Source organism: Apteryx mantelli, chromosome 4, assembly GCF_036417845.1.
Source record: "Apteryx mantelli isolate bAptMan1 chromosome 4, bAptMan1.hap1, whole genome shotgun sequence".
Taxonomy (NCBI): Eukaryota; Metazoa; Chordata; class Aves; order Apterygiformes; family Apterygidae; genus Apteryx; species Apteryx mantelli.
In genome coordinates, this window is record NC_089981.1 from 78,124,186 (window position 1) to 78,388,002 (window position 263,817).

The 263,817-nt window shown below is 42.0% G+C and overlaps 3 protein-coding genes across 15 annotated transcripts; 2 read left to right on the plus strand and 1 right to left on the minus strand.

Moving 5' to 3' along the window:
- Window positions 1–11,732: 11,732 nt before the first annotated feature.
- Window positions 11,733–74,848, plus strand: TRAF3 (TNF receptor associated factor 3). 4 transcript variants are annotated; one of them, XM_013940779.2, is made up of 11 exons: window positions 11,733–11,797; window positions 46,667–46,923; window positions 49,784–49,835; window positions 51,826–51,930; window positions 52,898–53,065; window positions 57,970–58,050; window positions 60,729–60,803; window positions 62,609–62,701; window positions 67,296–67,436; window positions 72,583–72,757; window positions 73,758–74,848. In XM_013940779.2, the coding sequence occupies exons 2-11, from the start codon at window positions 46,682–46,684 to the stop codon at window positions 74,327–74,329; spliced, it is 1,704 nt and encodes a 567-aa protein (XP_013796233.1). In that variant the 5' UTR covers window positions 11,733–11,797; window positions 46,667–46,681; the 3' UTR covers window positions 74,330–74,848. The 4 variants fall into 4 exon arrangements, with proteins under 4 accessions (XP_013796233.1, XP_067151109.1, XP_067151108.1 ...); XM_067295008.1 differs by lacking the exon at window positions 62,609–62,701; XM_067295007.1 differs by lacking the exon at window positions 60,729–60,803.
- A 17,464-nt stretch (window positions 74,849–92,312) lies between these two features.
- On the plus strand, window positions 92,313–122,600 carry AMN (amnion associated transmembrane protein). 2 transcript variants are annotated; one of them, XM_067295634.1, is made up of 12 exons: window positions 92,313–92,393; window positions 97,085–97,203; window positions 97,314–97,358; window positions 111,401–111,488; window positions 112,643–112,878; window positions 113,567–113,704; window positions 113,891–113,999; window positions 115,593–115,675; window positions 116,741–116,927; window positions 117,913–118,087; window positions 120,874–120,991; window positions 121,715–122,600. In XM_067295634.1, exons 1-12 carry the CDS (start codon window positions 92,351–92,353, stop codon window positions 121,823–121,825), a joined length of 1,452 nt encoding a protein of 483 aa, XP_067151735.1. In that variant the 5' UTR covers window positions 92,313–92,350; the 3' UTR covers window positions 121,826–122,600. The 2 variants fall into 2 exon arrangements, with proteins under 2 accessions (XP_067151735.1, XP_067151736.1); XM_067295635.1 differs by lacking the exons at window positions 120,874–120,991; window positions 121,715–122,600 and adding an exon at window positions 118,782–119,040.
- Window positions 122,601–127,894: 5,294 nt separating this feature from the next.
- Window positions 127,895–223,944, minus strand: CDC42BPB (CDC42 binding protein kinase beta). Of its 9 annotated transcripts, none has more exons than XM_067295010.1 (38): window positions 223,509–223,944; window positions 193,748–193,839; window positions 181,707–181,790; window positions 178,231–178,326; window positions 174,086–174,234; window positions 169,134–169,227; window positions 167,579–167,779; window positions 165,579–165,827; window positions 164,214–164,293; window positions 162,997–163,163; window positions 162,772–162,891; window positions 160,577–160,710; window positions 158,484–158,726; window positions 157,193–157,303; window positions 156,048–156,292; window positions 155,773–155,878; window positions 155,087–155,211; window positions 153,891–153,996; window positions 152,118–152,266; window positions 151,436–151,530; window positions 151,270–151,349; window positions 149,869–149,919; window positions 148,561–148,650; window positions 148,027–148,101; window positions 147,505–147,610; window positions 145,886–146,022; window positions 145,201–145,340; window positions 143,603–143,684; window positions 140,422–140,638; window positions 139,951–140,013; window positions 136,663–137,259; window positions 133,868–133,965; window positions 133,669–133,753; window positions 133,383–133,500; window positions 133,167–133,284; window positions 131,929–132,037; window positions 131,753–131,823; window positions 127,895–129,648 (listed from the first exon to the last, which is right to left on the minus strand). In XM_067295010.1, exons 1-38 carry the CDS (start codon window positions 223,684–223,686, stop codon window positions 129,517–129,519), a joined length of 5,193 nt encoding a protein of 1,730 aa, XP_067151111.1. In that variant the 5' UTR covers window positions 223,687–223,944; the 3' UTR covers window positions 127,895–129,516. The 9 variants fall into 9 exon arrangements, with proteins under 9 accessions (XP_067151111.1, XP_067151110.1, XP_067151117.1 ...); XM_067295009.1 differs by having other exon boundaries at window positions 133,383–133,503; XM_067295016.1 differs by lacking the exon at window positions 223,509–223,944 and adding an exon at window positions 197,981–198,040 and having other exon boundaries at window positions 133,383–133,503.
- Between the last annotated feature and the right edge of the window lie 39,873 nt (window positions 223,945–263,817).

Sequence of the window (263,817 nt, forward strand, 5' to 3'; positions counted from 1 at the left end):
ATCTCAGAGGGATCCATTACTCAGCGAGGTAGAGAATCTTGTGGAAAAAAATGTGATCATATCATTAAAGGCTATTGGAATTAATATTCAGAAGCAGGGCCAAAGGGATATCAGTCAAACTGAAGTTGCACAGTCAAGCTTAATTTTAGTATTTCTTCAATTCCCCAGTCACATTGTTCTTACTAGATTTTGGTATAAATGCTGGAACTAGAAATGGAATGACAAATACGCTTAGGAGAACTGATATAAATTCACTGCAAAATATTTTAGTTGAGACCAATAAAGTCAGATTATTTTACTGAGTTTACTCTGGATTTACCCTGGTGTAACCCAGAACAGACTGTGGTCCAGTGGGTATAAGAAAAGTTATGTGTTAAAGAAATAAATCTCACCTACTTCAAGCTTTATTAGCTTTTGTTCCTGTTGTGCCCTTCAGTTTTTACATTTGTCATATACTGGGGCTTGGCTGGATAAAAGCTCTTCTGTTCCATTAATCTTAGATTTTTGTAAAAAGCAGATGATGTTTTTAAAAAGCCAAGAATAGACAGTATGTGTAATTTTTTTTTAGTGAACTTACTCTTGGCTCAATTTAGTCTTTAGTGTGATAAACAATTTTATCCAAGAGCATGGTTCATCTATATAGTATTGCCAGACCAAATCATTAAAAAATCATGAATCAGATCTTTAAAAAAATAATAACATGGGCATCCAATAATATTGTTTAGAAGCAAATATACATTCATCTCATTTTGCTTTGCCTTCTGGTTTCTGAGCTTTGCAGTGTGATCAGGTCATATTTTCAAGCTTTCTCTCTGCAACCATGAGAGCAAGAAAATTATTGCATTTTTTTCATTAAAAGAAAAATGAGAGTTTCTCACATATTCACATCACTCCAGGAGATGGGACTTTGAGGAAAAAGCCTCAAATATCACAAAATTTTTGATAAAACTTGTGAGAATTGGCGATCTGTAGCTCCTCAAAGGTGTCTGAGTTTTACATATACCATTCTTACTAAGAACTTCCTGAAGTATATGAAAATGCAAAACTATACTTTTGTGCCCATACTGCTAGAAATAATTCCGCTTTTGCCAGTGAAAGACATAGATTGCCACCTTTTCCACAACCACTGAAATGGGAGGCCCAGCTAAAGAAAAGACATTCTCATCTCAGCTGAGTCGACAATCTGTTATCACAGTATGGATTAGGAGTAACTCGGAAAGTTAGTGAAATTACCACAGCTTTCCACTTTGAATCTAAGATCACAATGTGTCCTGATTCATCAGGGAAATTGGAGGTGGGAGGGATACTGCTTTTTGGTTTTCTGACCGTATTATGTCTAAGAGACCGGGAGAGTCTGAGGCCTCCTTCTGCTCTACATTACTTTGGTTTAATTCTGCAGCAATTGCACAAAGGTAAACCGATTTGTCTAACATATTTCAGTTGAAGACTGAGGCCAAAGAAGAATTTAGCCTTTTGCAGCTTGCATTTCAGTACAGTGATGATGTCAGATTTTGTGCATTTTAACTCACATCTGTCTGCGACAGGGGAGCATTTAATTGCTAAGTAGCAGATTATGAGTTATGCAGGTAATTCAGGACTTGGAAGCACTTTTCTCAATGGCTAGAACAGACAGTCTAGAGATTGAACTCAGGAAAGTGGTACAGGATCAGATACAGGCTCTTCCCTTGGATATAATCTAGGAAGAATGAAAAGAGTGAAGAACTTGGGAATTACCATAGAATTACTCAGTGAATGGTAAAGTCCCACTGTCCTGTTTCTCAATATGTTCTGAGAATTTGGCTGCTGCGTTTGAGACTGAACATGGCAGCCCACTTTCATCAACCCCAGTGATTCCATTTGTTAGCTATTATTAAAATAAGAGTGCTGCAGTCAGAATATTCTATGACCTCTCTGGGTACATCTCCTAGAATTAGAAGAGCTACTGGGGCTGACTGCAGTCTGACAACAAGTTCTATTTTATTATAATCTGTTTTTACGAACAAATACATGCTCATATCTTTTTGCTTTGCAAGAAGCCCTTGTTTTCCACAATGGTAGCAGATTACAAGGTGTGTCCTCTCAGTTGATCAGAAGTCTTCTCTGCACATCTTCTGCTGTTCCAAAGGTTTTTTAGAGTTGCAGCCTGAGTTGGAAGGAGCTCTTCTGTTGTCATGAGGGGAGCTACAGCAAACTGTTACTTGCCTTTGTCCACCTTTCTGCAGTGGGTTGTCTGTGACTGGTATGCCATCACATGGCTACAGAAGATCACCACTGACAGCAGTTGCTCACTCATTCATGGGGGAAAAGATGGGTTTCTCTACAGTTTCAGGCCAGTTTTGCCAGGCCCACTTCTTTACAGTCATCTGAAGGCCTCAGAGGAATTTTCCTAATATCTCTATTTCAGACCTTCTCAGGGTCTTAGCTAATATTTTACCACTTTCAGAGCAGGTCTTTCAACATCTGGGTCTGCAAGAGCTGCTGGTTCTTCTCTAGGGGACACAGCTCTTGTGTGGGCTGGTGCCAAAACAACTTGTCTGTTATCCCTCTGGTTTCAAAATAGCAACCTCTACAGCTGAATAGTTGAAGACTGTTTGGTAACCCAAAGTCCAACAGGTCTGTTTGACTTCCTCCTGCTGCTCAGGCATTGGTGTGGGTCTGCACCAGAAGTCTGAGTGATCCTGCATGATTAAGCAACTTGAAGGTAGAGGAAGGGTTACCAGAATAGTGCTCCTCCAAATGCCCTACTTGAAAAATACACAGCTCATTACAACCATCTGGCAGCTGATTGGCACGGACCTTACCTAAACCATGAGGCCTCCTCCTTCCTTGTCCCTGCACCAGCTGTTTGATCATCCAACAACTCTCAAGCTCTGGGGTTCATTGGAAGCCTTACCCTGACAACTAACTGCTTTTTTGCTTCTCAGCTCTTCTCTCCAGTCTATGCTGTCTTGACTCATTACTCCTTTATGCTAATCATTGGAGCTGGGTTCTTTCTAGATCTCCTTAACTACTGTCTAGCTTATAACCTGCTCATATTGTAATCATGGGGATAGTAAAGTATACAAATGTTGATTAGGGTGTAATGTGGCTTGCAGAACATATATCATGGTTGGTGAGAGGTGAGAAGAAGGCAAACTTGGTTCTCAGCGGCTAGGCTGAATTTGTCCTGAGAGCATTTAGATTGTTTTCTTTTTTTACTTGAAAACTGAATGTATTTGATATAGAGAATACTGAAACTCAGCGAGGAAAATATTTGAATATAATCAAGCTTCCCTGAAGATACATTTTAACTAGATTCCTGTTCTTGGATCCCACCTATGTAATATGTGGGGGGTGCTAAGCTCATCAGTTGTTTGCATCACAAGACTGACACTCTTATCCAAGAGTGCTTGGAGTACTCTTTGTCACTTTCTTCAGATGCACAGGGCAGAGACCACCTCAAACCGTGTGATAAAAAAGTTACGTGTGAAGGTGAGATGATTACTCAAAATACCAGTCAGTGAAAATGCTAAATCTTCTTCTGTCTCCTAATTCTGTGAAGACTCAGGTGGATAAGTTGAATCCAGCTGAAAGATATCTTCAGACAAACAACTGGGTAATTATTTTTTCTTTAGAGTTACTACATTTTTCCACATATTATCATGAGGCAGAATGGACGGTACCTAGGAAACTGTAACTCTGAATTACCATCTATTACACAGGGTAAGAAAACTGTCAAGAATTGTTGAAAAAAACTGTTCAGCATCAAGAGACAGACCATCAAGGAACTATATGCTTCATGTTAAAAGCCAGAGAGACAGAAGGACATTATACCTTCATATTGGTGTGGATATAAGTCTTAGATCCAACACTTGCAGATACACTAGAGGGTTGAATATATTAAACAAAGACTGGCAAGGAATAGCTAACATAATGAAGAAAATCCAAAAATCATGTCTGTAAGAACTAAATTGGGAATGGAAGATCTTTCAATAGGCTGATAATGTCTCTCTAATATATAGGGCAAGATCCATGCAGCTTAATATAAGAGAACCAGGGCTCCACTGTGAAAAGATACAGCTCCCTAGGGAACAGTATTGACAAGAGGAGTTGTTTTCCTCTAGGTTTCTAGAACAACTGTTCTTTACATGATTATTGCTACTGATTGGATTCTCTCCAGGAATCTGTGGCATGGCTGCATAACAAACATTGAGGTTCTATTTTGCAGCAACAATTTTGGTACTGCAAACTTCCCTGTCAGGTCTGTGTACGGCTGGGCATAAAGTCAGGAAAGAAGATTTCAGCATTCAGAAACTGATCTTCTGTAGATAGTTTTCATGCAACAAAAGAACACCCAGAGGCTCACACAATCTTCAAGAATACTGTGAATCTCCCCTTTAGAACTTGCTAAAATAGTGTCAGTAATAAGGAAAAAGAATGACACTCAGTTCAACCAGAAACAAATCTATTAGGATGCTCCCATGGTACTGAAGGTAAGAAACAGCTAAGCTGGAAGCCAGGGAAGAGAAGGGACTCAATGACCACCTTCCAGTCACCTCAAATGCTCGAATTGTTCCTAAGCGTCATTCTCACAGGTCGTTTTTTTGTTCCCATGACTACATGCAGAAATGGTGAAAGTAAAAATACTTACGTCATCCTGAAGAAACAGCTATTATTGATTACTGTGAAGAGCCAACAACAATTTCTACAGTAATGAACAATTCTCAGCATTGAAAATATACTCATCTGGTCTTTCTGCCAATATTAGGTGAGGCTTTTTCCTTTTATATGATTAGATTCTGAGATTCTTGATGGAGAAGAGGTCCTAAAGATATTTTCAGATGAATGTATCACCCAGAAAATGAGGGCATCTGGATAAATCAATACAGCTGTTATATTCATTTCAGCCTTTTACTTTGCCAGGTATTTAATAGAACCCCTGCAGTTGTTAGTTACAAACTGGTATAATAACAGATATTTTATGTCTGGGGAAAACTTTTGGACCAAATCCTTGTTCCTGATAAGGCTGCTTTGTGCTGCTTAAAAGGCACAAAGCAGCATTTAAGATGCCTTTACTAGTTATGTTCAGATTCAGTTGTCACAGGGAAATCTCCAGATGGTAGAGAGCTAGTATTGCTGATTCTCCATTCTTCCCATCACACCTCTGATTCTGGAGACATACTGAGAGAGAGAGGTACAGCTGAAGCATCGTTGTGCTCTAGATAACTTCCTGCTGTGGATCTTCATCTTGTCACTGCTTCCAGGTACAGCTTAGACTTCATGTGAACCACTCTACAGGCCTCTCTGAAAATCCACTCAAAAATTTCATTTGACTTCAAAGTCAGTTTGGCTCAAGCATAGTGGTAATCTTGATGGTAGGGGAGCCTGGGGATCCCAATATATTTTTGAATAGTCTCAACAAGAGAATAAGAAGGCCTTAAAATTACTGAGACACAGTTCTGATATTCCACACTAACATTTCTTGTCAATTGTGAAGGAGATCTTTAAGATAACTCAGGAATTACAATTAGCTTGAAAGAAGGGAAAAATGTCACCTAGCATACTCCTAAAAGCTGCATATATAACTAACTTCTAGAAAACTTGGAGAATGTGTCACCTCAAATACTTGTCATTTAGAAAGCCATCGCTTTCTAGGAATTTAAACTAGAAAATCACCATTCGGGCAGGGGAAATCTTTTTTTTTTTTTTCTTTAAGCAAGAGGGCTATTACATTAGAAATTATTGCTTAGTAGCATTTGAAATAAACCCAGGGGAATCTTTATATCATTTACAGGATGCAATAAATGAATGCATATTCCCATGATACAGGAAAGATATTTTTCTTGGGCTATGCTTCAGCAATAAAAAGGAATATAAATTTAATGATTTTATTATTCTGTTAATAAGCATGTACAACCCAAAGCACAAGACAAAGAAATTGCAAATCAAGAAGACTCCTCAGTGCTAGAAATGCAGAAACTGAGTTCTACTACGTCTTGCTCAAATACACAATAAGTATTGATTAAGAACAAAACATAACCACCTTCTGAGAATATACTGTAGAAACTGTGGAGTGGACATGCACAATGCACACGAACCACAACACTTAGAGTTAGCATTATGTACAGAAGCAGTGCCAAAATGCACCTGGAACAGCAAGGCTAATAAGGATGTACTGTATCATTACCAATTAAATAGTTCAGCTGAATGATTGTTAATTGCAGTAAGGCAATTCACACAAGAAACAATGTTACCCTCTCCCTCTCCTTCTCTCTCTCCCTTCTTTACCTTCAACATTAAAAATAATCTGTTATATATATATATTTTTAGGAAGACAGGACTGGAAATGATCTCTCTCTACAACTGTGAACAACTACATAATGGATGTTTTGTTTAGGAGGTCTCACAGAACACCTTTTCTACAGCTCCCATTCATCAAGGGTCACAAAACATTTCTCAGTATCAGATAATAAACTTAAGAGCTGTAGTAAAAGACCAAACCTCATGACAGTATCACAGAGGAATATAACAGGACAAAACACCAGCACCACTGCAACAAGACACTTGCCAAATAAATCTCCCAGAAGATTCTGGGAAATTGGTGGTGGTGGTGGTGGTGGTAGAGGGAAGGCAAAACAGTCTCTGCCAATCTCACCTGAGGGAAAAGATTTCTTTGTGACCCAAATCTGGCAATCAGTTCAACCCTGCGCCTGTGAGCAAGATACACCACAAACCACCTGACAACTTAATGTCACCAGTGTCCTTTCTACATCCTGTCTCTGACTAATTTCCAGTGCTTCAGAGGCAGTTGAAAAAACCCTCAGAAGCCAAATGCAGATGGGGTAGAAGACCAGAAGAAGTCCTCAAGCTTGGGAATGGTAGAAATACAATGCAAAGAGTTAGCATTTCAGTTTCCTTTCAAAATCCCTTGGATATACTGAAATATGCTCTGATTTAAAATTATTTTGGTTGCTTTTGCCTAGTGTCCTGTTTGTTCACTCCTGGAATGACTAGAAAGCTTTTCAGTCTAAAGCAACTCATGACCAATTTATAACTGTATGTCCTTGTGCTAATACCATTCTTTAATTTAAATAGTTCTTCTTCCTTGTTATTGACCCTTTGAATGTATTTATAATGAACCATCGCTCTTTTCAGCAGCCCTCATTTTGCTAGCTAAGCAAGCCAAGGACTTTTAAGCTGCCCTTTGAGAAGGCAGACACTCCATTCCCCTATCATCCCCGTATTCCTCTTCTGCACCTGTTCCAACCTGAGTCAATCTTTTCTGATCCTAAGTCACCAGAATTGTACATAATTTTCCAGATGAGGGTCCTTAGCATTGCTGTGTAAAGCTGTACTAATACTTTCCTATCTCTACTAAAAATACCCCACTTAGTGCATCATAGACTCACATAAGCCTTTTCCACAGCTATTCACCCTGGCAGCTCACAGTTGTTTTCACATCAAGGAATACACTCAGACAGTAGTAAGGTCAGATGAGTAGGCCTAAGATTACCGGTATCATTACCTTTCTCCTTTCACTATAGAGTGTTTTAGACTCAGGGTATTACTACTAACCTTGAACAAAACCTTGCTTCCGCAATTATAATTTCATTTGCCAGTTTCTTTCAATATCTCTGGGTAAAGATCATCCTTGAATTCCTCTGTTTTATCAGCCTCATGAGTTTCCTTAGTTTCTCTAAGTTGCTGTTCTGTGAGCCCAAGGTTTAGACAAAGATCCACTCTTGTCCCTCTTCCAATTTAACAGAAACTGAATCAGTTCATGATCACTCAATTCAAAATTAGTCACAATACTATGGTCTTCTACATGGTCCTAGCTGCTTATTAATACTAGGCCTAAAATAGCATCATCTTTCATGGTCTAATTCCCTGATTGCTTGAGAAATCTACTTTCTATCATGTTCAAGAACATTTAAGCCCTATCATTTACCAGTGGTATTCTCCAATCTGCATCTGAGAAATTATAGTTTCCCATAATCACATGCTATTTATTATTACATATTTTCTCCATAGTCTTTAGAGACAACTATCCCTATCCAAGTTAGTAACGGATTACCACCCTTATCCCTGCGGAGTCTTTTTTATTATTATTCTCTCTCATAATTTTCAAAAGTAATGTAATCTTATTTCTTTGAAACATTTTACTAAAATACAGTTCCTATATGGTTTTTACCCTTATTTTTATTGTTCTATACAGCCACCCCTCCAATGACTATATTCTAAACGTTACTCCTAAGCAGTAGTGTGCAGTATTGTGTAATAGTATTGTGCAGTAGTGCATTGATAGACAATGTTTCTGGCCCAGCAAATTATGAGATTTATTGAAAACATTACTTGCTTATAACATGCAATTCCAAACTAGTTAGAATTAGACACTGGTGACCTATCTCACTGTAATAATTGTATTAGAATTCATTAAAAACTTTCAGTCATGATACAGAAAACGAAAAAAGAACAATTAAAGCACTTGGTATTTCATTAGATCAACACTTCTTTAAATGTGGAAAAGCCTCTGTTTGACATCTTTTAGATAGTATTAAGAGTTTGTTTTAACACTCTTTTGGGGAAGAATATATTAGTATAGTTGCTGGAGCTACAGACACTGGAATCCAGTTATGGTGGGTGAAACAAGAGGACACATATAGCAGAAAGAGTGGCAAAGAAAGAAATTGCAGGTTTGTCTCTGATGCAAACTTATTTGCAGACTCGCTGCTGGAGAAATACAGGTTCAGTACACAGTTTTATCAGCCATTCCAAAGCTAAGCAATCTTGAACAAGTAATGGGAACGTTTAAGACATTGGTCTTTGATTGTCTTTCTGATCACAGGTTCACCGTGCCCTTTCAAAAGGTGCAGTTGTCTTGACAGCAGCAAAAGGAGGGAGAGAGGAAGGGGGAGAGAGAGAGGAGTGGGAAAGGGAACGACAGAGGGGAGAAAGAGAGGGAGGGACAAGGAGATAGAAAGGAAAGCAGAGAAATGGGATGAGGAAGAAAAACAGCACACAAGGAGGGAATTAAGATTAGGAACCAAGCTTCACATTTTAGGGGCTGCTGAGGACATAGACAGAAGTGTGGATGCTTAGTTCTCCCGGGCAGGTTGGCGTGGGGGTTACACAGAGGAAGACCCAGCAGGGTCAGGATGGATTTCAGGACTCTGGGAGATGCTGTAAGTGGTAACCATGACGTAAAGCTTGTCCGTTGAGGATCACGCATCCAACTGTTCCTCCCTAGTCATCCCTCGATAAACAATGTCCAAAAAGGATGGTGACCTCATCCCAGTGAAATTAGCCAAACACCACACATTTCTCCGTGTTCAGCTCTGAACAGTCCTTATAGCTCCGAAGCTTCCAGCTGCCTGTCACGCCAACCCCATAATTTCACCCGGAGCTTTGAAGCCCCCTTCCTCTGATTTAGCCCGGTCTGCACTGTGTATTTGCCTCTGGCTCTTGCTGATATCCATTAGCAATTTTTATGTGGCAGAACCTCTTCTCCCACTTTCTCTCACATCAACCCGGTCGCATTGTAGTGAAATGACAAGCTATATAATGCTTCCCCGTGTACAAGAGACACCTCTGACATCTGTCAAATATCAGCCCTAATCAGGACATAATACAATAGATCTGGAGCCTGATACGGGCGTTTATTTAGCCTGATTGCCCACGGTGACAGGCTGCTAACCGGTGCTTGCATCTCTTCCTCCCCTCAGCGCTCGGTGCCATTCCCCCCCCCCCCCCCCCCGTGCTGCTGCGAGCGGCGAAGTCGGGACGGACATGTCTCGCCCGCTTCGGGCTCCGCGCCGCCGCCGCCTCCCCGCGCTCGGCGGCCACCCGGCGCTGCCCGCCCTGCGCCGAGGCGCCGCGGAGCCCACCGCCCTCCCTCGGGGCGAGCCGCCGCGGCTCGCGGCTCTTTCGCGATCTTTTCTATACTCGCCGCCTTTTTGTCCCCCCCCCCCCCCGGTGGGCATTTTTAAATAAAGGCTGATGTGCTCGAGGCTCCCTGCCGCGCGGGTTTCTCCTTCCCCACCGACCCCCCGGCCGCCTCCCCCTCCCCCCCGGGCCCCAACGGTTGGCCCGCGCGCGCGCCGCGCACCAACGGCCGCCGCCCGCGCGCCGAGCCCCCGCGCCGCTGGCCGGCGCCGCCCCCAGCCCCCCGTGGGGCGCCCGGCTCCCCCTCCCCTCCCCGTCCCCGCCGGAGCCGCTCGCGAAGGGCCGGGCAGGCTCCGTCCGCCAGGAGGGGGGCTGGGGATGGGGGGTCCTCTCCGCCCGGGCCTGGCCCGCGGGGAGGGCGAGCAGCAGCGGCGGCATCAGGTGCAGCCGCGGCAGGCGGGCAGGGCAGGCCCGGCCCCCCGGCTGCCGCCTGCGCGCTGAGCGGCCCGGGCGGGCCCGCCCCTCGGTGTGCGAGGCGGAGCCGGGAGAGCAGCGGGCTTCGCCGGGGATTTCCAGCCTGAGCGGGCGGGAGAGGAAGTGCGGGGCGGGGGGAGACGGCGCAGAGCAGCAGGGACTTTCCGTCGGGCTGGCGGTCGCCTTCGCCGGGCTCCAGCTGCCGCCCGCCGCCCCCCTCCCCTCACACGCTCGCAGGTAGGGCGCCCGCGGGGCTCGGCGCGGCGGCGGCGGCCGCAGGGGGGGCTTCAGCGGCCGCCGCTCCCCCTCGGGGCTCCGGCGCCCACCGGGCTCGTCTGCCCGAGCGCGGGCGCCTTCGGCGGGGGGACGCGGCGGGGCGGGCGGCGGGAGCCGGGGCGGGGGGGACGGCGGCTGCTCCCGCGGAGCCGGCGCGGGTCTGGCCGGCGGGGGAAGGCGGCGGCGCGGCGCTGATACGAGGCATCTGCCACCAGGCAGGGGCCGAGCGCGCTGCACCCGCAGCCTGTTGCCGGGACCTTGGCGGCGGCTGGTGCCCAGGCATAGATCAGCCTCAGGCGGCGGCGGCGGCGGCTGCGTGGACTCTGCCTGCCCGGACGCACTCGCACTCCAGGGCTTTGCAGGTGCCGCGTTTTCACTTATTGTTTTTGCCTCTCTGTTTTCTACCCCCTCTGCCGCGTTTCTCCACCCCCCTTGAGGAGCTCGGGGGTGCGTGTCGGCGGGCGGGGGGAAGCGCCCCGGCGGCAGGCCGGAGCGCGCCGCGCCGGGCCGGGCCTGGCCTGGCGGCGCGGCGCGGAGCCGTGCGGGAGCGGGCGGGCGGCGCGGCGCGGCGGCCCTTGCGGGCGTTTGATGTGTCGTTTGAATGCAGAAGCCTCGCTCCGCTCCTGGCTCCCTCCATATGCAGTGCTGGGGGCGGGCCGACGGCCTTTAAAGGGGCACTGCCGGCAGCCGCCGCGCCGCGGTGCCGAGCGCCGGGCGCCGCGACTTCGCGCCCCCCGAGGCCGCCCTCTGCGGCGGCTCCCGCTCCGGCTCCCTCATAGCCGCGGCGGACGCGCGTGTGCCGGGAGGAGGCAGCTCCGATGCAATGTGGACTTCGCCTGGCTCCCCCGCAGAAAATGAAAATCCTCCTCTGTTACTACAGAGCTGCCCCTAACCGGTGCGGAAGGAGTTATATTTTTATAAAGTGTGCCTGCTATGGCCTTCTGTTATTAACCCATCTGTCTGGCGGGAGCAGAAAGAAGAGTATTTTTTTTAATTTTTAATTTTTTTTTTTGCTATTCAGTTTTCTGTGCTATTTGTTGCGTGGTGTTCTAATATGTTAAACTAATTATGTTGTAGGTTAGAAAAAATAACCAGTGTTTAAAAGTTTATACTGAGTCATTCCTCTGCAGATGAACCTATGACTGACTCATAATCTGAGAACTGCAGTGGCTTGTAAAATAGGAAGGTAAGGCACTTACATCTTGAATTATTTGTATCTTCAAGTGTCTAAGATCTGAATTACTTGCAGAAAAAGAAGAGAAATTGTATTAATGCTAAGAGACATACTCTCATTTCAGCCAATCCAAGCTTGTGTGTGACATGAAGGACTGTATGTGCATCTTTATATGGATCTCTAACATGTATTAGGACATTTTTTCATCTTTTTCTGTTTCTGTAGTGGGAAAATTTGGGAACTTCCAATGATAGGATTTGAAATTTGTAGTCTCTTTAGGTCAGTGACTTTTCTAGACTGTTGAGATCTAACTGAATCTTGTAGATTGTATTCTATGTGACTTTTTTATTTCTTCAGTAGAACCATGTATTTTTCATTATAGGCTTGTCCTATAGAATGCACGTAGCATTATGTGCTAATGTGAACTTATATTCACAGACCAGAACGGAGCCTTTTTTTTTTTTTTTAAAGTGTATGATGTGAATGCTTATTAACAGTATTGAGCTTGAACAAAAGAAACAGTATAATTTGAAACAGTTAGTAAAAATCTGTGTTTAAAATAGCCACTGACTTGCATAGAAGGTTGGGATTAATGACTACATTGGTTGTTAGAGTTATGACTAAAGACATTAAAGGGCAGCATACATTATATGTTGTAAAATGAGCCATCTGGCTAAAAGTGTATATAAACAGCAATCCATACACTGCCCAGTGTGTATGGAGTAATGTAGATGTAAGCGTTGTATTTACCATGCTTAGGGAGAAGGTTTTTGGTTTAAGACAAAATATACTTGAATGTTTGGACTGAATCAGAGTTTTTATGGTTGGACTGGGAAACCCCTTGTAATACAGCTTGATAACGGAAACATTGATGTATCATGAGTTTGGGCATTGCAAGCAGGCACCACTATAGTGTTAAAAAAGTTGCTTTGTTCCAATGTGAAAATGGTTGGGTGTTTTACTGAAATGTGACTTGTTTGGAAGCTTCCAATAATAGCTGAATCTAGGATGTAGAAAAGCAAAGCATATTCAATAGCATGGCAAATTAATCCTAATCAGAAGAGGATGCTAAATTACTTAGTCTTTAGGCTTCCCTGAAGTCCTCCTGCAATTAAGTTGATACCAGTTTTGAGAAGCAGTTCCAGTGCAGATTCATAGGGTATTTGGTCAACATGTTAGCATATTTACTGTTGGTATCTTGGAAAACTGTGTAAGATGGCAGTAGTTAGTTAGCATCAGCAACAAGAAATTCTTTATGAAATCTTACTAGTCCATGCTAATAGAATTTGTCTTCTAAATGATTTTGATATCTTGCTGTATTTTACATCTTTATATTATTTTTGACCATAATGAAAAGTTTAAGTGGGGGAAGAAGAACATGTTTTTCAATATTGAAGTCCAGTTCTTCTATTAGTACTCACAACAATACTAAAAATAAGAAAATCCAGAAATCTTAATTTTTAACTTTTGTTGTTAAATTACAGGAATGTAAATACATGAGACAGTGAACAATCATAGTTCTGCAGATGAAAATTAAAGCAGTTTAAAAGTTGGAATGATTTAAATCTAATCCTGTATTCTAAATTGGCTTTGTATGAGTAGATATTGCAAGCATAACTCAGCATTTTGATCTCTAATATCTTAGGTGATGCAATAGCTGGATTTCACTTTTTTTTTTTGTATATAATAGTGTTTCTTAATTAATGGTGCCGAATCTTATGATGCCTGAAGACTGCTCATTACACACTGGTTTCAGATGTCTGTGTTCTTGTGCATGGTTCCTTTTAAGAATTGCCAAGACTTAAATTTTTTTCTTAATGGCTGTGGGTGGGTACTTTCTGAATATGATGCTTGTATTTGAAACCTCCTGGCATTTTTGGCCTGTGGCTCAGGATCACGAAAAGTGGTGGGGGAGAGTGAAATTGGAGATTTTGAGATGTGGGATGGGGAAAAGAAGCCAAGGGAGGGAGACTTGTGTATGTTTCTGCAACAGAATAAAGGAGTGATTGTAGCACCAGAAAGAGTGTTGTAGCCATGCTAGCTTTTATCTAGAACTTTTTAACCTGCAATGATGTGGTGACACAGAAACCAGAGCAGTGAAAGGTTGGCAAAGACAATATAACCGGTGTCTACCTGCTGAAGCCTATACCCTCATAACTTGATAGAATAAACTCAGTATATGTTTGTTTTAACACATATATTATAAATATATTGCTTTTTTCTATCCCTTTCATTTTTCTTAATGGTAGAAAGAGATGGGACTAGAGAATTAGGAGGAGAGGAGAGAAAACTTACAGTGAAAGGTGGATATTTATGTACAAAGTAGGAAGAGGTGATCTCTTGGTCGGTACTAATGGGAAAGAAGAGAAAATAAAAGAAAAAGCTAGTAAATCAATAAGGATTTACAGTACAGTACAGTAGAAAGCTCTAAGAATTTAGGGAGGAAATAAGACAACAGGTCATTTGGTACTGGAAAGTGTGATACAAATATATATATTTTTTGTTTACTCTGTGAGGATTTTTTTTTTTCTTCCTTGAAATCTTTTCTACTGGAGCATTGATGCAAAATCTTTGCCACTATGACTTCAATTGCTACTGACTGTTGGCTTTGTAACTAGGTTAGCAGGGCAAGTGTCTCTAAAATTATATACAACAACAGTAGGTTGCTAATCCTCTCCACCCCGCAAAAATGTTAAGCCTTTGATTTCCATGCTGTTATTCTTTCCCGCTGCTATATTCTGTATGTGCAGAGTTAAAGTGTGATTTTGGTAGAATTCCATGTTCTGAAGTTCATCTAGTAAATGGCAGCATGGGAAAGGAAGTCTCAACATGTTTGTAGATGGAGAAGGTCTGTATTAGAGATGCATGATAACCTCCTTCCCTGGCTCCTTGCTCGTACTGTTAACCAGGGTGTCTTGTGCTTTGATATCAAGCTTGAATTTTGCAAATTGCTAGAACTGGAACTGCAATGGGCATAGCAGAAATGATATTTTTTTATACTGACATAAAGTGATCATTTATGAAATAGATTTCTCTGATGTATTGAGGAAGCATTCTGTAGATTATTTACAGTGATTAAAAAATTATTAATAATGTAAATGCTCTGAAGTGAATGTATCCTTTCACATAGCGTACACATAGTAAATGTTCCAGGAAAAAACATTAGTGAAAAAAGTCATAAAACTTCCATTTCCAGTGCTATAATGTTGACTGTTTGGAAGCTCATAATTATAAAAGTTTAACATTTGGAGTAATACTGAACTTCTGCCTGTCTTCATGGTTTCTGCATTAGTTTGAAAAATATCTTGTAGTACATAACATAAGATATGCATACTGAAGACAAGCTTGAAGTGCCATGATTGTCTACAGTTTTCTTAGGTGTCCAGCAAAACAAGTTGATTTGATTTGATCTGTCTTGAAAAGCTTGTTGCAGATATAACTATAAGATAAGAAATGCCTTTATGGCTGCCACTTCATTCCCACAATGGTTTGACATCTATGAAGAAAGAAAAGATGGTCCATTGAAGATACTAGTGTAAAATCTAGGAGACATGGGTGCTGTTCATTGTTTCTGTAGATGTATATAAGTCATTCCCTTAGGTCCAAACTAACAAGGGTCTGTGATGTTGCAATGCTGAGTAATGTGACATCAAGCTCGGGTCCTGGGGCAGAAGGGGGATTCCAATCCAAGTTTTCTACTTCCTTGGGGAGTATTCTCATCATCAAGCCACAGGCCAGTTAAGGGTAATGTCACTTCCTTCTCTTGAAACTCTTCTGCTGTGCCAGGAATAATCAAAAACTCAGTGTGTCTGAGAAACAGCAAGAGGAAGCATGATGTCTCAGTCAAGTGGTTAGGACAATTAACAGGATGAAGAAAGACAGATTTGGGTGATCACTCTTCCAGTGGTTTTTTGGTGCATTTGAACTTAATATTGAGATTGCTGGGGTGAGCAGCCTTGTCAAGACAGAGATATTTCCTTAAGCGTAGAAGATGTCTTGAAGGTGCTCAGAAAACGATACCAATATTTAGGTACTCTGGGGTTAGGTGGTAGCTGATTGGGGGTTCTGAGAATAGATGTCATGCAGTTACTGCTTTTTGTGAGTCTGGCCTTTGGCTCCTGGTTATGGCTTTTCCTGGTCTGTAAAATGGTAATAATGGTACTTTCCTACTTCCTTGACAATCTAAGGACATCAAAAATGATGAGGTGCTGAGATACAGCAGGGCAGTACAAGTGTCATTCATCAATAAGTGAAATGAATTGCAAGTGCCGTATGGAGGCCTCCTGTTCTGTCTTCTCTACAATGCTGCACCATTCTGCACTGTCAGCATCATGGGGCAGGAAACAGTATTTGCTTCACAGCTCTTCCATTTTCGCATACAGCAAACGTGCGGTGCCATATGATGCTAAGCATACATGACAATTTGTCAAAATGGTAGTTGTTCTGGTGCTTGTACTTGTTCCCAACTTTCTGCTTTGGATGTTCTAGAACAGTAACAAATCTTTCTCATTGTACAGACACCAGCTTACCCACACAATAAATGTGCCTAAAATAACTTTTTAACAGCAAAGCCCTGGCTCATAAGCCCAGTTTTGGCGATGTGAATGGAATTTGTTTTGTAAGCTCGTACATGTGCTTGAGAGGGAGAGATAATTAGGACAATTATTAGGGGTTTTTATAATGGAATTGTTGTATCTGGTACCAGTTTAACTGTCCCCTCTTACTATCTTTCCACAGAGAGAAAAATTCCCGGAGTAGGTTTCCTTGAATGCTGTGGCTTCTGACTATTTAATGATCCACCGATTTAAGTCTTAATTTTGCATAGGAAACATAGCCTTAAAATTTTCATTCAACTTCTGCTAGTTTTAATCTCCCTGGAGCCATCCTAAATGACTTCCCTTTCTGCATTATGTGCTCTTCAGATACTAATGGAATGCTTATCTGTGCTGTATTTCTCTTCCATCTTAAATTGTTGTTTGGCCAGACACTATAAATGTTCTTAATTTCTCAAGCTAGTTCTTCTGGCTCTCAGAAGTGTCTTGTTCTGAACTTCTTTCAGTCAGTCGATATCTCATGTAATTTTAAGTTATTGAGGGCTAACCTCTATTCTGAGGTGGGCTCATCCTTGTGCTTCAGCAAAGTGACTGCATGTCACTTTTCTCCAGAAATGCTTGTGATTTCCAAGCTTGTACTTATTTTCAGACTTCTGGCTAATAATTTTAATCTGTAAGTCCACTTTTCTACCTCTCTGTAGCTGCATGTTTCTTTGATTTTCTTCTCCCACCCCTTCCCAGATGAATTAACACGCTGTTACTTCTCTTCCAGATCACTAAAGATGGGCCTACAATATACACTACTGTTGTCTAAAGGATGCACGTCTTTAAATCTACAGTTGTTTGCTCTTGCCTTCCATCCTTTTCTCTGTCCTCTTTTCTTTTCAGCACAGCATCCTTGAGAGAGGAGCATTGTGCTTTTGCCTAAGAATGGTTTTACTATTGTGATTGAACCTGATTAGGATACTAGTTCTAGGTTCAATAGGTGCCAAAGGTAAAGTGCTTGTGGTTGTAAAACTACATGGTCTCAAAATGCTACCATTTGGCTGTTAGCTTGAGTAGAAGGAAGTTGGATACCTAAGTAAATGAAGACTCTTGATTTGCATATGCATCCCTAACAGTCTTAGATCTGCTTGATACAATAGTATTCCTGTTACCTTCTTAAACTGCATTTTGAGAAGGCAAAAAAAGAAAAAAGAACCTCAAAAAGGATTTGAGCTAACTTTATTTGAAGTTAATAGTATCAATTATAACTTGAAGTCAGCAGTATCTTCTCTGTCTTTCGGTTGTCTTTCAGGAGTTGAATTGTGCTTCTAGCTGCAGAACCTGAGCATGCTATATTTCAGATTAGTAAATATGCTGTCGATAAATACTCCCAGCTGCTCACCAGTGGTGTGAAGATGTAATGGAAATGCCAGTAGATGCTATACTGTAGTTGTGCTAGTGGATATTGATATTGTGTTGCCCCTACTGTTTGGCAGTCTTTTTTATCTGTGTTATAGTAAGGCATTTTGACACTTTTTTTGGAGCACATGCAGAAGAATGCTCTTGACAATCTCTAGGAAAATAAAGCAAGTTTATTATTATTTGTGTGTTGTAATTCATCAGCTATTTTTCAATACCTAGGCCCATAAATTCCCCTTATTTGGCTATTTTGTTCTTACAAATTCCTGAACACTTTTATTTCAAAGTATTATTTAAATTTTTAACTTTTTAGTATTTTATGCAATAACTTTTTGAGGGAGTTTGGGAGGATTTACTCTCTTGGTTTCTTGCATGTGTGTTTTTAGAAAGACTTGGGACAGGCAAACTGATCTCAGCCCCCTTTCCCCCCGCCTCACATTCTGCATATTTTCGTGAGGAGATTCTCCCAAAATAAATGAGGAAGAGGGTTGGAATTGTCTTGTTTGGATACATGTGATAGCAGTTTTATATACACAGAGTATAATGCTGTAACTTCACTAAATTATTTGCTAAGAGTGTTTTAATATGAACTCTCAATCTCTGAGATGAGGTAGGGCAGACAGACTTTGAAAGTCTTTTGAGTTAAACATAAAAAGGCAGTTATTCCAGAACAAGAGTGTCCATATGTTGAGCTATTTGGGAATATTCAGAGTAGCTGGAATACTTGCATGCAATGTTGTGATTTAACAAATGGTACAGGAGGAGAAAATGCAGTGAGGAAAAAAGTTCTTGTTATAGATCCATTTTATTCATATTTGTTATGCTCTTGTGTCATGTTTGGTTTGATGAGAAAATACAGTAAATGAGGTAAATAGTGGAAGCTGCTAACAGCCATTGTGCTACATGTTTTATTGATGCTTATTGATCATTTGCTGCCCATCTCCCATAGTATATTGTGTAGCAGAAGAGCAACCTTCAAGATGTTTCAAAATGCTTAATTTCATTTTAAGAAGGTGTAGCTAGTGACTTCTGTTGCTGTGATTAAGACCTAGACTTGTCCATGTTCCTTACAGTTTAGAGACACTGGCATCTCTGCTTTTGGAGGGAAAGCTTAAACATGCATAAGGCAGCTGCATTTTTAAACTGGCATTTCCTACTTTACTTAAAAAAAATTTTTTTTTAAGTATTTCTAACTAAAATCTTATTTCTTGGTTAAGCAAACTTCCTGTTGTACTTAATTTGTATGTGAATGTAATGTCTGTGAAAAAGGGTTGTTTGTTTTCTATGGAGAAAAGATTTACCTTATCTTATAGCTGATCTGCTTTTATAGAATATTAAATAGACCATGTTTTAAAGTCTCAGTTGTTAACACCTCCAAAATAAAAGGTTTGTCAAGTTAATGAAGGGAAAAATTGGTGAGCTCTCCGTTAGATGGTGCTGCTGGGATTGAAATATTTATATATGTAATGGAAGCAAGCTTCTGCCTAGAAGTGTTTTTACTGCTGTATTTTTTTCTAAAGGACTTCTCTTTATTAAAATACTTTCCAAAGGCAGGGATACTTGCAAAGATTTTTGTATTTCAGTTTGAAATGAACAAATAAGGTACTAAAAAGGCTGTCTGGATGGGAGGAGGTATGGAAGAAGTAAATATTTTGCTTATTGCATGAGTGATTTAGGTTTTAGCAGCTGCCTTTTTTACTGTAGCTCTCATCTGTCTAAGTAATGAGTCTGTGTTACCTTTATACATTGCTATCATGTCGATGGGGGCACTTCAGTATTAAAGGAATTTAGTGGCAAGAAATACTTGATTTAAAAATCCCCAAATGGGTTAGATTGACCATTGCTGTAATAATGCCCTCATGACTCTAACATTTGAGTTCCTGGCTTTTTTGTGGATCCCTGTCCCTCAGCATTTCTTTTTAGAGTGCGGTTTTATATTTTAACTTAAACACATGATAATAGTACTCTAAACTATTCCCTAGCACGAGCCATGACTGGCTAGTGATTTAAAAAAACAAGGGAAAAAAGCTGATGATTAAACATAGGCACCTAGCACCATTTTAAGCACCTTATGTAATCCCACATGGTCTTCAGTTGCTGCTCCAAAAGTATATGCAATCTCCCATATATACCAGTCCAGCGTGCATGTCTTGAGTATTTTAGGGCATCTAAAATGGCACTAAACATCCATGATTTGGTACCTGAATCACTCTGTAAAAGGTAAATAGAGTTAAAATACTTATTAGTTAAAAATGCATGTTAGCAAGTGTTTGATAAATACTTTTTGCTATTAGGACTCCTTCAAAGATGGCAAGACAGGGTTGCTGAGATCCTTGAAATCTCTCACCCTGCAGGACTGTAAGTAGAAAAGGAAAGAACTCCATTTAAAAAAATGGCACTGGTCAAGAAAGATAGAAGTTAAGTTGGGTTCATGAAGCCACAGCCCTTTTCTCAGGACAGGTAGAAATATTTTTAGCATGATTTAAAAAATCAGTATGACTATGATCAGCTAACAGAAAAGTTTAGTAATATTATATAGCACTGACTGAGAAATGAAGGGGACAAAATCTTAAGAAACAGATTTTTTTTTTTTTCTTTTGGAAAGACTTTTATCCAAAAGCATTCCTGAAAGATGGTTAGAGGAAATGGCTTAGCAGAAGTCCACTTCTTGGGATTGGAAAGTTTAAATAATTTTGGATCCAGCAGCAGGAAGCCTAGCTTAACAGACTTGGCCTGCGTTTAGTAGCCTGTTAAAGCTGTAACAACCAGTGGATTTTAACCTTATGTGATCAGCTGTTAGGTACGGCTGCCCAATGTCTAACTTTCTGTTCTGAGAAAAGTGTTCGAGAAGTTTGCAAAATCTTTGTTCACTTTCTAACCTCGATCAGGATTAAAATGTTTGACTGAAAGGTGCTGTTAGTTCCCCAAAATCTGGCAGATGGAAGTAATAAGGTAGAGGGATGGTTTTCTTTGTGATGGTCTGAGTCATCCATTTCAGAAAAGCTCAAATAGGGAAGATTATCAGTTATGTGATAACTGGAGAAAAGGACAAGCTGTTGTGCGAGAGAAGAATGAGAAGTTGATCATGGGTATTTCATGACCTTGCTAATAATAACTCTTGAGGGGGCAATTAGTAGACAGTGGTTATGATGTCATCCAACTACACGACTTCACATCAAATATGAATTTGCTGTTCCTCAGTTAGATGATTTGGCTTTCTAAGTGAAACCAAAGACAAAAGTGGAAGTGATTCTAGCAGGCAAAGAGCAGCAAGAAATTCATGCTTGGTCACCTTGAATAGAAAGCCTTGATTCTAACATTGTTGTAGGATGGTGTATAGACAGAAAGGTGATGATATTCTTGTTTCTGGACTCTATTAGTAGATACTTAAATATTAACAAAAGCTAGCCTTGCTTTTTCCCTCCTACCCCTATTTTCAACCGGTTAGGAGACTACCTTTGTGTTTACAAGTTAAGACTTGGTATTTAAGACTGAGTACTTCTAAACTCCAGGGTTCGTCATTGTATTGCACTGTACTTAGGTTCCAGATGGAGTAATATCTACTCTTCCTCTGGCCAAAATGGCATTAAAGGAAAAACCCAAAGGAATGATGATCTGAGAGGGTGCGGTTAGGACAGCCAGGGAAGATGTGAAAAGGTATTGTGGTGAATTAAGGGTGTGTATGTTTATTTTTAGAATCAGTATTGTGACAGACCCATCAAAAATGAGTGGCGAAACTTACTTCTGCTTAAAAAAAACCCCAAAAAACAAATGAACAAACAACCAAACATGAGATTTGAAGTAAAGTGAAGGATTTTGTTTGCACAGATCTCTTTAGAGAAACAAGTAAAGGACGTGATCCTGTGTAAGAATTTATTGGTTTGGGGGAAAGCTCTTTATTAAAAAATGTGGACACTCATCTTGATTTAATTCTGACTGATAGGAAAGAACTGGCTAAGAAGATGGAGGAAGAAGAAGGAAGCTTGTGAAGGATTATCTCAAGCTGATAAAGTTCATTATTTTTAGGAAGTAAGGGAGGAAGAACAGCAAAATAAAGACCAAGAGCAAAATAAAGACAGTAACTTAAATTCAAAAAACTGGTAGATAAGATGTCATAGGAAGCATGATAGATATGTAAGAGGAATTCAGTAAACTTATCTGTTTCTTAGGGCACAAGTATGAATTATTAGTTTGTACTTTTTTTGCACTGACACATAGCAATGGACCACTTTGACTAAATCGGTACATTACGGATGAGCTGAAACTTGAAAAGAAATTGTATTAAATTAGGTGACAGTGTTAAAGATGAGTAAGAAAGAATGACAGAGGTGTGTAGGGGAAAAATGGAGCGTCTGAGGCATGAAAATAACAAGGGAGTAAAGGATAAAAAGAAAATGTTTTTCTTATGGACTTGAGCAGTAAGAGGAAATTGTTCCACTAGTCAGCATGGATGGAAAAGTAGCAACAAATGATGCCAAAAGAAATTAAGTCATTAGTGCTTCAAATTTTCAACAGTCACTTAAATGATAGAATAAGAGAGAATAAAGTTAGTACATTTGCAGGTGGATACCAAAGTGGGAAGGCCTATAAGTCTTTTGGAGAACAGAATTACAATTCAAAATGAATGCGCTATGACTGGAGTACCATGACTGGCTTTGGTAATTCACTGCTCTCTTGAGTTTTCAGCTGGCCTGCATCTTTCTTGCAACAAGGATGCAGTCTTAGTTTCTCTTGTTCTTCTGATTTCAAATGTTGAATCCAATTCAAGATGTCATTGAGCTTCAAAGTAGCTGGCCTACAGCCTGACTTGTTACCTTAAATGGAGTGCCTGTCTCTGCAGTTGAGTCTAAATGCAGAAAATCGTTGGGGTTGCGTCAATCTATGCTGTTGCTGAGCTTGAAATAGAATTACATATTTCCTCCACTCTTAGACGCAGAGTTGCAGTGTGCTGGAACTCACTTTGTTACACTGATGGTGTTTAAACCAGCAGCGAACATGAGCTTTATGTTATGGTGTGATGTGAGCTGTAGAAGCCAAGGAGCCATGTGTTTTTACTACCACAGGCTTAGTAACTTCCAAGGAAGAGGTGGGATGGGCAACTAGAGATACAGCAACATCTTAATTGCTGTAGTTAGTCACTAGGGCTCATGCAGCAGAGTTTATTGCCAAGTATTATATACATTAAATAAAATAGGAACCAAAGCATTTAGAAAAAGTTTTAAGAGTACCCATGTTCCTATAGGGCCTTATTCCCTGCTAGAGCTTCCTGAGCCCTTATGATACTTTTGTTAAATTGCTGTTGTCTCTTTGTTCTTCTGAATTCTACTCCTTTTTTCTATAAATAGAAATGTTTTTAAGAAGCCTCTAATGTTTGCATAAAAGTAACTTATTATGAGACCCTGTTTCTTTACCACCTCCCATTAAACCACCCCACGTATTGAAATGTTCACTGCATGAATAAAGAAGTCAGCATATGACGGCTATAAATTAGTACAGAAGAGCTCAACTTCCATTGTACTGAGCTAATCTAGGATATTCGGGAGTTTTCAGTAACTAGAGTGAGACTAACTGGTGACTGGGTCATTCTTCCTGCAGATACTTAGAATGGTGTGTCCTCTTTGTGGTGGTATCAGAGCTTTGTCATGATGGTGGCAGAATTAATTGGAAAAGACAACCCCAAATTAATTAACTTTGGAAAAACTGGCAGGATGAGAATTGATATCAGGCTGGTGACTTTTCAGGATGCTGTCAAGTGATAAAACAGACCTACTACCATTACTGAATGTAGAAGAAATAGATCCTGAAATGTTGCACGTTTTAAATCAATAATACCTTTTCCTGAAATTGGAGGATCTCACACTGCCTTCAGATAGACATGTTGTAGTCAGGTTCTTTTTTAGGTTAACCAGAGAGAATTCACCCAAATGTAACTGTTTCTTGTCATATAAACACAGAAGTAGTCTCCTGTCATACTTAGAATTGTGAATAATTGAACTGTAGATATAAAGTCTGGGAAGTCATAATATGTCAGTAGAGAACTCTATTCTTAAGCAGTGATACAGGAGGCTTTTTCCTTATCTTCTTATTCTGTCCACAAGCAGAGTCGCTGCAGGACAGAAGTCTCCATTGCAGAAAAAAGGAGTCTTTCAGTTAAGTGTCTTGTTGCTATGTCCACCTTCATCCTCTCCTTTCTCCCTTTCACCAGAGGGTTAGATCAGGGGCTGGAATGCATCTGCTTGTTGCTGCTGCAAAGATTTGTTTTTCTCAAAGATTTCTTTTTCTCCTTCCTTTGCCTCCAGTCTAGTTTGCCAGTATTGCTTCTCTTTCTCCTTTCCTTTCTGTTTTTTGGTGTTGTGCAGTTCATGTTTTGGATTGCTGCACTGAGGTCTCTCCCTGAACCATGTGGAAATACGTTGTTAGGCAAGAACTACTGAAATCTCTGTAATGTTGGATTCCTATCTGAATCAAGGAAAGTTATTTTCATGGCCAGACCCTAGTTTACAACAGTAGCTCAAAGGGTTCTGATCTTTGTAGGGCCATCTTGCAAAATAGCTGATTAAGCTTGTTCCAGCATGATGTCCAGATGTATAATGCAGTAGGAAGAACTACGCTTATACTCGTGATTTGAAGTGCAGCAACTGCCTTAGGTGGAAAACCGAAGGCAGACCACAAAACCGATATTGTTCTGGCTGTGGTTTTTTGATAAGGCATACAGGGAGTGCAGCCTGCCAGTTCATGGGGGTGAGGACTGGTATTTGGTATGTGGATAAAGATGATGAAGCCAGTGGAAGTACAACAGTGATAGAATGGACAGGAAAGCTGGCAACTTCGGGGCAGGTGAGGAGAAGTATTAAGTATCTATCCTAGGGAACTTAAGCTGTGCTACTGCCTGCCTTCTGTGTGAACTGCTGGACACCTTTGGGTCCTCAGGACTGTTCCGAGAGATTACTTTGGTCAATACAACACAGAGACGTTGCATTTTACTTGGGTGATGCAGTTGTGTCACTGGTCGTCTGGGGTAGAATTTGGGCCTTCAAATGAATGAATGAGCTTGTCACTAGATAACAGATGAAAGTGTGCTTTTTTGTTTTCTGGTTTGCTTATTTCAATTTATAGAGAGATTTTTGGACATTTACAGGTCCATTTTATCCTGCAGTGGTGAAAGCCCTCTTACTAGGTTTCAGGTTTAAAAAGGAACACAAGTTATTGAAGTCAGATGGCCTTTTTCAGTCATTATCATTACATAAGCCTTATCTTAGTTTATCACAGATGTGGCTTTCATTGGCAAATATATAAGTAAATAACCTATAAGAAGAAAGTAGAGATGGGATGTCTTAATATACAGTGGGGTGGCAACAATGTTGGAGTAGGACAGAATTCTTTTATAAAGGATTTGTGTAGCGGAAGTGAAATAAAAATAAGGACAACATGAAGAGTTGTTTGTGTTGGTGGTTGAAGCCCCAACACTAGGGGTTAGTATAAGATGATGAATTTAACTCTCTGAATTTTATTTTCTTTTCTGAATGCTTTTTGGCCTGTTAGGAAAAATTTGTTAAACTGTCATGAGAACAGAATTGTACTTCAGTACTAAAACAGTTGTGGTCTTCACTCTTTTGAGACTTTTCATAGTAGCATTTTGTTTATGATCAATTTTGTAATTGGAAGTCTGTTTTAGAGCCCCAGCATTCTAATGCTTTTACATTTATGATCCACAACACTAATTAAAAATATTTATTCAATTTCCAACTTTCAAAATTGTTTAATTAAAAACTGAACTTACTGTTCAGTATTATAAAATTTGTAAAAGCAGAAACTAAAATATATGCTATTATCTAAGCAATCTGTATTTTTAAATTGATTGTATTTGTAGCAGAATAAGAGGTACAATATGAATATGCTATGAAACGTTTTGAATTCACCCTGTGACTTTATTTTTGATTTGCCTAATTTTAAATATAATCCTCAAGCTGTTATAAGCCCTGTGAAAACTGAGGAAAGATTCCTTCTTTCAGGTCACTTTACTTTGTTTGAGTTACCTGGATTTTATTCTATAGTATGTATTGCATCATGTTTTCATTGCTAAAAGAAGGAAAGAACACCTTTCAATTTGTTACTGACTGTCTGTAGGGATACTTGGCTCTCGTTTGCCATTTCTTTCACAGTAAAGTGAAAATGGAAGAATTAAGATAATATCGTGCTTTCTTGTAAATCCATTCTAAGTGTTTCACTAATACTAATTTTTTACAAGAATAGAAATGGTAGCTTAAACTACTTCAGTTTTCAGTATCACAGCTCAGAAATGGCCACAATGCACTAGCCAAATATTTTAAGACTGTTTGGTAGTATTAAAACTATCTCTGTTTTCAGTGTTCATATTTTCTTCCTTTTGTATCGGAGTGTAAATCTTTCCTATGCTGAATAAGTTCAAGTGCAGTAGCTAGTAAAATTAAACCCATGTTGTGAACTGGAGCATGTATTTCAAATAGTTTCTTTTCTTGGTTTTAGTTCAGCTTAAGAGAAGTATCTTTACATCTGCAGTTTCTGGAAATATAAGAACACTGTGAACCTCTGGCCAATAAAAATTTTCCCATTATGTAAAACATTGCAGATTAGCTTGACTCACTAAATGGTGACAGAGGTGACTTCCTTCATAAAGTAAATATATTTTACAGTGAATGTTCTAGTGAACTAATAAATCTCAGTGTAGCTTGTTATTTTGCTATGGTTTGGTATGGCTTCATGCAATCTTAACCTGCTATTTCTCTCTTCTGCCTTTAGGCTTGTGAGAATTGTTTCTGTGTATTAATAGGAGACACTTGTTTGTTTCCCAGCAGGAAAGCCTGAGTGCTTAGGCTTTAACAGAATCAAGACCAGCTTTCAACAGTGGGAGACAATATATTAATTCATTGGAACACAAGACTGCAGTCTGTGCTATCACTGTGGTTTGTGTTGTGACTTTTTTTTTTTTCATGTAAACAGGTAGGTAGCAACAATTCCGCTGACGTATGCGTTGTTTTCTTACTACATATATGTAGAAACCTCATGACAGAGGTTTGTATTTTATTTTGGAGCAATAGTATTTGAATCATTGCATGAAACCATAAAAATAGATGGTCCTCCTTTGTTTTCACATCTTTATTAATTGATGCTGTTAACTGTACAAATCATCTTCAGTGCTCAGACTCACTTTAGTTATGAATGAGGGTGATATCTCAAAACTCAAGCAAGTTTCATTCTTGTTTCTGTAAGTACGCCTTCTTACAGCCTTGCTCTACTTTTGTGTTTTCTACACAGTCAGAGTGGACTATTTAGCAAGTTTTTCCATGCTCTCTGTCTGATGGAGTTAAGTTACCAAGTATTTCTTCCTGATAGTATATGGAGATTTGTTTATTTATGAATTTTTGGTGCCTTTTATCAGTTCTGTTGTATTTGCAAGCAAGGTAAGAAGTTATTATCTCTGTTCCATTAAACATCTGAAGTAAAGAGAGATTTTGCAAATAGTTAAATAATATGTTTAGAGCTCATAGGTGGTAGCCAGCTTCCCCAGTCGGCAATGTCTGATTTGGGAAACTACGTTGTACCTTAGTTTCAAGAGGCAATAACATTCTGAATCTTTGCGAATGGTACGTTAAGTGTGTTTAAGGCTCTGCTTTTTCTTCCGTGTCCCACCCTGCTTTTTCTGAAGTTTGAAAAGAAATGGTGATTCTCTAAAATTTTAGTAGTCCTGTTTGCCTTCAGTTTGAACTGTAAAACAGGACTGGACAAAAAAGTGAAACAGAGGGTCCTTTCAACTTCTGGACAAGACCATATGAAATGCCTCGATCCTTGGGTGAGCAGTAGGGGTTGTGTTTTCAGAGTGTAGCAGCTTGGGGACTAAGTAATCAGCTTGAGGGTCTGTGGCCTGTTCCTAAGCAGATTATCTTCATATCTTTCTGTAGGAATTTCTGCCTTGGCCCGATCTTCTAACTTAGTGGCAGGCACTTTTCCTGCCCTGCTGCCCCCCCCCCCCCCAAAAAAAAAAAAAGTGCTGTGCCCATCCTTAATAGTATGTGAATCACAGCTAGGAACCAACTAGGATGCACATGGCTGTCTTCAAAGCATTCTCAGTGTTCTGAAGCAAAACAAGTTAAAGTGTTACTAAAGTGCTAGTTCTGTACTAAATGTGGAAAGTGAAAACTATTAAATCTTATTTTACCTTTTATGTTTATTTTTAGGGAGAAAGGGATATATTTTTGGTCCTCCTTCCCCCCAACTTTAACAAGAGATATAATTATGTTTTTGTGTTCCTTATTTCCAGTTATTTTTTCACTTTTGGCAGTTCCCAACTTAAGACTGAAGTCCTGTTATACGAGGTAATATGTATACAAGTATATGAAGAGTCATACATATACAAGTATATGGGAGCTTGGTAGGTGTCCAGGTAAGATGAGAGAAAGGAAGCATTATACGTTTTCCTCAGCAAAGGAAAATAAAGATGTACAGAAGTGCTCTAAGACATGCAGAAAGTATCTGATAGCTCTGAATTTGTCCTGTTTCAAAGACAACAGCCATTTCCCTTTTCAAGCCCACTATTGTATTTTTTTTTTTTAATGTAGTACTTAATGTTTAGTATACAAACCCAGGAAGAGATTCTAAATTGAAGATGACCTTTAGCATTAAATACATTATTTTTAGTGGAAACAAGCTTAAAATAAAACTAACTAAAACTTTGTTAGGGGTCCTAAACTGAGTATACATTGTCCATTGCAGAAAAGAGAGGAGGAAAAAAAAAAAAAAGAAGCGAGAGGCAGGGGACGGAAGTAAAGCTACTGTCCTAGCATGTAGGAAGTTAGTAGTCCCTCTGAACAGTAAGAAGTGACTTGTGCGTTGCTGTGGGAAGTTAATCTTTCTTTCATCTGTGGGCGGGGGAATGGATAGTAGATGTGCTGATTATATCTGTGAGTCTACCTAGGTTGCCTGTTACTTTTTCTTTAGGTCAGTGTACACCCTGTCAAAATATGCCACCAAAAACAAACAACCTTTTCATTGCTGTGAGCTGGAAGCCAAAAGGATACATGTTCCTCCAAACTCTTTCCCATTCCCTTTCTGCTTATCCCCAAATAACCTGCTTTGGATGGTAGCTACTCTCTTCTCCTGGAGGGGAAGCAGCAGGAGGTGGTGAGGGGAGGTGCAATAAATAGATAGTGAAGAGCTATTGAAGGTTTCTGAGCTTTGGATATCATTGCTAGCATGGGTTCAGCCTCACCTAATGTTCCAGTGAGGCCAAAACAGAAAAGACTGAGCAGGATCCTCCCCCAAGGAGGACCTAGATCTCAAGGAACAATAGTTGCTGATGATAGACAGCTGGGCTGCTATGGGCTGAAAGATCTGGCTTTGAGCCTTGCTCTGTAGGATGCAAAGGGAAGGAGAGGTTAAAGCAGTAATGAGAGTATTGTTGCAAATGAGCTAACAACTGGCTGATTGATGCCCAGACTCTCATTGTTGCTCCTAAATGCAGCTGTGGAGAATGAAGGGTTGGGTGGGGGGGGGAGAGAGTTCTCTGTTAAACTGAGTATAAATTAGGCCTTCATTGTCTAAACTTCTTCAATGCTGTGAGGTATTCTTTAGCTGCCATTGTGGAACACTTAAAAAATAATCACAAATGCCCCTGCTGGGCAGGGGGCACAAGTGTCACTGCTGGGTAATCATGGCCATTTTAATTGTGTAGGGAAAGCATCCAAGTGTTAAAATAGTTAGTTGACTGAACTCCCTGATTCAAGCACAAAAACAGAAAAAACACCAAAACCTTAAGACTTTTTTGCCTTAATTTAACACCTTTAAATTTGAAGCTATAAATGTATTTTAAAATGTTAAAGTTGTTTATTTAATGACTTAAATGTTTATATAGCTATTTTAAAATTTATTTTTTTTTGTAATTCCCTTTATTTTACTGAAAACACAAAAATTATCCTATGAAACATAGAGGAAAAGAGATGCAGGAACATGAGGAACAGTAGAGAGAATCCTAGAGTTCCCACAAGGCTCTGCAGTTTATTCCATTGAACCACATCTGATAAGACATGATGTGACTTGAACAAACTTTACTGTAACTTGTTTCTTTTCTGGGCTCTTTCAATGCTCCTCTGATTGCATAGCCTTCAGAAAGATTGCAGTGCAGTAATCAGTAAGGGTTATTAGTAGGAGGGGGAACTCAAGCTGTGGTGACTCTCCTTTTGCTGTGTTGTATTACTGAGATCTGCATTTTGGAGTAGGAGATACTGAATAGATGCCCTCATGTTCCAAATTCTGAGATTTGGCTGCTTGCAGAAAAGGACTTGGATAAGTCTTCATTAGGTGTTTCTAGTAGCTGCATGTCATGCAGCATAGCCACTGAATTTATTGATGCAGTGCTATTTTCTTTGATAAGAAAAACTTGCAGTTTGTGCCTAATACTTTGTTTTTAATTCTCTGTGCTCAGACAGTGGAGAATAAGGTAAGTTTGTTGTTGTTGTTGTGTACCATTTAAAGGATAATGGAAGTAATTGCTGCATGTTGTAGCATGCAACAATAATTGAGTTCTATTAGAAAGTAAAAGTTTTGATTACCTTTTTTATTGCTGGTAACTCTTTGAAATTCATTGTACTAAAATCCTTGAATTATCTAGTATTTTAAAGCTACAAACAGGTATTTGCACTTCATAAGTTATTCATACTACATTATTTGCACTTCATCCATATTAATTTTTTGTTTAGTCAGTTTTTGCTTTGAAAACGATTCTTCATTATTATATTGGATAATCCAAATCAGTGTTCTTGGAATGTTTCTCCTTTTATATTAATCTTAACAGCTAAAAACCAATCCATTCTGTCTTGTATTTTTTTTTTTTTTTAATTCAGGATTTTAAGGGTATGGCACTGTTACAATGCTGCAAGAATGAAAACTAGGACCCTAAACTCTCCGTGAATCAGAAGGGATTGGGGTGTAGGGAGGGAAAGTAATGGCTGGAAACTCAAAACTCCCTGCACTATATTCAGCTTTGTAGCTGAGAATATAAATGCAGAGCCACCAGGGAAATTGTAATTGATTTCCTGCACAGTAACCATGCATACTACAAAGTCTGTATGGGGGCTGACTTAGAGCTTACATTTCTTGCTGAGTTACTATATAAACATTTAGTCCAGAAAATAGTACCTGGTTTGTGACATCTGTAAAAAATTATGGACTGTTTTGGAATTTCTATACTATTTTGGTGGGCCAAGTCTTATGTAATTGCATGTCTCCTTTTTATATGAATAAGAGTTTATTCATATATTCTCCTTTAAATCTTAGTACCTGTCTATTTTTATAGGTACTTTGTTTCTAGAGTGAAACGGATTGGGCTTTCATTGGTCAAAGTATTTCTTTTGACAGAGTTTGTAAGCTTGTTAGCCTGGTGCTTAAAAGGATTCTGGTCCAATGGTAGCATGGCTGCTACTTTGTTAATAGTGATAGCCTTGCCTTTCCCCTGCCAGAGGTCCAAATCTGAGTTGAAGCATGTGACAGAGATCAAAAAATGAAGGTCAAAAAAAGACTCATTGAATAGCTCTGGAAGTCTACAACATTCCTCAAGACTAAATAAGTGCTATCTTGGTCTCATGGTGCAAAATAGCTTGCATTAGACATGATTATGAGAATGAAGGCTCAGTACATTTAGTGGCAGGTATGTAATTCTGTGACTGTGTCTAAATTCCTGTAACCAGTTCTGTGTAACTGCTGAGGCTGGTCCTTTTTTGCAGCGTTCTGTGCAGGATGACATTTGGGAATACATTGCCAAGGTGAGCCCTTGGTGCTGGTCTGCTTAGTGTAATTTGGGAACATCGTTGCTGTGGCACTACGGAATAGCTGGTCAGATTTTTCAGAGTACGCTGACGCTTTTAGACTCTGGTAGGTGGACACAAACTTAATTGACATGAGTTGAGAGACTAAAGGTATTGCAAAAATGTGGTTTGACTGTGTATATTATAAAGGGGTCAGTTGAGGTTACTGCAACAGGGTCAACAGTGTTGTTGTCCTTAAAGTGTAAATATGAGAGAGACTGTGGGGACTTCAGATTTAATATACTGGGGGCCTGGGCATTTGTTGCTCCTAAACTTGACTAGGAACTTGTTGGAATGCATGTAGAAAACTTAAATACTTGACGGGAATTTGCTTTAGTTGTGCTTTCAAACTCTTTTCCTCTTTTCTCAGCGCCTGTAAAAATTCAGAGATCAAACAAGCTTCCCCAAACGAGGATGCTTCCTTAGGGCTTTTCTTGTTTTGTTTTGTTTTGTTTTTTTGTTAAAGAAATGCCAGAATAATTAGTTTCCCAGAACTGGTCTAACATTTCTAAATGGAATTTAACAGACTGTTAACAAGAAAATTGCACTGCTCTGAAGATTTTGTACAGTCTATAATGACAACAACTATTGTATTTGTTTGGAGGAGTTTGTATGCATGTGAGGTCAGGAAAAACTGGCCATGATTTTTTACTTTGTGCATGTTGTCCTATAACGTTGCCTTGCTGAAAAGTCCTTTGTGAACAGTAATGGGGGTGAGGAAAACAATCATTTGAAAATCATACATTGGTATGTTACTATAGTGCCCTTAATCTATTTTATTTTTAAAATTTGTCATAAAAAGCTTGTCTAATATTTCCTCAGGTTCATTAGACTAACTTCAGAGATGCTGAAAAACCTATTTAGGGTTTGTGAATGCGGGTAACATAACTTACATTTTTCTTTCTTTGGGACAAAGAAAGAAACTGTGCAAACTATAGCAAAGCTCTTCTTACTGTCAAGAGTAAAGAGAACATTTACAAGGCATTGAGAAAGCCCATTCTCCTCTCTCCTCAAGCTGCAGATCAAATGAAATTCAAATAAAACAAAAGAAATGTAAGCAATCAAAAAGTTGGTTCCGAACTCAGGGGAGGCTTAGAGCGCGAAGGAAAGAAGGGTACAAATTTCATTAAGGACACTAACACTGGTACCATGGAAATCAAGAGCAGCTTTTTAAGCTAACAAGTCTACTTTTAATATAGTAGTCTCTTCAGTTGTTTTTCAAGGAGAATTGTATGTGAGGAGGAGTATATAATTTTCAGATTGATATCCATTTTACCTGGTAGTGTATAGCTAGGGAACAGGCTAGAAGAGGCAGCGAGTAAGAGCAAAGGTTATGCTGGGAAGGGACAACAGCTATTAAGGATTTCAAGCATTGTGCTGTCCTGACAACAGCCTACATGCTGGTGTGGTGTTTAAACGGAAGAGGTTTTTGCAACCAATTCTTATGGGGAACCTGTGCTAAAGAGCAGATTTGAAGAGAACACATGGATTTTCTGGAATTGTGCGTTAACTGCTGGTTTGGAGACTCGTCTTTAATCATCTAATGTTTGTGACTTGGGGGTTGCTCGGCACTATTTACATCTGTGTAAAATCTCCGGTGGTACTGCACTGCTTTGCGTGACTATGACAAGGTGAAATTCTTTCTTGCTACTTTTAGTTTTAATAGAACTTTTTGGCTGCTGGGACAGGTGTTGTGTTTGTCAAGATTGAAAATTATGATAATGTTGGATAAACTTTGAGGGAGAGAGATTCACTTGGAATTGTAGATTGATCTTCTTTCTCTCATAGGTATTTCTGCCTTTTGTTTGAATCATGGCTCAGTTGGACTTTGCTCCATGCAAACTGCATGAGCTTACCAGTTTATGGTTAGGAGATAAAAGGAGGTTTTGCTACTACATTTGTTAAGGAGTTTGTAGGTTTTTCTTTTATTCTATTTCTCTCTCTCCCTCACCCCCCCCCCAAAAAAAAAAAAGAGTGTTTGGATAGAGGAGAACATTGTACCTTTCTACTGTATTGAAATAGGTGGTTAGGAGTGTGGAGTATTTTTCCACTTACTTGCCACCTCTAACTTTACTGGAAATCTTTTCCTTTTGTGCCTTGTTTTTAATTCAGCATCTAGTCACACATGTACAAAGTTTCCTCCTCATGGGCATCAAAAATGTAATATAGCTTTCAGTGAGAGTCAGCATTTATTTTTATGACCTTGGTCAGAATTTCCATGTATAACGCTTGGTTTCGTTACACTGCTGCTATGAAGAAAGGTAGACTCCAGGAAAGAATTACTGCAAAAATCTGTGTTATAGGTTTTTATGTCATGTTTCAAGGTAAAACTTAGATATGGTAGTGGAGGGCTTGATTGAAACTACTGGTCAAAACTCAGCAGATCAGAGAAAACAGGGATATATAAAGGATGGCTTATGAGTACAAAAAGTTTGTATTAAGAGATGAGCTCTCACTTGCATATTACATTCAGCTCTGGCCACTCATTTGCAGGAGTGGGGGGAGAAGAATCTGGAGATGATTTCTACAGATCATTAGAGATGTAAAATGTTTATATGGGAAGAGAGAAAATTGGGATTGTCCTCATTCAACTGAACTTAGATACTGCAGCTTTGCCCTAATTACAGCTGTTGTTCACACCCTCTACCCTCTGTAACTGCACTTTAGGCAAATGCAGTAGTTGTTTGGACTGATAACACAACATATTCTTGTTCTAAAATGGGATAACCTTAACGTATACTTACTTGCTGACAGCTGTGCTAATGATAGCTGTGGTTTAGTAAAACTCTAATGCAGTCAATGCCCAGGAGAAGAAATTACAAAAACTATGTAAAAAAAGAATATTGTGTGCTTGCATATACCTAGTTTATCATTCTTTTGTTCCTGAATAATTGTCTTGAAAAGTGAAAGATTAAAAAATAACCAAAGAAAAACAGGTTTTGACAGTATATAATTAACCTATAGAACTTTCTGGTCTGAGATAATGTTAAGAATTTTCTGCTTTTTTTTTTTGGTCTCCAAACAATTGCTTCAGGGTTAGCAGAGCTATAGGGGGAATGGGAAACATACTTAACAGATGCTTTGTAACTATTTTTTTCCAGCTATTTTATTTTGCCAGAATCTTCTGACTGTGTCTACTGAAAGCAAATACTGATGTTGCATAGGCTTGAATGAAATTTGACAGGATATGTGTCTGTGCTTCAGGTTGAGTCTATCACTTGTAGCCTCACTGTTGCAGAGGCTATTTATTAATGGAAAAGAAATCCCAGGAGCTAGACTGTGCATAGCTTCGTGAATATATGTTTTTGCATTTTTTATGTATTTTGGGACTTTATGCTATATTGTAGGAAACTCATCCATGTATATTCTTTATTGGATTCAATTTGACACTTTTGAGATCTTCTAAAGATATCTGCATAAGAGCTTCCAGAATTGTGTAAAACAGGTAGCAGAAAGGTTTCTTCACAGAAGGTTGTATAATGTTGTAGTGGTAGGGACCTCTTGGTAGGGACCAAAGGGACCTCTTGCTTTATCTTGAATAGTGTCCTGTCTAAACTGCTGCTGTAGAGATGGCTTGTTCTCAAAATCTCAACAGTATCTACTGATCTGAAACCTTGAAGTTGAGGTAAACCTGCAACTTAGCGTTGGCAATGCAAAATAATAATAGTTTGATATTTTGGAAAGTAATCATAATCTGAGAAAATAGGAATTTGCATTCAGGTTCCAGATAGAAGAATATTTTAATGAGCCTTTGCAGCTGGAAAAACAAATACTGTCTTACACCAGGGGGATTTTATATTTCTCTTACATAATGACTTGGTCTTCAACAGCATATTCGTAAAGCCTAAGTGAAAACAACAGTTCCCTTCTTTCATTGCCTGCAAATATGTTTTGTGAATCTAAATCTTCAGTAAAAAAAAAAAAAAAAGTCCCATGTTCTTCCATGAATACCTTTAAAAAGGCAAAAATGCTTTACAAAGCAACGAAGTTGGACTTCTGATTCTGAAAGTTCTGGATTTGACTTAATGTTTGTTAAAAATCATAGAACCTCATTTTTGCTCTTGAAAACTCAACTTCAGTAATATATTTTTATTAGAAATATAAAAACTGGAATGCACTTCAGTATAGCCAGAAATATTAGCACAAGTGGCTTTTTTCAGATTCTGTTTAAATTATATTTTAACTGACTCTTTTTTTTTAGTCGAACAATCAAAAAAAACCCCCAGCCTTTCCCAAACTTCAAAATATTGGTTTTAGAAAACACAATATGAAGCAAAACAGTGAAGATAAACCTTATCTCACTTCATTAAACAATTGAATAATAGTTTGTGTCTCCCCCCATATTGTGATAAATAAAGACAAATGAAGAGGAAGTTGTCCTTATGATTTTTTTTTTTTCTTTGTGTGTGGTCTTTCCCCCCCCCTCCCCTTTTCTTCTTCCTGAATAAGAAGCAATGATATAGACAAGCCTGAAGATGTCTTCTGGTAGAAAACTACACCTAAGAATAGTGAGAGATCATGATTGGTGTACAAATGAATGTCTTTCAGGCAATTTAATGTTAAATAAAATGTTCTGACAATGTCCTTTTTGCTCATTAGTTTCTGGAATTTGACTAATGCTTTTTTTTTTTTCCCCAATGTAGAAGAAGTAGTTCTTACTGATTTGTATTTATAGTATTCAAAAGTCAGCTGTATAAAATGGAAGACCAGGTAATGTTTTATGTAGGTGAGTTAACTTCCGTAGGACTGGGTCTGTATTACTTTGGGTTTTGAATCTGGATGTAGGCTTATAAAACTTAACTTGGATAGACTAGAAATAATTTCTTGTGGAAGACAGATACCATCAACTCAGTTTTCTGGGATAGCCATTTCTAGTTCCACAATATTTAATTTCAACATTGAATTCAAAAAGTGCAGAACCATACTGAAGTTGCATTTATTTAATTTACCAGCTTCCTCTATACTCTACTGTGTTCAGAATTTCCTGGGAGGATGATTCTGTTAAACATCAGCTGTATTTTAAAATTGGATTTACTAATATTTCAGGGATTCTTGAGAAGACAGTTTTCCTGTAATTATTTATAACAAATCTCTTAGTGCTTTCTTCCCTTTCTTTTTTTTTTTCTTGTCTTGTGTGACACCTTTGCCTCCAGATATTTTCTTCTTTTAATAATAACAGGAACTGAGGTAAGGGATTTTAAGCTAGGTAGTACTACAGATTAGATTTCAAGGCTGGATTCACTTAAGAGACAGCACAGATGCATTCTGCCAGAAACTGGCAATGCAGAAAGCGTTGGTCATGCACTTACCAGTCAGCGGTGTAGATAGACTATCTGCTGCTGTGCTGCTAGACAGATAAAATTTCATTGGGTTTGAAAATAAGATGTAATTGATTAACTGAGTGGAAGAGAATAGTATGCATCAGTAGGTCTTGGTTCAAAACAAAACAACCCCCCAATGACTTAATAACTTTAAAAGGCAGCAGGTTTTTTGATTCTTCTTTGTTTTCAGAGTAGTGACAGGATAAAAAGATTTTAGTGTCTTGAGTTGATGTGGTTTAAAAGCAAGATGTTTTGTATAAATCATGAAACAGATTCTTCTTGAAGGCACACCTCTGAGTGGACTTTTTTAGGATGCTTATGTGAGGTGTCTTTTACTAGGACAGTATGTTTTGGCCAAAACCATTTGGGAATGCCATCTGTCTTAATCCTTGTTGTTTCCTGTCAGGATTTGTCGTGGGTGGTTCAGATTTATTGTTTCCTGATCACAGTAGGCATGAATGAGAAACATAGTGAATGACTTCTCTTTTGGGTGCACGAGATTTGAACTTGCCATTTGTAACATGTTGACCAATGACTTGCTGTGCAACAAAAATAAAGGAAATGTTAGGCTTGCTGTAAAATGGGAAGTGGAGAAAATCTGGATTGATGTAAATAGTTTCCCATAAAGACAGTGTTCAGAATGCAGATATAAACTATTTTCACTAGCTCTGTCTTCAAACTGTTTATGAAGTAGTTCCATAAAAGGAAAGTACCTTTAAGTTCAAATGGATGATTATGGCACAGACATTTCCCAGAATGTCTAATCTTAGTCTTTTGTGATAGTTGAGTATTTTCTTTTTTAAACAGTGCCAAACGTTACAAAAGATATATGGTGTTGACCCACTTCCTCAGCATGGGACTGGCATACATATCTCAATCATGGACTTCCCCAAAACAGCAGAGGAAGAGATTAAAGTACGTTTTGTCCTGAGATCGTCTGACCATTTTTTGACCTTTCCTATTCTTTAATAGTTTCAACGAAAAACCTCCTACAGGAATATGGATCCCAAATGGAGGTTAATTTCATAGGTGAAATGCAGTAATCTTGTACGTGTTCTCTCTCTTTTCTCTCCCCCACCCATAAACAAGAACCCAAGTTGGAATTCAGAATGCTGAAGGAAGTACATACTGTTAGTTTGGATAGCATGTCTCTTATCTGCTGAACTGTGACTCAGGCTTTCAAAGCTTAAGAGATCTTTGATTTCTAAAAAAAGGCTTTTGGTTTCTTGCACTTCAAATTATTTTATAATGTGTTTTGGTAGCCCACTGAGATTATGAAATAATTATTAAGAGCTGTAGATAGCAAGTGTAACTCAAAATACAGACACTTTCTGTTTTTACTACTGCCTCAGGCTCAATCTTAAAGCCATTTTGCCAGGGCATATGACATGAAAGTCAACATTTCTTTTGAATCAAAAAGTAACAGTTGAACACAGTGTCTTAGGGATTTTTTTTTTCCCTCCCCCCCACTAGCGGGATATGTGTTACACTGTTAATTCTACTCAATGTATTATTGGGTAATTGTTAAGTGTCAGTCCTTGTGCTCCTAGATATTCCAAAAGGAATTAATACTAAATTATTATTTATAAATGTTCCTGTTCTCATCTCTTAATACTGATGTAATTACTTTGCATGTCACTGTTATGCTTTCTTTTCCATTTAAAATATAGAAATACTCCATATTGTTCAGTGTAACAAATATTTTGGAACTGTTTCCATGAAAGCATAGTCTAGCAGGCTTTCTAAACTGAGTTCTTTGTACTGGGGTAAATACTGTAATTCATTTCACATGAATGTGTAGACTCATTTCTGTAACAAATAGAGCTGAAGAAGAAGTTGCACAGAATAAAACAATATACATCTAACTTACGATTCATTTTTTTGTTATTCAGTTATCTTGCAAACTAGAATGTGGGAAAGACAGAATGTTACATCTGTGATTCAAGTGGCATGCAAGGTCGTTCTTTTGCAAGAACATCAAGATACCCAGTTTTTATACTTCTGACTTTCTAGCTCAAATAGGAAAATGAGGAATGCCCTGTACCACTCAAGCCAAAAGTAGTTTTGCTGTTGGCTTGATAATTTTTACAGAATAGAGTCCTTAAACGTTATGGTGAAATATGGTTTAGTTGCTTGAGAACATAGCAATTGATGTATTGGATCAGACCTTTTTTCTATACAAGAAGATCACATCATAATTGCTATAATAAAAAACCCTCCTCCCAGTAAGAGTGGTTAAACACTGGAACAGGTTGCCCAGAGAGGTTGTGGTATCTTCATCCTTGGAGGTTTTCAAACCTCGGCTGGACAAGGCCTTGGGCAACCTGATCTAGCTTTGAAGTTAGCCTTGCTCTGAAAAGGAGGTTGAACTAGATGACCTCTAGAGGTCCCTTCCAACCTAAATGTTTCTAGGGTTCCACAGTAATAGATGACTGTGAAGATCATGCAAGTAGCAGAAGCTTTTATTGCAGAGAATTGCCTTTTATATATATACACAAATGTTCCTATACTACTTGCTTATATCCAAGGACTGTTTTTTTAATTGATCTTCATCCTTTCTATTTTGCATATGATCTCAAGGTCTTCTTCACAGTTGGCTTTCATTTGTTTATGCAAAGGAGATGGATGTTTGTAGAAGCGTTGGGCGAAGTCTAAAATAGTTAAAATATCCAATTTCTTTTAACACAAGGAAAAACCAGTAGTATGTATCATTACTACTTTTATTTTTGCATGGGAATTAGAGTTAGTATTTGAGTGTTTTGCACGAAAGAAGATAAGGAATGGTCTCATCTGTTCACTATGTAAAGTTGTATCTAGCATTGGTTGCCAGCAGTGAACCCTCACCCTGACTCCAGCATTTCCTCTGGAGCAGATTCTGGAAATATCTCAATACTGATTGCTTGTCCTATACAAGTTGTACAGAAAACATGATCAGTGCTTCAAACATGACAAGTATATGGGGGGAAAAAAGAAAATCAATAGTTCCCCTCTACAAACAAGAGCAGGGAAAGTGACAAAACTTCTGATTTTTGTAAAAGGCAAAAGCAGTGGGCAGTTTTGTGCTTTCAGAACTGCCACTCCAATCTGCTTCAGTCATTGCCTGTGTGTTTTGGGGGAGCAATTCGAGCTATTTACAGTTTACTTCTTAGCTGTTCTTCTGTACCCCTGTCCAGAGTCAGCTGTGGGGCTTTTACCTGAATGCCAGGCTGAGGCAGTGGTTGGATACTGTGAGAACAGGTCTCTACAGTGACGTATCCTCATGTCTGAGAGCTCTAGAGGCATGATTCCCGTGGCAGGCCTCCCTGCTCGTCTTTAATTTTTCTGATGTACCTGTTGCACTGAGTAAACTGATACTGTGTTGTCTCCAGGGAACTGCTTTCAGCTTGCATTATTGTTTTAATCGGTCATCTAGTTATGACAGTATGCTGCATATTATAATTGCATTTAGAAGTAGAAACAGGACTGTCTAAAAGATGGTGAAAGAAAGATGTATGTTCTTTTCGATAAATACATATGTGTGTTAAGAATTTATTAGCCACTATAAAACACTGAAATACTAGGCAAAGTGTTTTTTTTTAAATAATTTATTTTAAGATGAAGATTTCTGTATGATAACTTGAAGCAATAATTCTTAGTGATAGAAAGCACATGGGCTAGCAAAACTTAAGAACCGTAAGTACCAATCTAGTTATCTGATGCTTTGGTTCTCTGAGGGTATCCTGTAAATTTAAAAAAAGAAAATTCTGTGAAGAGTGATACTAGAAGAGTTTGATTTCCTGCTGATTTGTGCACTCTATCCCTTTTTCACCTCTGTTCTCCCCCTCACAAAAAAAAAAAAAAACAATCACCAAAAGCTCACAAATAAGATGGTTTTGGAGCAGACTGAGACCGTAAATGTTGCCTAGACAGGAGGGAGCAGGTGGCCTTGGCTAGTTTTGATGCAACTGTGTACTGACTGGCCAGTTGATTAAACCACCCAGAGGAGGTAATGACTGAGGTTACACTACAGCCTTTTGCTCACTAGAATGCTATATTAAGTTTCTCTTTCTATTCCCCTCATAGCTGCTGATTTTCATGAAACCTGTCTGTCCATTTGGTTCCCAAATGTTTTTTGAGAGGCTGATGTGTGAACAGGAGGACAAACCGTACAGTTACAAGTCTTATCTCATGAGAAGTTAAACTAAAAAGAAACCACCCCAAAGTACCACAAATGACCTAATTAGGATGAGGCACTGAAGTGTGGTATGTGTGTTCTTATGATTTCTAGATAAAGATAAGTACATTGTTCTTTGAAGAGGAAAAGTTGGATCATCTTCACTGATGGTTCTTCTGCTGTGATCTTTAGCTCCCTGTTGAACTTTTTTTTTTTCCAGAGATTAATTTAAATATTGTGTATGCAGCACTGTTCTGATTGAATAACTTTTGATACAAGTACAAATTTTTATTTGATTAAAAAGCTTTTTTTCCCTAAACAATAACTAAATTAGACTATATCTTCTGTTAGCCTCTTCTCTGGTAACTTAACATAAACTCTTACTTGAAATAACTTCTTGACCTTTTTTAATTTTAAAACTTTGGTAAAATGTTAATTGCTCTGCATTGCCAATATATTGAAACTGTCTTCATGCAGGGTGCTCTGGGTGCCAAAACCTGCAGTCTTTTTTGCAATCAAAAAATTTTTGGAGGTGTTCCAGATTAGGTAACAATTATGGAATTTTTCTAACTTTTTCAGATACAAATTCTTAAATTTTATAGAAGCTTTATATTATTTCTATGTTGTGAATTTAGTTTATTCCCTAACAGCAAATAAAAATATATGTGGTATATGTGGTACAAAACACTTAATGTGTTTATCTAAGATACCTTCACTCTCTGTGATGAGAACAGCTTCCTTGCTTACACAAGGAAAGAACAAACTGCTTTTTGTATGGGAACTCCCATGCTTTCCAATTCTTGGAATATCTTTGTCAGTAAATTCACTTTTGCTTCCATTTTCTAACTCTTTGTACTAGTCTTAGTACGAGTCAAATAACAACAAATTGATCTAACCTTCACTGCAGTTTATACAGCCTGAAACCTTATCTAGAGGTCCAGCCCATTTACAAAGTATAAAGTCTATTAGTATAGACCAGGTTGAAATCGGGGTTAACACCAACATCTTTACAAGGCACAGATTTAAAAATTAAAACGGTGGCTAACAGCTACCTTAGAGATAGAAACTTTGAAAGTAGAGTGTGAAATGATTGCATGTTACCATAAAAAAGCCATTCTTTCTGTGTGATATAATCCATGCTATAAAAGTGCTAAACTGCTTATTTTACAAGATGAATCTCTGTTTGGCTATCTTTTATTGTTTAGTTATAACTAGTGTTATTTAAATCCAGCGTTAAGACCTGCGAAAGAAAGACTGCTTTTTGGAGCAATAAAGCCCATTTCTCATGATTTTTTTTCTGTCATATCATTGTTCTGGATCACCACTTTTTCTCTTGGGGAGATGTGCTGTGCATTTGAACTCTGCTTCCTTTCTTCTCTTCCCCAAAAACCAAATACAAAACCCCACAACTTGAGAATATCTTGTGTTGAACAAAAGGGGTGACAAATGGAGCCCAGTGGGACCTCACAGACCGGTAGTCCTTGGAGGAGGGGGACAAGCAGCATCACACCTCTGATGATTAGAATGGTCTCCACTTCTGTAAATCTGCGGAAGTGTGGGTATAGGTGTATGTTGACTGCCTAAGAGGTGGCTAAGAGAATGTAACAAACAGTGGACAGAACCAGCTGTGGAGACTCTGCCTCTTTCTTGTGTTTTGATCGGTCCTGAAAGATGAATGTTCAAGGTTTAACAGTTTGTCCAACAGATTCTGAGATTTAAAAGACATCCAAAAGTCATTCATTCCTTTGTTGTGATGATTTTTCCCAGAGATAAGGAACTGGAGCTTAATAGCTAGGGATGAAACGGGAGTTAAGATTTAATTTCCTGAACAAGGACCAAAGTCTTTGACTTCACAGCAGCTTGCCATGCTTTGAGGAGTCAGAGGTCCCCACCAGGTGTGGCCTTCCTTGAGCATTCTAGCCAGACTCATCTCTGTGCTTTCTAGAAGTGTTTAATCTTCACTGCTGTAGATGCATAGTTACTTACTGAGGTGTGAGTTTAAACTTGGCAGTTCGAAACATGATCATGGAGGTATAGTCTTGACTCCTGCTGTTAAAGGTTCCTGAAAAGGAAAAGAAGGCATGGCAGATGACACCCCGTAGTGGTATGTAAACTATAATGGAAAGCGATTTGTAGGAGGGAGGCAGCTGAAATCTTTGTATTACCCACGCTTGTGTTCCTTGCTGATCCTGTGTACACATGTAATAGCATGTAACTCATATGCATGAGGAAATAGCTCCATGCATACAACAGTCTGATTTGTGTGTGCAGTTTGAGACAAACATCAAGCCCCCCGACCCTTTTGTTAAATGCAGTTCTTTGTTAAAATACAACAGAGAACTGAGCTTAAAAGAGCACCAAGAACTACTTTATTATAACCAAAGTACTTTATGGATGGCTTCCTGTTTTTTTGCTGTATAAGAAAATGCTTGCTGTTCAGAGTATTGTGGAAGAGAATTCCTGACCCTGCTGGTGACTGTGATGCTGCACTCTTTTAGCTTTTCTTGTCTGACATTATTCTTCATAAAACAAAAATGTAAAAGCTGAATTGCACAAATCTCTGTTAGGCATATTGCATAGTAAATTCTATTTATCAGTGTGCTTTCTGGTTATTTTCTGTGACAAGATATCCAATATGTCAATTCAAAAAGTGGAATCCTGTGGAGCCTCGTGCAGCTATTTTGGTATGAAGTCTCTTGCCAGCTGACAATCCAGCCCCCTTAGCAGTTTCATATCTCTATGAAACTCTCACCTGCTGCTCATTCTGTATTCAGTACTCTTTCTCAGTTGAATCTTGAATATTCTCTCCCTCCCCCCACCTTCTTGTGACTAATTACTCAATTTTCATGAAGAAATAATAATATTGAAAGACTGCACATCTTTAATTATCTTTAGTTTCTTTTTGTTTGGAAGAAAATAAGGAAACGGGCATTCAGTAGTTGCGTTGTGTAACTTCCAAATTTGGGAACTTTGTGTTCTCCTGATTTACTGATTGTCCTTTCAGGTGATTCTTTTTCTGAATTTCTTCTGTGGGTCAGAATCAGACTGTCTCTTGTTTTATCCTGGCACTTTAAGGAAAAAAGGCTGATGTTATCACGTTCCCTGCGTCTTATTGCTCTCACTGGTGAATGTGTTTGAAGTTGGCTGCTGAGTTCAAGAGTTGACAGTAGAGGTCTCAAAGATGATAATAGAATACACATGAGAATATGCAGTTGCAGGGGGAGGAGAAGCAAATTATAAATCAGCAGAGAAGTCGGAACCTTTACAGATTCCCAAACTGCAAGCTCCGAATGGAGTTTTCCTCACAATCATCCACAAGATGCAAAACCATAGGTAACCAGGTTTCATTGATTCTGATGCTTATGGAATTGCAGGTTTTTTTTTTTTTCCCCTCTCTCCAGCTAATCTTTTTTCTCACAACTTCAACAAACTGCCAAGTCCTAAGCCCAGAACTGGGATCCCTTTTGTTCAGCCATGGATGTTCAGCCATGCCAGTCATGTCTTGGAACAGTCTCTAAAGCTAAACTGCTTTCATTAGCTGCTTTCCTTTCTCACCCATGGCAGTTCTCTAACCTCCTTTTCTCCCAGACTCTTGTTCTCAGCATCACGTTTCATTTCTTGTATGCTGGTTACGATCTCCTGAAGTCCCTCTTTAGTGCCATCAGTTTGTTCTTGATGCTTGCTCCTGAAACTCTAGTTCAGGCTTTACTTAACTCCCTGATCTGACTTAGTCTGGTTTTCCTCATTTTAAAGAGTAAGTGTGAGTTACTTTCAGTCCAACAGTGATTTTTCTCATGTTTCTTCAGATTGTTCTGCCAAGGCACCAGCCTCTGCAGTCTTTGAAGACTAGACGAGGAACAGACAGACATCTATTCAAATTATGGACCAGACTTCATATTTCCCTTTCCTGTTATTGTAGAAACTTTTTTTTCTGATGGTTTTGAATACGACTTAGTCATTGGGTTCAAGTACTGATTTATGAGGATGGTTTCCTTAGACTCTCTGCATTTAATAGAGAGGCAGAAAGAGGCTTTCCCGTGGTGGTGGTTGGGTGTTGGGGCACTGATGTGTGGATTCTGCCGGCTCTACCCTTGCTCTGTTGGTATAGGTAAATATGTGAAATGGTATCAGTGAGAAGTTGCAATGATTTTTGTCTTTTGTTTCTAGAAAGAAAAGTTGGCATCAGAAGCCAAAGAAAGAAAAATTTCCTTGTCTGTTTAGTCTCCATGGAGCATTCTATGCTTAAAGTGAGGCAGTATGACTTTCTCTGATATATTAGCTCTGAAACTGCAGATGCAGAAACAAACTACAAGGAGATATGTTTAATTACAAATACTTGCTTTAGATTTAGTAAAGAAAGCTACGAGATTACAAAAACTATGTAAAAGAAGAAAGTGTGGGTTTGTATGTTTGGGACATGAGGTATTTGACTCCCTCTGGTACTGGTAGACTTACTGTTATAAATGACAAATGAACTGTGCTGCTTTTCTTCATTCTGCTTCCTGAAGTTGAATTATAACTGTAGTGGTTAGGAGTTAATTGTAGAGTAGTGAAAAAAGTTTATGCTTCAAATGTCAGTTAACATGGAAAGAGAATTGAAGTACGCCTTTCTTTTGCAAATAGGTGGGTATATCTCTTGTGTAGATAGGTGGTGTATCCTCCAACCGTGCTTTTTCCTTTAACTACTGAGTTTTTTTGTTAAGATCATTTAGACTTTTTTTTTTGATCACAAGGTAAGCTGGGGAATTATTCAAAGTCATTTTTATGATTTATCTTGGGGTATTCTTCCTCTGTTGCTCTGCCACTTCTTTGCATGCTGACGTAAAACTATCGCAGTGCAGGATAATAGGCACTGTAATTCAGTCTTCAACTGCGTTAATTTTTTTCTCAGCTGCCTGTCAATTGTGCTTAGTCCTGGTGAATTAATAAAGCAGCCATGTTATGTAGATCTATTTCTCCTGGCAATTAGACTTTTCTCTTCATGTGGGAATGTATGATGAAAAGGTTGGAAGGTGTTTAATGAGTAAAAGCTCATTGTTTCATTCTAAAACAGACTTAAAACAGTATGTCTTACACATTGCTACTGAATGGGGTGGACAGTAAAAGTTGACAGTGGAGCTGCATAGACTCCACATACCTTGTATAGGTCACTGTGGTGGTTCTGTGCCTTTCGCAGTAGCATGTGAGTGGTGTTGTGCACAGTATACTGTACCAGTGCACCCTCTTCTCCACTCCCCCCACTGTTTCCTTTAATGGTATAACTTCAATACCAGGGATGTTTTTCAGAGATAGAGATGGAAGTATATGAACTCTGCTGTTACTTGTCCCTAGCTATGCCCACAGTTAACTAAGACTATGCTTTCAGGTGTAGGATTTAAGTCTTGATCTTCTAAAGCCTTTGAAAAATATAGAATATTTTACAGATTTGCTACCTTTAGTATACTTATGCATATGTGCTCACTTTACATACATATTATGTTCACATGATGCATGGACACACATCTGTTTTTAGTGCTTTCTGTAATAATGTAGTCTATCAGAAATGCTGTATTTGTCTTATTTAAATGGAACAAAGGGTGTTCATTTCTCACAGGTTTCTTATTTCTTCTTCACAGAAATTATCCTAGAGCATGGATGCCAGTAAAAAGACAGAACCCCCTTTATCCGTAGAAATGGTACAACAAAGGGCCAATCCTGATCGCAGTCCTTCAGCATCAATTTATGTTCCAGAACAAGGCGGCTACAAAGAGAAATTTGTAAATGCAGTGGAGGATAAGTATAAATGTGAAAAATGTCATCTCATTTTATGCAATCCTAAACAGACTGAATGTGGACACAGATACTGTGAGACCTGCATGAATGCCTTGTTAAGGTATGTTTCCTGTTGTGTTAAAACATGTTCATACCTTTAAACCTTGTGAACTGCTGAAAATAGTATGGAGTTCACAATAGTTTTATGAAGACCTTAAGCTAATGCCCTGGCTGGAAGCAGTCTTCTGCTTGTTGCTTGCTTATTTCTCACCAACGTGCTGGTGCAAGCATTTGTGTGTCATACTGGCTTGGTAACATTTTTTTTGTTAAATTAGTTTTAGCGTGGATCAGGATGAGATTAAATAAGCTTTCCATAAATACTGTTGAAACTGTGGTGAAGGTGTTTCGGTCATATGTAGTGATGCGTTATATAAGAATTTCATTGCTTATGCGGTGTAGAGTTAGTAGCTGTCTCACTTGACTGCCAATGCTACTATTTTGGTGCAGAATTCATTTAATAATGTGAATTCATGTCTGTAGAAGCCCTCGGAGGCTCCTTAGAGTGATAGTATCTAACCTAGCTGTGGACCCAGCCTTACAGTTGAGTGTTGGGACTCTTGGATAAACCTGATTGCTTGCGGAGCTTCCTTTCCCACTAGTCCTTATAGCTGTGTGTCCCAAGGCTTTATAACTGTTGGTTATGTGGGTTCTAGTAGGATCGGGAAGGCTGGCTTGCTTATCGCTGAGATGTTTAGATTGGAGTGCAGAATGTGTGAGTGAACTTTATGGACATAAAATGAATGCTGAGAGAGGCAAATCTTTCCTATTCTAGGTAAGAATAAAAATACAGTCATTTAAAAAGAAAAATTCAACTTTTAAGAAATATTTGTACGTCAATAGAAGTATGTTTCTTTGCCTCTCAGCTTTGATGTATTGCTACTGATTGTGTTCAGTGGTGATTTCAAAACTTAGTCTAATGTATGGAGAGCAGTCTGCAAGCTTTAGTCTCTTGGGGCAAATAAGTAGTCAGTACTCCCACTGTATTATTGGGAACGTGGAGATGCAGAAGAGAAGGAACTCACCGGATGTTAAACACCGTGCTAGTGACAGAGAAAGGATTTGACTTTGAAAGGTCTTTGTGATCTCCTGTGTATTTCTTGTGACCATCTTGACTCTAGGCTGTAGTTTATATTTCACATGTATCTTCCTGAGATTATAGTATTTCCAAGTGAAGACTACATGCAGCATGGCAGAAGAGGTGGGAAGATATTATGCTCCCCTGTTACATGATAGAGTAGCCTTTGTACTGGACAAATGGGAGCAAGAGGTCATCCACTCTTGTAACTTTTTGTGCTACTACAGCATGCCAAATTTAAAAGAAAAAAAAAAACTCAACAGCAAAAAATAGGCTTTCTTTCAGTACATGTTTTTGGGTGAGGCATAGTTTGAGTTTAAGAAACACAGTTATCTGTTTCTGAATATATGTATTTGGAAAGATCTTACATGATTAATAACAATGACTGCAGAAAAGCAAACACCTAGCATGCTTGGATGTATGCAGATGGACTGAGCAGATCCTTAGCAATCTAAGCAGTTATAATTCTGGCATTGCTGGAATCTGGGCAATTTTTCTTCCCTGCTGTGAGACGTACACGTGCCTATTACACTGCAGTTAGAATATGTGTAATTTTACCTTCCTGTCTTACCAACCAGTCTTTTATTGAAAAGCAGGCATAGGTAAGACCACCATGCTGCACCTATCACACTACCCTTTCATTCTAGGTATTTCACATAAGCTATTATTTCAGTGTTTGTTGCAAGCAAATTCTTTATTCAAATTTAATTTACAGCTCCTTTTTTGAAAAATAAAAATGTGTGCCATAAAACTAGAAACAAACTAAATTTATTTGGCACAAAATTTTGCGTTCAGTGTCATATGCTGCTGCACACACACTGATTACATGTAGCTAGTTCTGTTCCAGGGTTATTTGAGGACAAAGGATTGGGAGGCAGTGTGGATGACACAATAAAGATGTCTGCTCAGTATGCAGCAGTAGTTTAAAGGAGCAAGTAGGGATGCTTGAGTGCATTCAATAAAAACTAGAAAAGGATGACATTGTATTAAACACTATAAACCCTCAAGTGGATTAGTTTCCAAATTTTTTTTATTTAAAAAAATATTACAGATATTGAAGCTGCAAGGTATATAAGATGCTCAGAAATATTGTGAGAGTCACATAGCATGGTCAGCTCAGGGAGCAGAAGCCAGTGAGATGATTTGATTGAAATAATCAAACTGATTCAGCCTTTTACGCTGATCCACAATGCTACTAACAGCAGCAACTTACGTACGCTATCAAGGAGATGCTGTACAAAAGAATTTAGCTCTTACCTAGTGCTTTTCATCCATAGATCTCAAAGTGCTTTGCAAGGGAGATCAGTATAATTATCTCCATCTTACTTGGGAAAATGGAGCTACAAAGAAATGAAGGGATTTACCTTAGGATATCTAGCAGGTCAGGACCTGAAACGGCTGTAGAAACCCAGATGCCTACACTCCAGTTCAGTTTCAATCCACTAGACTACTCTGTCCCCGAGTCTACCTGTTGTGCAAGATATCCCAAATCTTGCCAATTTTGCCTGTTTGCACTGATAGGTTGAGAAATAATGAGAACTTGTGGATCGGGGCAGGCTTTAAAATTAGGAATGAATTTTGACTTATTCAAGAAAACCACTGTTCATCTGGCTAGAGGCATTGTGGTTGTTTTACTTCCTCAGGAATGCCAGCTACTGTCCACTGAAAACTCAGATTTCAAATCTCTTGAAAAGATGTCATGTTATTTTATTATAATGAACTGCATTCACTTTAAAAAAGCAATTATTGAATAACCATAACTAAGTAAAATGTCTGTAAAGCTGAAATTCTTGTACTGTAGAAATTCAGATGAGTTTATTTTTTTTCTGTTTTATTTTCTCTCCAGTTCCTCTAGTCCAAAATGTACAGCGTGTCAAGAAAGCATAGTAAAAGATAAGGTATTGTTGTTAAAATTGTTTCTTACTCAGGAGTATTGAATAACATATACGAGATGTGTTAGTGCTTTGTGGGAATTGTTTTATAAGCCTAATAAACTACCTGGGGAAGATAATTTTGTTACAAAATTTAAGCCATATATTCTATACATGAAGACAACTCAGTTTTTACTATTAGCCACATGGCCAAAGACAATGTGCCAACTTCATCCCTAATGGTCCAGCCAGGTGTCACATCCTGTTTTCATAGCAGGGAGCTGCAGCTGTTCTCCTGTCCACTGGGAGGATGATAAGAAATAGTGAGAGACTGAGACTGTCACAGATCTAGGCAAAACTTACTCCTGGTTTGGCTCCAGATCAGTGTCTATTGTTTGAATAATCTTGTTTTACAATGTGTTGTTCTATGAAACACACTGGAACCAAAACGGCATGGAGCTGCAGTAATCATAATGGAATCGGAGCCTTTTTATAGAGATATGTTCTTTCACTGATACCTTCTTTACTGTTTTTCACAGGAAACTTTGTGTTGCCTTTGAAAGGTTTGGCATAAAGAAAAATTTTTTTGATGTAGTGTATGGTTTATGCAGTTTTTACACAAGATTTTTCTGAAGAGTTTAGTGAATTCTTTACTACCTAAATAAATTCTTCTAATAGTAAATGTTTTCAAGAAAAGGTTAGTGGTTACGCTAGGGGTTACTCCTTGTTTTAACACAAAATAGTTTTCTGAACAGTGCTTGACGTAATTCAGTTTTGACATGGATGGCCTGTCTAGGATCTCAGTAATGACAATGTCTAGCTTGTTCATCCTGTCAACTAGTGGTGTCAAGACTAGCTCCCGACATATGCAAATGGGCACATATGTTACAGAACTTCAAATTCCTCTAACACAGGAGGAAGGCATGAAGGGCAATGTATATTAAATGCATGTTAGACTAACTCTGCAAGTCAGTGATTTTCATGAAACTGGAGACCTTTCTTTTCCCATAGAATATTGATGCCCAGAATCATAAAGCATTTTTAGGCAGTTCTGGCAAAACTATTTCAAAATTATTTTATTATCTTAACTGCTATAGGCAAAATTATACCCTTGTTAGACTGTGAATTATTTTGAAAAAATACTTCAGTGCCAGCATTGATTATTCAGGTGAGATTTGTTGATTCATTAAACTTCACCGGTGCATCTAAAAAGTAAACAGAAACCAATGGCCTGTATCAAACAATAGGTCGGATGAGGATGATTGCAGTGTTTCCTTCTTTACCGATGCTGGGGATAGCATCGCGGTGACTGCAGACAGACCTGATCATAACTTTTTTTGGTGATCTCCATCTTTTATGGGATATCATCTGTAACAGGTTAAAAATCCAAGTCCCCAAGCTCTCTACTTCTAACTTTTTGCAGCTCTATCATAGACAAAAAAGGCCAGAAAGGCTTCTAAACATTAAAATAGAGAGATTTTTAAAGCCTACTCATCTGTGAAATAAACCTCCTCCAATCTAAGAACTCGGAAAATTTCTGTAGGTAGGTGTTAGCACTGAAGTCTAAACAGTCTAGTGACTGTGTGACTGCCTTTCTTAGAATCCTGAACCCTATAAACAGCTGTGCGTTGGCACTCTTGGTCTTATGGTATCATACCTGATACACCACCTTTCTAAATAACATAGTTCTAGCTTATGCAGGTCTATGATTGGCAAGCAAATGACAAAAATCTTAGTCCTTTCTTTTACCTTTCCCCTATACTGTATTCATAGTAAAAGTGAAATAAATAGTAGAACATCTGTCCAAATATTTTCTTTCACTGGGCTGGTTCATGGCAGAGGAATCTCGGTGATATGCACATTTAAGAAAAATTGAATGGTTGGGTTTTATTTCTGGCATATAAAGGTAGAATTAAATGACATTGCTGTAGTGGAATTGCATGACTCCTACTTTATTTGAATTTGAATATTCTTGAGTGGTTGAAATTTCTAAAATGAAGTGGCTTCTGATTTTCAGGTATTTAAGGATAATTGTTGCAGGAGAGAACTACTTGCCCTTCAGATATACTGCAGAAATGAAAACAAGGGCTGTAAAGAACAACTATCTTTGGGTCAATTACTGGTAAGTAATCTAACATAGTCATAAGCTTCCTTTTGAGATAAAGAAGGAGAAGGAATGCTGCAAATGAAAACCACAATCTGTTTCTTGATTAGGTCTTGCTAGTGGTTAATCTGATGACTAATAAATGTTAGAATAGAGTTAAATTGTTTAGCAATTCTGCTTTTTGATGACCTGTAAGGAATTGTAGTCAAAAATCAAGAGGTTCTGTGACAGTCATACACTAGAATAGAAACACATGATACAAATGGGACCTGAAGGGAGAGCCAAAATCGGGGAAGGATCGTAATGTGTGCTTTACAAGTGTGAGAAATTTGAATTCCTTTTTGGTGTCTCTTTTTGAAATTTTTGGTGTCTTTTTAAATATTTTAATTTCTATTTGTTTATTGGTTTATTACCCATTTTGGTCTTCTGATGTAAGTTGTGGTTTGTGCTTGGAGTCATCTCCAGACTTGTACAAAATAACTTGTAGCTTAGTTTCATGAAGGTGTAACATAGCAGTAATCCAGTAGTGTGACAGTCAGAAGGGATGGTTACACAGCAGTCTGCAATGAGATGTGTAGGTACTTAAACTTCTTTTGAATGGGCTAGCTCAGGTACTGAAACTACTTAAAGTAGCATATATATTTGTATGGAATAATATACCTTAAAACAAGAATGTTTACCCTTGATTAAATTAGCTTGTGCGGAATTTGTACTACGTTAGAATGCTTTCAGTACTAAACCAGTTCAGGTACATCTATATTGCACTGACATCTGCTCTGTAGGTGAATGGAATGCTATGTCAGAAACATATTCCTGAGTAGATTTATTACTGTTTGCTCTTGCACAGTATTGTGCACAGGTATTTTTGCTTACTGTGGTTCTAAGCTTGCTTTGGTTCTGAATTTATTTGTTGTGGGATGTCTTCAAAGGATGCAAGAAATGCACAGAACTTAGTTGATTTGACTATTTCTTTTCAATCTTTCAGATGCATTTAAAAACTGACTGTCAATTTGAAGAACTTCCGTGTCCTCGTGCTGATTGCAAAGAAAAAATACTGAGAAAAGACTTGCCAGACCATGTAGAGAAGACCTGTAAATACCGGGAGACAACTTGTAAATACTGTAAAAGCCAAGTCCCAATGATTACATTGCAGGTGCAGTATTTCTTTGTATGTAGAGCAAGATTCCATATATTATGTGAAATAACAACTCTTCTTGTGCTTCTGTTTAGCTGTCAACAGAGTATTGGCCACTCAGCCTAAATTACTAAGTCGAAAAAGAAAATAGGCTGACTTCACAGAATCACAGAATAGTTGAGGTTGGCAGGGACCTCTGGAGATCATCTGGTCCAACCCCCCTTGCTCAAGCAGCATCACCTAGAGCAGGGTGCCCAGGACCATGCCCAGTCAGATTTTGAATATCTCCGAGGGTGTAGACTCCACAGCCTCTCTGGGCAACCTGTTGCAGTGTTCAAGCACCCTGACAGTGAAAAAGTGTTTTCTTATGTTCAGTAGTAAAACTTTCAAACTTCAAAACTTTCAAAACACATTTTTGCTGTGGAAGTGCCAGCTGCTGCATTGCCTGGGAAATGTTTTCTTTGTTTTTCTAATGTTCAGATATTGCATTTTAGAAAAGAAAATCGCATCCATTGAATAATATTGATCCTAAAGTAGCTTTTGCCATGCTTTTCGTTTTTTTGGTTTTTTTCCTTCATAAATTGATATAGTACACACAACTACCACTGTAACAATTAAATGTTATGCAGGAAAAACATGAGCATAGCAATCGACTGGAGTAATAGCACCTTTCTATCTAGCCCTTCTTGGGTCCTGTGTGAGCTGTTATGAAAAGAAAGGAGGAAACAGTGCAACATCAAAATATGTCTTAGCAGTAATGGTACCTGTTATACCTAGAGAGCGTTACTGCTACTCTTGGCATACGAGTAGTTTGTCTGATAAGCACCTTGTGCTCTCCAGTGTGGAGATTGAGAAAGCCATACTTACTTAATGTGGTAGAATTGTAACTTGAATGCGTTTGCATTATTTCCTGTTGCACTGTATGATGTTGAATCCCTCTTACTATAATTTTAATATTTATTTTTACTCAATTTGTATAATTTCTATAGTTTGACAGTCTCAGATTTCAGAGCCTCTTAGTATAGTAAGAGTGATCAAAACTTTATTTTCATTTGTACTTTTTGCTATTGTTGTTAGGTGAAGTCTCAAAATGATGAGAAGCACTCCTTGCAGAGAGGTGTCATTATGAAAAGGCATAGAGGGAATCTTTCCAAGTTCTGATGTACATCTGTCTTTCACTTAGGAGTGAAACACTTGCAGTGTGTGGTGCTTTGATAATTGTGTGTTATCTAGCCTAAGGTGGCTGAAATGTGAAAATAGGCAGAGATTAAGTTTACGCTATGTTTATTCTCACAGTTTCATCTTTACCTCTGTATCAGAATGTTTATGTAGATAGGTTATGGATGCTGTTCTCCCAGAATTTTGTTTAGATTAGAAATTACATTAGACAAAGAATGATATTCAAGAATGCCTAGAGTCTTAATGGACAAAGTCAATGAGTATTAGATGAGTCTTACTGTACAGCTAGATTTTTCATATCTAACCGATACACTCACAAGCTGCTTGTAGTCATATATACATATTTTTTTATGCTGGCAGTGGCAGTGCAGTCGCAATGCACTAAAGTTTCAAGAGTCTGAAATCATCCTAACCTTTTTGAAGAGCACAGAACTCTGTTTTAGTTTAAGAAATCTCTCTTTAATCAAGTGTCGATGGATTTAACATTTTTCTTAAATAAATGTGCTTTTATGAAATCTTTGAACTACCAGTAGCTTTCAAGATACACACGAGCTGAGACAACTTTTAGTCTATCAGTTGTTTTAATTCTTAGTGATTTATATTTTAGGTACTCTTGTTGGTAACAAGAATGGCATATTACTGTGAAGTGCAGAAAAGAGTATTTGTTCTTTTCCAGAATCTTCAGCAGCAGAATTTTGAGTTGCTGTCAGAGGCGATAGCACTTACTTTTCCAAAGAGCTTTGTTTAAATGCAGTTTTATATTGAGATGTCACTATTTTGCTTGTATTAAAGTTGGTACCACTATTCACCTTTTTTTGATGTTCTAAATGAGGCTACATTTGTAAATCACAACATTTTCAAGGAATGTTAAATGTTCTAATATGGTCATTGGTTTATATGTTTCAATACATAGAAAAAAAGACAGTTTTGCTTCCATATTGCTTTATGGATGCAAAAGCAGCCACAATTAGAAGATCAGCAATTGCCTGGTACTGCTGTTAATGTTTTTATTGACTAGATGTGATTATATAAATGCTGATGGCTTTGTGTTGTGGCCTGATAAAATGTTACCTAATTGTACTTTAGTAATGAAAATTAGAAGCTTAATGAGACTATACAATCAAATGAAGGGCTTCTTTTGACTTTTCAGTTCAATTTTCTCACCCAGAGCTTGAGTTCATCTCTAGCTTCTGCAGCCTAACTTTTTTTTAATGTATGAACAACTGAAGCAGGCCTCAGTGACTTGAACTGAAAATGGTGATAGAGGGAGCATACCAAGAAAAAAGGTATGCAAATGAAAACAAAAATAATTTTACCGGAGCGCATATGGTTCATGTCTTCATAGAATCCCATGACCTGGGGGGTAGGAAATCCCCGTTGTTGAAGACACTCTTTAGTTAGCAACGTTAGTTTGCCTTTTTTGAGGTTGCATTAGTCTTGCCTGCACTGTCACTAGGTGAGTTAACTTGTCAATTGCTTTTCTTTTATTTGACCCATACATATATATGTATATACGTATGTATTTTATTATAAGGCTACCTTCTTCATCCTGTAATTTCTGGCAGACAAAGCTGCTGCATTGTTGAAACAGAAATAATAGCCTGAAATGTTTCTGAATTGTTCTGTTCCTCTGTGGATAATCCACAAGACTTAAAAGTGCTTTTCCTATAAAACTGATTATGGTGCAGACCTGGAAGGGCAGCATTACTTAGAGCCCAGGCTCTTCACTACAGCCCTGGCCACAGAAAGGTGGTCCTAGGCAGACCTTGCCAAGGCAGGCTGGACTCTGCTACGTGGGCTGAAAGACAACTGAGCTGTTCACAGGCCAGGACAGCCCCCAAGGCAGATGTGAGACATTGTCACCTTGCTTCCTTGCCACTGCTCTGGAACCAGCCATGTTCCTAATGTGGCACTGTGACTCTGGGGAGCCATATTAATATCCTGCTTGCCTATCATCTGTGCCAGATGCTCTGCATGTGGCATCACCTGAGTTATAGGTAGCACTGGGCTTTTGTTTTTGTATGCTTGGCGACATGTGAATTTAACTGGTCAGTAAGAAAAGGAATAAGATTCCTGGAATAAGGTTAATTTGGTATACCCTGAAGTCATTGGAAAAGGTTCCCCTTGATTTCATTGGTGTGCTTTGGAATTTGGAGTGAGGAGGAGAACTGGAGAGAGGGCCATAAATAAATTGCATGTTGCCTTTTTATCAGGAACTATGAGTGAACTTTCAACAAGTATTTCATAGCCCTTGCCAGATAATTTGTACAGATTAGAGAAAAGAGAAAGTTACAATTATGGGATGAATGTTAGAATAAAATGACTTTTTTTTTTTATTTGCTAAACAGGTTTGTAGGATAGTAGGCTCCCAATGCTGCTGGTAGCACATGTTGTCTTTTTAACCCAATTACATGTATGTTCAGAGTAGGGAAAGGTTCCAGGTTCAGTTTCTTGGTATGTCTGAACAGAAATGGTCCTATATCTGTCATTTATTGGGAGAGTACCCTGGTCACCATGATAGGGCTTATTCTGGGGAGAGGTATTGTCAGTCTGTTGTGTTAGCATCGCTCTTGTTTGAGTAGCCATCTCCTGGTGGGGAGGGCTGAATCTAGCTCCCTCCTCCCTGTTAGGAGGCTGTCCCAACTACCAGGCTAAGGAGCAACTTGAGCTTTCTTGCTTTCTGTCTCTGTGACTGTCCACGTGTGTTACACCCAGGAACTAGTGTGAGTAGGAGGGAGTGCAGGGCAGACTTACATCACAACAGTATTTCTGATGATGAATTTTTTGGAAATGTGGAGGTACACATTTTCAAATAATCCCATATTCATGTCAGATTTGAGGCAAGGCCTCTCACATTTCAGAGCTTGGATCTCCTTTATGTCTTGGTTTTGTGTCAAAAAAGACATTGTTACTGGGCATTACTGCTACCTGTTCTTCCTTTCTAGCAGTCTTACACACCTAACCCTTTGTCTCCTTCTTTTCTTAACTACCAGAAATGAAACACTTTGTTTCAGGTTGAATAGAACATTTCAATTGACACAAACCGAAAAATTTTTTTTCCAGATTTTTCATTTTGATGAGAAAAACAGAAAAGAAATGTACATTCATTTTGATTGGACCTTTTTTTCTTCATTCCCTATGGTGATTTGGTTTGACTGCTATGCTGTCATCAGCTAGGTTCAGATCAACAGGCCTACCCTGCGGCATGATAAATTTCGACATCTCTTTGAACTTTGGATGTATAGCAATGAGATTCATTCAGGTGTGTGGGAGTCAAAATTAGGAAAAAAAAACAGAAAGGGAATATCTGCACATAGGGAGGCAAGGTTCTCTGAGCATGCAACACATGCTTCTGAAGAGCTTTCCCATGCACTGTATACTCTTACTAAAAGGACATCTGCAAAGGGTCTGCTCTCTCTTTAAGGTGCCCATTTTTATGGTAATCCTAGGGAAGAACACTATTATTGTTGTTGCATTGCTCTAAGTGAAAACAAGTACATTTATTCTGCATGGGAAAATACAAGAAAAACCTTATTTTTGTTTCAGAATACAGACCCATATATTAAAAGCATAAACTGTTTGAGCAATTGCAGTTCTGTGACACTTTGCACAATAGGGATTAACATTGCCAAAAATCTTTTGTACTTTTTTTTATTATTGTAGGATGCTTTTCTTTCCAGGTAAGTTCTCATTAATTTCAGATTAAGAGTTGATTTGTGGTTTGTTTGCTTTTTCCTCTGTAGAAACACGAAGATGCAGACTGCCCATGTGTAATGGTTTCATGTCCTCATAAATGTAGTGTTAAAACACTCATGAGGAGCGAGGTAAGAAGTTGTGTCCGATGTTGTGCTGAAAAACAGTTAATAGTTTAGAATTTTTTTAGTAAGATCTCGCAAGAATTTTGCCAGAAGCCATTTACTTTTTAAAATGTGAGATCTAAAGAAAAGCTTTTTCTACCACACAGTTAAGTGTGATAACACTCAAATATTTTTAATGATTTCTTGGAAAATTATCTTGCAAAAATTAATCTCTTAATTTTCTGTCTTTATTACACTTGGCTTGTCCAAGAATAGCGCATGTCTTTCCTGCTTTCATTTCTAATACCCACCCCCCCTTAGTCTGAAGCATCTGTTCAGCACAGTAGAGCAGCCTCTTGGGGTAGCAGTAGCTGGCTTGTACTGAAATAGAATGAGAGAAATAAAATTCAGTGCACGTTGACAAGAAATAAAGACTAGAAAAATCATATAAATGAGTAGATAATATGTAGAATTGGTCCATGCAAAACTTTAAAGTGCCATTAAATCTATCAAATTTTGGGGAAAAAAATAAAAGAAGTGACACTTGGAGTATTAATGTAAGATACAGGATTATGTGAATATGGCATTCCTACAGCCAGATGCAACAAGCAGTGATGATTTCTCTATTGTATAGAAACTTCCATTAATATTTTGACCAGATGGAAAAACCCTGCCTTGTTCAAACAGATCCATGTTCTTGTATATAAGCAGATGTAAGTAGCATCTGTCAAAGTCAATGTGCATATTTTTTTCCTAAAAATAAGATGGGAAAGAGCTTATTTATGTCTTCAGCACTCTTTGTAAGCCTCATTTAAGGAAAGTTATGTTTCAGACATGAGGATGAACTTTTTTTCTTTTCACTGATACTTACTTCTCGATTTGGATTCTTTTTATTTCTTCAGTTACATTTAGGAATTAATAATCATGTGACTAGGGTGCATAAGGCACCTGCCAAACACAGAGGTAGTCTTTTCCCCTGGGACAGTGAAATCTAAAATATATGATAGATACTGAGAGACAAAGTGTGTATATATACCTGTACTAGCTATTTGGGCCAATTCTATCAGTGCTTGCTTCTGAGGTTAGACCCTGGTCCTGGAGCACTTAAGCTTATTCTTAAATCTTGACCTTAGCACTGTTTTGAGGCGAGGTATATCTGAGTGCTGATAAGAATTATCCCATTAAAGCCTGGGTCAGTGTGTCATGCAATTTATAACTTGTTCACATATAGCTGGAATTGGGTTCTGAAACCATTGGTAGAATTAGAACTTAATCATCATCTTGCCCTACCTACCTCATCTGTTGTTGTATGTTGTTTATTTTTTTTCTGATACTGTGAAAATGTATGTATTACTCAGCTGCATGGTTAGGTACAACTACTCTACTACAGAAAATGGGAAAATGCCTGCCTAACAGTTTGAGAAAATTCTGTAATGTGTAAAAAGTGAATATCTTGTTGTAGAATAAAAGGCAATTTTTCATTTTTAATTCATAACTCGTTGGTAGACTTTTAGTTTTGAGAAATTGAAGAAGTGGCATTCTAGTAAAGCCTGTTACACCACGTCTCTTTCTTATTTGGTCTTTTTTTTCGGAGCCGTGTGTTTCTTTTGAGACATAGTACAAATTTCTACAGATAGTGTTTAGAATATAATAGGTGTATATCAGAGATAAGTGATTTATGCATCTCAGTATCAGATTTTAAAGACTGTCCTGTCTGTACTAGAGCTACAGGTTCAAAGCAGAATTGGTTCACCCCTTCTTCTCTTGGAGGTGGATGAACTAAGTTGCATGGGGCTTTTTGTGGGGGAATTTCAAATGAGATCTTGAAACCCAAAAGAATGATGCCAGCTGAGGAGCTAGCCCCTAGCTCCGGTCTGCTTTGTGGGAAATACAAATTGCAGATCTTGTTCTTACGCTCCCTTTTCTAAAAATGGCTCTTTGCTCTAACTTTTAGGCAGTTTGCATCTAGCTGCTGCCTTCTGTGCTGCAATGGCTGCTGTCTGTATATATGTACATGCTTCTGTGAATTGGTTAATTTAAATGAAAAGTGTTCTGTGCTCATAATAATCCAAAATAATGGAATGAATCTCAGTCTGTGAAAAATGCAGGCATTTTACTAATCGGTTTTAATCCTGTGTACTGCATTTTTAAAAATGATTCAACTGTACCTATTATAAAACTGTTTCACACAGTCTTTGTGTAGTTTAACCGTTAAATTTTGGCACTGAGAATTGCATGTTTTGTTTTTGAAAAATTGGTTTCTCATGAACTAAGGATTGGAAAAGATGTACTTTACTACAGTGAAACTGATCTTGAAAGACTTATCCAGAAGACCAGTAAAAATCACTCGTTGAGAAAAGATTAGTCATTCATTGAAGTCGAATGAAATCATGCAGATAATTGTAGAGTGTGTTCTTTTTGTTCGCTTTTTTTAATTGGGTTGCCTATTGAAATAGTCTTTAGTAGAAGTTTCACTGTATATTAAATGTATCACACTGTATACTGTATTGGCATGTGCGTGTGGTTTACATATGTGTATATATAGTATTTGCACTTTAGGTCAGATTGGAGAAAATATACACACGTGTATTGTATGTTCTGCAAATGGCACACACAATACAGATCTGGTAACCTGTGCCCTTTATGTTTTGAGCATTATCATGCAAACGTCTTTTGCCAAAACTCACATTTTTTTCCTATTGCAGTTGAATGCACATTTGTCAGAATGTATTAATGCCCCAAGTACCTGTAGTTTTAAGCGTTATGGCTGCACTTTTCAGGTCAGTATATAACAATTATACTTCCCAATTGATGAAAATCTGCAAATAAAACTTAACGCTTTGACATGAAAGTTCTGGACTTCTCTAGCCTTGGTTAAGAAAAAGTTATCCAGTTCACAAGTGATTATGCAGCACATGTTTGTTTTTGCACTTCAAAAATAGACAATATAAAAGGCCCACACATTCCTGCAATGCTTTGGGAGTTCAATTATTAGGTGTATCTTGTTGAAATAGGAAGATGATATATGCAAAGAACTTCTTTTACTTAGAATAAGAGGAAAGTCACTTCTTCAGAAAATAGTTTAATAATTTCAGTTGTTGCTATGAAAGTATTTATTTTCTTGAGCTAAATATGTTTATATTTTCTCTTGTTTGTGTGTCTTAATATTTTTATTAAGATTAAACATAGGTTGACCCACTTAAAACATGTATTTTTATGTGCATTCATATGTCTGTGTGCACATAGTTGTGTAATAAAAGCATAACACCAAACTTATCAAAATTGTAGATTTTAATCCTGGCAATCACTGCGGTGTTTTAAAAAATAAAATAAAGCCAAGCCCTGGAGTTTAATTTCAGGAGTATTATTCCATTCTCTTACAACATTCTACTTCCGATACCTATATCTTAGGGAATTCTGATGCTTATATAATGAAGGGATTATTCAGGAAATTTCAGAAACTGCTGACAGGAAAAAATGGAGTTTATCAGATAGTGTCATTCATTTGAAAGGCCATGATAACTTAAAGAGAGAAGAACTATAAGCAGCAACACTTCTCAATAAACTACTTCCTGCAGGTATTTCCAGTTTCTTAAACAACGAGCATTCATCCCTTTAAATATTGACAGTACAGTAATGCTCTTAGTGGTAGAACTGATCAATACTATAACCCTGCCCACTGTTATGTCTTATGTATTGCCATTCATTTTATGTATGTATATGTGTGCATATATGTATATATATCCACATATATATTTTTAGTATTTTATATAGAGTACATACCTTGATGATCATTGAAATCCTTTCAGTTGCTTTGCAGCATTTCTGTCATTGAAGCTAATGTACACTGCATTGCAAAACACTTACTGAAGAAGGTGTAATGCAACACAATACAAATAAACTGATATGGTCTGCATCTTATGTACTCTGTATATGATCTATGTGTGTTCTGTGAACTCTTTATATAGTGGTTATTTGTAACAGCATTTATAAGTTGTGCAGAGGCAGCATATCAGAATATCACAGAGCAATCATGGTAACATTTTAGGATGACAAACTAGTCATTGTAATATCTCTCCAAGTAGTTTATAAAGCTGGCAGTTTCCAGTGATGATAAATTTATCTTGAATATTTTTCTTTAATACTCAACTGAGGGGAAATTTAGTGCTTATGAAGCTGTTTATGAATCACAACACAAGTTTAAATTATGATTTGGGGAATTGGACATTTTAGGGTGTTTTTTTTTTTTTTTGACTCAAGAGTTTTATTGTAATTTATTTAGTGCAAAGCTACCCAGAAGACTCTAAAATAGATTAACAGATTTACAAAATGAATTGTATGTCATCTCTGATATATTGAGTGCATTGGATGGAGATATATGGCAGTTGAATAAAACACTTGCTGTATTAAATGTATTCCTGACTTCTGTAAATTCCCAAGTAGATTTGCCTTCTCTCTACATTTCTCCAACATGCATCCGTGAACCAAAATATGTAGTGTTGGTTCGATGTCTTGATATACTCTTTCTTTGTAGGTTTAAAAGAAGTGGAATTGGCTAAAATGTATAAATTCTTTGTTGTCACAGGGAACAAACCAACAAATTAAAGCACATGAAGCCAGCTCAGCAGTGCAGCATGTTAACTTATTGAAAGAGTGGAGCAATGCTCTAGAAAATAAGGTATATCTTCTACTCACTTCTAATTTTCATTGATTTCTTTAAATCATATCAAAGTACTGGAAGAAGCGATTTTTTTTTTGTCTAACAGCTGTTCAACAGTACAGCTAAAGCACCAGTAGGATCCAAAAGTAATCAAGTCACTTAGCATAACTGTACCTTTATTATAATAAATGCTGTGAGAAACTTGGCTTCACAACTCCATATTCAATTATCCTGATTGGTAACTTAATAATTAAAATAGTCTGTTTACACAGATAAACTGTCTTATATTAAATTTCCTCTCCAAGCTGCCTTTTTATGAAAGAAAGGGTTCAGGAAACTTTGGCAGTGCTATGACCTGTATTTTTGTTACCTCAGTATTTTTCTGGAGATAAGATTATTAGGAATGCCATGTAATAAACCAGTTGTTTATTTACTTTCATTATTGCTCTCCAAACTTAATGACCTGCAAAGATTGATTAAATTATACATACTGTAATTCTTAGGCATGCTGATTTCTGCTTTATTGCTGGACTGGAGTGAAATTCATGTTGCAGTGCTTCCTTGGCACTCCTGGTTTTTAGAAAATGTTTGGGATTTGGGAGATGCTGGAGATCACATCAGTAACAGCTACAATCATGTGAATAGTTTAGATGACTTAACCTGTTCTCCAAATAAAATGAAAGACTTAAAATTTAAATATAAAGCTTCAGAACAAATCACTTAAATCTTTTGAAAGAGCTTATTGTTCTAAATAGCCATTAAAATAATTCTTTTAAGTTTTTCTGGGGGGAGGGAGGGGAATAGCCCACAAAATCACTACAACCATGCTACAAAGGCAGGCAGAAAAGTCAGGAGCCTCTTCAGGTTTTTCTAGAGTGAGTCGGGCAATTCAGTAAGAGTAAAGATCACAGTGTGAGCTCAGTGATGATTGGGTACGTATGGCTTGTGACTTCTGTCCTCTCACAGCAGATCACTAGCCGGAGTTTAGCAAGTCCTGTCTGGAAAGCATATTCCCTGTTGGTCCACCACAGTGATCTGTGTCCCATGGATTTCCAGCAAGGTCCTGCAGCCGCGGAAGTATAGTTTTAAAGCAGAAGTTAACAGGAAGGGCAAAATATGATGGTGTCCCAAGCACCTTGGTCCATAGACTGCTGCTTTTTTTTTTTTCCGAAGCTCCATTAGGAGACAGTCTATGGAACCTGGGAGAAGTCTAGGGTAGCTTTATTCAGATACAGTTTTTACTATGTGTATAAGTTTTAGTTTTATCACTAACAATATTTCGGTTTTCCTTTTGTGCTTAAATCTCTGTGATAATATAGGAACTCTTGGGTTTTTGGTTTTAACACATACAAATTCATATCCTTAGTTCTTTTTTCATTAATTTGATTAAAACTATATCACTAGGAAAAAAATGTGTTCCCTTTGACTTCTAGTATAGATCATTTTCTGCCTTTTGTCAATGTCCTGGGAGGTGCTTTATCATTTAAAAATGCTCAGCAGTTCTGTGTTTGTGTCTTTTGTAGAGCTAAGAGAATAAACACTTTGCTACATTTATTACGCTCAGGGTTTTTTTAACATTCTTTTAGGATGTAATTGCTTATCGTTGTTTGTTTGCCTCCCTCCCCCCTTTTTTTCTTTTCACTTCCTGCTTCGTAGACTTCTTCCTATTCATAATAAAGAGTTGAATCATTGGAAATCCCAGGACAGTGCCAAGTTACAAGAATAGCTAACCACATATCATATGTCAGTGACTTTATGCTAGAGAAGGGTAATAAAATGATTTGTAACTTCATTGTTGTTCTCTTCTTCCAGATAAAAAATAATCAATGCACTGCAGGAAGATAGTGCAAAGTTGACTTAGCTGATGATTATCGCTGAAATCCTGGCCCCATTTTTAGTCAGTGGAAGTCTTGTCACTGGTTTCGGTGGGGTCAAGATTTCATTAGAGACACTCAACTTGATTTGTATGGAGGGGAAAGGAGAAGTTGCCTTCTGCCAGTCAATGTGTTCTTTGACAGCGTTGCAGAGTACACAAACTGAAAGCCTTCGGAGCTGCAAAGCTTGTGCTAAGTTAGGAGTTTTGTATTTGAATGGTACTGTTGACAAAAAGTACTAAGAGGAGGTCAGACTTAAAAACCTTGAATCAAAACTTTCTGGGGGGTGAATTAAAATTTGGTGCTTTGTTCACTCTGGGAGTCTGAACTCACACAGATTTTGTGATGTTGGATCCTAATTTTGTGTCCTCGTCCCATCCTTAAAGAGATCTGGTATAAAATGTTTTTGCCTTTTAATGTATGACTTAAACATGGGGCTTGTCTGTTTTAATCCAATTCTTTGTGTCATACAAGGGTTTTTCATTCTCTTTTAGTAAGCAATGAAGCAACAGTACACAATAGCTTGATTTGAAAAACAGCTGAATAAGAACACATTTATCTTAGTGTTTCAGATATGAGAAGGGAGTAAAGGAATCCGATTCATGATGCAGTTTGTAAATAGATGCTGTTTCTTTTATGCTGTTTTTTAGCTTAAAATTAACTCAAATGCAAAGGCTTATGCCAAATACAATTAGGAAACTATATTTATTTAATGTTAAAGATTTCTTATTCACAAATTGCCACTGAACTACAATTACTGAGTTAGCAATGGCAGTTCTGTATGATTAAGGACTGCAGGACATAATACTATTTCTCTTGTGTTCTGTAAAACTGTGTGGAAAATCTCAGTACAAGACAGGCCCACATATTGTAACTTGTACAAAAATGGAAATGTAATGCTAGTGACACAAAGCGCAACTGCCTTATGATTAGGAGACCTGGGGAGGAAACAATGAGAGAAGAGGAATGTAAAGATCACAATTAACTAAATAACTCTGATTCATTAAGGAAAAGGAGGATACAAAATTAAAGCAGCTACCCAGCAGATCTGAAATGTGTGGGAGGCAGAGTACTAGTTTAAATTTCTACTTGTTCCTGAAAATCATCTCCAGTATCTAGGCATATATTCCTTCAGCATCAGGGTTGTTTCTCTCTGTGTACTGGCAAAATTAGCTTTGGCTCATTTCTGTGAGCCTCTTCTCCTAGTTTTTCATGTATAAAATGAGCAACTAATACGTGTGTGTGTGTGTGTGTATATATATACACATACACACACATGCTAGACTATATTGAAAATTATATATACACATATAATATGAAGAATGGTCTCTCTCTATGTTTTTGGGCTGCTGTCCAATGAACATGCTGAATATCTGCAGGCCTTTGGCAATCCTTTTTTGTCCAGTTTGGACTAGTATGGGGAACAAAATTGTTTTCTGTTTTTTTTATATTTATTTATTTATTTATTTATATATACATATAGCAGGATAGCTTCTTGAGTGTAGGAATGCAGTGACATATAAGTAATAGAGCTATGTCAGAGTAGAGGACAGCTAAGGTAGTGGACTACCACAGGGGTATCCACATTGGAGGTAAAAATTACTTGACCTCAAACTATAGCAACTGTGTTGAGATGGGTTAGATTCTTTTGGGATGTGAAGCGACCAAATAATTAATCTTAATGTGAAATGTTTTCAAAGTGTTTTATTGGATCAAAAGTAGTGCTGCTTCTTATCCATCTAAGGATCTAACTTTGGATCTAATCAGTCAGGCCACATCAAAATGTCATTTTGGGTTGGATGTTTGTGTCTTATTTTTTACAGTTCTGCAGCTGAATAATTTTGCCTGAGGAAAATGAGATTAATTAAAAAAAAAAAAAAGCACAGAACTCCTCCCCCCCAACCACATTAACGAACACAGCACAAAATGGGGTGTATCTGCAGTGACAGAGAATATTTACTGTATTACTTTCATCTCCAAGGAGATATAATATATGATATTCTTGTAACAATGCTCATGTTTTAAAATCAGAATGAGTCACTAATGAATAGATTCATAAAATGTCTATACAGAGAGAGACTATAATGTGCAGTCTGCATATCTAGTTCTTTAGTCGTTTTCTACTAGGAGGCACCGTTGGGTTTTCCTTCAGATGCATGGATCCCTTCTGAACTACCTCATCTCGGTAGTTTTCATCACCATTGCATTCTGTGAAGCCAAGCCAATCCCATGCAGATGCCATGTTTATTTAAACTTGCTATAGATAAGAATAGATTGGAGTAGGTGGGGAAGATTGTTTTTCTCTTGGCTAGCTTTTCAGCTGTTCTCTGGCATTGCTGTCTGTGCAGGGATTGGGTTCTTAAAACGAGTCTAGAACTAAATGGGTTGTTTCCTCCAAACACCAAGCCAGTCCTAAATTAGTAAACTGAAACCAGGAAACCAAACCATTAAATAGCAGACCAGATAAAGGAAAGATTATGCTTAGATGTAAGTTCTATTGCGGTTTGTGTATCCCATCTACTCCTTTATTAGCCTAAATTGTGCCAATATCACTCTGTGGAAGTGGAAAACTAGCATCAGAAGCCTTTTTTTTTTTTTTTTTCTTTTCCCTAACAAGACTTGGAGATAGATTTTACTAGGATCTCATCTCAATTGTGTATGTAAGATAGTTTAAAAATATTGAAGTTGTAGGTATTTTTAATAAACATTGGCAGGAGTAATTGTAGAATTTTTTCCAGGTGGCCTTGCTCCAGAATGAAAGTTTGGAAAAGAACAAGAGTATACAAACTTTACATAATCAGATTTGTAGCTTTGAAATAGAAATTGAAAGACAGAAGGAAATGCTGCGGAATAATGAATCTAAAATACTTCATTTACAGGTAAGAAATTTAGAATCTCCCCATTAAAGCAGAAATGGTAGTAGCTTCTTTTCTATGCCTTTACACTTTTGAAGTGAGGTGTTCTAAGGGGGGAGAGTCTACCTTGTTACAAAGGTATTCTGAAATTTTTTTTCTTCTGGTCAGTAGCTGGTTTGCCATGTTTGTTGGAGTAAAATACTTTGCTGAAACATTGCAGTTTTCTATCCCATGTTAAAACAAGAAGATTTGTTTAAAAGGGGAAAAAATTAAAAGCAAAATTACAAATATCACCTGAAGAATCATCATCATTATTTTTTTCCTCTTGTTTTAAGAAAAAAAGTTTCCTTGAACTACTGCCAAATTGGAGGAAAATATTAGGCCCCTTAAAACTGTTATATATTTATTGTATATTTCTTTTCTACTTGCTAGTATATTAAAAAACATTAATCATGGGTGAAAAGACTGGTGTGGAATTAATCTAAACCCAGTGCAATGTATTTGAACATACTTTTTAAAATCCTTGTTTCTTGTTTTTGAGCCTTCTGAGGAAAATGTATCTATATATATTCTTTTGCCAGTAGGTCTGAGTTTCATTTTGTGCTCTGAATTGCCTGGCCACAAGCCAGCGTCAAATCAAAAGTCCTGTGAATGCTCTAGCACAGTGCTTAGCCCAAGGTGAAATAGTTTCCTTTGCATTCAGAGCTAACTTGGAATGTGGATGCTGGGAATTTGTGTTATCTTAGATGATATTAACCACAATTAGGTAAACCTCAGGAGACATTTGGCAAACTATTGTGAAGGCATCATTTACACATCATTATAGCATGTCTACTGCTAGAATACCAGATATCTCCTTTAGCATCCACCTTAAAGGAAGGTAAATAAAAGTATCTTGTTTACTTAATAGTAAACAAAAAATTTTGATACTTTAGAAAGATTTAAGTAGCCAAACTAGCATATGGCTGGAATTCAGAGGGTGGCATATGCAAGAGCTCAGAGCCATGAGACCCTCAATGTTGGTTTATAAGGAAACCTGCAAGTTTGCAGGCTGCACTTAGTTCCTGCCATCTTCTGTCCACATAGTAACCAGTCTAACACTCCTTAGTCATTGTTATTTGGTCTGATGATCATTTAGGGTATAGCTGAATGCTTATAATATTGCATTCTGACACTGAGAAGGTAAATCTTGTAATTATTGGTATTGCTGATTGAATCTTCCAGGAGGTAAGTTAATTTGTAAGAGTGGCTTTTTACACATCCTCTCTCAATAATCTGCAATGAGAAAGGAAATGGAGAAAAGTAGAGCAAAGTTTTTCATGATTGTCTTGGCAGCCAATTGCAATGTTTCTGATTTGCCCAAGCTGTAAGAGTGTTACCAGAATAAGTTTTCAAATGGTTTGTGTTCAGGAAGAAAAAATAAAAAAATGGTTGGCAGATTCCAACAGGTGGCATTTTGGTTGTAACAAGTAGTAGAGAGGGTATTTGGGGTTTTTGTTTTGTTTTCTCTTTCTCCTCCTCTTTACTGCTTCTCACCAGCTATTTTAGTTCAGTTATTTTAAGCCGAACTGTGTTTTAGAGCTCTTTCAACCTGATTCCTTCTGCTTACTGGAACTCCCTGGTTCAGTTAGGTTAAGGGCATTCTGGAGATACACCTCAATTTGTTTTTCCTGGGGCAATTTGATTAGCCTCCTTCTGTTGCCCACTAGGAATTAAAGGAATTAGTTACTTCTTGTGAAACATTTATTTTTCCAGACTGTGTTGAGCAGCCATGGCTATGCCAGAGCCATAGATACTTCCAGTGTAGACCTACAGGTATTATTTGCTTAGTCTCAAGTCCTATGCATGCCGGTAATTTCCAATACAGTTTCAATAATAGTTGTCATGCAGCCTTCTTTGGCTTGGGAACAACTGTTTCATTGAGCGCAATTGGCATCATCTGCACTGTGAGATATTTCAGTGCAACTAGTGTAAAAGCATCAAAGGTGTCTGGGCACTGGCAGGAACCTCAGCCTTGAGATCAAGTTAATTTTGTATATGCTAGACTCCAAGGAAAGTGTTACTGCTTTTTCTGTCTCATTTCCACCAGCTTTACCAAGAGGGCATGTGATATTTTCTCGATTGCTGTCTTGTGGAAAGGAACTTTCACAGCCAGTGTCCAGTCTCTCTTATGAGTACATGGAAGTATTCTAGCAAGCCAAGTCATAAGCTGTGTGTGGACATGTAATACTTCAGACAAAAGAAGCAATGACTTTATGAATATAAAATGATTAGATAGATAATAAATTCCTTCACAGAAGGAGGATGCACAATTCATTTCTCCAGTCAAGTAGTACCTTTAATTCCTTTCTTTTGCTTTTCAGTTTTGCTATGTCAGTTGCAATGGAAAGGTCTCCTATGAACATCTAAAAGATGGATAACTGCAAATATAGCTTTCTTTAATTCGTTATGAAATTTGCTAAGTTCTTTTGTTAATAACAGTGCTAAAATTCTGGAAATAGTTTATTTAAAAAAAAAACCAAAAAATAGATGAAAATCAACATCCAGAAGAACCCTGAATGGCTTACCAGACACATAACTCTGTGGATTAATGATATGGAGAGGTCAGCTGCTGGAATAGAAGGTCCATGCAGAAAATTGATATCTACTTGAAAATTTATGAGTACAGTGTGAGACATCTGTGTGCTTTCTAATGGCATAATTAGAGTGAAATTCTCCACTGCTGCATTAAATTCAGATTAAGTACGTCAGTATCTCCCAGCATGAGACTCCTCTGGATCCCTGTTGGGTAAAAAGATAGAAATCCTAGTGCTTTTCAAAAGTGGAATATAGATCTATTTCTGATGATTGTGTATCTCTTGAATTATCATGAAGAGTTATAGGAGATAAAATATTACATACTTGCTGACAACAAGCTAAAAACCAAAATAGGTTATGTGCATACAGAGGGTAGGATATTGCCTACAGGTTGGTGGAGAGGAGTTGGCCCCTAGTAACAACTCTCAGAAAACTTTCTCCCGGAAGAAAAATAGCTTACAGTTCTTTTGCATCTTTGCCACTTTCCTGATTCATCTAAAAATGTATTTATTTATTGTGTTTGATACTGTGTTAGGGCCAAGAGGTCCCAATTAGAAATTAGAGCTTCTCTGTATGAGGCACTGTGCAAACCCATAACAATGTTATTGTTCCTGCCTTGGAGAGTTTGTTTGCCAAGAGTAGAAGGGAAAGATCAGATTTTGGCACACCTTACATTTATTTTTGTATGTTAACTGTAAACTGCTGGCAAAATCTTGTGGCTTTGCTCTTACAATGTTGATTCAGGCCACTCCATGGTATGTTTCATTTTATATGTATAGCTAACAATGGTCCTCTATTTTGTTTTGTGATTACCATCAATCCAAGAGAAGAGGGTATGAATGTGTTGGTAGCTGATGAATAGTATGTCTGTGACCACAGCCCATGTATTTGAGATTCAGTATACAGCTTTCCTTCACAAAGTCATAATATTGCAATTTATATATATATATATATATATATATATATATATATATGTATGTATGTATGTATGTATATATAAAATACATAAAAGCTTGTTTTAAAGCACCAACATAAAAGTAAATAGCTAATTTTGAAATTAGCTATTTCAGGTAGTAGTTTTGAGATACAACAAAATAAAACCCTCCTAGAACATGATGATTTTGCTAGTTGGCTTGTCAAATTGACAGCCTTCAATTAATCATTAGACTTTCAGTATAACTGAAACCACGTGATTGAAAGCAAATGTCTAAAAGGGGAAGTGAAGGTTGCATGAGCCAGAAGGGTTTTCCCCATCAGTGGGGAACACTGAATCCACATGCCTAACCAGAAAGCAAGTGCAAAATAACTTTGTATTTTCTTGTTTTATACTCAAGAGCTACTTTTTTTTAAGAAGTGAAAAATCGTTTTTACATTTGTGTGCACTATATGATACTGTACGTAAACTATAAAGTTAGATTTGGAATTTAACTGTAGCTGGTAGCAAAAGTAGTTTCTTGTCTCTAATATTTCTGTTATCTTTTGAACTTCACAACTGAATATGGGGTTCTGGCTAAAATTCCTGCTAGTCCAACTTAGCTGTGACAATATAAAATAATATGTATTTCTTGCATCAAGTTTGAAGTAGACTGGGGAATGTGTTCTTCTTTATGTTTATAAGGTACTGAGGTGCTTGCAATATCCCTCTTTCAGGGAATAGTAGGTTTTCCATATTTCTTGAATGTAATATTTCATGGCTTTCCAAAATCCAGCAAGCACCTTCAAGATGCATGGCCTATTCAATTTAGGAAGCAAGGGTGGGAATTTTAAAAGTACTTAAGGGGTCAGACGTACTAGTTCTACTTACACTTTTAGGACTTCTGCTCCTAAGGATATGGGCACACAAAGCTGTTATTAAAGCTCAAGTTACTATGTGAACTTGCAGCCTGCTACTAATGCGGTTGTATCTACACATGTTCATACTCCTGCTCCATGTGGAGTGTAAGAGTGCTAACATGTTTCCTAAGGGGTAAGTTATTTTGCTTTTACCCCTTGATAAACACATGCACATGGGCAACCACTTGATTCACACCGTGGTAAGTTATTGCTGTGCCCATACTATGTTGCTTAAGTACTCTCAAATGAAATCCAACAAATACCAGCTCATAATACCAATACAGAGATATTTAGAGTATTGTTCTTACATTCAAAGTTTGTGTTTTTTTTCTTTAGGCAAGAGCACATTACCAATTATTTTTAATAATTGTATTGATTATTCTGCCAGTGCTCTAATATTATTTCCCAAGTATTTTATAAATACTTGGGCTTAGCAATGCTTTTAGTTAAGTTAAAGCTTTGTTTTGCAACTGATGAAAGCTGAGATGTCCAGAGACTTCTCCAAGGCCATGTAATAGAGGAGTATAGTTCTGCAGGAGTGTTTGCATAAATTTCTTAAATTCCCTGTTTTTAATTCCATCCTTATTCTTTTGAATTTTAAAGGCTTTGTGCTATTAAAATATTTTGACCTTAGCGAAACCTGTTTATATTTGAAATAAATCTTGTTATCAATATATAATCCTTGTTTAACTCGCATAATTTGTCTTTTTGTTATTTTGATTTTTTTTTTCTTTTGACTCTAACTTATTGTTTCATAAAGCGAGTGATAGACAGTCAAGCAGAGAAACTGAAAGAACTGGACAAAGAAATCCGCCCCTTCCGACAGAACTGGGAGGAGGCTGACAGCATGAAGAGCAGTGTAGAATCCCTCCAGAACAGAGTGACTGAGCTGGAAAGCGTTGATAAAACTGCAGGGCAAGGAGCTCGAAATACAAGTAAGTGTAAGCACAACGGACTGAAATACTACACAGCAGTTCTGTCAAAGGAAAGATGATATCCCTTGAATGTCACTTCCATTGTGATTTTTCCTATGGAAGCATCGATAATGCTAATCCTTCTGATTCTTGAATAGGAAACTGAGTGTGTTATCCCTTTGTTAATGATGTGGTTATCCACCTGAAACCACCTGTTTTGATATCTATTACAGAGGGGAATATTTCATCTGAAGAATACTGTGAGATCTGTTTGAGTGCTTGCTGAACAAAGTGAAAACTGGAATTTATCAAGATAGTGTAGATCAAATTTAAGAGTTCAAACAATCAGACCAAGGAACTTAACATTTAAATAAAATTATATAAGATAAACCTGCCTTACAAGTGTATCTGCTTCTTTGTATTGCATGTTGGCCAACATTGCCAGTATGCAAAGAGTAATGTATTACCTTTCACACAAGAGAAAGGAGACATTCAGAACAAAACCCCCTCCAAACTAAGTACATGATCACATAATGCAGAATAATACTTAGCTTGAATTTTCTGTTCTGTTATGATCAACTTTAGATGAGATACAGCATCTCTTTGAGTAACCAGTGGTGCTTCTGAATTTCAGAGTGATTATGTAGGATCTCAGATCCCTTCTAAGGCCTGCACTGATGATGATAATCTGCAGATAATGCTATTAACCCTTTTCTCAAAAACTGGAAGCCTCTGTGGTTATATTGCTTGATGATCAGAACAACATTTATTTTGGATGACTTGGATATTTGAAATTTGTACTGTGTGTGTGATTGACATACATGTTTGTAAAAAAAATCCCAGTTAACCTAATTACCAGTTGGCAAACTATAAGCAATGAAAATAGTTTTGAAAGTGACCAAATGTGGTCTGGTTCTTGGGGAAGATGATGTTTTCCAAAGCAGCATTAGTGACTGGTATTTTTTTTAACAATCTTTAGAAAAAGCACTTTTCTCACACTATCCTTCCCATTTCCTAATAGGCCTGCTAGAAACCCAGCTGAGCAGACATGATCAGATGCTGAGTGTTCACGATATTCGGCTGGCTGACATGGACCTCCGATTCCAAGTTTTAGAAACTGCCAGTTACAATGGAGTATTAATTTGGAAAATTCGAGATTATAAACGTCGGAAGCAAGAGGCAGTCATGGGGAAGACTCTGTCCTTGTACAGCCAGCCCTTTTATACTGGATACTTTGGCTACAAGATGTGTGCCAGAGTTTACCTTAATGGAGATGGCATGGGAAAAGGGACGCACTTGTCACTGTTTTTTGTCATCATGCGTGGAGAATATGATGCATTGCTTCCTTGGCCGTTTAAACAGAAAGTGACTCTTATGCTAATGGATCAGGGACCGTCTCGACGCCACTTAGGAGATGCCTTCAAGCCAGATCCAAACAGCAGCAGTTTCAAGAAGCCAACTGGAGAAATGAACATTGCATCTGGCTGTCCAGTCTTTGTGGCTCAAACTGTTCTAGAGAATGGAACGTATATTAAAGATGATACTATTTTTATTAAAGTCATAGTGGATACATCGGATCTACCAGACCCCTGACATACAATGGGGGAGGCAGATTAAACAGAAGACAACTCCATTTGGGGTTTTTATATCAGTTTGTCTTCAATCAGAGGTCCTAAAGCTCACGGAACCACCTTGTGGAACAGAAGGAAGAGTTTGAAGGCATAACTGCATAGGGTCCAATTGCGAAAGTAGCAACACATTAAGAAATCATACCATGGTATATTTTTTAATAGAACTAGAAACACTTAAGCTCTGAAGAATCATTTATCCCTCATGAGGATAATGATTATAGTCAGAGAGGATTTCTTTTTTAACTTATTAATGATCAATAGTCAATTGGAGGTGAAAAGACATATACAGTATGTGCTGAATAAATTACTGACTTTTATTCCTTTAAGCTAGAATTCAAAAAAAAATAAGAAAAAAGTTCACATGTGGGCTAGCTGGAAATTGTCAGCATGTTAAAAGAAGAAATGATGAAGTAATGTTGCAATTATGATATTATTTGAAAAACTGAGGTGCAATCTTGTCTGAAATATAGTATATTGTCTTTTTAAGGCCTCATCTGGTCTCTGTTTTAATAATTACTTTGTCAGAAGATCTTGGAAAAGTATCCATGTCTTCTCAAAAGTATCTGAATCAAAATCATATTTTTATTTAAAGTTCTATTGTTACAGAAAACATTTTATTTTAAAACTGTTGATAGACTGATATTTCTTGGAAGAAAAATAGAAGATATCAAACACTGGTTATCACTTGTGATAGGAAAAAAAACTATTCAATTCTGTTATTTCTCGTTAGAAATGTAAACCTACAATATATGTCGTAGTTAATGACACTATTTCAAAATTAAGGAAAAATCACTCATGGATGCTGTGCATCATTATCAGATTTATAATTGTTTTCACCCTAAAATAGGGCATTTGTTGAACTTTGGAGTTCTAAACGGAATCCTGTACATTTTTTAAAGTTCTGCCCCATGCTTTCCAATCAAGCTATATATGTTGCACATTATGCTGTCAGCAGTATATAGTATTTTCAGTATTGGGGAGGAGGATTAGTGCTGAAAAGAAGCCTGTATGTTTGTTCTGTACTAGCAACCATTGCTTCTTAAGGACAAATCAGCAAAGTCTTAATGCAGTGATGGTGGCTTGCATGCATACATGTGCCTTAGATGTGCTGTGCTGCTTATAAACCATAGCTTTTTATTCAGATTAATTCTGATATCTGAAATGGTAGTTTAATTGGACGTCAGGCATAATGTTTAGCCTTATCTTCAGAGCCTTTAGGTACCTTGTGATGTGCAAAATAGAAGCCAAAGCCCATTTCTTTTGGTCACTGGAGCTTCTGTGGCTTGGCCATGGCGAAATCCATCTTTAATCAGGTGCCGAAATGTTATGCTCAGTGCTCCTATGGAGCTTGGACTAGACAGTCTCCAAGGCCAGTGAGAAGGAAGGCGACATTTTTCCTCTAATGCCTGTGGTTGGAAGGTGGCATCGCTTTAAACGGACTCATGTAAGAATTCTGTGGGGCTGTGAATATATCCACTCATGGCAGCTTCTCATAGCAGACAAGCATCCGAACAGGGAACGCACAGGCTTCCTTCTTGTAACAGTCTGAACTTTCGCGGAAAGCGTTTGCAAGCCCTGAAACATGCTGATTGCAACTGCTGTGTTCATCTGCTTCTATTTAATAGTCTGTGACAAGCAAGTCTAGTGACATACCCTGACTGTGCTGCTTTTTAAAATCTGAGAACTGCTTAAGCAAAGCTGACTTGCACCGCTGTGTTTTGCCTTTGTGGTCTTGAAAGAAGATGGTGCACCTTAGTCTTTAATATCAGGTTGTGTCAGTTTCTGCTTTTTGAGGCATAGTCACGATTTTTGTCTAAGGTGCAGTTGAATTCATGCCTTTGTATCTCAGCTTGTCTTTGCTGTTGTCTTTTTTGGCTGTGCCTTCACACGCAGTGCCTGCAAGAAGTATTTATGATTATACAATGCATGCTAAGTGATCTTCATGGGTTTTCCAGGCACCTGCTAAAATACTGCCTGCTACTGACAGTCAGAGCCATCAGTAGCAACTTGTCTTCCTGTTCTTGCCTTCCATTGTCCAGGTACTGTATTTCCTTTATGGTACATAGCTGTCAACTGGTGCAAGCTAAAATATGGAGGCATGTGCTAGCCCTTGACTTCTAGCACTGAAGGAGGACATTCTGCATAAGAGATAAATATCTATAGATATACCCATGTCTATATCTCTAGATATGATTATACGGCACTTGCAGTTTTATGCAGGCTGCATAAGCAAACCCATCACTTAGGCTTCTGGGCGAAGGTTCGCTCAACTTGTGTCATTTTAATAATTGTGAATGTAGGCAGCTGAGCTTTTGTGTTTGTGCATCACAGAATTTTACTGAAAACAGGATTCCCAAGTGGAAATGTCCAAAGGACTCTCCTCCCATTGCTGATGCATGTCTTGTAAACTTAAATGTTTGGCCATCTCAAAAGAGTTTATATCCTGTTTCAATCTGGGACTTGGAGGAGATTTCTGGTATAAGCATGGCCCAGCATGTTCTGCAGATTTGTGACTGCAGTTTCCAACTCCTGTGACAGAATTGTGCTTCTAAATCCGGGCTCTTAAAAACAGGGGGGGAAAAGAGTTTCCAGCCTTTATGATTGAAAAAGGACTTTGAAACATGAGAAAAGTGTAAACTAATAGGGAAGTCTTCCTGAGTCTGCACACAGCCTAAACCAGTAGCTTTAAGAGATCTGAATATCCCCTCTTAGTGGGATATTGACTCAGAAACTTCATAGAGAAGTTTAAATATGAACACTGCTAACTATATTAATGCCGATCACTGTAGCAGAAACATCAGTCACTGTTCCTATTTCACAGATCTCTATGCTGCTTTCCACATCTCCCAAGTGCCAAAAGCACCAGCTGCCAAAATCTTCAGCTTCACTTGGGCAGCTTTTATAATGCAGTAATGTGCTATCAATATAAAAATATTTTTGCATATATGCTTTTTATCACAGTTAATAAAACGGAGGCCTACTGCACTTATTTTGTAAAACTACATGAAGCTGCCAGAGAATTTCCAGTTTGCCAACCCTGCGTACTGTGAAATCCAGGATCTTGCTACAAAATGTAAACACCGCCTGCTGTGGAATACCTGAAGCCTTGACTGTAACACCCCTTTTTCTGCAGAACTCGCAGACCATCTCTGTACAGTTCTTACTGTGTACATAGAAATGGGTTTCCTCTGCTTTCCAGCAAGGAGTATGTAGCATTTTGTGAAAATAGGGCCACTGTATATTTGCTAAATTGAAAAGAAAGATGCCTGGTGCTTTACACAACACTTTAAATTATTTAAACTTTTTCTCTCAGAATTGAAATGCCCTTTTTTGTTTTCCTGTTTATACTGACCAGGTATCCGAACTTTTGTAGGAACTGTCTACATAAAATGGTTCATAGGGCAAGAGTCTGCCCCCAGATATGCTCTTGAAACCCACTTAAGTTGTGTGGGGCGCCATGAGTGTACGGGGGTCCCGGAGTATTTGCATTACCACAAATAGGATTTCTTCAGTGGAACCTTTTTTTCCTCTGCTTAGTAATTCTTAGCAGTGCACAACTGAAGTCTGTTGCTGGTATTCTTTCTTAGTGATGACCCTCCAAGTTATATACATGCCTCTCCCATTTCCAGCTTTGTCTAGGGAGATTCCAAGGTATGAGAAGCTGGATGTTGCCCTTTTTGTACACTGTTCAGTACGGGGTGTGCGCATCCTTTATTTAGAAAGTCTCGAATTCTAAACAGGATGAAACTATTTCAGTGTTTAAAGACCAACCCTCAATCATTATGTATGACCATGTCTGCATTACTTCTCTGATCTAATTAAAGGGGTCTTGTTTCAGTTACTGTCTACATGGTACACCTTCATGACTTAAGTCAGCTGCTGACTTATATTATGCAATGTTGATTTCAGCCTTGTACTGTAAATGTTGTTCTTCACAAAGAGAATGTGCAATAGGAAAATGGGAAGAGTGGCATAATTTTGATGGAAAAATGTTGTGGGTAACATGCTAGTCGTCTTATAAATACAAAATACAGTTTAATTTACTTTTTCGATGGGTTTTCCTATGTGGAAAAGGAAGGTTGAAGATATGTGCCTGTTTCTGTGCCTGGTGAATTTCTCAAATGCAAAGATAACAGAGATCTGTGTTAGTTGTAATTTAAGTGTTGAACCCATGAAATGTTAGGTTGTGATTGTATTGTTCATTTTCCTCAGCTTGCCGCAATTACAGATTGTTGAGATTGAGTTTAAAAGCTGCCACCTATTTGTATCTGTATTCCATCATGTGGAATAGGCATTTCAGCAACAATGCAGTGGTTTGGGTTTGGGGTTGTGTGTGATTTTTTTGTTTGTTTGTTTGTTTTTTAATGTAATGGTGCTGTTTGGTCTAAGACAGAGAAGCACCTAGAGAGTGACATGAAAAGTTGCCTGCACCTCAGAAGAGTGAAAAATGTTACTGCAGTATTGATGCCTTGATATGTTTTAACTATGCAAATAAATTACAAATAGGTGAGGGGGAAAAAATTCTTGGGTTGAAAACCTAGTCTGTTATTTTTTGGTCTTTAAAATACTCGTATATGTGCAGGTACATACATACACATACACACAGACATGCATGAACATATATATGCAAAGTCTTTTCTTTACATAGAAGTGATGAAACAAAACCTTATCCCCCAAGTTATACTTGATCAAGTGGTGCAAATGTAACTTGCTGCTGCTAAGGGAGCATCTTGGCTAAGGGCAAACTTTAGCTTCCCATCCTCCAGGTTTGAAGACCTGTGTATATATAGCAAAAAAGCCGTTTTATCGAATGGGAAATGAGCAGTTTGCTTAGCCTTTCTGAAGACCTTGGAATGTCATCTAGGACACATGTCCTTCCTCATATTCAGCTAATTAGGAGATTCATGTATTTTAAACAAATAGTGATGGGCGTCTTGTCAATTGCGAATTTAGTTTTTTGTTTTTTTTTTTTTTAATTTGGGAACAAAAGATGATAAAAAGCAGCTGGACCTCTTCCTGGAATTCCTATCCTGTTCAGTCAATACCTCTATATTCTGATTGATCTAGAAATCATAGCTACTGCAATAAAAACAATCAATTCTGGAATTTGGTCTGTCTGAAAATAGTTTTAGTGCTATGTATAGTGTAGTAACCACTTTGCATCTGCAAACATTTTCTTATAGCAAGTACTATTCGTCTTTTCTGGAAAAAGAAAATTGAGGCCAAGAAGTGAAGTGACTTACCCAGAGTCACAAAAGGAATCTCCTGGAGCCAGGGCTAAATGAGAGGTTCCAGTTCCCTAGTGTTATGTTCAAATCACTAGCTTTACTCTTCTAATATATTTGTCTCTTAAAGGAACTGAAAAGCAAGTTGACATACCTTAAAGACCCACATCAAGACAGTAAGGGCTAGAATTAAACAGAAGCTGTCATGATTTGGGGTTGTATGTATGGCCCAGGCATTGCTAACTACTTAGCTGTACTTTGCACAGCTTGCAGAGTGGAAGGCCAGCACAATGTGTCTATGTGAATAATAGCAGCAAATGTCAGTGTCCTGCTCTACTTGTTTAGAATTGCCCAACAAAAAAGTCTCTTCTTATACTGTTCTTAATGGAGCAGGGAGAACAAAACCATTTTAAAGTGGATTAATCTTGGTTCTACCAGCTATAGGGTGACTGACCTTTTTTCTTGTGTTTTTTTTTCTTTTCTTTAAACCAAAATATGGAGGGCTTAACTGTTCTTTCCTGCCTTTTAATCCAGGCCTTTGCTGAGAAGCACCAGATAGATGAGCGTAGTGGAAAACTTTGGAATGCTGATTCAGGGACATCCTCTTAAGATTTAGAAGAGCAGAGATATACCACACGTAAGGGATCTGACTATTCCTATTTCTAATTTGTGGGCAAGACTGCAGCTTTTGTCTTCCATTTCATGATCTTAGTGTAGATATTAGGCTGTGTTTTTGTTGTGTTTTTTTTTTTTTTCCTCCAAGTTAGGATTAGTTCCTTAGGGTTCAAATAAGTTCTAAATTTCACAGAGAAGCGCCTGAACCAAAATCCTGGATCCAAACATCCCAGACTTGATGTGAAATTCAAATCTGGATCCCAACTCTGTGGCTTACTAACCTACCTGTTTAGGGAAGGGTTTGTTGTCTGTATGTGGTGTTTGTGTTTTTGGTCCTTTGGAACTAAGCTTTTAATTTGGTTGCCAGTTCTGCAAGGACTTTTTAACTTCTTAGCAATGCCAGTGTTCACACGCTCCATTGCTGGCAGTGTGATGCGTAGTGATAAAATTTGACTCTGTCTAAGGGTTATTGAGATAAACCAGCATTATCATTCGTAAAGGTCATTTTCTTGCATAGTGTTCTGAGCTTTGAACTTGAATATAGCTCACGTCTGAAAGGACACATCTTCCAACTATGACCTGCGTCACTGGCAGAGAGTTGTATAATCTGTACTTGTGGAATGGGAAGGTACAAGCTTCCATTGTTGCTGATGCACCATGTGATCCACCTCTTTGTTTTTCTTATAGCTGTTGTTTGATTTATATATTTTTTCAGTTTTATAGAGAAAAAAAAATAGGGGAAGTTCAGGATTTTTTCTACAAGGTATAAAACTCCAATGATTTAGTGGTGACTAGAGAGCTGTGAAAAATATCCCATTAGGAGATGATGGACTAAACATGGGTCCATTTCTCTTAGACAAGTAGGATAACCTTTAAGATGCATGGAACAACGTAATAATTGGGAAAACTAAAGCTGACATTTGTTTCCAAGAAATTCTGTAAGAAATATCTATGGAAAAGACATCAATGATCAAGGAAAATGTACAAATTAATGTGTTTAAAACTTGTGTAACTATTTCTTTAATCTCATACTCTTCAGTGAACGGTACACTTGTGTTCAGTTTATGATCAAAAACAAAGACCAAAGAAGGCCAACCTCATTTGATTGTGTATATTCTGCCTGTCTTAATTATCAATAGCTGTAAGAATACAGTGCAAGTGATCTGGTAACCAGTGGTTCTCGTCTTTTTTCTTTATTTTTTTAGGGGAAAAAACGACTTTAAAATGTATAATTTATTGCTCAGCAATAACCATGTTGTTAAAATAATAATAATAAAAAAAGAATTAGCAACATGTCTTAATTTCTCAATAGCATTATTATATGTTGTATTTCAGTTTATTGTATATTGTGTTTTTGTATTTATTTGTGTTTGGAGGTCTTGCTACGTCTTTTTGTGTTTAAATGCTAACAAACAAGGACAGTGTGTAAGAGTGTAGAATGCAAAACTCTGAAATGCTAAACTGTGTTATTAAAGGAAAAATAAATCTAAGTAGGAAATCATATTTTTTAAAAAAACCTGTTGTGCTGAATTTGAATGACTGGTATTTACTTGCAAACAGGGTAAAAATGCATCCTTTTGCTTCTGTGTACTCACTGATACCCCGGCTATTTAGTGCTTTACACTCATTTGCACCTGATAGATTTTTATTATCACATTTTGCCTTCCTATTCACAGGAAACTTGCCTTATGTTTTAACAGGATTCTAGTTTCCACGTGAAGTCTTGGTTAGAATAAACTGTCAATGTCAAGAGTCCTTGTGCAAATAGAGTAGAAATAATTAAAGTGATTTTTCATGCATTTGTATTACACTGCTTTCCCAGAAGAGGTTACTGAAGGGAGAGGCTATAGCTCAAATTTCTAAAAAAAAAAAAAAAAAAAAAAAAAAAAAAAAAAAAAATTTTTTTTTTCTTCTTCTCCAGTGTCATTAGTAAATCTTCTCTTCCCAACTCAGAAATACATCTAAGCTGTATGTTTTACATCATGGAACACAGTGTTGTAGGTAAAAGTAGCACTGGGTTTTGAAATAAATCATGGAAGCAATAATGTTTCCACCACATTTCAGATTCAGCATAGTGGTGAAGACATTGGGTTGGGGTTCCCAGCGGTGATGTATAAAGCATGTCGTTTTTACCAAGGGTTGCACTGGTCTCTGTCTGTCCTTCTATTTCCTGTTCCCTCCCTTCACTGTCACCTCTTTCTTACTGAAATACCCATTTTCCCTCTTTCACTTCACTCTGCAATGGTAACACCCAGTTTAGCAACATGGGAATGTACTGCCTGTGCTCAAAGGCAAGACCAAACCCATGGTCTGCATCATAGCATGGGCAACAGTGACAGAGGAACCCTTGGCCAAGCTGCTGTCCTTGGAAGGAGGGCTTGAGCTGTGTGCGCCGCAGGGCTGGAGGTGCTGCCTTGAGAGCTTCTCCAGGGAGTCACCGCAGCAAAAGTAACTGCACTGCAGGTGGTGGGACCATACCTGAAAGGGAGTACATCCTGGCCAGCCAGCAGATGCCAGGGTTTGCAGCAGGTAGTCTAAAATTGCTGGAAAGCCCCTGGAGAGTGTGAGTGAAGCAGAGTGCTTGGTACAGAGCTCTGTGTTGTGTGGCAGTTCCTTTTCTTAATGAAAGAAACACAAACCAAATGGCAAATGCAGGAAGGTAGGCATGGTGAGAGGGAAGGGTGGCAAAGAAATACCATTTTTGCTGTGCTCAGGATGTGCTGAGGTGGATGTGCACTTCTGCTATGACAGCTACTTGTAAGTGACTCCGGATGCTCTGCCATCCCCTGCCCTGCACATCAGGTTTTCCACTTGTACTGCCACAGCCAGCGCTTGAGGTTGTGTCAGGCAAAGCTCTTCACATCTCTTTGTTGGGGAACACGAGAAGACAACTTTCTTGTTTCTTGTATTTTATTAATGAAGTGGGTCACCTTCCAGCAGAGTCCTCCTTAAGGAAGAGGAGCCTCTGCTACCCTAGAGCAGATCCTTTTTCCAAATTTTGTTTGGTGCTGCTCAGACTTGACACTTTTGTCATTTCAGTGTAGCCAGATAGGTGGAGAAGAAACAAATCACTTTAAACATGAAGACTAGCATTGATTCTCCCCTCACCTCCATGCTCCTCCTCCTCCAGCAATGAATCATAATTGGAATGATACATTATGCTGTTCCTGGCAAGAATGAGTTTTTATAGAAGATTTCTTCTGTGAGACAGGTCACAGAAGGCAACTACAGCTTTATAGCGTGCTCTCCCCTGAAAGGCAATACATTACTGAAGATGATGGGAACAGAATGCCAGCTCTCAGAGCACAGAACAGTAGTTAAGAGTGGGAATGAAGAGCACTTGTTCTGGTCTACAGAGGGTGCTGTGTGGACATGTACCTGGCTTGAAACCTGACGGGGATGCTAGTACCATCTCTTGCAAGAATTGCAGGAGAGATTTTTTCTTTTTTTAAAAAGTCTTCCAGTGTTTCAAGCCTTGGGTTTGCCTACTCTCTGCCCAAAAGATGTCAGAAAAGTATTTTCCAGAACTTCTGACTTTTTGGTGATATGAATAGTTTTGAAAACTCTCATACTCAAAGTAATAGCCTACTTCTGTATGATGAAGTCTTGGAATTGTCTGAGGAAGGGGGAAATATCTGGTGGTCAAAATAAGCGGTGGAAGAGGTGATTTCCCCCTTCCTTCCCCAAAGTCAGTTTTCCATGAGTCAGATGTGTGTTTCCTTCCTGCACAGCTGGGTTGGGCCCTGAAGGGTGTCACCATAAGGTAGAGTCTCTAGTTTATTCTTGTTCTACATGAAACTTCTACTGTTTGGCTAAACAAACAGTAACCTAAGTCTCTCCCTACTCCCCACCCCCCCTTTGCCTGTTCTTTGGGAAGGTTTGCTTGAACTACAAAAACTGGAGACTTTTGGTGATTCAAAGAAGCAAACCAGCAAATTGGTTGTGTTATGGCTATTATTTTTCCAGAAGTTGGGCTTGGAAAAACACCTGGAAGAGATGAGTGTATATAAATACCCTTGATAAGGCAAGCTGTAATGTCACACTGGCATCTACAAAGACCAGTATTGCCCAGACAAAATGGGGCATACCAAGGACAACAGGAGCTCCAGTGTCATTGCCTTGCCCGTGGAACTCGTCCTGTTGCTCAGTAGCTCTGGCACATGCCAGCGCCTACCAGTGCAGGGGGAGAGGAGGCCCCAGTGCTTTCTCTGAGTTGAAAATTGTGGAGAGACTGAGTGAATTGATCCAACTTTTTGGTCCTTCAAGGTGGCCACCAGAGTCACATCTGTCAGTAGTTAGTTTTGGATACTAATGGCCTGCTCTAGTGTGGTCATGTAAGAACAGAAAATGGCCCAAATGCGGAGACAGCGGGAGCACTGAAGTCCCATGGGCCATCTCTGCAAATGCGGGAGAGAAGCTGAGGGAATGACTTTCACCGTATGGATTGTAAATTGGATTAAGAGGTGTTTGGTGACAACTTGTATTACCTGCTACAGCTGGCGGAAACTTGTGTTTTGACAGCATAGCTGTGCTGATTAGAGACACGAGTTGTTTGCAGACATTGCTATGGACACTGAATTGCCCCTTTGTGCCATCACAGAAGCTCCCACAGAGGAGATTATTTAGAACAGCCCTGGCCGGTAAAAAATGGCATCTCTCTAGGAGAGCTTGCTGAAACACCTCTCTCAGTGTAACTGATGCCATCAACCAGCTGGAATACAGACAAGGCTTAAACTGTTCCCTTGCTAGATATTTCCCCTTAAGCAGGTTTAAGGGGTAGAAAATGGAGGCTAGTAAGGGGCTGTTAGTCTTCAGAGTACAAAAGAAATTTTATCTAAGCATGGGGACTGGATGAGTGGGCTGATTATGGCATCTGGCAGGGTCTTAGCTCAGCACTTGTTACTCAGATTCCCGAGTCTGCATGCAGGAGTTTAGGTGCAGTAATCTGGTGCTGAAACTGCTGCTTCTTGTCTGAGTTCAGAAGCTTTTTGTCTTGCTTGCAACTACAGGACAAGAAGCAGGTATAAGTACACCTTCTAGACAGGCCAGAAATCCTGGCCATTGGCATCCTGTTCTTCCTTCTGAAGCCAAAATAGCTTCTTCAGCATTGCCTGGACTCAAATGTTGCTCTCCCACAGAGGCAGTTTGGAAGAGCTTCTGCCCCTTAAACTTCCACATCGGAGGAAAGTGCTCCAGGACCTCCCCAGGGAAGTCTGCAGGCCTTGTCTCGGCTGAGTGCTCCAGGCTCTCCCCTCGCTCACCAGCGCTGGCTGGCTCCTCTGTATTTCACACTATTTGAGAACTCCAAAATACCTCAGTTCCTTGCTAGCGTTGTAAAGCCATGTAAGCTATTGCTTAGCAGTCCTCTGGCGGGCATGGCAAAGCCATAGTATCTCTGGTTTCTAGGCAATTGCAGCCCAAATCGTTGATTGTTTGGCCAATAAAAGCCTTCCTTCATGGCCAGTCTCTCATAGCAGTGCTGCAGGGTAACCCCTGCCCGCGTGTGCAGAGGGGCAGGAGGGCTTCACGGACCGGGTGTGCTTTGGTGCGGGTGTCCTCCTCCCTGAAAGCATTCTTGGCTCCTGGCTTGGTGATGGCTGGAAGGGGAAATGGCTCCAGCTCAGAAGTGCATTGCCCCTTCCTCCCTCTCTGTTGGTTTGGCGTTCAGGCGTGTGCAACCTCTCTGGGAAAGAGACTTTCTGGCGGTTTTGATTAAGCATGGAAAAGCAGGCAGCTGGGAAGCCTTCTGGCACCTTCTCTCACCTTGCTGTTACTCTGGGGAGAAGGTGGCCGCATAACTGCTGGAGGCATAGGCCTGCTGGTGGGGGTGGTCAGCGAGGGCCAAGCCCCGTGGTCAGCAGGCGCCACGTGCTGGCGTTTGGACTGCTAAGGAAATGTGCTGCGGGGAAAGGAGGTCCTGGTGAATCATTTCTCAGTGGGCCTGGTCTCATTTTTGTAGTATCTGTGGGATGCATGAGAGCAGGGCGAGTTTGTCTTCCTGAATCGGTGAAGAGTCCCGAAGCAGGTGGCCGTCGTGGGCTGATTGAACTTGCAGCCTTAGCTCTCTGACCGGCCCCACGACTCAGAGCCGTGGCTCTCCTGGATGGGCGTGCGGCTCTTCTGCCACCAGGGATCAGTCATGCCAGCATAAAATGTGCTGTTGCACCTGGGACTTTAACATTTTCTTAAACAGAAAAATTTCCACATGGGATGTTATTCTTCTCCATCATCTTTGAAAGGTCATGGAGAACAGGAGAGGTGCCCGAGGACTGGAAGAAAGCCAATGTCACCCCAGTCTTCAAAAAGGGCAAGAAGGAGGACCCAGGGAACTACAGGCCAGTCAGCCTCACCTCCATCCCTGGAAAGGTGATGGAGCAGCTCATCCTGGAAGCCATCTCCACGCATGTGGAGGAAAAGAAGGTGATCAGGAGTAGTCAGCATGGCTTCACCAAGGGGAAATCATGCTTAACCAATCTGATAGCCTTCTATGATGGAATGACTGGCTGGGTAGATGAGGGGAGAGCAGTGGATGTTGTCTACCTAGACTTCAGCAAGGCTTTTGACACTGTCTCCCATAGCATCCTCATAGACAAGCTCAGGAAGTGTGGGTTAGATGAGTGGACAGTGAGGTGGATTGAGAACTGGCTGAATGGCAGAGCTCAGAGAGTTGTGATCAGTGGTACAGAGTCTAGTTGGAGGCCTGTAGCTAGCGGTGTCCCCCAGGGGTCAGTACTGGGTCCAGTCTTGTTCAACTTCTTCATCAATGACCTGGATGAAGGCACAGAGTGCACACTCAGCAAGTTTGCTGACGATACAAAACTGGGAGGAGTGGCCGATACGCCAGAGGGCTGTGCTGCCATTCAGAGAGACTTGGACAGGCTGGAGAGGTGGGCAGAGAGGAACCTCATGAAATTCAACAAAGGGAAGTGCAGGGTCCTGCACCTGGGGAGGAATAACCCCATGCAGCAGTACAGGTTGGGGGTTGACCTGCTGGAAAGCAGCTCTGCTGAGAAGGACCTGGGAGTGCTGGTGGACACCAAGTTAAGTATGAGGCAGCAATGTGCCCTTGTGGCCAAGAAGGCCAATGGTATCCTGGGCTGCATCAGAAAGAGTGTTGCCAGCAGGTCGAGGGAAGTGATTCTCCCCCTCTACTCAGCCCTGGTGAGGCCACATCTGGAGTACTGCGTCCAGTTCTGGGCTCCCCAGTACAAGAGGGATGTGGCACTACTGGAGCAAGTGCAGCGAAGGGCCACAAAGATGATTAGGGGACTGGAGCATCTCTCTTATGAGGAAAGGCTGAGAGAGCTTGGCCTGTTTAGCTTGGAGAAGAGAAGGCTGAGAGGAGATCTTATCAATGTGTATAAGTATCTGAAGGGAGGGTGTCGAGAGGATGGGGCCAGACTCTTTTCAGTGGTGCCGAGCGACAGGACGCGAGGCAATGGGCACAAACTGAAACACAGACACTTCCATCTTAACATGAGGAAAAACTTTTTCACTGTGAGGGTGACAGAGCACTGGAACAGGTTGCCCCGAGAGGTGGTGGAGTCTCCTTCTCTGGAGATATTCAAAATGCGCCTGGATGCAATCCTGTGCAATGTGCTCTAGGTGACCCTGCTTGAGCAGGGGGGTTGGACTAGATGATCTCCAGAGGTCCCTTCCAACCTCAGTGATTCTGTGATTCTGTGATTCTGTGATTCTGTGATTCTATCCAATCACAGCTTGTAGCTGGCTGCTTTGAGGGCGGGTGTGAGATATCAGACAGTAACTGTTACATGGACTGCCTAACCTTAGAGGACATTTCCTCCTAATAGTTAAGGATTAGCTTAACATCCAAAGCTCAAGCAATGGTACGCTGTGCCAAGGAGATTCACCAATAAATCGTGGCCGGGCAGCTGGGTACAGAGAGACCTGTGATCATGCCCTGTGAACAGCCTTGGCAAGCTGCTTTTAGAGGAGCTGCCACCACGAGCAGCGGTAGCTTTTTGCTGAGATCCGTACCAGTCCAAAACAGCTTTCATGCCTGCCATGATCATGGAGCCCTTGGTTAAGTGTTTGCTCTCTTCTCGTTCGTTTGAACGTCCTGGTGCCCTTGCAGTTGCAGGACAGGCACTGTGATGCGGTGAGGTGTCCGCGTCCTGTGCTGCTCGCTGGCACCCTGGGAGGTGGGAGCTTCTGCGCTTGGGCGGATGGGAGCCAGCTGGCGCTTGGTGCGTCTCTGCCGTGTCTGCTCCGATTTGTCTCCGTTTGAGGCCACAGGGTCTAATATTTTTATCACAGAAGATTTTTTCCATGTGCTTAATGACTTTCCAGGGACGGTGCTGTTAGTGAGGCTTGGCAGCTGAAACAGCTGCAGCGAGTGCTGCGGTGTGTGAGCGAGCCTGGCGCACATTACCCGCCGTGGGGCCTGGTGCTCACGGCTGTCAGCACGTCGTGTCGATGGGCGCAGTGCTGGGCTTGGTTTCCAACAGAGGACGTGCCCGGGCTGAGGGCTCATGCGGGAGGAGAAGTCCCGTGTGTTGCTTATTTTTGTTATAGGCTGTGGCTGTTCTGGGTGGAGAGAAGACATTCGGAGATGTCCCTGACATCTAGATGTCCCCGATGGACTTCAGGAGGCAGCTTTGTTGAATGCCTAAAGGCTCTGGTATTTCTGGCACTGATACAAGTTTATAACTTGGCTTTGGGAAGGTCAGGTCAAACACGTGCTGGGCGTTTCTCCCCTTCTACCGTGGCGACGTGCTCGCCCTCGCCGGGGTGCTGCGGGCAGTCAGCGTCCGCGGAGCACGCTGGAGAGCAGAAGGGCGAGCTGGCGGCGGGGAGTAACACGGGCTAATCTCTCTGTTAGAGCAGCAGCTTTCATTTCTGGGGGTTGATTGCTGCTTCCTTTCGTCTTGGTTTCCCTCTCTGCATCTGCCTGACCCAAATTTTGCTCTTGTTCAGCTTTCTGTTGTGCCTGCCCGGCCCTCAGGCGCGGTGCGGCTCGGCTCGGGGCTCCAGCATCCACAAAAACTGGATCCCAGACGCCTGCGTGCTCCGGTCCTGGGGAGAAACGAGTAGCAAGTGCCAGGGTATCCTGGTCTCCCAGTCCCAGGAACAGCATGGCAGTGAGCAGCTGCCCCCAGGAGCAGAGGGTTTTGCTGGGATTTCTGTCCAGCAAGAGCAGAGTCACCTCCTGTCCGCGGGCAGTCCCTGCGCTCAGCCGGAGCAGCTGGGACAAACAGCGTCCCAAAGGCAGGGGCTGCAGTGGGCAAATGGTAAAAATAAGAGTCTGGGGCATCCCCTGAAAGGCTGAGCTTGTGAGGTTGAGAGCACGCACTGGGAGAGGTGAATCCTGCCCGGTCTGCCACGAGGGCCAGGCAGGCTGGTGCAGGGGGCAGCACGCCGAGCGGGTCTTCCTTTCCCTGCCGCCTGCCTGGAGTCGAGCTGCAGCCGTGCTGAGGGCTGCTGAGGCCACGGACAAGCGTGGGCCCTGGCCATTGCACACTGCAGTCTTTTCTTCAGGCTCTTATTGCTGAGCCTCCTCTTACCCTCCCCAGCTCTCTTTGCCTATTAAAATATGGGTGATTTCACTGCAGCCAGCGTTCATCCAGAGAGTCTCCAGGGCGAGATTTGCAAGTGGTAATGAGAGAGGGAGCCTTTCACCTCCAGGACATCTCTTGGCAGCCAGCTCCCTACACGGAAAATGCTGACTTGATTTTGGCTCGTATCCAGGCAGAGAGACATTGCCGACAAGATTTTCCTCTTGGCCAGCACGCGGCTGCATGCCCTGGTGTGGGAGAGGATGGGGCAGGAGGCTGCATCTCTCCTTCCTCTGCAGGGTTAGATGCCCAGCGCCGAGCTGGGGCGCTCCTGAGCAGTGGGTGCCGAGGCTGCTGTTCCCAGTTAGCTGCTTACTGCGGAGGTGGGAAATTGCACCACGTTTGGGGAGCCACAGGCTTTGGGAGAGAAGGGTCCCTGCTCCCTGCCAGCCAGCCGGGATGTGTCAGCTGCGACCCCATGTGTTGTGTCTGCTCACAGGCACGTGGCCCAAGTGGTGCAGCGTGGAGGCCCATCGGGTCCAGCCCCCAGTCCTGCGGGAGAGGGTTGGAAGTGGTGGGAGCCGGCCAGGACGGGGCGCCCTGCCTCGCCGTTCCTGTGCTCTCCCAGGTGCTCCCTGCTCTCAGTTTGGCCCAGTGCCTCCTCATGTTCCTTCCAAGCACTTCTCCAGCCTCTCCTGGGCTCCGGGAAACTCTTGCAGTTTGCACAGTGGCATGGTAAGGACTTCTGCTTTGGTCTCTGTGCCCTTCCTCACCTTTCCTAACATTTGATTACGATTTTTTTGGCTACTACTGAGCTCCAGCAGCTTGTTCTCACTGAGCTGTCTATAGTCCTCCTCTGCCATCTCGCTCCCGAGTGGCGTGGTCAGCTCCGAGCCCATTGTTTTGTATGTGCAATTTGGATTATTCTCCCCCTGTGCCTTACTTTACATTCATTCCCCTCCCAGAGATCCAGCTCTACATGTCTCGTGGGCCGTTTGGCAGCCTGCTACAGGATATGCTGGTCTGGCCTTTACCCAGGGTCCATCTCCTCCAGGAAACAAATCGGGAGCCTCCAGTCATGAGGCCAGTGGGCACCAGCTCGCAACATGCAGGGGCTGTGGGAAGCCAGCCCGTGTGTGTGTGTGTGTGTGTGTGTGCGCGCACATGTGTGTGCACATGCGAATGCATGTGAGTGCCTGTGTGAGCACCCGTGTGCATGCACGAGGGGGGGCAGGACCACCTGCCTCCTTGTGCCTGCATCCGCGATGGCTCCCCCAGAGCCGGCCGACCGGGTGCTGGAAGGGGAAAACTGCTCCTCTCCGCCTGCCGCGCTGGGGCTGGAGCAGGGGAAGGGAGCAGGACTGCCAGCGCAGTGTTTTCCGCCGGGGCTGCCCTGAGCGAAAGCCTCCCCGTGAGTGGGGCAGGTGAAATTCCCGCACCTTGCAGACAGGGTGGGCTGCAGAGCAAAAGCAAGGGCTGAGACGCAGTCCCTTGCCCCGGGAGCTGGCAGCGGGGCCGCCCGGTCCGCCGTCATGCGCTGCGGGGGCAGACGGGGGTGGAGGACAAAATACTCAGCCGCAGGCTTCATGGCTTCTTAAAATCACAGACGCTGAGGGGATGGAGGGGACAGCCGGGACGGTGCAGCCGTGGGATGCCCTGCCCGGGGCAGGCTGGTGGGGACAAGCCGTGCCGGTGCGGCAGCGGGCTGCGCCGGTCCCCAGCCCTGGCCCCGGCCGTGCTTTGCCGTCCTTCTCCTTCGACACCCGGCCGGGGTGCCCGGCGGGACCCTGCCCCGGGCGGGACGGAGCACCCCGGGGCGTGGGGAGGGCGGCCGATGGGGACCCGCACGCTGCCTCCCCCCGCCTCCCCGGCCAGCGGGTGGATGCAGAGAGCCGCTAGTGGCTATGAAGGGACGCCTTCCTCCTCCTCCTCCTCCGCCTCCTCCTCCTCCGCCTCCTCCTCCCGCGTTGGCCGACGCTGCTGCCAGCTGCCACCTTCGGCCCCTGACGGCCTCGGCAAGAGCGGCGCGGGGCTCGGGCGGCCCTGCGACGGCGCGCGCTGCAGAACGAGCAGATCAGCTGGTGTCCAAAGTACAATTACAAGTTGTCGCTGGGAGCTGCTCTCCTCCGAGAGAGCTAATTGAAAATACATTGAGACCATTAATAGTAATTACAAGGTAGCGGGCGTGCTGGAGGGGAGAGCGGCACGCAGGAACATGTTTGACTTGAATGTGGTGCGTTTGCTCTCGCCGCTCTCTAGCAAACCCCCGAACCGATCAAGGGGGGGTGAAGGGAGGAATTAAGGTGTGAATGATGAAGTAACTAATCGGGGGAATAGGGGCTGCGGGAAGGTCCCGCAAATCTCATTTTCCCTGTCTCATTCCCCAGCGGCTTTCCCAAGCTCCATGCAGATGCCAAGAAACTGGGGAGCTTGGGAAAGGAACTAACGGCAAACTGGCTTCTGGGCTGCTCAAGGCTCCAGTTTCCACTGGGGAAGCCTGCATCCCGGTGCTGGTTTAGTCCTCTCCCTGCAGACGGCCTGGGGCTGAGCCCGTCACGTGCCTCCGGGCAGTCCAAGGTCCGGCTGGGGCCGAGGCTGTGAAGGCGAGTGCTGCCAGCGGGCTGCGAAATGAAGAGCCTGTTTTTCCTCCTCGGTTGTCTGCAGCTCCTTGGTGAGTACACCCAGGGCCCAACATGGGTGACTGGGCAACGATTTTGCCATTTCAGGTGCACTTTAGGCAATCTGTTTTGGAGCAGAGCTGCAGACTCTGACACTTAAGGTGTATTTGTAATGCAAATGGAAAAATGCATTTCCAGCTGGACAAAGGAAGGAGAATGAGCTTGGGCGCTCAGGCTGTGATTTATGTATCACACTTGCTGCACCTCTGCCGCTCGGGTTTTTCTGCTCTTATTTGAAGCCAGCAGCTCTGCACCGCAGGATCCATTTTCTGTTGAATATGAATGTAGCTTTGATGTTCAAGGACTGCGGTTCCCTGGAGACAAGGCTGATTAAATAGCACGCTGATATTTCCAGGGATGTAGAAGGTGCAGGAATGCATCAGTACAGCTGCATGGGAAAAAAGCTTTGCACAGCTTCTGCAGCAACAGATTAACCTCCTCGGCCCCAGAGCCCCTGGCCACTGTGCACATCCGAGCTGTGCCAATGCCGGCCGAGTTGAGCCGGCTCGCAGAGCCCTCTCTGCTGTGCGTGCCCGCACGCTTGACAACGCGCTGTGCAGCTGCTGTGAGTAACCGGCAGGGACGTGACGCGTGTGCACAATGGGGCCAGTGAGGCTTTCTGCTGGAGCTTTAACCTCTCCCTTCCCTGGCTTTCAGCACCTGGAAGGACATAAGTCAACCGTAGCACGGGCAGAACAACTTGCAATTAATATTCAAGGGCTTTGGCCTTAAGATTTTTTTTGACTCCAAGGCTGCGAGTTTTTTGTGGCCGCAGCCTTCCTTAACTCTGAAAGCAGCTCCTTGGGTCTGATCCTCATAGCTGTCAGGGTCCTTTTCCCTCTCAAGGGGCTTTGAAGTGGATGCAGTGGGGGGTTTTGCTCTACTTAAGGGCTCAGCCAGAAGGAAACTAGAAATTGCACTTGGGTCTGTTGAGTTCGGGTTGATCGCATGCATAGTGTCAGGCCGAAGTGAAGGATCCTGCTGGATCAGACCTTAGTGACCTTAGACCTTTTAGTGACTAACAAATGAAGAAAGCCTTGAATCTGCTCTAATCTTTAACCGCTATTAGCAAAAGGTTTTTCAGTGATTATGTGGGGACACCTCCCACCCTCCACAAGGCCTTGCCTTCAGCAGGCTTGACAGGCGAGTTTCCAGCCTGGTGTGGGGCTGAGGAAGCCCCTCTGCTCCCCACCAACTTCTCCTCCCCTCTCGAACCTACTGCCACACACCCTGGCTCCAGCGCCTCTTCGTACATTAGGGCTCAGGTTAAAAATACATCATTTCCTCTTAGTCTGGACAGGGCTATACACAACAAATTGTCTGAGAACAAAACTGGGAGGAGTGGCTGATATGCCAGAGGGCTGTGCTGCCATTCAGAGAGACCTGGACATGCTGGAGAGGTGGGCGGAGAGGAACCTCATGAAGTTCAGCAAAGGCAAGTGCAGGGTCCTGCACCTGGGGAGGAATAACCCCAGTCACCAGTACAGGTTGGGGGTTGACCTGCTGGAAAGCAGCTCTGCCGAGAAGGACCTGGGAGTGCTGGTGGACACCAAGTTAAGCATGAGGCAGCAATGTGCCCTTGTGGCCAAGAAGGCCAATGGTATCGTGGGGTGCATCAGGAAGAGTGTTGCCAGCAGGTCGAGGGAGGTGATCCTCCCCCTCTACTCAGCCCTGGTGAGGCCACATCTGGAGTACTGCGTCCAGTTCTGGGATGTGGCACTACTGCAGCAAGTGCAGCGAAGGGCTACAAAGATGATTAGGGGACTGGAGCATCTCTCTTATGAGGAAAGGCTGAGAGAGCTGGGCCTGTTCAGCCTGGAGAAGAGAAGGCTGAGAGGAGATCTTATCAATGTGTACAAGTATCTGAAGGGAGGGTGTCGAGAGGATGGAGCCAGACTCTTTTCAGTGGTGCCCAGCGACAGGACGCGAGGCAACGGGCACAAACTGAAACACAGACACTTCCATCTGAACACGAGGAAATACTTTTTCACTGTGAGGGTGACAGAGCACTGGAACAGGTTGCCCAGAGAGGTGGTGGAGTCTCCTTCTCTGGAGATATTCAAAACATGCCTGGATGTGATCCTGTGCAATGTGCTCTAGGTGACCCTGCTTGAGCAGGGGGGTTGGACTAGATGATCTCCAGAGATCCCTTCCAACCTCAGCGATTCTGTGATTCTGTGATTCTGTCTCAGCAGTGCCCCTGGCAGAGTCAGACAGCACAAATATGCAATTATGCTCCAGAGGAGATCATTACATGCTGATAAAGCCTCCACAGAGCCTACTTAGCGCACACGAGCCCAATCGCCTCCCCGTCATTTACACTAGCAGGTCTGACTTTCTGCTTTGTACCTTCTACCATCACCGATAGCCATTCGGATCCCCTTGCGTCCGCCTTTTCTCCTCTCCTGCCGCTTTCTTTCCTCACTAGTGAAAGTCAGTGTTACATGTGGCAGCCCGACTGGAGAGGACCTCCCTTGAGACGGGGACAGGGATGACAAAGGGCGGTGGGGTGGCCAGGAGAAGGAGAGGTGGGATGTCCCTGCAGCTGCTCCTGCCCCCTCACCGCCTCCGATCTCCCCCTGCCCTCTCCCACTGGAGCACCACCGATCTCCAGTGCCAAAGCCACACTCCTCCCCCTCTGCATCCCCTCCAGAACCAGCTTTGTATTTTGCTGTGTTTTCTTTTTTTTTTTCATAAGGAAAAGATGAACCGTATTAACAGCAAAGATTTTTTTTTTCTTTTCTCTTTTTTCTCTCATAACTCACTTGCCTGAAGCCATTTAATTCAGGCCGCTTGAGATTCATCTTCAGGTGGAAGCCAAGCCTGGGAAATGTCAGGCTTGGAGATGCACGTTTCAAAAGCTCTTGTGCAAATAGAGACGGTTAGAGTGGGAACTAACCTCAGCGATGGCAGATCCTGTGAGTAAGCCGGGCCATTGCTGCTGGGAATTACAGGCAGGTGCCACCAACGCACTGTCGTGGCCCCAGAGAGCTCCACTGCCATGGCTGGTGAGGACACGTCTGTCTCCCAAATAAACCCTTCTCTCTTTCTTAACTCTCTCTGTGAGGATGTTTCCAGCATGCTGCTGGTGGGTTCGCAGGGGAGAGGAAAGGATGTGCAGATGGAGTCAACCAACCTCAGCAGTGGGAGACCACTGCATTCCCACCCTCAAACCCAAAGGCATGAAACCAGCCAACTTTTTGTGCTAAGCATGCAGTATGCACTTCAGGTGCTCTGGGCAATCCCTTTTCTCCTCTTATCCCATCCTCACGGCCCTGCTGGCTCTGTTTGCTCACTTCACACGGGTTAGAAACACCAAGGGTGAGGGGCTCTCTGCATCGTTCATTAGTGTCTAGTGTATTGAGGTCCCAAACTCAGAAGAAACCACTGAACTTAAAGCTTAGATATGTGGTTGTATATTATTCCTGTCCATCGCCTGCAGGCCTTTACTGCCTTGTCTCTACCTGTGAAATACGTGTCCTTTACTCATCTTTCCGCCTGGGTGGGTTAAAAGTATCACCTGACCCAAAAAATCCCTTGCACAGGGAGGCCCCAGGAGGAGGGGAGGACTGGGACTCTGCTGACCTGGAAACACACAGAGGCTGTTCCTAGGCAGAAAATCCCTGGATCTGGCCTAAAAAGGCCAAGCGACCCTGCAGCGTGTCCCAGCAAGGGGCCGTCTCTGCGTCTCCCTGCAGAGCGCGGGAAGGAGCGGAAGCGAGGCGCCTGGGGAGGACGTCGGGACGAACGGGACGTGTGAAGCGCTTCTCCCAGCTCCCGTCGGCAGCCTGCCGTAACCAGGGCCACCGCCTTCCTCCTCGCTGCTCATTTAGGCCGCGGCAGCGTCAGGCTCTGGAGACGCCTAAGGAACGGCTGCTCCTCGGCCAGGGCCCACGCGTGTCCGTGAGCTGCCCGCACTGCCGCGGGCGCAGCGTCTCCTGTAAGGCAGCGAGGGGCAGACGACCTATTGCACGACTTATCGGGCTGTGTAAAATAACGCACTGCAACACCCACGGGAGCAGGCTGCAGAGGCGCCCGTGCAGCGGCTGCCTCGGCCAGCCGGCGCGGCCGCTCCTCGGGAACAGCCGAAGGCATCGGCACGGGGGCGTCAGTCTCCCAAAGGCCAGGGAGGGCTCCCTCGGTCCCGCGCGACGTTTTCGGTGGGTGGCCGGGCCTGCAGCCCGGCCGGGCGGCTCGCCGCAGCGCTGCTCGCCCCGGCGCAGCCGATGGGCGGCAGCTCTGCCGGCCCCGGTGCCTGCAGCGGTCAGGACTCACCGCGCTGTTACCGTTAGCAGGGCGTTAGGCGCGAGCGCGAGGTTTCGGGGAGGTTCTGCCAGGGCCCTGCCTGCGGGAGGCAGCGGTGCCAACGGGCGCGCCGGCGGTGGGAAGGGGCCCGTGGGGAGGCGGCGCGGCGGCATCCGGCCCTCTAGTCCTCGCCCACACCGCTGTCGGGGCGTTGCTCTGCTGTGCGCTGATTTATCCGTTTGCATTAATTAACGCCAGGCTGAATTTCACAGGTGCCCAGGTCCGGGCTGCAGCGGCTGTAAAATCCCACCGGTCGGGTGACCTCAGGAGACCCACGGGACGTGGGGCTCTCCGTTGGCCCGGCCCATACGGCGCCGGGAAGCTGCCGCACGGCTCTCGAGGAGCGTTGCGTTACAGCGGGTTTCCTTGCTTCTCCTAGCTGCTGCGGGCGCTGTGTACAAACGGTGGCTTCCAAACACCAACTTCGAAACTGCTTCCAACTGGGATGAAGGCAGAGTCCCGTGTGCCGGTGATGTGATTCATTTTGACAGGGACAAGGTACCTCTGGCTTTTTTTTGTTTTTTTTTTTCAAAATAGCATTTGGAAAAATTCCTCACCTGCTCATGGAAAATGCACCGGGTCTTTTTACTTTTTTGCTATTCTTGCAGGTTGTCTCGGTGTTTGTCAAGTCTCCCCACCCTGTGAAAGACATGGTAAGGCCGAGCGCTGGGACACTGGGGCGGGCTGGGGGGGGCACGGTTAACGCGGGATCGCAGCCAGCTAAGCGACGCGGTGGTACGGGAGCCCTCCCTCCCACACGGACTTTGGCAGTTTGCTCCTTAGTCCAATCCGACTGCAGAGGAAGCCTCAGCTGGGGCGTGAAGCAAGATTTACAGCAGCCCATGTCAGTCCGTGTTTTTGTGGAAATTAGACTTGGAGACAAAAAGGCTGTTTCTGTGATTAATTTTTCTTTTTAGTTTTGTTTGAAAAAACAACACAAAAAAACCCCAATTTCTGTTGGAAGAAATTTATTTTTTCCTTCCAAGAGGAAAGAAAAAAACCCCCAACTCTATGGGACCGAAACCATTGCAGTAGTTTGTTTAGGAAGCACCAAATCGTGCAGAACAGGGACTAGCCCCAGGCAGAAGCTGAGTGAAGCTGACATAAAAATATTTTCAAATGAAAACAAACTGTTTTGGGGAATTCTAAAGTGTTGCTCGAGAAATTTTCTTTCAAATGCCATTGCTTTTCGTATTTTTCTTCTGCATGGCTGGGACAGGTGTGGTATGACATGCCCCGCGCTACGGAAGTACGGTAGAAATGCAGCTCAGTGAAATCAGAAACTGGAGGGCGCTACAGGGTCTAGCCAGACCCCTAACGCCGGTAGCCTGTCTCTAGTCGGGAGCAAACCGATGAGGGTTTGCTTATTTTTACCTATCGGTTTTTATCTCCCCGGGCTGCGGGCATCCTCCTGGGGGACGCCTGAACCTTGCTGCGAGCAGCCTGCGCTGGTCCCTCACGGAGCCGGGTGCAGGCGGCCTCCCCAGGCCCCCTCCGACCTCCGGCTTTATTCCGGAGCAAGGAGCGTTTCTTCATGGAAAAGCAGCCGGGGCGAGCTGATTTGCCCGCGCCATGTAGTGGGGTCCGGCCCCGGCGTTCCCTAATGCGCCGCCTGCCGTCGTGGGCAGCCCCAAGCTGCTCGCCTGGCGGGGCCGAGCCGGCGGCGGGGCTGGCCCTGGCCGTGTCGGGTCGGCGGGGAGGCTGCAGCCCCGCGGTGGTGCCTTTACTCTTTTATCAGCCATCAAATCCCAAGAAGCCCTTGAAATTCGTGCGGTGTGATTTGCTCAGGCTGTCTCCACCACTAATAGTTTTGATGCTTTAATAACGCCCTGCGCCACATTTAACTCCTCTACAAGTATTTGGAGGGGTTACTTTATTTACATGGCATTTTAAATATGAATTTTCGAAGGAAAGAATATACTCAGGAAGTACGTACAAATACAGTGTAATAAATGATGTGGAATTTACCCAGAGAAGAAAAGAGCAAAATATCACCCTGGTAGATTTTATTTTACTTACAGATGAATGTATAATATTTCTAAAGTACTTTCATCAGCAGCCTGCAAAGTGCATAATTGCCGAGCGGTGTTATTCATTATAGCTTTAGCCTTCCGAAACCAAGCTGGGGCGCCGCGATTAAAAAGACCCGAGGCTGGCCACGCGCTCGAGCAATGGTGCGGGAGGCGAAACGGCAGCTTTGCAGGGGTGACTTCAGCCACGCGGGTAGGGCTTTCCCGCAGGGGCGACCGGCCGGGCCAGCGCACCCAGCGGCCCCCGACTGCTCCTTCCTGCCGAGCATCGCGGGCGCAAAGGTGCGCAGCAAACCACTCCTGACGAGTTTCCGAGGGTGATTTTTCTTTTCTTTTCTTTTTTTTTTAAATTTCCTCCCAGCCATCTCTCTCCTGCGCACCGCTGTGCGCCGCTGTCATCAGGTGGCCAGGGTGCTGCCAAGATTAGGGATTAAAAAAAAAAAAAAGAAAAATCAAGCACCTGAGCTGTTCTGCCACTTGTGGGGACGGCATGAAATTTGGCTGCTTGGTCAGGAGAATACAAATTGGTTTTGAGGCTTTACGGTGAGGCAGGGCTGCACCTGTTCCAGCGCTGGCCTCACCACTCCGGAGAATTAATCACTTAAATCAGCAGGAATACATTAAGCTTTGGAGTCGCCATGGAGACGCTATACAGCCTTTGGCCAAAAAAAAGGGAGACTGTTGCTTGCTATAGTATCACAGGATGAAGTTCATAGCTGGCGGGGAGGGACTCGGCTCTCATGGACTTGCATGAGGATGGTGCCCACCGCGGAGCACGGAGGCGCCCAGCAGCACGGAGCCCATCCTTCGGCCTCGCGCTCGCCGGCTGCAGCCAGCCCTCCTCTACCTCGCGGGGCCGTCGTTGGGGCGTGCTCATGCGCAGGCATCGCGGGCCCATATGCAGTTATATACTGACCCAGGGACCAAAACGGGCCACCAAACCCGGTGTGCCATGGTGTGTTTGCTGTGCATGGGAATGGGAGGTGTGCTGGGACTCCAAAATACCCATGTTTGTACTTCCAAACAGGCTGTTTTTTCTGCATTCCCACTGCTATTTCTGTGCATATACATGTGTGTGTATATAAACAAAAGCGAAGTCAGGGCTGGTAGCAGGTTACCATTACAAGAAAATCCTTTTTTAGTTTCTGTTTTGGTAGAAATTTTCTGCCAGGCCAACTTTTGAAGGAGAAAGTGGGAGTTTGGTGGTGGTGGGGGAAAGGAGCTGGCATGTGAAATTCTCAGCCCGGATTGTCTGGGAGTTCCTAAGAACGATACTGGAGCAGGATATTGCTTTGGTGATGCTAAGGGGGAAAGAAAATAATTCTTGGGAGCTGCCGATGCCTCTCTTCCGGAGAAGGCAACGGATGAGCGCTGTGTGCATGGTGCAGGCGTTGCAAGCACAGCTTGGCGTTGCTTGCGCGTGTGCATGCATGGACAGGGCTAGGAGCATGCAGCGAGATTATGGCTGTCGCTGTCTGTTTTCGCTGCCCTGTGTTTGACTTTTAGAGCAGATCCTGTGGAAGAAAGTGTTCAGCCCGTTCGGCAGCAGCTTGTAGCTGGGAGGAAGGGAGAAAAAACATGCTCCCCTTCATCAGATGGGATCTGAAAAATAGGAAGTGATTTTATCCCTGCGGCATTAAGAAAAAGTGTTATCCAAATCCTTGCTTGGTGCTGCCTGGAAATCTGCAGTTCTGCGTCTCCCTGGAGCAGCCTCCTACCTTTCCTGCTCCGGCTTCCCCCGGCTTTCCAGCAGGAACCCAAGTCCTGCTTAGCGCTTCCAAAGGAGGGGCAGCAGCAGCAGTGGAAGGAGAGCTGAGCAGCATCAGCTGAAGGCTGTGTGCCATGGGGATCATGGGCTCAGCTTCTCCGCTTTGGCACAGAGGTTTTCCGTACTCAGGACCGGGGATGTCTTTACTTCTTGCTCTGGAAGGGCTCGACTCTGAGGGGTCGGAGCCCGGCAGCTCCCATTCCTATCCATCCTGTGTGGCCATAGCTGAGCACCTGGGAGCCTATTCCTCAGGATTAGGTCAGAGCTGTTTAGAGCATAATTCCCCCCCCCCCCCCATTTTCAAAGGAAACTCATTTATTGTCCAATTCAGCAGTTATTTGGTCTGAAGTTTAAAGTGGGTCTCCAAGTCAGCTACGCACTTAATCCAAATCCAGCTTAAGTGTAAGTGACTTTGAAGCATAACCATCACTATTAGGCTACATTTTCCATGGTATTTAGCTACCTAAGGAAGCAGATAAGTATTTAGCAGGCTTTCGGCGGTGCCTCAGGGTAAAGCCGCACAAAGCCTTAGCTGCGCAGCGCCCCGGTGCCAGCCGCGGAGGCAGCCGCGGGTGAGGGGGCGTCAGGCACCTCCAGCGGGGACCCGGGCGAAGGGCAGCCCGCGGGAAGCCCAGCGCCGGTGCTGAAGCCGGCTCCTGCGCCGAGCGCTGGCTGCGGCAGCGCCTCGCTCAGCTCAGGACCGCGGTCCAGTCCCCTCCGGCTTCGAGTCCTGCAGACCTCCGCGACAGCCCCTGGTTCAGCTGCTTCCCCAGTTTCTTCTCCCCCCCAGCTTGGGAAAGTGGCCCGTTGGGGGCTCTTGGGGGCGGACATCCTGCGTTCAGACGTTGCAAAGCCCCGTCCGTGCTGCACGGCGTGACTTCGGGTTTTGCATAGAGGCTTTCCTGCGCTGGCGCCTGCCCAGGCGTTAGCAGGAAAGCAGCAGGCAGGTCGGCTCTCCAGGACTAGTCAGGTTTTGGTCAGACCTCGGGTGCAGGCACCCCTTTCTCGGCTCTCCTGGCCCCGGCTTCCCTTGCCAAGTGCTGCTCTCCCGCCTGGCTGTGACGGGCTCCCCGAGGGCTTGGGCTCCCCGTTCCCCGGCTGCGGCTGCTTTTCCAAGCCAAACAGGGCCACGATATGGGCTCGACCTCGGCTGCGGCTGCCCGTGCTGTGTTCCCCCATGCTAGCGTGCGCCCGGGCACGGTTTCTGCCCCAGCTGGCCTGCGCTTTCCCCGCGGGCCGGGGGCTGCTCGCGGGAGCAGGGGTGGCGCCACTCGCTGTTTTGGGGGAGGCAGGAGTTGAGTTCAGCCACATGGGCACATCGGGCTTGCCTGACCGCAGGGTCAGGGCATTGGCCCAGGCGCGTTTTATTCAGCAGTGTGGACACGGCCTCTGCCACCCCAGCGAGCCGGGGACCGGCTGGTTGAACCTGCTGTGTTTGATGTTCCCCCCCCGTCAGCCTCCGACCTTCCCGCCGCTGCTCCCCTCGGGGAAGCCCCGCTGCCCCGTTACCTTCAGCCTCCAGCAGCCCTCTGCACGGCTGACGGCAGTGTCTACATAGCTAATAGCTCTCTTAATCTTAGTTCCCCAGGCAGAAGGCGATGCCGCCCCGGGTTGTCGCCCGTGCGAGAGACGGTTCAAGCCTCCGCCAGGAGACACCTCTCCCAGCTGCAGAGAGGTCCCTGCCCTGGCACTGGGCACCTCTCCCCACGGCGCTGGTCCTCTTCGCAAGGGCGATCGCAGCCCCGCGGGGGCTTCGTGGCCGCTCGCGCCCCACGAGCCTCCGGCCGAGGGCAGGCAGGGCCCTTGGGGGGCTCCCGCTGGCGCCGGCACTGCTGCGCCTGGGAGGCAGCCGCGTGGGAGGCTGCTCCCGGGCTGCTTTCCTGGGCTTTGCAGCCTCGGGTGAGTTCCCTGCAGGCTAAGCTCGCAGATCCGCTGCCTTAGCGGGAGCTAAGCGGTCCCCCCGCCGGCCCTTGCGGCACCGAGGCCAGTGACTAATTGGCCCGTGGAGACCGCGGGCCGCAGGGGACGGAGCGGGGCTGGGGGACCCCGCGCCGGAGCCGTCGGCTGGGGGCATTGCTGAAACGGCTCTGCAGATGCAGACAGGGAGAGTTGCTGCAGCGCCAGCCAATTTATGCAGGTCGGCTTCCCTGGCTCCGTGCTTCCGGAGGAGCGGAGTGGCCATAGCAACCCCGGCACCAGGCGGGCGCAGCCGCCGAGCCCCCGCGCTCCTGCAAAGCCCACCTGGCCATGCAGGGCGCCCTGCAGCCTGCCGCGGCTCCCCGGCTTTGGCCCTGCCATCGCCAAGCCTGCCGTCGCGGTGGCTGGTCCCGGCCTGATCCCGGCTCTGCCCGGTGCGGGACAACAGCCCCCCGGCGAGGTTCAGGCGCGTGGGATCTACCAAGGGCCTCGTCTGCACCAGCGTTATATTTTTAGCTGCCTAATTGTAAAAGCAGAATGTGCTCGGCTTTGCTGCAGGATGCTCCTTCCCAGCTCCTGGCAGAGATTGATCTTGAAATGCCAATTGCTCTCCAGGGATGCTGGTGCTAATGAATTGCAATGGTTTACGCTTGTCCCAGGCACAGGCGCTCCCCTCCCCCTGACTGCAAAATAGCAGGGAATTCAGGTTAACAAGACAACAAGAAAAGGGATTATTTTTCCTTTTTCTGAGACAAAGGTAAAAATTTCATGGGAGCATGTGTATGCGGGTTGGTTTGTGTGACAGCACATAATTATAAGCCCAGATCCTGCAGGCTTTTCTCTGGCAACATTCCCACTGAAGGTTTGCCTGAGAGAGGAGTGCAATAAAACTGCCTTTTGCAGTTATCGAGCATAACACCTCCCCGAGTGCATTTGTTCCTTGTAGTCTAGTTTCCAGCAGGAGAATTTTTTAAAGCCTGTAATGACCAGACCCGTTTGCCAGAATCCCAGGGTCCTGCAAGCTGTTTCAAGGCAGCAGGAGTGGATGCTGGCGGCAGGTCTCTCCTTGCGGCAGCTCGGCACAAAGGCTGCTTTCCCTCCACGCCGAGGACCATTCCTCTGCGCATGCCTCCAAGCCTCCTTCCAGCCATGCTCAGCCCCAGAGCTCTCGCTGTGACCTTGTTTATGGTGGGAAATTCAGAAAAATGAATTGAGCCAATCTTAAGTCGATTTGGTGAATAGCTTTAAACCTCTGTTTGGATTCTGCATCTGTAACTCTAGTGCCTTATTTTGATTTACCTTATTGCACTCCCAGAGGGGCTACTATCCAGCACACTGGCTCCTCAGCCCAGGGACTGCGGCTCTGTGCTCTCTTACTAGGGGATGCAGGACACATCTGATTTCAGATGCCTGCCAGAGATGGACTTGGTCACCGAGACGCAGTCCCTCACAATGACGTGTGCTATCCCAGTGTCCCCTTTGCCTCCCGCCAGGCTAAGCCGGGCTGGTGTCTCGCGCCCTGGCTGCGCTCCCGAGAGCGGGCGCATGCTATGCCCCTTCCACCGCTTGCTGGCGGCTGCCGGACCTCCGCTTGGTTCTTGGTCCTTGCTCCAGGACACCCAGTTTCTTCTCGGAGAGCAGGATGCTGTGCTGCTGGGTTTGTGCCTGCGGTGACTTTTGCCCCATCATTGTGGACCCCACTGACGTGCTGTGATTTAACCACCACGCATTTGTCACCTAGTGAACAGGGCAGTGACTGCAGTGAGAGAAATGAGCCCAGGACACATCTACGCCACGCTGGCCTACAGCACAGAGAGCTGTCTATACAGCTTCCAGACCCAAACTGCCTCTGCATCCTGCTTTTAGGCTCGGGGATGAAGGATCGTCAGGGCCTGGGGCAGGAATGCGGTCCCCTGTGGGGGAAGGCTGGAAGTCTGCTAATGTTGGTATGGTCTTGGCAAGGTCTTCGCTTTCTTTTTCCCCGAGGCCAGGAAATACTGTTGTTTTTTAGTTTATCATGGCTCTGCAGAACAGCTGGAGTGGGCAGTCAAGCCTGGGTAACATGCGTTTGCTAGAACCAGACAAAAACATGCTTGGATTTTGCTTCCCATCACAAAACCAGCAGACCGTTCTGACACAAGTGGAGTCGTAGGTCAGGAGAGAAATGCCAGAGCGGAGCTGGACATGGGCAGTAGGAAAGGGGCACGTTCCCGCTGCTTCTGTGCGGCTGCAGAGGGGCCAGGCAGCCCAGCTCTGAGCACACAGCCTTGGTCACTCCGGCACTGCCACATTACGTTTCGGAGACCCGACATGACGGGCTACCCCCTGTGCTAGGCGGTTGCGGTGCCAAGACCAACTTAGTCATGCTTCTGCAGGGAGCAGGTGCAGGGGCCCGTGCTTCAAAATGCAAGGTAAAAAGTGATGAGCAGACACAGCGGGGGAACCTGATCCTGCACTAATGAGAGCGCAGCTGCACTGCTGCCAAATTATCCTGCCTTGCAGGAGAGGGAGGCAGGGACTTACGCAGGGAAGAGGCAGTCAAATGCCTCATTAGCTTGCAGGGGATGACTCTGAAGCTGCGTCCCACTGGCACGCTGCTCCTTTGCCCGGTCCCCTGCCATGCATGTGTCAGTGGCCAGGGCCAAAGTGCCAGGGCAGGAGAGCTCTTTGGGCAGAAAGGGCCCCGTCTGGCAGCGGGTCGCCCTCCTCGGCTCGCCCAGAGACGCCGGGGCGGCCGGCGGGTGGTCCTGCCTTCCCGGCTCGTTGCGCGTGCTGCCTGGAGACGTGCCCTGCCGTCTTCACGGGTTCGAGAGGCTATGCCCGCTCCTCCCGCTCAGCAGAGGTCATTAAGCCTTGTTTAAAGGATTTCTAGCCATTTGTTATCGCCTTTGGCGTGCTCAGCTGAATCAGTTCGTTTTGGGCAGCCTGCCTGCGGTGGCCACAGTAATGCGATTCTGCGGGAATGTCTCCGGTCTCCGGGGGCCAGCGGATAAAACCAGCTCCCCTCCACAAGCCTGGCAGCCGCGGGCCGGGCGTCCGCCGCGCCGCGGGGCTGGGAGATGGGCACACCGCTGCCGCCGCAGCCCCTGGGGGCAGCTGGCTGCTGGGGGTGAAAGGAGGGATTTTGGTCACCTGCAGGAGGGAGTCTGGGCACCGCAGGGGTTTTGTCACCAACACCAGTGGCACAGCCAATGTCCCCTGCCCATGTGAGCCCGACGCCGCGGTGGGGAGCGAGGTGGAGGCACAACTTGCCTCCCCCAGCAGACCCTGCCGCCCTGGCGTGGGGGCAAGAGCAGCCCCTTCGCCCCGGACGTGCCAGCATCCCCTTCTCCATCACAATCCCGTGCCCTCTCCTGCAGCACCTCCGCCTTGCCTTTCCCCATGCTCCTGCCTTGTTTTCCCTCTCGGCTCAGGTCTGTGCCAAGCAGAGGGTGTTTTTGGCACAGAGGCACGGAGCGCCGGTGCTGGGAGGGACGCGGGGGCTGACGTGAGCCTAACAGTGACTTGGGGACTCTCCTACCTTTGCTCCTTGGGAGAGACGCCAGCCCTTGCCTCCCTGGAGGCCGGTTTGCAGGAGTGCTCCTCTCTCACGGAGCCGGGTAACGTCCCTGCATTTTCCAGCCTGCTGCCCAGCAGTGTTGGGTTTTGGTATAGCTGGTGGCGATAACGGAGGGCGACCTGGACCCGGCACCGCGGCCAGCTGAGGACGTGCGATCGTGCCTGCGGCTTAGGGGAAGGAAGCTGGCCCGAGGATGCAGGTGTGAGCTTCACCCGGGCAGGAAAACAAACAAACGAAAACCCCCTAACGAACCCAAGAAACCCCGCGGCGAGTGAGTCCCTGGCAGAGCTCCAGGGCCGGCGAAGGGATTCACCTGCGGATAAATTTGGCCCATCACCTTTCTGATGCCTCTGGCAAGCAGCTGGATCCAACCCAGGAGTCTGCACAGCCGGCTGCTCTCCAGACCCCCAGCCAGCACCCAAAGGATGTTGGGAAAATCCCTACATTCCCCGTTGCCGGTGGCAGCCTGCGCCGGCCGGGGCCTGCCTGCTGCAGCGCCGGCTGCTCCGGCTGCCTGCTGCCATCTGCGGGCTGGAGCTGCCCGGGCGAAGGAGGGATTTGGCGGACGATACAGAAATCCGCTGCCTCCAGCCTTAGTGACCGTGGTGCACACGTCCTCTCGTCCTCTCGGTGGCTGAGAGAGGAAACCCCCCCTCACACGGTGCCCTGCTGATTTGAGCCGCAGCCCATCAGCGCCCGCCCCGGGCTGCCGGCCGGCCCAGGGGCTCTCTCGGGGCTCTGCCTGCTGGCAAGCACCTTGCCGAGCTCACGCGTGGGCTTGCAGCACTGCGGCGCCTCATCAGAGAGCTCAACTGCTGCGACACGGCGAGTTAAAATAAGGCTGCTGGAAGAGTCGGTGGCAACTGCGACCCTCACTCTCCCGGGGCTGGAGCGGAAGCTTGGCGTTTCTTCCCGGCACGGATGAACGTGACACGCCAGTCACGCTGCCGCTGCCAGTCACCTCCGGCCGGCGGTCATTAATCAGGCAGAGCAGGGATGTGCCAGAGGCTGGTTAAAAGCCGCACATTTCCAAAGCCGCGTTCCCAGGCCTCTGCCGTTAGGTAAGAATAGCTGCAGGTTGTTAAACGGGAAGGAACTGTAAACTCAGAAGGTGGGTCTTACCCTGCCAGTCACTTCTTTCCCTCTTTTTTCTTTTTATTTCAGAAAGGCAGTTTTGTTTTTGCTTATGAACATCTCGGGACCTCTTGGGCGTCCCGTTCTTGCACAGTGCTGTGCTGCCGGTGCTGCAAACATGACGACTGTGGGCTGAGATCCACATGTGGTCTTTCTTTCTTTTTCGATGGCTTTGGTGAGAAAAATTGTGACTGTGTTTCAGTTGTCATTACATTTGCTAATGAAGACCAAGGAGATAAGTCATTTACCAGTATCAGGGATGGGAAATGACTAATGGGACTCTAAGTAGCTCACTGTATTAATGACCCTGGAGTACAGGTTGGCAGGAGCAAGAGAAAGCAGATGAAACTGCCAGCTTTTTGGCTCTGGTCTTTTGGTACATGTCATTGCTCAGTTCAAAATGTTCTTGGAAAGTGTCCCAGCCTATATGTGACTTCTATACTAAACTACCAATTGCAGAAAGCCACTTTCCCATCCAGAGTCTCCATTTGTCCTCTGCAGTGAGCTGCGATGCTTAACACTCTGCTATGTTAAGAAAAAAAATACCAGTGCAAATTTTTTACAAACTAATACTCACTGGACAACTGAGCCACTTCTGAAATGCTGGCCAGTGGCATACATCTTGGGGAGAACTTGTTCAGCTCCATTTCAAACCAGTAAGTGATACCACTGCCTGCCTGCAGGGACTGGTGGTGAACGCAACACACGTCTATCTCTGTGGGCTGGGAGTTTAGCTGTGGATGGTGGCACGGGGGAGGCCTTCCTCAGAAACTCCTGCAGAGCTCTTCTTGCATTTCATCTTCTGCAGATTTGGTGACTCCTTATGCCAGCTTGCACGCTTGCAGTTTTAGTTCCAGAGCTGGTGTGTACAAGGGTTTGGGGCAGTCCCTGTCCTGTGTGTCTGGCCTGGAGCTCAGTGTGAACTGGTCAGTGACTGGGATGGTGTTTATGCTGGGGGACTCTCCTTTCCCTGCCACACTTGCATTAGGCGGGATGGGGACATCTTTCTTTGGGTTTGAAAACTCCAGCCAGCCTAGGTTGTAGGCCTCTGTGGTGGAGGGGGATCTCCAGCATTAGCTGGAGAAGCTACATCTTCTCCAGACAGCGGATCCAGACCCCAGCAAGCTGGCAACATCAGCGCTGAAGACATGAGGCAGATTCAGGGAGAGGCTAAGAGACCTTTTCTTCTGCCTCTCCCCACTGGCCATGCGTGCTGCTAACGCTGCATCTGCTGTGATCTCATGCAGGTCCCTCTCTACAGCAATCATCTCACCTCTTGTCCTTCATAGGCGCAGGAGGATGTGGTTGGTCATTGGACTGGCTTTTGCATATTTTTTGTGTGTGTGTTTATCTTTAATCAACAAAGCCCGCCTCACCCCCACGCTCCCCACACTGAACTCAGCTAGATCACTGTAGCTGTCTTTCTAAGCCATGTGAGCAAGCGTGAACTCTTACCAGTTTTTCCTTGTTTACAACACATGCGCAAAGTGCACTCGCGTTGCTCCCTGGAGAAGGGTGACTGATGCAGCTTACAAACACAGGTGCCTGTTTGTCTACGTGTTGTCTTTGTGGCTTTTTAAATTCTTTTTTAAGCTCTGGACAAACAACCCTCTGGACAGGAAAGTTACTTGCGTCCCTCATGACCTCCTCAGGGTGTCTGGGAAGCTCAGATCTGCAACTACAGTCAAGGTGTTTGGTCTCATCCAGGCAGAGATGAGGGCAGGGACTTACCAACCCAGTGGTCTTGATCCAGCCACAGTATTCATGAATGCCAACTTCCAAAGGCTGGGAAAACATAGCCGGGCCAGCTAGTCATGGACCTGGTGTGTCACTCATCCCTGTCACCAGCAGCTGCTGTTTGTTTGTTTGTTCTTCCTCTCTCACAAATATCTCTTCAGCTACGGGCCTGAGTGCCCAGAGTTCACTGCAGTGAAGATCTGGTATCATATGTTGGCAAAAACATCAAACACATCCAGTCAAAAAACCAAATGGCTCCCCGTCCTGCTTAGGGCGGTGATGCACTGCAAACTTGGCCAAGGTGGCAACCCAGTGAAATGAGCATCCGATCCTCAGCGACTGGTGAGAGAGACAGCCGTGAGGACCTGATGCTGCTCCTGCCTGAGCAGGCCAAGCAAGCACTGGGAGAAAGGATCTGCCTAGCCGCATGCTCGGCTGGCTGGCACCGCTGATTGTATCTATCTGCCCTGGGTACTTGGCATTAGTTGGCTGCCGCAAAGTGTCCAGCTGCCTGTTTCCAGGTGGAGGAACACTAGCTGGAGCATCTCTGAAGAAGTGAAGGACCTTATAAATGAAACTGGTAACATACATCTTGCCTGGCTCAAAACAGGCCAAGTCCTGAGCCTCATACTGTTACTAGGTATGACTTTTATATCTGTAGATAAAGAACACTTTGACATTCTTATCCTAACAGAGCTTTCAGCCTCTTTCAATGCTTCAGTCTTGGAAGAATTTTCCTTACTTGAGAGAATAATAACAGAAATTTTGGCGAACATGATGGTGTGGTTTCCAGTTAGGCACTACACATTAAGCTCTCATGTCACAGCATCCATAGGTGAAGGCTTCTTTCATCTCCGGTTGGTGGGGAGACTCCATTCTCTTGGAGCAGATGGTGCCCAGGCCTCACTTATTCTCCTCTTCATCACCTTTTGTCTAGACCAGAGCAGTATGTGCAATGCTGCTGGATCTGAAACAGGTGGTACATAGGAGCACTGTGAGCTCTTCTCGGTGGCAGCTGCCCTCTGCCCTGGCTTCTCATGGTTTCTGAAGCAAGAAGATGATCTGGACTATGGACTTCAAAGCACTGCAACACCAAGGCACAAAGCATGTGAAACGGCTGCTTGCAGCTTGGGGATGAGGAGCTTTTTTGCCTTGAGGAACAGCCCCACAAAAGTAGTCCCTGTATGGACTGGAGCAGCCTCAGGCAAGACTACCCCAAGGACAGAGAGCTATCACAATCCATGTGTGACAGTCATTCCTTAAGTCTTGCTTGTCTACATGAATATTTAAAGACTGATCAGGTAGATGAAACCTTAAAATCCAACCTAACACTTCTCTCTGACCACAGGACCCCGTGTGTGGGCCTAATGCCGTCCTGGAGGGCTTCCAGCTACTGTCTGAAGAGTGATGCTAAAAAACCCTGGATAGGCTGAGTTAGAGGAGAACAGAGCCTTGAACATTACTCACTCCTTGACACATGAAAATACTGGGGGAAAACCCAACATTTTCTTGAGTAATTTGTAAATGGAAAATAAGATGAGCTGGGCTGAATAAGCCATGTGTTATGAATGAGTTGCCTGACTCGGTTGTTTGCTAAAATGTGTCCTGGAGTCAGCAATACCGGCTGGTGACCCCGCTGGCTACAGCTCTTCAGCAGGATGGTCACCAGATGCAGAGCAAGCCAGAATGCTGTGCACCTTGAGCTAGGCAGGGTTTGCCCACGTGGCCACAAGCAGATGCCGTGCCTGGCTCAAGCCAGGTAGATGTGGCAACTCTGCCTACCTGGTGGTGGTGTCTGACAGAGCGGCTCTAGCTATGGCAGCACAGCTAGTTAAATGCCACTGTGTGTTTTCCTTAGCTTGCTCCAAGTGCAGATTCACTAACTGACACCTTGTCGAGCTTTGTTTGACCCCGTGCATTTTTTTTTTAAATCGTTTCACGTGCAGGGCATAAGTAAGTGCAGTCCATGTGGTGTGGCAGACAGACATCAATGTGGCGAGACACGCTGAACTGCGTGGTGGTGTCCTCAGTAAAAGCTATTGCCCAGTGTCAATGGGTCAAGCTAGAGCAGATTTATAAGGGCCCAGCATTTAATAAACAAACACACTCATGTTGGCCTATGCTAGCAAAGTGCAAGTTGGAGCAGCCTCAACCCCAGCCTTGCCCGGGGGGTGGAGGTGGCCTGGCTCTCCCCCGGCAGCATCCAGGGTCCGTTTCAGAGGTGGTTGGGACCCTATGTACCTAAGAAGTTGTTGAAAGGGTTTATTTTTTGTTTTCGCGTGTTCTTTTTTCCCTAACTACTTCATGGTTTTGTGTTACTATAAGATAAAATGAAACCTCTTTTCCCCATCACAGCGTCCCCCTCTGTGAAAAAGGAGATGATGCTTTCCCATTACACAGGGCACAGTGAGGGTGACTCCTAATGACTGCGAAGTGCCCGGGAGACAGCGAGGATAATAGACATTCAAATAATTACCATGGTTATTTGATTACGAGCCTGGGTGGCTGGCAGTGGGACCGCACAGTGATGTTTTGAATCCTTTTGTTTAGTACCTTCCGCTGAACGGCGAATTCATCCTGGCATCTGGGGCAGGATTTGCAGCTTTTGACGGCAGCTGGGATCCAGGATGTGACTCAGGTATTTTTTGCCCTGACTAGTCACCCAATCAGCCCTTAATCATGCAAATTCAGCACAAACACTTCTACAAAGGTCTCTGCTATCCCACCTCAGAATAAAGTGAATCACTCCTCTTTTAATATCTACCTTTTCTCTGACAACCTCCTTCGCATCAGATCTTTTTCTTCTGCTAGATCACCTGTCTTCTAAAAAATAATTATGCCAGGGAAGTCTTTGAAGTAGTAGCAGAGAGGTAAATATTGTTTATATTTTACCCTGTCTATTAAGCATGTAGCCACATCAAAGTCCTCATTTTCTTTGCCGTCGTATTTCTGAAGAAAACTGGTTATGGATTACACACACAGGCCTCAGAGAGCTGAACCACAGCCATTTCAGAGAGTTGGCCTCTGGCCCAGCTAGTATTTGCGTAAAGGCATTTCAGTGCTAACACATCATTCAACCTCCTGTTAGTCTCAAACTGAGATTTGCAATGACTGAGGTAGCAGTTTTGTTTTATCAGTGCCTGTTATTAGCCTGAAAGCTGTTTGCTAGGGAGAGGTATTTTTGGTATTTAAGAGAGAAATAACACTTTCAATGGCAAGCAACTTTTTAGCTCAGCTGCAGAAAAACAAGCAGAATCAAAAAGTGGAGCGTGAGGAAGCACAGCGTGCACATCGGGGCTCCGAGGGGCAGTTTTGAACCGCGTCGAGGATAAATGCGGGTTGTCTCTGCCCCCTGGCAAAAACGCCCGGGAAATCGGAGGGGGCAGTGCACAGGAAGTAAAGGCACCGGTGGGTCTATCTGGAGGAGGGACTGCAGCCTCGGGCTGTTCAGGGTCGCTACCAAAACCTCCATCGTTGTCACTGTCCCCCACTGGAGCTGTTGGACCTGTTTCGGATGTGCTTGGGAAGCCCTCTCCCCTTTGCACAAGGCTTTAGCTTCTGACCCTCACATGCTCCTGTGAAATCAACAGGCAACTTTCACAGACAGATTAAAAAAAAAAAAAGAATATAAACAATCCAGTCAATAAAAGGCCATGTGGTATCAGTAAAAATCAGTAAAATTGGTATTAATCAGTAAAAATGCAGCTGTTGGGGAGGGATGGGGTGTGAGGCGGGCATTGTGCCGTGCTGCCGAGCCCAGGTCGCTCTTGACTCTCTTGCTGCTCTTGGCAGGCTCGGCCGCCAGGTTCGGGGACGCCGAGGGGTTCGCATGGTTCGACCCAGCGCTGTGGCAGACCGCCGCCTCGCCGGGGGAGCTGCAGCAGGGCGGACGCATCTTTGCCGTGGATGAGGAGCGCGTCCCGTGCCAGTACGATGATGTTATCCTTCAGCCCGAAACCTCCTTCCGGGTAAACGTCGACTCATCACGGGGCATGATTCATCTCCGGAGCATCTCTCTCATGGGTCAGGTAATGCGGGGCGGCTGAGAAACCCGGCGGCGCGCTCAGCTCACACCTCCTCGCCGCGGCCCCCGAAGTAGGTCACGAGGAGAGGGAGCGCGGGAAACCCCGCAGACCGGGCGCCAGGCTCCTCTCCAGGGCAGGAAAAAGCTATTTTTGGCCTTGCATGGAGGTTCTCCTGAGGCACCAAGCCGTGGTAGTGCTGTGCCAGCACCACGGCGGGATGGACCTGGCCAGGGCAGGCAGAATCACGGGTGGCCGTGGGCTGCTCCGGGCAGCTCGAGTCTCCCCGTCCCTTTGCCTTTGCCACCCAGTCCTGCTCTGCTAGGAAAACAGCTGCTGATGTGCCACCATCTCTTGCCCAAATCCACCTTCTCATGAGCACTTGTGTGTGAGGGGGTGCTGGGGGGATCAAGGGCAAGACGGGACCCAGCTGAGCCACGATCAAAAGGTAACGGCTCAGCTTTTGCCAAACATCTGGCTTTTTTGGGCAACGAGACCAAGCAAAAGCCGAAATGGGCGTATGGGCAGGAATTTCCTGGCGCCCTCAGCCCGTCGCGTCGCTGCCCCAAAGCTGGCGGTCAGAGGCAGCCCCAGGTGCCCGGGCAGTGGCGCGCCAGGGCTCGCCGGCCGGGGAAACCGCTCTGGCCTTGCTGGAAATGCACGCCCCCGTTTTTGCTGCTCTTCTCCCGGCCAGACGTTCAGCAGCACCGCGGCCTTGGCCGAGTACCTGCGGGGCCCCTCCGCACCGCTGCAGTTTCACGGCAACGGCACTTTCCAGGTGTCGGGCACCGGGTGTCCGGACAAGTCCGGCTGCGTCTGCGGGAACGCCCAGGTGAGTCCCCCCGCGGCAATGCCGGGAGCTGCGGGACAAGCCGGGGCCCGGGGCCGGCAGCCCAAAGAGGCGGGTGGAAGATGCTGGGAACGGGGCCACCTCCGCCGGTGGAGCTCGGTCTGGTGGCGGTCGGGGAGCGCCCGGCTCGCGGGGGCGAGCGGCTGACGCTGCCCTGCTCTGCTTTAGGACGGCCACCGCATCTGCGCGGCCCTGCTGGGGGCGGCGGGGAGGCCGTGCCCTGCGCCGGCGTGCCGGAGCCCGCTGCGGCCCCTCGGCCACTGCTGCGGGGTCTGCGGTGAGTGCGGCGCCCCGGCCCCTTCCCCTCGCCCTCCCCCGTGGCCCTTTCCCCCGGCTGCGCCCGCCCCTTCGCTGGGACCTGCTGTGGGCTGCAGGCTCTTGCAGGCTGGGGGTCCTGCAAAGAGGCGCTGCTTTCCCGCCTCGCGCTTTGCTTCTCTTTTTTTTCCCGGCTGCTCCCCTAAAAAGTGGTGTTAAAGCAGAACCGGCAGGCGCTGCGGATGGGCGCCCCCAGCCCGGGAGCCAGTCCGAGTCCCTCGGAGGCAGCAGGGCTCGCTGCGGGCGTGCAAGCGTAGGGACCAGAATAGGCACGCTTGTGCCCCTCCCCAGGGGCTTCGTGAACTAAAAGCAAACTGCCAGCGTGGGTGAGTCCTGCAGCAAACTCGCTGAAGCTGCCAGCTGCTTGTGGCTGCCATTTTACAGCTGGGAAAACTGAGGTCCAGCGACTGTGGGTGCAGAGGACTTGGGTGGGGGCAATAGTACCTCTGCTGTCTCGGTCAATTAAGGAGCTAAAGGATTTGTGCCTAAAAATGTGGCCAAGGACACCTGTGACCCAACCGGGTCTCTGAGAGCCCAGGCCAAGCGCTGTGCCGCAACACTGCTCCCATGGGTCCTGTCCACTCCCAAAACGTGATTCACCCAGTGCCCAGCTAGTGTACGTCTCTCCGAAGCATTATCACGGCTCTTTGGAGCTGGTGTTGAATTGCAGCCCTTTGTCCCTGCTTCTGGTTTATCCTGTCAGGATGTCAAAACTCATCAAGCTAATAGGACTCCGCTGAGTTTATGCAATGGAAAACACTCAAAGGAAATGCACTTTTTTTCACAGTAATGTCATCTTTCCAACAGCAAGTTTATTTCATTTAAAATAGCATACATATTTAAAATAAACCATAAACAACAGATTGACAGTATTCCCTCTGCACATGTGTGCTTATGCATTAATCTACCTAGGAGGTTAAGTGGAGTTTTTCTTACACAATTTTAACTGCTATCATACCAAATTCATTAGAACGGCACTACCTGTTTCTCAGATGTGCCCATAAAAGCAGAGCCTTTAAAAGCCATTAGGAGAACTTCCCATTTCAATAAACATTTACGTGCATTTTTTTCAAGGAAAATACTTGAATCAATGACTGCAGTGCAGCGATACAGGGAATGCAAGTATCCTCTCCTCTGTGCTTTACATCCAAAGAAGTAGCAGCATTGCTGAATCACAGCCTTGCAGCCTTGAAACACAGATAAATGTAGAGCTTCCCACAGGAATATGCAGGAAAAAGCCTTTAACAGAAGGCTTCTCTCTGGAATATGATGGAAAACAAAAGCTTTTAACTGAAACCAGTCAATAAAAAGACCGGCGAGAGGGAGCGGTTCCTCCTGGGGGCTTCGTTCAGACCCGGCCGTGAGCCCTCCTCTCCTGGGCACTGCAGTGAGATCAGGTGCAGGGAGGTGCTGGAGAGCCCTGTGTGCCTCCGGTGGCAATCGGCATCATGCTTTGCTCCGAAAAGCACATCGATTCAAGCCTGGGGCAGCTCTCCGGCCAGTCCAGGCTTGGTGATCTTGCTCTCTGTCTCATCTCTCTGTTTTTGGGCTGCAGGAGCCACTGTTTGCCTGGAGTTCACTCCTGACTTTGACCTGCGGAAATATCGGGACAGGCTTGTCCAAGCCTTCCTGAGCCTGGTACGTCAGCCGGCCGAGTGGGATGGCAGTAGGATATTGGGAAACCACGAGCTGCGTCAGCCAGCGATTCACAGGGAAGGCAGGGGGGTGATGCGTGGCCACGTGCATCGCCCCTGGGATGCAGGCTGCTGAGCCCTGTGGTCCAGCAGCCTAGCCGGGGAGCGGCAGCCTGCATGCCCGGCTCCCGACCTCCCCCCGACGGCTGGCATCCCAAATTCGGCCCCTTGAATTCGGTGCCACCCAGGCCAGTGCCACCCCCCTTGCTCCCAGCCACAGCCAGCCCGCCCCCTCTCAGTTTGGGGCAGAAACAGAGACAGACACCAGGTTCCCGGACCCTTCTGGCCCTAAAGAAAGGGCAGTAACTAGCATACGGGCCACGGGCAGCACCTGCACCTTTTCGCCACTGTCCCGGCCCGCTGGGGAGGGAGAGCTCAGCGAGAGCGGGCACAGCCAAGAAGCGGCCATCTCAAGCTGGTCCCCCCACCCGTGCACTCCTTGGGCAGCTGGGCACATGCACACGCGCCATGGGATCCCGCAGGCCCTGGGGACGGCTCGTGCCAGGATGCTCACGGCCAGGAGCTGCCGGTGGGTGAGGGCATGCTCGGGACTCACACCAGAAGGATCAATACCAGAGTATTGCTCTATTGATCCAGAGCTGGAAGCTTGCTTCCTGCCCTCTTTGCGATCACACACATATTACTGCATAGTTTAAAGGGTGTGCTACATGAAATTGCTCCCTGGGCTGCAGGTCAGGCAGGGGGGATTGACTGGCTGGTCTCTGTAGCGGCTGCGGGATCAGCCGGAGAGCATTCCTGGTGCTCTTGCCTCTGCTGGGGGGATGCTGCATGCCAGGGGCACCCAATGCAGATTCCCAGGGACAGGAGATATGAACCTGTCATTTCAGAAACCCAATGGCAATGCAATAACAGGAATGGCAGCTCTGTGATGGGTTTCACCTGAAGATTTATAGATGGGCCTTATTGGTGCATCCATCATGGCTGTCTATAGATGTGAGTCTAATTTCTGCCTGCTGCTCTCTTTACGTGTCTTTTGTGTTTTGAAAAGCCCAAATACGCTGGAGTTCAGATGGCGATATCCAAGGTACACAAAGCACAGACCTTTCTGGGAGTTGCACTGCGAAGCTCCGCTCCTGTCATCCAGATAGTGCTCATCGATGACCAGACTGGGTCGCGGACAGGCACTGCTGCTGAGCAGATGGCTGCAGACATCATGAGCGACATCGCACAGCATGGTAACGCTGCCTTTCTCCTGAGCTGGGCACCGGTGGGTGCATCTAACCCACCGCTGGCGGCAGCTCCTTGCCTCCTCACCAGCAGCTCTTCCTCACCCGCTCCTGTCAGCTGTGTCACGTTTGCCAACTCTGTGACTCTGCTCTTTCAGCAGCAACGTCCTGTGATGGGAATCACATGCTATCAAGGGGCTGTTCGGTCGATGCTCCCTGCATTGAAAACACTTGATTGCCTGGAAATGGCATCTGCTGTGCACAGCTTTAAAGCACTGCCTTTGTCCTTGTCCTCTTTAGTCTAGTTTGGCACAGCTCTAAACCTTCCTAATACACACACACGCTCTTTTCTAAAGATGTTGTTGGTGAAATTTTGCTTACCCCAAAGTTGTACCACTTTCATCATAATAGGACAGCAGTGTGAGAAGAACAGAACTGCAGAATTAGAGATTATTGGGGTTGGCAGGGATCCCTGGAGATCATCTAGTCCAACTCCCTGCTCAGGGCAGGGTCAGCCCTGACCAGTTTGCCCAGGACCATGTCCAGTTGGGTTTTGAATATCTCCAAGGCTGGAGACTCCACAGCCTCTCTGGGCAACCTGTTCCAGTGTTCAACCACCCTTACTGTGAAGGGTGTATTTTCTTGTGTTCACGTGGAATTTCCTGTGTTTCAGTTTGTGCCCGTTGCCTCTCATCCTGTCACTGGGCACTGCTGAGAAGAGTCTGGCTCCATCTTCTTTACACCCTCCCATCAGATACTTGTACACATTGATAAGATCCCACTGAGCCTTTTCTTCTCCAGGCTGAACGGTCTCAAGTCCCTCAGCCTCTCCCTGTATGGTTGATCTCTCAGTCAGCTTTGAGGGCCTTCGTTGGACTTGCTCCAGTAGCAATGGCTACTGTGCATGAATCAGGGTGGTGTGCAGATGGTGGTGGTGGTGGGGGGGTGTTGCACTGTCCAGACCTTACCCATATTTCTTCTCACCCTTTCCCAGGTGAAGCACTTGGCATATCCAGCGGCAAAATGGAGGTGGCCACTGGCAGCATTTTCAGTGGGCAAACAGGAATCAGCACATCAAGGAGGATCTTAACAGGGACGGTTGTGGGCCTGCTCTTTGGACTCCTGTTGCTCGGAGGGATGCTCCTTCTCTACAGGAGAGGAATGCTAAGGTAGGGAAGGGGCTTCTGCGGGCAGGGTAGGGGTAATATTGGCAACCGCTGCAGAGCTGTGGCTGAGCAGCCCGGGCTAGCGGTGAACACCCCAGTCCATCAGCGTCTTCCAAGCCTGGGGCTGCTCCAGGTGTTCTGCTGTCGTAGGGCAACTTGTTACCAAATGTTGGCCTTCCAGCCAGCCTTTCAGCGGGGACAAAAGGCAGGGCTGGCCGAGAGCTCCTGCACCTCCTTCTCCGTGCTTCATCCTTCCTGCCACCTCTGTGGGCAAAACCAGGCACTCTGTTATACTGGAAGTTACCGGTTCCTTGTGTTTTATCAGAGGCAGGTATAAACCGGAGCAGGTTTCATGCTATGCCAACTTAGATCAAGGGTCCAGCTGGGGCAGGGTGGAAAGCTCTGAGGTGACTGAAAAGGCACTTTTATACACTTAATCTGGTACTTCAGCTTCCTCCACAGGCAAAAGGGAATTGCTGCTTGGCACTGTGTGGTGTGGCATGCTCTGGGCAGGAGCAGCGCTGCTGCTGCACAGTTTGAGCTCTGACCAATCTGACCTTGCTGCTCCATGGAAATCTCCTGTTCCTGGTAGCCTTTAGTTACCTGCGTTAGTTAGCCCTGCGTGGGGGTGGAGAACTGAAACTGCCTGCTTTTAAATAGAAATGCATCGAAATAATTCAAACCTTTTGTCCTACAGCTTTGTAGTCATGAAAGGGAATGACAGCATCAAGAAAAAAAATGCAGTGCTGCTCTCCACTAGTGCCTGAGTTATTAATACTGCACAGAGAGCAGCGCAGATCCAAAGGGAAGGATGAAAGGGAGCTCAACACCTACCTGTACCGCAGCCAAAGAGCCCGTCAAAAAGGCCTCGTCTCCAGCACCTTTTCTCCTTGCAGGGCAGAGACGGGGTGGGAAGGGCTCAGACAGTGGAAAAGCCGCCCTGCCAGCACTGAGCTCAGCACAACGCAGGCAGCCGTGGCAGGTGCTCCTCTGACCGACCTCCGCTCCTAGCCAAAGCGCTCACCGTCGCGCACGGCCTTGCCTCCCCCAAGAGGTGTCACAGGCTCTATTTAATTCCTGCTGCAGGGCAGGTTGCCTTTGTACAGGGAGGAGGCTTTGGATAAAAGCACCAGAGGCGCTGACGTGCCGGCCGTTGTGCAAGGGCCACGGGCCGGGCGGACAGCTGCAGGCAAGGTGTCACTTTGGGGGAGGTTAGAGACAAAAAGCAGGTGGTAGGAAGGAAACTGGCAGGGGATGGAAGAGCTCATGCCAGACCGTGATCCCTCAGCCAGCCGGACACGTGCTCAGCTGCTGGTGTGGTCCTGCTGGGTCCTGTCCCCGCTCGCAGCTGGCCACCAGCCCGAGCCGTGCAGGGTTTACTGGGGACACCACCGTGTCCCTGCATGGGACAGTACACCGAGCTACTCTGACTTATTTTGCCCACCTGACCTTGGGTAAGGCGGAGCGACCCCAAGCATTTTATAACCATCTTCTGGGGATGGCCATCACTTTAATTTGAGGGTGCAAGACGCATTTGTGTCTGCCAGGGAGCACAGGGCCTGTCTGCCGCAGCTGGCAGCGTCCAAGGCTCACAAGTCAGGCCGTTTCTCCTCGCCCCGCTCGTTAGCATGGGCTTCTCGTTGCACAGCAGAGCACTTGGGCACGGACTGTTTCCCTGCCACTCAGCACGTGCTGACATAACGTTTCCTAGCAATAAACTAGCGCCTTCATTTAATTTCTAAATAAAACTCCAAGCCCCATAATTGCTACTTGATGATTTATCTTCCACTGACATGTGTTTGGATGCCGGACAGGCCTTTGAAACAAGTGCTGTCAGCATTAAGAGGAAAGTTTATGTAACAGCAGAGGACAGAGCTGAACCCAAGCCCAGGCCCTTCGCAGCACCGAGGGAGCCTGGCTTGGTCGTGCCGGGTTATAACGAGTCGGGAGGCAGGTCCGCGGAGACGCTTACAGGTCAACTAGCTTCGGCTGTGGATTAACAAACATTAATGAAAAACTTGCCCCACAGGCTCTTGGGGGTGGGAGGGAGGATTTGCTGGATGGGTGGCACCTTGTCTGAGACTGCTGCAACGTGGTGGAGATGCCCTCACTGCAGTGGCCCATCGAAGCGAGCATGGGGTCTGCAGAAAAGACCATGCATGGCCCCACGCAGAGGGCTCAGCCTTTCACGTCACGTACGCGGGTCCCGACGCGCCAAGGCAAGCCCCGCTGCTAAATGCGTGGTGGTCGCAGTGCCTAGATATCGGCCAGCTCTCGGGACCTGGGGTGGCATGTGAGGACCCTCTGTGAGCCCATCAACGTGACGTGCCTGGTTTGGGGGATCTTGCTCACTAACCAGGACCCTTAGGATAAAAGTGGTGGTGAAAACGAGATGGTAAAAGCGATAAGGTGACAAAAGTAATGCTGCAAACTGTGAACATTTGTTGAGATTGCAGGGGGACCAGGTGTCAGCTCTGTGGCAGTTCGTTTTAATTCGCAAAGGGAGGGCAATGACTCCGGAGTGAATGTGAGCTGCGGCTTTCTGCCTGCTGACTAATTCTTCCCTCCAGGATGCAGGCTGCCGACCTGCAGCTCACTGGCTTCCACTGACAAAGTGCAGCGTTTCCCTGCGAAGGGAAATAAATGTCCCTGAAGCACCCTGAAACTTTGCCCCAGTATTTTCTCATCCATCCCTTGAAGACGAAGCACTTCAGCTGCGGGAGCCACTCTGACAGGTACCCTGGGTTCAGGGGGACGCAGACGGGTGATCCCCAAATGTCTCTCCCCAGGCTGTGGGCCGCGCGCCTCCCCCGGCCGTGGGGCAGAGCGCAGGGCCTGGCGTCCCCGGAGCCGGCGAGCAGCAAAGGGTTTGACAACCCCATGTTCGACATGCCCATGGACACCACGGTGAGTTGCCGTCTGCACGGTTTCTGCCACTGCCAGGGGGCTGCAGGGACCCTCCTGCCCGGATGTGGGTTTTTGTCCCTGCTCGAGGGAGGGTGCACAGCATGCACCCGCAATGCACAGCATTGTACCCGCAACGCACGGCACTGCACCGCGCTGCACCCACAGCGCACCACGCTGCACCCGCAATGCACGGCACTGTACCCGCAACGCATTGCACTGCTCCGCACTGCACCCACAGCGCACCACGCTGCACCCGCAATGCACGGCACTGTACCCGCAACGCATGGCACTGCTCCGCGCTGCACCCACAGTGCACCACGCTGCACCCGCAATGCACGGCACTGTACCCGCAACGCACGGCACTGCTCCGCACTGCACCCACAGCGCACCACGCTGCACCCGCAATGCACGGCGTTGTACCCGCAACGCACGGCACTGCACCGCGCTGCACCCACAGCACAGCAGGCTGCACCCGCAATGCACGGCATTGCAAACATAGTGCACCGCGCTGCAGTCAGGGGGGCTTCTCCTGTGCTGGGGCCAGGAAGGGGCTTGTGCGACGGCCCCATCTCCGGTGGCCACGCGTGGAGCTGGCCACTTGCAAACACCTCGGCTCCCAGAGCTCAGGGTGCTGTGGGGTCCCAGTGCCTGCAGTGAGGAGGGGGTTGCTCGAGGTTTGCTTCATGTCTCCGGAGGGTGTTTTTCCCTCTCTTGCTACTGCAGGAGCCTCCGGGCGCTGCCTCTGGTGAGGACGCACGGCAGGAGATGGCTCTCAAGGACAACCAGATCTTCTATCTGAACCCTCTGTACGACGAGAGTGAGGTTGATGTCTGACAGCGCGACCGGGGCTGTCCCCAGCCCAGCCGTAGCAGCGTGGCCACGGCCCCCCCTGGGGACACTGCCACCTCGCAAGTGCCCCCTCGGGTCACACACACCAGGCACATGCTAGTCCTCCCCGAATAAAAGCGTCCATGTGTCCAGCACCCGTATCGCACCTCACCACCATGAAGACTCGGGCAAGGCCTCCCCGGTGGTGTTTCTGTCCATATAAATTGTATTTTGCAGTTATCACTCCTCCCTTTTTTAAGAGAGCCACCTCAATATCAAGATGCTGTTCTCACTTTGTACCGGGGCCTAATCCAGCAAGGTGCTGAGCTCCGTGGGCTGGGGCCTGCACCGTGCCAGATGTGGCCAGGACACGTAGCGCCGCGAGGGCGGCATCCCCAGGACCGAGGGCAATCAGGTGCCTAAGTGCGTTTCAAGATAGGGGCCCGGAGCCCCCAGCGTCTGGGCCCACGACTGAGCCGAAAAGGGGCTGACCCTGTCTGCAGCGCGGGGGCTGTTTGCACAGTGCAGGGAGCAGCGCGCCGCCTCCGCTCCCCTTTCCCCGCCTGCTCCCGTCCGCCCCGGCGTCGGACGCCGGAGCCCCTCGACGCTGGCGTGGGGCTGAGTCCTGAGCAAACACCTGCCTCCTCTTCACCTCCGCTGAAATGCCTGAGCTTCCTCCTCCCCGCTGCAGCACGTCTGACATTTATTACGAAAACCTCTCGGACCTGCCTTGGAATTTATCGCCTGATTCCCTGTGGCGAGAGAGTAAATATTTTCACTGCAAAACAAAAAAAAAAGGGAGTACAATAGCGTTTTTTTTTTACGGATTGGCTTTCCGGGTGCTGTTTCGGGAAGCAGTTGAGAGGGCCGGGGAGGGGCACGCGGGGGGACCCCGCCGCCACGGCCGTCGGCACCAGCCGGGCTCTGGTGCTCCGGCGCCTGCCCAGGAAGCGCCGGCACCAGAAACGGATAAAACGCAGGGGCCGGGGGGCCGGGACAGGCCTGTCCCGAGCGGGGGTCAGCGTGCCCCCGCCGCAGCCTTGTTGGCACCCACCACCCCCGGCTGCCCGCAGTGCCGGGCAGCGTGTCCTCGCGGGAGCAGCTCTAATGGGTGACTCTGAAATTATGGAGATGTATGCAAATATATGCAAATTCACACGCTGCTGGGTTTTCAGGAGGGCTCGTCGGCGTGTTCCATAAGGAAGCAGCTATTTTAAGTTTATCATATTTTGTTCTCGTCTCTGGAAGACATAATCCCTTCCCAAAGGTCTTGGAAGTCAGCGTCAGATGCATCACAGGCCCTGACGAAACGCGGCAGGTCGTGTCTGGTGCCACGCACGACACCAGGGCAGAAACACAGCAAGCCGTCAGCGGTGGCGGGCACCCCCGGGGCGCGACCGTCCCCATCCCACTGCCTTGACGCCCTCCGGCAGCAAGCCATCTCTCCGTGGGCAGGAGTGGTCCACGGCCAGGGCTCCAAAACCGGCCTCCAGCACGGTCACCCCCGTTACGGGAGCCTGAAGGGACGGAGACCCCCATCCCGGACTGTCAGCCCAGAGCCGGCTGGTGCCCCGTGGACGCTGGAGAGCTTCCCTTTCAAAACAGCTCATTGCAAGTGGCTGAATTTCTTTTAGCTTAGATGCCTTAAAAAGAAAATGCATCAGCGCAATTTTTTTCCCAGCCCAGGTCGATGCAGTGCTGCACGCTGGAGGACGCAGCTGCTGGGCAGCCGGTCGCCCCGCAGCATCTCGGCACCCTGGCTCTGCCCCGTGCACAGATGGGGCTCCAGGTAGGGGAAAGATGCCCCAGGAATAGCATGGCTCATTGCACGAGATGACGCAGAATGGTCTTTTCCCCTGTGAGCAGCTGAAAACCTCAGCTCTGCACCCTGCCAGCGCATGGCTGTGATCTTGCTGTGAGCTGGGACAGAGGTTTTCACAGAGGTGACACGGTTTCAGGAAACACAGCAGAACACAAAGCGTGCGCGAGAGGGAGGCAGGCGTTCCTCTCCGCACAGATCAGTGCCGGCTAACCCCACCGTACCGGGGTGTGTGGATTTGCTGCTTGTGAGGCTTCATTTTCAAAATGCGTTAGCAACTCGAGGTCACTTACAACAGAGGCTTTAATTAAAGTAGAGATCAATTTTTGTCAGCGTGCTCTGCAAGCACACTCTGTACTTTTCCTCCAGGAGACACGTTTGCTCACTTATACAGCGAACGTTGCAGGGAGGGGGAAGTTCTGACAAAAAATGAAGCAACAGAAACATTTTGCAATGCCAGGGGTCAACAGCTGCTGGAAAACCAGATGTTGCCCTGCTACTTTAGCTTGCTTGCTGGTGTAAACACACAGCCCATGGTGCAGAGAGGGTAACGCAAAGGGTTTCAGTATGTAAGAATCCCTCCTGGGAATCTGCACAAACAAGGAAATTCATTTGCAGACATCTTTGGTAGCCAGTGCATTAGATCCTTGGTTTATGTTTCCGGGGTTGTGTGTGGACCGTTTGAGTACCTGATGGCTTTGTTTTGCTCTTGGTCCTGAAAGTCAAGGATTCCTGCTGTGACAGACTAATGCAAAATGCATTAGTGTTAACGGCAAGAATGCAGGAGCCATTGGTTCCTAGGGTTTTAGAAGAAAAAGCAACTTGCACAATATTAATGGACATCCAATTGCATCATTGCGTCAACCCTCAGCATCTCTCCACAGCTCACAGAAGCTGTGCAAATCTGAATTCAAATAATGCACTTTGCCCAGTGAATTGCACAAAGCAAGTCTCAAAATATCACAGAACCTACCAACAAATCTGACCTCATCCATTTTTTCAATGTTTTAGCAGATCTGTTTAAAATGTTAAACAGACCTGATCTGGCATGGCCTGGCACTACTGGGATCAAAGAGCTGGCTAAGCTGCTAAAGGGTGGTCAGCAGAGCAGTGGACAACTCATCCCACCAGCATTCACTGCTCAGCACTTGGCCATTGCATTGCTGCTCCTCAGGAGGATACAGAGCAGGGACTACATAAGAGACCGGAGAGCAGGCTAGGCTGTGAAAATCCGAGGGTTTTATCTATGATAAAACAACCAATAAAGCTGCATAACCTGCTTAGTCAGGTGACAAAAAAGTGCTGCATCTTAATGGGGAGCAGGGAAAATGTTTACTGCAAGGACATTGAACTGGCTGATTTTTTGAGTTCATGTTCCTCCTCTGGTTGAACTGCAGCATTGCAGCTCCCATTTGTTAATCACATCCTACTGTATGCTGCTCCTGTCCTCAGCTCACCCCATTGCTAATGGTATTCTGAACACCACTCGCAACTGGGACATGCTATCCCAACACTTAGCTTTCTCTGACACCCCCACAACTGTCATGCAGCTAACGTCTAGTTTCATCATCACCCCATATCCCTTGGAAGCACGTTTAGGGAGGGCTTCGCAAGGGAGCACCTAGACTATGCTGCCTCTTTCAAATTACTGTGCCTTTCTCCCTGCCTCCTCATGGCATACGCCTGCTCAGGGTGCACCACGTCCCAAACTGGAGCCCCTGTGTCCCATGCTGCCACCTTGCCCGGCCCGCTCCGAGATGCTTTGGAGCCCAAGGCTCTGGGGCAGAAGATCTCACCCTGCAGCAGGGAGCTGCTCCTACTGGACCACCTGCGCTGGGCAAGGGTGGCAGCACCTGTAGCTCCTCACCCCTCAAAGCAGCATGGCAAGGACCTCCCCAGAGACCCTTACTACTATGCAGCTGATGGCCACAGACTTGGTGCAGGGCACTCTGAGCTGCATCTGCTCCCCACCACCCATAGCACCTACAAGAAAACGTCTGGTGCAGAGTCTGTTTTTAGCCAAGGATGCAGGTAGAGGTTAGGAGAACAAAGCTGCTGAAGGGAGATGTAAGTTAGCTGGGGAAACGGAGAAGGGGACCAAGGTTGTTGGGGTGTCAACAGGTGGGGGAAACTCCTGCTCAAGGAAGTGGTCCAGGAGACCTGCTGCCACTACAAGGAGTGGCCCGGGCAGGTGAATGCTACTTTCTGCCACGTCCTCCTTACCAATGCCTGCTGAAGCCACTTCGTACGAAGCAGGGAGAGTCCAAACCAGAACATGAGATGTTCCAGTAGCCAGGCATACAAGAATGTCAACTTTCTCTTTTTTTTTTTCTTTTCTTTTCAAATAGGCTAGATTCAGCATCAAGACAACATTCATGGTCATGATGTGACAGCTTCCTTTAACTGTTACTTGCTTAACTCTCCTAAGGGTGCAATTCTGTTCTCACAGTCATCCCTCTTCCCTCAATGCTCCCCTATTTCTTAGTGCTTTAGACTACTATACCATTCAATGTACCAGCTATTAAGATGTTTATGCATCTGATTCCTCCCAAAGATGCCCAATTTGACATTGTGGAGAACAATGAAGGCGTCTAGAAGTTCAGCATTTCCATGCTGAAGTCGCCCCCTGTGACTTAGTTGTTTTAAGCACACACCATGCAAGCATAAAGCAAGTATTTACACACACATAATAGCAGATGGCATTCATTTAGGAAGCAGTTAGTTCTCAGAACATCTGTGCTGAGACAGAGGTGTTGGCAGACGTTTAGGTCTCAGGTAGCAAGTGACACCAGGAAGTATTCCAAAACACTAAACCTTTCATGTTGAAAAATCTGTGCTAGAAGTGACCAAAGTTTTCTGATGAGTCCAGCTCTTGGACAAGTTTGCTGGATCACTCCAGCCATCATTAGCATGACCCTACATAATGCCTCTGTGAAAACAGCCTTGGACAGGAATTGATAGAGAGCAAATTACCCTCATTCCTTGCATAAATGAGTTTCTTGCTTGTGATACTAGATTAGTAACCTCCAGGGAAAAGAAAGCACACTGTCAGAGGAATATTTCAAATGAGTCTTGAATTTCCACATTTTTAAAGATCTCCTGAGGGTTTAGGAGGACTCTTTAGGTAACTGGAATTAGAAGCCGTAAGGGAATGGAAGATTTGAAACGGGCTGGAGTGGAGGACTTGGGGAGGAATTCTGCTCAGCCAGATTAAAAAAAAAAAAAGATTAATATATTCAAGCTAAGCAATTCATTTGTTTTTCTAGAAATGTTCTCATGCTTAAATTATAAGCAAGTTTTGGCACTGCTGAGTGCTGTGATTTAATACCCCCATAATTAAAGAGTTTGTTGTCATCCAAAGTCCTTACCACACAGAGGAAAATCAGCTCAAGAACAGCAGAAATGTTTTTTAAAAGTCAAAGACTGATTAGCGTGAATACTCGTCAGAATGTTTCTGGCACTCTACTTCAAATCTCCTGTCAGCTACCACCCATCCCGGTGCTCGTTCCCAAGCCAACCAGCCAGCCTCCTGGCCTTGCCCAGTAGGTTTGGTCAAGCATGGAACAGCAGGGCCCAAAACACTCATCCAGGCCTTCCGGACTAAGATAACCTGAGGTAAGATGGGGGCGAGTAACAGAGAAGCAATCTGGGAACATACAGGCACTCTGTAAGGGACAAGGCAACCCAGGACACATTAGGAAAGGTTTTGGCTCTGCTCTAGCCACAACAAGTTCCACAGTGCTCAAATGTTCAATTTTGAAAATCCTCCATATATCAGGGGAAGGGAAGGAGGTGTGGACAGGCAGGAATGACACAGGACACCCTATTCAAACAACGTTCCTTAATATGTTCATAAGCTTTTCTCTGGGATTACTGTTTTGACAACAAGTGTCTTTAGTATTTTTATCATACTTAAGATGTTTGAATAGATCCTGCAGCCTCCTTACTATGCCTCAGCCATAAGGAAATAATCATCTAAATCACTTAAAATGGATTTACAGGGCCAATGATTCAATGAAATGACAACTGCAATGAAGAGTGCAATTTCAACACCATATTCCACCTAAAGGATTCCCATTTCTCCTGAACAGGCATTTACATACGGAAACACACACCTTTCTTGTAGTGTTCAGGTATGGAGTTCAAAGTATCTTTTAGTTCATGTAAAATTTTCAAGTGGACAAAGTGAATTTATTACGAAACTACAGCAAGCATCAATGGTAAACTGTTTTCACATGTCAAGACAGACAACTATGAACTTTAAAACCTCCCTCTTCTGCTTTATTGACAGGTAAATTGTTCAAAAATGTTCTCACAATTCAATAATTACAAAGACTTAGACTTACATTAAAAAAGTAAAAACCAGAAAACCCCCAAAGCAGTAGTGTCCAGCTCTAACTGAGCCCCTTTATCAATAATCTGAGAAAAAGAGCAAGTACTGTCGAACACTTAACGTAACAGGATTAAATGTTGACTAGAACACTCAGTTTAAACTAAAGATAAGTGCACGTCCTATACAGTGTTTCAGAAAAGAACATTAGCCATTGGTATATCATTAGCCCATTTAAACCAAATTTTAAATAAGTGACATCCAACTGTCATAAAATTGGCACAGAAGGCACACTAGTGTGACAATGACAAACTGGATATGCCAGCCACTGAATTAATTACAAGCTTTTAATGAAACATGGTCACAAATCTTTGATTACTAAATGTATAATACATGGAAGCATGAGATTAAATATACACGCAAAACATCACCACTGCACGTGGGCCATAGCAAAATATACAGGAGTGTGTTGTGCATTTTTCTACATGATCAATACTTGATTAATAATCATGGGGTCTTCATGCAGGTGAGGATACAATTAATGAAAAAAGCAGCACCCTCAGTTACACATCCTTCACGTTCCACTTTGGTAACCAATAAAATAGACTGATGTTTTAGTGATACAGTCCCTTAGATCAAGCAGACTTTAAGGGCAATGTGTCCACAAGAAGGTTTACTAGCTAAACAATGTAGTGTGTCTTTACACCAAAAAAACCAGGAGAAAGTTTCTCAGAAGGGGATAGCAGGAACTATGAGTAAAAATTTTTTCACAGCAGTAATTATCAATATTTTAAAAGCCCTGACTAATGATTGTGATTGATGAGGACTAAAAAGCAGGGTATGGGTAAAAGATAACTGGTAGTAGTCCTATGTACAAGACTAAAGTTGGTAGAAAGATAGAAAGACATTATGCAGCTGAATATGTAATGGTTAAATGAATTAAAAGGCCACAAAACTATAACCAACTTTCATTTCACTTCCTGGTGATTCTGTTGATATTGGGAACAACCTACACTTCCTAGCATTCTCCTTAAGGGTTAGGAAACAAACAGTTATGGGAAAAAGGGAAAAGTATATTTATCTGAGGATGTAACTAGACCTGCTTGCATTTCCTATTCAGAGGTCTAAATTGTGTCTAAAAGGATTTCCTGCTAATGAGACATTACATCATTCTATAGAAAAATAATATTCCTGATAATGTAGCAACATTATCAGTATCTCTCTCTATTTCTTTTTCAGCATAAGAATAAGACTATTTACTGGTGGCCTTAAATGCTCCTATGCAATAAAACTGTCACAGCTGTGCAGAAAGGAATCAACCATAACTGAGCAGTGAACAATTCTACATAAAAAGCTTGATCACTATTTAGTAAAGAATTTTCTTCATTTCAATAGTTTGTATCTACAATCTGGATATATAATTATTCTTGTACAACACTAGCAATTCAGTGTCAGTCTTGGCACTAGCATCTGAGACAGCTTTGCCCTGCTCTTGAATACTCCATGGAGTAGTGGATGATCAAAGACAGAACGGTGAGAGCTGTAGTGTTATGCGTCACAGGTTGACGGGTCCAGTCCATCTAGTGTAAGCTGATTCCTATGCGGAGAATTGGGACTTGGAGGACCACTTGGATTTGAGCTGTTGGATGGAGTAGAGTGTTTGGTGGAGTCTGAATCAGGCTGTTAACGAGAAACATTTAAAAAGTTACATTTATTTAAAATCAATTCTTTATACTCAAAAGCTTTCGAAGCACTGAAAGGCAAAATTAGGGAGCACAACACATGAAGTAGTGTGTATTAGATTCATTTCAAAGCTAAACAGTAATACAAATACTTTCATTATCTTCAACAGGCCTTAGTGCAGTCCTGGAGGCAATCTTTTGATGTAACATGAATTTTGGCAAGGTATATGGAAATTGCTAAGCCCCCGTCTCCTTTCCTTTAGCCAGTGAAAAGCTTTTCTGATAGAACACATTTATCTATCCATTGTTGTTCAGGATTTAAAAGCCTGTGTTTCTTAAAGCAATCTAAATAGCCAAGGAATTTGGCCATATAATATGTAAACAATTATGGTCAAATCATGCTCAGTTTGGTGAGAAGGAAGGAAGGAAGCAAACATATGAACTATTTACTAAACAGTGCCAGCAACAAAGAAAAGTGTGTTAAGTGCACGACAAAAGAGTGAAGGTTGCTAGGTATCAGGCTGGAAATCTTGAAGTAAGATATACTTACTGAAGACTCCCTCCAGTCAATATCTAATAAAGACAGTCTGTCCACAGTTATTTCCCCAGTGTTAGACTGGTCGTTGGATACTTGCCTCCAAAACCTGGTCCTACTTCAACAGGACGGCTGGCAAGTTTCACGCTATTTTGCTCAGTTACAGCTCTGAGCACTACACAAATTCACAGCTAACGAAATACTTCACAGGAAAAACTTCTACCATTGCAGTAAGTTACTTTCAGGAAAGGGAATATTTATTTAGCAAACAGACTGAAAGGTGACATCCTTGAAGAATGCCGCTCACAAGGTTTTGCATGGCTCAAACAATTACAAGACCATCTATAACAAGATTATCCTAACATGATAAACAATCCAGCTCATGCTGCGATAAAACCATAACTCATGGGAAAAATACTATAAAACCAAAGGTGATATCAGATTCTTCTTCTAAAAGTTACAAACTATTATTTTTTAAATTTAAGAAGTCCTAAGAAATTGTAAGGTCTACCAAAAAAGAAAACACTGTAAAAACTCTCAGTATCTACCACTACTTGTGCCTACAAAGAGCAATTATAACATGGAACATAATGGAATTTGAGAAGTATGCTTGCAGTATAATGAAGTCAACTGAAACAGCCTGCCATCAGCACCTTTGAAAATTCAAAACAGTTTTAAAAATGCCTTTGTTTAGGCACTCGCGTTTTATCATGCTTCTTTTAATTGTTTGCTTAAGATGACAAAGGAAGTCAGTGGTATGGCTGTGATTAGAACTCCAGACACTTTGACTTGGGGTGCACTAAGGCATCTTGCAAAGATCCAGTTTCAGGAGAGTACCGAGTACACCATTCAAAACCTGGATCTTTACGTGTGCCTATAGTTGGGCACCAAAAAGCACTAAGAAAATGCAGAGATCTTGATCCAGGAGTTTGTCTCCCAGTGATACTTCTCAACATTTTCTTTGCTCACATAGCAAAAGCTTGCAAAGCTTGCAAGAAGCTACACCCACGACAAAACAAGAAAAACCCCAAAATCATACATCTGATCTCCTTAGACTCAGGAAAGGATGGCAGTTTTGTGCTGCCAGGAAGTTTTCAGGTCGGTGACAACTGGAATTTAGTTATACGCTTGCAAAAAGTGGTTTTACGTATTTCAGAATGTTGTTCTTCCTCAAGTTACAAGACAAGTTCCTTAGGGTAGCACAGAAAGCTATTCAGCTAGTAGTATTACTTTGCTACTCTATGCTAACAGCCCAGAGAACATCTTTAGGGGCTTCGGGGATACTTTATCAATTAATCAGATTTCCCTTGTCTACAAAGCTTAATTTGAAACACAGTACATCTTAAAATATCATCATAAAAAGATATTTTCACAGCTTTGCTTTAGTGCTGGCTTATCTAGTTTACAATCAAATGTTACATGCTGGAGAAAACATTTGCAGAAGGAAAACATCTCCATAAAGAACATGATCTTTATAAAGTATTTCCTCAGATATTTAACTTCTTGGAAAGAGAAAACCTACAGCAACAGGATATTGTCAGTCTCTACTTAATAAAAGCCACTTTACCTCTTTCTCAAACTCTTGGTCAGGATCGGACATACTTCGGGAAGGAATGGCTCCTCCCACATCACTGCCACCTGCAGAGAAAGAAGGAAGAAAAAAAAAAAAAAAGCGCAGTTTTACACATCTTGTTGAGGCTGTAAGTTACAGCTTAGAACTGACAAGCTTGCTTTCAGCCTTACTTGATGAGGGCCAGGAAATATATGTTTTGCTCCTCTGCTGCTGCTGCTGCCGTGAGAGGTTAGCTGTAGAGGGACACGGTTTTTCATCCTGGGCAGCAGGTAAAACACTCTACAGTAGAAATGAAACACCTTGTTAGCCAGCAACAAAAGCTGTCCAGTTAAGGCTTCTTTCCCATGAAAACTCTACTGTGCTTTTGAAGCTATCACAACCCAGCATTGGTAGAAAAACTCTGAACTTACTTGACTACATCCACATATTTTCAGAAACAGACACAAACCCTGAGAAAGACAGAGAAAGAACTAAGCCCCATAGCAGCCACTGTACACTCCTCCCACCTGCTGGAGACAGAAGCCACTGAAACCTGTCAACCAGCAAACCCTCTACAAGGGGGCAGCGAGGGCACCAACAGTTCTTTCCTGTTTCCTTCTGCTGAAAGGACAGATACACTATCCTTATCTGGGCTAGCTGAGAATGACAAGAAAAAACCTGGCTAGCAGCTATAAAGTAGAAGGTACAGAACATAAAAGCGTACCTTTGACCTTACTCTCATGGACTTGACACTAAAGTAGCTTACAACATGCTGTATTTGTTACATCCAAAGACAAAAATAATGCTATAAAGCATTGCAACTTACGTGCATGTTAGTACTCATCTTCCAAAGCATTAATATTTCCCCCTTACTTCTGCTCTAGAATTGGTGAGGTGCCACAGCACACCATTCCAGTTCCTAACAGTTTGTAGCTACTCCTACCCTTGCTAGGGAAGCAGAGGAGGGACAGGAAGAGGAAGAAAGCAGAGGGGAGCCTTCCCGTGAGGAATGGTCACTCTGGAGAAAGATTTCAGCAGAGACAGGGCTCATGTGATAGACGTGCTCAAAGCCTGTTGGAGGTGATATCAGAGCAGAGTGTCGAGAGGATGAGGGGGAAGGAAATTCATTCCATTATTTTAAGACAACAAACAAGAAAAAAGGAAGGAGGAAAGACTGATTATTTATAAAAGTACTAACAAGCTCCTGGCAGTGATATCTGTTTCTTTCAGTGTCCCATTCCTAAGTCAGCAAACAGTATTTCCTTGAGCAGGATTTAGAAGCATTGTGCATCAGGAAAGTTCACTTTTCTCAAAACGATTAGAAGAAGAATTTGGCACTGAGACAACTGAACCCTATATAGCTAATCTTCACAGTTTTTTAGAGCAAGAACAAATGCACATAAATCCCATCCCTTTCAAAGGTATTTACCAGTGGGAGGTCCATGAGAACCTGCATTCCATCTCCTGGTCCCATATGAGCCACGTGGTTGAAATTCGTTGGGTTCGAAATCATCTTTGACCTTAGCTCAGGGTCTCTAAGCATTTCCCTGAAAAAAAAAAGGGGGGGGGAGTGATTTTTACTATTATTATTCTCAATCCCTGCATGTCATCACGCATTAGTTGTGTAAAAAGATTAAATTCTTACCGCCTTTGTTGTAACCGCTCTTCCTCGGGAACCTTAAATACAAATCTTCGTTTGCTCCTAGTTCGAAGCATTTGCTTTTTGCTGTTGTCAGATGTTTCCGGTACACTGAGGACAGCTCCTGCTGTAATATCACAATTTTACATACATAGGTACATGCTGATCCAGAAGTATCCAATACAAGTTTCATCTCACGCATAAGTAACATTGCTTAAAATTATCACCTTGGTATCATATCACCTTGTCACCTTGGTATCATTTTCCCATTTCTGTCTTGCTCAATACTAACCTGCAAACTTGTTCTTGAAATATATTAGTCTTGGTGGCTCACAGTTAAGGAGATTTAGTGTTCCGTCCATGTTTAATGGTCTGATCTGTTTTGAAGGAGGAGGAGGCAAGGAATTAACTCAAGCCTAGCAAACATTGCAAAGAAACTTCTCATTTGGAATTAACCCAGTCAAATTCTACACTGGAAGAAAACTACTTACCCTTCGCAGGCCAATAGTCTGGACCCATTCCATAGTGTTAACATCAAATACATCAACACCATACTCGCTGTACACTGTCACATACGAAGAATTACAACCTGCATATTTTAAAAACAAACAGAAAACCATAATGATGTTTCAGAAGTTCGTAATTGACATAAATTTGAGCAAATTTTAATAGTTACTGGTTTTCCACTATGTGTAAGATACATTTAAAACACTCCCTTCCCTGTCAAACTCCCTTTCAAACAAATATTTTGATAATTAATTTGCTACAGCTACCAGCAGCACAGAAAGATTTAAACTTGATCCTTTCAGTATTTTTAACTTCAAATTATGATTTCATTAAATTGCAAAATGGCACCTGAGGTTTCCGAACTGAAACAAATTTGTTATTTGGTAGGAACTGAATGGCCTGTTTGAGGCTAGCTTTTCTAAAGATGCAGACTGCTGCACTTTGGAAGCAACAAACTACACCTGCTGTGTGCAGGGGGAAAGGAGAAGGTAACCATCTGTGAGGTGGGTCATGAAGTCATGCTGCAGAGCTATTTTAAATTTCCTTCCTCTGAGGCTAACAATTATCTAGCTTTAGATATTCACATAGAGGTTGCTACTACCAAGTTAACAGAAAAGGGTCACGACATGTAAAGCTCACAACCTGCTTTCTCTTTTAAACTTTTTTTTTCTTTCCTTAAAATAAAAAGCACCAGCAAATAACTTTATTTTAGCTCAAAAGAAAAAGACTACTACCACTTCATATCAACATGCTTTTCTTCAGGTAAAGATCGCAACCTGGTGTAAAGAGCATTTACTAGAAATTTATGGATTCAACAGAGAAAAGAAACTCAGCTGAGAGAACTGCTTCAATAAATAGAAGGAGAAAAAACACAGTAGAACGCTTAACACATCACAAATCTCCTTTGAGAACTGAAATAAGGTTTCAATGGTGTGCTTTTAAATTCCCTCAAAGACAGCCTGGGACAGCTATCATGAACGTATATCCCAGAAGTGACTTAGGGTTAGCTGTTTGTTATATGGGGTCATGGTTGGCTTGGATGTCCAGGTAAAGGGAGGCCACAGAGCATCAGACGGAGACACCAAATGCTTCTGTGTGGCCAGCTCAAAGGCAAGACCAGCACTTACCAAGTTAGAGCTGATGAGCTCGATCAAGCCAGAACTGGGTTCCAGAGAGACATGCCAGTGTCTGTACTGGGCTTGCCCACATCACAGCTTCGAGACCTGTGCTGCCTCCAAGTATTTGCACTGCACTGTACCCCAGCTAACAGCCCTACGAAGCCTGAACTGGTTCAGCACAGCTTCAACACGTTAACCATGGTGTAACTGCAGCCGAGACAGACTGCCCAAGGTAACACAGCAGACTATTAAAAGAGCTCAGGCTCTCCTTGCATGAGGCGACTGAATACCCTACAAACAAAAGTCTCCATCATACCCTAAGATCTCTCAACAACGTGGTCCTTTACTATAGCAGAAACTGCAACAGGGAGAGAACTGTGTCTACTTCGATGATCACCTGATGGGACAGTCAACAGGAAGGGAGGAAAAGCCATCTTCAATAGTGACAGACACCAGGACTGAGGAAGGAAGACAAGGCTAATGAAAAGGAAAGTAATCAAATTTCCTTTGGCAGTGGACATAGTTGCTATTACTACAAAAAAAAGCCCACGCCAATGCCACTCAAGATTGCATATGCAAGAATGGCATTAAATAGTTTACAGTAATAACAGATCATAATAACAACAACAGACAAAACAATCAACTAACATCTCTAGTTTGCTGAAATACAAAAACTGTAAAGCTGATTAAGGAACTAGAAACATTAGCTTTGGCTAATGGTGTTTTAAAGTAAATTTGTGACTACTTTTTTTCCTTGCACCTTTGCTTTAAGCTTCTGTACGGAACTAGGTAAAGTACAGCAAGCAAGCAATTTCAGCTCAAAGACAATTAAAATTAAACAAAGTATTATCGGGGCCTAGCCTGATTAAACCAATGAGCATATAGCTGCTCAGTGTACTGTTTAAACAAAGGATATTTCTTGCCTTCATTCACTCCAAACACTTCAACTGCTATTTGAGCTCCAAATAGAAAGCCAGGTTTTATCATCAACTGCCTTTGACTATTGAGCCTGAAAAGAAACCACCCCCCCCAACATGCTTCTGTCCTAACTAGCTGATAAATCTAGGTTCCTGAGAAGAGTAGAGTAGTTGAAAAATTGCCTTCACCTGCCTACATTATTTTTGGAAACTTTCTCCTTAAAAATAAAACAAAAAGGAGCAAATTGGAACCAGTTCTGCAAAAAGCATTATTTTTACCTTGTATTTTGTTATTTTTATGAACCTTTTGAGACACAGTTACATTTGATCTTCAGCTTTCTATCTTACTTTGAAGACAGGGCAGAGAAGACATCCTAAAGACAGTTATACTTTTATACTCTTCAGGAGAGCAAAAATTTTTACAGAATTTTACAGAACCAGTAGTCCTGTACTGTCCTGCATCCAGGGCTACTCTCTGTAAAAGAGATTTTTGTGTCACATTATTAATTTTTCTGTGTCCTGTAACCAGACAGAGCTTCTGTTCTTGCGACTTCCAGAATCTCTGCACAAGAGATTGCCAAGTCCAAAACCACCATCAGGAAGAACTACGTAGCCTGGTCACTCATCAAAACTTAAACTGTAGATATTGAAAGACAAACCAAAGCAAAAATAGAATACATGCCAATTATTTTTAGACAAGTAAAGCAGCAACAGGGATATGGCAACAGAAAAACATATACATACTACAGGCAACAGGAGTTGCAGGCCACATTAGTTCCTGCATGCGTGACCTTCGACCTTGTGAATCGACGTATATTCCCATATGGCTGAAGCAAAGCAGGTATTCCTCATTACTGAGCTCCACAGCACAAAGGGCATCAAAAGACTGCTGTGAGAGGAACATAAGCGAGGGGTCATTAGGATTTACCAGGTTTATAGATTGTCCATCTCCCTGGATGTTCAACAGAGAGAACCCAGACTGGTAGCCAACACAGAGCTTGTCCTTGAACACTGTCATCCACTGTACAGTCCCTGGAGCCTGAATTTCACTGAATTTTTTGTGGAAAGGTTTAGTTCTGTGAATTTCATAGCAAAAAACCTGTCGCTTGACAGCCACAAACAAACAAGTTGAAGAACTTTTCTTCAGTGTTCCAGTTGTAATCAGTTGACAGCCTTTAGTTTCTGCAAGCTTCATGTCAAAGCTTCCTTCTGATCCATCCAGAGAGGTCCAGGGGTAGAGGTGAACGTGGTGGTTCCGACCACAGATGAGGATGATAATTTTCTCTTTGGGAGCAAGCTCGATCTGGTACACCTTCTTACAGTCAGCAGCTCGGACTATCACTGCAAAGAGAACAAGAGCTACCCTAAGTTAAACAATAAAACTATCAGTCCATGAAATATTGCAGCATTATGTACTGTTGTCAGAAAATGAATCTAAACACAGATGCATCCCCGGTAAGAAAGAGTACTTATTACACACACCCTGGATGCTCCTTCATGAATTATCAGAACAAAATATGCCCGTAACACTTTCATTGATACAAAGTCTCAGCAACACTAAGCAGGAAAAGGCTGCTTAACCTTTAGGGTAAAGGAAGAAAAACAATTATAAATACAGTAAAAATATCCCTAACATATCAATACACTGCAAGATTAACTTCTGAAAATGGTCCCCCATTCAGGAAAAATATTGATATCTTTAGTAAATTATGGCAGAAGATAGAATTGGGAGAACAAAAGAGGAGAAATAGAAAGTATTTGATGCTGAGAACTGAAGACACAAAATGCTGTATTGTTAGAAACTGTCTCATCCCAATACAAAAGGCAATGCAATAAGTAGATTTTAAATACCTAAAGGGAAAGGCAAAAAAATGCTACATGTCCTGGATCAACTGTAAGTAGCAATGCGCTTAAGTTGTAGCAGTGGAGAGTTAGCACAGACACTAAGAAAAGCCTAATAGTAAAGCCTAGTTAGGTCATCTATGGAAACTGGGGAATCTTCACTGAAGATTTTTTTTTCAAGAATGGGTTAGGTGCATCTTATAGGGTTAGGTACATCTTGTTCTGCCTTTGGGTTAAGGAAGGCAGTATTTCAAGTAGTACAAACAGAAAAGACTAAACAATCCTGAAATAGGAAACAATGCGTAATATACACAAGTCAGTTATATTAAAACATCACGTTCATTTTTCTGTTGGCTGAATGCATTCAAAATATTTGTGAATCATAATCAAAACAAGAAATATTAGCTGGAAGTTATATGCATTTTTTTCAGTAATGGTTGAGTAACCTAGCCAAGGTACCAAAATCTGTAAACTTGGTTAAAAGAACTCGACTGTTTAGATCACAAAATCAAGTGTTTTTGTGGATTTTCCACCATGCTCAAACACTTATTCAAACAGATAAGTCTGAAGATATTTTCTACAAAATAACCAATGGTTGTACTTTACCACAAAGAAAAGCTTTTTCCCTAGTTCCAATTCCAGTGCACAGTTTAGTTTATTTGTCAAGAACCAGCTGATACTCTTGACCAAAGATCCTTGATATAAGCATCTAGCAGTTAATTAACACTGAAAATAACTACCACCATAAAAGAGAGACTAATATTTATAAAAATGCTATTAAAACACAGAAACTGGCCATAGAAAACTCATGAGAAGCAATTTTTAACTTAAACCTGAAGCTGACAATCTGTTTTCACTTTTACATGTGATAGTGATGCAGATAATTGTTTCTTTCTAAAATGGGCTTTCAAATTAGATGTATAATTTGACTCATGTTAAAAGCTGTACTGGAATCTCTCTGGAATTTCTTGCCTCTAAAGCTATGTTTATATCTAAGTACTTGCAGAATGGTGACCACTGGAAGTATATTTAAAGGAATGGCATTTATTACTGCTAAAAAAGAATTTCAAATATCTGATGTCTCCACGTATAAGCCAGTTTCTCCTAGAATTGGGCAATAGCTTATTTTAAGCAAGAGGAAGCAATAATATTTTGCTTTTCACCTCAAAACCACATTTCTGACTTTTTTTTTTAAACTTCATTTTTACTTAGTATGTCCAGTAAGTTTATAAAAACTGCATTCATGGCTGTATTTTACATTGAAAAGCAAGTTTTGGTATGACTGCAATCTAAATTTTAAATAACTACACATTAAATTGTATCGAAAAAGGAAATTCACATACTTCCATCAAATTAAAATTTAAGGACATATCATTTTTGAACTCTGAATGACAATGATTAAAAGTAGACATAGAGGGTTTTTTTTTCAGCAGACTGTCGCAGTAATTTATTCAAAGTTGGCAAAGGGACCCAGGCATCTATTATTTTTACAAATCTGTATCACTGACCTCAACATCCCTAAATCTCAGATGGTTGAAGACAACAGAAGAACCTAAGCTTAGAGGCTATGAATACAGGTGAAGAAAACATTAAGTATTTTGCTAGAAACAGGTCTATCAGATAGCAAAGGCTGTTAGCTCTTATGTCATGAAGAGTAGGATTTAGTGTGTCCTCTAAATTTAGAGCAGCTCAGGAGTTACAAGAAAGCATGGATTTCATAAGGTATCTTTGGCTGCTTATGAAAGCAAAAAGAAAGGCAAAACTAGTATTTCCTAATGGTAACTTCAAAAAGGATATCAGAAAAACAGACTAATTTCTAATCTGCATCACTTCTTAACACTGTTCCTTTTACTAAGTGCCTGACTATTCACTGAGCACCAACTGCTGCAGTGTGTGCTCTGAGTACTGAAGCATTTCACTATCTGCTGTGGAAACACAGTTAAGGTGAGAACATGTCAGAATATGCCCTGTAAGCTGACCCTTTAATTTCAGCCAGTCAACTGAATATAATGATAATGACCAAATTAGTGTTTATATCTCACATTCACTTTTCCCTCTCATCAATTAACTGAGTGCTTAGTACTCACTATACATGAAGGGCTGTTGTGTCACCTATATTCAAACAGCACTAAAAGTTACAGTGCTCATTATTCAGTATGTAATTACTGCATACATTATGGCCTAACTTACCATCACGGGTCACCTCTATCACATACAGTCCTTCTTCTGAACCAATTGCTATTCTATCTCGATCTAAACAAGGAAGGGGAAAAAACTATTAATTCAGTTGTGTTTAATGTTATCTTTAAAACAGACCATTTCCTTTGAACAGGTAGAAAATTTCTGGACAAAAAGTAACTGAACAGTCTTCAACAGAAAATTAGTGTTGCTTAAGTTTATGCAGTCTACCTTTCAAGAGCGTGTTATATAAAATATATACTGTTTTGCTAAAACAATTTGTTAATTAACTAAACAGTACTATTTACTACAAGTGGTTGAAGAAACTTGAGTATTAATGCAAGCATTTCCCCCATTATTAAATTCATATGAATGTATTAAACCCCAAGAAATTTATTTCAAGGCATCAGTGCTTTAATTACAGATGCCTACTAAAAGCTCTAGCAATTCACACATACTTCATAAAAGTTAAAACAGACATACCTACAATAGCAGCAGCTAAACTTGCTTTAATAAGAGGCAGCGTACTGTCATAGGCTTCTTGTGGAATATGCACAACCTGGTTTTTCAGCCTGTTTTTGTGCAGGATAGATTGCAGCCCTTCTAGAATTCCAACCCACTTTCTCTTCTCATTCTCATTTTCCGTCAGGATCAGGAGAGAACAAGACTTTGAAGGTAAACCTAAGAGAGAAGCTGTCACCTTTTAACAGATAGAGAAAGCAAAATTAGCGTCTAGCAATAAAAGTCTATTGTCATCTATATGATATACTTTACAGAGCTGTTGAAAGTAAAATGCACTTTTTTGTAACAATGTTATAATGCACATAAATGGTATGAAACACAGCACACACCTAATATGGCCACAGTACTTGGAAAAAATGCACAAGCTTCAGTGTTTTTGTTTAAAAATATTCAGTCTTGCTTAATCGTTCTGAATCCTAAAATACAGGCAAGGAATGCTACATTCCTTTCCTACAATTACCATTTTAATACATGCCAGTAAAAGGCTATTTCCTGCTCTGAACTGGAATTTTAGCAGTATGCAATAACTCGTCCTGAACCCTCTCCCCTGTACCCTCTCCCCTGTATTTTTTTTAGTAACTTACTGAAAATGAAATACATGCTTTCTGAGTTAGATGCATTTAATGCAACCATACTGCTATGAACTGTTCTAGATTTTGATTTTGCTGCTTAGTTCTCAAAATATAGGTCCAGAGAGAAGAACAATTCATATTTCATATTCGTATTTCATTAAAAGCTTGGGAGGAAAACAATCTTTTGAGAGTGAAATATTGCATTCTTCCCCTTTCCTAAGTTAAAACAAAACCACAGTGGCTTCATCTAATTTTCAGGGAAATATCCAATAGATTTCTAAGTAGGATGCATTCAGAATAGGAAAACTATCCAGGAACCATCTGTTGGTTGCAGTGCATGCTTATTAATTCTTAATAGTAGTTTGTGTCCTGTATGAAGAGATCACAGAAGCTGTTTTCAGTCACAGACAGGGCATCAACCAGTATCAGGCCTCACAACAGATTTTTAAAATAACAGTAGTTAAACAGAAAAAAAGCAGCAGAGCAAAACTGAAGGCTGTAACCATTCACACATGGAATAAAACACCTTCAGCCTATATGCATGCATAAGAAAAATCACCATAAATGTGGATGACATGGTTAGGGAACATACACTTCCTGAAAGAGCAAATTAAGCAAGACCATTCACCTTAAAGAAAGTCTGCAAATAACTTTGGGATAATGAGATGTGAAAGACAAATCCAGAAGTAAGACAAAGGAAGTGCAGTAGGAAAAGAACTGACTGGCTTGCACTTGCTCATAGCTTGTATTACTCTGCATCAAACTTTGTACATGTGCTGAACTGTAACTAAATATCAACATTTTAAAGATGGCTGTAGGCATAATGGACAGTATTTCTACATTTGGGAGGAAAAGAAAAAAGACTTCAGCTACAGCTTTCTCTTTTAAGCACTGCCATGTAATACTCCCCAATCTTTTCAGGGTGGCATCTTTTATGCAGTCAAATCTGAAAATGGGAGAAGGTGGTCATAATATAACTAGCATTATTCATCATGCAAGAATCTAGTATTTGCTATGAAATTCAAATCTTTTTAACTCAAACTGCTAACTTATGGAAGGACCTCAACTAGAGACACCATCTATTACATAAGTTAAAAATTTATCTATGGAGGCACTTAGACTGCACAGTGTCTGGATGTTAGGATAGCCTAACATCTAGCTTTAACAGTTGGTTACCAAGGAGAGATGTTGGCGTTTGAGATACGTTCTTTCTTTTCTTGATTTCATGGAGGGTCAGAGGTGGCAATATCTTAGTGTTTGGCAACATTCTGGTGTTGGTTTTTGATAGCAGAAAATCCAAAACAATGAAGATCTGTCTTTGGTGGGCCAAAGGACCATGTCTTTTATACAGATGATATAAACTATTTTTAACTGTTGCATATATGTTATTCTACGGCACTATGTCAGTGAGACACAAACTTAGGAGACATGATGTTCAGAGTGAATTAAATTTAATTAAGAAAACAGATTCTCTTGCATCAGATGTCACTGGTTTCCAGTTGCAGGAATTCCTTCTTTAGAAGAGGACATAAAACTGAGAAAAGAGATACACTATTAGCAGTATCTTCTCTGGTCCCTGTCAACAGGGCATCTAAACAGATATTCTCACACAGCAGGTCTTTAGTTAACTCATCAAATATCCTTAGTGTGGGATAATCTGGTCAAACTGTGGAGACATTTTATCATGTCCATTCACACAAGTACTTTTATACGAGGACTGTTTGACAAAAGTTTTTTTCTTAGTCAGATGCCCTTTCAGTTAAAAAAGGCAGGCAGAAATTAGAGTACCAAATCAGGCAGGCTATACTGTTTGCATGCCCTGATCTTAAACAAACAAATCAACCACCATTCCGCATAGCTCATCTTCTGTCCTCAGAAGTCCTTTCCCAACGGTATTCAGTATTCGCTAATTTGAGAAGAGGGTAGGCAGATGTGAATAAAAATTACATTTAGAAACCATTAAGAGGAAAAACAAAGTAGGAGCAGTAGTAAACTGAAGGATGAAACTCCACTGCAGAAAATATTCCCACAAAATAGCTAGCAAAGCCACAGAAGCATCAAGTAGCCAAGACACTTAGTAAAACCCTAAAGGACCAAATGACTGATAGATCAGAGGTGCAGCTGAAAACAGTGAGAGTTTCTGTATTCAAATGCAAGGGACTATAGTTATTGGTTATTAATATATTTTTCTACTCTGTTACAGCATCAGTCCCCAAAGCTAAGTCTTCTAAAACTAAAACAAAACCCAGGAACCAGTAATTCTAGTGGAAGAGGGGACAAGAATATACTAATGAAACTGAATTTTAATGAAATGGAAAAAAAAAAAGAAGCCAAATGTTATATACAAAAAAGCAGAAAAAGAAGGTGAACTTTGTTCTTTACAATTCTGAGTATTGTATCATTTTTCTACACATTTCAGCACCTCTTATAAATCCTAATACTTCTGCAATGAGAAAAAATGAATTTTGCTTAATGTAATAAACATTAAACATGGACAACATACTTCACAATGAAAACAGAACACTGATATTTAACTTGTATTTTCTTTAAGAATGAATTGATAGCCATACCCTGAATATACAAGGGATATCTTTACGAGTTGCATGTATTACATCTGATGCCAGGACAGAGCTCACACAAAAATCTTCATCTCTAGTAAGAAAGAGAACAACAGAATCACATACATGTGCGCACAAAAAAAAATAAACAAAAATCTAACTGATATTGCAACTGTTTCAACAGGCTGCAATCTTGTAACACTCTACAGAGGTCACAACTGGGATCACTGCTTTGTTATGCTAGGAACTGCTCTTGACCCAAAGAGCTCAACCTTTAGTTATGATTCTACAGCATTCAGTACATGTAACTTAGTCCACCTGAAGTCAAGTGGGCTGCCTTTTTGGTTTACTGACCACACCTATTCTACAATTAGCAGCAAGAAAATTGCTCTTCCAGCTCAGCAGACACATTAGAAATGAATAATTCATACCTCAATGTGTAGCAAGAGAGGGGCCTTTGGAAAAAAAGAAAAATCACTTAAAAAGCTCGTGGCAACATAATTATACTTTGTGGGATTCAAATAAGGGTTTTCAAAACGGCTAGATTTTATTCTCTATTACAGTAAAATAAATAGACACCAGAACAACTTTTGCATTTCACGGTGCTCCACCCCAGAGGGCTTGTCTACACAAGCCTTTTTAACTGCATTTGACCAAGCTGATCACCATAATTGCCAATTTTAGTGCAAAGATGACACTAATGCCTGAAACTTGCCCACACTAGAATTCATAGTTGTTGTGGTTAATGTTTATTAAAACATCTAAGAATCCTCAGAAGACAGACTTAAGGAGGCAGCTACAATCAGCAGATAAAGCATGGGACAGTTAATATAATATCTGGCTGAGTTGCTTCAAGCAATGTACTGATATGAACACTGTTATTTGCAATACATCCACATTTCTGTTTCTGCTGCGGGCATGTCAAAGAGAACCATCAGTGTCAGCTCTCAGAGAATAACTGTGAAAAGAGCAGCAGTACTGGTGCAACCCCATGGCAATAGTGTTCAGAAGAAGTATAAATCAAGGTGCTTGTAGATGAAAACTTTATATTGAACAGAGACAGAAGATGTTGTAACATTATAGGGTATTACACTTTCCTGACATTTCAGTAAGTTGGAATTAAAAATTCTTGGTTATTCTGATGAATATAAGTATCAGATCTTTTGTAGACAGTGTTCAGTGCTAAAATGGTTCATTATGAAAAAATAACTTCTATGAGGAAGGAGGGTCAGAGTCACACTGCAAATTAGTTGGTGCTTTTCTGAAGATGACTTCATTTCTTTTAACATTCTTGAAATTACTGGCTATGGGGTGATGTGCAACTCACTGTTTTGCTTAGAGCGCAGGGGAAGGACCAGTCTTCCAAAGTTTATCTGTTTTCCATGTGGGCATATGGAATTCTAGGAAGGAGCATGCTAATACTATAATCACTTAAGTGACTTATTTTTGTGCCAATTCTTTCAGCCTCAACTTAGTTGAAGTGTACATTCAGAACACACAGGTCTTCTCAGACCAGAGCTTTTATGATCCAAAAGTTTCTCGTGTTAGCATAAAAAAAAATTCTTATTAAGGAAAAAGTACAGAGGATTTCTACTCATAACAATACAAACCTGAGATCCAAGACTTGACTTGCAACAACTCCAGGCTGGGTGGATTTTCCCTCAGGCACATCATATAAGAAGAGTTTACAGTCACAAACAACTGCATAAGCTCTCTGCCACCCTTTCTTAACTCCTGTAGGCTTTGGAACCTGCGTGTAAATAACTGATTGCTTATTATGTGTAAACACATATAGCAGACACAGAAAGAAGGGACATTTAGAAAAGCTCATATTTAGATTAATGGAATTAGAATACATTTTACTTTTCCTTCAAAACTGAGTGGAAAAAAGTTCATCTATTCTCCGTTTCAGTTTAATAAATAAAGTCATATTCTGATAAACAATATGGTCTGTATAGTCCACAAATGCTAAAATAGTAGGACAGTTTACCTTTTCTATTATGTTTACATCAACTATGACAGAAATTCTTCCTTAAAGCAAGTTTTCTTCTGGTGCTTCTGGTAGCTAAAATGTCCACTCTTTAGCTCTTCTAGTAAAACCCACTCTTTCTTGTATATCTAAAGTGCTTGCATATCTAAAGTGATAAGTGCTAAATACATTACATAGATTGCACAAAAAGCCTTAAGGCTTTAGTACAGTTTAGGAGATGTTTAAACATACTGAGAGTTTCCAAACTGCATAACTGTAAGCGAGGTTTAGCACTGTTCTCTTGTCCAAGAACAAAAGACTGTTACCTTGACATAACCTTTATAGGCAGTTCCTATTCCTCTTTGCACATCTACTCCAAGAGGCCTTTTGGCTTGCTCAGGGGGTATAGGACAGACTTGAGGAGCACTATCCTTGCAGGAAACATGGCATGCAAATGAACACACTAAATACAAAAGAGAAAATCCACTGTGAAATGCATATATGAGGCAATCATAACAGGAAATGAATGTAGTCTACTCTCACAAGCAGCAAATTGATTAATTATGCTGAAATTGCTGGTCAAATTTTGTAATGGCCCACTATGCTAAAGGAATGTACACACCTAGATATTGTATGGGTACCGCCAGGACAGGCGGTAGCCCAGACCAGTCTGCCTGGCTTGTTCTTGCAGCCACAGTCTGCTCCCAGCAGAAGAACTGGGGGTTACACACAAAACACTGTAGGTGCTCCCCACAACCACAAAATAATTCACCTCTTTTAGGAGGCGTCATAATTATTGGGACTGTGCAAATCAAGGCACACAGGTGTCAGAACAGGGAAGAGCCACAGGATATAGCCAGTTCCACAGGCCTCCAGAAGTGCAGGCTTGGCACCACTATATTTTATTGTGGTCACCAGTACTAAGAGCAGGAATTAGGGAAAACAAGTGATTGGGGGTGGAACATGGTGAAAATTTTGCTCTACTGGAGTTATGTCAATGTGATTCTAATTGGTTCTGTAGCTATCAAAATCTGGAGTAGAAAGACAAATGGGAAAATTCATGATCCAGTACTTAATCAAAAAACGTAAGTAAAGACAACTCAAGTTCAGATGCACTAAGGAAAAAACACTATTCCAAACTGCAGGAAAAGATGCAAAACAAAGTTCAGAACTGTCAGCAACATGAGACAAAAAGGAGCCCCAGGGCAAGTGCTGGCAGAGCAGTAGGTGCTCCAGGGGAAGAAGAATTGACTATAGCCCTGCCAGGAACACAGCCCTGAAGGGCAGATGAGGCAATCTGGACAGGATACTGAAGGTGTCAGTGAAGACAGTGCTACTAGCAAGGAGTAAGCTAGGCACAGAGATACAAGATTACTTATACTGTAGCATTTTGAATAGATTTGTGAAATACTTCTGACTTCATGTGTCTAATCAAGGCACAGGTAAGTATTTTTATGGCAAAATATCCCCAAATACTCATACTTGCAGTTCAATAGTGACACGTGCATCACAGAAAGCCTTCTAAATAAAACTAACAGACAGCAAGGCAGGCTAAAAGCCAAAAAACTCAGCAAAGGCTCTCCCCAGCACAAAGATTTCATGATCAGGATAGCAAAAAATAGACCGCTTCAGATTAATATGTTACCATAGCATTCCCACAGTCTCTTGTGCACCATTATACATTTAGAAACCCTCCCCTCCCCAGCTCACACTATTATCACACTAATGGTAGCAGAATTAGTAGTATGAAAGGACCATGAGAGCTTAAATTCATTCGTTCACTTTAAAGGTCTGATGATGCAAAAGAAAGGAGAACCATTCAGTGGCAGCCGCCTCTCTATCTTCCTGACCAAAGAAGTCATTGCCTTAAAGTAATTAATGTTTTGGGGAGTTTTTTTAGGGGGAGATTGCAGATTGCTGAAAACAAAAAGGTTAACTGACTCACCGTCACAGGCATAACCTTGTCGAACTAATCCCACCATAAGAGAGGTGCAATGACTACACTGAGTGGGGCTTGTAAATGACTTGATATTGAGCTGGTGAGCTTTAGGCTGAAAGACACATTCAGGATAAAAACAAAACAAAAATTTTTCAGTTTCTGTTTATGTGATGGAAGCACCTCCCCCCCAATGCTCCTCTAATATATTAGAGTGTACATTATGAAATCTGGGCTTCTTTTAATTAATTGCAGCTTGTAGAAGGTGCTGCAAGACAAAAGTAACATCTTTTATTTCCATTTGCAGAAGACACTCAAACCCAAACATACAACCAAATACTTTTTCTGACGTTCCTTCTGACAAATCAACACCCATCAAAACTTGCGTTTGGAAACATCTGATTAAAAACACAGACCTAACAAACAAGCAACACATGACAAACCCAAACAGGACAAGAACAAACATGGATGGCTAATCTATAAATGATCTTTCCTTAGTTCTTCAAAATAAGGTTAGCACAGTCCCCCTACCTTTGGTACAGCTAGAGAAATGGACTGAATGGTGGGGGAAGGAGCAGCAGGCATCCTCTGAAGCCGAATTGGTTCCTGAATCACAAAAAACTGTAATTGAGCAAAATGAGGCTTCAAGAATTTGTTTTAAAATTGGGGTGGCAAAGTTTATTGGTTCCCAACTCCCCCCCTTTTTTTTTTTTTTTGAAAATCATCAAAAATTTAATTGTCGTAAACATTGCCATTCTGATTTAATCTAATTTTTAAAAACAGATTGTATTTTAAAGCACTCACAGGAAAGCCTGCACACTAACAAACAAGCAGCAATACAGAAAACATAGGAAAATGAGAAACATCAACATACACAGAGCCAGGGAAAAGGTTTCGTTTGCAACTGTCCTCAAAGCAGGTGCCATTAACACTGACACATTACAAATAAGCAACAGTCAATCCTGCCTCTTCATAATGAATGCTGCAATATATATTTAGAATGATCCAGATATACAGAGACTTTCTAGTTAATTACTCTTCAGGATAAAATAACAGCTGCCTTACTTCTTGTTGTTGCTCTGCAGTTATAACTGAAGTAGATGGTGAAACTTCTGATTTGGGACCCTGTGTTTCCTGCTCACTAATAGAACTGGTCTGAAAAAGTGACAGCAAACAAATTAGATTAGATACCACAGATCTGATGAAGTGTTCTCATGCCAACAAAATAGAAGAAATTTCAAGGTAGCTACAATTATTAACTCACAGGTAAAAAAAAATAAAAAAAACAATGATGATTTCTGTATGTAGTACACATACATCTAAAATCTTAACTCTCTAAAAAACCTCAACTCTCAAAAAAAAAAAAACAAAAAAAAAAACCTTTCCTCAAAACAAATCCTGCTGCCTGATGGAAAAACTCTGAAGTATTGGAATATAAAACCTAGTAGGAGGCAGCATATATGCCATAACAGCCTTCTTTTCCCAGAAAGACTGTATCTAATCTCTTGCATGCAGGTATGGAATGATGTCTGAGAAGCTTGGCAATAATCCAGAAAACAGCTTATTTCTCATGGTAATTTACTACACTAGGATTTTTCTAGAACACAGCAGCCACCTATTCAGCCACAAGAAAAAATCTCAAAGTGATACTATGCAGTCTTTTTATAATTAGAAGTTGTTTAAAAATTGTTGACAATTCTATTACTATCTTTATCATTAAAATAATCATGTCTATTTAATCATATCGTCTTCTATTCAACAGAAGAATTTAAGACCAACATCCATGACAAGCCTTCTATTTATTTCACACTTACATTAGCACCTACTAATTGTCAGCACAAGGGGGAAGTATGCTACAATTCCAGGGCTAAAGAAGCTGGGTGTGGAACCAGGATACTCTATTACCGTACTCTGAGGACATCATGAAAATCATGATTAACAAACATCAGATTAGGCTTCACATAAATGATGTAATTAGCTCTAAAGGCTTCGAGTAATGAATCATTCACTTCCCAGCCTGTTTAGACAGGAAAATGGCTCAGTTAGCTCACTAAATATATACAGATTTTTGTTATTTTTGTTATAAGTTGATTGATAGAGTTGGGCCACTGAAAAAATCAAATTATACCATCATGTAATATGAACCATTTAAAAATGATAAACATAATTCAGCTTTAGCCATAATACAGAGTCAAAATATAAAATAATAAGCCTGTAAAGAGGTATTAAAAAAGTAAAACTAAACTAGCTCTATTTAGTGGGTTAAGTTATAGAAAAGTTAAGGGAGCAAAATGTCTACTAGTTTTAGAAGGCCATTTTTACTATGACAGGTCACAACAAAAAAAGTAGACAAAACTACCAGCAAGAACTTACTTCTTCCCAAAAGGCTAGCAGAGAAGATGTAGACGAAGAGGAAACAGAATCCTTTGTTGTAATGGATATGAGGGATAAAAATGATCACTTATCACCCACAGGAAAACTTCAGATGGAATATTAGTAAGCTAGCTAAATAAAACGTTTATATGGCCAAATGATATTTACACAGACTAAATTAACCCAAAGCAGATGACAGGGACTATCTTTGTAAGTATATGTAAAACAAATTGTTAATGGAAGTCATTAAGTCCAGTATCAGGAATTTTAATGTAATTCATCAGAAAACACCACCTACATTCCCATAGTGACAATATGTATCTATTGCCCGATCTGCAGAATGGAATCCTGACTGGTTATGGACTTGATAGTATAACACGTTACTGTTTTCATGTTTCTCTCTCTTCCTCCCACCCTGACAGCGCACATCGTGCAGCTTCAGCAGGAAAGTCAGTATGGGCATTTTGTGACTGGAAGCAGCACATACACAAGGTATGCCTATGAAAATATCATAGCATGCCCATATGCTTTTTCTTTTTGACAACAGCAACAACTTGAAAAAAATACAGGAAGTACACTTTCCAGATATAAAATCTAACCAGACCAATGAGATATTAATCTGAGCCAGTTTAATTTAGTTCCATAAATATAACAGACTATTCCTTCCATTTTCAGTTCTTGGCTTTATCCTAAACTGTTCTATGTGTTCTGCAAAAAAACATCCCAGAAACTCCTTAAAGAACAAGACTTCATGAAGTAAGGAAATGTAATTCAATGTTGCATTTAACAGCTGCTTCCTCAGGGGATGTACGAACTTTTCTACATGAAACGCCCACTTGGAGCCATGATTCGTATGATTAGTTTTCTAAGGATCAGCGGGTGTGTCATGATAAACTTATTACACCAACATCTGTAGGTCCTCTGATTCTCTTTCCAGTTCCTTCTACTTTAACCACACCATTAAGATCTAGAGCCAACACTTTTACATATCTGTTTAAACATTCTTTGAACTGTATGAATACTTTTTCTTATATTAACTGGCATGTTCCAACTGCAAAGCATTTAATCCATTACTTGTAATAGGGTGTGATATCCTTTCCAAAAAACCTGAATATATATTATTCAGCCAAGGATTTGAGATCAACTTAAACAAACAAACTAGAACAAGAAATAATTAAAGTGAGCTTTTGGGAATATTTCCCAAAGGTGCAAGCTTCTCTACAAAATGCTAAGCAATCTGACATCTACTGGACATTCAATTCAATGCACTGTCATCCTAATTTGACTTCCATATTTTACATATGCCGGATCCAAATTTACCATATAGGGGCTGTTACTTTTAAGTAATAAAAATATAGTTCAACTGTCACATTTTTGTAGTTATTTTATGTAACAACTCACTCTGAAAGTCAGTTCACGTGCAAGAGGAGAGGTGTTGAAATATTCAAAAATGGAATCTTGAAAGTCTGGAAGTTTGAGACCTAAAAACCAAAATAGACTCGCTTAGCTAAAAGGCAACATCACAGCTACTACTAGAATTCTGTTAAAACACAGTAATCTTAATTACCTGTATCAGTTCTGTATTTTTCCTCCAGCTTTTTCTTCAAACCTTCCATTTCTTCCAACAGCTCCCTGTTTTTTGCTTCTGATTCCTTTAATTTACTAAAGCAACAAAATGTGATCAAAATGGGATCTGAAATATCTCAAAGTACATGGTGTTCCTTTGTGATCCAATGTCTCAGAGTTCTGGATAATGCTTCCCCCTCCCTGCCCAGGATTTTTTTTTTAGTTTGATTAATTTCATTTTTTCCATGAACTGGCATCTCACGACTTGGCTGGATAGTGAAAACTGCACTTAAGACTCCTGCTATCATTGCAGATATTTGCCAAAAAAATTATTCTAATTGTACCTTGGTCTTTTCTTCCCAAAACATGTCCACTCTCCAGTTAGTGTAAGAAAAGGTACTGAATTTGCTCTGAATGAGCTCTTAAGCTATTTTTTCCCCAGGTGTATAAAATCCATATGTTATTACCAAGCCATTCACAGAAGTGTAATGTTTACTTCAAGAAGTTTCTAGAGTTCTCACTTGAATTTAAGAAAGAAACGTGCAGTCTGTTGAATGGGATCTTTCTGGCAAAGTCCAATAATATCCCTGGCACAAGGGGCAATTTTAAAGAAGTTGTTACTGTTCTAACACGCAGATTAAAGCCGCACATTAAAACCTTAACAGAACCAAAGCCCTTATTACCTTTCAAAAGATATGTTTGCATCTTTAACTTTTCGAAGCTCTTCTTGAACTAGTTGTTTGGCACGAATTTCTGCATCAAGGGCGGATTGTAATTCCAGCCTAGCTGACATATCCAACTTCTGACTGCGTCGTACTTTCCAAAGTGGATCCTGTTGCAGTAAGTTACTGAACATTAGTATCAACTATCTAAAGATATTTCTAATGTTGTTCAAGGACATAAAATAGCTTTCACACTGTTTAAGAGAATGCTCTTTTAATTAATTATGGACACTAATCCTGCTACATGGAAATCAATTGATAGGCAGACTTCATTTCACATAAGTGATAGAATGAGTAATTTTTATAATGGTTAAACCACTAGCACAATATGCTTGAAACCAAAAGGCTTTAACACTGAGCATGAAAGTCAAACTGAGAGAACCCAGTGAAAATGGCTAGTTTCATTCATGTAAGCATTTAATATAAAACATGTTAACACTGACAGTGGCAAAAACATGAAGAAAAAAAAATAGTCTGGGTTTTGAGATATCCGCGATACCTAGAGTGTTTACCTAAGCAATTCTTACTCTTGCTATGTAGCATACACTATACTTTGGCATACACTATGAAACTCACCCCCCTCCTTCAGGCTAAATTTTCAAGCTTTTCCAAGCATTTTTCTGTGTGGGCTACATCCACACTGTGGGCTATTCCTTAACAGATCTCCCTCTAGTCAGGCATGAACCTGCAAATTGCATTCTCATGAAAATGACAGCCATTTCTTATATTGAGAAATAATTACCTTACATCAGGTTCTGCTGAAGTTACAAAACTAGCTGCATTACAAAGAACAGACAGCATTCCTTATTCTGGCAATAGCTAAGAAGAAAATGCCAACTGCATTTGATCTGATCCTTCTTCCTATTATACCTCCTGACATGTTAGACCATCCCTTTATGATGAAGCCAAAAGGTAACTCATAGGAAATCATAATTTTCTCTTGTTTTCTACTATTCATAGATTTGGAAAGGATGAGCAACTTTTTATCCATACAAACCAACAGCAGATTGACTGTCTGTGTGACAGTTCAACTGTGCTGACCGGCATTGCTAAGGACACAGGCTTCCGTATTTGGCCGCAAATACTTCCTTAAGCAAGTATTTAGTACCTGCCATGACAAAACAGCATTTTTGCCTTTGGAACTATGCATTATGGTGAGGGCTTCACCTCTCTTCTATTTGACAGAATGTTTGGGCAATAGTGTTACTGCCTACATAGGAAAAACTATGGCACTGGGTCTCATTGTTCTGCAGGTACATAAAAACACAACACCATCTCTGTGTGTTACTAGTTCCTAACAGTAGCAACCAGCCAATGTTTGACCACAAACGAAAACTTCGTTATCCCACTGTAACAGCATTTAAAATTATTCACTTGCATCTAGCCTCGTGAGGTGAGATGCATTTCCATTCTCCCCTTTAAGGGTTTAATTTATTGTTTTTTCTCCTCCACACTGTTTAAAAGCAGTTTGTGATGACAGATATTAGTAAGAAACATCCGCCTCCCCCTGAGAATTATCAAATTCTGATGAGATGACCCAAGTGGATTTCACAAGCAACTCATAAAACTAGAAAGTCATTACAAAAGCAGAGACTTTATTAGAAAAGAGTTCTGTGATTGTTTGCATGACTTTTTTTTCCCCTCATACAAGAGCAGAGATGAATAAGTAGCTAAACCAAAAATTTATCTCTTTAGACATCCCCAAAACAATCTGAATGCTTGCTATTTTCTTACCAGTGTTCTTGACCCCAGACTGGAACTTCTTAACGATTCTAGCTCTTCTGTCATCTTGGAAGCTAATGCTTGGAGATAGCCACGAGCATCCTTCTCATCACTTACCCTATTGTGCAATTACAAAAAACAGTTGCTTGATAGTTTTATGGCTCGTAGCGCCACATATATTATCACCCAATATCAGAGTGTCTGCACTGGGTTTAGGGATGTAGCAAAAGTGGAAAGAGCAAACAAAACTATCCCAGAGACAGAACCCTGATTACGGCCTAGATTGCCTTCTTTAGATCTTTCTTTTTTTCTGATGCTCTTGATTGTGGCAGTTGCTAGGGAAACTGAAGCTTCCCTTCAGTCATCAACAAAAATTCTGTAGAGCTTCACTGTTATTTGGAGCCTGATCTGCATATTGCTTGCTCAATTTTTGTAAAGGCCACCTTCAAGGCCTCCTATAACATCTGGAAGGGCAGGTACACACACCTTATGAATCCCTTCTCCTCCCACAACCCCTTCACTAGCTGAAATATGATAAATATTGGCCAGCAACTAAAAAATCATTTTATTGAAAAACACTGCTCTCCAAGGCCCACCCTGGAATAGCATTCAACTTCAGCAAGCAGAAGAATTTCAAAAAGCAAACATGTATTAGTGACCAAGTATCTTGCACGGAAAATATCTGCACATGGCTTACTAACCCAACAAATGACAGAAGGAAGGCCTGACCTGCAAGTTAAGTGCAAGTGCTTGTCTTTGGGGAGATAGGAATAAGTATCAGGGAACAAAAATATGATCCCTCTGGGAGCTGCTGGCAGAACAGCTAGTGAGGTTCTATATTTTAACATGTACCTTGTAAATCATGACCACCTTCCCTGAATGAATTTATCAAAATATTCCAGAAGAAATTGAGTGATCTAATTATCACTTTAAAGTTTGATGCAAGTTGACACCAAAACTTAACAAATTGTCAGATACTTAATAGTATCTGACTTAATAGTATCTGACAATAGTATTTGACAATTTTAATTTTCTTACTACTCAGTTCTACTACAAAGCAAAAGAGGAACAGATTACCGACATTCACATGAATATCACACTTTTGTTGATCCAAGGCACATAGAAAGGGCCTGGTTACTGTACATAAAAAGCCCAAACAATATTTCAAAAACTGAAAGCGGCGATCGAGATTTCTAAACAGCACATACCATTGAATAATTTCTGCAATCTGAGCTTCCCAGTGAGCAACAGACTCTTTCTTTGCTGCTAGGTCTTGGAGTTCATCTTCTAGCTGCCTGTTCTGTGCTGTTAATTTATCCACAAAGGAGCAAAGCTGAAACAAAAGATTTATTTCACCTGTAGCTTACGTCAGCTTCAGACCTTTTTCATATGTGTATGTATACACATGTATAGAATCTGAACAAGCAAGACAACTCTGGGCTATTTGAAAGTTCTAACACATCAACCAAAGAACTGGAAGATGTTCGTTTTTGCGCAGCTGGAGACTGGCTTCTGAACATAGTAGAAAACATCGCTACTTCACACAAAATAATCCAAAAAAGGCCATTGTGAGCAATGAAGCTTAACTGTAAGCAATCAAGAAGGCAGCCATGCTTCTTCTTCTGTGCAGCCTTCATGAAGAAATCAGAAGGCAGTGCCCTCTGAGTTGTGGGAATCAATTCCACAAAGAGCATTATACAGAGGCTACAGTTACTATTTAGTTAGATTTTTGACATATATATGGACAAAATTACATCTGTTTTATTCAGACACTGCCTGAACATTTACAGATTCTGTTCTAATCAATGGGTAGACTATTACAATATTAAAATATATTAGAAGGTAACAAAATAAGAATTGTCTTTTGCTTAAAAGTGCTTCCTAAAATAATTACCCTCTCATTTTCTGTTGTTAGCTTTTTGTTATCTTCCAAGAGCATAGATCTTTCACGCTCGTATTTCTCTTTCATTGTTCCTACTGCTTCCTCCATCTCACTGTGCCTAAGGAGAGGGACAAAAAAACTGAAACATACTGTAACACTGCTGAACTTTTAAACTGGGATTTTCAAAAAGGAATAAATAGAACTGAGGTGAAATGACATTCTCACTGTCACCCATGCAATGCAATAAAAGAAATCTATAATTAATCAATTGTGCTCAAAAAACTTACCTCTCTCTTTTTGCTTTCTCTAGTTTATCCTTTAATATCATGATCTCTTTCTGCAGTGCGAGCTGATGGCTCTCTGAATCATGTACTTCCTTTTTTACATTTTTTACTTCCAAGACATGTGATGCTTCTCGTCGGACTAGCTCCTCTTCGTAAAATAAGATTTTTTTCTCCAGCTCAGACTTCATTTTGGAAAGCTCCTGCTGATGTTCTAGTGTGACACCTGCTGCCCGGCCTCCCTGCTTCACCTGCAGAAGAAAAGAAATCAGGAAGAAACTATGATTTTTATATTTTGGAACATTATACAAAAGCAGAACTGTCCAATTGGCAGCACTTTGGAAAAATTCTGTTTGGGTGCTGAGTGAGTTAAAAGGTGCCTGTCTTCAACCATTGAGCCCCATGAGTGACTGCTCTGCTTCACAGGATCACAGAATGGTTGAGGTTGGAAGAGACCTTTAGAGACTGTCCAAGTCAAACCCTCCTGCTCAAGCAGGGTCACCTAGACCAGGCTGCCCAGGACCATGTCCAGACAGATTCTGAATAACTCCAAGGGTGGATACTCCACCACCTCTCTGAGCAACCTGTTGCAGTGCTCAGTCACCCTCACAACAAAAAAAGTTTTTCCTTAGATTCAGTCAGAACATCCCGTCACTGGGCACTACTGGAAAGAGTTTGGCCCCATCCTATTTACACCCTCCTTGTGATATTTTTACACATTGATAAAATCCCCCCTCAGCCTTCTCTTCTCCAGGCTGAACAGTCCCAGCTCTCTCAGCCTTTTTTCATATGAGAGGTGCTCTAGTCCCTTAATAATCTTAGTGGCTCTTCACTGGACTTGCTCCAGTAGATCATGCTTACGTGATCTTAAAAAGCAGTTCAAGTGGGTTGCAGAGATACCAAATTTGGACTATGCCCGTTTAACAGATCTTAGAATTTGATATAAACTGGCCATTTTCAAGACAGTAGTGTACATAATATCCTGGAGATTAAAGTATTTCAAGAAAAAAAAGCAAATAAATCTGAACAGGTTAGGTCATGTTTCTAGTAATGTTGTAGTTCTTAAACGTCCTACAAGTATCAACAGTTGAATAATCAAAACTCTTGCGGGTGTTGTGTTATGAGTAAAAATTTGTAAAAAGAGATTTCACCTTTAGAGCTTCCAGTTCATTTTCCAGCTGTTTGGAGAAGACCTCACTGTGCTCACGAAGCTTGCGTTCTTTTAATGCTTCTGCTGCAACTTCTTCCAGCTGGGCTTCCAACTATAATCAGAGTAATTTTAAGTCATTTCAACAGAGGACAGTGCTACCTGTATCATTTCTTTCTTCTCCTCCATAGGGACCAGACTGAGGGCCTTTGAAAAAAATGGCTTTCTCCTTATTTCTATTTTCATTTTCCCACTATAACTATTATCTCAGAATGTCATGATAATATTTTGCCTACAGTATTCCAGGCATCGATCTGTATCATGAAGAACTACTACCAGATGAGTTTTTGTATTCATATAAACTATGCCAAATCTGCTCAGGGACAACTGCACAGCTTCTTTACATTATAAGAGGAAGAAGTGGCATTAGGAGGTCATTGCTGCTTTGGAAGAAGCAAACCTTCCATGTTCACAGGTCAGCTCCATGCCTCACCATCAATACCTACTAAGGCTGATAAAAATCCTGGTATTTGAACACAGTAATTGTAAAATACTTCTGGTGTGAATACTGAAAACTTGTATCTTGCAAATATGGAACAAAAAGAACTTGATCATGCATTTATCCACTTTAAAAAAAGACTTATGTATCAGAAAGGCAATTTAGTGGCAACTAAGGCAACTGTTGAAATTCCAGCAACAGGGGCCCTGTTCTAAAGCCCAGGAGGAAAAGTAAGATTTGTTTTTCTGCATTCAAATTCAACTAACAAAATTGTTTTTAAAAGGATGGTATTTTGAATTGTGGGCCAAAATAATGAACTTACAGACTATGTTCTGAATGATTTAGTCTGTATCATTATTCCTTTCTCCAACTGAAGAGAAAAATTCAGTTAAAAAAAAAAAGTCAGTACTCCAACACTAAAGCATATCAAGACATTAAGTTTCCTGGGTTTCAAGTTGACCGTGACTTGGAGTCTAAAACAATCAAAACATGATTAAAGAACTAAGAAGGTGGGCATATAGCAAGAATATTGTTTTCCCCAGATTAAAATCATCCTGATTACAAAGAAAAAAAGATGACTCAGTTAATTTCCTGATACATTAACAAAACATTTAGAGAAAAATTCAAGATCTATTTTGTGAACTGCATCAAAATGCTATGGAAGAGTTGCCAAAGCAATTTCTTATAGACAAAGTAAATTATGGTTAGTGTTCCTGATTTTTTAATATAACCATGTATGAAAAACTATAAAAGCAGCAGCTGAAACAAGTTATTGTTAGTTATTTTGTCAGGCTACCTCTTTTCTGATCTTCTCTGATTTACGGATGTCCTGTCGCATGGCATCAATTTTCTGCATGCTCACTTCTATCTCCTCCTCTTTGTCACGAAGTTGCCGAGAGAGCTTCTGCTTTTGAGAGCGCAAGTCTCCCATCCTCTCACTGAGCTCGGAGAACTCCTGCACAGCTAGCTTTCTTTGTTGATGGGCATCCCTCAGTTCTTTGGATTGCGTCTTTAGTCTCTCTGAGGCTTCTACAAGTTGCTGGTTAAAAGAAAAAAAGAAAATAAAAATTGAACTCCATATCTTCTTTCCATGAACAAAGCAAGTGGAAACACATAAGCATGACTTGGAAGGTCAACCACCTCACATAACTTCTAAATACTATTTCTAAAAGTTAATCTACACAAATTTCTTTTGGCTAAGCAGCTGTGGTAACATATCAAGACAGCAGTTATTCTATTATATACTTGAACATCATTATTTTAGAAAATTGTAAGGCAGACTTTTCACTTCTAGCGTGGCAGTTCTAGGAGCATCTTTGCTACTCCAAAAGTCTTTCTTATAAATCTGACTACAGAAGTCACCTCAATTAATGGTTTCATTTCAGTTTATCACCACATACTTGTATGTATGTATGTATGTATGTATGTATATATATATGTGTGTGTGTGTGTATATGTGTATATATATATATATTTTTTAAAGAATGTTTTAGCAGACGGTACAGTCAGCGGAATCATCAAATATACTCTGCCAGTGCTGAGATGCTGCCGCATGTCTTGTGAAATTTTTCAATTCTTCAGAAAACTGTGAAGCTTTAATACTTTAATTGAAACTTTAAGAACTTTCCTTTACAGCAAGAAATTAACATAAATTAACAAGATTAAAATACAAATTGAATGTTCTACATAAAATCATAGGAGACTGAAAACAAAAATGAAAAAAAGTGCAGAACTAGACCCCAGAATAAATGTCCCCTGGCCAAGGGACATATAAAGATTTCTGCCATTAGTACTGAAATTCAGGAGTATTCAGTAACTTTCAAAAAGGCAAGTGTCCAGACAACGAGGAGGAGAATCAGCTGCTCTGCTAGTCATATTCTTTGATGAATAACTCTTACCCATGGTTTATAGACAAAAGACAGGCTGTTGAATTCTAGTGGACAAAAATTAAAAGTACCATCAAAAATACCCTTCTAGGATAGATGCCTCAAGAGTTTTGTCCCATGGATTACTTTTGGTGCATCTTAACATCACATGAGCAGTATGGCTACTAAACCTTTCAAAAACTAGCTATTTAATATATGTGGCTCTCTGATATTACTGAAAATGATAAGTAATAGATGCAAAGCCACTGTTTACTTCACAGTAAAATATTTTGGTGACTTAAAGTAACATACTGCTACGTTTTAAGGAGCAAAGGTGTAATTTATACAACACTAAGTAAACTCAGCAATTACATAAGCCATTCTCGGCCTTAAGCAATAATTAAACATTTTTGGTATTAAAAAGATTAAGTGGGCTCAAGCTGGAACAGTAACTTAGCTCTATTAACTCATTCATATATATACTTTTCAGTATCTACAGAATTGATTGTTAGTCACAGATCTGCAAATTTAACTCCTGTGTATATTGTAATGTCTTGAGAAGAATCAAATAGCTAAAAAAACAAAACAAAGAAACCCTTTCTTCAGACCCTCCCCCCCAAAAAAAACCCAAACAGTTTCAAACTTAATACCCACATTCTTGGGCAAGCCACATCCAATTTAGCTTTATGATTATACAGTCTATTAGTTAAGGCAGTCTGCTTTGCTCTTCTGTGTGTAACCTTCCATTGTCTTCAAAAGATTATAACATACCAAAAAGGCAGTATTAAAAGCTATTTATCACATCTACCAGAATGCACTTTAATAAGATTCCTAACAACTTCCAATAAAGAAAGTATGTCACTTTGAAAAGCTACTGTATTACTTATGAAATTAACAGATTCAGTGACATCTCAGTACAGTTAAAAAAGCAGCTTTTTAAACAGTAAAGTTGCAGTTGCAATGAAGCTGCTCTAGAACTACTTTAAGTGGCCATTTTTAAAGGTATACACCTTCAGACCAATACCTTATGAAGGTCCTCCTTCTCTTGCCGCAGTACTCTGCACTGTTTTTCCACTCCTTTTAATTTGTGTATAGAGTCTTCATGTTCTTGTCGAAAAGCCACTGCATCTGCAAGCTGTCCTTCCAGTTTACTTATATCTGTACGGAAATAAATACTAAAGGTAACTTGTTCCAAATTTATATCAGGAAAGTAAGCAACATTACCCAAGCAAACTGGCATCACTTTGGCTAGGAAACTCAACTGTTAAATTTGTCGTCTTCTCCATTGCCACCATCTTAGACAGCTTAAGGTACTTTGGGGGCATTGAAGGCTCCATATAATTTTAACTTTCTCAACTTATTAAAAAAAAAAATCCTCCTGTCAAAGACAGTTATCTCTTGAAGTGAAAAAGCTTAGTATGGGACTATGGTTTGAAGTGAAAACGCCTTAGCACAGGAATTTGTTTTGTGAGGAATGCAATTTCTAGCTCTTGACAACATAGAATTAAGCTTGAGTTATTTGATTTCTAGTTCTATAATTCGACTTTTAAACAGTTTTCATTATATGACACATAAGACTATAATCACTAGTGCATCCACCAAGACAGAAAAGAACTATTTCCTAGAGTACATAAGCGCTTACAATACGGGAAGGAAATACTGTTCTGCATGAGACAGACTGGAGTCCCAACCACCCACATTCCTGCCACCACATTCTCCTTCCAGTTTTCCCTTCAGTCTCGAAGAAAATTAAAAAAATTTGACTTAAAATGATCACTTTAAGCACAAAAGATCAACCAACTTCATGTAGCTCTACTCAGCCTTAGAGTTGGTAAGAAACTAAACTTACATTCTTCATTTGGTTTTAATTATTTCTTCGTTTAAACAAATAAAGAAGAAATTGCATAGGGAACAACTGCCTTGCTCGAGGTTCCACTGACGTCTGTGGCAGAAGAGGAAATAGGACTTATATATTCAGAGATCCCTAGCACTGCTGTAATTAGAGTACCACTCCTTTTCTCATTTTAGAACAAAGCTGTGCTAAAACCCTTCCCCATCTTACATCAGCCAATGATATTTCTTTTTAAATCACACTAAACTGCTATTGTTTACATTTAACAGCACACCATAGGCTGAAGAGTTGGATAAGCCTGAACCACCTGAAGAAGCAGCACCATTATCTAACTATTTTGACTCCAATCTAGTTGAAGAATATACAAGAATAACTTTTCTTGTCATCTACTTTGGAGAGCAAAACTGATTCTGCAATAGATGCACCTGGAAGGGGGCATATTCACAAACTGTAGTGGGAAAAAAGAAAAAAAAAAAGAGTTGTGTCTGATAACTGACTGTGACACACAAAGTAAGCCAATGAATTAAGAGAATACTAGAAACTTGGAGGTAGGGAAAAAAATATTGACTGATCTAAAAAACAGTGGTGAGCATTACATGAATGGAGTACAACAGAGAGAGGGCTTAGACAGCAGCTCAGCATCTGAACTCACTTATGGTATACTACAGGCCACTACAAAACTCTCAGAGCCAAGTCATTAGCATTCAAAACTGCCATTTAGTTTTTCACAGATTCCCACATAAAAAGTGGACACTAATAGGAGGTTTGCATGGATAAAGTAATAGCACTGTCAAGCTACACATTTTCAGTGATACAGATGAGCCAGTTCTCTCAGGACAGATGCCAGTATTTGATTTTCTGTGATGCTTCCTAATTACTGTATCACCAGACAAAAAAAAAAAAAAAAACACAAAAGGGAGGAGCTACTTTTCCCTTTATGTAACTAAAGGGCAACTAATCCTCTCTCCCCACCATCTCTTACATCTTCCCCCCCCAAAACCCCCTTCAAAAATACATGCCTCCAAAAAAGGAAGATGAAGAGAACAGGATCTGCTGGGATTTTTATGGAAATGAACATAACATAAAAATTGAATTCTTCTAGTCAATTCCTTGTACTCTAGACTCTCCACTCCAGTACATGCTATCAGGATAGGGAAATGAAAGAAAAAGGTAAGTGCTTATCTGAAAAAAACTGAAATGCCTCTTAATATTGAGCAAGACTTCAGAAAACCTCTTTTCTTGAGCAACTCTAGAATGTTATTTCTGCTTAGTAGAAATACACTGCAAAAACTATATATATTTTGCTTCCACTAGTAACATTAAACTGCATGTCTTTAATTACAACCATTCATACCAGAGAGGCTTACCTGTTAATTTGTTCTTCAACCGTTCAATTTCTTCATTTAATTTTTTTATTTCCTTATCACGATTTGTATTTACTGTAACACACACTGGACCTTGGAGGTTCTGCATTGTCTGTGTAGATTCTTAAATTCAAAAAAGGAAGGGGGGGGGGAAGATGTTCAACTAAATACATTCCAATTCCTTCCAATGAGCAGAACTAAGAATCCACACAAATGTACACCACTAACCTTGCAGTTTTCTGTTCAAATCCTGCTTTTCTTGCTCCAATTTCCGTATTTTCTTTTCATAACCTTCTATTTGTGAACTGTTCTTTAAGTCACGCTGTGCATCCATATCTTTGGTTACAGTGTCAGACTGCATTGCACTCTTTAAAGAGCCTCTATCAGATAAAGAACTGCAACCAAATACATAAGTTAAAACATTTTAATGAATACTCATGGCAGTCTGTAGCAGTGACATGCTGTGATTCCACCAAATACACACCTCAAATTTACACAAACTATTAGTACAATAATTGTTACAGTTGAGATAACTGCCAAGGTAGATATAGTTATTATTCCCTAGATACTGCGTGTGCTGCTATAGAATTAAGATACATGCATTTAGGACATCAATGATGTTGACGTATGTTCACTTTGTAAATTGCTTGAATGATTAAAAATGTTAACTCCCCTATGCTAAAGGCTACTACCTGACAGCAAAGCAAGCTGAATGGAAGGGTGTACCTGCACTGAAAGAGCTGAGGCACAGAACAAAGAGTTTAGTTTCAAGTGCTGACAAAGATGGATTTAAATTAAGCCGCATGATCTAATTCTGAAAAGGATGAGATGCGTGTACTGGGCCCTTTCTGCCAGCAATATCATGGGCAGTAACAAACTCCAGCAAAGGAGAATGAAGGAATAACAAATAGGGCCAAATAACCTCAAAAGCAGAGGCACAAGAATATGAGTGAGGGGTCTTTGCGGTCAGAGGGAAGCTCTCCTCCATTTCAAGGATGGAGAAAGTGAGCTGCATCTGTCCATGCTTAGAAGCACCTGAAAATCATGAACCAGCGTTAGAGCAGCACTAAGTTACATTACCTTAGCTTATCAGCAGAGCATCAGGGCAATGAGCTAACCCTGGACAAACTGTTTCTGGCAGACATGGAACATGGACAAGACTTACTCTCAGCTGCTCTTAATGCAGGAAGAGCAAATTTGTACCTGCCTGCAATTGCCACATCTAGTCCCATAAATTTCATCCATTTCAAACAGATAGAATATTAAATATAAAGGCATCTAAATCTTGAACAACATATGTTCAGATACTTTAAAAACTGAGATGATGGTTTATCGAGAGGTACATCCATACACATCAACCTTTCCACATACTTATGAAAATGAGATTTTCTAGAATTAGGTGTATTTGGGAAACAGGCCTAAAGAACAACATACCCTTTGCTTACCTATCAGTTGTGTATGTAAACCCAACGAACGGTAAATGCAATCCAGAAAAGCCTGTATGAGAACTTGGTGGCACCACTTCCTGCATAAAAACAACAGTCATGAAAACCCCAAAGAGAATCCAAGGGAGCTAAAGGCTTTTGACTTAGCCTCAATGGTCAAAGAGAGAGAGCTGAGGGAAAGACTTTCCTTACTGCATACCAATGCACAATTGGTAGTCATTCTTCTTTTATACCCTTTCATTGTCCTTGTAAGGAACTTTATTACAGATTAGGTCACTTAACATAGTGACCTGAATTTAGGAGCCTCTTTTTCCCAAACCAACACTTAGAAGGGCAGCATTTTGACAAGTTCAAAGCACAATGCAACCATTAAAAGAAAACCCCAAACTTCAAGTCCCCAGGTATTAAAGTGACATGGCATCAAAACGTGTGCTTCTGTTTTAGCATTTTAGTTACTGTTAAACAGGTAATCAAAAATCAAGTCAAAAGCTCCTTGTTTCTTGGCGTACAAGCTGATAAAGAAATTGCACAAAACCCTCTCCTCTTCCTGACAACAGTTTGTAAACTACAAGAGAGAAATGGAGGAGGGAAACACCAAAAAAAACAAACGAGTCGCCACTCCTCCCAAACCAAACCCCTTGTTCTTAAGGGACTGAAGTAGTAGCAGTAGCAATGTGAGCTCATCTCACCTGGACAGCTGCAATTACAAACTGCATGGTGAGCATATGTGTATTTTTGAAGGCCCAGAGATTTTATTCCCCTCTGATAATGAATAAATGAAAATACAAGCTCCTTGTAACGGAAAATTACAATTGTCCTTCTAAATGCATTTTGATTTTGACTGACCATGTTGTTCAATGCTAAAATAAACAAATCATGTCATTTCAAATTTGAAACAAACTGTTTCATCCTTATGTTATTTTGAGTATTCAGAAATTGTGAGCTTCTTTTCTAAACAGTAAGACTTGCAAAAATGGATCAATTCCAAAGTTTGATGGGGTATGGTTCTTTTGAAATTTCTCAGACCAGCTCCACTTGTGACCAGCTCTGAGCCTTTGAGGATTCATACCATTATGACTGCAATAAAAATACTGTCCACTGTTGTAAGACTGTACCACAGTGCATACCCCTATGAAAGTTCAACTAAATTTGCTAGACTCAGAAACCAGTTTCATGGCTTTTAGAATTAAAAACAAAACAAAACCCCTTATTTTACTAGCACAACTTGTTAACAATTTTTCTACTTACTCCTTTTATTAAAGCTACCCAAAAAAACTCATTTGCTCTGAAACAAGTTCTCACTACTACCTTACAGTGCAGCAAGGTTGCATACTTGTATTATTAATATTTTATTAAAAGACTCACTGGATTTCTTAATACATCATCATCTACGTCAAAGTTTGATGTGTCAGAAGGACTGCTAACATCTGGAATATAAGGCGCTTCTAGGTTTCGGATGTTATCCCAATTAAGTCCTTCAAAAAATGCATGAGACTTAAAATCCTCTATTCCATTCTGTCCCAGTCTACGTTCCCTACTGCAGATAAGTCGCTGAATAAGATCTTTTGCTTCTTCAGATACATCTGTAACATGGGATGGAAACTGAAATCGCTCCTAGAAAGCAGAAACAAAGCAATGTGAGATATTTTTAGAGAAGGGACCCATTCCACAATTTGCAACAGTGGTTTCAAAAAGAAAGTGCTAAATTACATCAACAAAATTGGAAATGAATAAACAGACATTGTTCTAGTTCCAGTGAGCAGTGGCAAAGCACAATACAATACATTTAGTGGTAGTCTTTTTGTCCTAAAATGGATTTTGAAGACAAGTAACCATTTCTCAATTCCTTTAATACAGATCTGTTTGAACCTAGCTGGGATTACAGTAATTCTGTAAGAAAAAGCAAACCTTTAAGACATATACATGAATTCTGATACTCTATAGTATATTAAAGGTCATGCAATAAAGGCAAATACTCACTGGTATTCTTACAAATAGATCCACTGATTTGCTGAAGAACTACTCTCTGAGATTTCATTAATTTCAACTCTTAAAAAACTCATGATGCTTGCTATTTCCACACAAACATTGTTACATATAAAGCTGCATTTTTCTAATTTATGCATTAAATATCTGTGTTTTTTTAATCAAAATGTAATTTAGATTTGACAAAGATTTATATCATCATCAACAAACAGAAATTCTAAAAACATAGTTGCCACTAATATATAGAATTACTCTAGATAAAATAGGGATAACTTTTTTCTGTATTTTAGCTTGCTACTACTTCTACTGTATAGCCAAGAAGGGTTTTTTTGGTCTGGTTTCTCAAGAAGGCACAATAACATATTTATTGCTTGCAGTATCATTTTCAAGTTTAGAATGAGATAATTAGGGACCAAGACAGAATAATCCTGGTTAATCTTAAAATAATCAATTAAAAACATAAAATCACTTTCACTGTGTGTCCAAATGAGATTACACTATTAAGACTGTAGGACGAGAATTTCAAGTGCTTCCTCACTGGTAGATTAAGAGCCAGGTAGCCATGAGTTATTACTAGGTTAGTCACATTAAGTTCAATATACTTAATAAAAAAGTGTGCCACCAGTCAGTTCATTGAAGAAATTAAAGCAAAAAAGAGATGAATATCCATCACTGCTAGTGTTTCGAATCTAGCAGGATTTCATGTCTTATTCATCACTGCTTCACTGTGAGAACATAATATTGTTAACACTTGTAGATTGCACTCATCTCAGGGGGAAGAAAACACAACAACACACCTTACACAACAGCTTCTGGTTACCTAAGATGAATATGCCCATTCTCCTAATAAAACTCTCAAAAGGACACCATGAACTTGTTTATTCTTATTCTCAAATGTTCAAAACACCCAGAAGTTTCAACATTTTTCTGTCACTTCTCGTCTGGGCAAACACCCTGACCTCACGTTCTTAATGCAGCTAAGTCTACACCACTTGACTTGCCTACTTCCTTTTTGTACTGATTATCAGTGTGACAGCAAATGTGCACAGCTGTGTAAATAATACATTACTTCATTTTTCATGCACAGTCCAGAAGAAACTATTATTGTACCTAAGAGTTGGGTTTAATTTCTATTTTTTGAAGATTTGTTAGATTTTTTTCAGCAAAAACAAAATCACCATTTGAAGTTTCATTTTAAGAGAGAATTCAACTTCTGCAATTCAGAAAAGCAAGCATTCCTAATTAGTGAACTAATAAACCTACACAATTAGGCATGGTTCTCAACCACTGTGAGAAAACAAAGAACTACCATCACTTGAACATCTTTAAGTGGTAACAGTTTCCCCAGTGTATACATATAGATTGAAAATACTTCTTACTTCATGATTCATAATCTTCCCATAGGTTTCCACTAATGACTCTGCATAAAAGGGTGTTTCACCATAAAGCATTTCATACATGCAGACACCCAGTGACCACCAGTCACATTCAGGCCCGTATTTGCCCATTCCATCTTCCATTGCTTGCAGTATCTCAGGAGAGATGTAGTCAGGAGTACCCACTGCTACTGACGACTGTACCTTAAAAATAAGACAAATGTCATATTGGTAAGCTTTCAGGTTTTCTCAGAGAAATTATTAATTCTATACTAGTATTTCTGGTAAATGGAGACAACAAAACATGCTTAGCTTTGAAAAGGGAAGAGATGTATAAAATCATAGCAGAAAATAAATCATATATTAAGAAAGTAACAAAGGTTAAGACAAAGACCAAGTTCATGTCTATTTCAACATAAAATCTGTTGACACGTTTTATTCTGAACACAGTAGAAAACTCAAAATAGTCATACCTGTTGTGAGCAAACAGAAAGACAAGAGGAGAAAATGTTTTGTCTTTGTGTGTGTTTATATATTTAAAATTGCATTTGTCTGCCAGAAGTTGAAATGAAGAGTGTGTAAGCAGGGAGCTCAAATTTTATGCCAGAGTTTTACAATTTCATTTGAAGATAACAAAACAAGGTCCCTGGACAAATAGCACCCTACTTTTGTTGTGTCAAAAACTGGTTTATTAAAAATTGTTTATTATGTAATTGTGCAACAGGATGTAACACAGGGGCAAGGTAGTGAATTTCCGTATGGCCAAGGAGTAGTGAAGCCTCGACCCTCAGGACAGTGGCAGAGCTCTAATCTCTAGGAATATGTACTGAGGATTTACACAGCAGAGTTGTTATGGCTCCTTCCAATTCATTCTGCATTTTAATCTGGTAAATCCTTGACAGGCGCTGTATGACCACAGAATGTCACCAAGACATGAGCTTGTGCCAAAATTGGTGAATAATGCTGCATGCCATGTTTTGGCAAGATTGTTACACCCCCTGGATACACCAACTAGGCAAAGAAAAAAAAAAAGATAAGGAATTTAGCTTATAGCGATGTAGCCAACCTGGTGCACGAGGTGGCCAATTACTGTACCCTTGCTGTTTCTTTTGTAAAAGGCACCTGGAATATGAAACAAACTGCTGCTTATCTCCTCTTTTTGGATGACTTTCACTTCAAGTATTTCATGACTGTTGGGATCCTGGTCACCTGTGATTCTAGCACATCAACAGCATCAAAACTTGTACCCTTTTAACAAAGGGTCTTCAGATTTTTTTTACAAAGAAAAGACCTCATGAAAACTCAAATGGCTAGTAGGAGAGAAGGTAAAAGCTTGAAAAGCATAGCAAAGGATACCTTTAAAAGTTAGCAGTAGATAAATATTTCAAAAACATTTAAAAAATGTGTTATACACTTCCCCCAACTTTTAGCACGTCAAAAAGCTTACAATCTATCATCTCACTGCTGCACACTGACAATGTCTAATGCTTTTAAGACCAGGAACTCACTTAAAAGACCCCATTACTAAGTACTCTGTTAAAATTTGCTTCATACATACTGTGCCATCTTCACTCATTTTCAGACAGGATCCAAAGTCTGCTAGTCGTATGTGGCCGTTCATGTCCAAAAGAACATTATCAGGTTTTATGTCTCTGTTATAACAGAAAGAATTGAAAAGATTTCAATATATAAATTACTAGCTCTGCTTGTGAAGATGAATCTTGCATCAGAATAAAAAGAAATTTTTACGGTGGAGACCTATTGGTGCAAACTTTTTTTCTGTACATGATCCCCTCCTCCCAACTTAAAACTTTGCCTGCAACACTGCAGGCTTGGATTACATCAGATTTTCAGATCAGCCAAACTGAACTCTGAATGGTCAAATAACCAAACAGAACAATTATGGTGAGTCATAGCACCGTAATGGAGAGGTAGATCACTTCTTCAACATTATTTCGAGATTATGCATGTCACAACATATCGTTTAGGGGCAATAAAGACAAAAGAGAAACGGTGATTTATTTCAATCTGATGTTTTTGCCAAGTAACTAACTTCTAACTTCTGATCTGGGAACATTTGTTCCTTCTTCTCCAAATTTTGTCTATCATTTCTGCTGGCCAGTATCCTTCCCTGCTAGTCAAGGCTGTCTTTCCATACACTATTATATAGCACATATATAGCTTCTACTGGTACCTAAAACCCTTTGGCATGAGGTGTACATGCAACAATTACTCTAGAAACTACTGAATTTCCCTTACTCTGGAATCAGGGCAATGCAATTTCAGTAGGCTAGAGTAACATTGGAAAATCTCTAATATCAAAACCTTCAGTTCCTTTCACATACAGCTGTGCTACATAGCAGGGTATAAAATGGTATTCAGCATGCTGAGGCTACTAAATGGCCTAAATGATTTAAGAATTCCATTTCACTGTAGCTTATTACTCAATATCATTTTTGATATCATCAAGGCAGCCAAAAAGGGCTTACTGAAGAGCATCTTAATTGAATTTAGTACACCAATTAATCGCATTTTCTTTCACCACTCGGTACTCAATTTCACATCAGGTAAAAGCATCGGTTAAAGAGAGATTAAGACATCCAGACAATTTAACAAGATAGCACTAACTCAGGAAAAAAAAAAAAAAAAACAGCCTCAAAATATCATAAATTCTTTTAAGAGCACCTAGCCAATATGTTGGGAAGACAAAGGGTAAGGAGGAGAGAAGAGCAAGAGGGCAGAACTGTCTCAGTTGAGCACTAGTTTTGTTGGACAACATCCCACAGTCTCACAAGTTAACCTCTACTTGTCTCCTCCTCTTTCTTCAGCTATCAGCATACAGGATAAACTCCCAACATGTCAGCATATCACCACACCACTTCAAAATATCACTGACTATCTGAGCTGGCCTAAAATAACCAAATCTACAAATGTGTGTTTGTCCGGGTTTTGTGTTTTAAGATACCATATATATTTAAATAAAACTTTGCATTATCAATAATTAAAACCACATGTGCTTTACATGTAACCCACTGGTCTTGTTACATCACAAAATGCTGAGCTTCCTTTCAGATGTGAAGTCCCAAATGCCACTACATGTGGTCAAAAAAAGAGAGAGAGAGAAATTTGTACAAAAGCGTTAGCTTAATTTTTGAGGAAGAGACTAGAATTTCCAGGAACAAATCAAAAACCATGCTCTTAGAAACCTTGTTACACAGATGCGGAAGCTGACGATGACTGCTTTTTAAATTGCTAAATTCCACAGTGTCACACTTGGGCAAACTTATGAAAGAAAACACTACAACAGGTTTAATGATGTGTCCCCTCATATGTATAAAAATCCTGCTAATCTGATACATTTTTCCAAAACAAACTTGAATTACTTTTTTTTTTTTTTTTTTTTAACTAAAGGCTAGTGCTTTGAAACTAATTATTGAAACTTCACTAATACTGTTCTTCAGTGGCAGTATTAGGAAAAAAATATTAAATGCTAATCTATGCCTGTCAAGATAGATGAAGTGCCTTCTTACTTATTACAATATGGAACAATACTTGCTAACCCAGAAAATTAAGCCATCTCACTTTGCTTTCCCAGTAAACTAATTAGTAATTTTTCACTGTAAAATTTATTCCATACATTTCAGTTCTAGATATTGTCATGATTCTCTTGAAGTCCAATCTTTACAAGTCAAACTTAGTGGAGGCAGAAGACTATAAAAGCTCAACAAGAGCTTTTATTTTTTAAACCACACCACTCAATGCATGAGCCAATGGCATCCAACACATCTCTGCTTTACATGCAGATCTCCCTTGCCCAAGGGAACACTGTTTCTGTTCTGAAGGCTTAATGCCTCATCTTTGAGCGCCACTGTTTCCTATCTACAGCTAACAGGTCAAATAAGCCTTTAAAGAGGTCCTTGAAATCCTCTCCAGAGCAATCATGCTTCCTGCTACTCCATTCCAGGTGCCACACAATAGTTTCTTGGGCATTCATACCTCATCTATCTAAAACACATTTTGCTCTCGCACTCCTGTTGCCACAGTGGACCTTCACTCAACCCCGCGCAAAGTTATATTGCTCAGTTAGTCACATCACCTTCCTTGGAAATGGGTACAAGGGTGCCTCTGGTTGAACTTTTCTGTGAGCAGATGTGTCTTTTGTGCACCGCTGAAAACTCACATTCACACAAGAGCATGCTATATCAAACAGATTTGTATCCCTTAATTCAGTGCGGACTTATCTCAAATCTGCCAATAGCCAAGCCAGGCCTTTGGACATAAAACTTGTGATAATATTGAATCTGTCAATATTCACAGCATTTTATGTTTTCAAGCACAAGAAAGAACTTGTTAACAAAATTCAGTCCCACCAATTAATATGAAAATAGCAATATACTCTCTTGCATGGATGGTTGATGCTTCAATTTCTCTCACACAGACAGTGAACCCATCTGAATCTAGAGCTTTTGCTTTCAGTGGACCCCAAATACATACTAATCAACATACAGTAGCTTCATTATTATCCATTTGGCAATGACACATCTGCTGCATAGTCTGGAAAGATCAAAGCACCCCACCTGTTCAAAAGCAAATACTAATGCTTATTTAGGATAGCAAATCACCTTGTTATGTGTTTGTGGCAGGTGTCAGAGACAGCATTGCAGACAGTATTACTGTTCTTTCCTGCAAATTCTTCCATAACTTTACCTACGTTAAGTTTACAAATACCGAAAAAAAGACAGCTTTTTTGATAAATGCATATACAAAGCACTTAAGCGGCCTTAGCATTAAATAAGTGCTTGAGCCAAATTTGACTTGTGTAATTAACATGTAACTAAATGATTTGCCCCACTAAGATATCAACAGCTGACATATAAACAACCAAAGGATAGCAATAGCTGTGCTGTATAACATCTAGGGCCCAGTTCAGTTTTTAGTAAGACTGCACAACAAAAGGCTACCAATCTTTTATTCTCAAAACATGTAAACCTCTTAATCCCTAGCACATACATTTATATATAAAACACTCTGTAACCTTTCAATCATCCTATGGAACTGCTGAGTTATTAAACTTCCATTCATCTCAAAAAACAATGTAAGTTTACATACTTATAAAAGTCTGTAACACTTTAAAACCTCCATATATTGTCCACATCTATTTACAAGATTATTACAGTTTTTACATAAATATATATTTGTATGTGTGTGTAAGTAAAAATATATGTGTGTATATATACATATATTTATATACACTGCGTGTATGTGTATATATTAATCGGTGAAACAGTGATAAAATTCTGAACGGAATAAAGATCAAAGCACTGTATTTTGTTTTAGAATTCCCTGTGCCTTTTAAATATTAATTGCAAATAAAATCATCTCACCTACTGGTTTTCACTCATGAATTTCATGAGAGATCAGTAAAACTCTCCTCATTTTACAGATACAGAAATAAAGGCATGGAGAGGTAAAGAAGCTTGGTCAGGATATATCTACCAAGTCAGATACAACACTAGTATAGAGTCCACTTCTCCTGAGCTGGCATTTCAGTGACCTGTCATGAACCTGCTCATATGGCCACAAGCAGTTTTCAGTTAAATAAGAAAACATCACTACTCCCACACTCAGCATTTTGCAACTTCCCTGTTTACTGAAGCCAAGCTATGAAGTCAGAGTATAAAGAGACAACTGCAAAGGTTCCCAGGACCAATATCATTTTGCTTTCTAATTGACATACGGCATGTAGTTGTTAAAGCTGAAAAGCATATCAAGGATAGAAATTCTCACTTGATCAAGATCCTTGCAGCGACAAAAGGTTTACTGCATGCCTCCCTAGCACCATTAACAGCTCTTCTGAAACAACTCGCTCCAAGGGGCAACCCAACAGAGAAGCGTACAGAGTGTATGCTGCATTCCTGACTCATTTCCTCTTCCACAGCATAAGGAATGTTATATTCTTAACTGCCACAGAAAGTGACCTAAGTTAACATGATGGTGGACACTGTCAGAGACTGATCTGGAAATATATTCTGTGGGCAGAAACAGACAATTAGACAGGCATGTGCCCACTTGTTAGAGTAAACGTACATTTTTGTTTGATGACCACCTCAGGTAGATAGATGCACTGAAGAGATCATGGGTTTACTGTAGAAAAACTTTGCATAATGTCTAAACATTTGCAGAGAATTCAAACTGCCTCAAACTTTTAAGCTGTCTTGGACAAAGGCAAATAAACGTTCATCAGGTGATGTTGTCTGAACTGGAAATAAGTCAAGAAGCCTGATTAAAAATGAAAGCTTTAGTAAAAGGTTAGTTAGCTAAATGTAATCACTTCTAAAAATGAATCCATCACAACTCGGTAAAAACTTACACAGTTGTTATACTGTAAGCAAGTGCCCACAGCAGTTTGCCTGTGGCTACTGTGCTCATTTGTATTTGTAACAATTTCTTTAGGATTAGTTTTATGTAACTGTATACCTATTTTTTTCCCCAAGTGAGACAGTGTTTTACCTGTGCACATAATGCAGCTCATGTATGGAATGTATAGCAAGCACCATTTCACCAATGTAGAACCTAGCCATATCTTCAGGCAGCTTGTCTTCAAACTTACTGAGAAGTGTCAGTAAGTCACCACCAACATAGTAGTCCATCACTAGATACTGAAAAGGGAAAAATGAAGCAGTGAAGTACTGAGAGACAGTTGGTAAAGAAAATTAAAGTTCATCAGTTAGTGCTGAATAAAACCTTTCACCACATTTTTTTCTAAACATGGGGAAAGTAGTCAAAATTGGTAATCTTTTTTGTTACTTTTATTTGCTTATTTACAGTAAATGCATATAATATTCCTTTAATAACCATAGTACAGATGACACATTAACACATAGTTCTTATTATATAAAAATAAGATATGGCAACAGCAAAACAAAACAGGGTCGGTTTACTTCTGTCTTAACTAGTGTCAAAGACAAAAATCAATCTATTTTCACCAAAACAAATGCAGGTTATTAACCCTTAAACTGAAAATTTTTAAAAGGGACAGAAAGAAAATAAACTAGTTAAAAAATATTAATTTATTGAAGAATATTTGAGCTATATTTCTCATTAACAGGAAATACTTGATACCACCTATAGAAGAGAATACTTTGTGAATGAGAAACAGTGAGGATTAATGTTTTAACTTATTATTATGCAAGTGGCTTTTTGCCTGCCTTGCATATCTATTTTCAGATGTTAAAGTTTTGAGAAACAGCACATACTTAAATGTAGGATACTTGCTAAGCATTTGCTGAGGGAAACATTTATCTTTATAGATGCAAGGAGCAACAACCCAAGCTTCCTCTGAACAGTATTTAGATTAAAATTTTACTGGAAACTCTTCTGGAAAAGAATAAGTGTTTGTAAGACTGATCTAACTTAGTCTAAAGATAAACATTTCATTACTACAACTAATTTTGGTATCACTTCATTATCATTAGTAGTTCCAAAAGTGGGACTCATCACATCAACATGTTCAAAACATTCATCTTGGCACATGCCACATGGTGGTTACATGGCATAGCTAGGAGGAGGTTGATGACACCATACATTAGGGTTGTCCCGACAATCCAGAAGCACTGTCAAGCCAAAGACACTACAGCAGTGGGAAATAAAAAAATATAAAAAAAAATAAAAATAAAGCAATTATATTTTAGCTGCTTCTTAGCAACCACTGAAATCCAGACCATGACTCCAAGTATAATGACTTTACAGCCTACTACCAGTCTTGAGACATTCTGTTTCATGCTTCCCAAGATGCTTTGATATATGATTTTAGGAATAACCTTCCTTATTCTGGAAATAACTTTCCAAAGCAGTCATCTAATTTTTCACAGATTCATCTTCCAGAAAGAAAACAAGTTAAAGAAGATAGAAATCAAAGGAAGATAAAGTGCAATACTAATCATTTCCTTACTATCTTGTGGTTTTAAAAACAAACAAAAAAAAACACACTCCAAAGGCATGCATTTTGGTTATTCTTCTCCATACATTTATAATTATAGCTTAATCTATATACAAATTTCTTCACTTATGTTGAAATCAACCAGTATTGCACAGCCTATCAAGAATTTAACATTTGTTAGCATGCTGTATACACAATAATTATGTCTGAAATAAGAAGCTACAGACAGAAACCAGCCATGTTTCAAAAGAGATACAGTATGGTATTTTCTCTCACATTCAAGGTTAAGAGAGCTAGAACCAGCCTATATTGTAAGAATCATTGTTGCATATATGCAGGTCTTTTTAATTACAAACCATTTTTAATACATTTTTAAGAAATTCACTCGAAAAGGAAACACTAGAATGTCTACATTTTGTAGAATTTTGTGTTTTGTGCTTATATTTAAGTTCTGCATTATCACATGCTCTACTAAGATTAAATAAAGGGAATAAAACCCCCAGGTATTTCTAGATTCTCTGATGTCAGCTACTACTTGTCTACTTTAACATCTTTTCTTTATCTAAGTGTCTCATTAGGAAGTCTTTCATTATGCAGCCAAAGGAGGATGGCAAATCCCTCAGTGTGCAAAGACACCAACGTTCTGTGTCTGCTTCAGGGTTAGCTGATATGGTTTTGCATTTAAGAATCATCAGCTATAATGCACAGAGATCACTGGGAGCAGATACCAGAACCTAGAGCTTTCTCTTCCAGAGGAGTGATGTCCTCTCCAGGCCGGAGAACCAAGCCTGGCTGCCTGTTCTCCTCCTGCACTTACGTTCCATTCTACAAGGTAACCCAGGATCAGCAGCAAAGCTGAAAAGTAAACCCTACCTGCTTGGTGTCTACAACATGGCAGAACTTTCCTGAGACGTGGAAAACTGTGGTTATAAACTTCTTCAAGCTGAGCAGAGGACTGAACAGAGATCTCTTAGTCCCTGGACAAGTGATCTGACCACTAAGATACTATAGAAGAGACCCTTCTGCCCAGGTTTCCAAATGAAAGCCACTTCCTGATATGTTTTGTCAACACCACTTTTTCTTCATGCATCATTTATAATAGAGTGAATAAAATGCAGATACACTTTATCTATGAGTGCCAGACATTTACAAGGGAGAAATGCTGAGTAGCAGTTCAAAACAGAAGGCAGCATTCTCAGCACAGGCAGCACCAGAACTCAGGCAGGCTGGGAATCTCCTAACTTCGGCTGCTAGGTAGTTGTTGGTTTCTTAGATACCAGATCTTAAATTTGATGTTAGATGTCTAAATTCTGCTGTCAGGTGAAACTTCAACATCTAAAATGCCTTTGGGAACTTGGGGTGCATTATATTGCTATAACTTGCTTGGAACAGATTTTTGCAAAACAGTATTAGCAACATAGACTCCTCTCTATATTGTTACTACTATTGCTTGCTGTAACTACAGCTAAAATTTTTTTCTTGCGTAGCAGCATTTTTAGATGGAAGCTACTTGGAAATACCACATTTAAGGACATCTTGAATTATTTTTATGCAAGTTTGAAGGCTGTTTCTGAGGGGAACAAAATACGAGCAATCTTCACCTCAGAGGCAGTGCCACAGGTAACTAAACTTTGAGGGGCAGAAAATCTGCCTCTGTCACAAAGTAAAGCACTAATTAAATGCAAATTGACTGAATGAGGGCCCAAGACCTGATCGCTAATTTGGGCCACAGTGTGTTTGTTACTCTAAAAATACTTTAAACATGACACATTCTTAAAATTGTTTGTTTTGTTCCAGCATCTCTGAGAAAGTTTGATTATCTCCCAACTCTTTCTTATGCTTGGTTCCTGAACCCATATGTATGTTGTCATCAGCAGGCTTTTTTCTTATTTATAACAATGACATGTTACTGTGGTGCTATCTGGAAAGCATTAAGAACTTGAGAACTTCTACACTGTAATTATGCCAGTGTTACAGTGCTACAGGTCCACAAAGCTAGCCTCAAGGTAACCACATGCAAGCTGTATGTTTGTCTGCTGTAGTATGTCAGGGCCTAACCAGCACTTTTCTGACTTCTGTGACAAAGGTAAATGCAGCTTGCATGTTACAGTTCTAGTTACCAACAATTTTACAGTATAATCATCACAATTTCATTTTAAAATATGGGTATTTTCTTTGTCAAGTGTTGCTAAATCCCAAAAAACTACTGAGATGACCAGTCTGCTGATTTACATATTTTATTTAAATGCTTTTAGGGAAGCTGTTATTTTTTCTGCCACTTTTCAAATATGAATTTAATCACAGTTTTTTTAAATAAAATGTTAAATTACCTTTGCCATTTTAACAGTCTTGCTTCAAAGGACATTTTGATTGTTTAAAGTAAAATAAAAATATTTTGTCCTTACACAAAATCAGCATATCTCAAACTTGTTTATAGCATAGTTATACAAAAAAAATGCTTAAGCATGATATACTTTATTTAAGGGTAGATTCATTAATTTAAGGTGATTAACTAACCCTGAATATACTATAGTATGACATGACTTTCTCACTCTCCTGCAGTCCTCTGAAGTTTTTCTTCAAGGGAAAAAACAATGTCAAAACACTGCTGCAAGGCATGAAGTAGCCTGATTTATTGCACCAATATCCTTAAATTTACCAGAAATAAAGTTCTTTCATAGCAGAATGCTTTTGTTTGCTGAAGAATCAAACATACCAAATAGTTCTCATCTTGAAAGGCATAGTGCAACGTAGTAATCCATTGACAATCTCCATTCACTAAAACATTTCTCTCTTCTCGGAAACAAGCTGTCTAAGGAAGAGAGGGGAAAAAGCCATTGTCAATATCTACAAGTATTTTCACAGGGTGAATATATATGCATGTTTTATGGGATTATTTAAAATTTCTGAACAGAGGTCTCTATTCATTAGAATTCAGTCTACACAAGAGACAAGCTAGGGAATCTCTGCAGGTTTGCAGTTAGGCATTCAGTCATTCTAATCCTGACTGTGGCCTTAAAAAAAAAAAACCCAAACAACCCGCAAAACAATTTGAGACAACACTGAATCTTTGTTCCATAATGTATTTAAAAAGAAACAGAAAAGTAGTAACTTGCCACTACAATCTGTGGCAGAATGATAATGGTGGTAGGAGAATAAGCCTGGCTCTTCTGAACAAGACCTTCGTGAAAATATAGTTTAATGTATACATCTCTCACATTGCAGTTCCAGTTACAGACATTGCCAACACTGTAAGAAATGAGCAAAAATTACTAATATTGTCCATCTTTGTCCTGTATAACACATTTCCATTTTCACTAATCTTTCCTCTACTTCAAATAGCACACTGCAACACTTCAGAAACCTAGGCTCTGTGCCACAGGTTTTCTCAGTTTCTTCATATAAAAAGAACTTTTATAAACTACAAGCGAGTCCTCCTTTATGAAAATACACTAATGTTTTTATTGGATTAAAAAAAAAAATCAATCAAGATGCAGACCTTGGGATTCTTTCACTACTCAATTCAGAAAGCCATTAGGAGGATGTTCAGTATTTGCCAATTCAAGTGCTTGGGTTCTAGATAAAGATCTATTTATTGTTCTTGTTGGTGCCACTTTTCCAGAAAAAGTACTAAGGAAAGAACATTCCTGGAAAGCTCAAACTTCTCCTACTGGAGAAGATCATACTATGGCCAAGTTGGAAAGCTATTAATTATTGGTGCAAAAAAATATAAATTGTAATTAATGTTAACTCAAATGATTTTAAAGTTTACAAATACAAGGCCAAAGTATCACTCTACAAAAAGTTTGGCAGCAACAGCAGCTTAAAGTAATCCACTCCCCTGCCCTAGTACAGCAGTTCTCTGTTGTTTTGGCACCACTATTTGGGGAGACTGCCAACACAAAAAACGAATATATTTATTTTTGAAGACACATGTTACTTGATCCAGTTCATTGCGCAGCCTCAAATGGTGAGGGAGTGTTATGAACACTTTCAAACTAGTAATGCCACTCAACACTTTGCATCGTGAATTCACACCATAAAGCTATCCTTTTCAGCTTCCACTAGTTTACAATGCCTTATGAGACATACCCGGAAAAGCAAGACAGTCTACCCAATTAGCTAATTGGGACTGGTTTGGAACTGCGGTCAGTAACACACTAACGGCCATACATTTTGTTGTCTGAACAATGAACACAAATGGTGCACCTGATCAGTGTACGTAACATCCCTGGTTTTGCATGCAACCCCCATTAACAGGTGTCAGTTGATGTTTACTAATCTTCCCTGTATTTTAGTCACTTCAGACAGTATCTTTTTTCTTGCAGGTTATACACAAATAAGCAGTATTTGGATTAACTTTTTGCTATGTTTAATAAGTTATACAATGCTTCATACTACAATTCACAAACCAAAAACCATTATAACACGCTTCCTGAACCACTGATAGAGTGGATAATAAAGCATCTGAAGTCTGCTTTTCAGCCCACTTAAGAGGCTATTGTATATTTGCAGGTTTCATTTTAAAACTGACAAGATTTACCACATTGGAAAATTGAAATTTCTCAAATGTTTTATGAACTTGATATGCAGGTTATAAGATCTTGCTTATCCAGGAAAGGTAAGAAGCTGAATCCTGCAAACAAACCATACAGGAAGAGACTCGTGACAAAGAAGTATGGCAGAGAAGACAGCTGCCATCACCGTCCCATGGAGAAATCGTTGGAAAGAGGACTAAACTGGACTGCTATTTGTCCCAAGTGTGAACTGGGAGAACTATTGGTCATTATAGCTCTTTCCTGGTAGATACACCCCTCTTCTACCTCTTGCTTGCCTGAGGGTCTAAAAGGAGTTAGTCACATAATGTGAAGATGATACTTCCTAATCACCTCTCTTATCAAGACATCTGTCTGTGAAAAAGTTACAGCCATTTAGTGAAGTCATTTAATTAAATCACTTTAGAAAATGACTGAAGTAAGCCAGCATAGTTGTATCTTTATTACAATTTGAAAACCTCCCAAAGTCATATTGATTTAAACTAATTCTATACTGATCAGTGAAGTAATATGAGTGAAATCTGTGTAGAAATGGCACCGAATTTCCCCACATAGGCAAAGCCTTATTACAAAACCAGTGGTTCAGCACAGCCAAGAGTGTGAATCCTCCTGACAGCTCAAAGAACAGTAGAGTAGCAGTGGCTGCCTCTGCTTGTAAAGAAGAGTGAGGACTGATGGACAGTGTGACTAAATCAGGCAAATGCAGTGGTGAAGAGGGGCTTAGCAAGAGGCAAGAGATTTATTCATGGGAAAAGAGGTGGAACTGACTTACTGAAAGGGAAGGGAGAGACTAGAGAGGGTGGGGGGTGGTGCCAGGAAGGAGAAAAGAGTAGGACAGGGATGGGTCAGTAGGCTTAGTCTGCAGCAAGACATTAGCCTTTGTTTCTTACTACTACTGCTACAAATATTGATGCAGCACATGTATCTTCCCCTCAAGCCCGTTGCTCATTTAACTGTTGATTTTTGTAATAATAAACTTGCCTTGACTTAGGTTTTTCTTCTATAGTGCAAGAGAAGATATTCTCAGTTGGTTCTTTAAAAGCTGCCTTTCCTAATATGTGAAGTACCCATTATGCATTTACAGTACATCTCCTTTCATAAGGTTTCAAAAGGTACGGATGTACCATACCTTTTTATTTTATTTATTTTTTGAAAAAACAGACTTACCTTCTTAATTCATTTTGTTTTACAATCTCAATCTGTGGTTCCAAAGTGTTTATAGTTTTATCAGTTATATAAAGCCTGTTACAAACTGTAGGATGCACAACTCCTTAATACATGCTTTCTGAATCTTTTCATAATGTTGTATGCAGCTGTGAATGTCATAGTAGCACCAGTCTCAGCTTTCATGTAGTTTTTAACTTGCCTTTATTGTAAACAAAAATCTGGCCAATAAATTCAGGGTAAGAACTAGGGCATACTGTCTGGTAAATGAATATACAGTAATGTTGAGAACAACAGATGCCTGGAAGGGACTGTCAGACTTGATTGCATTAAAACAGCTTAAGAAAAAGAAGAAAAAAGAATGAAGCTCCTGTTCTTATGAAATAATTCTTCTTAATCTGGAAAAGCTTCAATGAAATTTTCCTAATATCATTTTAAAAATCCTCTGCATTAGGAGAGCCATATTACTTACCTCTGCCCTTTTAAGCATCTCCCACTTATTTAGAATTTTCATTGCATAAATGCGTTCTGTACACTTCATTTTAACAACTGCAACCTGAAATAATAAGATATCTTTGTTTAGCAAAAGCATGGTCAGAGAAATTTAATATTTTAACAGCTTAATACTCCAACATTATTAATAAAAATCAGTCACTAAGCAGTCATCAGCAATCAACATACATATTGATAAACTACAACTTGATTCTTTGTTCCTTCTACATTGCTCCTCCATTACTACAAGGTACTGGATGCACAACACACCATGTGTGGTCAACTGTTCATGATCAAGTACATGGGGGCTGATACAGGAAGAGTATGAAGCTTTTCATATGAAGATGCGTAGTAAAGCTGCATTGTTTGCCAAGAACAAGCAATGTTTGTACACCATGCCTTCAACCAGTGAAGCAACATTTAAAAGGGAAGCCTGAGAAAACAAGCAAGGCTGCTGTCAACAGAAATACACTACATTTGACTAATTTATTTTACATTTTAGGTTTCAGAAGCTTGAACAGTATTTTCAAATTAAGGTCCTTTTGTGTACTGCATGCAGATATTAAATACTGTTTCTGCTTCTGTTTAATTTACTTATTCACCACTCTGCTTGAAGTATTTTACCATGCATCCTATGTATTAGACTTGCTTAAACTGGTCTATTACAAACAGTAGTCATGCATATAGCTGTACAGTAGAAGAAAAACAGAAGAATACAAAAGCTTCAGGGCTTAGACTGTAAAGGAATGCGAAGACTATATTTTGACACCAAGGCTTGTATTCTCCAAGACCAAAACTAATTCTTCTTGTGCTACAGTCATCATTACCACAAACTTAATTTACATTAGGAATCCTACAGTTGGCAGAGAAAAGTGGGAATCATAACTAGGACAGCAACATCTTCACCAGATTATACAGCGAGCTTGTTTCTATTTCAGAAGTATAAAACTGACCAATCTCATCAGCTTTCATTGCTTCTAGCAGTGCTCTGTATAGCAGTGGGAAAAGTAACAGGTATCACATCATGCTCACCTCTTCTGTTGCTCAAAAACCCATATCATGTATAGGGGATTCAGAAGATACAGCAATTCTGTGATGCTGACTAGACAACAAGGTTGGGATAGTGCATCAAGCAGAACAACCCAATGCAGTCAGAAGCCCTGAGGAGGCAAGAGGGGAACACAGAACCACCTTGCAAGTAAAGAAGCTCCAGATGGGGGGCAGAGGGGAGACTGCTCCTCCAGTAACACAAGAATCAACTTCAGACACATCACTCTGCAGACTTGCACCTAAGCCCCCCACCACTCAGCGCATGAAGCTCCACTCAGCAGTCACACAGTGGATGAGCTACAGCTAGTGCACTACCTGCACAGAGTTATGTAATGGAAGCATATCTTAGGACAAGGACCAGCAGGTGCCTGCCACAGGAAAGACATGAGAATTTAGCTTCAAATGCAGCTGGGGAAAAATACAGCTTACAGAAGGATTCTTCTTAATGCTATGTAGAATATCCACAACTACATTACATCTCAGTCTCTCCTAGTAATGAGCATCTCCCATAGACACTGCTCATGCTATGGAGGGAGGATGAGTAAAATGAGGAAGTCTCAGCTGAGGTTCTTTAGGCACATATGAAACTGTTGGACACTGACCTTTAGTAACGGTTTAAAATGCTCAGCTTTTCTCCTAGCTTTGTCATCGCCTTATAGTTAAAATCTATCGTTAAAAACTCTCCTTGCATACTCTCTTAATTGAATCATTTGCCTGGTACAGCTGAAGGTACATTTGAAGTTAAACTGTGCATTAAAAAGTTTGTAAAACTCCAAGATGCTGACATTACCCTCTATGTGTTTTAAATTTTACTTCACATAGAACATGATCATTCTGGAAATGCCCCAATTTCCACTCATGGAAAAGATCAGAACAGAAAATGATTAACTGCTGCAAAAGAACTGAAGCTCTGGGGCAGAGGCAATTTACAAGTTTAGCTTTGCTAGCCCTGAAGTAGCAACATTCAAGTTTCACTATACCACAATCCCAGCATCGCTCAGCCATTTAAGTACAAATATAGCATGCAAATGAGAACACAGATATGCATCAATTACACTTTATCTAAGGCCATCACTGTCAGAAAGCACTGCGGGGTTGCGGAAGTTTAAAAATTGAAGGGTGCTCAACTGTTAAGGTGTGATGTGAGCCTGGCATCGTGGAGGACACACACAGTTGAGAAGCTGTGTAAACATTAAAATAGAAAGGAGTAAACGAGAACAGGCCTGGGGGGGGGGGGGGGAGCCAGATCTGCAGTACCTAGCCTTAGTTAGCATTTCCCCAACTACAGCTGTTTATATTATTCCTGCTATTCTGTTCAATAGAAAGGCCTAATTAAAATGCCCAATTTAAACTTTCTGGAGGAAGAGAATTGTTTCCTGTGGAAGAAAAAGTGGACTCAGTAGTCAAATCTCATATTTTCACTCTAAATAGTTATCAAATTATTGCATCAGTAAACATGCTGGTACTACAGTTGAAAGGGGGGAGAGTGGGACAGCTTCTTATAGGAGCATAAACATTCATGTGACCAGGCAGCAGAATGGATAATTACCCAAATCCAAACAGGAATAAGTAGCAAGTATTTTTTACAGGGAAAGAAACCTGAAGGGGGAAGTAGATGCCTCACGAAAGTAGCAGAATTTTGTCCTGTCTTGACCTCATTCCCTAATCCAGTTTAATCATTTACCAATTTTTTTTTTTAAAAGGAAAAAAAAAAAATCCTAAAACCCCCATTGATGTCTGAACTGAACCAGAGAAGAACACACCAAGTTATGGCTTGATAAACTCAGTACTATTATAAGCAAGAATTTTGTAGCAATATTGATTAAAAAAAACTACATCCTTTGTTTCATAAAGTATTTCTGCATTTACCCAAGTTAGCTTTCTTTTAGTTTGTTCATCAAGGGGCAATATTTCTAAGTTTACATCCCTCACACAATTTTTTGGTTGCTTCAGAGATACTGTATTACCAATATTTGTTTTTTCTTATTTTAATATTAATTCCTCTTTCTCTGGCATACTTAAAATTCGACTAAAAAGCATGCTGACCACTTTGTAAGAGCAAACAAAAACCTCTTATCTGCAATTGTGGCAAACATGCAAGATGTTGAATTTTAAATACGACGACTGCTGCAGTAGCACAAACAAAGACACCATCTCTACTAGCATAAGAAAAGTTTTGAGTTGGTGTTCAAAGGTGCTCCAAAGGCAACAGATTCGTACATTACTACAGATGCTTACTTTAAGAACAAAAAATGTTGCTCGTCTTCTACAAAGGTTTAAAAATTTTACAGGCCAAACAAGTGTTCGTGTCATGCATAGACTGTAAAAGACTAGGATTAATTTTGATTCTTATTCTTCATTTCTAGGGCTACTGCAACATACATTATAATAGAACTTGAAGGGGAAAAATAAGGATAAAGAAAGGAAAGAATAATAAAAACAAAACTTAGAACAAATTTCTTTGCCTGTATAGACACATAGCATCTACTTTTTTTTTTTTTTTTTTTTTTTTTTTTGCAATTCACATCCTTCCATCTCTCCTTTTCAAGAAGACATACCAGAGCTATGAAATATAAAGAGAAAGGCAATAACAGAGGTATCAAACAGCTTCGGTATAAGACTAAATAACCTAAGATATCCAAGCCTGGAAGAGATAACAGATATGATAGGCATACAAAAATATGAATGTCTTGGAGAAGATCAATAGAGAACAATTACTTGCTGTTTCTCACAACACAGAAATTGAAGACCATCAAATGAAGCAAAAAAGTAGCAAGTTTAAAGAAAGTATTTCCCCCCCCCTCCACAGTTTTGGAAGTCTGCCACAGGCTGTTGTGGACACTTAAGTAAGCATTCGGAAAGTATTTAAGTACATGCTTAATACATGTGTAATACACATAGCAGGTGTCTTGGAAGCTACTGAACGTGGAACTACAGCTGTGGTTAGGTGTCAATAAGCCCTTGGTCCCTGGAGGCTGGGAAAGTACAACTCTGCTCTGTCCTTGGATTCTCTTCCTACACATCTCTACCTGGCCAAAGGGATGGGCTACCGGCTAAGTCATCCAAGTACCTTTGACACAGGTGTCAAAAACAGCTGTTTTGGGTCAAATTAAGACACAAAGCTTATCTAACTGACATCTCACTGTGCTAGCATGGAATGGAGAATCAGGATTTCTAAATACTGAACAATATTGGAGTGGTTTGGTAGAGAGATTCAGGTGATTCTGCTTTACTGAGGAAGTCTGAAAACTCCAATGAGGAAAAGCTGCAGAGAGCAGGTTGGCTGTCCTCCTGCAACCCTCATTCAAGCAAGCCCATACAGGTATAAGCTGTCACCAGCTGATTTGATTACCATCATTGTAACTCTTCATGCCCTCAAGATTCATAGCAATAAAGACACTGCAATAAAGATGTTTCCTCAAGGACATCAGAAAGCCTAATGAATCCTATGGCCTACACTTTAACCAACTTAAGCCATATTTATGTCAAGAAATGTGAGAACAGGCATTGAAGCATAAGTGAGAGCCAACTGTGATACTACATGCCACAACAGCCTATCAAATTTGTATTACTTCTGCCATCCGTTTTCTTACAATGTTTTTTGCCTCAAACAAAGCTTCACTTATACTGCAATAAAATAAAGATTGAAACAATACAGCTAAAACAGTATTTTTAGACTTTGGCAAGAGCTAATACTTTGCTTATTGAATTATTTCATAAAAGTCTTTTGCTGCAGTTTCATCCTCAAAAACCATTTGATATTGACATTTAGGGCTGCAATGTGCAAAGCTATCCTAGGCCAAGTTCCACCTTTTCTTATGCCCCAATAAAATTTATAGGGTGTGAATCTGAGCCAAATCAGGCTGAATAAACATGACAGAACTTTTCTGCTGCACTCTGCCCCTTTGAGTGGCATGACCATGAAGCAAAAAATCAAATCACAATGTTTTTTTTAAATAATGTAAACCATAAACCTGGTGTAAGTAAGTGCAAAAAACCCATTTAAATGAAAGACAAGGTTTCCAGAAAACAATGAACATCAATAACAAAAAGACTTCCTTCTAAGAATCTTATGAATTATTTGATGTTCAACTTATTGGAAACCATGTTGGCGCTAATTTCAATGCAAAGATAAAAAAGTTACCTACCATTCTATTTATGCTCACACCATGTTAAACTTCCAGCAAACACTTTGTCCTCAAGCACTGGACTTTCAGAAATAAGGTGAAACTCAAATACAAAACAAAGTTATCTGCTAAAAAAGGAGATAATGGACCCAAACACATAGTTGGTAATCCTCATGAAATCAGCCATGAAATCAGCTAAATAGTAACAAGTAGTCAAGAAAAAGGCAAATATGATTCTGAAATTCATAGGCAGATACACACCAGCAGGGACAGGTAAACATTACTGCCTTGTAGAAATATAACCTCATTGGGAACACCACACACTTAAAGGCACATAAGAGAGAGAAGCTCAGTCTGGAGTAGGTAGAAAGGAGGACTATTTAGATGATCAAGGAACTAAAGAGCATCTCATATTAAAGGGAAAATAGAAGAGCTTTGCTTGTTCAAAATAGAAAAAATGAAAATGAGAAGTGGATATGATTGCTATCTACAAATAAAACTGGAAGGAAGGACAACAGCAATAAGGATGGAAAAAAGATCTGCTTAGGTTAATGGACAATGAAATTACATGGATAAAATGGTGCAAAATCACCGTGAATTAACCTTCAGCAGGAATTTAGAATGGCTTTAGACATTTGAGCAGAGATTTTACACAAGCCTTTCAACTAGAAGAGATAGAATGTCATTTCAGATGTAAGCAATTTATCTGTAGTGTCTTATTACCAAATTCATAATTGAATATTATAGTCATTTTCCCCAGCTAACGCTTCTATTATATGCCATTTTCACACTACTCTCTGCTTCATCCTATTGATATTTTGGATATTGACTACTGAAAAAGCACTGCAGAAACTGCTTTATCCTCCTGATACTCTTGGATATGAAAAGTCTTTGATATACAGCTCATTAGTTAACAGTTTTAATACTGCATCTTGGAGAAAAACTGGTCTGGATGGCTTTATCTTTTTATGTCTATTTTACATTTCAAATGAGCAAGTAACTCTGGTTGCTCCTTGGTAGTGTTCACATTGGTAGTGTTCATATGAACACTACCAAGGATGATACAATATTCCATAGTGCACATTTCCAAAGCAAAATAATTTTTTGAACATGAAACGTGGATCTTCATGTTGTGCAAATAAGAAATCATTTACCAGTGCTAGCCAGAAAGGTTCTGCAAAGCAAAAATCAAGGCCCTGAATAACACCTAAGCTATTCCTTAGCAATCAGTGGGACTGCACAGACAAATGACTGGTCTTGCAGTGGCACTACAATGAATTGTCTATTCAGCTTCTTACAACCCGCCTGTCACCATAGTAACTTAATACTTCCACACAAACAGCAACAGAGCTGGTGAGGACTAAGAGAGCAACAATCTCCTCTCAAGCATTTTCAAAACAAAACAGGTTCTTTCTTCATCCCTTGGACATTTTTGTGAAGGGTATATTGTGGAAAAGCATAGCTAAATAAATATTTTTTCTGCATCATATTCTGAACACTCTCTTAACTCCTAATAGCTGATGAAGACTGTTATGCATCACCTCCAATAGTCATGAATGCTGCTAACCTACAATTTAGGAAGACACAATTCCTGTCGGGTACCTAATACCAATTATTCTGAACAGGAGACTGAAATCCTTTAATGCAGTCTGTAGGTTCACCGTGTCCCAGCTTAATTTCTAGATGTATATAGAAATACAAACATTACAGTCAGTACCATAATGCTATGATTACAACAGGGTAAGGGCAGAGACAGCACTGGATCCTACTGCCAAACATGACTGTCAACAGGAAGTTTAGTCTTTGCATATTCACTTTTGAATCTGAGTTCTTAGTCAAAATATTACTCATTAGGAACCATATTATTTATCAGAAACACACTGGATCATTCCTATTCTCTCAACCATTATTTTATTTCCTTCTGGAAACATATTTTTACATACAGACTTCTACATGTCTTGATTCCAGCTAAGACCTTGACTAAGCATGGTGAATACAGGTGACAAGTACTGTTATTAAGCAGTAAACAAATCAAGTCTGAACCTCAACAATACTTATATGAAAAGGTATTTTTAATCCATCAATAGGAGAAATACTTGGGTAGGGCACCTTATTAAGAACTTGAGTTATTTTTGTGCTAAGCAAGGCAAAAACGTTCCACCCTTCCGTTGCAACCACAGTAAGTGTTGCTCATTCAAAAAAAATCCTTAGTAATAAACAAGGGAAGGAAAACAATTGTTTCAGTCGCATATTGCCATATTTCCAGGAGGTATCAGCCACTTTATACAATCCAAGTTCAGAAACAATGTACATCTTGAGACAGTTCTTCCTTCAACAATTGCTCTTTAGACTGCCATTCACACATATTGAAACAAGCTTACTTCATGCCATGTGCCTAAATGGCCCTTTACACAAAATACGGAAGAGTGATCTTAAAGACTCACAAGTACATTACTGAGAGGTCAGATGAAGCTTGCAAAGCAACAAGTATTTTGAGCCTGAGAGCCCCCATACACAGGATCCTTCTCCTACCCCTCTCACCATACTCCAGCGCTAGCTCTCCCAGCTTCCTTGGCAGGCAGAGGCAAACAAGCAGCACAAAAAAAGCACTTCTCAGGAAGTTTCTCAGGCAGGCAAAATCCCACCAAGCCCAATTTTTAAGGGCATTATTTCTTTTCCAGTAATAGTCCACAGTGTTTCTAAAAGAAGAGAGTAGTCAGCCACATGCAAATTTCAAGTCACAAGGTATTTTCCATTGTGTCCTTCCATTCGTTTTGTTAATATTTTATTAATATTTATTTTTTATTGTATCATTTTATTAATAGGAATCAGAATTAAGATTGCAGAAAACAATTTAGCTCTGATTTTTTTCCAGAGGTTTTTTTCTTTTTTTTAATTCCACATGGACACTGGCCCTCTGTGCATGAGCTCTCTGCCTACATGACCCCCAAGAAGAAAGACTCAAAGTAATGTGGGGCATTCATGATAATGTAACACCCAACTGGATAACTCCGGTAAAGACACCTCAGGAGATGGGGAGGAATGAGGAGCAGTTTATGCTTCTGACAGCTAACATTTCAAACTATATTCCACTGTAGCCATCGTTCATGCTACACTCAAGGGACTTTTCAAACTTTTCCTGTAACTATGAAATTTCTGAAAAAAATAAATGAGATTCTCAAGCCAGTGACTCCAGGAGTCAGAGCCTTAAAAAGTAGCTGCCTTAGTTTACGAGAAAAGGAGAATTGTGTGTTTTGGCAGGTGGCTAGAGAAGAAATCTCTAGGTTCTGAAACTAGACTTTTTTCATATTAGCATAATAATGAGAACTTTAAAAATATTTTTTTCTCTTGCTTTCCCAGTTCTCCCTTGTTATATGAACTTTCACCCACGTGGTTTTGGATTACCAGTTTGTTTTTTCTCATAATGCTGGACAAAAAGTGTAAAGAACCAGGTTGAGTTCTGCTGGTTTGAAAGGAGAAAGAAAGAAAAATGCACCAATAGTAAAAGATAAGTACTGGCAATTATATAAATCTGCCTTAAATTAGATACTGCTTTTGCAGTTGTGTTCATAAGGCCACATTCACACAAAGTCTCAATCCACTCTCTGGTCAAAGACCATGTTTCTCTGGCTTGTGTGTTATGTGGCAAAATCAATTTCTGATCCTGACTGATAATTATACCTCTATTTTGTGTAAGCTCTCTTTCTTCAAAGCTACTGATTTATGCAAATGTTCTTTGGTAAGACTAAAGCCCCTGAGGTTCTCCAAAAAGTCTAAAGTAGTTAAACTGTGGATATAGCTACTTTAGACATTCAGGAGAATGGAATGTAGTTTTCATCCTTTTTGAAGTCTGGCTTGTTTAGCTGTTCAGCTTTTTAATTTAAACTACTTAATTCTAATAAGAATATAGTTAGCTTAATTCTGATTAAATTCTTTATGCATTCTAAAAAGTATTTTTTCTTAAACTTATTTTTAGCAAATAGTTGTTTTATCAACAGCAAAAGCACTTTATGAATAAACATCAGAATCCCATCAACTAATTTGTAATACAGTTCCTATATATGTATGGATGTACTAAGGAGAAAATAGTTACAGATCCCCCATTCAGTCTTCTGAAGTGTCGCTTTACAAACGTCAGATGCCATAAGATCAGAACCCCCATTAGAAACTAGATTTTATTTATTTATGGAATTTCAACTTTCACATAATTACTATTTATAATGCCTATAATATTAGGCATTTACATCAGTATAGTATATACAAAGGTCAAAAGATCAATTCATAAGTGACAAACAAAATATTCTCTGCAAGAGGGATTAAGGTATAATGAACTTAAATCAGCAATTCCTGCATAATTTAAACTGTTCAAGCTGCTACAACTATAAACTAAATCCTTCAAGTAAAAGAGGAACAAGACAATGCAACATTGACAGACAAATACCACCACCACCTTTGTGAGCGCTCATAGGTCTAACAGAGGAATGAAATAAGACCCTTGCTTATTTCACTCTGTTTTTTCAGAAAACCATTCACAGGAAAAATCAAAGATGCACCCATAAGTTTAGCCAACTTTCAAACCAAATTAACACGTAGCAAGCAGGGACATTCTGTTCAAAACTGTGCTACTGCTCCGAATCAAAAAAATAATGTAAACGTAGATAGCTATGTGTTACTCTGTCTTGATTCTCTAGGACCCTTTATATACTCATAAACCTCTCTGCTCACACCTCTTTTCTAGACATAATTTGTAGCTTTCAACCCTTCCTTGGTCTTATCAAAGTCTTTTCCCATTTCTGTTTTTTCCTGCTGAACTCTTTGCAGTAACTCTTCTCTCTAAAAGCAGTTTTCAAATAATATATTCCAGTTAAAAACAAGTACTTAAGTGAAATGCATCAGTGAACTGATTCTGATGCAGTATTTCCACTACCCTAAGATAACACTTCCTTTTTTGTAAAAGTGTTGCAACTCAAGGTCAACACACACTAAAAACTGAACTTTTGTCTTACAGGTCAAGAAGTTACTATCAGTCTGGGCTTTTTACTTAAAAGGCTCAAGTTCTCTAAATAGCTATGCCCACTATAACTACATGTAAACTTCATGTTACCTCATGAGATCGTTAGAGTATAGAACAGAGGAAGAGGCAGGTGTTCTTGAAATATTAATTTCTCTCTTTTTTAGGTGTCCGCTTTCCTCAAAAGCGGTGACTGAAACAGCTTAAAATTATTTGAATCTGAAGGTATTCATCCACTACCAAAAACACACAAACATCTATATATCACTACTTTCTGAACCCAAGTTGAGTACAGTCCTAGCATTTTCCTAGCTCAGTTTCTGGTCTGACTGCAATACCAAGAGGAAAACAACCTTTTCTCCTGAATAACATGCGGCACTTCAAGACACACAACTCTCCGATGGCGAATAGCCCTCCATAAGAACACGGCTTTGCAACTCCTCTACTCAGGCCTGCAGTAACACGAACGGGGAACCAACGTCTGAGAAGGACACCAATCCATCCAATATGCTAAGTTCCAGGGTTCATACCTGTTGCAGCAAGTTTCTGCATGAGCTTATTTCCAATATGGGACAGGGTCTTCAGCCTACACATTAGCAACAATAACATCAGTAGGAATACCACTCTGCACATGTGTAAGCATGCTCTCCTCCCCCTATTTCTGTTCAGTTCTGCACAAAATTCTGTCCAGGGAGCAGAGCTGATCTTCCCATGTCCGGTTTCTGAATATCCAGCAACCACGATGAATGAGCTCTGTTACATAATCAAACCCTCTGGGAAACAGTTTGACATGTCCAGGACACACCATGCTTGGAATGAAAGCCCTGTGCAGCCCAGTCATGTCTGTGGAGATGACAACAGATCAAGGTAAGGAAGCCCAGCCTTAGATAGTGGCAGCAGAGGTTGTAACCAAGTGCTAATGGGGCCAAGTGAGCCATTAGCAGCTGCCACGATATTTGACTTTAGCATGGTACTACTTAAAAGAAGCTTCCAGAAAGAAGTCTGAGTTTTTTACTTCTAGAAATTCTCCACTTAATCACGTCTTTTGCTGACAGCTATGGCTTCAGTTACGTTGACTTAAGTGCTGAAAGAGTTGTCTTTGAGGTTCTCCAGAAGTCTCAAGTATCCTATGCCTACTAGAGGGGGCACGTTCATAAACGTTTTTGCCAGTGGCAAGGCCTATCGGATTTCTGTGACTGATGAGACTTTCATTAAGCATGTTAAGAAGTAAAGCTTCAGTCCAGGGTCCTAAGACTGGTGAGTCCTCAAAACACAAGGCGTTCCTATCATCCCAACATGATTCAACTTGCTGTCCAAAAGACAGATCCAGCAGCCTTTGATCTTCAAAGATGACAGGCAACAGCCTTTGAGGCAGCCAAATGCCTCTTTCTGCATTACCAGATTGTTACAGAGACAGGCAGATGGGTGGAGCAGCCTCTGCGTTCCTACCATAGAAACAGCCCAGTTCTGTGTTAAATTATAGCAGCACAGAAGAGTACATATGGCAAGTGGGAGAAGAGATCCCAAATTCAGCTGTACAGCTGCTAGGTGGGACCACCCTAGTCATATACATATTGAAAAAGCACTTGTTTTGCTAGTCTGAAGTCAGAATTAGCCAGTCACAGAAATGGCAGAACTAGATATTAGATACCCTCCTCCAAAGGGCCTTTAGTAGTACTTAGGTAGTATGCTAGTATACCACATTTGGAAGTATTATAACACATCTGTGTGAATCTTTTGTCTTTAGGACAAGCACATGTCAACTGCAGCAAGAAATCAGAGGCAGAAATAACAAAAACTACATTACTACAATTGACAGCAAAAATATCTTACCTCACCAAATGCACCTCTTCCAATCACTTTTATAATTTCAAAGTCATCTCGATGAAGTTGCATTTCCTTTACCAATTTTGTAAATGGTCTCGCTGTTTAAAAAAATAATAAAAAAGGAAAATTCAATTATGAATGGAAATATTGTAAATGAAGAGAATTCATAAACCAGAGGTCAAAGGTACTTATAGCATAGCCAGTTCACTTTTCAAATAGTATTAGAGTACAAAGAAAAACGATAATTAAACTATTCAATTAACACTTAGAATTAAAAAAAGAAAAAATGGTTCTTATGAATACTCAAGGTTTTGCTTATGACTGTAGAAATTACTAGTTCAACCTTCTGTTATCAGTTAGATTATTTGGCATATTTATCCACCACCAAGAAGTGTCTATGGGCCACAGTCCAAGTACTGTACTGGAGATTATACAGCCAAACTGTCTTTTAAATTCTTAGAACTGCAACCAAGGAGGGCTGTACACAAGGTAAGGAAAAACAGGTAGAGGAATAAGCCGAAGGTCCTCTATTTTGTGATCTTACAGATACGAGCTATAGATTCCATTACAGTTCACCCTAATACATCGATGGTCAGTCTCAACTTGTGGCCTGGCCATCGGCCTTGTTCCCATCAAGCAAAGATGAGCAAAGCAAGCTTTTAGAAGGATTTTTTTTTTCTTTAGGGTTTCATGGGTCAGTGAAGTACCATGTGAGTTGGAGAGAACTTATTCACTATCAGTAATCCCTAAAGAAAATTCACACTATTCCTTAGCCACTAGAATTTTCTTCTTAAGCAGGGTCCAGCTTCACCTTTTATTATTTCAGCTAGTACCAGCTAAAGTTTTAACAACCCAGTCTCAGGATATAGCGCTGTCTACTCAAGAGCAATGAAAAAATTTCTACAAGATCTGTGGCTAATTCAAAATTTTTGCTCTGAACTATCCTTTCCATTGGAATTAAGCAACATTGGCAAGATCTCAGAACCAATATTGAAGTGCTGCAGCCTAAAAGGTAATCAGTAACTAACCTATACTTGTTTTGTTATAGCGGTCTCACTGGACTTGAGACGCTTCTCAGAATATCTGGAGGATAAATTTCACTACATCTGCAGGTCCCACTTATTTTCTCCTCTCCAGTCCCCATTCAGAATATTTTATTTCTAGCACGTTACATTTTGAGGATTAGTGTTTAAATACAATATTTGTTACAATTTACTATTTATTCTGATTATGAAGACCAAATCAATTAGGAGGAAACACTGGTGCAAACATGACACCTACATTTCTAACAAAGCCACCCCCCCATCACCAAAACCCCTCTTCTCCATCTTATCACAAACATTAGCAGACTTAAGAGATTGGAAGTTTTTATAACATATGTAGTTTTATTCAGTTGTACCTGGAAAAACATCACACAATCACTACTTGTGATTCAGCCCAGACTCCCATTTTACCTCCCCTTGTACTACGATATAAACTAGTAAGTTATAAGCCAAACAGAATTCCTATAAGAGGGAGTCACTGCCTTGACAATAGATTTCAGAGGCAAACAACAAACGAAACCTTACAAACACACAGCAGATACAGAAGTCTGAACTGAAGATTACAGTCTCCAGTGGGAAATCTAATAAAAAAAGTCTGAAAAACTCAGAAGAAAAAAAACCAAACAGCCAATAAAATGAAGAATTATCCATACTGAAGAGTAGCCATGCTTCTTGTTTGTACTTGGGAGAAGTGTTACTAAAAAGGCTTTATCCATAAATAATACCCCTTCAGTCTTGATGGTTTTCTGTCTCTCCAAAGCATGAAATCTAAGAATGAGAAATCCCATTTGCTATTAGGATTCCCCACTTCTATTGAGCAGAAATACCTTCCACAGGGGACCACTGAGACTATCAAAAAAAAACCAAAAAAACCCCACACCCTCAGCTGGTATGAGCTAGCTAAATTTCAGTTTCTAACAAATTTAACCAGCAACATCAATTCAAATCAGACATCTATACCAGTAAATATCACTATGGATATATATTAGTTATTTTGCAAGGCTCTTCTGCCTCCTTCCACTCCCATCAAACCAGGAAGAGATTGAGGAAATAGAACTACAGATAAAGAATAATTTTAAAAGTTCTGTTACCAAGTTATGGATTGTTACTACAGAATGAGTATCATTAGACTAAGTTTGCACAACACCAGGTTCTGGTGCCGTTAAAACTCAGAGGGGGGAAAAATGACACCCAATTGTCTTCTTTCTGGGGGATGATAATCTGAGAACCAGACTATTGATTAAAAAAAGTTATTCAAGTTTAGCAGTAATTCAAATCAGTAAACAGAGTACCAAAATAATTGGTTAAATAATTATTAAAAACTGTCAGTATAAATTGATTGAAAGCAACTTTCAAAGCAGGAAGACAAACTTATACAAGTATAAGCTGTCCTGTACATTAAAAAAAAAAGAAAACTTATTTCTTGCATTTTTATTATTTTGTCAACCGGTCATGCTGTTCTTATTTTCCAGTTTTCCTTACTCTGAAGTGCATTAAGCTTCATCTTGCTAGAAATTAGGATTTGGTTTAGAAATCCATTAAACTGTATCAAAGCAAGTGAAATCAATTAGTTTAATATACTAAAAGATAATAAATAGTTTAATTATTATCAAGCATAATATGTATCTAAAGCTGAGTAAATAGAAGAAATAGTGTCTGTAGAGAAGAGGATTAATTCTATCTATCCAGGAATTGTATACTTCAAGATGTTAGGATTAGCAGACTTCATCCTCTTGAGTACCATTTCAATTCAAAAACCTGCAAGAGTCCTAGGCTGGTCTTGCCTTTTCATCTCGTCAGTTTATGTACTACATATCAACATGAATTACTTCAACACGTGTAAATGAAAAATGTATTTCCTCCTAAAAGGAAGTTACCATTTTTACAAGCTATTTGTGCACTTAAACACTGGCTTCTAGTATTTGGCAAGTGTTGGTGTTCAGAAGCGCAGCAACTTCAGTGGTATGACTCTTGGAAAGGTTAGCAGCAAACATGAATGTTTGAATATAAAGAAAAATATGAAATTGGCTAGGACTTCCACTGAAATGGACAAATTCAGTTTTTTTTTTTTTCCAAAGCATGTAAGGATTCTTAAAAAGTAAATAAAGTTTGAAAATAGGACCTAAAATTCGCAGAATCTCATTATCAGAGACTAAAATAGAGGTTATGCAACATATCATAGCACAGAGGTGGCAACAAACCAGCAAATCTCTTAAACTGGTACTTTACAGACATTTGGGGGTAGAATGTTGTATATATCATTATGTAGCCTACTGCTTTTAAGTATTGGATTGCACAATTTTTACCTCTTAACTTAAATCAAAAAATACTTCCAATTTGCTTTCCTGCTCCCCCACGAGACTGTAGTCATTCCGTTATGCTCAACCATCTAATATCCAGGTTAGCAGCATACGCACAACTGGGAAAATTGAGCGAGCAGAAACTTGCTCCAAAAGGTATGACAGACCTACACTCGTCATGTTTGCCAGAATGATGCCAACTGATATACCCACTACTATATAATTAGTAAAGAGCACCAGCTTTTCCCTTCACACACAATCAAGCACTGATAAAAGGAAATAAAGCATATCACTATTTTACAAACCAAGAACCCAAACCAAAATTCTCTCCATTTACTGGTAAGTTAATTATACTTTACTGATTAGTTTTGAGTCTAAATATTAAAGGCAAGACTTATGATTTGGAGTTAATGTAAGACTTAATGAAAACATTTCATCCAAGAAAAAAAAAAGAAAAAGGACCATTAACTGTACTGGGGATTTTGTTGGCAGTAATTACTGAATTTTGTTATATATACACTGTTGTCAGGGTAACATTATCTGTGAGGAACTGCCAGAGTTTGTTTATTCATGACTCTGAAGTTCTAACCAGAATTTGGGATAGGCATTCTATGTGCAGTATGCTTGTATACATCACTTCGTCCTCTCCCTCATGCTGTTTTTGCATTATTGCACTTACTATTGTTTGGAAGGAGGGGGTTTTCCACAAGGCCATGCAGGGCGGGGTGGGGGGAACTCATTTTAAGGAGCCAAGAAATGCATGCTTTCAAGAATATAACGTAAACCAGTAAAAATCTATGTTTTGATCAATATTTGTAAAGGGAAGCGAAATGCCAACATATATATTTTTTTTCAATGTAAACCAGAGTATGTATGAAAGAAAATTCTCCACCTACAAACAAATTATTTTCCAGTCACATTCTCTTCTTCCCCAATAGATTGGACTAGGCTGTTTTATCTGCACAGAAAGAAATTGTAAGATTTGAATTACTTGAAAACATGATTTGAAGCCCAGACATAAGTATACAGGTTTGTGATTTAGGCTTCTTAGAAGGTGCATCTGCACTGCAGTAAATTTGTATTACGCCACCTGATCAAAGACATTTGAAGATGGAGCTGTTTCAGAATGACCAAACACTGCAGGAAACACCAGCAGAGATTATCTGAACAGCCAGGCCTGGCAGACCAGGCACTCGCTTTGCACTGCTGTCCTAGGAATGGGCACAACCTGGCCTCTCTGGCAAGCTAAGAAGCAAATGTAAAAATTCCTCTCATTTCTTAAAGCAGGTTCAGGGAAGGATAGCAGTATTGTCAACCTTGTATGAAAAATAATGCAACACTTTTCCCCAAACTGGAATGTGGTTAGAGAGAGAGAGAGAGAGAGAGAGAGAGAGAGAGAGAGAGAAGTGTAGAGGTACATTATGGATTTTTACTTTCTTTCCAGATTCTGAATGATTCAATTTATATTTCTAACTTTCCTCTCTACAATCACAAAAGCTATAAACTTGATGGCATGGTGGACAAAAGACTACTGCTGGGTTTATGATGCTAGCTGCTGCTGCAACGGTGGAGTAGCCCAGTGGCTCTAATTTGAGGAAGGATAGGACCCCTGAATATTTTGCTAGGCAGTGCATGGTTCCAGAAGTTAGAGCCACAAAAATCACTAAGTAGAAGCTGCCAGATATTCAGGAACATCTGATGCTTTATATCATCAGCAGCTTCAAGTTTAAAGTAAATGTGACAACTATAACAGCAGTACAAAGAATCATAAGGCAATTCAGTCAATACTGGTTTCAGACCAGGTTACTCATGATTTTGTCCAGGCAGGTCTTGAAAACCTTCAAGGATGCAAATTCCACAACCTCTCTGGACAACCTGATCATATACTTGACTGCCCTGAATCAGACAGTTTCACAGTTCAGAATTGTTCTTGTACCTGATTTGGGTTTTAAGTCATTATATAACAAGATGATAACATTCAGGAAGATCTACCTAGAAGATAATTTCAAGCTTTTTGTTACAGAGGAATTCATCTGCCACCACACTGCCTTTAACCACTCACTTCCTTTTCAAAAAGTTATGGTAGGAAAGTATGCGAATTGCAAAATATTAACATCAAAGAAAATAAAAAGTGACAGATAATCATCTGCAGAGCCATACTCCCACCAGGCACATCCAATATTTTATTTTTGAGATGCTTTTTTCTCTTTGTAGGAAGAACATGAAAGAGAATGGAGCTTTAGCATTTCCCTAACCATTTTTCATAACTTACATTCTAGAAATCAAGTAACTTGTTTGCCCTTTGTGCACTCTTTTCAAAGAAACAGCATTCCTGTGATATTGCTACTAAAACAGTAGGCTGACAGGTTTAACAAGTTAGTGCTTGTATACATGTCTTGAGATACCCACACCCAGGTAGCCCCAACCAGCTTACTAGGGCTGATAAATACCTGTTACAACCCACACTTTTGAGTTTTAAAGTACAGTCCTCTCTCTACTTGACTGTGAAATTTTCACCCCTTGGTATTTTAGAAATGTAAATTTTTGTTATTCTTGCATCCTTTGTTGACTCCAATCTTATTTTTTTTTCCAATTATAGACCCTTGCCTCCCTTTTCCTGTGCTAGCTGGTTTCCTCTTTTCGTCCACTGTGTAGTTTTTTGGGTTTTTTTTTTAATCCTGGTTTCCTAGGGAAATAAGGGATGTACAATCCTGCTTGGCAATCTGAGTCCATTCCTTCTTCACAGCAACTTCTGATCCCAGCAAGACCTTTCATCTCCTTTGTCAAATTTCACTGAGGTTGTCCAAAGACACCAAGTTCCTATAAGTTCCATAAAAACTGACAGTGAATAGGAAAGTCACACCCACAGTATCATCTCCACTAAGGCAAAGGCTACAGCAGAAATATAGCAGTCACCTGCTTAGCTGGACAATCAGCATGTACCAAGCTGCAAACCAGACATATGTTGTTAGAGCTGTGGTGTAAAATTTCTGCTATTTATAGACTGGGGTGTTCTCTGACATGTTTTCTATTGCTTGTTTCACTTCATCCCTGCTCTTGCTCCCTTATTTATAATGCATATTATATACACATACCTACACTTCATTTATTCTGTCTCCCTCTTACTCAATGATCTGATCCTTCACCATTTTATCCAGCACCCATTAGACAAATAAATTCAGTGGTCCAAGACTTAGTGCTTCTAATTATCATTACAACGAACACAAGCTCCACTGGATTAAAACTGAAGAACTCAACCATTGCGAAGAGCTTATAATCCATGCAGAACAGCCTGCTTAGATAGGAGAAAGTGATTCACACTCTGCTGAGTTACCTCTATAACCTGAACAAGGTTACCAAGTTTTACAGTTCCTGGGTAATCAGTACTTGATAATTTCAAGACAACCTCTTCTAACATAAGATGTTATTTATGTTGACTGAAATGCCAGTAAAAACAGACATATCCACTAATAAAACACCAAAAATGTCTCAATCTTCCTGAGACTGACTGCCAGCATTTTCCATGAGAGTTAATAATAAAATAGCAAAGAGAATAAGTTTATTATGAAATTTAAGATTGTATTATGAAAGAAACGATATTTAAACACTTTTTTCTTAAGTTCCTTTGTGAAAGTAGCACACAAAAGTCACATCCACTTGCAGTTATGATTATGGAGTTTGGTTTGTTTAATGAAAGTCTTCTGTCATATGTAAAATAAATCACCTGACCACTTTCAATCAGATGTCTTGTTGGCATTTAATAGAATTGAGTTTGGATAAGATTAGGATTATATAATTATATGTGAAATCCTCATAACGATTTAAATGGATAAAGCAGTCATTACTTTTGTTCAGAAACCAAGGCTGGGAGCTTACAGCTTCTGCATTTTGCTTCAGGAGTGGCTTTATCAGTAGCAGAAGGACTAATACCTGCATTTAGAATTTGTATACTAGTTTATACTAGTTTGGAATGACAATTTATGTGAAAATTTTCTTACCGTGTAAAAAGGTATTGACATTGGAAAAGGCTTTGAAGAAGAAGAAAAAAAAAAAGCAGTTCTGGTGGTGATCTTACCATCATCACTAAGATTTGCTGGCAGAAGAGCAGAGTATTTACCTTGAAACATCATCTGTGTTCACTGTTAATCACTAAGCACACTTTTTGTGCAGCAAGCCCTAAATGCAAGTACTACATAGAAGGAATTTATCTGCAGCAATATGCTATCATTTGCCAGCTTGTTGATGAATGATACCATCGAACACTAATAGCTGGCTAACTGCCTGACTAGCCCATTCACTGTCTTTCATGCTTACAATGAAAAGATACCAAAGATGATGCTCAAGATTTGTACAGACATGTACTGAAGAACACACAGATGGTTCTAAGTAGTCCAAGTGACAAACATGCATTACCATTTTAACTCCTGCCAAAGCAATCTTGCTTCTCTTTGAGAACTAGACAGCAACAGAGTTCCAACATGCAAAAGAGGAAATAAGCATTGGTTTATATACGCAAGAACAAATACCAAATGATTATCTGCTATACTTTCATACATAGGACTGTAATTTACTTATGAAAAAATAATGGTCAGGTAAAATATAACCAACAAGCAAGTCAGACCTAAATGTAATGGCATACACTAATGCTAGGATGTACGCAAGTACCACGGAGGGGAAACGTACATGTGAGATTTAACAGCTGAAGCAGCTGACTGCTCAATATCTCATCTTCATGTTGTGCTACTCTCATGGAAGGATCCATAATTGAAGAATGTACACCTTGGTCTCGAAAACCAATTCAGGTGTTTGTTGTTGTTGCTGTTGTTTTTAAATACCAAACTTTATTTTGGAAGATGGAATCATTAGTATTAAGACTGAAGAAAAATGTGATTGTGACTTGCATTTAATCTGGGAAACCTAGAAATGACTTAACATACACAAGCTTGATGCACCTTCACAACACCTAACCCTTTGGCACACAGACAGACCTTTTTACACAGGATGACACATTCCAAACAAGAAAACCTGCACCTCTGAGTATTAACCGGGGCATTTCAAAAACCACTTAGTAGTCTGAGATTAAGTCCTACTCCAACTCTCCCAGGAGAATTAACAAAGCTCCTAGAGAAGTCATGTTTCTGACTGCAGTCTGTGGTTCAGTCTTTCATATCTGCTTCAAACTTGCCACAATTCTTTGGAAGAAGGGAAGCTGCACTGCCTTTCTAACCTTCCCCTAAGGTTCACAGCTCCTTCAACAGACTGAGTACCAATCATGGGTTCACTGGTAGTCATTCAGCCTCTTCAGTCTTAGAGGCTCCACTATCTGTTGTTCAGAAACTCTGTAATGCCTGCAAGTCATGATTTTCTGAAGAGTCCCAAATATCAGGTCTTGGTTCACATTTGGATTTCATAAGGTTTTCAAAATGGTATTTTCGTTCCTCTTCAGCATCACTGAGAGATACTAAGAAAAGATTACTATTTCACCGCAAAGAATCTTCTCTGTTCTTAAACAACTGTTGCTATCCAATGTCCTGTTAAGTCTCCTTCAATCCTTTTTTCTTCATGGGAACCAGACCCAGCCCAGAAAAACACACACACATCAAGTCACATATGGGCTTTTTGAATCAGACATTTCCTCTGGGACTAAATCTCTGACATCTCAGACACCTGAGACAAATGAAAGGGGAGTTACTCAACCACTTTAAGCCAGCAAATCCACTCTGCTGATGAAGGAGTTGGTCTCACTTCCCTGTTCTTTTACACCACTGCTCCTTTCTATTGTCCAGATCATCATTAATGTCCATGAGGTATGTCAAACCAGGAAACATTTCCAGGCAAAAACTAACTTGTCTACCCCATCCCCCCCCACCAAGTCATTCCCTCAACCTGACTCACACACAGCTGCAGAGTACTTGTCCTAGTCCAAGGCAGGCAGCAGGAAGCGGCTGGAGAAACTCAAGTGGATCTGTCTCTGATTAGGGTGCACAGGGAACTACTGCAGGGTTCATTTCTAGCCAACCTAAAGCACATTTGAACAGGATCTTCTGAGGTACATGTCAAAGCATCATAGAGAAATAGACAGCAACAAACACCACGCAATAAAATCTCTGCTAAACGTAGCTTTATTCTTTTTTGGGTAACTGAATTTTTCTGTCTAGGGCCAGATCTCGCAGGTGCTGGAGAGATCATTCAAACCACAGCAAAGGGAGATCACATATTCAAGCACATCAATAATGGAAATAGTTTCATGCCTCTACATGAATCACTAGTTCCAAACAGTAAAATTTAAATGATTCAATCTCTTTCATTCCATAACAGAGTTGTAAATATTGCTAGAATTCAGATTTTACAACATGATGAATGATCTAAAAAGCAGAATTAAGAATTTTTGTACACTAGTTCTGAGGATTATGACTGCTCAAAAAATGACATTTTCACTCATTTTTCAGATGATTTCAAACCAAAGATTAAGAAAACTTCAAATCTGAGCTCACCCAAATTTCAACGGCTATAACATAGGTATAAACCTAAACATCATCATACCCAGCATCTGTTGCACATCTTACTAAGAAATAAAACAATTTCAGTCTGATACCATACTGTGCTGATATAAGTTTACACTACAGTTGCATTAATTAAGAAACTACCACAACATCAATGGGCAAAGTTCCAGTTTTCTGACTGCAAGATTTATTTCATCTTAAAAGTAAAGCCTATCAAGACAAGTAGCATAACCATTTCATCAATTATTTACAATAAACCAAATACCTTCCGTTTTGTCCAGATACATGCAAGATGCAGTTGCTCTCTCAAGAGACTGAAAGCTTAGTATATCATTAGGTAACAGAAAAATTTATATTTTACATTGGTACTATATCAGCATGCCTCCTCCTTTATTTTAAATGTTGAAGTTTTCTGTTCATAAACTCTGCTTGACACTCCCCCCCCGCCCCGACACACACACTCTCCTGGTGACAGGAGAGAAATCCAGTTTATGAGGTACCACTTTTCTTTGACTATACATTTAGAATGAATTAGAGATATAGTTCAATGAAACAGCTAAAGCAATCTAATAGATCACTGCAACCAGAGGGGCAGCTTCACAGACCCACTCTCTCCCTTGCAACAGCTGTAACAAATTTAGCTGGTCTCACCTCACTGATCCGATTCGCTCACTAAACTAGAAGAAAGCTAACCCACCAAAAAACAAAGCAATTATCTTTTTGCAGTTTAGCAAATTGAATCATATCACTGAAGGGTCAGAGGGACAGCCACACCAGCACAAGGGAGAAAGGCAGAAAGGCAAATGCATTCTTTCTGCAGTGGCACTGATCTTAAATAGCACTGTCCACAGAGGCAAACAGTCAGTACAAGGACTCCCCAGTAGTTTAGTTGACACAAACTCAGCCTGCCTTGGTGCCGACTCCTGAGCAGCTGTACAGTAAATGGGGTAAGGGAGCTGATGGAGTCAAATGAGAATTACTTTTTTTTTTTTTTGATACTTTTGTTCTCATACAAAGCAACACCACAAACTGGGAAATAAAAAAAATCGAGGAGACAGGGCCTTAGATCAGCTTACAGTGCTGCAGAACCGTACCTGGTATTTTGTTTGCTGTCTCAAGCCTGCAACACTACACATATAAACATCCTGAATTGTTTTTCAGTTTGATGAGTTCCAGTAGCAATGACTATGTTAAATACAGGTGTGGCATATCTTTCTGTTCACTTCCTTTTAAATAGCAGCATATAGCAGGACATTTTCTATGGCATTACACACCAGTTTCAGAACTTCCTTAGAGCTCCAGATCTAATTAAAAGGTCAATGAAAGTCAAACTTCTGTCTCAGGAAAAGGCCACAACAACATGTGACAAGCAATTACTGTAACCGGGGATTGGAATATTTGGTGTAGCTGAAGTTGTTCAAAAACACAGAAGAGGAGGAACTCTCCAAATCTACTGAACATATTATCAAGTCTGGTTCTAAAATTTGCGTTACACATTTTTAGTGAAAGGCTCAGAGTGTCCTTTTTATTATTAATTTCACTTCTTCAGCTCCATTTCACCTAATCCCATAGCCCAACACTCCCTCTCTAGAAGAGGAGCTCTAGAACCAAAGCCATTCTCATTCTGAAGCAGAAGCATTAAGTATTTAAACTCAACCAAATTATAATGACCGGTCTGGTTGCATTGCGACATCAGACCCAGGCTCTCTACCTTGCTCTGCTGCCTCCCATGCCTCTGGCTGAAGCGCTGAAGAGGAAGACCATTTACAGCAGTGCTATTGTTCACTGAATTGAAGTGCTAAAAGTCATTACCAGCACAACACCAAGAGGCAAGCAGGGCATAAGTAGCAGGAGGAAGCAGTCCCCATGGTCATCCAACGGTGAGGGGTGAAACCCGGGGTTTCAGAGCACTTGGGGGCAAGGGAATCTCCTGACGCTTGCTCAGAGAGGTTGTAAAGAAGAAAGTGGAAAGGGGAAGAGGAAAATCTCTTAGACTTTCAAGACATGATGCAAACTTTATCTGGATCTGCAAGTCTGACACACCATTCTTATACAACGTTCAGTGACACAGGATACAACTTCATCAAACAAGCCGGACAAACAAGCAGACAGTATTGACAGTTTAAATAGCACATAACTTGGAAAGAACAACATGCTTTTATTTCACTATGCTACTTTTCCTTCATGTTCAACTCTGATTCAGCACATTTCAAAACTGGCCTATATCTACACCCCCACTTTCCAAAAACTACTGTTGAATTTTAAATTGAAAAAGGAAAGTCTAATGTTGCAGGGAAAAGAAGTCTACTAGAAATCTACAGGGAGATCCCAAATCTTGCCTTAGATGTAGATTTCTAGAGATGGAGTTAAACTGTGGTACATGTACTGCTAGCAGTACAGGAAATTTTTTAATAAAACTCACGGCCAAAACAAAGCCAAAAAAATGTCACTAGTAAGAAATAAACCCAGAAGTTTGCAAAATTCTGTTTTAGTGTTGCTTATTTAAGTTACCAGTCTGCTAAAAAGCTTCAACTAATTATTCTAAAATTTCAAGCTGACCTACTTCATAATTTCTACTATTAACTAAGAATAAAAAACCAATCTCAAACTTGCTTTGAAGCAATTTTTTTGAATGCACATTGAGTATCTCTGAAAAACACCTTTTGGACAAGGTAGAATTTGGAACATTAGATACATAACAGTTAATATATTTTCAAATTTTGAAAGCATCCTTTAAATCAAATAGCCACCTACAGAGATGTCAAATCCTGGAACAGTAAATGTGAATTCTTAAAATCCAGCAGATTTAGAGTATGACCAAAGAACTTAAAGATTGCACATAGATTCTTATTCTGTAAACACTTTGCATATAAAACCAGAAAAACATTATGCCTTTTTCTAGAGACATTTAAAAGCCTCTAAGCATTCTAAATTAGCTTTTTTAGCACAGCTGGGATGAAGTTCCTCTTTGTTCTCTTCCCCTCAATCTGCAAATTTGCCCCCCCTTTCTGTACCCCACTTTCTCCTTTTCCTAGTTTAGGTACAATACACTGAATAAGGTCTCTTTCCCCTTATCCTGAAGTTGCGTGCAGCACAAACCACATTTTTGCTTTTGTTTTGGTTTAATACTTTTACCCCCATCTCTTCTTAATATCTTTGCCATGTTATCTTTCAAAAATTCTTAAATGCAGTTTCTGGTTCATGATTTTGGACAATTTGTTAATACCCAAACAGACTGTGGGACTACATTACCACATAATTTAATGGAAAAAGTACATGCTTCTAGGCTTTCACAAACTTCTTGGAGGCTCCTAGAATGCTTATATCCTCCACACTACCATTCCGAAATATAACATACCTCCTATTACTGCACTGCCCAGGTGATCAAAGCAGCCCATGCTCACTGGGTTCTAGGTTCCCCCTCTTTCTTGCACATACTTGAAGCCAGCAAGAACCACAAGTCTGTTCATAGTCCTTAGCTGATACCAAATATCATTTTTCCTCAGTCTTAAAGTTACTTCAATTAAAATATGGAAAGAATTTCAATCACCATACTTCCAGTTCTAAATACCATATATGTTACACCTTCACATCCTGCTCCTCCACTCTTCAAAGCAGGCATATCAACTGAGGATCATCCCAACGAGTTTTTAATATCAGATACAATATCCGACACAGCATTCTGCATTTGGGCTTTTCATTTTAAATACAACTTACCAGTTTTCCACACTCCTCTCTATTTGAATTTAAAGTAAGATTATCAATATGCCATCTTTGTTTAATAAGAACTGCATCCATACTCCCTTTGCCCTAACATTTATTTCCACCCATTTAAGTAGAGATTCCTACTCCTAGCTTATTTATGGACCATCTAAGCAGGGCCTACTGATTTGAAACCGGAAAAATCAAGTACCATGACATCCAGAACAAGCTTGTGCTAGGCTAGCAATTTTAAACTTTCATCTATACTACAGGCTCCATTTGGTTGGCTTCCAACCTTTTCCTTTATTCATACTTGGAAAAAACAACAAAATGCTCCAGTACAATGGCAGAGTGGGCATCTGTATACCAGTACAAATGCTACTGGAAGACCCTATTAGCGTAGAATAGCTTTTAGAATTTTACATTTTCAAAGTACAGTTCCTGAAGGACCCATCAAGACGCATTAATTTCCTTTCACAAATTTTCTGACATAGAGAAAAATAACTGGCCTCTGAGGAGACCACAAAACACTTTAAACTGTTGCAAACTGTAAACGAGTATAGATGAAGTCAACTGTTTACACAGAGAAAAGCCAAACGGTTTTTTGACCTCTTCCACTTCATTATGCATCATTTTAGCTCTACCCCATTCCTTTTTCCTCTTTCTCCACACAGAATTTTATGTTTTCCTTTACCGATTTATCTCCAATATCATCTAAATAAACCTTGGCTACTTTGATCATTCAGTGATTGTTTCAGCTCTTAAGTAATTTTTTCCACTTGCATTTGCTCACTTTAAAAAAACATTCAGTCCCAAAATTGCAATCTTTAAAAGACTGTCAAATTTTTCATTCTTGATACTGTAGTTCAGATGCATTAGTTTATTTTTGACGCTAGTATTGGGGAGCTGAGGCTACATAATCCTTTTGCTCCATAACATACTAGAAATTTTCTAATGGAAGGAAGTCTGGAAGAGATGGAATCTTTAAAGTTTTCTTCACTTTTTCATCTCCAAGATTCTCAATATTTATATTGCTTACATCCTTTTTATTAACCCACGTGAAAAAGGTGCGCAGGACTGCTTATTTAGTAACACATCATTCCATCTTTGGGCTGCCACTGTGAATCCAGCAAAGACATTAACACAACAAAAAAAAGTTTTAATCTGTTGGCAGTTTCACAGCCTTTCAAGTAACATGCAAGTTTTGGTCTAGTTTTCATGGACAGGTGCACCTACAACACAGATATGACAGTGATGTCTAAGACAGACATACCAAGCAGAATTGAGGGGAAGGAAGAACATGCTTACAAAGCTTCTGCTTTTGTTGTTCAAACTTTCTATACAGGAGTTCGAGTCTTGAAGACTATTCTTCCAGCAACTGCCCTAATACTGATACCTTAACAGCCATGCAATTTCATTTTTATTATCATTTCTAAAAGTTTAACTCTTGCTTCATACCTAGTTTGAATTTTAAAATTACATTCATAGTTGCATCATTTTAACAATTAACTAGGTCCATGAAACCTTTAAACAATATTAGGAACAGCTATGTGTTGAACTACTCTATCCTATTATTTGCATGAGCAACAAGTGTCATTTTGTTGCAATTTCTATTACAGTGTTCAGGTAGTCATTCTTACAAAGGAACAAAAACATACCAAATTTTATTGCAAGGTATTTTGTGATACACGAGTAGTTTGCGCAGTAGCTGGCAAAAGTTCATTCGTGACTGTCTGTTCAGCTGCATTTTAAGGGAAGAGAAGCCAGGAGTGCTTACAATTGGATTCCATGAAATCAAAATTTAAGAAGTTGGCCTCTTCTGAAGAATCACTATCGGAAATGCATTTTCAGAGAACTAAAAAGTCATTTAGGAGTCTCACCCTTCTTGCATGAACATATTTTAACACAGCAAAATACCCAGATGCCTAGCAGGAATCTTTTAGTTATCACAGATGAAAAGTTTTCTTCAAGAGCTATTAGTTCCATCTCTCTTCTTTAAAATCTTACCTAACAGACCTTTTAGTACATAATCTCAACATAAGGTTTTCCTTAAAGCACAGGCTACCTGGTATTTCCAGAAGTGATGAAGATGGCTGTCTGACCACTGCTGCAGAGTACTGATCAACATTCAGGACTTTAAGTGATGCTTTTTCAAGTCCTTTCGAACTGATGTACCTGCTTATTTTGAATCCAAATACTGCAAATTTTAATTCAAACCCTACAACTCCTCAGCAAGGAGTTGTATTTCTGGACAAGTGTTAAAAGATTAGAAGTAGACAGTGCTGATTTCCTCTTCCATGAATTGTTATGCACAGCTAAATTTATTTCCTTGCCAATGAATCTTTTGTACAAAAATGATAACTAACATTCACCACAAGTCCCTCAGAAAACGTAGCAGACAGTTTCTTAAGTATTATATGGGACATGATGGGGGGGGGGGAGGGCAAGATGAGATAGAGGAGACTGAAGTAAGAAGTAGGTCTTGTCCATGCTTCTCTTTTGCAGAAAGATAATCCATTATCTTCCACCAGCTGTCACCCATTTCAGAGCTCCCCATAGAGCTCTGAAGGTAAATTACTGCAGCACATTTTCCAGTAAAGTCTTTATATTATTCATTCTGTAGTTATCAAGCACGCATTTGAAGTAACAGCTACTTTTACCCAATGTGCACAATGATAACATTAGAACCACTAATGCACAAAATCAGTGCACTGATGTGCAAGCATGCATTGCTGTTTTAAAGACATCACTGAAAAGTGGTGTTTCTCTAAGTATAGACAGCTGGTAAACATGAAGAAATAAAAAGCCTGAGTAATTAAACAAAAGAGGAATCTGAGGACTTAAGGGGAGGGGAAGCACATTTCTCAGTTCTATGCAGTGACACTCAGCCCAAAAAGAATTTACTGCTGTTATTTCACCCATATCATGTTTTTCCCCCCCAGGCAATCTGTACAGTGTGCAGGTACATCCCAACAGAGAAGCAACATACTGAAATGGTAACACAGGGGGAACAACTTTTATGCATCAACCACAAACACGTCTAAGTGCTTAGAACTAAAGCAACTGCAATAGCTACACAAGACTTTGTTCAAAGTTTCTTCTGAAAAATTAAGACACATGATAAATTGCTTGTGTACATACAGAATCATTACGCCCAAAGGGCAAAGGACCATTATATTATACATAACTGTCAACGAATGTCTTTATGACATAACTAATTGCATGTATTCTCTGATAAGGATGCCTACAAAATGTCCAAGTATTTAAGAATCATCAACATTTCAAGAAAATCTTATCTTCCCAGAAGAAAGTTGTTTTTTGTCCCCAGGTGCTCGGCTTCAAGCAATGTACTCAAAAACACAGACACAAAGTCACTGTATGGAAAGCCAAGTGTCACTTGACAATACCCTATTAACACAACACACAACTAAAAAGAAAGGAAGGATAATGCAAGAAAGGAATCAGTTCTTGGGTTTTATCCCATTTATATGATGTTATCCTTGTTTATTTTTCTTATTGTGCTGTTTTCTATTTAGCAATATATAATTTCCAAAACACTGAAATTGTCATTGTGGGTCTTGGTTTGCTAGTGCAGTAGCGTTAAGAAAGAATAACAGCACTAACAACCGCATTTCAAGTCCATTTGCAAATACATTACACAAGCTCTTATTTTACAGAGAAAAACGCAAACTAGTGAATATTTCCCATTAGGTTTTTCCAGCTATGAGGAAAATTTTAATTTCACCGTGTTGTTAGTAACTGCTTGATCAGACTCATACATCATCAGATACAAGAATATTAAGAATTCTGCTAGACATCCCTTTGCCATACCATTCTCACATCTAGCAGAACAGCTAAACCTTTACTTTCTACAAGATTCAGACTTTCAATCATGCAGGGATTGCAGGGTTCTCTGAAGGCTACATGTAACAAAGCTTTAAAATATTTTAGCTGTTACCAAGTCTAACAACTAGATATAAGGAAACCAGCAGTAGACACAAAACACAGGTTCAAAGTCCTTAAAACCTGTTCTGGCAATTCTGTTCCAGGAACAAGGAAACTTGCTTTTATTTAGTACGTGGCAGAACAACAACATGAACAAAAATTTAGTATAGTTCCCTATCATTTACAAGTCTAAAATTTAGTTAAAATTTTGTCAATACTTATATTGAGATCACACAGTAAAATGTCAACCAGTCAAGGTAAACAACTGAGTACTGAATAAATGAATGGTGAATTTATGCAAGCTGTTTGAACTTCTTTGTCTATAACAAAAAATGATTATTTCACATATTTTTCATTTTGAGAATTATGAAGAACAACTCTTTCCTCTTAAATAAATGTTATTTAAGAGGATATTAAATAAATTGGCTAACATACACACAAAAAACTGGTAATATAGAAGCATAGAATAATTTAGGTTGGAAGAGACCTCCAGAGGTCATCTAGTCCAGCACCTTGGTCAAAGCTGAGCTAATGTCAAAGTTTAACCAGGTTGCCAAGGGCCTTGTCCAGCTGAGGTTTAAAGATCTTGTAGGATGGAGAGTCTACCACCACTCTGAGCACCTGTCCCAGGGCTGGACTAGCCTCACAGTGAAGAAATTTTTTCCTTGTATGTAGTCAGAATTTCCCTTGCTGCAATTTGTATCCATTGCCTTCATTCTTCGGCTGCGCACCTGAGACGAGTCTGCCTCTGTTTTCTCTCTAACCCACCATGTAGCAGTTGAAGATTGCAACTGGATCCCCCTTCCAGCCTTCCCTTCTCCAGATTCACCAAACCCAGGTGTCTCAGCCTCTTCTTGCATATCATATACTTCAGGCCATCTGCTGGACTCCCTCCAGTTTGCCAATATTTCTTCTGCACTAGTAAACAGAAAACTGGACACAGTACTCCAGGCGTGGCCTCAGAAATGCTGGATAGAAAGGAATAACCCACTTCCCTCAACCTGCTGGCTACACTTGCTGATGCAGTCCAGTATGCAGTTAACCTCCATTTTCAGAGTGACGCACTGCTGACTTATTTTCAACTAGATGTTCACCAGGATCCCCAAATCTTTTTCTGAAAGGCTGCCTTCTAGCCACTCATCCCTCAACTTGTACAGTTTCACATGCAAGACTGCATTTGTCTTTATTGAATTTTGTGAGGTTTCATGGTGTGAAGGAAAAATAATGCACCTATGCAAAAGATAAGTATAGAATGTAATCTCTGCTACCCCCAACCTCAAAAAGCGCCTTAATCATTAAACAAAACCTTTACCACATTTAATACTATCTGCAAGGGCAGTAAGAATTTATACTAGAATACTAGTAACTCTGATTCTGTCTAATTCAACCAGGCACCTCTACTCCTGGTTTGAATCACTCAAATATATGCTTACCTTTACCTTTGAACATAATTACTGCCAGACAGCTTGCTAAGAGCTGTATAAGATTCTTCATCACTGAAATTTTTTTAAAATGAAAAATTTCCCCTTAAAATATCAGGCTTCTTGTCTTTATAATACACCTGAGATGCAATCAACTTCAGGATGCATAAGAATTGTTTGTTTTCAGCCACGGATTTAGACCCAGTTGGTCAAGCCTGACCAGTACAACCATGTCGGTACAGCACTACATCTAATCCAGTAATCTTGCTAGCCCTCAAGAGCATACACAGAACAATAACCATAGTTCAGTTGCCCTAATAACCAATAAATACTTTCAAGGGTAAGATAAAGCCAGTCTGCAGGCCTCATACAGCTTCCAGTTAGGTAGCCCTACTGTCTGCTATTATGTACCTGGACAGCTGAAACCACAAAAAAAACCCAAAACAAAACAAAAAAAAACCCAACCACACATACCACCACCCACACCAAAAAGCCCCATGCTGTTTGATACTGTCACTATTCCAAAATCAAATATTAAATGGCCAGAAAACTGAAAGCTGAACTTACTTGTAATAGAGATCTTCATTTATCAACATCAAGAAGTCAAAATAGTTGAGCTTAATTTCTCTATGTAGTGACACCACGCTACACAACTAGGACATTTTACTACAGCTATTTAAATCCAGCCTAGAAGGAAAGTTTTTATATTTCTTCCCTGTGACAAAACAGGCTGATTCATCAGCAAGTTATCAGAAAATCTGTTTGTAAAGATGAACTGTTGTGAATTTAGGAAAAATACCATGTTAGCCATACAAGGCAGAAAGGTTTTATACCACAAACTCCAGACTTCACCCTACATTCATAACTTAACATCTCCTTTACTAGCTACCAGTTATTCCATTGTGAACTTTAGATCACTTTTAGCCGTTTGTCCATGTAAACATTTGCTTCTCCCTTTCTCCTGTAGTAAGTCAAATAGAGTGAGGTTCGCAACTGTAAAAATATACTTTCCATTTTTGGGCAAGTAACTTGAGGGTCCCAGGGCAACAAAGTCATCCTAAAAGGAACCACTGCTAGCATGCAGTAAGATCCCACTCTTGTCTTAGAGAGCATCCAAATTTTCTCTCTTTTTAGTTTGTAAGTTACATTCTCATTTCACCCATGGACACAGATCAAATGATCACAGACTAGATAACAGATATGCAATTCCTTCATTTAAAATTTTCAATACAAACATCTCATTCAGATGTAACTATCCTTAGGAAAAATACACATTGTATTCATCTTTGGGTCTGATGTTCCAAGAATAGCCAGAAACCTATGACAAAGTCTTCCATTATGCAAATTTAGGCTGGAGAAAGAAGTGAGATGCTACAGCTAGAAACCAGATTAGGGAAAAAATGAAATATCTAACTTTTCTCTCCTCATTTTTAAACTTACAAGCCACATGGCTGGACCGCAAAACCTGCAGAACATATACACTATGCGTTCATCTCTTAGCGCTACAAAGAGACAAGGAGAACATGGCCATCGCGCACAGAAACTGGAGGGAAAAGAACCTAACCGGTCTTATCACAAGGAAGAGAACTAAATTCAAAGACTAAACACATTTTAAAATGCAAAGTTTTGGGAACTTATTTCAAAATGACAAAAGGATCTTCAGGTATAAATTAACTCTGCTGCTAGTTCTACTCTACCTTAATTGCAGTAAAACAAAACAAAGATACCCCCAAAAACCCTCAAAAGCCCAAACACTCAGAACACTCCAGTTTTCAGTACTGATAATCCAAATCACGTTGGCAACAGTGAAGCTCGCAGCACTTAAAGTTCTGTGAAGAAGCAAACTTTTGAAGAAGGATGTGCAAACCCAGAGACAGAGTCATGCTGTAGCAGCAGCTGAAATACTAAGGCATATGGGCAACTGAGGCTACCCTCATCTATCCCCAGTGTAAACATGGATCTCTGGAAGGGGGAAACCAGACAGAGGAATTCCAGAAGGATGGGAAAAGGTTTATGATGCCCAAGAAGTATTACCACGAAATTATTAGAAACCTCTTCCTTTCTCAGATGACGACAGAGTTTTTTCACTTAGCACAGCTCTAAAACTGATTTAAGTTTGTTATGCCCTGCATTTAAAAAAAAATTTTTTTGGTGGGAGAGGGTATGTATTGTTTTTTCCCCCCTCAGACTCCAGAGTTGCAGATGTCAAGCTCCACTAGACAGAGATGTGCACAGACGAAGGAGATGGGTAAGACAGGATAAAGTGTTGTAAAGAACCACTATGTCCATCTTCCCTTCCTCCACCACCAGTATACTTGCCATGCCTCATTTTTAATTGAAGCTTTTGAACCAAATTAAAGCACAAATTATTTTTATGTACATTCAGAGAATTTCTAGCAACACAAAAGTTGTTCCACAAGTCTCATCTATCAAGGGAAGGCATATAGTTTAGTTCCTAGACTAAGGTACCGTTACTAGCAGGGGAACCATAATACACAACAAAAACATATTACTATAGTGATTGCTATATTTTGGGCAAAGTTAAACTTTCTATTAAGAAAAAAAAAAAAAGAACAAATCCATGTCCCATGAACAACACAAACAGTCCCAATAAAAGCACAGTATTGCTAGGATAGCTGCAACTCTGCTTTAAGACTGATCTAAACTAGTGCAGACTACTGAATATATACTTAAATCTGGCTTGCATTACTTTATCTTGCACTGATTTTTCTGATGAAAACTAAAACAATATAACCTAGGTTTAAGTTGAATTCAATGTCCAAGCAGAATTTTGTATAAAATTTTCTAAAATCATCAATAAGCAAATCTCATTAAACTGGCATAAATATGTTGCAAGTAGGCCTTCACAAAGCAATTATCCATGTTTATTTGTATGGCAGAGAACAATTATACATTGTGAAAAGCATTTGGGATATATCTGGAATTGATGTTGTTTCTGATTTCTGTTGGCCTTCTTAGGAAAGGCAGCTATATATATAGTCAGTCCTCAATGGCACTGCACTCAAGCAGATCTTAGCCTTCATTAACATGTACCTGATTAATAAACTCCATACATTTTTAAGGATTCAATATTCAATGAAAGCATACTCAGTGCTTTCCAAACCTCAGACTCCTCTATAGAGGTCTTGGGTTGGGCATCCAGAGGTACCAGTTACATTTGAAGCTTTAGGCCATGGTTAAATAATAACAGGTTTCAGTGTTAAGACCCTGATGACATGAATGACAGAAATTAAGATTTCAGGCACTTCAGGATGCCTAAGGCCTCAGCTGGCAATGATGAATGCACATACTTAATCTGAATGCTCTGTAAGTGTATCTACAGACATGATTACTGAGGTCTATGCAAAATCAGGGCTTAAGAAAACAGCATGCAGTTTCATACTGAAGAAAGCTACATTCATTATATAGGGAACAAAGGTCATTATAAATGAGAGGTTGCATTCCAAAAATCTGCATATGTTGATGAAAAATAGTGTGGAATATTTTAGCATGAGAAGACAGTTAAAAAGAATAGTTCACATTGAACCACAACCAAATGCACTTACTTAAAAAAAATTTTTTTTTAATATTAGAGCTTCAGTCAGATACATTAGTGAGCATGATACAAGCTATTCAGTAGCTATATTAAGACTAGATTGAAATTCCCTAGTGTACCTTGCAAAAGACTCAGAAAACCAATCTCAACTGTTTAGAGCATTATCGAAGGCACAAATCTAGAAAAAAGCTTTAATAAGCCCCTTCTCCACTTTTCCAAACAGATTCGCTTGTGGTCCATCATCCTATTCATCTTTTCAGACATGGGTAAATCAAAACATAAACCCATACAATTATTCCTAATCCTAGGCACTATATTCTGTTAAGGGCTCTAATACTTGCCTAAACAATCACAAATGTATCATAATTCTTCTTTTTTTAATACCCATCTCAAAACAGCTGGCATGAACTGCCTCAAATTATGGAAGACAGATATAAAATGTAAATTTTACAAGTCTGAAGAATCTCAAGTACTTTAACAGCCCCAAATAACCTCAGCTATAGACCAACATTTCTAAAAACCAATACATCAGTACGTAATCATAAAGCAAAATTAGCTTGCTATAAAAAACACTAATGAAACAAGTCTTTTCAGTTCTGACTCACAGTTAAAACCATTTGTTTCTAGTAGGTGTAGAAGAACTGACTCACTCCCACATACGAATTATTTGCAAGAAAAGGTTAGTTCAACTTCAGCTGATAAAAAAAGTTCATTGCACTGAATCTGCTGACTAAACCAACATCCAGGCAGTTTCTCTCCAGTGAAAATGCACAACTGGTGCCAACCACAGAAGTTTTAATGACGTAAATGAAGTATTTTCTTGGCAAAATTCAACTGATAGTAGTACCACCTATGAAAAAGTAATATTAAAATCATTTACATTTCTAAGAGAAACAAGTCAGAAAAATGTTAGACTTACGGGATACTCACTGTTACTGTATTTTATACATGATCTTGTACCACGAACAAAAGACTACTAGCTGCACACATTTTTTCTATATGAAGACAAATTTACCAATGACTTCTCTACTCCTTCCTGACTTTTCATACATAAAGTTAAAATACAAGGTACAGGTCATGGCCTGTAACACACCACACAATTCCTCAAGTGTTCTGTAAAGATAGTTGCTATTTATTAGCAGGTCTACCCACAGGAGAAAAGTGATACTGAATTCCTTCTATGGGACAAAAGACAAGCTGTGCCTAAGATGGCTGTCATTTTAACAGCATATGCCAATGTATATCTCATCCTCCAAACCACATTCCTTTCACACTGTCAAAACATCATTTTGGCATGTAATGCCAATGTTTTGCAAAATAAACCATTACAGTAAAACTCATTAAAAATATTGCCTCATTCTTAAAATAACAGGTTAGAACAGATACTGTAAAGGGTCCATCATACATACAGCAACAAGCTTTGAACCTCATGTCTTCAGATCACTAACCCTGACTACAAACCTATTAAAGCTAATAAGGCAGTTTTTGCAACTCCTTGTCAAAGTAGATAGAGGACAGCAGAACAAGGAACTCGGGCTGACATTCAGCCTCTTGTTCATCAGCTGTCTTCATTACCCAATCAAGCTCACTTCTTTCTTCTGCCCAACAGGCTTATCACTCACTGCACAGCTTTTGCCTGCACAGAGAAGGAAGGATATTATACAAACTAGCAGAGGATGGGGATGCTTCCTGGCTTTCTAAGAATATTTCTGCATGGAGAGGGGGGGAGGAGATTGTAAAGGGACAGAAGAGAGGAATCTGAAAATTAACAAACCATGAAGTTAAGAGATAAGGTGTTATCAAGCGGCACTTTTTCCTGGTGTCCCAACTCAAAAAGGCCACCAACAAAGAAAAAAATCCTCAATAGCAGCCCTCAGAGTCTGACACCACTAAATTCATCCCCAAAATAGTTAAGAATGGTTTCTGTCTTCTATACTAGTAACATGCTCAGCCACACACCATGCCTTCACCCTTATCTGTAGGTTTTTATAGTAAATCAGCACCTCTGGCAGTGAGAGGACTAGGTCTACTCTGCAGCTAGTTTTGAAGATGCTCTAATATAGGGCTGGGAAGACCTGTTCTCAGCCACATCTGCACTCAGCGTTGACCTTCTAAATGCAACTGATTTCAGACAGAGAGAATGCAGGCTCTAAATTCTTCTGAGGGAAAGATCACCCCGCAATACTCTCATACTTTCATTTGAAAGTACCTCTTTAAGAAGAGATGGAGGGAGGAGAAAGCAGGTTTGGGGGTAGACCGACTACTTGCAAAGCTCAGTCAGAGTCCTATTTTTGCTCCGCCAACAGTAAGATCTAAAACCTTAAGTACCAATCCTTACAGTGACCCAAAGCTACTGATTTGTGATTCACTGCGCTGAGGCATCACAACAGCAACTTTTCTGGTGAACTTTCTGTGCAAGATTTTTCCATCTATCACCCAGTCTCAAATATAATAGGTATATCCCATAAAGTGGCAGCTTGAGGCTAGGCTAAAGAGGTTGTTGCAAGTGCTCTGCACATTTTTCCCTCCTCTAGCCCAGAGTGGGAATATATTACTGCTACTACAACAGCATCCACTGCCTGCCTATTATGCCAGGCTGTCTCCAAGGGGTTGGCAGCAGGTGCCCAGCTGGTCTACCCATGCCATTCACTGGCTGGCAGTCTTCTTCCTCTTCCCCAGAGCTGCAGGCCCCCTAAAAATAAGTTCTTCTCACAAAAAAAAATGAACACTAGCCCAGCTGGGTAGCAGACCTTCACAAACTGAGAATGCAGAAGATAAGCTAGCATTCAAACAGATGGCTCATAAGTTATCAGGAGGAATGATCCACAGAAGTATGCTGGACAGTTACCTCAAGGAAAAAACACTACACTTCAGACCAGCGCAAACTATTCTGAAACTGGTTTTGAGGTGTTCTCACAGAGAAGACTAGCCATTATACAGTCCAGGAGTGAGACAACATTGACATGTCCCCACAGAGACATCAGCTCTGTGGGGACATGTGCCATCTTGCCCTCTGCAGCACGCCAGCAGTACAAAACAGGGTCAGAGGAAACAAAGGCTGGAGCAAAAGAGTCTATGCAGCACCAAGAGCATTTTGAACACAAATAAAAGCCCATTCTGGTCAGACTCTTCTCTGAACATTCTCACATATTGGCTGCAAACAGTGCCAGTAGCTGTTCAAAAATGGAGCAGCCAGTTGTGCCAGTCTCTGCTGACTAGAAGAAAAGGGCAGTAAGCACCAGCTACAGCCAGCCAAAGATAGCTCCTGTAAAACAAGGTGATGTGTCAGATGTGCACGCATATGGTGCTAGCCAGCAAGGTGCCCTGTGAGCAGCTGTTCTAGGATTCCAGCACATCTGGCACCAGATAATAAAAGATTAAGATCATTTGGCATGACTGAACAAGGCACTCCATACCGAAGAACACACTGTATCTGAAAGCCAAAGGAGAGGTGATGCATGGGTACCTGAGCTGTAGCCATGCTGGTCCACCATTCGTGTAGTTCTCTCCTCATCACGTGGAACGAGGGCGAGCATACTCCTACTGCAGGGAGAGTCTTTTAGGAGGTTCCTCTGTGGTGCATGGATCATACCACTCTGCAGCACCTCAGCACTGGTGTGGTAGCATAATCCATCTGATAACTCCAAAGGCCACATACCCTCCTCTGCGCTTGTCTTTTCCAGAATAGCAGGATAGCTTTATGTAGTATTTACTAGTGTCCTGGGTCAGCTTTAGACAAAGAAAGTACTGCCATGCAGATTGTTTTACAGGCTTTCTGGTACACCAGAAGGGCTAACCAGTCCCAACGGCTCCCAGGACTGCAGCTAGATTGCTCTCCTGACAGCCCTAGTACACCAGAAGGGCCAGCAGAGATGGTCAAGGAGTCTGGCTTCAAAGACACAAGGGCTGTAGCAGCCCAGTTTCACTGATGACTTTCAGGGAGCAATGAGAAAGTACAGGTAGAATTAACAGGACTGTTAGGGTTCTTCATTCTATTTTGCACTCTAGGAGCAGCATACGTAGCAACAGTTTAAAGAACACTAAGCACAGATTTGGCAAATTCTTTCTGAACATGTACAATTAGGGTTACACGCAAGTCTGCTATGTAACAGACTTGGATTCAATTTCCACTAAAAATACTGAGCATTACTTCAATATCTATTATATAAACAATACAATGATAATCAGTTGGATGAGACCTTATTCAATGAGGATTATAAATAAAAGTAAACTGGAAGAAAAGGACTTTTGAATTCCTAACTTGCAGCTCAGCTAGCCCTTCTCCAAAGATACTTTGGATAAAAAAAAAAATTTATTATACTTCCAGTATAGAGAAAACATAGTACATTTGAGAGCTCCATTCACCATGGGAAAGCTACAACTGCCAAGGTTAAATGGCAGATTCTTACATTTCTAAAGAGATGGCAGTCACAGGCTGCCTCAAGGAAAATGGCCACACCCTACACTCTTCTATAGTTAGGGAATAGGAAGAAGATTTTGAAGAAGTAAGCCTGTGGCAGGACTGCCAGGAAGCAGTAGCTAGGTGTACAGGACAGAAGCTCTGAGATCCACTGTTTGGGCTCACCAATCTCTGCCGGTGAGGCACAAAGCTTCTACAGAGGTTCTGTGACTCAGAGAAGCTGTCCTAACTCTCAAAGGATAAACGCGGGACTTAATTTTCCACTCCTTGATTCCCCTCTCCCATAATCGCTTTCTCCAGAATATAAGCACTAGTGTGCTGGTCTCAAAGAGCAGAAATACCCACAACTCAATATCGCATCTGCATTCCCACAAGCAGGAAAAAACCTCCGCCTCATCTAACATGCCTGAACTCTACTTTCTCTTGTCAGTTAAGAACGCAAACAATACCTTAGCCACACTTAACCATTTTAAGGGAAGTTTGTGTGTGAGATACCTCACACCCAATTGTAAATCCAAAAGTGTAAAGAAATGCTAATTATATAACTCAGTTTAATTTAATCTTAATATGCAGATTATTTCCATTGTCAGTGATAAGTCTCCATTTTGTCAAAAGGAAATTCCTTGTCTACAGTTGATAAAGAAACATGCTTGTCTTCAAAGCACAGCCCAAATATTTAACTACAATCTCATGCCACCACAGGTACATAACAGCACACAAAACTTGTGCACATCAATCCCAAATATCTTCTAACAGAAACAGACTGTAATTAAGACTGCACATCATGACATGAGGAAGATTAGCATGTTTGGTATGGTATTTTCCTTATTAGCTGGAGGCAGAAGCTAGTTCCTTGTCAGTGGAAACATACTGTGAGGGCATTAGGACACAGATAAAGGTGTCTTGTTGGTGGCATTTATTTGTTTTTAACAGCTTGAAGGAAAGGGAGGAACACACACTATCAACTTCAAATGCTTTTAAGGGGATTCCTTGTTGATGGAACATAAACACACAGCAGTCCAGATTTAGGCCCATACCCTTACCATGAAGGGCCTGGATTACAAACTTTTATCCCTGCTTTACAGCACCAGATGGTAGCTCACATACATTTCAATTATTTATTGAATAGACACTTTGTTATACTAGGGTAATCCCACATTGCAGTAAGAACTACACACTTTTTATTGCTAGCTATACTTTTCATCAAGTCAGTAACCTTTCTATATTCAGTGAACACAATAAATAGAATTAAAAGAAGCAATTTTATAAATTACCTCTCCATCGCACAGAAGATGACAACACAGGGTTCAATCATTAAAGCACAACCACCAACAGCAGTACAGAAGTGTATCATTCTTTGGCCTGCCCCATATCCTTCCCCCAATTTCAGAACCTAGAAGTATGATCATAGTCTGATATATCACATGGAACAGTTTGTACCTGCTTGCTCATTCAAGCCATCAACTTGAGAATAAGAGTATAAAACCAGACTGCACTTTGCAGATGATGTACAAAGCTCCCACCACAAAACAAATACTCAATGCTCCCCTGGCTGCAGCCTTTCAGGGCAGATGTGATAAAGTGGTTAATTATTCAGTTGGCAATCGCATTACTGACGTCAATACAAGAGTCCAGGAAGTGAATCCTCCTAGTCTGTTAGTGTATGACAAAGAGTGGTGGTCCCCACAGAAATTAAGGAGAACCAGCTGTCCCTACATTTTAGGGCAGTAGTCTGTATTACTAAGGACACGCATTTGCATTTACTGAAGTAAATCGGCCACTCCCCCTCCCTTAGGAAGTCCTTTGTTTTGTTTTTTGAGAGAGATCTTTAAAAGCCTAATTAACTGTATATGCATGGAACAGCTGATAAACGGGACAATATATTCGTGAGCAATGATCTCTCTCTCCACCCTCCCCTGCAATTCTTATTCCATAGAGAAGATAAGTCACCTTCATCATAAAGTATTATTCATAACTTACTCAGCTGAATAAACCAGTCAGCCACCATGACCACTTTAACACAGATTCATTTAGGTATACACCAGAGATGTATCTCTGTTATCCACATACCTGTAGTCAATAGTTTTAACTAACAAGACAGGACAAAAATCCTCGTGATTATACTTGGGATAAAAGTTTTTTTTTTTTTGGTCAGCATGCTCCAATTACTGAAGGTTTCCCATTATCAGGTTGCTTAATGCTATGAAACCATTAAACAAAGCTGTTACAAAGGCTGCCTGGAACTACTCTGCCCATCGGGGGTATGCCCAGATTAAAAAAAATACATGATGAACGGTAACCGTTTTCCCTTGAAGACACCCGCACCCTCTCAACTAACAGCAACAAATCTGGCACAAGAGCCGCGTTTCGCAGCCCGAGCCGTGGGCTCCCCCCCCCGCCCCCAGGGAGGGAGCGCTCCGAGGAGGCGCTGGATTAGCCTGACGTTTCGGGTTAAGCCGAGCAGGGTTTCAGACCAAGGACACTTGGGCGCTGTTCCTGTTCCCGGCGGCCAAGCGGCCCGCTCGGGACCGAAGCGGAGCTGGGCGGGGGCGGCGGGGGTCAGGCCCGGCGGCGGCGACGGCGGCTCCGCACCCGCCGGGCCGGGCCGGGCCGCCCTCCCCTCCCGGGCCAGCTCGCTGCCTCTCGCCGGAGGGTCCAGACCCTCCCCTCCCACTGGGCCGGTACCAGACCCCTGTCACCGGGGGGGGGGGGGGGGCCGTGGCCCCGTCCCGTCCCTCCCCTCCCACCGGCCCGGTACCGGCCCCACCGCCGCTGGGCCCCGGCCCTCCCCTCCCCCCGGCCCGGTACCGGCCCCCCGGCCCGCGGTCCCGTCCCTCGCCCGAGAGCGGCCCGGCGCCGGCCCCCGCCGCGGCTCACCCCATTCGAGGAAGTCGCAGACGTATCGGTCGCGGCGGAGCGGCGAGTCGCGGCTGCACTCGGCGTAGACGCCGACCAGGAGGTCGAGCAGGGTCTCCACGCTGAGCACGCTGTCGTGCCGCTGCGGCCCGTCCAGCACCAGCTGCTCCAGCCGCTTCAGCCGCACCTTGGCCGACATGGTGCCGCGGCGGCGGGGGCAGGGCAGGGCCGGGCCGGGCCGGCGGACACAGGCGCTCAGCCGCGCTCAGCCGCGCCGCGCCGCCTCTCGCCCCTCACGGCCGCGCCGGGGCCGAGCGGCTCCTTCCACGGGCTCCGCCTCAGGCCCGGCCGGTCCATGGACCGGACGCGGCCTCCCGCTCCGGCCCTCTCGGCGGGCACCCGAAGGCGGCGGCGCTCCCGCTCCCGCCCCTCGTCGCGGCGAGGCAGCGGCGGCGGCTCCGCGCGTCTCGCAGGCGGCACCGAGCGGCCCCGGCCGGGTCGCGAGCCACGCCCACCACGCAGCGTCCGCGCGCACCGACGTGGGCAGGGCTGCGCGCAGCCAGCGCGAGGAAGATTGGGGCCAGCCCCGCTCCGTAGTGGGGGGGGGGGAAGGAGGGAGGGAGCTGCGGGCGTGCAGCGGGGGAGGGCGCGGCGCGGCGCGTCTGCCGCCTCCTCCTCGGAACCACCTCGGCAGATTCGCCGCGGAGGCGGGGCCGGCAGGGAGGAGCGGCTGTGGGTTCCCCTCTGCACTTTCGCCGCCCGGCGGGGGGAGGGGGTGGGCGCAGCCTGCGCGTTCGCCTCGGCAGATTCGTGCCGGCGCCCCCCCCCCCCCCCCCCCCACCATTTTATGGCCAGTGCCAACAGGGCTCGGGAGGAAGTGGATCCCCACAGCTGGGGGGCCTGGAGCGCTGCCTCTGGCCACTCACGGCGGCCCAGCTCTCACGGGCCGTGGCATCCCCCACCCGCAGCCCCACATCCCCCATGGCTGTGGCCCGCCATGGTCCTGGGCCTCCATGCGCCAGTCGCTGTGGCAGGCCGCAGCCCCTCGTCCCCAGGGTGGGCTCCCGTGGGCGCGACCCAGGGGCCCCTGTGGGCCCTTGCTCCTTCTCTGGGAGCTGCCCCTCGGGCCGATGGGCACCGCACGCTCAGGGCATGTGGAGCCGCCAGCAGGGCTGGCCTCAGGCTCGGGGGGGGGGGGGTGTCTCCAGGCGGGGGCTGGAGTGGACCCTTCCCCTTCCCTGCGCTAATTCCTTGCTCTACTGCTTAACTCGTCTTAGCGGGGCCCCTGGCAGCAGTTGCAGAGAGCCTGGCATGATAGGCAGGGCCCCGCAATAGGAAGCGACACCTCTGGAAGCTGTGGCTTTACGCACCCTTCAAACCTGACCTGACTTAGATTAGGAGTAGCGGCTAGTCCAGACACATAGAGCAGTGTGTGTTAACAGCTGCTGTCCATGCTCACTTGAAGGTGAAGGGAGCTTGGTGCAAGACACTCAGACTTTCTGAAGTGCCTTTTTATGGCATTACAATTTATTCTGAGAGCTGTTTTCCCTGGAGATTGCAGCACCTTAAGGCAAGATACTCAATAGCTTGATGGGAGTTTACATCTCTAGGAATGCAGCCAGTCAGGTCCTGATGCAAAACTAAGCTGGGAAAGAAGTCTTTTCCTTGCTTGTCTCCCCTGGCGATTAGATAGAGCACTGTGTGCTGCAAATCATCTCACTGGAAAGAGCAGCTGCTCAGTGCCGGTTCTGTCACTGTCAGGAACCCCCTGCCTCCAAGAACTGGAGCTGGATAGTTTGCATGCTGGTAGTTGTAGTTGCCAGAGGCCATGGGTCCTTCATGGTCAAAGGTAACTTGTCAGTAACTGTTGAAATACCTGAATGTTCTCAACTGTGACCTTCAGGGCCAGTGGCTAGGCCAAACCCAACCGGTGCTGCAGTACTGGAAGCTGCCCTTTTCAAGTGGTCGTGAGCACAACCAGACAGAATGAGATGAAGTACTCTGCAGCAGAAAGTATTGCTTCCAACATGACACAGAGCATGACAGGGAGGTCCAACACAGCACTACAGAAAAACTTCTTTCCAGGAGCCTTTGCCCCTCAGGCGTTTCTGATATCTCTCTGTCTGATATCTCATCTGACATAGAAATATCTGTTATATCTGAGAGCTATTCAAGTCATAATAATACTGTGTGCTGTGCATTTGGCGTATGGACTCATTACCTGGATCAAGAACGTATAGGCATGTTGGGACCTGATAATTCTAAAAACCGCAGTTTGATAGAAGGTCCTATGAATCATACTTTTATACTAAGAACCTATAGTTTTTAAACAAAGAAAAGCCACAATGGACTAAAATAACTTCTTTTTTCCTAAATGACTTCTATCCCTTTGTACTTCCTTCTTCCACAAATAACTGCTTGAAAAAATATTTCACGGCACATACAGGAGTTTTCTTTATTCTCCCTCTATGACCCTCCCTGGTTACAGTTGGTTCGCCTTACCTCAAGCTGCTTGATATTGATACATTCATCTGCAGGACCCTTAGCATTTTAACAATCGCAATTGTTTTTCTGGTGCTGCTTCTTTATATACAAGGAGAGCTTAATGTTTTCCACTTATTACTGCGCTGGAGACTCATTTTCAGAAAGAGTTGATCAGAATAATGGCTCAGGAGAGCAGCGTTTTAAAGATCCTGATACAGTATCTGTCTTTTCCCTTCTTATCTATTGCTGCAGATGGTGATTATCACAACCTCCTTCAGCAAGGAAGAGATTATAAAGGAAACTGCAGCTGGAAGAAGAAATAACCGTTTTCTACCTACCATTCACTCTAATGCTTCCAATCTGGTTGGTCTATTCTACATTAGGAGAATTCAAGAGTCATTCCTGACTTACACCAGTCACAGTGAAGAATCAGGTCCTATGCTGGGAAAATGACAGATGGATGATGGATGATACCGAGACCTGCTTTAACAGCTACGGAAGGTTCGGTATATCAGACCAGCACATGCAAGATTATTTATTAGTGATAGTCTAGGTGTTCCAGAATTAATTGAAAGATTTCAAAAATATTGCAAAGAGTTAAAAGTCATGTACATGGAAATAATGCTGGGTTTTGACATCAAGGTTTGCAGTCGCAAAAAACCTGCCTCGTTGAAAAGTGTCATCCTGTGTACATATTAAAAAACATATGTAAGCTTGAAAATGTAGCTGAAGGTATTCTGCTTTTGTTACATGTGCCAACTCCATATACTAAAAATAAATGTGATTTGGCTAAAATGAGTTAAATGATCCATCTTACCAGTTCCTTTTTCCTGCAGCATATTTCAGTGGAAAAATACAGCCCCTTTTTCTGATTTTACAAAACTCTCTTTTTTTTTGTGAGACCAAATGTAAGCAAAAGGGTTCTCACTTATATTTTCTGGATCATTGTAGACTTGCAAAACTGAAGACATGAAGTCCATATGGCTAGTGAAAAGTTCTTTCAAATCCAGTCATTTTAGGTCTCTCTTTTTTTGTTTTTGGCTGTACTCCAGGTAACTTAGTAACTAGTAAAGGAAGAAATTCTGTTATAGAATTTCGATGGCAACAGGAAATAGCTGTGTCACTGCTTTATGACTTCAGGAAAATCCACCCACAGATCAGTATTGGATTGAGAAGAATAAAGAAATAGGAAAGACTTTGGACAGAAATTGCAAACATACCCCATTGACAGTGAAAACCTTCATGCTAAAAAAGAGTGAAGAAGATCTGGCAAGTATCTGCTTTGTCATATGCAGACAGATAATTCTAGAAAAAGAGGAAAAAGCACTGAGCTGCAATCTTTTATACCTCTTCATACTGTGTACAAGGAGTGTGAGGGTTGTATTTTTTTTGTTATGTTTTGTTTTTACATTAATAAGTAAAGGAGAGACTCTGAACAGCTAGAAAACCTAGCTGGAAAACCTATAAAGGAAATTAGATGAAACCTTTAGCTGAGAGAAAAGTTGACTAACGTGGGGCAAGGGAAGTTTTTTTTTTAAGGAATTATGATCCAAAATATAGCTAAATTGAAATCAGAGAAAGCTCCTAGTAATGAGTTCCAAAGGTAGAATATAAGAAAGAGCTAAACATGCCTCAGAACAACATGACTGGTTTATTTCTTGCTGTTATCATAGACTTTCCTTCCTGGAATTATTTTTTAGGAAACTGTCACCTTTCCAGCTCTGTCTGTTTTTGGCAATATTCTAAAAAATTCCCTCTTGCCAAAAGCAGTATAAATCTACAACTGCTGCCCATATTGGAAGCAAAAAATAGCCTGTCAGTGGGGGCTGTCTTTGATAACATTGCATCATGTAAACTTGAGCATTGAGCTAACCTACTCAATATTAAAAACAGCAGCAGCATCTAAGGCACCATTGGAGACCATGTGATGATAGCAGTGACGGGAATTGTGAAGAAAATTTCCCAAGGAAGACAAAAACTCTGCTTTTTTGGTAGGACAACGGATGCTAGAGCTCTGTTTCAGCTTCTAGGAAGCTATGTCTGCTTCAGTTCACTGCTATTGCATTGTTTTAGCAAGAGGATTTCACAAATGTTCTTGTCCTTGCACATGATGATGAGTGAAGTAGGAGTAAAGAAAGGGAGGCTGCTCATGGAAGAGTGCTGGGAAGGGCTGAGAGTCTGTTCATTTCCAGTTTTCACTAAAATGCTTTCTCATAACAATAAAAAAAAAAGACATGCAAAGCCATTTGGCAGGCTACCTTCTGTTGAGTGCATTCTGCTATTAAGTGCATTTGTTGGCAGTGCTTCTGTTTTGTTCTTGTAACTATCTAGAATTTAGTGACAGTATAACCCAACATTTTGAACTGAAAGTGAGGCAGACTAGAATAAGTAACGACTTTTCACTTTGTACATGCTTTCTGAAAGGAAAAAAATAAAGAAGCAAAAAAATCATTAGATTTATTAGTAGAGACTTTTAGGGATAAAACATTTCTGACTGGTTTGTTTCATAGGATCTAGGGAACAGACTGCCAGCAGAGGCAAAGAAACGTGCTAATCCCTCACTTCTTCCAGACTAGATGCAGCAGGTTGTCAAGCACATTGTTTTTTCCCCAATAACTTGTCTTATGAACACTGTTTTCTTTTCCTCAATAATTTATGCCTATTTAAAGTCCACCTGAAAGGAGGGAACTTACCTCCCTGTTGCTATTTCAGAAAACCTTCAGTCTTATTGATCAGTATGTTCCCCGATTGCAGGCAGTCTAATACATGGAGCTCAAAATGGATCACACCAAATTAGCTTGCTTTCCATTCCATTCACTTGTTGAGAGTAGCATTAACTGAAGTGGGCAGCTGTTTCTATTAAAATCAGTATGGGGCCACTTGTTCTATTTGCCAGAATTTGTCTGAAAATGACTGAAGTGTCAGGGAACTGAGGTTTCGGATGAGGTCATTGCTGTGGACATCTGGAACAGAATGTCATCACCATATTTAGACAATACAACGGCTCAATTTATTTCCGTTCTGATTTCAAGTCCACGGTATCCCAAGGAAGGCATTGGCTCCATGATCCATTCTGTTTAGGCACATGATAATGCTAAAAGACTGGCAAAACAAAACAAAAAGAACTTAGACACATGCTACTTCAGGGGTCTTCAAAGAAGGTGGAAGCAGTGGTACAGAGAGGATATCAACCCCCCCCCCCGAACTTGTTTATGATTATGACATCTTGCAGTAGCTGTACCTTGTCTTGCTTTCCATAGCTGCCATTTTCTCATTTAATAGTATTTTGTTATTGCAACTTCACATCTGCCAGACCCAGTCAGATCAATCTTTGTACAAAGTGTGAAAAGCGTCGTGTTGCTGGAAGAGATTTTTTGCGCCTGAGTTGATGCTGTACCAAGATTATCTATTTTGTTTTGTATGTTTGCTTTTTTTTTGCTAGATACTCTGGCACTCTGATTCAGCCAAGCTGAAAGTAGTACTGTTTGCTGCAGAGAATAAGGAGAGTTTTAGCTGATGTATGCAAAAAATAGATAGAAAATATGTTCTTTTTTCTTAGCTAATCTATAGGATTAGTTCTCTTGGGTTGCTGAGAGTAGCAGTGTCATTCATATTGCATTTTATATTAATACTGCCTTTTTCTAATATTTTTATGTCTTGGGAGGAATGACTGGAGATTAAAATAAAACTTCTCCAGTCTTTTCTCCCGAACCTTTAAAAATCTGTCACTGACTTTAATAGGAGTGTTCCCATGGAGATAAGCACAACTAAATCTACCTACAAGGAAAAGAACTAGTCTGCTTTGAATGAAATATTTTTGCATTTAAAGTAATGTTACTTTAATACATACTTCATTCTTCTATGACAAAGTGTTCTTTGATTTTCAAAGATGTATAATCAAAATAAAAAGCAAGTGCTATTGTATTTTCTTCCCTGGTTCCCTCTTCACAATGGAGAATCCATTGATAATCAGTTTGTGATAATGAGAAGTTGAAATCAGAAAATATTCCAGTCTATTTCTGAGATACAGACAGAGCATAAATAGCATTCCGGAAAATACAGTTGTACATTGGCCAAAAAGCAGCAGGAGTTACTGTGCAAAAAAACACTTTTATTTGTTCAGTAATGGCGACCTGGCAAACCATCTATGGCTGTTAATGGTGCTTAACTCTGTTATGAATTTCCAGGCACTGTTTAGAAAAGCAGCAGTGGGACCAAAACGGCTTTCATTTATTCACAATATCCTGGGACACTGGAAAAAATAACGGTACGAACTTCATCATCAAATATACTGAAAGGCTGCTCCTGATCATTCTCACTTTTCAGGAACATCTTTTGTTTGATGCAGCCTCTTTGGAAAACAAGGTGATTTTTCTGATAATGTGTAAAAAAGACATTTTACTCCTACTCATTTGCATGGAACAAAGATTTCACCCAAACTTGAGGCTGATCTTAGCCGCATCATTACAAGTCCAAAAGCACTCAGTCTGGATTTACGTAAATGCTACTATCTATGTCTTCCGGCTTATCCAATCTCAGCAAAGCTGTGCAGAAACCCTCTGTCTCACACATTAAGCCAACAATTACCAAGATCCGTAACAATATTGACAGCAATTCAGAAGAGACCCAAACTTCTCAGCACTGCAGGGGAGTGTGAATGCTGCCCCTGCCTGACTCCCATCCTCACAGCAGCCGCCAGCCCCCCAGCCCATGGGAAATATTCGGTCCCCCTCCACCCCATGCTTCCTTCCCTGGGGGCTGCCTTCCCTATTGTCCTGCACATCAAACCCCTCCTCTTCAGGGCTAGCGATGAGCTACTCATCCTCTGGTAGCAGATGCTGTAGGAGTGGGCAGTGGGCACCAATGGGACTTCTCAGGGGTCTGTGGAGATGATACTCCCTGCAGGAATCGAGGGGAAGTGAAAGTGAAAGACCGGGGAGGCCCCCCAAGAGCTGTGCATGTGCCTGCTGATTGGAGATGGAGGTTGAATGGTGGCTAGTGGTGCTTCTGGGAGGGTGTTCACCCCTCTCTTGGAAAGAGCAGCAGCAAGCCTTGTTCTGCAGCTTCAGTGAAGGAAAAGGAAAAGGAAAAGACAGCTGCTAGTCCTGCATGGGCCTCAAGCTGGCTTTGTAGTCATCAGACCTCAACCATTCCTGACAATAAAATGCCATCTGCAGTCCCCACTTACTTATCTTGTTTTCTTTTTAGCAGCTCTGTAAAGAACAATGCCAAAACTGATCCTTGCACTTTAGAACAATTTGAAGTTCTGAAAATTAAATTTGCAATGAGCTATGTCACTGTGACTTGAATTTTGTAGAAAAGACAAACAGTGTAAAAGTCTATCTGAGTGTGAGTGCAAGTCCTACTGACATGCTGGGGGAAGAGGCTGTGTTCACTAGTGTGTGTGACAAAGTCAAAGACACATTTTATTGCATCACACATATTTTATCAAAGCCCTGTTTTCAGCAAAAAAGACCTGATACTGATTATGACAGCTGCCCTCCCATACAGTACCAATAGGCAATAATCTCTGGGAAGAAGTACTCCAGCGAGCAAGGGCCATGCGAAGAGCAGCAAGGAGGGATTTCCCAAGCAGGCATGAATTCAGAGAGCTCCTTCGCCCATGTGACATATAAGGGCAGACATACAATGTAAGAGGAGGCAGCTGGCTTGATTATTACTTGTTGTTCTGTCAGCTATGATGGGGGAACAGGGACTTTTCTAAGTGCAAAAATGATGACTCTTCAGTGGCCATTGCCACAGGCTGAGTGCTCAGGCTGGGCAACCCAGAAGAGCATGAAGTCGTGATTGCTTTTTCTGAGAGAAGGATTAATGGTTAATTGGATGCTTCTTCTGTTCCTGACATTAAGCAGGAGAGGGGGTAGATCCTCAGCTACAATAAACTGCCATAGCTTCACTGAAGTCAATAGCAAATTGGAGAGACTTGCCGTGTCAATAGCTAAACTCCCCAGGGCTGATCTTCAGCTGGGAGAAATTGTCATAACTTCATTGAAATCCACTGATGCCCAGCTGTCCCTGAGATTTTGCTATTGATTTTGCTGGGAGTAGGACAAGACCTAAATTTAATTTTGTGATGGCCCAAGAACAGGATACATTGTTTCAAAGCAGCCATCATTACTGCTGCCTGTTCTGGGCAAGGCTGTCTCTTTCAGTCATTAAAATGCCACTTGCCAATCTATTATTTGCCCTGTGGATGTGAAAATCTGCACTGACATAATATATGTAAAGCAGAAGGGGTTTGACTATTTCAGGTTTCATTTAGGTGTGTAGCCTATGGTTGCCTCAGGTAACGCTGAGGTACTACTTAATCATGATAACATGATTAAGATGCAAATTCACATACCTAATTTAAATAAATTTTTGCTCTGAACCATACAACTGCATGTAGTTTCTAAGAACAAATGCAAAGTAGTCACAGCAGGCTTCCGCTCAAGCAGAATCTCAGGGACAGCTTCCAAACGTAATTGCTTGTTGTCATAGTAGAAAGTTGAGGTCACCTTTTTGAATGTGCTGGGAGTCCAGGCACTGCACATGATCCTCAGTAATTATATTAGCCCCAGACAGTCATTGTCTCGTGGGGGAAACAGGCTTTGTGCAGGAGTGGAGAGAGGGTTTCACCGCTGGAGCCAAACCTCAGTTAGAGAACCAGCTGAGCCACTGCTCAGCAGGGCTGGTAGAGCTTCTCCTCTGAATGTAACAACAAAGAGTGCACAAAGCTAACCAATGGATCTTCGTTGTCAGGCCCTCACTAGACATGTCCACCCCTCTGTCTTACCACAAAACTGTCTGTCTGGACTGCTACTGTTGAGAAAGCCTCTCTGAGGAACAGCCACCACTGAGCAACACGACCTGCAACCCTCCTTGCAGGATCCCACTGGAGTCCTCGTCAAAACACAAATCTCGTATTTGTGCTGCTCAGGTTAAACCCAGATATCTTGCAGGTTAACGCCTTTTCCTGTTCTGTCTGGGTCTCCTCCTAGCTACTGTATTTCCCCTTGAGAATAACTCCTGAGGCTTCAGTGAATGTTTACTTCATTTTCACTACCTTGAGGCAGTGCTGTGAGCCTCATTCATCACAAAGTATGAGCTGTAATCATGTTTTAATGGCCCTTTCTAGCTATTGTGTGACCACGCAGAAGGGCTTTTGTGTTCCCGTGGGCACGGAGCTAAGCCTTCATTAGTTTTGCTTGCAGATTCCTTCACGTGTCACACTAAAGGACAGTGGCTAGGTTAAAGATCAATACACTTGTCCTTTATACTGGGGACTGGGCATATGGCTGATATCCCTTTCCTATAAAAACCATGATTGGTAAGAAAGTCAAATACACCTTGGGAAAGTACCAACTGTAATATGTGGAAATGACTTGAAAAAAAAGGACAGGAAGCTTGGAAAATGAAATGTTTTGATCTTATATAATCCAGGCCACCTCCAAAATGTGACATCACACCCAGAGGAGTATCGCAGGCCTGCAAGGAGATGCTGGAAGTTCATCTCTTAAAAGTGAGCAAACCCACTATTTTATAGCAGAAGAAACCTGCTAGGCATGCAGTGTGGGCAAGTACTTTGATGAGCCTGGGTTATTAGCAGTCACTGGCTTGGAAGCCCTCAGTGGATAAATTTGCTGTTTCAGGATAAAAAGGAGAGAGCACAATATCTGCCTTGTCAGTAATCACTGAAGAAGCCAATGATGAAATAACAGGAACAATCTATGAAGAACTATATTGATATATGCTAGTTTTCTCAAGTGTGCTGTAAGAAATGGACAAGATAACTGAAGCGGTAAAGTTTATTCTACCACTAAAGTGGTAAAATAAGGAAAGAAACCAACCACAGGGGACAAGAGTTCTTGTCCTATATGTAATTACAAGGTAATGAAATCAGTTAATTGTGCCTCACTTAAAGATATGACTGCACAGATCTCAGAGATCAGGTCACTATTAATCAGATCAACACGTTAGTCAATATTGATCCAAGATAGAAGTGGTTCATTAGCAGCAGAACTAAGGAACTTTTTTTCCAATGGAACGGTGCCCTGTGTGCTAGCTGCATGCTAATGCTAGTTTCTCCACATGCCCCCTATAGCATTTCCTCAGCAACATCCCTCAATCTCCCCCACAGCGCAGCACTCCAGCACAGTACCCTCCATCCCCTCCTCCGTGTTTCCCATGCCGCTACCCTCCAGCCTTGTAATATGCCAAAGCATTTACCATTTCATTCTGGCTAATTGCAATGTTTCCAGCTCCCCTCTTGTCTCCCACCTCTCTCTTTTGGCCTCTCACCTGAGCGCCTTGAGCATCCTGGCAAGTGGGGCAGTCTGTGGTTGTTGCCAGACATGATGGGTAAGGGCTGGAGCCAGTCATGCCTTTCTGTCTGGGAGGGTAAAAATGGGGCATCTCTCTCCTCTGTTAAATCATCAATTTTCACAAAACTCACAGGAACACAGCATCTTTGCTTATTTCTGTGCCTTTGCCAAATTTGGTAGAAAATGGGTTCAGAGTCAATGTTGCAAGGGGAAAAACTGACACATAACCAGATCACATGCTGTTAAGGAAATCAAGCTGACAAAAGAAACAACCAGGACACCAGGCGCCTAAGCAGCTATGACTGCAATTTGTAAGAATGCCGATAACGGAAATACCTGCATGATGAAGAGCCAAATGAAGAACAGCCATAGAAATACCACAGAGGCTTTGAGGAACCCAAATCTAGATAGGAACATCACAGAAATGCTAAGAAGAGCTTGAGGTTTTAGCTGAATGTTGTATGAGAGTTATGGAGGATGCTGATATCTACAAAGCATAAATAACACAGGGAAGGTTTGATGAAGATCACGCAAAAGCAACTGAGTATCTGCATGCAGCAGGATGGATTGTTTGCTTTCAAAATCCAACTCAGTCTCTTGCTGAGCAATATTATATAGCCAAAAGTGACAAACACTGATAGAACAAAGCAAAAGGTATTTCTTTTGTGGCTTGCTGGAGAAGATGGGGCGGAATAGAAGTCCTAATAGTGTGCGAGCATTTTACAGAAGCAGCAGTGAAGGAAAGTATAGCAACTGGGAGTCAGCCTGCTAAAGAGCACAAATGAGAGTTTTTAGTTATAAAGAATTCAATTGCAGAAAGGCAGAGGGAACACTTTAATGAGCTCCTTAACAGAGAGATGGGCAAAGGTGAAAAATAAGTCACCATTTTCCAGACAGATGAGCTGTTTGCAGAAGAAATTTCAAAAAAAGATGTAAAAGATGCTTGGGAAGCTCAGGACCAACAAGGCAGTAGGGCAGAGTGTTCCTGCTGAATTACTGAAAAATGGGTGGTGGAGATAAAATTAAAGTCTTTACAAGCTATTTTTATTGACTTGGATGTTTGAAACAGTAAAGGAAGGGTTGACAGTGGCCTAAATTTCATGCCCAGTTTGGAGAAAGCAAGAAAAATGAGAGTGTGAGACCCATCAGAACCTTCTCTTCAAGAACTATAAAATCTAACTGTGATACCCTGGAGAGACAGACCCCTTGTACCAGGGGAGTAGTCTGGTTTTCCCAAACACTGGACTCAGACAGTCAGAGATGGTTTCCCTGCTTACACCCCTGGAGGTCTTTCAGCCAGTGCCCTGATCCAGAAGCCCAGCTCTCTCCGTTCAGGCTAGCCAGACATGCAGACCTGCGCTCTCCTCCCCCACTGTTCACACTGTATTTTTAATATATCTTCTTGTATCTGTTCCCAGATGGCCTCTGAGTTTCTTCTCTGTCTCTCAACCCTTGTCACTCTTGGCCTCAAACAGTACCCAGACAAAACCACTCTATCCAGAACAGTCAAATTCCTGAGCAGCCTTCCCTATCTGAAACATATGTTTGCTGGGTCTTAAAGTTCCCTTAAATGGAAGAGCAGCATATAAACCTACTAGAGCTCATGAGGTTTAACCCAGTCCTACAATAGTATTTATGGAATTACTGCATTTGTTTCACACTGTAATCTCAGCAAAATGCACCTACCACCAGCCATATGGTGCAGTTCTACACTCAATACCACCAGTGATGTCTTTATTTCTCCCAATTTTATTGCAGGCACATATAATGCTGATGAGCTCAAAAATTTTCTGAATAGGACTCCCAAAACTTGGCAATGTATTGCATGACAGTGCTATTAGCAGCTTGGCATTTCTCCCTGATTTATTGTTTCACATTAGTCATCAACATTAAAGCACATCTCTGCTTTATTGGCTTTGGGTCAGAGTCTGATGCCCTTATTCACTTTGAGAAGCACGCAACTCTACAAATATTCTTACTGACATTCAAGGATCTCCAATTCAGTTTGCAGAGCAGGTAGTTACGAAACTGTCATTTGCTTGTAAATGAAATATAACCATGCAAGAATTTCAGTAAGTAATTTTCACGGCCACTTTTCAGAGTAGAGCTGTATTGCACACAGACCGGCTTCCTTCCTGCTTATTAGATCTCCAACTGTTGTCTTAACTTGCAAATTTTGCTAACTAATATTTCATATTCCAGCCTAGTCATTTAGAAATACAAGACATTATAGATAATTAAAGTCTTAAAATCAAATGCTTGCTGGTTTGCTCGTGTCCTAGCCTCCCCCATAAGCTGTTTTTAAGCCAGTTGTCTGTCTAACTAGCTGCTTTACTCTATTATCATAACACAGTCAATAGTTAATTAGTCTTTATCTTTTCTCTCTATGAAGAGCTTTTTAAAAAAGCTTGGCACAAAATATCCTCTCTATTTTCTGTTACTATCATCCCACTAACAGCTTTGAAACATTGCAACAAATTAGTTATGCAAGACTTCTCATCATTTCACATTGTCTGTCTCATCATTGTAAATAAGGCACTGAAGCGTTGATTTACCAGGAACTGTCTCAAATAGATTACTGCATCCTTGAGAAATAACAATATTTTCTGTCTCATACATCTTTATGCTGCTTTTTTCTATATTTGACTGCATTTTTCTTTTGGGAATATTCTCTCACTCTGATGAGATCGGTTCAAGTATTTTTGAACTCTGCAAATTCTATGCTGACTCGCCTCTAATTGCCTGTGATGTCTTTCACCTCTTTGCTGGGCCGGCTGGCAAGTTAAACCAGATCTGCATTCCCAAGGTATAGAAAGACCAACAGATTTCTACAGCTTCTGTAATCATGCCCCTGAGCAGAGTTGCTGAAAGACTGAGGAGCACCAGCCTTCATCCTGGCAGCATATCGTTGCTTAAGCACGTATTATAGGTACTTCAACTGCTAGGACATATGGTGCAAAATACGTGCCGACAAATCATCTCCAACTGCTACATTCTTTAAGGTCCCAAGGTACCTTGTTCAGTGGCCTAGACGGCATCAACCGCACCGCTATGTACTGTGGCATCTTTCTTTTCTGGTGACTTATATCCCATTGAACAGAAGGAAAGGAATAGCAGCAGATTGATTGTAATATAGTTACTACTTTTCAACACAGAAGGTTTTATTTTAAAATTATACTTTCCCTTTATCCCATATGTTGCTTGTACCTGTCACGTTGGCAGTTACCAGGTAGGAAAAGGAAAGAAATACAACCCCAGCTAACCAAGCAGACAAGTATGTAACAATCGAATTTTTTCATGAAGAAATTATTCCACATTGCGATGATTTAGCAACACCTACTGTAAAATCTTTGAATGTTTGAATTATACTTTTTGTGGTAGTGGAATACATATGGAGCTATTACCCCCCTCTCAGGAAAAAAAACAGCAGCTTGCAAATAAATCTGACAGTTTACTGTTCTAACAAAAGCAAAATATCCAGGAAAGCTCCAAGAACAATTAATTCACACTTGACCTAGTGAGAGTGCCCAAAGAGCCAGACTGATGTGAGCTGTAAGGCAAAAGCATCTTGAGTCTTGTTTTTAGGAAGCTACAAACTGAACGAAGCACCCTGAAATGGCTTCTACGCGCAGGACACAACTGGTGCTACCTAATAACCGTCGGTGGCATTTGGCAGGCATATGGTGCACATGCTCCCATCAGCCCCAAATACGTGACTGTTCTGCAGCTAGTGAAAGGCACTTCCAAATAACCTGAGCCCTAGGGAGCTCAGGGCCATACCCTAGCAAAGAAAACCAGTGGCGACACAACCCCGGGAGCGAGGAAGGACGGGCTGAGCCCTCGAGAGCCTGGGTGTGCGGTGTAACGCCGCTGGTGCTGTGCCACTTCACATGGTCTGAGGCAAGAGTGTAGCCGCGGGAAGGGAGATGGGATGGTCCAAATCCCCTCATGGCCAGCACGAGGATGCAGTACCAGGGATGGGGTGAGAGCAGGAGGCTGCAGAAACGGGAGTGCTTCTGCTGGGAGCCTGGGCTCATGCTGAAACTGCCCCTGCAGCCTCTTCTGTCTGTCTGGGCTTGCTGGAGAGAAATGGGCTCTGGAAGTAGACATGGGGATACACAGCCAATAGCTAATCAAGAAAAGCTTGGCTGGGAGCAGTTTTGAATTAAATGCCAATTAAAAATATGATGGTTACTTCAACCGTGAAAGGGAGCCTCAGCAGCAATGCCCCCTCCTGCTGCTCGTTCCCGCATGGGGCCACGGTGCCTGGCGCTCTGTCCCTGCCGTCCCGCTGCCGCGGTTGTTTGTAGCTCCTCCATCCGGTTCCCAGCGTGACCATGCAGGAGCAGGGCTGGAGGGGGCAGAGACCAACGTCATGTCTCAGGGCAAGGCTGGAGGTAAGCAGGCCATGGGGAGATACCTCCAGAAGTGCTGCGGCTGACAGCAACGTGCAGGGAAACCGTGGCCACAGCGGGACAGTTCTATAGAGACGTGAGATATGAGGCAGAAGAAAATATCTGGGTTTCCTTCCCCCTGGGGGACAGAGAACGTTTCTTGATTAAATTGAAAAAATTCTGTCATAGCCACTGGAGTGACAATTAGTGACAATGGCAGGCAGCTGTTGTACTGTGACCGCGGCTTATTAAGCTAATCATAATTGTCTCCCTGTTACCTTGGGCTCCTCCCTGTCTGTATGTGGCATCCATCTGTTGCCTCTTGCTCTGTAATTAAACCGGAAGCTCTTTGGGGCAGGGACCGTCTTTTCATTATGTCCTACCCAAGGGGGTCCCAATCAGAGCCGCTAGCTACTACTCCAGTGCAAATGGAGAGGCAATAAATAAGGGAAAATATGCCACTTCTGGCTGACGTGAATACCAGTTACGGCTTAGAAAGCATTATGGCTAAGGAGCGGCGGTGTGTGAGAGGGCAGCGTGTGTAACCAGAGGAGAGAGGCCTGCAGTTTGCTCCTGGCGAGGGCTCGGGAGCCGCGGCGAGGCTGTTCCCCGCCGACTGCCGTTGGCAAGCCCTGGCGTCCCGCTGGAAGGTGAAGACTTCGCCCACCGCCGAGCGCTCAGCTCCGCTGGAGCAGCTCTGGGGGCTCAGCTACCCGTGGAGGAGGTGTCAGCAAATTTGTTACAGTCCACTTATTCCCTGGGCCAGGGCCAGCTCCCATCAGTGGAGGCAGCCCAGGGGCCGTAACCAGCGTCGATGTGCCCGTTGCAGCCTCCCTCCTCGGAGCCGTCACCCATGCCAGCCAGCCGCTGCTCCCACGGGCCACCGGGAGCTGCCGTAGTGCCAGCGCCGGGCAGCATGCGTGCACATGTGTGCACACGTGTGTGTGCGTGTGCGCTCCCCCGTGTGGGGGTAGGATGCAGGGAGGAACTGTCATCGGGCATCCTGCCGCTGGGAAAACACAGAGCATAGAGCTGAGCCAAAGCAACCGGGCCACAGTGACTCAGCTGAGGTCAGTGGTGCTGGTCCAGACTCACGCTGGTGCAAGGGAGGAAGGTTTGGCCCCTCACCCGCTCCGGGTGGCGCGTGGGGTACGGCTGGATTCCCACCTATGCTGGGAGCAGGCAGGGTGGACGAGCAAAGCCAGGATGAGGTTTGTGGCATCAGGACAAAATGGGGGAGAGAAACCCTCTGAGTAAGGGGTGCAGTGCAACACCTTCATCCAGGTGCTTCATCCCTCACATTCCTCTCTTTTCACAGGATCTTTTCTGGGTCCCTATAGAAGTATTTGACTTCAGTGCTGCTTTAAGAATCAGTTTCCGAGGCAATAAACAAAAGCCCATACTCTGAGTTCGTACTTCTTCAGGCATTAAGTTACAGATGTGTTAGTAGTCGGTTTTATTTGAAGGTCAGTGAGGCTGGGAGCTTGCTGCAGTTAGCGGTTTATTGAAAGTTCTCCAGGGGCAGGGCCTATCTTTTGCTCCTGTGCTGCTTCAGCATCCAGCAAGAAGGGGTCTCGTGTGTGGACCTTCGCGGACACAGCAGCAACTGCACAGTGAATGCCATGCATGCACTGGTCTTGGCCGGAAGCGTTGCTTCTGGAGAGGCCGTCAGCCCCTGTGGCGTCCCCCCTGCATGCTGCCTTTGCCATCATCTCCACTCCAAACAAAACAGCTCTAAAAAATCACTGATACCGCCAGAGAGTTTCGCCAAGTGGCCCCAAAAGCGCAGTGCACATTTTGAATATCAATATTGAAGGCTCCGTGGAAAAAATAACTGGAGTGCCCTCTAGTGACATCTGCTCTGAAATCTGCCCAGCAAGATCATCATCGCGAGGGGCTGCGTGGCGCCCCACATCCGAGCCCTCCCGCAGGGCCGAGGGCTCAGTGCCCACTGCCCTGGCATCAATGGGACCGGGGTGAGACACCAAAAAGTGGCTGTAAGCCACCTGGGGCCACCACTGGGGCTCCGGGTTGGGGCCTGAGGGTGGTGAGAGGAGGCGAGGGGCCTGGGGCTGGTGGTGGGGGTGAGCGTGAGCTGTGGTGGGCCTTCAGAAAGGTGGGGCTTCATAGAAATAACCTATGGCCCATGTTGTCCAAGGCAGTCCCATGTGCAGCTATCAGAGGCAGGTGCAAACACTGAGCTGGCAACCTGTACGCGCAAGCCTGCCGTTAAAAAAGCCCACCATTAAAATATACATTGCCTTCACTTAACTCCCTTTTATTAGCTGTACTTGCTCAGCAACAGCAGCCTCGTTGTGCCGGTTTCTCTCATTCTTCAGCTTTTTCCTGACTTGAATTCATGCTCCCCTGTGACACATTTTCCATGGAAACCAGTTATAAAGTCACAGACACATGTTCCTTGCAGATCTGTCATCAGCTGCCCTTTCAAATGAATTAGGCAACAAGGGCAGTCAGCAATGCCTTTTCTCAGCTTGTTTCCATTGCATCCACAGTGCCCTGGCTCCTTGCGAAAGCTGGCTGCACAGAGTTGTGCTGCGGCCGGCAGGCGCAGGCTCCTCTGCTCCTCTCCCTCTGCGCACAGCTGGATACACTGTGTCCTCCTGGACGCACAGCTGCACGCACAGCCAGGGCAGGGAACATCTGTGTTCTTCAAACTCTGCTGCCCTGCACAGGGGAGTGTATCCCTTCTGGGAAATTTCCTAATTTTTGGCAGCAGACTTTGGCATATCTCTCCATTCATGTTATTGCAATGTATTCTTAAGGCATGCTCAGATAAGAGCCTACCTGTACCTTGGCTTCTGGGTGAAAATCCATTTACTGGAGTAAGTCAAGTGAGGAAATGAACAGCTGAGCAAATTACCTAGTGCTCTCATTCTGCATGCAGGTTGGGCTAGTGCTGCTGTTGCTAAGATGATGGAGTCAATTAAAATGGGTGGCTTGACTGCCAATATATCTTCCTGATCCAATGTGCTTGCTTGGAATAGAGAGAGGCTCTTATGCGATAGTAAAAATTATCATAATGAGTAAAATAACAAGAATAAATAGCTAGGAATTGCATAATAATGCTGACGGGAATTATTATGTTTATTACAGCCAAGCAAGACAAGAATGGAGCACTGCGGAGCTGATCTTGTAAACTGTCCTTGTCTTAAAGAGACTGCAGTCTAAATACACAGGGTCTACAGAGTGGTCAGAAAGATGAAGAGAACATTAAAATTAGCCACATAAAGTCCCTCTAGAAAGTCTGCAGGTTGTGACCTGCTTAGTCAGAGACACTGGACTGTCTAATGCAGTCCAAGTATTCTGATGGTTTTCCACATTTTGATTTAAAAACTAGCCTAAATTAAGTGAGGGCTGAGTGGATTATTACTTGACGTTGGTCTGCTGAAGGATGAGGCTTTTTAATGCATGACCAGTTTGCAGAGCTTTTTCTTTTCTGTTGCTCTTTTGCAAAGCATTTAAACATATTGATTTGGATTTATAAAGCAAACCCCCAAATATTAATTCCAGACAAAAAGCTTCTTTTCCAAAAAAAATCTGGCTATGTAGATGTAAGCCAGTAGATGCACTTGATTTATAAAATAGCATCCTTGCAGCTCTGACCCCTGGAATATTGCAGCTGCCTTGCAAAGTGTATTTTTCAAGCCCTGGCTGCCCAAGAGAAGCCATGACATGACTGCTGTGACCACCAGGCCTGGTGGTATCCCAGAGGAGGACCCCAGCACAGGTCACTCCCAGGTCAGGATCAGCAGGCCGTTCACTCCCCAGCCATGGGGAACAGCACAGCTATTGCCAGATGCAATCTGCACGCCTGCGTTGCACTGCAGAGAAGAACAGTCAGTCTCTATTGCATGCCTGTGTCCATAAAATGGCTCATAAATCTCACTGGCAGCAGCCTGGTGAGGGGACAGAAGCCTGAGACAGCATTTATCCCTCAGTTCCAACCAGAACCCTCTTTCCACAGGGCCATTTTTCCTACTCTTACATCAAATCCACCCCATGAAAATTACTGAGAACTTTGCCATCAGTTTCAGGAGACTGGGATCTGGCATTTTTGTTTTATAACCGGCCAAAAGAGCCCTGATAAGCTGGTTTGGACAGTCCTGTGTTGACTCTGACCTGCTTCCCCCAGACCTCTTCCATAACACTTAGGCACCCCTACTGGCAGCAGCAACAGGAGGAGTTTGAGGTGCCCTTACTTTCGGTGGCCTTGATAATGTCTTGTTCAACTGCTCAGAGCAAGTCTAGATGGCACAGCGTTGGGACTGCACCAGCTGATACACCCCATCTCCTGCAGATCCTGCTCCCTGCAGTGGGAAATTGTTCGGGAAAAGGAACCATGTAGGCAAAGCTGCTGGCCACTTTCTGCCTGTCAAATGTCATGTCCTTCCAGGATGTTTCTTCATCATAACAATTATGAATAAGATGACTGAATTGAGCAATAAGATGCCTCATTGCTGCCTGTGACTGTAGTTCTCCAGCCTGACTAACCCAAAATACTCTCCTAAATAGGTGGCTTGATTGTCAGAGATGCTAAGGGCCTGCGATTCCCAGGTGAGTCAGTCAGAGTTTCCAATGCTCAAGATACTCGAAAATGAAGCCATGGGGCCACTCCTCCTTTCATGCAAGTGGATGTGTGAGAACAGGCCCCAGCGTGGGGACTAGCTGCCCGTGTAACTCTCTGCCATGGGCTTTTCCTTAATTTATAGGTCCAACAGTCCAGCTTTGCAGTTTTACTGCCAAAGATGTAGGCTGATATATTTTTACTTTCCTCACCTCCCCCTTGCAAATTAATAAAAATTAACTAAAAAAGGAAGGAAAGGAAACTTTTGTGTTGGATCATAAAATCACTATAATACCAACCAGTATAACTAGCCATGCCATTTCGCCCTCTGTTCAGAAGCCGTCATCCAGCCAGACCCCAGTCTCTATCTTGAAATCTTGTACCCTGCTGTGTCCTCCTTTGGCTGCTTTCCTCCCCTACTTAGGCAATGCTGATGTCTCATTTGCGTTCTTCTGCAATCTGTGGTTATGCCTCTGCCTTTCCCTCTCAGCAGCCACTAGAAAGCCCTCCCCAAATCCACCTGCCAACTGCAGCAGTCTCTCTGGTTAAGTCGTCTTCAAAATCTCTTAGCATAGGGTGCATGGTGAACCAAGACAGCCTGGGCAAGATCCTGCCCATATGGAAGCGAAGAGGAGTTTAACTTCTGGCTATGCCTTCCTCCCTCTGCTTCTGCCTCGGGGTCACATTAAGTCCCCTGTCCTGTCCCTCTATGTGAAGACCCTGGAGGAGAAGGGGACTGTTGCTGGGGGATGTTTGCATAGCACCTCACCCTGCACAGCCCACCAATGACCCCGCCAAGGCACAGAGGTGATGGGCAGCAAACACACAAAAATGGGTTCAGAAAGTCCAGGGGTGGTTCATTGCAGAGGTCTGGGCATGAGAGTCAGCAGAAAAAGTCCCGCAGCTGCAGAGTGAGGAAAATATGTGCTTGTGTCTTCCCTAAGTACCTTCTGGTATCCTCTGCTGGGCACAGGCCAGATAGGGCTTTGCTTGGCCACTTTTATGTAATGTTAAATTGAAAAAAAAATAGAGAAGTAATAAAAAAGATAACCTGGCTGTGAAACAGAATCAGTGCTATAGCTGTAAATAAAGGAGTAAGAAATCTTCCCTGCTGGTGCTCTAGGCATCTGGTGAGGAATGATAAACTCTGACTGCCCAGATTAGAAGTGAATAAGCTCCATTTACTTGCCTTTACTTTTGACTATGCCAAGGTGCAGAATCAAAATCTCCAGACTACCAGCACTAATGGAAACAGCACAAAAATGCCATGCCTTTCTTAGGACCTTTATGGTCTCACGATCCCCTCATCCTTCCCCTGCTCCCTGCCCTCTTTTTTGCTGATCAAATGTCTGAATTCAAAGAGGTTGATGCTGGAGTAAGCACTATGCCTTCACTCATTTCTATTATACATCAAGAAAGTATCTGGTCCTCTGAAATAAAAATGGATCCAATAGCAACAAAAGGCAAAACTCAACACTGACTGCTGCCATTCCCAAACTGAGAGACAAATACCTAATCATTCACTGCTTCTCCTGGGCAATAAATAATTTCTACTGAAGAAGGGGAGAGGCAGCCAGGGAGCATGTGCTGTTTCATTTAGCAGCGCATTCCCAACTTGAATTGCGCAGAGCAGCCAAGCCACAAGCCGGCATTTATCCCCCTGATAAAAGAATTCAGGGGAAAGCGGAGCCCAGGCTACGAAGGCCCTGAGATGGCAGTGATGTGGGCTGCTACTCTATCTGGCAGATACTGGCCTCCTGACAAGCTGGAACTGTTCCCTGGCTAGCAGGAAGCCCAAAATCATGCTCCTTCCCTGTGCCCAAGCCACACCAGACCCTGAAACAGGCGTTAGTCAGCAGCAGGAGGGAGGCCAAGGAAAGGGGTTTGCCGGGTAAAGGCTTTTCAATGGCCTGTACCTCAGTGCCGTGAAAACATTTTCTCTAGCAAGGGTCAAATCTGGCATCTGCAGATTGCTATGGGAATCCGGCTGCTGAATTCAGCGTGGGCCGAGGTGGTGCTCTGAGACGGCAGCCTGCGTCCCCCAGCCACAGCCATCGCTGAGCCGGAGCCCGTGCCGTCAGCGCCCAAGGAAAGCCCCACGCTGCCGTCAGCGACAGCGGGGTCGGGAGCCTCTTTCTGGCTGCCCTTTCTCGAGGGCATCTCATCTCTACTGAAAGATTAAGGAGTTCCCAGGCTTGTGGGAACGGCTGGTTTGCAGGCAGTGCCAAGCTGCGGCTGCCTGAGGCCAGCTCTCCGCTGGCTCGTCAGAGCCATGACCGTTTGGGAAGCGTCTGTTGGGGAAAAGAGCTAGAACCAAACAAGGAAAAAAGTTGAACCTTTCTGTTCACCTTTCTTATCTCCTGCACTTCTTTTAGGCTTTGTCTTTTTGTTGGATTGGCTAGAAAGACATATTTATCCTGCCTTTAGCCCTGCACCTGGCATATTATCTCCTTTCAACTGACAGAGCAGGTGGCTAAGCCTGGGGTTGAGGTCTCTTGCTCAAAGAAGGCAGCTTTCTGTCTCAAGTGAGAACGGGGATCAAGAGGAAAGGAAGGCAGAAGAGTACAAATGAGGAGAGGGGAAAAAAAACAGGAACAGGATAGAGAGAGGACTGCCAGATGAAAGGGAAGGAGGAAAAGGTGGAGCTGTGGGAACAGACGAAACAAAGAATGACTAGGAAGAGACCTGTGGCAGATATTTATATTGCTTTGCAATAGGCAAGCCATCTTCCTACTGACTCACGGTGCAGGACGTGCTTTAAATAACTGCCCAACCTTACTTCTGCAGCCTCTGACTTCCCTTCACCCTGGCTGGACGCTCTCCTCTGCACTGCCTAGAGCCCCCTGGGGCAGCAGGGGGCTGTTTCCAGCTGTGTTGGCCTGACAGGTCCGCTACATTCTTGGGGGCTGCCGAAATGAAACATGTCATCCTCAGCTGAATCGCTGCCCTGCTCGGGTGCCTGCAGATTAATGCATCTGTCCTAGGCAGAACACCTCCCCAGGCTTTGCTGCTGGCATGATGCAGGAAGGATGTTTTGCATTTTCATTTCCTCCCTGAAGCTGCCCTTTGCACAGAGGCAGAAGCTGTCCCCATAACAGAGGGGAAGGGTGACGGAGGAGAAAGCTCTTCCCTGCAATGGGCACAACCACCCACTCTGCCCCTTTGGAGCGATGGTGAGTCAGGGAGATGCTTCCTCCGTGCGTTTGTACCCATGCTGACCCTGCTTGCTGGGCTGTATGTCGCCAGGCACAGTTAGCTTGTCTGCCTGTGGCGCTGGGCATGTGGCTCAGCTCACGTTGTCCTTTCCAGCATCTCCCTTTCTCATGTCTCGAAGGCTATCTGGTATCCTGCCACCTCTGCTCTTGCTCTTTTGCAGGCAAGTCTTAAGGCAACCAGCCATCTCCTCCTCTCACAGCCCAACTCAGCTGTTTCTGTCATGCTTTTTTCCTTTCTGCAGGCTACTTCTTTCAGATCCTGGCAACGCCACTGCGCTAAATAATGTATACAGTGGGAATAGCCACATGGGCTTTCTAGTCCTCATACACATGTACCTTTGTATGCAAATAATTGCTCATGCCATGGGAGGACATCACCACATCCAGCAGGTGAATATCACTGAACCTGCCAAGCACTTTGCACAGCCCAGGATGGACTCATGGGGCTCCACAACTCCCACGTTTGTAGTGCAGGTGGATGGGGCAGCCGTTCCCTCTTTGCCCTTGTCAGAACAGTGGCAGCCAGTGTTTAGCTCTTGATTTCCATGAGCACATTGCTTAAAGCCGTACAAAAGGCTGCTAGGGATACTGAAGGAGACGCTTCCAGCAATCTCTGCCTCTGCCAAAATGAGCCTGGGTGGTGGCACAAAGCTGGGGATAGAGATACTCCAGAGACATGACAGAGAGAGAGACAAGGCTGCGGTGTGACAGGAACACATGGACTACACTTGTGTTAACTTGTTATATTATCCACATTTTTTTTTGTGCTTTTACTCCCCATAACCCCTACTCTGTATTTCAGTAACACTTTATCTTAGATACCACTACTCAGCTTTTGGCTGGCCCCATAGGGTGCACAAAACTATAAAGGCATATAAAGTCTTTGTCATTCACTATATAGGCTTAGAAATTTGGGTCAGCGCTAAGCTGGGAAGCTCTGTCAGCACCACCTTGTACAGGGCTGGTCTGCAGTCTCTAGCTTAGCTGGACCCAAAACACCCAGAGACGCAGGGGTCCGAGTGTTCCCAAGCATGCTCAGCTGAGGGGAGCCAGCAACTGTGCAAGCTGTCCTGCTGAGCTACCAATGGCTGTCTGCTGACATTTTCTGCACAAGGACTTTGTTTCTCGCCCTGTGAGGAAGCCCCAGAGGAAATCCTGCCTTCGCACTGAAAGCCCTGCATACTGGAGCAGAACGGGGCTCTGGCTTCCTCAAGCTGCTTTTCAGTGGTTAATGAATGAAGTCAACACAAAGGCATTTGTAACCCCACGTACACCTCATGTGCAGGCAACATTGCTGAAGATCCAGATGACGAGACTGAAGAGAGACTAAACAGTCAAAGCAAAAATGACTTCTTTTATCAACTGTGCCTTATTTTACTGTTTAATAGCCAGGTTCTATCTTGACAGTGAAACCTACCAGTTTGAATGGTGCCATTCTGAAGTGTCCTTGTTTTGTTTTCCAAAGATTTCAGACATTTCCAACATGCACTATCCTTGATAAATTTTCTGAGCAAGTGGCATGTGAACAGTGATGCTTGCACAGAAAAGAACACGTGTTTTCCACTTCACTTACACCCTTTGTGCTGTGAAGCAAAAGAGCTCTTTGATGAATATGGGGCGTAGAAGGTCCAGATGTGGTAGGGCATGCTCTTCCCTTCCTAAAGTGACCAGGGAGCCCAAAGAAACCTAGAGAGTGAGAAAGGCGAGACAGAAATATCACAGAATGGTATCTTTTGCCATAAATCTTCAGTACGCAGTGACTGATGTTTCTGAATAAAGCACATCAGGCATATTGGATGGCTTGGTGACTGTTCTATGCTAAAATGCTTTCCAGCTCCTTTTTCACATACTGTCACTAAGTCTTATGAAGTATCTCACAAGTGGGAAATGAGGTGGAATTGAAATAAATTGTCCTAGAGACAGCTGCAGGCTTATGGGTGTTTAATGCATAAAAGTCTAGCAAGCATCACTTCATTGCAAGATATCCATTTGCAAAAGATTTATTTTACAAGGTCTATACGCTGCTGTAATTATTTGTGCTGTTATGAGCCTCCAGATTCTAACAGAAAATAGGACCTCTATGAATTTGACACCCTACTACAGTAGAATAAGTAATTGTCCTGCACAAGGCAGCCTAGATTTGAAATACGAAGGACATGAAGGAGGGAAAGAAAGGGATGAGAAGACTCAGTTACCTACCTCAGTTCACCCAGCAAAGCATCAGACCCTATTTCCCAGACCCTAAGCAGCAGACATGGCCCAAATCTCACATCAGCTCTGTGTCCCTGGACAACGCTCTCCGTCCTCATGCAGCACAGCTTGTCACTGTGCCTTTGTGTCCCAGGATGAACTACAGGTGCAAACGAGGGATACAGCTGGGGCTGAAACGTGAGAACACAAGAAGAGAAAGAATGAAAGGAAGCAGTGAAGGAGGATATGCCCATTTTCAGGTGAATTTGGGGCAAAGAGATGAAAGAAAGATAGGCCAAGCGACAGAAACAGGCAGCAACGGTGACAGCGCCCTGACAGACGACAGCAGAGATGGGGAGGAAGAGAAGGGGAGGAAGAAGGGCCAAAGGCCACCTGCGGCGGGGGGGAGCAGAGGGGCAGCAGTCTCAGCGCTTCCCGGGAAGGCGGCTGTGCCTGGCTGTGCTTCGGCCGAGGCCCACGAGAGGGAGCCAGAAGGAAAGGAAACGGCCGCGGCTCCGCGGCCCCCCGGCTTCGCGGGCGCGGACCCGGGCGCGGGGCGCCGCGCTACCCGCAGGCGCCGCCGGGCCCGGGCGCGGCCCCCGGTGCGCCTGGGCTTTGACCGCGGAAGGGTTAATACTACATTTACACATGATTTTGCTGGTTTGCCCGTGAAAGAAAAGCTATAGCCAGGTGCAGCAGCACCCGTGCGAGTGCCCATGGGGTAAACTTCCCCTGTAGCCTTTACTGCCAAGGCTCAGTCTGATGCTTGCTCACCCATCACGTAATAAGCGGCCAAGGCACACATTTCCTGTGCTCTCCCGCGGTCCTTCCGCTGCAAGGCTTCATGTCTTCAAAGCAATGGGACTTTGCCATCACAGAAACCTTCCTGGCCCTCAGCAGCACAGACAGGGTTTAAGGGCGCTTGCTGCAGGCTGGGCCTTGGCCACGCAGAAGTTGCCTCTGGTCGCAGCACAGCAGCGCGGCTGAATGGGGAAGCACATGGCACAGCAAGGTGCTGAACACCACAGAGCCCGCAGGATGGGACAGCTCCATTAGGAGCCTTGGAGCCAGCATGTTTCCTCTGCTTGGAACAATCCCAGGAGCATAAGGAGCACGACTGGAGGGGACAACACAGGGAAACCTACCATTGCAGGAAAGATAAACGCTTCTTTCTCAGCTCTTGCTGAAGCCCTTGCCTTTCACTTCACTGGGCATTAAACTGGGTTTCAACTTGCACAAGCATGATCCCTTGAGCTCTAAGCTAGCAAAGATGAGCACATACCTGTGTTAAGCATCCATTTAAGCACTTTGCTGAATAAGAGTCCCAGAGCTCAGCATCTTGCAGGGGGGAGATTTGGACCTAGAAGAGTTACACCTGCCTATTTGGGGCTCAGTCCTTCTCCCCTTGAAGTGTGGGAGATGTGGTGGTGACCCAAATAGCAGGGAGTTCCTTAGCACCTGATGGTAAGGGATGCCTAATGCTGCTGGTGCAGCAGCAGTTCAGCTGACCCAGAGTAAAGGAAACTCTTGGGGCTGCAATAGTAACCTGATACATAGAATTGCTGTTTTAAAAAGTGGCTACAAAGGAAAAATACAGCTGCTATTGAAAAGCAAATTAATAGCAGGCTGTCTCCAGCAAGTGTTTGAGGAAAGTGTACAGGGACCATGTTGCTATTACTCTCATGAAGCTTCCTACCGCACTGTGAGAGGCACAGCCAGGGCCAGATAAATAATACATCATAATTTTCAAGTCCCAGAGAGGTGACTTGGAGGTAGTTCAAAAGTTCAGTGAGTTATCAGCTCCCTTTTGGGTTCTTTATCTCTCTTGCAGAGGATGCGATCAATCTCAATAACTCACTAGCTACCAAAAATAATAATAAGTAAAAGATCATTATGTTGAAATATGTGTTGTAAAGCAACATAGCAATTTGGAAGATTAATTCAGTCCAGAAGGGGCAATAGCTTCTGGCTAGAGATGGGCTGGACACCAATTACTGCTCTCACTCATTACTTCCACGGACAGAGATTGGGAAAACACCTGCAGTGCATGAATAATTCTCCTTGAATTAATATGCTTTCATTCAGTGCTGATTAACTCTATTTATACCTCATCTATGGTGATGAAAGCAATGTGATTCATTCCTTTATTTCTGTAACTCTCTGATAAACTGCATTTATTTGCCACCTCTGACCTCTTCACGTGCACACTGCCTATTAATCCTTCTCAGCCCAGGCTGCTGCTAACATCCCAGGCCCTGCAGTAGCCATCAAACAGCTGCTTCTCATTTTCCTTCTTTCTTTTAAAAGCACCTGCTACAAAAGTGTGGCTCAAGGGAGAGAATAGATAATTTCACTGTGTGTGGGGGGGGGAGAGGGCTAGATCTTGCACACACAATACCCAGCACTGTGGGGTGCTCATCCTGTGGTGAAGCTTCAGTGCCTCAATGCATAATGATCAAATGCAATTTGTTTGCCATATTCTGTCCTGGGTGACTGACAGCTGCAAGGCACAGCATCCTTGTCATATCTTGACACACAGGGCATGACTAACTTGAAAGCAAATGTCACATTGGAGTCACTGAGAACTGACCCATGTCTTGGGATAGGGGTTTTGTCACTTTTATTTCCAGGCCTCTGGCTCCTGCTCTGAGTTGGGGTTACAGGGTTCATGAATGGGGGGTTATTCTTACAGCAGGCTGCTCTGAACAGGTTATAGCTGCCCACTGTGTCCTAAGATTAGCAGGGTGAGGCCTGCAAAGAGACCCTGAATGTAGGAAATGTTCCTGCTTCCCTCCCATCAGAACAGTACTGTGCACACCCAGTGCTAAAGCATGTCTTGGGATGGGATGTCAAATAAAAAAATCTGACTGCTTGCAATAGAGATGCTCTTTCACTCCTTTGCATATGGAGATGCATTACCCATTCTAAATGCTGGCTAGAAGAATCCCTAACGTTCACAACAAAAACACAGATGTGTAAGCTACCCTTACTGGTGCCCTGTTTACTGCTGGATCCTGTTTATATCTTGTATTTCTCAGCCCTGGACAGTGAAAGCAGACTGGGAAAGTTTCACTTTGGTTGTCAGAGTCACTCTAGGATTGGCTTAAGTTTTGCTGAGCTGCACACAAGACCTGTGGATGGCCTGTGTTATTTCTTAAGCTCTCTTCCAGCTCTTCAAGCACAAGTATTGCAGTGCTTGGGTTTCCAATACAGTAGGCAAACGTTTTAAAACTTTAAAATATTACCCTGAGAACACTTCAGATTATAAAGCCACAGAATCATGGACTAATTTATGTTGGAAGGGACCTCTGGAGGTCATCTGGCCCAACCTTTTACTCCAAGCAAGGCTAACTTCAAAGTTAAACCAGGTTGCTCACAGCTGTGTCCAGTCAACTTTTGAAAATTTCCAAAGATGGAGATCGCACAACCTCCCTAGGCACCTGTTCTAGTATTCGACCACCTTCGTTGTGAAAGTTTTTTCCTTTACATATAATATCTTATTTTTCATACCTCCTTCCATGCCACCCCAGAGCCTACATTTATGACCTGCAGCATTTGCCATAGTTTAGGAAAGAAGAAACTCAGCCTTGGCCCTTCTGCTTAGCCTTGCCCATGCTCTCCCTGAGCACTAACGTGTGCTCGCCCAGCTTTCCTGGTGTGGGCAGGGTGGATTCCCTGGACTGGGTAAAATACCTCTTCTACCCAGTCCCCACTGCTCAGCTGTGAATTTTTTTCCTCTGACTTTCTGAGGGCATGTTCCTCCTTTGCATTTCCTTTTGATCATTGTTTCAAAATCTTAAGGGAATTCAGCTCTGTCTATCTTGCTAGCCATTTTTCTAATTCAAGGTTTCTGAACACCTTCCCTAGCAATGAGATAAATGCTTACACTGGGACCCTGGCCCTTTTGTTTAATTCCCCAATCAGCCTGGATCTCCTCATCCACCTTGTCAGGCTTCAATGTCGTGGTACTATTCATGTAGATACTTCAAGATAGCTTACCATCCTCCCTCTCTGTGTTTCAAGCCATGCTTCTATTTCTGGCATATCAGAGGTCTTTCGTATGCTGCGTACAAAGCCGTGCTCAGCAGCCCGCTCTGCTCAGGTGGCCCTTCAGAGCCAGAGCCACTGGACAAGGCTCTGTTGAGGATTTTGTTGGTAAACTGCCTCCCACTGCTGCTGGTTGCAGTTCAGGCACCTCTGCAGCACCTCTGCCAGCCTCTGTCATCATCTTGTACTCATCTAATAAAAACAGGAGTGTGGCGAAGGCTTGTTGTGCCCAGCACACTGGGGAGTTTGGGGGAAGGAGTGGTTGGAGAAGATGTGGCAGAGCCACTGAGGGCAGGTTGAATCCACCCATCAGTCCATCTGTGGAGGTGGTGGGTATTCAGCTGCAGGGCTTGCTGGGTCCAGGATGAGCAGCTTTGCTCATGCTCTCTGCAGTCTAGAAGAAAAGATCTCCATTTTACCTTTCCCCACCCCCAAAATACAAGAGGACCCCTGAGACACAACCTGACCAATTGGGGAAAATGGGCTCAGGCTTCAGTCCCACTAATCGGGGTTGTTTTGTTGTGATATGTTGCTTTTACCTGCTTTGGAGGCTAAACATCAGAGTCAGTCTCCCTTTTGGTTCTCGAGTCATTTCAGTGTTATCTCTTCTTTAGTTTTGTCTCTCTTTGTTAAGACTTTTTTCACTAGCAAGGCATCTACACTCCGAGAACCATCCCTCCTATGATAACTGCAAGGTATAACTTCAATAGATCCATTACAAAAAATACTCCTTGCTCACTGCTCTGGACTCCTCGCACTCCTCTACCCGCTGGCTCCCTCCACTTTTCCAGGTCACCTGCTCTCCAGCGCAGTTTGGGTGAGATCTGCAGCTGGTACAGATCAATGCTGTTTGATTACGCCGTCACGCCTGTTTGTATCGACCGAGAACTGCACCTGCAGCGTACTCCTGCCTTGAGCACCACTGCACCTCCTGTTAGTGCGAAACAGCCACGAGTCAGCTGAGGGCATATTGCATCTGGAGCTGTTTTTTGCCTCCAAAAGATTGACAGGAAGTAAAAAGGCTTAAATAGGAAAGAGGAGGGCCCTTAAAATGAGCTTTCCGTAGTTCCTCTGTGACAGAATGGATCTAGCTGTGGCATTTCTACATGGCAGAGAGGTTTTTCAAGTGAAGCTGTAGTTCAAGGCCAGGTAACCGAGAAGCAGTCGGCAGCTCTCTGGGTGGCTGAGGGAACACCAAAGAGCTGGCTGGCAAAGGAGTTGCTGGCTTCATCTAAACTACGCTGAGATTTTCACTTGGGAAAAATACCATAATTCACAAAATGTCATCTTCCTGAAATTTGTGACATCCTTACCAGGCACTAATGCCCTTTTGAAAGAAAGTCAACAGCACTGAGATTTAGATTAGAATTAGAGACAGAAACACTTAGGTTTGAGAGGCAGCACAACTGACTGCAGGGATGGCAGTGCTGTGACTTGGAGTCGGGCTCGTATTGGGAACTAATTGCTGCTAATCCAGAAAAGTACATTAAAGGGATAACACAGTTACTTCCATAAAAAGAAAACCTCTCCACTTCTGCCAGTGACCCACACATTGTTCCCCCTTCCCTCCATCCTTGCTCTCTCTGAATGTGAGTTGGCATAAGGCACATTCTGGAGCCACAGTTAATGGATAAGCGATTTGTCTCATAACTGCAGCTTTACACAGTGTGCTACTGTGGGCGTTACAAATTGCTAAGCAGATTTAAAGTGTTCTTTGAGTTGCAAACTGCAGTATTTCTTCACATAGTGATTATTATTCATCTTTTCCAAGACACCGTGGGCCTGATCCTGCAATCTGCACTCCTATTAAAGTCAGTGCTGTGGGAGTTCTGCCGGAGTACAGACGGCAGGATTAAGACCCAATTAATTTAGCTGCAGGGAAGAGCAGGGCAGTGAACAAGCTTTTTCTTTTATTGTGCATGTGTGTGTATTTTCTTCTTCCATGGAAACTTGACTTTCACTCCTATAAAAGTCAGTTTCTCCCTTACTTTGCTTCGCTTTCTTTCTTTCCTTTTGATCAGATGACCAGTAAGTCTTTCCCAACAGAAATACCATCAAAACTGGTTTATGGTCATAAAAAGTTTTGCTTTGATCCAGCTGACATTGTCCAACACCACCATGTTTTGTTTAAGACATCCTCGCCTGTTCTGCTGTAGAGGTGATAATTCTGGCTCCTCCTCCTGATCCTTGAACATGGCAGGGAGTGGCACACACAGACTTAAAATATCATGTTTGGAAGGGCAGAAGGTCTAAAAATGTTATGTGGGTGTGTATTCTGGAGCCCTGACCCATGCCAGCAGCCCCATGGGGCTGACCCCAGCTGAGAGCATCTCTCATGAGATGCTGCAGGTAACATATACAGACCTGTTCCTCACCCAGTCTGTCACCAGGGTCTATCCATAGGCAATTCGAAAAAAGGCTCTGACCATAAACCACCTCTTCTTCTAAGGAGGACAGCTCAGACCTCTGCAAACAGACAACACTCCTTCAGCTACCTATCCCACCTGCTCTCCCTGCCCAGAGCCAACCTGTTGTGGTGGCACTGGAGTGGTGAGCTATTGCTGAGCTTCGAGGAGGGTAAAATCCACGACTGCTGCCATCTCTCAGGGGAAAGGGACCAGCCACTGCAGCTCGGTCCCTGCACTCCTCTGCTCCCCCCATTCTTGCTCCTCCTGTGCTGCAGAAGTGTGGTTGTTGCTGAAGGCTGTGGCTGCAGGGAGGAGGCAGGCTTGTAGAGGTGAGGCCACTCCACCCATTAGCTCCAGCTGTTAGAATGGACACCTTGAATTGGGCCCAGTAACAAATGATGAGGCAACAGAGAGCCTCATGGTGTGATGTGCTCATAGAAATGTGTGTTGCTAAGCAGAGAGGCTACTGTGCTTTGTACCAACTACAGTTTTTTTAGCTTATGAGATTTCATGTCTTGAGGAGTGTTGCAAAAGCTGGATCTAGGAGTCACAAATACATGGTCTTCAGGCCAAGGATGAACTGGAGCCTTCTGTCCAGGAGGAGCATATTTTTGTGTTTGTGACACTTGGGCACTTGGCGTCTTTAGCAAGGACTCCTCCAATCCCACCGAGCTTTGGACTCCCACCATGCCAGCAAACTTCTATCTACTTGTCTCAGCCCCCAGCAGCATGGGGGTCAGGCCTAGGTCAAAGCCAATATTTTGCCTTTACTTGCTTCCAAAACCTCTCTGGGAAAAAGCCTGGCCTCATAGGAAGCCATGACAACTTTCCCGTTGACACCCATGAGGCAAGAACCAGTCAGACGTATTTTGGGGAGTGAAGAATGCTCTGTGAAAAATGTAAGCAAAGAGCAAGTGGGAAAAGGTCATGATTAGTTAGCTTTCTGCCACATGGGTATATAATAATGAACCTTGGGACTGAGGCCATGTTAGTCCTAATTACAGCTCTTTAAATATTTATATAGCTTAATGTGTTCACCTTGCTCTTTGGCACAGTCCAGCATGTCTGTAGGGCTGACCTTTCCCTTCTAACTCAGCCCCATTCGTATGATTTCTGTGCCTCTGGGCAGCTATTACTTTGCTTTGATCTGTAAGGGGGGAAATGCATCACACCAGGAAAGTAAACCTCAGGTAACAAGAATACATCATTAAATAAAACCAAGAGGATTTAAACACAATCTTCTCTCTCAAGGTAATTTATGCAGATTTTTAACTAATGCAAAACCAAGAGATTCCATGAAAATTAGCCGCCAGATGAGCCCTAAAGTATCAGCCGAGACACACTCATATTCATGTGTGACCTCCATCAAACTGGAAATGATGTCTCCAGCAGTAACAGTCTAGTATATTAACCCCCTCTTTCACCTCTCAGTGCTTCATTATAGCAGCTCTATTTAGATGTAATAGGAATGTCTGGGAGATAGATGAGATGCTCATGGCTCTGATGCAGTTAGCTGTGCAGCCAATCCGTTTCGTTAGCCTTCTCCCTCAAGGCTGTTTTTCAAATACCTTTCTTTCAACAGACTTAGGAATCCCAGGACTATTTCCAAAGAATTACTCACAAACCAGAGGAGTGAGAATCTGAAATAATGTTAGTTAATATCCTCCATCCTTGGACGATCCCTATTCCCAGCTCTGTATACTGACCACCTAGGGGATAAGTTCATGTAAAAGCTGTCCTGTAATGAGCCTGCAAAGCATTTGGCAAACCACAGGCAGTATATAAACAATCCAGTGAATACAATACAGAAGAGCTGGGCCTCTCTGAGGATTTTGTTCACCCTGACAATATGAAGAACCTCTAGCATCGCATTCTTCATCCTGAGCACACTTATGAACTTCCTATGCAGGCAGAACAACACACTTGTACCTCCAGGTGCTTCCAAAAAAATTTCATTAAGGAGATGTTACACTGGAGTAACTACAATTAGTTTGCTTAAAAAGAGCCTGATGTCCTAATGCTGCTCATTTCTAAACTAAATTTGGTGGCTAGTCAGGGTATGCCTGTACTAGTGAATACATTAATGCCAGGGACCATTCTCTGGCCTTGAAGCCAATTTGAACAGTTTAGTCACTTCCAGTCAAAAATACATTTGATCCTAGGTTTCATATGGTTCCCATGTGCTGCCCCTGTAGTCCTAACATGATATTATTATTATTATTATTATTATTATTATTATTATTTTCCATTCAAAGTGTCTGATACAGTGTTGCAGTTGATCAGGGTGATATTTTACTAGCATGAAAATGAGGGGATGTATGCATGCCTTGAAGTGTGGAAAAACTGCGGCACCACTGGAGGACTGTGTGGGGAGGACGGTGCCAACGCTGGTGCATCTTGCCCATGCTGTTTCTTTGGGAATGGTCCCTAGTACATGCTGTCTGTCCCCACACCATGCCTGGGTGCTCACTGGCAGAGTGCTAGTTGGCACCAGCCAAAGCCAGGCCAGGGAGCAAGATAACAGTTAAATAGCACAGATGATTGCAGTCCAGTGCTTGGCCCCGCACCCAGGGCCAGTTTCATTTCCTCACTCAGATGTACCCCTAAGAAGTCTCCATGAATAGAAGTGGGTCCACTTCACAGTGAAGCTGTTTGGGCTCTAAGGTTCATGAAGACATATTTCAGACTGCCTTGGCTGAAAACTTTCCAACAAAGTGTCAGCCCAACAGCTGTTTTATTCAAATCCTGAATAGTTCATTTAAAACATTCAGGTTCAGCAGACCAAATCAGAGGTCAGACTCTGGGGTGCCTTCCTCTGGATCCCTAACATCCCCATGCTAGGGATACCGCAAACTGTGTGGTCAGAAAGATGCATTTGGAAAGTTTTTCCTGGGCTAAGAAGCTTTGAGGTTATTGGGCCTTTGGCCCCAGTTTGCTGAACTTCTGAATAAAAAAAATGCAAGAAAAATGTTATTTTGGGTGAACCAGAACTCCTGATCTTCAGCCAGCTCTGTTAGTAACTTTGCCACTTCTGGCAGGTTTCCAAAAACTACCTAAGTGATACTGCTTCTTATCTGGATTGGCCTCCCTTGGTCCCCATGTACACCCACCACAGCTCCAGCTACACCTTGACCAAATGCCAGCTCTCCAGCAGTGTCCTTCTCCAGAGCTTGAGAGCAGTGTGTGCACTTAGCAGCTGTGCACAGCTCAGGGCCCCTTCAGGGATCCTAAACGGGGTTGCCTCCTTGTAGAGCTACAGGTTGACTCTCCATCTGGAGAAGCACCTTCAGGAGTAGGAAACCCATGAGAAAGGAGTGACTCTCCTAGAACTGACCCAGTGCTGCGTGAAGGCAAGACAGCTCTGGCAGAAGTACTTGTGGACAGACGGGGTTCCCACCCTTTACTCCTCTTATGAGGAGCTGGACTGCATTTTTGTGGGTAGCATCCCTGATATTACAGATGTGCTATACAGAATATGCTGACAGATATGACAGTGGTGGAATAGACCATTTTTCCAGAACCACCCTGTTACCAGTGAGTATCAAGACAAAAGTAACCCCTAGCATCTTATTTGACCTCATAAGTGCCTCAGGGTCTGGCCAGACAGGGATTAACAAAGGCAGCCACGGACAGAGTGTCCCAGCAGATTTGGACAATGCACTCAAAATGCCTTGAGAAGAACTTCTCTGAACATGGTGCAGAGACAGCCTCCAGCAGTAGATATTTATAAATACATATAACTTATATTATATATATATATATATATTTAAATATATAAACAACATATAAAAACTTCCCTTGCCAGGTACTGGCTCTCTATTTGTTTAGCATTCAACCCTCTTTCCCTCTATAGAAGCACCACACAAATCAAAATAAAAACTTACAGGTTTACTCCCTGCCATGTCAGCCCTGTAGCCATTGGTCAGACTCACTACCCTCATGTCCTAGTTCCTGACAGTTTGCTTAGCCACAGACACCCACGTGGCTCACTGCCTGCACAACACAAGGTTCAGTGTGCTGGCAACACATTGGTTAAATAATTAAGCACATTGCAAATCTAGTATCTGTACAATAGTAATACATGACAGGCAGAAAAAACTCACTAGAAAACATTCTCTAGCTCATTATTTCACTCAGCTGATTAAAAAGGTGAGATATCAGCTGTGAACTCAGCAACCACACTACAGAGACTGACCAACATGCATGGTGATTTTAAGGTATTATGAAGTGTTTAGGAAGGCTACTGGGGAACTCAGTTAATTTGTAGCGTATTTGTGCTGATCTACAGGCCCTGCGTAAGAGAAATCAAAATTGAAATAGCACAACACACCCCCTGCAAGGCAAAGATTTTCTTTTGGGAGAGAGCTCACTCTTCCATTCTGCTCCTGCAGCCACTGAGGAAAGCCAGCCTGACAGACATGGGCACTGAGTATGGTCTTGGTTTGCCCATCGCCTTGTCAGACAAGACCTGTTATGTGGCTGGAGAGTTCGTATCAAGATAACATCCACCAGTTACCGAGTGCTGCTCCCATTTACTCTAACATCTTCTGTCCTTCAGACACAGGCAGTGCCAAGCCTTTGCCATATGGGGTCTATCCCTGGGGAAGTACTCAGGTAAGTATCTCCTCTTCCTGAAGCGAACTAAGGACTTGGAAGAAAAGAGGTGAATAACAATCCTGAAACATGGGAAAAGAAATATTTTATCATTGTTGTCATGGGAACTAGGAACGGACAATAAGTACTTAGAGTTTTTATCATTTCCCTTAGCCCTTGTGACACACAACCTGTGTGAAGAGGAGAGCTATCATGTACATATGGACTGACAAGTATCTGAATGGAAAAAATATGTGAGAGAATCTGTTCCAGGGACTACTGAGCGCCTCTCGACAGAGGGACTTCAAAGGCAGCTGGGGAGATGGCATTTCCTGGGGCCTTCCCAAAGAACTGAAATAGGGCATAACACCCTGGAAAGGGAGATTATATGGACAACACAGAGGCCAACCGCTGTGGGGAAGACTCGGTTTGCTACAAAGGCTAAGCAGAGAATGCCACTTCTGTCTTGCAATACAGGGTACATACCACCCTGGGGTCTATGTTGCCATCAGTCCCTCTTTGGGACCTTTCTGTTGCCCTATCCATTCAGAACACCTTTGTCTAAGCAGGCATCTCTTCCATAGCTCTTAGGTTTGTGTGTTTGCTTATTTAAGTCTTTTTGTTTTTATTTGACAAGCCATGTATTACATTCCCCACTCAAATTCATTCCAGTGCAGCTTGACTGGGAAAGGTCATGTAGATCTAGCTCAACCTCTAAATGACACATCATGCCCACACACTATCAATACATCAAACAGGAAGACATTTCCTTGGTTACAATGCATTTATAAGCAAAAAAATCAGCCTCTGTCCTCAGCACACAAAACACCCATTATGCTGTGGTCATGACTATTTTGGTCATTTTGCAGAGATGCATTCCCCGTCTGCCTAAAATAATAAATCTCTGCCTCCTGCTCCCACCCACATTCCTGCTCCAATATTTCCTTCAGGATGTCTCTCTTGTTTGTACGGATGTGCAAAAAACTGCAGGCACTTATCACATGAGGCACATCATGATGAGAAACACCCACCCTTCTTATGAAGTACCACCTCCCTCCTATCCATCTTCCCAAAGTATATGCCAGCGATCATCTGCAACCACTCCACACAAAGCTAAATAATTCTTCTTTCCTGTCGAAACCACCAACAAAGAGCTTCCCTGGCCAGGAAAACAGAGCATACACTGAATCCAGATGCCCAGAACAAGAGGAGGAACCATAATGTTCATATTCTCTCTGGAAATAGGTCCTCTTCATTCCAGCAACCAGACCTGATTTTTGCAATAACACAGCATGGTAGACCTTTACACATCACATTAATGTCAGTGAACATTTCATAGTGATCAGTTGACCCCCGTGGAAAATCTTTCCCTGCTGGCAAAGACTAGGCCTGAGTATGTAGCTCATTTATAACTCTCGCAAAGTTCAAGAACGACATGTTTTTAAAGCCAGCATGAACCTCTTACACATTTCCAGGCTGATGACATGGCACATCAGAAACCGCCCCATTTCAAATCCCCACGGTAATATTTGCTGTAGCTGATCTCCCAGCCCCAGCTGGTTAGCTCCTGATCAGCAATAAGATGCCAAAGGTAATGGTAGCTTGGTTGCCCGCTCAGATGGGCACGCTCATGGCTGCGTTCTTCTGTTGTAGCTCAGGGCTGAGATCTGCTCATGTCTCTAATTGGTCTTTGTCATCCAAAAGCTTTGTCACTGGCAGTGGCCGTTCCAGCTCTATATCACTACCTGGGGCGCGCTAATCATTGCTACCTATGTGAGCTCTGAAACAAAAGTTTCATCAAGTAAAACAGCTTCACATAACTGCTCTGCAAAATTTGATCTCATTTTCCTACAGTATCATTTCCTACAGCCGTATCACCTCAGTATCAAACAACTTAGGGAACCCCAGAAGCAAATTCTTCTGCTTGTCCAACTACAGGCACGTGTGCATAATCCCATCCATAATAATGAATCTCATAAGCATAGCACTTAGCAGCATGTCCTCCATCTGCTGCCTGATAGTAATTTGAAAATGGTGCCAAGAACATTAATGGATGGCAGGAAAGGATGTGAATCATGGGATTCTGGCAGTTTAATACCTTTACCCCTCCAGCCCAGTATGCCTATAGTTTCAGCTAGGCATCCCACAATGTACTGCAAGAAAATCTGTAGAGCACAGAACAGAGCAAAGGACCACTGGGTCTCAGGACATCTGCCCAAAATACTGAGCAACCAGAGTGTGCACAAGGACTGTCAAGAAAAGCATCTTAGACTTTCATAACAAAAGGGGTGGACAAGATAGTTTAATATAGTGCATTAAATGTACCTATATCTACAGAAAAATGCCATTCCTTTATAGACATGGCCAAACCTCCACAAAAGGCAATATTTGTTCTAGTTGGCCCAAGAACATCCTTCAAGATTTACAGAAAGATGTGAATCCTAGAGAGAGAAAAAACTGCAAAGTGTCTTCCGTATCAATAGCTGGGATTAAATCAGGAATAGTTGTTTTTCATCTGTGAGTTATATGATGATATTGTGACAGGGTTTCCATCTGAATCCACTCTTTCACACTGGGGAGAAACATAGCTCAATTGGCTTTCTGTGAGAGTAAGACCTCTCCCTCTGTCTATTTTAATATACCTACTGGCATCAGCAGCGATCATGATTTGAAGTAAAGGTCTGCAGAGAATTAATGTTCCAGATAAATGCCTGTTCTTTGCCCGATGCCGCACCAGGATGAATGAGCTGTTGTTAGGTTGAATTCTTTCCTTGTTACCAGGCGGTTCTCCCAGTAGCATTTGCTAAGATAAGGGGATCAGATCTCCAAGTTCAGGGTGAAAGCTGATCACTAGATCATGAGGGAAATTATTCTCTTACTTTCAAAGTATCTGGTAGTGGCCATTACTACAGGTTACAGCGTTAGTTCAGAGTCAGATAAAATACTTCATTTTCTTCACACCTAACACTGAGATTCTTGCCATTCCATTAATACGCCCTTTTCCTCTTTCTCACTATTCTTCATTTGATTTTGAACTTGACACTTCGTTTTGCTTTACACTTTGGTGAGTAACTTACAACCCCGAAAGAACTGAAACAACTTTGAGTCATAATTGTTTAACAGTAGGTCTAACAGCTGATCGTCTTCCAAGTTGTCCAGACAAGACATGTAACAGGTTGGTATATAGCAATTTCTGCCTTATAAAGCTGAGGTCTTCTCCTTTATCATGTTGCTTCACAATAGAGATAAATGCATCCTGCAAACACATTTCTGTTCATCTGAATCTTTTTTATGGGTTTGCTTTGAGTGTGTTCCTTCCTTTTTCATGTTTGCTTTCCACAGTTATCCTAGAGAACACATTTTCTGGTAGGAATACTCACCAAGTGTGAATTTAGCATGAAAACACATTTCAAACTTATAATAACAACCACTTACATCACAAAATAATTTCAGAAAGTTACACTCACCCACTTGGGAGCAGAAACATATCACATCATCAAAATATCAAAATCCCCCAAGGAACTGGCCACAAATGAGACATAGAGCACAGATTATTCTAGTAAATTACTTTGCAAATAATTCTGAACAATAGGTTCATATGTAAATATTGTGATCTCTCTCAGATAATCTATGAAGCAGAATTATTCAGCTATGCGTCAGATGAATTATTCAGCCAGATACTTGGACAATAATTGGGATTCAAAAGATTTGTTCTTAGAGAAATTCTCTTTTTTATCAATTAATCCTGTAAATGATCTGGCTTCTGACATAGGGAAAACTGAAAGAAAATGAAGCAGAACAGCTTCTTCCTGAAGAGCATTGACTGTATTTAAGTATCAGCCTTGTTTTAAATCAGGAGCATTAATCTCTGAAAACTAGTAAATTACTAAAATCTTTCCTTTCTTCGAGTTTGTAAAGTTATGCCTAAGATCCAAATGCTAAATCTCAAGATTTCTACAGGGAGGCCCAAGGTTATAGTTAACATGTTTCTTGAGGAGGCCCAAGAAACTAGTAAAAAGGTTCCTTATAGAGCTCCATTCGTTCCTCTGTTGGGTCATGAACTACATTTTCCTTTCCTTGCACCTCTCCT

Bases quoted from the DNA above. Each gene is read 5' to 3' on its own strand.
- CDC42BPB (XM_067295009.1), bottom strand. From the start codon at position 223,686: ATGTCGGCCAAGGTGCGGCTGAAGCGGCTGGAGCAGCTGGTGCTGGAC. The intron at 149,920-151,269 runs GTGAGTTGTTAC...ATTACAACAAAG, and splicing joins CACGTGAACTGACTTTCAGA to GATTCTGTTTCCTCTTCGTC. The intron at 145,341-145,885 runs GTAACAGTCTTT...ATTTACACGCAG, and splicing joins CCTATAAAGGTTATGTCAAG to GTTCCAAAGCCTACAGGAGT.
- AMN (XM_067295634.1), top strand. From the start codon at position 92,351: ATGAAGAGCCTGTTTTTCCTCCTCGGTTGTCTGCAGCTCCTTG. The intron at 97,204-97,313 runs GTACCTCTGGCT...CTATTCTTGCAG, and splicing joins TTCATTTTGACAGGGACAAG to GTTGTCTCGGTGTTTGTCAA. The intron at 115,676-116,740 runs GTACGTCAGCCG...TGTTTTGAAAAG, and splicing joins TCCAAGCCTTCCTGAGCCTG to CCCAAATACGCTGGAGTTCA.
- TRAF3 (XM_013940779.2), top strand. From the start codon at position 46,682: ATGGATGCCAGTAAAAAGACAGAACCCCCTTTATCCGTAGAAATGGTA. The intron at 46,924-49,783 runs GTATGTTTCCTG...TTTTCTCTCCAG, and splicing joins TGCATGAATGCCTTGTTAAG to TTCCTCTAGTCCAAAATGTA. The intron at 49,836-51,825 runs GTATTGTTGTTA...TCTGATTTTCAG, and splicing joins AAAGCATAGTAAAAGATAAG to GTATTTAAGGATAATTGTTG.